This window comes from Choloepus didactylus, chromosome 4 (assembly GCF_015220235.1).
Source record: "Choloepus didactylus isolate mChoDid1 chromosome 4, mChoDid1.pri, whole genome shotgun sequence".
In the NCBI taxonomy this organism is placed as follows: Eukaryota; Metazoa; Chordata; class Mammalia; order Pilosa; family Megalonychidae; genus Choloepus; species Choloepus didactylus.
Window position 1 is genome coordinate 100,039,330 of NC_051310.1, and position 221,593 is coordinate 100,260,922.

General features: G+C 40.3%; 5 protein-coding genes and 1 pseudogene across 17 annotated transcripts; 4 read left to right on the forward strand and 2 right to left on the reverse strand.

Annotated features, from left to right (window-relative positions):
* Positions 1 to 9,440: 9,440 nt before the first annotated feature.
* On the forward strand, positions 9,441 to 16,016 carry CRABP1 (cellular retinoic acid binding protein 1). 2 transcript variants are annotated; one of them, XM_037833286.1, is made up of 4 exons: positions 9,441 to 9,620; positions 10,146 to 10,324; positions 12,264 to 12,377; positions 15,727 to 16,016. In XM_037833286.1, the coding sequence occupies exons 1-4, from the start codon at positions 9,551 to 9,553 to the stop codon at positions 15,775 to 15,777; spliced, it is 414 nt and encodes a 137-aa protein (XP_037689214.1). In that variant the 5' UTR covers positions 9,441 to 9,550; the 3' UTR covers positions 15,778 to 16,016. The 2 variants fall into 2 exon arrangements, with proteins under 2 accessions (XP_037689214.1, XP_037689215.1); XM_037833287.1 differs by lacking the exon at positions 9,441 to 9,620 and adding an exon at positions 9,654 to 9,868.
* A 13,076-nt stretch (positions 16,017 to 29,092) lies between these two features.
* On the reverse strand, positions 29,093 to 82,881 carry LOC119531718. 5 transcript variants are annotated; one of them, XM_037833281.1, is made up of 7 exons: positions 82,712 to 82,881; positions 45,489 to 45,566; positions 43,541 to 43,622; positions 39,955 to 40,099; positions 33,006 to 33,236; positions 30,451 to 30,562; positions 29,093 to 29,535 (listed from the first exon to the last, which is right to left on the reverse strand). In XM_037833281.1, the coding sequence occupies exons 1-6, from the start codon at positions 82,719 to 82,721 to the stop codon at positions 30,479 to 30,481; spliced, it is 630 nt and encodes a 209-aa protein (XP_037689209.1). In that variant the 5' UTR covers positions 82,722 to 82,881; the 3' UTR covers positions 29,093 to 29,535; positions 30,451 to 30,478. The 5 variants fall into 5 exon arrangements, with proteins under 5 accessions (XP_037689209.1, XP_037689213.1, XP_037689211.1 ...); XM_037833285.1 differs by lacking the exon at positions 29,093 to 29,535 and having other exon boundaries at positions 29,813 to 30,562; positions 33,006 to 33,145; XM_037833283.1 differs by lacking the exon at positions 29,093 to 29,535 and having other exon boundaries at positions 29,813 to 30,798; positions 33,006 to 33,145.
* Positions 82,882 to 83,030: 149 nt separating this feature from the next.
* IREB2 (iron responsive element binding protein 2) lies at positions 83,031 to 156,332 on the forward strand. Its single transcript, XM_037833288.1, has 22 exons — positions 83,031 to 83,137; positions 84,629 to 84,718; positions 119,679 to 119,844; positions 121,471 to 121,608; positions 122,512 to 122,730; positions 125,871 to 125,940; positions 126,438 to 126,621; positions 127,335 to 127,474; positions 129,688 to 129,859; positions 132,192 to 132,292; positions 136,918 to 137,034; positions 138,097 to 138,256; positions 139,025 to 139,160; positions 142,047 to 142,131; positions 142,497 to 142,653; positions 143,514 to 143,638; positions 145,279 to 145,383; positions 145,475 to 145,617; positions 148,675 to 148,822; positions 148,907 to 149,029; positions 151,109 to 151,294; positions 153,181 to 156,332. Exons 1-22 carry the CDS (start codon positions 83,119 to 83,121, stop codon positions 153,289 to 153,291), a joined length of 2,895 nt encoding a protein of 964 aa, XP_037689216.1. The 5' UTR covers positions 83,031 to 83,118; the 3' UTR covers positions 153,292 to 156,332.
* Positions 156,333 to 160,360: 4,028 nt separating this feature from the next.
* HYKK (hydroxylysine kinase) lies at positions 160,361 to 185,533 on the forward strand. Of its 8 annotated transcripts, XR_005216395.1 has the most exons (8): positions 160,361 to 160,788; positions 165,517 to 165,591; positions 165,978 to 166,328; positions 167,419 to 167,558; positions 175,580 to 175,763; positions 179,607 to 179,732; positions 181,341 to 181,390; positions 184,192 to 184,279. XR_005216395.1 is itself a non-coding variant. In XM_037833292.1 (7 exons), the coding sequence occupies exons 3-6, from the start codon at positions 165,983 to 165,985 to the stop codon at positions 181,370 to 181,372; spliced, it is 702 nt and encodes a 233-aa protein (XP_037689220.1). In that variant the 5' UTR covers positions 160,361 to 160,788; positions 165,517 to 165,591; positions 165,978 to 165,982; the 3' UTR covers positions 181,373 to 181,390; positions 184,192 to 184,327. The 8 variants fall into 8 exon arrangements, 5 of the variants coding, with proteins under 5 accessions (XP_037689220.1, XP_037689219.1, XP_037689222.1 ...); XR_005216396.1 differs by lacking the exons at positions 179,607 to 179,732; positions 181,341 to 181,390 and adding an exon at positions 176,959 to 177,018 and having other exon boundaries at positions 184,192 to 184,274; XR_005216397.1 differs by lacking the exons at positions 179,607 to 179,732; positions 181,341 to 181,390; positions 184,192 to 184,279 and adding exons at positions 176,959 to 177,032; positions 177,361 to 179,311.
* On the reverse strand, positions 164,350 to 165,101 carry LOC119532748 (annotated as a pseudogene).
* Positions 185,534 to 201,050: 15,517 nt separating the features above from the next.
* Positions 201,051 to 208,204, forward strand: PSMA4 (proteasome 20S subunit alpha 4). Its single transcript, XM_037833295.1, has 9 exons — positions 201,051 to 201,168; positions 202,532 to 202,557; positions 202,800 to 202,842; positions 203,135 to 203,297; positions 204,524 to 204,601; positions 205,366 to 205,454; positions 205,916 to 206,046; positions 206,541 to 206,664; positions 207,844 to 208,204. Exons 2-9 carry the CDS (start codon positions 202,555 to 202,557, stop codon positions 207,996 to 207,998), a joined length of 786 nt encoding a protein of 261 aa, XP_037689223.1. The 5' UTR covers positions 201,051 to 201,168; positions 202,532 to 202,554; the 3' UTR covers positions 207,999 to 208,204.
* The last annotated feature ends 13,389 nt before the right edge of the window (positions 208,205 to 221,593 follow it).

Sequence of the window (221,593 nt, forward strand, 5' to 3'; positions counted from 1 at the left end):
TGTACACTAGGGTCCGGACAACCTCAATCGCTTACATTTCCCGGCTGTTCAAGCCGTCAGCTCTTTTCTCTGTCTGAAATGTCCATCTGGCAAACTCGAAGTCTTAAAGCTTTGGCTCAAATGTTGCTCCTTCTCTGAAGCCTTCCTCTACTGTTCCTGGCGCAGTCATTCCCTCCTTCCTACTCCTAAACCTTACAGGAAGTTCTTTTGTCTTTGTGCATGCCACAGGGCAACTAGTAGGGCTTGCTTGCTGCTGTCTTCCCAATCTCCCTTTACTCTGTGTTAACTTGGAGGTTGGGAACCAGCCTCACTTATCAGCTCTCAGAAGGTGCAGGCCTTGGGTTGAGATGATCATGGATTCAAATCCTGGTTCTGCCAATTACTCCTTTGTGACCTTGGGCAAGTCATTTAATCTCTAAGTCTTGATTTCCAAATCTGTAAAATGTATATAATGACAATACAAACCCCATCAGGTTACTCTGAGGATTACATGAAATGATGGTTCCAAGTGCTTTCACACAGTGCTCTATCAAATCTATAGTGGGCGCTCAATAATGCCTGGTGAATGAGGGAAACCATCACTCAAAGATAGAAGTTGAGCTCCCATTTGGGCTGGTGGACAGGCCAGGGGTGAACTGAACAGAGCTCCTAATGGCTGACAGCTGTGCAGTCCTTTGTTCTCACATTTGTTAATTCATTTCACTTCTTGAGGCAGGCAGAGTTGGCATTTTCACTTTCCCTTCATAGAGGAAGCAACTGAGGCTCACAGTGGTTGCAACTCGCTCCGAGTTTTGTGGTTACTCTGTGGCGGTCCAGGACCAAAGCCCAGGTTGACAGAAGTGTATGGACCTACCCTACCCTTTCCTCCTAGCTCTACATTGAGGGAGACTTGGCCACAGCCTTCAGGTGGTCAGACATCCCAGGGCCCAAGGATCTCCCACAAGCCCAAGATCCCTGGGGCTGGCGGGCAGGAGTGAGGACTCCAACCTGCCCCACTGTGTGATCTGCGGCCAGGTACCCCCTGACCCTGGGCTTCTTACTGTACCAGAAGCCAATAGAGAGGGGTGGTAACAGCATGAATCTGGGGCCAGCCCATCTGGGTTCTGTCTCTTACTAGCACCTTGGTGACTTTGGGTGTGGTACTACATCTCTTGTGCTTCAGTTTCCTCATCTATTCATCTATTACCCTCACAGGACAGTGGTGAAGAATGTATGAATGAACACACATGAAGCACTTACTGCAGTGCCTGGTGCACAGCAAAAGCTCAGTCAATGTTAGCTACTTGCATTTATTCTATTACAGGACTCCATGAGCCCCAGGACCCCGTTAGCCTTGATGCTGCCTGCCCTCTGACTCCCAGTCCAGTGCTCCTTCCACTCCATTAACCCAGAAGAAACCTACTCAGCAGGGCAAGTGTGGCCCAACTCCATCCTTCCCCAGGAATCCGGCTCCTTTTTGTCCTGTTCTGCTGACTCCTGGATTGTCTGGGAGTATAGCGACCCCAGCCCCCACTTTCGAGAGCTGCCCTGAAGACCCCTGCTGGCACCCTCTTCAGAATCCCCAGCTTTCGGGGATTGAACTCTGACCCCCATTCTTCCAACATGAATTTGGCCTGCCTAAGGGTATGGAGCATGCTTCCAGGCAAAATTTGCAAAGCTCAGCAGAAATGCTCCAGACAGGGGCACAGGTCAGTGACCTGGGAGAAGCAGGCCACGGGGTCTGCGAAGGCAGAAGCCAAACTTGAGGCTGCCAGTCAGAGAACAAAGGGGTTTTGGAGAAAGGGCCCAGGCGAGAAATCTAGACCAGGAGATGAAGTACCATGAATTGGCCACATTCCCATAGCAACGGCAGCCAGCTGAGAAGGCCTTGTGTGTGTGTGTGTGTGTGTGTGTGTGTGTTTCTGGGAGAAGGGCATAGCCTAGTCTCTGGGATCCCTGTATATTAAGATGAAGCTGCTTGACTCTGAGCAGAGAGCTCCTTGCTGATGTTTCCCCCGTGGAGCTGTAAGGCCTCAGAGTCCTGCTCAGCTCCAGTCTTTTGCCTCTGCTGCTTATTCTGCCCAGAATGCTCTTTCCCCATGGCTACTTTTTTTTTCTTTGCATCCGTTTTTCTACTCATCCATCCATACACAGGACAAAGGGGAGAGTGATCCACATGGCTTTCCCAATCACATTGTCACCCCTCATAAGCGACACTTTTATACAATCGTCTTCAAGATTCAAGGGTTCTGGGTTGTGGTTTGATAGTTTCAGGTACTTACTGCTAGCTATTCCAATTCATTAGAACCTAAAAAGCGTTGTCTATATCATGCATAAGATTGCCCACCAGAGTAACCTCTTGGCTCCTTCTGGAATCTCTCAGCCACTGAGACTTATTTTGTTTCATTTCACATCCCCCTTTTGGTCAAGATGTTCTCCATCCCATGATGCTGAGTCTGGATTCCTCCCCAGGAGTCATATTCCACGTTGCCAGGGGGATTTACACCCCTGGGTGTCAGATCCCATGTAGGTGGGAGAGCAGTGATTTCACCTGCCACATGGCTGCCTTTTGAAATCCTGTTCATCCTTCAGAGCCCCAGTTAAGCTTAATGCCATCTTCTCTGGGAAGCCTTTCTGACTTCCCAGAAGTTAGAAGCCCTCTCAGGGTTCCCAAAGTTCTTCCCCTTGTTCCCTTCTTAGTACTTACTACACTGTCCCAAACTTTATCTTGGCCCGTCTGTTTTCCCTACCAGCTTGAGAGTTGCTGGGCCATGACCTTTCACCTCTGAACCCTTAGCACTTCAGCCCTAAATCTGACACAAAGTACATCCTCCAAAAATGTTGAGTGAGTGAATGAATGTTTTATATTCCAAGAGTCTTTTTGCTACAGATTCAAAGATCAGCTTTTCCAGCCAAAACAATAGGGGGATCCTGAGTGTTTAAGAACGTGTGTAGGTGAGTGTGCAACATACACACACAAGGTGCCCTGGGAATGTGCTAGATTCTCACAGATGTAGAATTAACTGACAGTGGTGTAACTGTGCTTAGCCCAGGAGTCACCTTTGTCTACTGCCAGTGTCCGTGGGCCAAGCAGTCTGACCACGTATCCTTACACCCACCACCTCCCCGCCCCGGCAGGGCTCTGTCAGGCTCCCAGACCATGTGTCACCAGAATTCCATTTGGAACTCAGGCCCTTGCCACCAAGCCCTCTACCTCCCCATCAGATCTCCACTCAGAAGCCTGAGGATCCCCCATCCCCTAAATACAAACAATGCGGTGAGCCACATTATCCCACACCTTCATCCCATATCAGACTCTCTCTGCCCCACAGAGCCCCCAAACTATGGCAAACTGACTCTCACTGACTCCTGGAGGCCTTCCGGAATGCTCCCTCCTGCTGTTTTTACTGAATTTCAAACTCTAAACAGTTCCAACTGTGTGTCCCCATGAACCTCAAAGCTATCATGTCCAAGTGGAGCGCAGCACCCTTCCTGTGAGATTATGTCTGTCCCTACGCAGGCTGGTGACCTCACCTTCCATGTCACCTCCAAGACAGAATCCAGTACACATTTCTCTTTCTCCTGCAACTGCATCCTGATGATTTTACTTTCTAAATATTTCTCAAATCTGGACCCTCCTCAAGCTTAAGCCCTCTTTATCTCTTACCTGGACTGCAGTGAACTCATTGGTTTCAATGCCTCAGCTCTTAATCTTTCTTAATTTATCCCGCACACAGGCTACCAGGAGGACCTGTTTAAAATGCAATCTGGCCAAGTCACTTGTCTCCTTAAAAACCTGTCATGGCTTGTTGAGAGGGAGAGGAGGGAAGGAAAGGTAATATGGGTAGGTAGACAGATAGCTTCCAGGGTTGGCAAAAGGGATGAGACAATGGGAAACCTCACATATTGTTGAATGCTACACTTGGTATGGTCTTTTTGGAAGAAAAATTGAGCAGCATCTAATAAAAAATAAAATATGTGTAAAAAACAAACAAAAAACCTTTCATGGCTCCCCACTGCCTTTTGGTGGGGTTGTGCAAGTGGGTTCTGTAGAACACCAGTCCTACAGGATACTCCACAGATGTGAGGTTCAACAAGTTTGGGAAATGCTCCACACCAAATACCCCTCTTTAAGATTCGTAATGCACATCAGCATCCTAAAGATAGCGTCACCATCATCCTGAACCCTGGTATCTTGATCTCTGGCCATGTCCACCCTCCCACTAGCTTCCCAGCTGCCAATCCTTCAACATTACAGGGATCCCCAGGCCTTCGGGCCCCTCTGCATTCTCCCCACTTATTAACCTCCCACTTGGCTTCACTTCCTTTCCTCTCATGCTCAGACCCCTGGTCCTTCACCACATCGCTTTCTTACCACCACTCTCAATTCCTTAACAACCTGGTCCTGTTCTCTGTCTCTCTACATCCGTTCAGAAATCCATCATCCCATTCCCTGTACGTTGATGTCTGGAGCTGCTGGAGAAAAACACATTCCACCATAAGGCTGGAGTCTGATCTCCCTGGGGCCACGGGTGGTGCCTGTTGTCCTTTCTGTGCATCCCGAGTCATCTCTCCCATTCCCAGAGGGAGCTCTTCCAAGCACCTCAGAACCTTCCCCTCATTCTCTGCAGAAGACCCCATCTCCCACTCACAGGGAAAGGAGAGGACATTTACCCAGGGATTCCCTTAACTTCTCATTCCCTTACCTCCTGCCTCCACTCAAGGCAGATACCTCCACCTGGGCTCTGAGTCTCATCTTCTCCCATCTCTACCATCTTTGTCCATCTCCTCCTTCTTCTGCACCTTCTGCCTTTCTTTTAGTCTCTGCCTTCAGCCATAAATATAAGTGTCTTCCATCCAAAACACAAAACACCAAATATGCCTTTGATGCCACCTTCTCCCATAACTTTTAATCTATCTATCCCTTTATAGCCATGTTTTTTGAAAGAACAGTTTACATTTTTCTGCTTCCAATCTCTCCCTTTCCATTCCAAACTCAACCCACTGCAGCCTGCCTTCAAACCCCACCACCTCCTGAAACAGCTCTGGCCTCAGTCACCAAGTCTGCCTTGCCACTCATTCCGAAGGCAGGTGTCCTTGCCTTCGAACCTCTCCAGGGCAGTTGGTACTATTGGCCCATCCCTCTTTTTTTCTAAACGCTGTGTCCCCTCAGCTGATGGGATACCACCCTCTGGTTTTGCTCCTCCTCATCTCCTTTTATCTTCTGGACCTCCCCTGGGATCTTCCTGGTCCATCTGCCCCCTAAATGCTGAAATTCTCCAGGCTCGGCCCTTGGCCCTCTGCTTGCCTCTTTCTGTGTCCCGTCCCTGGGCATCTCCCCCACACTCATGTCTTCAACTGCTCTCTGGACACGGACGACTCCCATACCTCTGTCTGTAGGACACACTTCTCTCCTGAACTCCAGGACCCACGTTTCCAAATGCCTGCTAGATCCTGGCTGCCCCAGACCCAAACCCAACATATCCCAAACATGGATATTCTCCCCCTCACAGCAAAGAGACCACCGACTGCCCAACTCAGGCCAGTCACCCTGGCCTCCTCTTCCCACCTCCCCTCACCCCACCAGGCACAGCCAGTCACAGGATCCTGTAAGGCCAACTGTGGCTGCACAATAAGAACTACCTGGAAAACATTCCAAATGTTCCCAACTTTCCATTTTTCTAGGCCATAACCCTGAATTCTGAATCCAAATCGCCACAGCGGGGGCCTAAGCATCTGAATTTCTAGAAAGTTCCCACAGGTCTCTGTGAGGCTTGGCCCAAATCACAGATAGGTGTTAGGGAAATACTGTTCTCTAGTCATTCCCCTTCTCCCCAACTGCCAACATGACCACTGCCCGCCGAGCTGGGGCGACAGCCTCCTCCGTGTTCCCTGGCAATAAATGTGCCTCCTCCAATCCATTCCCCATAAGCAGCAGTGGCAACTTCAAAAAAAAATACAATGGGTCCATGGCTCACATCTGCTCAAAACCCTTCTATGCACCCACCCCAACCCTTGCTCTCAGGACAAAAATCCCTGAGCAGGAACATTGCATTCATGCCCCTTTGCCTTTGGTGGAGTGACTTCTGCTCACCTCCCTGGTCTCACCTCTTCCTTGCCCGCTTCAGACTATGCAGTCCAGCCATTCTGAAGGGCATATGGTCTCCCAAACACATAGCCCTGTTTTACATGTCCTTTCTTTGCACATGTTCTTTCTGAGGGTACTCCCACACTCCTTTAGTCCTTCCAGACTCACTCTTAAGATTCAACCAAGGCTGGGCTACATGCCTGCGTTTCAGATTTTCTAGGTTTCTCCCATAGCTAAACAGTGAACTCTCAAGACAGGACCTGAATCTTGTTTGGCCACTATTCCCACATTTACGCCCACATTAAGCTCAGAGAGGTGGTCTGTGAGGGTTAGAAAACAGAAGGGTAAAAGAAGGGAAGAGAGCAGGAAGGCTCAGAGGATTTCGGGTGATTCTGCAGGTCTGTTTTGGAGCCCAGGCTACAAGCTGCATCTCTACCTGGCAGGAGCCCTGCTCTGCCCTGTGGCTGGGTCTACAAAACACCACTGTTCTAGTTTGCTAATGCTGCAGAACGCAAAACACCAGAGATGGTTTGGCTTTTAGAAAAAGGGGGTTTATTTGGCTACACAGTTACAGTCTTAAGACCATAAAGTGTCCAAGGTAACACATCAGTAATCGGGTACCTTCACTGGAGGATGGCCAATGGTGTCCGGAAAACCTCTGTTAGCTGGGAAGGCACATGGCTGGCATCTGCTTCAAAGTTCTGGTTTCAAAATGGCTTTCTCCCAGGACGTTCCTCTCTAGCAAGCTTGCTCCTCTTCAAAATGTCACTCACAGCTGCACTGTATTCCTTCTCTTTGAGTCAGCCCATTTATATGGCTCCAGGGATCAAGGCCCACCCTGAATGGGTGGGGCCATGCCTCCATGGGAATATCTCATCAGAGTCATCACCCACAGCTGGGTGGGGCACATTCCAAGCAATCTAATCAGCACCAAAACGTCTGCCCCACAAGACTACATCAAAGATAATGGCATTTGGGGGACACAATACATTCAAACTGGCACAACCACAATGGGATATTTGCTGACCTCCTGGCCCTGGGATTATTCTTGTAGCCAGGCCGGTGATGGTAGCCTGCTCTCTCCTCCCCATGCACCCTTGATGAGCTTTGGGGTCTCTTAGAAGCTCTAGCTCCTCCTGACTGCCCTGGTTACCTCTGAACTTCCACTATCAAGGACAGTGGGCCCACAAGGACCAGAGGACCACCTCACACTCTAATGCTGAACCACACGTGTCCTCCCCCTTCCTGCACTCAGTCCTTGCTCTTGCTCTGTGGCCTGGACAACAGCACCACTGTCCTCCATCACACTCTTCCACCTGGCCCAGGTCCCTTCACTGTATCCTCTCTATTCCTTCTCCATCACTCCCTCCCCTGTCCCTCCCTCATTCCCTCCTATCCCCCTTTGCCACCCAGTGCCTTTGCAGTTAGACCTGCCAGTCACCTCTATGCCTTGTCCACAGCCCCCTGACAATCCTCATGGGCTTGCCCTAGGATAAAGTATGGTACTGACTCCCAACTTCGCTACCCTCCAGCCTTCTGCCCTGTCCTCTCCCCAACTTTGCCTTAAAATGACTGAAGCCAAAGAGGGACCCCTTGCTGAGGAAGTAAATTGTTGAATGGGGGCAGAGGCTTCCATTAGCTGGTGGGACCCCTGCTTTGACCCTCACTGTAGGGACCCCAGCTCCTCTATGATGTGGGTTTGAGTCTATGGCAGTCCTCATCCTCTGACCATGCCCCCCACTCCACCCCACACACACACACACACACACACACACATCCAGCTACATAATATGCAGATGCCAGTGAAAATGCAGAGCCCCTTGTTAAAAAATTAAGAAGTTCAAGATGGCAACAGCAGGGCATTGAACCACAGGTTGTACACACATAGAGCAAGCCCTACCCATACCCCTTCCCAGCTAGTGATCACCCCTCTCGTCTCTTCTTTCCTCAGCTGTTTTCTTAAACAGCTCCTCGGGGACTCAGAGCAGGAGTCCAGCCCCATCCCCCTCCAGAAATTCAAGGCCCAATTCAGCAGGCACTTAGCACAGATTGCCCCTGCCCCTCCAGGGGCCTTCATCCCCCGTGCTTCCCCTCGGCTGTGGAATATTTACCTCCTTCTCAAATCAATGCATAATTATTGAGCCCCACCTGGCTGAGCCTGAGAAAACAAGGACAAGTTGATAAGGACCCAATCACTGCCCTCCAGGGGTTCAGTTAACAGCAGTTAAGACTTTAAGCAAGAGCTGGACCAAACAAGGACCCTGTGAGTTTAGGGAAGAGTAATCACAGTTGATCAGGAAAATGAATTTCCAAATGAGATGGCATAAAGACGGGCTTTGATGAATGGGCAAGATGTAATTAACCCGAGGAAGAAAGGGGTATTTCAGGGAAGAACACAGCATGGGTAAATTTCTCAGACAGGAGAAGGGGTATGGCGGTTGTATAATCCTGATTTGCGCAGTTTGGCTGAAGCATAAAGATGGCGGAATAGTGGAAAGAGGCTGGAAGAAAAATGTGGGGCCTACTGTGAAGAGCTGTAAGAGACAAGATGAAATGTTTGTATTCCCTTAGAGGAGACACTGAGGAGACGTTCGAGATGGTACATATTAGGAAGCAAAGGGAGAAGGGAGGAGAGATTTCCCCTACTTGGCCCTCCCAGCCTGCCCACAGAGTGCAAAGCTCCACTTTTCTGCAAAGCAAACTGCACCCGCCCTAGGTCCTGGACGTCATTTAATCCACCCCTCCAGATCGCAATCTGTCCTGAGCCACCCCCGCAAGGGAGAGCGGCCTGGGCCCCCTTGCTGCGCTATAAACACGGGTGAACTCACAATCTCGCGCGATCCTGGATCCCGCGCGCTGCAGTGCCCACGCCAGTGTTGGGGCTTTCCCGCCACTCGCTCCCATCAGTCCTGCGAGTGTGTAGAGGGATGCAGAATAGGATCTTGGACAGGGAAGGGAGGGGACCGGCTGGGCACATCCAGAAAGCACGACTGGGGTGGGGAGAAAGTGGCTCCCATACCCTAATGGCCCCACTGCCCACTTTTAACTTTTTATTAATATTTTCAAATATATACTCACCGCCCAGTTTCAACAGTTATCCTTTCCTGGACAATCTTATCTCATCTAATTCTCTCCCACCACCCACTTTAATGCAAGATGTGGGTGCTGGCGGGCAGGGCGCCCCCCGCAGTCCAGTTGTAGGGAAGTGGGTGCCAGGTTTGCACCACCGGAGGCTGCAGCGCAGAGAAACGGAGTCGGGGTACGGTTGGGAGGAGTGCTGGGCTCACGCAGGGTAGGGGCCGCGGAGGGCGGGGCTGGCGGGGCGGGGCCCGGAGAGGGGTGGGGGCGGGGGGTGCGCGCCTAGTGACTCCAGCCGAGCCCAGCCGGGCGCAGAGCGCCAGTCTCCGCCTTGCAGCTCGGAGTGTGCCCGCTGCACTGCAGCTATCTGTCCGTGCCGCCCGCCTTCCCGCTGCCGCCGCCACCATGCCCAACTTCGCCGGTACCTGGAAGATGCGCAGCAGTGAGAATTTCGACGAGCTACTCAAGGCACTGGGTAAGACGGCGCGAACTGCGCGCTCGGGCTAAGAGAAGCGACGGGGCTCCCGGGCCCGGAGCGGGTGGCGTTGGGGACGCCCAGGCAGGAGGGAGTCCTTGGGGCGATAGATGGGGGCGAACCCCTAGGGTCATCGGGTCTCGGAACGACGAGGAGAGCCTGGGACCCGCGCGTCCAACGAACATTTATCGGATGCTCGGCACCTTTCCCGACGGTTCGGCCTTTATCTCGTGATAAACTACGGTAAGGTGAGATTACCAGCGTCTAAGGAGGGTCAAAGACATTACATTTTGGGACTCAGTTTGAGACCAGACCCTGCACGAACTCAGGGAAAGCCACTTATCCTATCTGGGCTTCAGTTTCTCATCTCGAAAATCAGGGTGAGGCAGGGGGGAGGGTGGGTCAATTTTAGGGTCTCTCTCCATGGTCAGAGGGTTTGGGAAGGGCCGGGCCGGTCCCAGTGCGACCGGCCGGTGGCGAGGCCCTGTGACCCGAGCCCGAGGCACACTTGCCTTCCTGGCGCAGGTGTGAACGCCATGCTGAGGAAGGTGGCCGTGGCGGCTGCGTCCAAGCCGCACGTGGAGATCCGCCAGGATGGGGATCAGTTCTACATCAAGACATCCACCACGGTGCGCACCACTGAGATCAACTTCAAGGTCGGAGAAGGCTTCGAGGAGGAGACCGTGGATGGACGCAAGTGCAGGGTGAGACCCCAGAGCTCGGACAGCATTCCAGGGTCCCCGCTGTCTGCCCACCGCCCGCTGCAGCCCCTGCACCTTTGCTGCTGCTGGGCAAATCTATAAGTCTTCATTTGCAGCCTGCAGTACGCTTCCCTTGCAGGGCGTGTGCCACGGGCTGATTGCATATAGGGTTTGTGCGACCGGGTTGTCCTGGGCTCGGGAGAAAGCCTTGCACCCCCTTCCCTCTGCAATCATGCAAAGCGCGGGCTCTCGGTTGCGCCGCGTTCCCAGCAGGGGCTTTTGTAGCGCTCTGCGGCTCCCTCCACGAGAGGAGGAGGTTGGAGCTGCCGCCCGGTTCCCGGGCCGCGCCGCTGCCACGTTTCCTGTCGCAGGTGGCGTGGAAACTCCCGCGTCCCGTCCCCCGTGTGCCCGGGCTTCCTGGGAACGCCTTGAATCCAGTTTCAGCAGTCCCCAAGGTTCTAGGAACCTCTCACCGCCGGTATTCTGCCCAGTTCCTTAAAGGAACTGCGAAGTCCTTCTAAATGCGAGGGAGGTTCTGGGTGGAGAAATAGACTAAGTCCTGTCTTTTAGTCCTTAATGGCAAGAGTTTTGTATTTCTCTGAACATCGGCCCCAGGGATGAAGGAGTGGACTGAAAAAAAAAACGGGTTTGTACTTTTCTTTTTGGCCTGGTCAGGAAATGGATTTGGTCGAGCACTGGAATTGGATGGAGGGTTGATTACCCCTGTATTTTCAAGACAGATGGAAAAATCATCGCTGCTGCTACCACTTATTTGAAAAGTGACAGAATGTCTCCCTCCATTTCCCCAATGTTTAAAAAAAGTAAAAAGTAATAACATTCCAGAAAGTATGAAATTGTCTTCTGAGTGGTGCCTGTCTAGTCTGCAGACTTGAAATCTCTGGGCACTGGGCTTGGAAATGAGACCGAGACACAGCCCCTAAGAGCACCATGATCCATGCGGCAATATTTGGCCCCAGAATTGGTGTAGCCTGAAAATAATGTTCAGACTTGGAGACTGGTGGGATCTGAGGCCACTGTCACTGCTTTATTTTTGGAAACAAACAAACAAACAAACAAAAACAGAGCAGGACAGCATGGTTAGAGTAGAGGGCTGGGAGTCTAAGGAAATTTGGGGATATCCCACCTACGGTGGCTACTGCCATTCTGGTTTTTAAAAAAAAGAGAAAAGTTTCACCTGCTAGCTGGGAGAGTGAAGCTTTATTTAGCCACCCCACCACCCTGTCTAATGCACCCCCATCCCCCAGCTGTGTGGTGCATTACAGACACTGGGGAAAACTGCAGAGAATCCTTCCCTCTGCCTCCCACATCCGCCAACATGAAAATCCTTCAGGTTGGCTTTTTTTCCTGAGGGATATAACCTGGAAAGTGGTAGCATTTTTATCCTCAGAGCCAGACTCTCAGGTTTATCAGAGCAGGTTGTGCCCTATGTCAATGAGGGCAAACCGAAAAGAAGTTGGTTTTCCAAAATCCATACGGTGAACGCACTCCTGATCTGCCAACTGTGGATGTGGTTACAAACATGGAGTCATAACTGTTCTAAAATTTGTGGTTCTTATGTGAAGTTCTTTGCCTTTAAGATCCACATTGCTCGAAGGAGCCGTCCATTTTGATATAAATGAACCCTTGCACCCTCTAAATTTTATTCCTAGATAGTGAATCTTGCCTAAGGCTTTACTGCTTTGGAGAATATGCATGTTTCTGTTTATGTGTGTTTATACAAGGTGTATTTATAACTCATAAAATCTGTGATCAGTGCTCTGAATTTGGGCTTTGTAAGGCTCAGCAGAGAAGATTCAGTGCCCTGCTGACAGGGGCCATGTGTTGCTCCTCTGCATAGCATTTATTCTCCGGGTGCTCATTGTCGTCTCTGCTCCCGCTGCGGAGGCTGTAATTAATGTCATAATGGTTTGCCTGCCCACAGAGTTTACCTACTTGGGAGAATGAGAACAAGATCCACTGCACACAAACTCTCCTCGAGGGGGATGGCCCCAAAACCTACTGGACCCGTGAGCTGGCCAATGATGAACTCATCCTGGTGAGCACCCTTTGACTCGGAAACAAGCCCCCGATTCCCCAGATGCTGCCAGCGGTGGACCACACAAACATGTCGTCTTCTGCCGCCCATTCAGGGAGAGATACCACTTGCCCTGGGTTAAAATCTGAGCCGAAAGCCTGAGATGACAGTTTAGGTCAGAAGAAATCATTGTTAACAGTTGGCACAAGAGAGGAGAGGCTCAGAAGGGTAGAGACCTGGAGTACATCCTGGCAGTGACTTGCTTTAAGCCACCCCCCCTTCCAGCGAGGCTCAGAGTGCTTGGGCTTTGTGAGGTCCCGGGGTTCACAATGCAGAAGGGATTTTTGTTTCCCTTCTTGTTCCCTATTTTGCTGGCTGGGAAAGTTTTCAGAAATTTTAGCACGTTACCACTCAGCTCCTTAGAGAAAATTTACCCTCAGACCTACAAACTCTAATAGCCTTCAGGACCCAGGCAAATGCTAATTTGGGAAATGGCAGGGAAACACAAAGTAGAGGGGTGGGGCCTTTAAAATGGAAGAATGCAAGCTCTACCTTAAAGTTATTTAGATTTAGATTTTTAAAACACCCGTGGCCAAACAAAACTTACCAGCGAGGCCAAGGTAGAAACCCCTGTAGTTTAATCAAACCCCCCTTTTCAGGTATGGGGGGAAAGGAAGGCTGGGAGGAGAGGACCATCCCCAGATCACTCTCCCTTTGTGTTTCAGAACAAACTGAGCTTTCCTTGCAACCACCTTTTACCCCCAGACTAGAGAAGGGAAAAGCTGTAGTGGGTAACCAGGAAATTATATCCTTTGTTCTAGCATCAGGCGTTTTGTTAACATCCCCCTGCCTGCCTTCCCCTTAGCGAATGTCATTGCTGAGTGTGGTTGGAGGTGTGGAAGGAAAGAACTCTCTGTGTGACCTGGGCGTGGCTCTTCCTTTCCTAGGCCCCGTCCCCTGATTGTAGAATGAGGGGTTCTGAAATTGCATGTTTATACTGCAACAAGACCCTAAACTGAGCTGTTTCTGTCACTTTAACTGAGGCTGCTTGAGCTCTCCTCTCGCCCTTCCCTGGGATGATTTAACATGCTTTCCCCTTTCACAGAGAAAGAACAGGTTTAATTTGCAACTGAGTTAATGTTTCCAGGGAAAGAATAAGTGATGAGGTTGGGGGAGCAATTTGAGTCTGAGACATTGAAATTTAGGAGGAAAAAAGTTCATGTGGTTCCCTAGTACCAGAGACAGCGGGGGTGGGGGGTGGTGTATAGGGTAGATGAGTTTAGTTCTTCATCGTAGCGAAGGGTTAAGTTGGACTGGTTTCCTCTGTGAGAAAGTGTGATTTTTTTAACCTCTATAGTACTCAAGCAGCCAGAGTCATAGGCCAAAATCTGCTAGGAGGACCTGCCTCTTCCAAATCCCAACCACCTCCACTACAATTCCATCCAAGCATCCTTCCCTGGCTCTGCAAACATATATACATATATACAAGCCTCAAAGGAAGCATTTATTCTTGGCATTTGAAATCTGAAATGTGGGCTTTTGTTTCAAGGGTTATTGTCATTAATAAATCCAAAGCTTAGGGACATACTGTCTCCATGTAACAAAAGACAAATTATTCTAGTTAAATTGAAATAAATTCTCCCAGCGCCAACAGTGAATTGCTCCCCAGGCTGTAAGACACCTTCCTTTGAAAACTGAGTATACTCCTTCAACCATTCCAGGATGTTCTATAGTTTCTTTCGGCAATCTCTGTGCATAGTGTGAAGGCTGAGAAGGCCATTTCAAATGTGGTTGGAAATGAAGACATTTGCTGGCTTGGGTAAGGTGTCAGATAGCTCTAGTAATTACAGCCTGGGTAAAGAGTTGAATCCCCAGACTCTGGCATCCCATTGATTCACCATGGCTCAAAGAGCTCAAAGAGGTCTGGAAAGCTAACATGGTTCTGAGGGGGCTGGACATCTGAGGGGATTTACGGTGCCCTACCCCTAACCCCCCACCCTCACTTCTCAGCACAGAGAGTTGTCTGCATTCCTTGCTAACGGAAGGAGAGTAGGACAGAGAGGGTATCCGGAGTAGGTATAACTGTTATCAGTCTAGTTTGAAAAGAAGCTGGTGATGAGCTTCTGCATCCTTGATAATCCCCGATGACTAAGGATTTTCCCGAAACACATGTTGGTTTAATGCCTAGCAGATGTTCTCTGAGAAGTGTCTTATGATCAACCGAGGGCTCCAGTGATGAGAGCCTAAAGATCCTAGGATACCCAAGCTTTTAGTCCAGTGATTCTAACCTCACTTGAGTCACTTTGAGAATCTGAAAGGTAGAGATTCTCCAGCAGAAGAATGCACATCTACCAACAGACATACCCAAATCAGGTCTATAGACTGGAAAGTTTAATGTTTTGCCTTTATTTTTTTAACATACATATTGCTTTCTCTCTTCCAACTGCCTGTGAGAGACCCAGGAGAGCAGCCTGAGTAATTGCTAGTTTTTAGAACCAGTGAGACAGCTTATTTATGGGCAATATCATTTCTGTGCCGGTAGAAAAATGTCCTCCTCCATCTAGGAAACGAAGCCTGCCCTCCCTCTCCTAGTGAAATGTCCAGCTCCACCCTCCCCATGGCAAAAAAAAAAAAAAAAAAAAAAAAGTCAGGATTTTAGCTGGAAAGAGCCTTTGGGCTCATCTTATTCATTTCCATCCCACTCCTCAACTCCCTCAACTCCCTTGCAGGCCAGCAGAGGAAGAGATTTGCCCATGTTTACCCAGTTTGTGAATTGCAGACTAGGTGTGGATGCTGTGCTTCTGAAGCTGAGACCAATGTCCTGAGCTTGGCAGATGGTTTGAGTATAACTTATGCAACATCTCAGCCTGCCTCCCAGGCTGGACTGCTGCTTCCTGGAAAGCAGTGCTTCTCCCACTCCAAAGCAATCCCCTCTGGTTGGTCTGCTCTGGATCCCAGGGCTTCAGCTGTCCAAACCCCTTGTTCTCTTGAAAGCATTTGAAGAGAGACAGAACCACTTCAAAAATGTCCAGTATGCCATTCTCTTCCTTTTATGTTTAATTGCAAAACCAAAGCCAGGAAACTATGATTTCTTATGTCACAATTCATTGGTTCCAGAAGCAGAGGAAAAGTGCACATAATTCTATATTCCAGTTGCCTCTCTGCCAACATGGAGCTTAAGAAAGGGGAAAAGGAAAGAGGGAAAAAACCAGAACTTTAGCGCTTGGCATGAGCACACAACACAGGAAATTGAATGTCTGTTACAAAGAGTTTTTAATAGGGCAATAACTGGCTTTATTAGTGATATGCTTTAAACATTTTTTGCACAGGCATCTGCACTGACTGGTTTTCCTTTTCTTCTCCTCTGCAGACGTTTGGCGCCGATGATGTGGTCTGCACGAGAATTTATGTTCGGGAGTGAAGACGGCTGGCTTGTCCCCGCTTTGGGGTGGGATGCAGGCTCCCCCAAGGAATATGTCATAGACCCAAGATGCTAGTGGACCTCCCCTCCCTCCTTCAGCATTAGATGACCCCCTGTTTTCCCCATGACAATGTTGTAGTGTTTTACCCCAAGGCCTTCGTGCCTCTTATGTCCCTGGTGCTCTGTAGTTTGACATTTGCATGGTTTCATCAGTCATTAAAGTGGTTGGACACATGTCATGGCTGTTCCCTTTTGTGGATGGCCTCTTGCATTCAACAAGGCGGTTATTGTGTCCCTGCTGTCCCTAGCACTGTGTTGTCTGTGTAGTGCTTTCAGCATACATCAGTGATCACAGACTGGGCTCCCTCAGACTGACCCAGACGACAATCCAGGTGGGTTTGGACCTCACAGTGTTGTTTTTCAATTGAATTCGTTGGTATATCCATAGTTCCTAGCAGGAAAGAGAGCGCACATTCAAAAGGGTTACTTGAAGAGGGCTGGTAATGAAGGGACTATTTATACAAGCTTGGGTAGGAAGAAAAGAACCAACAAAGGATGGTGAGGCACCCACAGACTACCAATGTGGGCAGCCATTAGCATCCCTAGGTCTGAAGATGGAAGGGAAAGAGGGGCCACCAGGCCTTGGGAGCTGTAGCCTGGGAGAAGGGCCCCCCTGCGGGAGCTGTGGGAGTACCTAGAGGAGCACAGCCACTGCCAAACCATCGCCCCAATGTGTGGAGGGGGAGGGGGAGCTTAGTATTAAGAGGGGATAAGTATCTTGACCTCCCATCTTTCAATCTCTGATCTACTGATTCTGCCAAATTGACCAAACCCAACTGGCATCTAGAGGGCAAGGGAGCCTGGGAAGGGGAGCACCATCCACAGGGTCAGCCTCCCAGGGCGTAGCAGTGCAGAGAATGAATCTGAACTTGCAAATGAACAGTAACCCACACAGCCACCAACTTTTAAATTTAAAAATCTGGAGCTTTCACACAAAAATCTGGATAACTATTTTCTTAAGAAAAAAAACTGGGGAAATCTGTCATCCCCGGACTTACATTCCCACAGGGTAACCATTGGCTTGGCAGCTTCCCCTTCTTGAATGGAATTTGTCCCCTCTGCCTCCCCACCCACCCCACCATTGCCCCTGCCCTCATTTATGTTGCCTGCCTGGATTTCTGGGCATCTCTCCTTGCCATCCTAGACATGTGGGTTCTTGGCAGAGCCAGGCCAGAGTTGGCTGACAGCAGTGTTCCAGCACGGATGAGGCCAGGAGACACTCAGAGCTCACACTCTGGTGGAGCAGATCAGGGACCTAAGGCCCAGGCGTCACCACCTGAGTGTAAATGAGATCATGTTTACCTGAATCCTCACACCTCACCAGCCCAGAGTCCCACTTTACTTGTGGAGGACTTAGTCCCCACCCCAAAGACTCTACTTCTTATTTCAGAAACTCTCTGGGGAGAAGGCTGCCATGCAGAATCTAGAATACTTGCTCACGTCCCACAGCCTCCTTATTAGTGCTTTATGAACTGCCACTGCTCTGATGCCCTCCATGAAAGCCAACAGCACTGTCTCCCACAATCCCAAAGCTACCAGGCCCAGGTATATCAGCTAAAGAAGGGCTGGTGTCTGGGACAGAGTCAGAAGAAAGCCTGACACTGGGCCTACACTTTTCCCCCAGGACCCCAAAGCAGCTCTGCTTGTGCCCAGACCCTCTCAAAGCCCCTCAGGAAAATAGTTCCTTCAACTTCTGGCTCTACCCCAGTGCCACTGGGGCCAGTGGGTGGCAGGGACCACGCTATCCCTTCCATTGTACTTGTTTCTCCTCTCTGGGGCTTGCCTACTCACCAGCCAATTCCACACGGAATCCCCTACAAAGCACAAGTCGTCATGTGGCAGGGCGTGGAGTGCTGGAGGAGTTGCCCAATGGTTTTTTGGAAGAGGTGCTGGAGCAGGGCCTCTAAGGACGGGAAGGACCGGGACTGGTATGCAGTGGGGTGGAAGGCAACGTGGAGGGCTGACCTGAAAGTGAATGTGCTAGGCTTCTGGGGAGTGAGAGAAGGGAGCTGGTCACACAAGAGAGAGTGGAAAAGGCAGGTCATGGCCAGATGGCTAGTCCGAATTCCACCCCACTGGTGGGAGGTGCTCATTGCCACTGTGGATGGACTGAGGAGGGCCTCAGTCATCCTGGCCCACACCCCTTCCTGGTTCCTACAGCTGCACTGTCTTCATATCTAGATTTGTTCCCTAAGGGGCATTGCCCTGCCATTCTGTGGTGGTCTGGAGCCTGATTGAAGGGAGGATGCAGGAGGTCCTTCCCCTTTCCTAGGAATTGGACTACTTCCATCATGTTCTTTATTATATGTAACATATTACATGGGACATTTGTGTTTCCTTCAGCTCAGCTTTCACAGGGGGTAAAGAACAGAGCAGGGTGAAGGAGGTTACCAGGCGTAGCCCTCGCCCTGCCTGACAGCCATCAGACATGAATGGGTACACATGGATGACAAAATATGGGGACACCACAGATGATTCACTTAGACTCAAAACGTTAGCTGCAGCCTGATTCTCTTGAATCTTGTTCTTTCCACATTTTCCAAAAATTGCAGTGTTTCTCATTCGCTCTTGGAACATCTCTCATGGGACATTAGTATTCCAAGGAACCCAGTTTGGGAATTGCTGCTGTGATCTTCAACCTTAAAATACTTAGGTATCACATATTACACATGATATATAATATACACATAAGATGAAACCTACACAAAATATCACTGTCATCAGAATAATCTCTAAAACACTGCTCTATACACCTCCCTGCCCTGCTCACCAAGCCTCAAGGTGAAATTCTTTGACCTGGCATTCAAAGCCCTCCATGATATGGCCTCATCAAGATAAAAGAGAAAGAAAAAGGGCTTTGGTGTTGGCCAGACCTCGCTTCAAATCCTGGCCACACTATTAGCTTGCAAGTGCTAGAAACCCAACCACAGCTAGTCCCAACAAAAAGGAATGTACTATGCTACAACATGGATGAATCATGAAAACATTAGGCTAAGTGAAAGAAGCCAGTCACAAAAGACCACACATTGTATGATTCCATTTATACAAAATGTCCAGAATAAGCAAATCCTCAGAGACAGAAAATAGATTGGTAAGTGCCTAAGGTTGGGGGTGTTGGAGGAATGGAGAGTGACTTCTAATGGGTAGGCAGTTTCTCTTTCGGAGGGGTGATGAAAGTGTTCTAAAATTGATGTAATGATGGTTGCACAACTTTGTGAAATACCAAAACCCACTGAATTCTACACTTTAAATGGGTCAGTTGTATGAAATGTGAAATCTATCTTGATAAAGCTGTTGCTCTTTCTTTAAAAAAATAAAAAATAAAAATAAGGAATTTACTGACCCTCCTGGTTCTGAAGAATGCTGGGGAAGGTCTTAGGACTGAAGGAAGAGCTACAAGAACTGGGATTTAGGACCTAGAATCTGGACTCAATGCTCCTTCAATCCCTCTCTCCATCCATTCATCTGGCCCCATCTTGACTTCTTTATGAAACTGATTTGGGTCATATGACCACCCCTGGACCAATCACAGCTAGGGGTGGGGTGGGTATAATGATTGGTCAGGCAGGAGTCATGTGCCCTCTAACTGTGCCAGGGGCGGAGCCTGTTAGCAGAAGAGTAGGGGAAAATCAAACTGGGCACCAGGGAACTGTGGTTACTAATGTCCACCAGGCTGGCTGGAAAACCTTGGGTAAATTATTTAACCATTTCGAGCCTTGGTCCTCTGCTCTGTAAAACTGGGGCAATAGAACTTACTTGGCCTGGTTGCTGTGGAGATGAAATGAGTTAAAGTATGAAGTGCTTTATAGGTGCATTCCTACATGAACCTCACCAAACCCTGATCCCACTCCTCTTAGTTTCTTCGATCTGTTACATTTTCACCCAGCACCCACCTCTTTTAGGGCATCTTCTCTGCCCATCCCTGCCGGCAAAGGTTGGAGCTCTTCGGTGTCTGCCTCCCACACCAGCCACGTGATCACAGCCTGCCTCGTGCACGCAGGGCTTCTGCTGTGGTCTGTGCTGACACTACACATTTCCTAGTTTCTGTCCTATTCTGCCAACCAGCCTATATGATCCTCGAGGCCACGAATGGCTGCTTACACGTCTCTGCAGCTCCACAGGGCTTGGCACACGGGAATTTCTCTGTAAACATTGCTGATCAACTGACTGATGGAGAGCCAACATTTTTCTAAGAGATCCAAGCATTCCTGAGTGTAAGTCCTCCAAGAAAGGCAGATGTAGGTGAACAAATAGTGGTACCCAATTCAAGTGCCATCCAACCTCAGGTGGACATAGCATTCATTATACAGATTGCATATAATACCCGAAAGGCAGGTGGATCAAAGATTCCAAGCCCTATTTAAAAGAAAAGTGTGGATAGTATGGAAAACTCCGCTCAGGAGCAGGAAGACTTGGAAGCAGCAGATTTGTTGGTTGCCCACTCCAGTGTTTTTCCCAGTTCCCCTCTCCCTTACCTACCTCCCATAACAGAGGCTGGGAAAGCCAATGCCTATTCTCCCAGCCTGCATTGTAACTGGAATTGGCCTTGTGACCCAGTTCCGCCTAATGAGACACAAGGGAACATCAGCTAAGGGACTTCTGGGAAAGAATTTTTCTTCCTGATAAGAGAGAAGAGCCTGAGGAGAAACTCTTACTAATCTTCTACTTTTTGCCTTTGAATATGGTGTGAGATTTTGATACCTGGAGCTGTTGCAGATATTTTTTTTTTTTTAATTCAGTTTTATTGAGAAATATTCACATACCATACAATCATCCATGGTGTACAATCAACTGTTCACAGTACCATCTTACAGTTGTGCATTCATCACCCCAATCTATTTTTGAATATTTTCCTTACACCAGAAAGAATGAGAATCAGAATAAAAAATAAAAATAAAAAAAAAGAACACCCAGATCACTCCCCCATCCCACCCTATTTTTCATTTAGGTTTTGTCCCCATTTTTCTACTCATCCATCCATACACTGGATAAAGGGAGTGTGAGCCACAGGGTTTTTACAATCACACTGTCCCCCCTTGTAAGCTACATTGTTACACAATCATCTTCAAGAGTCAAGGCTACTGGGTTTGAGTTTGGTAGTTTCAAGTATTTACCTCTCTCGACTCCATTTGAAATCTCTCAGCCACTGAAGCTTTATTTCGTTTCATTTCACATCCCCCTTTTGGTCAAGAAGATGTTCTCAATTCCACGATGCTGGGTCCAGATTCATCCCTGGGAGTCATATCCTGTGTTGCCAGGGAGATTTACACCCCTGGGAGTCGGGTCCCACAATAGAGGGGAGGGCAGCGAGATCACCCGCCAAGGTGGCTTAGTTAGAGAGAGAGGGCCCCATCTGAGCAACAAAGAGGCACTCAGGGGGAGACTCTTAGGCACAATTATAGGCAGGTTTAGCCTCTCCTTTGCAGCAACAAGCTTCATAGGTGCCAGCCCCAAGACAGAGGGCTCAGGACATCAAGCTGTCAGTCCCCAGTGTTTGTGAGAACATCAGCAACAATCCAGGTGAGGAAGTCCAACACCTCTGCATTCTCCCCCAGCTCTTCAGGGGAGCCCCGAATCTATATTTTTATTCACCACCCAAATTACTTTAGGATGTGTTGCTATTTCATCCTAATCTATACAGGCTTACCATAGCTCACTTCCTATTCAAGATTTTATGTAATTGTAGTGTTCGAGCAAACTGACTGTAGAAGTTATATTGTTTAGAAAATATAGATCCTACACCAAATGAACATCTCTTCCCTTGGTCTCACATGGAAGTTGAAGTTTGAACACAGTCAGTTTCAACCTTTACCCTTTGGCCCGATCTTCTCTAGTCTTAACCAGATCTGCTTTATTTGTATCACTAATTGAAGTCTGGGCTCTATTTCAGCTTTTTTTTTTTTTTAACAGTTGCTGTATGCATAAATAGTGATATTCACATCTGCTGAGCTCTAGCTCTGAGTTTCAGGTGTAACACAGATACCCAATGTTCCCAAGACCCATCAGATTATAACAAAGGGATCAACATCTCACAGTTTGGAGATAGCCATTACAACTCAGGAATAGGTTTGACTGCTGTAAGAGCTTACAATCTAGGGACCATTACAATAATCATTTCCCTGTTAGGCTGTGCTCTAAGATTTAATTCTGAGTTTACACACTGTAGTCAGTCCATATCAGTGAGGCATTATAGTGTCTGCCTTGGTTTCTGGCTTACTTCACTCAACATGCTGTCTATGGGATCCATTCACCTCGCTGTGTGTCTCACAGCTTCACTCCTTCTCGTTGTTGCTCAGTATTCCATGGTGTGCATACACCACAGTTCACCATTCTGTTCCTCAGACAGTGTATGCTTAGGCCACCTCCACCCACTGCAAATCATGAACACTGCCTCCACAAACACCAGTGTGTAAATGTCCACCCATGTCTCCGCTCCCAGATCTGTTGTAGCTATTTTAAGGCCATCAGGAAAAAAGCCAAGAAAATCTCAAGAAGCCAGACCAGAGTCATTGAGACAATGCAGCCACTACCTCTCTTTGGATGTATTGGTATATGATTTTAAAAGAGAAGAAAAAGAAAGCCCATTTAAGCCACTTACCAGTGGCTTCTGTACTCGCAACTGAAGTTTCCTAACTGATACACTGGGATGATATGGAGGCCTCTCTGGCTTGTAGATTCCTAAAAAGCCTTGTCTTCATGATGACCAGCAATGCCATAGAACTAGACAATGTGCCGTCTTGCTTAAAGAAATAAATAATGTCAAAAAATTTTATGGAAGTTAAGACTTTATCCACATTGTAACATTTCTCAATCCCCTCTTACTTCAGCCCCTTCTCATCACTACAACAGCAAGTATTTTATAACGAATGGCAAGGATGTTATCAGTGGAAATAGGGGGCAGCAGGTCTACAAGTGCAGCCGTCACTCCACCAAACTAAGCCCACCCACCCCTTTCAGCAGCGTGTCCTCTGGGAGCATAATCCAGTCAGTGATCTTCCCTACTTCTTGGCACCATTACTCTAACTGCCCATTAATGTCAGAGAAGCCCTCAGATCTTGTCAAAAGCACTGCTTGCATCTATATCTGCCCTCTCCTATATCCAGCAAACACTGTGCTCTACGATAATTAAAGAAAGGTAGGATATCATTAAGTGAAAAATTAATCTTTACAAAGTCCCCAAAGGGACAGATAACCACAGGTCAGAGCGGATTTGAAATCTCTCTTGCCAGCAAATCCTTAAATTGGATGGACAACTCTGCCTGTCCCAACTCTATCAGAGCCCCCTTTTTTTTAGGATCTGCAACAGTGAAGAAATGGAGGCCCAGAGAGGAGAAATGACTTGCCCAGGATCACTGTTTTAGATGCTTCTCAAGATAGGGGGACTTCACTCTCTGGACTGAGATGCATGCTTTTTTTTTTTTTTTTTTTTTTAACTTTTTATTATAGAAAATTTCAAGCATATATAAAAGTAGAGAGGATAGTATAATGACTCCCCATGTACCCACCCCCCAGTATCAACAACCATTGCGGCCAATCCTGTTTCATCTATACCCCACCCACTCTCCCTCCCAGATTATTTTGAAGCAAATCCCAAATATTTTAAGATTTTACCTGTAAATATTTCAGTATGTGTCTCTAAAAGATAAGGACCGCCTTTTAAAAAACATAACTACAATACTATTACCACACATTAAAAATTAACAACTCTGTAATATTTCCAAACATCCTGTCAGGGTTCAAATTTTTGTGACTGGTCACATTTTTTTTTTAATCTGTTTGTTTAAATCAGGATTGAAATAAGATCCATATTTTGTGTTTGGTTGGTATGTCTCTTAAGTCTCTTTTTTAAATTGCGGTGAAATTCACATAGCATACAATTAACCATTTTAAAGCACACAATTTAAAATGTTTAATTTAGAGTGTATTTAGTGTATTCAAAATGTTGTGCAACCACCAGCTCTCTCTAATTCCAAAACTTTTTCATCATTCCATAAAAACACTCCATACTCATTAAGTCATCACTCTTAAGTCTTTTTTGGTCTATAATATATCCCATGCCCCCCAACTCATGTTATTTCTTTGTGATGTATTTGTTGAAGAAACTGGTCGTTTGTTGTGTAAAGTCTCCCACAGTCTAGATTTTTTTTAATTACATTTCTGTGGTGTCATTTAACATGTTCTCCTGTCCATTTCTTGTAAATGGGTAGTTAGCTCTAGGAGTTCAGTTAGATTCAGGTTTGACTTTTGGCAATAATACCACATAGGTGGTATGCTATACTTCCCTTCGGAGGCTCATGATGTCCAGTTGCCTATCTTCCTGTGATGTTAGCAGTCACTGGCAATCATTGCCTGGATCCATTATTTCATTAGAGGCTAAAACATAGGGATACTCTAATCCTATCCCTATCTTTCCTTCTTCACTTTTGAGCTAGAATATGTTTACAAAAAGATACTTCCCTTCATCTACTGTTTGATTACCCTGAGGTATAGTTTATATACAAAAGGCAAAATAAATGCTAGATTCTTTCCCTATTTTGAACGTAATGAATTGGTTCTCCTGGCATCCTTCAAAGGTGACCAATGCATTTTTTTTTCTTTTGTGAATGGCCTTACAAATTTATGGATTGAAACATATTTGATGTGTTTCAATTCATTGCAGTTATTATCTGTGTTGATGCTAAAATTGTCCCATCTTTAGCCAGTGGGAGCTTCTTCAAATGAGCTCTTGAACTTTTTGGCAGGGCCCTAATAATCTTTAATAACTTCTGTGCCATTTAATACAACAAGATGTTCCAGGCTCATTTTGTATTTTTCCTGCTCCAGACCTGGAATCAGCCATTTTTCCAAGAAGCCCAGTCCTTTTAGGAGACAATGATATTTAGAAACCACAGTTTGGGTGCTAGGAGAAGAATGTACTTTTGATTCCAAGATCATGCCAGAATTTTATGACTGTGATGGTTAGGTTCATGTGTCAACTTGGGCAGCTGATGGCACCCAGGTGTCTGGTCAAGCAAGCACTGGCCTAACAGTTACTGCAAGGATATTTGTGGCTAGCTAATAAACCAGAAGGCTGGTTTATTAAATCCTCAGTCAATTGACTGCACCTGTGACTGATTACATCAATGAAGGGCATGTCTTCTGCAATGAGAGAATTCAATCAGCTGGATTTAATCCAATCAGTTGAAGACTTTTAAGCAAGAGCAAGAGAGGACCTTCACTTTTTCTTCGGCTAGCCAGCGAAGCGTTTCCTGAGGAGTTCATCGAACACCTTCATCAGAGTTGCCAGTTTACTGCCTGCCCTACGGAATTTGGACTTGTGCATACCCACAGTTGCATGAGATATTTTTATAAAATCTTATATTTATAGATATCTCTTGCTGATTCTGTTCCCTAGAGAACCCTAACTAATACAATAACCAAGAGGCAGGTAATAGACAAAACTGTTAGTCTGTAGTCCTCTCTTCCCTTTATCTTCTGCCCAAAACAATGCTAAACAACATTCAGATATTACCAAACCCGTACTCAGCTGTCTGAGGATGACATCTCTTCTTTTTTATTCAGAAATCTGAGTGCTTTTTGACCAGCCCCATTGAGGGTAGGAGTTAAGTGTCGGGGTAGTAGACTTGGGAACATTTGTCTGCAACTCAGCACCAAACACTGAGGGCAAATCAGGCAACTGCTTCAAAGAGGATGCGACTTGATGGGCAGAAGTCACTTCCAATCAAACCTCTATTACCTCTTTGGAGGTGGGTGTAATATTCTATTCCTTAGTGGGAATATTAAGCATAATTTCAAGGCAAAGAGCAAGTGCTCACCAGGATTCTGCAAACATTACATGTATTATATCTGTTACAATGGGATAAATTATCTTTCTGGGAAAGTTACCTACAGGACTTGAAAAACTTCACTTAATAAAAAATAGATGACAGTCACAATTTTGTAATTCCATTTGTTTTTCCAAGATTGGAAAACTCATCAGTTATGGTGCTTGAATGGGGGGTTAGGGTCCATAAAGTGGAATTTGACCAAAGGCTCTCAGAATAGTTGTACTCAGGGGAAGTGGGATTTCAAGATTCTAGCATAAAAACTTTGGCTTCAGAAACAATATGTAGGAAAAATTTATTGAGTCATGAACTCTTACATAGAAGAAAATGAAAAGTGAAAACTCTGAGAAAGTTTGGAAAAAATCCAAAATTCAGAAATACACAAAATAAACTTAACATCTTACCATTGTTTGTTTTTTTTTTCCTTTTCCCTATTATTAGGAACAGTTTCCAAAATAATGTTAAGTTCACCTTCACCACCTTTTGTTTTTTAAATGAATGTGCAAAGAGCATGCCAGGAGTCAGGTTGCAGTCTCAGCACTGTAACTTGCTCTGTGACCCTGGTCTGTTTACGTTCCCTCTCTCGGCCTCTGATTGTCCATCTGTACAAAGTGAAGGTTGCCAAACATGGACAGAAGCTGAGTTGGCTGCATATGATCACCAGGGACAACCCAAATTCCACCAACAGGGAAATGGTTAAGGCAACCACATTAAAGCCACACCACAGAATTCTCGATAGCTATCAAGCACAACGAAGAAGGCATATGTGTACTAATGTGGAAAAATGTGCAAGCTATATTAAGTATTTTTAAAAAGTGAGTGGTGATCTTATTTAATGGAAAAAATAAAAACTATATGCTTAGCTCTTCCTGGGGTGGGGGTGGGGGGCGGGTAGAGCCTGGAGGACACACGCCAAACTGTACCTCTGAGAAGAGACCATTTTACTCTTTTTACTTCTGTATTGTTGGGATTCATTTATAATAAGCATGCATTACTTTTGCAATTTACAACAAATTTTAATTTAAAAAGTAGGAGATTCTGGTTCTCTCGATTTTGGTTGGAGCCCAGGTATCTGAATTTCCTTGAACTCTGGGATTAGATGGTCTCCATTTCTCTTCCAACTTTAACATTCTATGACTGCATGAGGTTTATTTGACTCATGAATTTGGAAAAAGAAAGAGCAGGACCAAACAAGAGAAAAGAAGACTGCAAGAAGGAAAGCACAATATTGGAAGCATATATAGTAATGATTACCAAGATTTATGGCTCTCTACACTTTCTAGTGCCCCTTTACAAAGGTGTCCCATGTGAGATGCACAGCAATCCTCAGACACGGGCAGGACAGGCATTATTGTTATCCCCACTTTACCAATGGGGTCACTGAGCTTCAGAGAAGTTAAAACCTTTGAGCAAGTCACCCAGTTTATAAGTGACAGAGCTGGGATTAGAACCCCAGGCTGTCTGATTCCAGAGCCAATGCTCTTTCCCCTGCCTCAGGTGGGACCCAAAATATTTTCCTAATAGCGATGAAGAAGGATGTGTGTATGGTTTCACAGTATCAAATGACTTTTCAAAGAAAAGGAGGGAGGGGAAAAGCATAACAATAGCTGACATTTTATGAGGGCTTACCATGTTCTCCACCCTGTGCTTAACCCTTTTCATGCATTATCACTGAATCTTCACAATAAACCAACCAGGTAGGTACTAATTTCACTCCCATTTTACAGATATTAAAACAGAGACTCAAAGAAGTTAAGTAACTTACCAGTGAATAAAAGTTGGCACTGGGATTGAACCCAGCAGAAGGGAAGGGGGAAGAAAAGTGGCAGAGGTGGTTGCATTCCTCTGGTCTCCCTGGGGCTCCTGTTTCTCGGGGCTGTCATCACTCCACATGGCAGGTGATCCTGGAGGCCTTGCAGAAGGAAGACTCAGCCTCCCTGCCCAGCCCCAGCACTGTGGGCTGCTGGCCAGCCTCCCTCCCACAGTACATTTCCTTTGCCTATGCTGACAGCTATCCAGTTTCACCAAAGGCTCCAAGCTCCCAGATCTGGTTTTAATCACTGAGCCCTAGAGCAATTGCCTGGCAGCCTCAGTGGGGCCCAGAGGGAGCTCAGCTAACTTCCCTTCCCCCTGACCTCCTGGAGAAGGGCGGTTGATCCCTGGAGTCTCAGCCTTGGGTGATGGCTATCTGGGTGCACTATTCAAGGCCCCTTCCTTCGGGCAGTGTCTCCAGAGGCCGGGTGAGGGGAGATAGAAGATGCACAGTCATTGCCGCTAGTGGCAGCTCATTGACGATGGGCAGAGCTCACATTCCTCCATAATTGTCTTCTACAGCCACAACGTCTTCTACAGCCACAGCCAGGGGAGAGGCTGGGCAGCAAGGAGAACAATTCTGTTCTTTTCCCTCCCACAGAACAGATTCTTTCTGTGCATCTCCTCCATCTGGCCTTGGGGGGCAGCTGGGACATGAGCCCTGTCCTAGTGTCTTAGGCCAGAGGGGGAAACAGACAAGGAACCACAATTGGACAAATAGACGACCATGACAGGGGAAGAAGCAAAATTCTATGGGCCCACAGGGGCCTTGCCATTCATCCTGGCCAATTTATGGAGGAGGACACATTTGAAAAGTTACCAGAGGGATGTGGGAGGATTTTCCAGGCAGTATTGAAGCAGTGTGGAAAGGAAAGTGTAGTGAGCTTTGCAAAGCCTGGCATTGGTGCATGTGCTGTCTTTGTGCAAATTAGGAAAAGGCACCCCATCTAGGGAGATCCAGAAGACACCCCATGCTCCCTTTGCACAATGTCTTAGCGGCCCTCAGACTGTGGCAGATAAATTTTGTCTGCCTTCCACATTCTCCTTTCCCCTTCTGGTCACAGAACCCCTGTTTCTCATAATGAAGTGATTTCATGTGGTTCCTGTGGGGCTATTCTATAGCCCCTTCCAGGGGTGGGCCCTTAATTCAGTCACAGCCAATCAAGTATCACGTTTCCACGGTCATGGTGATTGGTTCTGGGAAGGGCAAGTGATCCAAGCTGGGCCAATCAGAACCCTCTTTGGGACTCCAGCTGGTGCATTCAGGGAAGACGTGCCCTCTGTTGGCTGGGTTTGCTGGCTGAGAGGATTTGTTAAGCCTAGAGAGGTGCTGGACCATCTCTGTTAGTTTTAGGGAGACTGTCTAAAAATGAAGCCCACACAGAAAAATGCAGGCGTGAAAAATTGAGAGAAACAGAATTCTGATATTGTTTAAACTCAGGATTCAACCCTGGAACATTCCAGTTACAGGAACCAATAAGTTCCCTTTTTTTTTGTTTAATCCAGTCTGAGTTTGTATGCCTACAATCAAAAGGACTAACTATTATGGAAAGAATTGCCGGGATTCAGGCCAATAGACACACAGCCTTTAATTCTTTGAAAAACCAAACCAAGAAAGCTTTGGCTAGGCCTCAGGGGTTTCTAAATCAGAGCTGGAGATGAGACCATGGGTGTGGGGGCTGGCTGGACCCCCCTCAAAGTGCTTTACAGGTTGTGTCCCCTTCTGGGTTCACCACAGCCCCAGGAACCAGATGGGGCCAGGCCTCTGGGGCGGGAACGTGTCACCCAGCCTCTGATGCGGAGGAGCCCTCGGTGGAGGGACTGATGTCTGAGCTCCGGGGCACCACAGGATCCTGGCACCTGGAGAGGATCAGCCAGGGATGGCTGCCTGGTGAGGTGGCAGGAAAGATGACCTTGGTGATCCCCTAGGAAGTCGTCTATGCTGCTCCCTCAAGCCTGGAATGCCCTCCCTGCTTTGTCCATCTGGCAAACTTCTACTCCTCCTTCAAAATTCAGCTCAAGTTGCCTTATGAACCAGCCATTCCACTGCTAGGTCTGTACCCTGAAGAATTAAAAACAGGTATTCAAATAAAAACTTGGACACCAGTGTGCATAGCAGCACTATTCTCAACAGCCAAAGGTGAAAACAGCTCAACTGTCTGTCAGCTGATGAATAGATAAACAAAGCGTTGTATATGCCTATAGTGGAATATTATTCAGCCATAAAAAGAAATGAAGTACTGATTGTATGTGCTACAAAATAGATGTACCTCAGAAACATTATGCTACATGAAATAAGCCAAACACAAAAGGTCACATATTGTATGATTCCATTTATATGAAATATTGAGAATAGGCAAATTTATAGAGACATAACACAGACTGGTAGTTGGAGAAGGATATGGGGGAGAAGCTGCTTAATGGGTATGGGGGGATATGGGGGAGAAACTGCTTAATGCATATGGGGATTCAGGGTGATGAAAACATTTTGGAACTAGATAGAAGTGATGATCATACATTGTAAATGCACTAAATTCCCCTGAATTGTACAATTTAAATGATTAATTTTATGTTCTGTAAATGTTGCCTCAAAAAAAGAAATTCCAACTCAAGAGTCACCTCTTCTGTAAAGCCTTCTGTGACAGTTTTAAAACATGCCTGCAAATTATTTGCCTTTCTTCTCATCTAGAGGTGGATTCTATGTCCCCATCCCTTAAAAATCTCATTGGTCTTACAATATATCTGACCAATAAGGGGTGTTGGGAGTGATGCTGCGTGTCTTCTGCCTTGTCCACTGGGAATGCTTACTCTTGAACCCCTGAGACACCGCATCAAAAGCTCAACTACCCTAAGATTTCCATGCTGGAGAGGCCACAGTTAGGCATTTGGTTGGCAGTCCCAGCTGAGCCCATTCTCCAGCCAGCCCAGCTCAGATGCGTTAATGAAGGAGTGTCTTGGAAGTAGCCCCAGCTCCTACCTGTTCAGATCACCTCCAGCCAACAGAGTCATCTCAACTGAGGCCTCAGGCGTCTTAGAGCAGGAAAGACACAGCTATGCAGTGCCCTGTCCAAGTTCCTGGCCCACAGAATCTGCAAGCATACATAGTTTTTATTTTATGCCACTAAGTTTTGGGGTGGTTTGTTCTGCAGCAAGAGATAACTGGAACATTGTCATTGACTCCTCTGGCCAGACTTCATTCAGTGCTTCTTCCTCCATGTTTTTTTTCCCTCCAAAGTTCTTCTTGCATCCCTCCAGCAGAGCCCTGGCCACCCTGGGCTGTAATTGTCTCATTACTGGCCTGTCTCCCCTGCTACGCAATGAAGTCCTAGGAAGATAAGAGACCAGAGGCTGTAACTCCATCTCCATATTCAGGAGCTGGCACTTAGCAGACTTTAGCAGGTGAGAAAGAAGAGACTGAGGATGGCTTGGGGAAGCCCTTGACAGGCTTGGTCACTACAAGTGACAAGAGAAGCCCAACCAGGTGAGTGGCCACAGGATTCTACGGGAATTGGAACATGACACAAGTGTCACTCTAGGCTGCAGGACATAGAGAGGCCCACAGCAAGGATGACTTGAAGTTAAGACATGGAGGTAATGACCAGCTTCAGGCTCCTTCCATTGGTACCAACCATCAGCCCTAGAGATTGGAAAGGGGCTGAGGCCTCAGGGCAGGTCAAATGGCCTCCATTATGCAGAGTTGAGAACTCAGGGGCTGGAGTCAGGCCTGGGAGACTCATCTTAGAAACAAAGGTACAACTTGCCCCACTGGGTAGTGGAGCTGCCACTTATTAGATGACTGTGGTCTGGGGTCAGGTATTGGGAAGCTGAGCAGAGCCCCAGATTGCTAGCAGAAGTTCATCTGCCAGAGAACCCGAATAGCCCAGCTTTGAGGAGTAGGAGGCTTAAACAGAGAGTGTTTCCTTTGCTTCTCCTCTTAGGAAAATTGTTCCGAATTGACAAAAATAGCTGGAAAAATAGTCATGGAAATGTTAATAGCAGGGAAAGTTAACCCAATCTGAACTCGCTTCCTTGAGTTAGGAGGAGAGAAGACAGCATGCCAAGCAAATCTGGATCTGGATTTTAAGGCAGAAGCACCCACAGATGCAGAGCCCAGCTCTCAAGCCTGCCAGTGGGATGCTCCCTGGCACGGCCAAAAGCTTTTTAGAGAGGCCAGTTTTCTTGTTTGAGCCTCAAATAACTCTGTGAGGTTTCAGGAAAAGGGGAAAGAATTCAGATACTTAAAGGGAAGGAAGGAGTGTATTCACATTTGTTGAGACCCTTACATTCATTGAAAAACTTAATCCTTATAACAACCCTTTAGGGATATAATATTGGTCCACTTAATAGCCAAGAAAACTGAGTCTCAGAGAGTCTTAGTAAGGAAGTGCTGCTCTGGGACACCCTAAGGGACAAGGGAGGCAACATGTAAGGGCAGAGCCCCTCGGCCAATGCCTCTGTGACCCCTCTGAGGCCTCCATGCCCCTGTCTGCACAGTGACAGGGCTGAGCTCATGACCCCCACAGATCCTTGCTGAACCTCACCTGTGCCAATTGACAGCGTGACCTCGGGCAAGGCAATTACACTTCCTGAGCCTCAGCCCTCTCTTCGTTGGGTTCAACAAGGGTTAAATTTCAAAGAGAGGAGGTAGCCCCTTGACTTCTCCCACCGCCCATCCCTCTTTATGGAGTAGTGAATACAGAATTGGTCCTTTGAGAGCAGAGCAGAGAAGAGTCCAGGGACCTTCTTCCTCCTCCCTGTGAGCATCTGGGGCCCTTTGCTCATTCCTGGAGGTAAGGATCTCACATCTGAGGTAAGACAGGCACTCTGGCAGGCAGGTGTGGCTCTGGGCTGCAAGCCGAGGCCTTCCGGCTGGCAGTTTTCTAAGTGGGTACAGATGTGGTGTGAAAGCATCCAGCAGGCCAGCTGCTGATGAGAGGAGAACAGCCTTCCCACTCCAGCTAGTGCTCCACCAACCCTCTGCCTTCATTCAGGGCTGTGCTTCCTCCTCTCAGGGACAAGGCAGTGAAAGAGGTTTATTAAGAGTACACTTGTGAAAAACATGCACAGAAAAAATGCTGCACTATCTCCGGATGGTATAATTACAGGAGGTTTTTTTTTGAAATTTTACTTGTCTCCTCCTTCTGCCCGCCCCCCCCCCCCAGCCCCAGGAGAATGTTTTCCATGGGGAAGGAAAAAACAAAACAAAACATATATATATATATGTATGTGTATGTGTGTGTGTGTGTGTGTGTGTATAACAGCTTTGCCCTTACCAGTGTACTAAATGTGAATGTCAGGCAAGCATCTTGTCTCAGGTAATATGTGCTCATGGTACACAATTTAAAAGTAAAAAAAAGGTAGGTGTTCCTCACCCCAGCCCAGTCCCAATTCTCCACTATTACCATGCCATACAGTTCAGAGATACTCTGCATTTTATAAGCATATACTTGTGATGCCAGTCACTTATCCACCCTCAGTTGCACTCCTTGCCCTCCCCATGCTCTTCTTGGTATCGCAGAAGCTGACCCTTACCTGCAGCTGTTTCCCAAGATCCTGGACCAGTTGGCTTCTCGATGGGCTCAACCAATGGGAGGCACTGGGTGGAAGAAAAGAGCCTCCTCTTCCCCTCCCTCTCTGCCGTGGGTGGCTTCCTGGCAGTAGCTGTGACTCTTCTGTGGACAGGAAACGGTTCTGCCATGGTTCCAGATACACTGGGTGACTCCAGCCTCTGAGCTCCAGCAATTGTCTCATCCATTTGTCATTCTGGTTTAGGGGTGGCAGGTAGCTTCCTTCAGTCACTCATCTCTGGGCTGCCTCACCTTTCCCTATTTGGCTTCTCAGTTCTTGAATCACTTGGATAACTAGTTCCCTAAGTTAAATTCTCTCTGAAAAACCTAGACGTTTCTGTATTTCTAACTGGATTCTGACTGACCCCCTTTTTTTAATGGCTCTTGGTTAGGTGGAAACTTTAATGGATACATAGATATATTTTCTTTTTTTCCCCACACAAATTGTGGCATGTTATACAAGACTTCACATCTTCTTTTGTTGCTTACTAATATGCCTTGGAGTTGGGTTTGGTTTTTCCTTTCCATATCAATATATAGAAAGCTGCCTCATTTTTTTTTTAAAGGCTACATAGGAGTCCATAATATGCATTACAATTTATATAACCAGTCCCTGTGGATGCACATATAAGCTGTTTCCAGGTTTTTGCTATTATAAATGGTATATTGGTACATATCCTTGTACCTATATCATTTCACCCCTATGGAGACTTACCTGCAGGATAAATACCTAGAAGTGAAATTGCTGTCAGAGTGTAGGCACATTTATAATTGTGATAGATGTTGCCAATTTACCCTGCAGAGAAGTTGTGCCAACTTACATTCCCACCAAAGTGTGAGCATAAGCAGGTGCAGTGTGGAGGGAATTGTGGGAGCTCGGACTGTAAGTTCTCTCTGGGAGGTGACTGTGTCTCCTTTGCTCACTAGAGCATTCCCAGGGCTAAGCATGGTAGAAGACTCTCAATAAATATTTATTGAATAAAATTAATAAATGGAAAAAGTTAATAAATGGAGAGGTGCTATGGACAAAGCCAGAGCACATCTTCCCGGCTCTGCTAGTGACCAGCTGACCAGCCTTGAACAACTCCCTTGGACTCCATGATTCTCAGAGGCCCCTCCAGCTCTTACCGCCTGAAATGAAGGGTTTGCAAACCTGGCAGAGCCTCAGAATCACCGGGAGGGCTTTAACAATGAAAGATCCTTTGGAATTCACCTGCAATAGGTCTCTGTCGGGAGTCTGTGGTGGCCTCTGGGAAGGGGACCCTTTCAGGAATGAAAACTCTTTTCCAGAAATGAATGACTTTCTCCCTGAGCTGCTGGGTGCTGCTGGCTGAGAGCTCTTGGGCTGCTGGCCCTCTTTGGGAAATGCCTCAGCTGGAGAGGCACTTGTCCAAAGTCATACCGTTTTTTTGGGGTGACAGGATCTAACAACTGATCAACATGGGGTATAAAGACCTACCCCCTCACCCTGTCTCAGGACAACTCTGAAGGGTCATCTCGGCTTTAGAACTCTGCACAGGGCCTCCTGGGGCCTCGACTGAGACTGCGTCTTCTCCTTCTGCCTAACCCTGCTTCAGTTCCCTCCTTTCCACAGGTGTTCTCCAAAGCATTCCTAACAAACCCCCTAAACCCCCTTTCCAAGTCCCAGAGAACCTGACCTGCAACAGGGCCCTAGAAACTCTGTTTTTTTTTTAACAACTCCCCCTCACCTCCTCACCCCCACCAAGTGATGTGACCTATCCTCTGTGAAGGTTACTTTGGTTGCATGGGATCGGACCTCGTTTTACTCTCTTTGCGCCATGGACTCCTCAGAATAATGTTTTTAAGTACACAAAACAAAATACATAAGCTTACAAAGGAAACCAATTATACTGAAATATGGTTATCAAAATATTTTTTGAATGATGATACAGTAGTATGTGCACATTTATGAACCCATCAATTCAGACCCAGCAGTGGGTCTAATAACTACCATAATTTTGAAGTAGCGAGGAGCGTAAACCATATCTCAGGACACCTGCAACAACTGTAATGTGATATGAAAATATACATGATTTCTGTTGGTTCAGAATCCCAGGTGCTGCTAATACTTACTGGGGTTTGTTGCCTGCATCCCTAATGGAGAGAAATGCTGAATTTCAGTTAGAAGTTAGGGGAAATAAAGATGTCCTTTTTTTCCCTCCAACTCCACAAAACCCCCGGAATCCTATCTGCAAATCCTCGTTCCCATGGGTGCCCTGCTCCAGGGGGCCCCTCCGTTGAGGGGTGGTCTCACCCTAAATCTCCAGGTGAGCTCTATTGCCGGTTTTTAAACAAAGGGTGGGAAGGGTGTGGGGGGACTCTAATCCCCGCCCTTCAGTGGGGGGTTTGCTCCCCTGAGAGCCAGCAGTGAAAGCTGAGCCTAGGGCATCAGTGAGCAGCCCAGCCCAAACCCACACCTCCGCCAAACCCTAGCCTCTAGTTAGAGCAGGTTTCCGGTTACACCAAAACAAGGCGCCAAATTGATCCTCCAAGACCTCCAACAGGGCCGCCTGCTCCTCCTGCCAGCGGGGGCTCTGCTTTGGACCCAGCTCCCGCCCTAGAGGAACATGCCCCAGTCTGGACCCACAGAAACATACTAGCCTATTAAATTAAGAGCAAAATCCATTCAAGGCACGTTAATCACCTCACTCCTTTGAATAAATCATTGTGATTTATCTGCCCTGAGGCCTGACATGTGGAAGCTGGTGTAATTATGCTGAGGTGAGTGTGGTATTTGCTGACTGTCTTAGAGGCGGGATCAGGAAAAGAGAAGAAAGTGAGAATCCTGAGGATCAGGAGAGGTGGAGAAAGGGGGTAGCTTTGTAAAGAGGAGCTTCCGAAACCGTAAACCGCTGGCAGCAGGTGGCAATATGGAAGCCTCGCTCACTGAGATGCATGATCCGTTCCCCACCCCCCAGGACCACCCTAGACTGAGTGATATCCTGAAAGGGACACTTCTATGTCCAGCCCCAGCACCTACTCATCAGGTGATGTTGGCAAATCATTCATATCTTATAGCTTCGGTTTTCTCATTTCTAAAAGGGGACAATAATACCCACCTTAGCCAGTCTCATGGGGTTGTGAGGATTCCGTAAGGATGTGTGGGGGATGCGCCAAGGGTTTGTAAATGCAGAGCACTTGTGAAAGAAGTTCATATATAATGGGAGGATATGGAGGCAGTTGGGAGGTGGGGACCGCTGTGTACAGATGTGCAGGTTGTTCACTGTTCAAGGGAGTTCCGCCCTCCCCATTCTGCTGGCCTGCTTGTGAAGCCACTCCCCCAGCACAAGGCTGTGGAAAGCATGCCTTGTTATAATGCATGCAGGATCCCCATCTATCCTTGCCAACCTCATGACCCAGGCTAAAGGAGGGTGGGAAACAACCCTCCTGCCTGTTTTCTGAGCTTTTGTGGAGCTCTTAGACTGAAATTATTTAATGGAGACATTAAAGCAACAATCTTAACTTGTTTTAGTTCCATAGATAATAATTAAAAAAAAAAAAACAGTAGATAGGTTAGGTGTTTTTTGTTCGTTTGTTTTTTCTTTTTAACAACTTGCAACTTGCTACCTTAGTAAATGCAGCTTCCACCAAGAAGGCAGACTGTCTGCTGCTGAAGAGAGGTGGCTATGACCTGGCTGTGTCACGGGGAATGTCCACACTTGCTCTGTGGACCTTGCAGAAGCACCTAGGTCATCCAGAGCTGCCTCCAACTTGTCCCTCCTTACTCTTTGAATCCCAGCTATATTACTTGTTTCAGTATAAAAACTCTAGTTTTGGAGGCTTGCAGAACTTCTGCTGGCTCTCTCTATACCCAACATGAGAACACAGTCAGTCCCCCATGGTTATAAGGGTGTGGTGGGGGCATCTCTCAGAAAAGGGTAATGCCTTGGACCAGAGGCTGAGGGTGCAATGACTGTAGTAGGCTGAGTAATGCCCCCCAAAGATACCCACCTCCGAATCTCTAGAAACTCTGACTGTCACCTTATATGGGAAAAGGGACTTTGCAGATGTGATTAAGTTAAGGATCTTGAGATGGGGGGATTATCCTTATAAGAGGAGGTAGGAGATCAGGGTGGGTAGCAGGAGAAGCATATGTGACAACAGAAGCAGAGATACAGTGATGTGGCCACAGGCCGAGGAAGCCTGGCAGCCTCCAGAAGCTGAAAGGGGCCGGGAATGGGTTCTCTCTGGAGCTTGCAGAAAGAACCAGCCCTGCTGACCGCCTTGATTCTAGTCCCTTAACACTCATGTCAGACTTCTGACCTCCAGAACTCTCAGAGGATAAATTTGTGTTTTTAAGCTACTGTTTGTGGTAAGTTGTTACAGCAGCAATTTACCACTGCACCTCATGATCTTGAAGGTCGAGTATGGAGCTAGTGTGATTTCAGGAACACCCAGTGTGCCCCTGTACCTAATCTTCACTCTCAGCATCTGATATTCCATTATCAGGGATAACAGGAATAATGGCTGGTGTTTAATGAGTACTTACTATGGGCCAGACTTGTGGCTAAGTGCTTTATACACATAATGGCTATCTCCTTTTAGCAGAGAGATTCTCAACAACTAATGTTGATTCAAATTCCCCTAGAGTATTATTACAATATATCTATCTATATATGGGCACCAGGACCTTAATCTAGACCTTCTAATCAAAATCAGCAGAGACGGAGCCTGGTTATCTGTGTGTTTTAAATGCTGCACAGGTAATTCTAGTGTGCTCCAAAGGTTTGCCAAAGGATACTTTTCAAAAAACTTAAAAAGCATAACTTACACAAATATATAATGAGCATGTGTCAAAGACTTGTTCAACTAATTAATGAGGGAACCCAGCAGGATGGCAAAGCTCGTTCAAAGGAGGACACTAGAGATTGAGGTATAAATAGTCCGGTAAAGAAAGAATGCTGGAAGAAGATGGCTAAATGAGCTGCAAAACTGGTTACTGTCCTAACATTCAAACAAACTATAACTACCTTTGGGGTTATCTTCTTTTGTATCACATAGAAATCCTTTGCAACCTACCAAGTTTCTACAATTAACATCGATTTTTACAAAATCTGGGTCCTGAGGGGCATGGAGATAGGGAGATAATAGGACACCCTTGCTGCCTTCATACGTGCACTGCCCAGAAGGGGAAGGGCATGTACACAGATATTCCATACACAAGACAGCAAGTTAAGTAAGGGCCTTATACAGGTCTGTGCAAAGCACTCTGGGATTCAAAAGAGGAATCTAGCACTTCTGCTTTGAGAGATGGAGGAAAAGTCCATGGAAGGAGGAGGTGTCAAAGGAGCTGGGCTTTGAAAGATGGATAAGATTTCTACAGGGAAATATGGGAACGAAAGGCAGTCCCTCTGCCTGGGCAAAAGCTCAGAGGCAGAAAAGCAGCAGGCATGTTTAGAGGAATGGTGAGCAGTATAATTTGACAAGGGCAAAGAGCTTGTTTAGGAGACCAGTGAGCTATAAGTTAGGACAAATAGTCAAGGTGGGACCATAGAGCATCTTGAACACCAAAGTAAAGGATCTGGGCTTCATCCAGCAGACAACCAACGACCACTGCTGGTTTGGGGAAGGGGGCAGGGGAAGGGAAAGAGGGGGCATGTCTAGCATGTGGAGAATGGATTGGATAGCAGTACAGGGCATGGAGGGAAGACAGACTCCAGATGGAGACCCTGCCCCACAGACAAGGATTTTGAATATCATAATTTTAGGAAGGGTCAGCTCTGTGTGTGTTCTGCCATCTATTTTGGATTCTATCTTTCCTTCACCCAAATGGAGGCCCTTCAGGGTCAACCCCAGTTCCAAGACCAGCAGCAGTGGTGGAGAAGGACCTGGGCCATGTTGCAGTAGGGAGCTGGGGAAAGGAGGCTCCTACCTCCCAGAGTTCAAAGTGCTTCCTGCTCCCACTGCCACCCCCAGGGGCCAAGGGCCAGGTCCTTGAGGGGCCGTCACCCTCCCCTACTTGGCTTTCTCCCTCGGGTAGGACATGCTGCACTGCCAGCCCCACCCTTCAGGCCCTCCTATCAAAACCATCCTGGTGCGGGGCAGGGTTCTGAGAATGCTGATCCTGGGGTAAGATAAAGCAGGGTTCAAATCCTGTCTCTATCACTTTATTGGTGGTATAACTTTAGCAGCCTGAGCCCCCGATTTCTCAGCTGTACAATGGGGGTGATAATAATATTTCCTCCCTAGGTTGATGTGGGATTCCGTGAGCTGATGCATGACACACCAGACATGAAACACAGCACACGGTGCATGCTCAGGCATAAGGGAGGATGATACTAATAAGCTCCACCTACTTCTGGAAGCCTTCCTTGCCCTTGTAAACTTTGGAGAGAAAACCTTCTTAGATGAGGAGGGGGACACCTGAGTTTTAGTTGCCTTTTTTTTTTTTTTTTTTTGGCCACTGTTTCACTTTGGACACATCCCTGTCCCTTGGGGGACTTCAGCTTCTTCTTTTGTGAAATGCTGGGGCTTGTGTGGGTGGTGCATATTGAGCTGGACAATCTCTGGGCCCTTTCCAGCCATCAGGTTCATTTTATTCATGTCTGCATGCCTCTGAGCCCCTACTATCACCAGGCACAGTGCTGGGCAATGAGACATAGCTGAGAACAAAGCTGATAGGATTTTTACAGCTGAGGATCCAGCCAAGGCTCCCTCCCAGCTCCCACTATGTTCTCCCTCTCAGAGCCACTGGGTGGGCCTAGGGGTGGGCACCTAATGCAGGTTCCTGAGAAATGAGCATTCAGCTCTGTGCCAGGCCAGCACTAGGTGCTGAGGCTACACGGGTAAAAGGCACGGCCCCTGCTCTCAAGATGCACATCTAGGTGTGGGGTGGGGTGGGGTACATATATAAGGGTGCACTGTGATGGGGGAAATGGGGGAGAGAATCATACCTGTATTTGGATGCGCTGGGGAAGGCTTCCCAGAACTGAGTCCCTGAAGAACGGGTCGTTTTCCAGTAGAAGAGGGGGTGGGCATTCCAGGTAGAGGTAGCAACAGACACAAAGTCCTGGAGGTGCTCCCCCTGCATGGGAGTATCTGGAGGGAGGTAAGTAGAAAGGTAAGTGGAGAACCATGAATGGCCATGTTGGGGAATTTGGACTTTATCCTGCAAACTATGAGGATCAGAGATATTTAAGAAGGAGTGTCAGGTGACCAAATCTACACTTGAGGATAGTCACTATGGCTGCAGTGTGGGGATTGAGTTTGCTAAGGGAAGAAAAGAGGCAGAGGCAGCTGGGGCAAAGATACAGGCATAAGATCAGTGGGTGCCTAGACCAAGGGGCTGAGAAGAGGGCTGGAGCCAAGGGATGGTGTGGGATGGAAGGTCAGGGCTTGGTGGTGGGTTGGGTGTGGGTGGGGGGAGCCTGTGATGCCTTCAGAATGCTGGCTAGACCACAGGGTGAATGGTGAGGCTGGTCACAAAGATGGGAGGAAGAGGAGCAGGTTGGGGGTGGGTGGAGATGATGGGTATGTTTGGAAATGGTGCATTTGACATGGCCAGGGACCTCAGGAGGAGAGGCCCAGCAGGCAGGTGGCTACCTGGGCCTGAAGAGGAGCAGAAGAAGCTGGGTTATGTAGGAGTTGAAAGCAGACAGGTGAGCGTGGCAAGCATAAGTGTGAAGGACCTGGCATAGGAAGGGCATTTTGAATGAGAAGAACACAGGACTGAGGCAAACTCCAAGGGATGCCACCCCATTAAAATACCTCTGTTTTCTTCTGATTGTAAGAGTAATACATGCTCATTGTGAAAAAATGTGGCCAACTGTTTTGCGTCTCTCTTTGTTGACAAAGAGATCACTTATTCATTCAGTATCACTTATCGAGGGCCTACTATGTGCCAGGTGTGGGGCTAGGTCATTTTTTTTTTCAACTTTATTGAGATATGATTTACCTAATGTAAAATTCATCCATTTCAAGTATACAATTCAATGATTTTTTATTCAATTTGCTGAGTTATATTATCACCATAATCCAGTTTTAGAACATTTTCATGATGCCAATAAAATCCCTCATGCCCACTTACAATTACCAGCTAATTCCACCTCTAGCCCCAGGCAACCACTGATCTATTCTGTCTCTGAAGACTTGCCTAGGCTTCATTCTGACTGATCCCTCCAACTACCGAATTTTGGTTGTAAATCACAGTAGCAGCCCTTCTTGGGGCCCTCAGGACTGCCCCGTGCTGCAGGCATCCACAGCAATCCTTGGCTCTAATGCCAGTACCCCATTGCCTACAGCCCAATGTTTGCACACCCCATTGCCAACATCCCTTCACCAACAACCCACTGCCAATATCCAAAGCCAACATCCCATCCAACACATCCCATTGTCCTATCTCTTCCAAGAGCTGGCTGATCCTCTGCTGCCAGCTGCTCCTCCAAATGTCTGGAAGTCCCAGCTCTGCCCTGCTCAAGCATCTCCTTGCCACCTCACTCTCTGACAGCCCCTCACCACCAAGGAGCACCCAAGGAACCAAAAAGACTACAGCTGAAAGACCTCTTTTTTTGTCACAGAAAAATCATGGCAGACCTCCAAATGCAGAGGGACCCTCCTGGAAAAGAAGAAATTCCACTTCCATTCAGTCAGAGATATCACCCCCCTCCCCATTATCACACTTCAAATTTATGACACCAAACCTCAAATAGACACTCAAAACTGACAAACAAGCCCTCGAATATCTACTTTTCTACTCCTGGAATGACCATTTCACACATTCTTTCTTCATGAACTTCCAATATCGTCTCCCTGACACATAGCCACCCTTAACCGCAGACCTTGTCATCCCCCCACCTATTCCACTACCATCCTGTGTTTAAGTGCCTGGCTCCACCTTCCTTCTGGTAACGCGGGCTGAGCTCTCTGCCTTTGTTCCTAAGTCCAGCCCCCAACCTGATTTGGGTCCCATTGCTCCCTGTCATCTCCTCTCCTCCCTGCACTGTCCACCCCCCCTACTTGACCACTCTCAACAGTGCATTAACATCTTTTAAAAATCTTCCCTTGACCCCATATTAATCCATTTCTCTGTTCCTTTCCCAGTAAAAACATCTCCAAAGAGTTGTGTATATTTTGTTTTACTCTTTTGTTTTACTGCCCATTCTTTCTTCAACCCATTGTGGCATTTTAAATAGGTCCTTGCAACACAATACAAAAACAAAAACAAAAACAAAAAACAGAAAATAATATATGGTAAAAAGTAAGGCAATCCCCTCCCCTGTTCTGAGCCACCCAGTTTCGCTCTCCAGAGGCAAATGATGTACTCGTTTCTTGGAATCCTTCAAACATAAGCAAATACCCCAATCCACTCTGGTCGGGCTTCTATCTCTACCCTAACTCTGAAAAGACCCTTATCAGGGTCATCAGTAACCTATATCAGGCCACGCCCAAGGACCAATTCTCTGTCTTCATCTTACTCAAATTCTCAGCAGCATTTGACCTGCTGACCATTTCCACTTGCTTCTCCTCCTCCCTCTCTGCTCATTTTTTCCAGTCTCCTCTGCTGGCTCCTCCTCCTCCTTCATCTGGTTCTCTGAATGTTGGTGTGGCCGACTTGCCAAGGAGAATGATCCTCAGGGGCTGCCTGCTTCTCAGAACCTCTCAGGACTCAACCCAAATGTCACTTCTTCCAAGAAGCCCTCTCTGACCTCTCCCAGGCCTCTCTACCAGTTTCACCTTCTCAGTTCTTGAAATTACTTGTCTGTGTTTCTGCCCCCCCGGAATCCAGTCTCCCAGAGGGCAAAATCTTTGGTATTGTTTCATAGTTTATCCCCAGCACCTAAAACAGTGCCTGGCACATAGAAGATAATAAATATTGCTGATTGACTCTAGAAATGAAAAGCAAGGTTACAGTGAAGGATAGGATCTCTAAGTGCTGAGAATCCTTCCTAGCATAGTCTTAATCATCCATGGTCTCTTTGGAGCTAAAAAAAATATTCTAGAATGTATCCTTCCTGTCAATACCTGCTTACTAACATGAGACTTGGCAGAAGTCAGAAAAGTAATCCTATTTAACTCCTTCCTCTGTCCTCATACCTAATAGAATTGTCCTTCAAGTACATCATATCACAGGCTAATAAATACTAAAGGCTCCTTTCCCCCCACTCCCCAGCTCCTTCTTTCCCTACATTTCCCCAGTGATTTTCAGGAGAAACAAGCTGGCTTTACATCAAACCCAGAAGAAATGGGAAGGACTTGCACTAACTCATCTCCCTACTGGGAGACATAAATTTGCCCATAAATAAAGCATTTTATTATTTAGTATGAACATTAAATTTCATCAGCACATAGCATGTGTTTCATTATACCACACACTAACATGTATTTAAAAATGAAATTCTGGAATCCCTCCCTGGCTTGCAGAATTCTAGCAAAGAGATTCCAATACAGTCTAAGAGAAAAGCCTCAGCCCTGCCTTCCCAAACGGCACAGGTAATCATCATTTTTACTTTTACATTTGCATGGCAATTTGCAGTGATTTACCCTGTGGCAGTGGAGATGGCGAAGATGCTCTTATTGTGCCTTTTGCTGCGTCTCACCACTGCGGCTTCCAATCTACTGCAGGCTGGAAAATGAAATACTATAGCCAAAGCTGTTAAAATCATGTCCAAAGTAAGCATCCCTAGGCCCCAAATGAGTACCGAGAGAATTTTACATGACAGGTACAGGGACCCTGTGATGGTTGTTCTGGATGTCCTCAACCCTGCCCCTCCCCCCCTTTTTTTTACTACTTCCCACTCCTTTGTTCTTGGCTGTGCTCCAGAGCAAGGCTTCTCAAATGTTAATGTGAATGTGAATCACCTGGGGATCTTGTTAAAATGCAAGTGTAATTCAATAGGTCTGGGGGTGAATTTAATAAACTCTCAAGTGATTCTGCGATGTTGCTGGCTATCGGACCACACCTGGAGTGGCAAAACTCTAGGACTGCACCATCCAACATGCTAGCCATGAGCCACATGTGGCTATTTCAATTCAAATTAATTTCAAATTAATTAAACATAGATGAAATTTAAAATTCCGTTCCTCTGGTGCACGAGCCACATTTCAAGCACACAATGGCCACGTGTGGCTTGTGGCTACTGTATTGGATGGTGCCGTTATAGAACATTTCCCTCACTGAGAAAGTTCTGTTGGACACCGCTGCTCTAGAGAGCTGAGGCTGTTGAAAACATCTTCCCCAAAGCGTGATGTGCTGCTGTACCTTGCCACCCTGGCGGTGGCAGTAAGGTAAGACAAAAATCTATCCGCGGGCAAATGCAAAAGCACGATATATTATTCTGTCCAAATGAAATCCTCAGTCTTTCATGGCGTTTTCCTCTTCCTCAGACCCCCCACTGTAGGTGCATCTGGGTCGGTAATGCTCATGGCTGTCATTTCGAGGCTGTGCAGGCTTCCTGGGAGGAGCGGCTTTTGTGCCTCCTCTTTCCTGGTGACTCAGTTTGGGAGGGGCCGTTTACAACAACCTGGGCCCCACTGTCCCTTCCCCTCATCCTCTTTGTTTGTGAAGGGTCTGGAATGTGGTGGAGGGAGGTTTAGAGGAGAAAATCCAAGGAACCTACTTTCCCGAGGCCCCGTGTCTGCAGCTTCCACTTCTCTGGACTTCTTCATTCCACCAGGAGGTGGGGGGAATGGGATTGCCCAAGAGTTGAATTAATTCTGCACACGTTGGAGCAATAAAGCAACGAGACCCACTCCCTCCTCTGAAACTGATGCAGGGGCCAGCAATTGCCGTAACCACTGACAGCAAAGCTAGGGGAAGGAGGGAGGTTGGAGAGACATTTTCCAAGAATGCCTTTCATGTGCACTCAGAGCTGTCATCCCCCGCCCCCCCCCCCCCCGCAATTCTGTAACCGGGACCTTGGGCGATTTCCCAAAGTGCAGTTGGTGTGCATATGGTTGGCTCTAGAAGTCACCCCAGAGGCAAACAAGTGAGGCACAGGAAATGCCTGCTTTGCCACCCTCAGAATCCATGGCTCAGCAGGGCTGGGAGGGAGCAGAGGACTGGGATGCCTTGCTCTCTGGGGGGGACCATTGCTCCTCGCTAAAGCAATGAGAGGCTGGCCTGGAGCTGAACCCGGGCAGCCTCCCTTCTTGGGAAAGCGCGCTGCTAATTCCCATGGGAGCTACAGTCCTTATGTCTATAAATGCACATGCAAAGCCAATGCCGTCCATCCCAAATAATCAGGGGAATCCTTCAGCCAACCAGTACATATATAGCCAACACCACTGGCTGGAAGAACAGTGGAGCCAGAGTCAAAAGAACTGGATTTGAAGGCTGCCTGACCTTTACCAAGTGTGTGACTTTGAGCAACCTCCTCTTCCCTCTGTTTACTTATCTATAAAAAGAGGATAATACCTATTTTTCAGGGTTGTTGTTCAGCATATGGTACACAGTAGGTGCTCAATGAGTGTTGATCTACCCATTTCATACCTACTTGATGGCAGGCACTGGGCAGGGCAGTGGGGGAGACGATGGTGACACTGTCCCTGTCTTCGTGGAGTTCATTATCTGGAGAGGGAGACAGACACTAATCAAAGATTCACACGAAAAAGTGCAAAGTGACAACTGTGACAGAAGCAACAAGGAGAGCTACAAAGTGTAATAAGCATCGATAATGGGGAAACTGACCTAGTCAGGGGGGCTGAGGCAGCTTCTCTGAGGTTGTGATGATTGAGTTGGGAGCCCAAAATGATAGATGTCAACGAGGCAACTCAGGGAGGGAAGAAAGCAGAGGCCCAGTGGCAGGAGAGCGCCTGGCAGTCATGAGGAGTGGACAGAGGGTCAGTGCAGCGGGATGGCAGCGAGTCAGGGGACACACGAGGGAAGAGACTGGAGAGGAAGCTGAGGTAAAACTGTGGACATCAACCTTCTAGGGCCTCAGCACTACACTAGGTTGCGGAGGTCAAACCAATTATAAACACGTCTGCCCTCAAGGAGCTTACAATATACTAAAACAGGAGTTCCTTTCAATAGTCTTTAGTGTATCAAATCCAGTTTTGCATCTTGGGCCATGCCCTGTAGGAAATTAAGATGGTGTCAACTCGCCCAACTGGAGTCTCTAAAGCCACTGCACTCTTACGCACACACATAACCCATCGGCAGGGAAAAGAGAGCAGATCAGATCTGCCTTCCCGAGGAGGTCCAGGGATGGTATTGGAGAATGAATCTTGCCTGACCGGGAACATTCCTTTTCTGCACAATGCCCTGCCCTCTCCGAGCAGGCTGCTGGCCTCTTGAAAGAGAAGCTGGAGTGTCTATGTGAATCGCATCCCATTTTCCTGAAGCTACACAAATGGTTTGCATTAGGGAACCATGGTGCTTTGCTGCCTTCATTCTTTCCAGATGAGGGTAGAACTGCAGGCATCATAACTGCATGAATAAGTGGGGTGATTGATGCCTCCAGCCAATCTGAGGGGGCCTTCCGCTGATGTCGGTGAGAAGTGCCCCAACCCCACCCTCTTGGAATGGCTCAACCCAAGAACCAGAAACTCTTGACCAGGGAAGAGGAAGTCGTATTCCCCGTAGTGGGCATATCTTTGTTCTTACCCTAGGTGTGGCGGCTTGCTTTCCTGACATGCTCCACGGCAGGTTGCTTGATGGTGGTGACAACAGCAGGAGTAGCTCTTCCGTGCTAGGTGGTTATTGTATCAGGGATGCATCTTAGCCCACAAACTTTACATTAACCTATAACTGAACTAAATTTCAATGTCGAGCCCCATTGTAGCAGGTGTTAGAAATTTAACCTCAGTCAATTTGGGGTCTCCCTCCCTGCATTGTCCAAGAGTGAACTGAAGCTCTGGGGAGAACTAGTTCATGGAGAACTAGGTGGAGTGGTGGGGGGTGGCCTGTGATCTCAGTGGGGTCAAGGCTCATCACGACCATCAGCCGCCACAGCAGCCTGGTCTCAGCAGTGGAGCCGAGTGGACACAAAGAATGCTTCTGGGGCTACACGGCCTGGGTTCAAACCCCAGCCATGCCTCTCACTGGCCCTGTGACCTTGGGTAAGTCCTTAACCCCTTGCAGTCTCAGTCTGCTCCTCTGTAAGATGGGGATAATAATAGTGCCTGTCTTACTGGGTTGTTGTGAGGACAAAATGAGTTATTGCCCGTGAAGGGCTTTAGAACAAGCGCTCCTCGCAGACATCCTCCGCCTTTCCCAGTGGCGGCTGATGTGGGTTAACCGCACACAAGGCCCACGTCCAGGCCTTTCCTGAGCACACAGGACCAAAGGCTGTGCCAGCATCCAGCTGAACCCGGAGAGTTTGGGGAGGCTTCCTTGGATACATGTTGGCTTCAACACACCTCATGGCTACTCCTGCCTGGGTTCCGTGTTGGATCCTGCCATCTCCTCGGCTCTTTCAAGAGATGGGGCGCAAGCCTTCTCCTTTTAGGTTCTCAAATGTATCTGGTGTGTCTGGTCACCTACTCTGCCTTGGGTGCTTGACCCGAACGGGGCAGGGCACAGCCTCCTCCCAAGACCCCCACCCCCAGCAACTATGATCTTCATTTTCCTCACCTCGTTTCTCCTCTGAGGAGCCGAGACCCCCACCCTCACTCATCCACATCCCTCAGCACCATAAATATCTCCAGGGCATTGGCATTTGTGACTCAAAAGCCAGAAACCGACTCTTGTTTCCAGGGCTCTGCTGTGTCATTTCTTCCTCTGAGTAGCAAACAAGGAATCCTTTGGCTGGCTGAACAGGGGCAGTGCTGGGCAAGGGGCAGAGCAAATGTTGTGGTTTAGGGAAACAGAGCCTCAGCTAAGATGTCAAATGTTTTCTCTGCCTTCTATGTTGCCATCTTCCTGAGGACTCAGCACAGGGCTAGTGTCTGCTCGTGAGAGTAGCAGTGTTAGTCCTAGAGGCCCGCTGCTGCGGGGTGGGGCCAGCACCCTGGGAACCCCGACACCCTGCCAAGACAGCTGTAAAGGCCTCAGAGTCAAAGGCAGGGAGCTCCTGAGAATCCCTGCAGTCAGCGTGTCAGAAAAATCCCAAATGGCCCAGCCAGCCACTGCCTCCAGGTGCCCGGGGCATCCTGGGCACTCAGCCAGCTGCTGGTGCCAGCACTGAAAGTGCTTCCTGCTAAGCAGCCCAATCAAGCTGTTTCTGATTACACAAGAGACTTAGCCCTAGCAAGAAGAGGACCAGCTTTAGCCATCCTTCTGGAGTCAGGCTCTGTGAAGACCCACTGCCATTTCTCTCCATTCCTGCCGCGCTGGCCTCGAACATAGGAACTTTGCTCCCACCCCAGGACCTCCGCACTCACTATTCCTTCTGTCCACACTGTTCTTCCCTAAGACCCCTAAGGGCTAGCTACCTCGCCTCCTTCAGGTCTTTGCTCAGGTGTCATCTTATCAATGAGGCCCTCCCTGACCATCCTATTTTATATTGCTCTCCTACCCCTCCTGTCTCCACTTCCTTCCCTACTTTATTTCTCTTCAAGGCTCTTTGCACCATCTGGCCTATTTATAATTATCATACTCCCCACTCCATGTATCTGCTCTATGAAGGAAGGAAGGACTGGGACTTCACATGTCTTCTCCCCATTGTATAAACAGAGCAATAAAGCCCAGAGAGGTTAAGCAACTGCCCAGGACCACACAGCTATTAAGTAGAAGAAAGAACTCTCTCCTGGTTAATTTCTAATGACATTGTTCCCTGAACATCCTGCTTTTTCCAGCCTTCCCATGTTTGTTTGTTTTTTTCCACAACTTGCTGATACTTAAAATTCCCTCCTTTCCATTTCCTGCCCTCATTGAGAGTAACCCTCCTCCTAGGAACTCTCAGTTCATTGTTTATATCTCATAAAGGTTCTTACCAGAATCCGCCTGGATTTCTGGTTGTTTGTGTACTTGGCCTGGAGAAACCCCAAGTTAGGTGCCATGTTTTCCCATCTCAATACCCCCTGCTTGTACCATCCTCCAGGAAGGGAGTAGAAAGATGAAAACAGGCTTCTTCAGCCACAGTCCTCCATCTCCTCTCCAAACCTCCATTCATACCTGAGAGCTGAAAGGGGAAAAGGGGGGCTGAGTGACAGATGCTGACTGTAGGCATCAAAGAATGAATGGAGGCAGGAAGGGGTGACTACCCCTGCCTCTCTCTGGATTATTCATTCCTTAAGGACAGGCTTTGCAGGTGATATTTCTTTGAAGTCGCTACAGTGCCTGCCCCTGGGAATGGTAAAACAAGTTGTTTGAACCCATTTCAAGTCCAATTCTGACTGTAAACAAGCTGGAAAATAGTTCTTGATGAGCCCGATGACCTCCCCCCACTGTCCCACAGCCCATTCCCCAATGCGAGGGTGAGACCCAAGTCGAGTGCTCCACCTCTGAGCCCAGGGAGGCGGGCAGGCCCGCAGCAGGTGCACCCAGAGGGTGAGATCACGGCACTCGGAGGAGACACTAGCAGAGTCAACATTAATCAGGAGAGGAGGTGGGAGGGGATGTGTGCACACAGACCCTCCGGAGCCTCAGTCCTCCCATTTCCCCCAGCACAGCCCTAAACAATTCAAGCACCCGCTGACAGCTGAGATGGGACAGGCAAACCCCGAATGGGGCTTCCAGCTTGGATTTCACATAATGAGGCTTTGGAATCCGGGAAGTGATTACAAGCCCAATGGAGAGGGACCACCTACAGGTTCTGGAACCTTTCACTGCTCTACCACATGTGGCTCAACGGATGTCGGGCTCTCCAGGAAGCTGTGTGGAGATGAGAAAGATGAAAAACACAGACTCCCCAGCTGCACAGTTTAGGATAGGGCTTGGGAGTTTTGTGATGGAGGTGGGGAACGTTGGAGGGTGACACCAGGGTGAGAGGGATTGTGTCTTGGATTTTGGCATTCACCGAGAGGCGAGAATACAGGAGAGCCCAGAGCCCACCCTAGCAACTCCCACCCACCAGCAATAGACATGTCTATTGAGCACCTACTTTAAAATCGTGGAGGTGAGGGAGAAGTTGAGTTTCACAGTCAAGCTGCCTCATTTATAGATGAGACCACCAAAGCAGAGAGAGGGAAGGTGGTTTGCCTGGGATCACACAGGCTGAGAGGAGCTCAGCCAGGCCTAGATCTCAGGCCCCCTGTCCCTGGTGCTGTTAGCCCACCTGCCATTCTCTCCCAAGGTTTGAGCCAGGAGAGAACCAAGGCAGCCTAGAATCCCACCCACTCCCACTTATTTTTGTCTGAAGGGCTGAGTCATTCAAAGCCCAGCCTCTTGGTGGGTACTGGGGTGGCAATGGGGTAAACAGTGAGAACCCCATAAGCCTGTCACTGTGATGGGTCCTTTACTACATCTTTTCACTTCCCAGACTGTCCCTGTGAGGTGGTGAGGACTGTGTTCCTTGTTTTATGGATGAGGTAACTGTGGTTCAGAGAGGTTAAGTCACTTGCCCAAGGTCACACAGCTAGAAAGCAGCAGAGCTGTGATTCGAACTCAGGCCAGTCTGACACCAGCACCAGTTTTGTGCTGGACTCAGGGAAGGCAACCTGGAACAGGTGAGGCAGGAGCTGTGTTAAAAGGTAGAAAGTACTTTGGCAACTATAGCAAGGAAGAGAGAGAAAACTGCATCTTTGAGGTCAAAGATTCTTAGTGATAGACCTAAAGCTATCAGGCCCTCAGGCTGCCACTTAATTGCTACTGGCAGGGCCCTGAAAAAGCCTGCTCCTTTCAGCTCTGACTACAAACACAGATTCTCCAGGCAGGAAAGACGAGCTGGTAAGACACAAAGTTTCACAGGGATGGGGCTGGCGACCGGGAAAAGTCAGAGAAATTGCCCCAGAATTCCTCAGGGGAGACAGGAGGAGTTCAGTACAGCTGGCCACCAACAACATAACAGCCCTGGGCATCCAGAGGCTCAGCGGAGCAGGCACGACTTGAGGCGTGGAAGCCCTCCAGAGTCCAGATTAGCCTTGGGTCCAACCCAGAAACCAGTTCTGTTAAACAAAACATTTACCCAATCACCTCGTTAACTGCATCCATCCCAGAAGGTCAAACGCACTCATTCCAGCCTCTGCAAGGCTCTGGTTGGAGGGGATGGGAGAGGGCAGGCGCCTGAATTCCGGGGCCTTGTGTCCATGTTGGTTTAATTAGCTCCGTGATTTCTGCTTCCCTTGGGCACAGCTTCACAAGCCAGGGCCCGGCAGCTGCCTTGTGCCCCTAGAAGAGCCAGGAAAAGAGGGAGGGGCCCTAGGACTGTGGACCCAGGGTACAGAGAAGGCAGTTTGGTGACAGCAGAGCAGAGATACAAAGACCAAGGCTGGTCAGATCAGGTCGAAAGGACCAGGAGAGGCTCTAGGCGGAAAATAAGGCCAGCAAGTTTGCAGAGTGTGGGTTCAAGACAGAGACCATAAAGAACACAGCAGTGTCATTGGCCAAGTTGTGGGTGTTGCCAGCTATAGATATGACAGCCTAGGGGTACCCAGCAGGACTGAATTAAAACAAGTAGTTAAGACGGAGACTTCAGACAGGTCCCAGAATTCAGGGAATAATAATAAAGAGGATGAAAAGATTGGGAAACTCTAAAACAGTAGTTCTCCAAGTGTGGTCCTCGATCAGCAGGATTAGTTTAGCTTGAGGACTTGTTAGAAATGCAAGTTCTCTGCCCCCCCACCTCTCCCCCCCTTTGCAGGCCTACCAAATCAGCAACTCTGTAGGTAGAAACCAACAATCTGTGTTTTAATAAGACCTGCAGATGCTTCTGATGCATAATACAGTTTGAGATCCACCTGGCCACTCAAAGCATGGTCTATGGACCAGCACCATCAGCAACTTCAGATCATCTGAGAGCTTGTTAGAAAAGGCATGTACTGGTTTGCATATATTATGTCCCCCAGGAAAAGCCATGTTCTTTGACGGAATCTTGTGGGAGCAGACGTATTAGTGTTGATTAAGTTGGAACCTTTGGATTAGGTTGTTTCCATGGAGCTACAACCCACCCAACTGTGGGTGATGACACTGATTAGATAATTTCCACGGAGGTGTGGCCCCGCCCATTCAGTGTGGGCCTTGATTAGTTTATTAGAGCACTATATAAGCTCAGACAGAAGGAGCTCGCTGCTGCAGCCTAGAGAAGAACGTCCTGGGAGAACACTATTTTGAAACCAGAACTCCGGAGCAGACTCCAGCCACGTGCCTTCCCAGCTAACAGAGGTTTTCTGGACACCACTGGCTATCCTCCAGTGACTGCTGATGTGTTACCTTGGACACTTTATGGCCTTAAGACTGTAACTGTGTAACCAAATAACCCCCCTTTATAAAGCCAATCCATTTCTGGTGTTTTGCATTCTGGCAGCATCAGCAAACCGGAACAAGGCAGAAGAATCTCAGGTCTGGTGCCAGACCTACAGAATCAGATGCTGCAGTTTAAGAATATCCCCGGGGTATTGGCATGTATGTTACGGTTTGACAAGGGCTACACCTGAGCTCCAGGCCTTGGGCTTCTTTGGTCTGAGTGTGGATGGGTCTGTGCCCAAGGCCAGGGACAAATAGACACAGATGGCCATGCAGAAGGGGGCCACACAGTGCCAGATACAGGCAAGAGCTGTCCTCAGCCCCTCATGAATCCAGGCTGTTCCTAGAAAATGTCACCAACAGAAATAATGGCTTCACTGAGGCTGCAAACATGCCTAACCTAGGCATTGTGCAGAAAGCAGATTAAGGCAACAAGACAAAACAGCCTAACAGGCACTATTCATATTCCATGGGAGACAGCTGGAGCCCCTGAGATGCAGGCAGGCTCCCCACCCTCTGTGATGGAGAGATGATTTAAGGAGAAGCAGCCAAAGGTGGCCGCAGGCAAGTGAAAAACCCACAGAGACACTCCTGAGAAGACAAAGCTGCAGAGACCAGAGGCTGAACCTGTCTTCGTGCCTGACCAGGACTGGGATGAGTTCTCCTTCTTTCCAGGGAAACCAACCCAGTGATGATGAGTTACAGGAGAGGAGCTTGCCTTTGATGGCTCTAAGGCAGAATAGGAACGGCTTTATCCTCACTACAGCGGAAAGAATCCTCTCCTTCTGCACCTCCCTGCTTGCTTCCTGGTGCTTGTGATTCTGCCAGACTAGCCTTTCCATTCCCTGTAATAATAACTGCTAATTAATAGTAAATGGGTGTACTGTGTGCCAGGCTTTGAGATGAGTACTTGGTATGTACTTTTTTCATTTAATCCTTTCTTTAATGCTTTCTTTTAATACTACCTATGTACAATCCCATTAGGTAGGTACTACTATTTTAGGAGTTTTCAAATATTTAGGCATTCCTAAATTCTACTAGCTATTTCAATACCTAAATTTAAATGCCTAAATGCTAATAGGTATTTTCTATTTTTACAGATAGAGAAAATGAAACTAGAAGAAATTCAATAGCTTTCCAAAAGTGGGCTAGATAGAAAGGGGCACTGAGGAATAGCCCAGACATCCTGACCCCCAGGTTCTCCACGAAACTTCTTTGTCTTTGTTTTCCAAAGTGTGGTATTCAGACCAGCAGCTTCCTCATTACCTGGGAACTTGTAAAAATGCAGAAGCTCAGGCATGACCCAGACTTACAGAATCAAACTCAGCATTTTAGCAACATCCTCCCTGGACTGGTGTGCACACTGCAGTCTGAGAAGGCAGCTTAGCTGTTAAGTGCTTCCTTCCCCTGCAATGATCCAACCCCCCCAGGAACACAGCTGGTAACAGTCAGTGACACTTCAAGGGAAATGAGTTTCAGATGCTCTCTTGGGAACAGGATGTTGGGAACCCAGCCAGGCCACCAGGTTCTAGAGGGGAAAGGGGGAGTAGGAGAGAGAAAGAGAAAAAAAGGAGCGGCTGCCTTTGTAATTGCCATCATCAGAAATAGGTTTGGCCTAGAAACCAGCCATCCCAAGGTGCAGTATTATCTCCATTTTTTTCTGCAAATCACAGTCTGGAGAACAGACAGCCCATGCTGATACTACCTAGAAAGCTGCTAGAAGATTTTCTGGGTTTCACTTTTCCCGGACCTCAACTTCCTTTCTTGGGTAGGAGTAATAATTTCGCCTGTCTCCATCACAGGTGTGCTGAGGAAATGAGGAGGGGTCAGGATAGGAAAGGGTTTGGAGCGGGAAACAAGTCTAGGGCACAAGTGTCATTAAGTCAGTCAGGCGCTGATCTCTGCCCTGCAAAGCTGAGTCATAAAATCCCTCGTGTGAAGGCCAGTTCCCAGTCCATTCCATGCCTGACAGCGCCCCCGACCCCACCCCATCCCTGCTTTGCTGTTCTTCACACTAACCTGGGGCATTCGGGGGCCAGAAGCCTTAGCTCCTGATACCACTGCTAGGACAGGGTCTGCTCACTTATGAATCTGTTCCTTCCTAATGGAACATGGAATTTTAAGGCCTTTGAGAACAAGGCCTTATGTCATTCATGGCCACTGAACCACAGATTGGATTTCCAAGGGTCTTGAGAGCCCAGGCTCATTGGGACTTAAATCCCAGCTCCACCATCTACTAGCCTGTGATCCTGGGTGAGTTTCTTAACCTCTCTGTGACTCAGTTTCCTCATTTGACAGTGGGAATAATAATAGTCCCTAATAGATAGGACAATTGGGAACATTAAATAATGTACTACATTTAAATACTTAGTCAATGCCAGCACTTAATTGTCACACAATATTTGTCAGTTATTATTATTGCCCCATATTTCAAAGACTCTGTGGTACATCAATTGCGACACATCCCAGATTTCAGAAATGTTAAAAATGGTATTATTCATTCAACAGGATCCTCAAGAAAAGAGTCCCAAAGTCAAAGATGTTTGGGAAACATCGAGTTTGTTTCCAGCAAGATGCTTCAGAACCTTAAATGCTGCCTCTCAATGGGATCTGGAGAGTAGCTGTCACATTCAGTGTTTCTCAGTGTTGGTAGACAATGGAACCCCTTCTTTACGGAGCATCTTGAGGGTTCTGTTTTAGTTTTGAAAATGCTGATCTAGTCCATTGCTTTAATTTCATATATGGGGACACTGAGGCCCAGAGAGAGATTTCCTGAAGTTACTCAGTTGGTTAAGGGGTGGGGACTTGACCACTGAATATCCAAACTGGAGCCCCTTCCACCAAACTACACTGCTTCCCACTTCACCTGTTACCTATGATACTTAGTAGTTTTCAAAGACCTTCTGAGTCCTGATGTGTACTGCTCATCACACAACCCACAGAGGTCCCAAGAGCAGGGACCATTCCTTCTGTGTAGAGACAGTCACTGAGCCAACCAAGGAGTGGAACCCAGATCTGATTCCTGGGCTGCATGCTATATTTTCATAACACCCTAAAGACACTTCACTCAGAAGGGGAGGAGGAGGTTGACTGGGAGGGAGCAGGTGGGCAGAAGGGCCTAGATGGCCTAGGGCAGGAGGTGGTTCCAGTACAGAAGGGGACTGAAACTACTCCTGGTTCTGGTTTGCTAATGCTGCCTGTTATGCAAAATACCAGAAATGAATTGGCTTTATAAAGGGGGTTTATTTGGTTACAAAATTACAGTCTTAAGGCCATAAAGCATCCAAGGTAACACATCAACAATCGGATACCTTCACTGGAGGATGGCCGGCCAATGGTGTCCGGAAAACCTGTTAGCTGGGAAGGCTCATGGCTGGCATCTGCTCCGGAGTTCTGGTTTCAAAATGGCTTTCTCCCAGGACATTCCTCTTTAGGCTTCAGCTCCTCAAAAATGTCACTCTCAGTTGCTCTTAGGGCATTTGTCCTCTCTTAGCTTCTCCGGAGCTGAAGTCTGCTTTCAAAGGCCATCTCCAAAATGTCTCTGTAAGCTGCAGCTCCTTTCTCAGCTCCTGTGTTTTCTTCTAAGTGTCCCTCTTGGCTGTAGCAAGCTCCCTCCATTCTGTTTGAACTTATTTAGTGCTCCAGTGAACTAATCAATGCTGAATGGGCAGGGCCACACCTCCATGGAAATTATCCAATTATAGTTATCACCCACAGTTGGTGGGGCGCATCTCCATGGAAACAACCATTCCAAACATTCCAACTTAACACTAATGTGTCTTGCATCAAAGAACATGGCTTTTTCTGGAGGGCATAATATATACAAACCAGTACAACTCCCAAGGTAGTTTTGCTGGGCCACCCTGGTTCCTACCCTGATGGGCTGGGACCCAGGTCATCATTCATCTGCTGGGGTCCTGTCCTACTAATTCTTGGTCAATCATGGTAGGGATTGGGGGGCGGAGGGAAAGAGCACTAGAGCTACTGCTCAAGGACTCTTATTCCACACCTGCCCACATACGAGCCTTGGGAAATGGAGGGCTAAACCTCTCCTGGAATCCTTACAGATTCCATGTTATTCCATCGCTCAGGAACGTCCACCAGGAGTCACCGGGCAAGCTTCAGGTCACACTTATGAAGTCATCTGGGAAGTTCTTTCATCATAGCAATTAATTTGGTGACTGCTTTGTTTTAAGAGTAGTTCATGTTTCACTGGCTAAGGTGAATGACTATGAGGAGTTATTAAGCAATTCATCAACTTTCAAACCTTGGTGTGATGTTTGTGGTCAAACAGGGCTGTTCTCACAGACCAAGTGACTCTCAATCTTTTCCCTTCTGAGTCACACATGATGGATGATGTTTATTCACATGCTCGGGACATCCCCAATGGGAATAAATGCCCTCCAATTGACAAAAAATTTTAAAGAATGTCGATATCAAATGTTGGCAAGCATGTGGAAAAAGACTAACTTTTATACATTGCTAGTGAGAATATAAATTGATATAGCCCCAATAGAGAACAACTTGGCAGTGTCTGATGAAACTGAACATTTTATTTCAATTGCATTCTCTATAACCCTACAATTCCGTCATTAGGTATATGTCCAAGAGAAGTTCAGCATATGCCCAAGGAAACATGTTCAAGGATGTTGGTAATTGTGCAAAACTGGAAACAGTTCAGATGTCCACCAATAGGAGAATGCCTAAGAAAATATGGTACAGCCATACAATGGAATATTTCATAGAAGTTAAAAGGAATGAGTTAAACCTACATCTATCAATATGGAGAGATCTCAGAAAATATATTGATGAGTGAAAAAAATTTGCTGTATGATACAAACATTAAGAAGCCATTTACATAAATTTTCAAATAGAAAAATCAGTTCTACATATTTGTCATGCATGTACATATGCATAAAGTGATACAAAACATCAATGTCTAAGTAAGTCTGAAAGAGCTCTTTCATGAGTACATGAGCAAAATTTTACACGATAAAAAAGCCTTGTATCATAGCTTAACAATATTGTCTTTTTAGTGTACATAAAATAGTGGTTCATCTAAAAATTGATGACATCACAGATTTGATGAAATATGTGTAATAATTATGCCACTTACTGAGTGCTTATCATATGCTAATCAATCTACATGTATTTCTCATTTAATCCTCTCAACAGCCCTGTAATATATGTATTATTCTTGTTCACATTTTGCTAAAAAGCAAACTGTAACTTAGAGAAGTGAAGTACCTTGCCCAAGGTCAACAGCTGATAAGCAGAGATGGGATTCAAATCCAGTTTATTTGGACTCCTTTTTTTCTTAACTCAGTTTTATTGAGATATATTCACATATCATACAATTATCATACAATCAACTGTTCATGGTACCATAATATAGTTGTGCGTTCATCACCCCAATCTATTTTTTTAACATTTTCCTTATACCAGAAAAAGCAAAAATAAGGATAAAAAATAAAAGTGAAAAAGAACACCCAAATCATCCCCCCATCCCATCCTATTTTTCATTTAGTTTTTGTCCCCGTTTTTCTACTCATCCATCCATACACCGGATAAAGGGAGTGTGATCCACAAGGCTTTCACAATCACACTGTTACCCCTCATAAGCTACATTGTTATACAATCGTCTTCAAGAGTCAAGGCTACTGGGTTGCAGTTTGATAGTTTCAGGTATTTACTTCTAGCTATTCCAATACATTAAAACCTAAAAAGGGTTATCTATATGGTACGTAAGAGTGCCCACCAGAGTGATCTCTCTACTCCATTTGGAATCTCTCAGCCGTTGAAACTTTTGTTTCATTTCATATCTCCCTTTTGGTCAAGAAGATGTTCTCAATCCCACAGTGTTGGGTCCAGATTCATCCTCGGGAGTCATATCCTGAGTTACCAGGGAGATTTACACCCCTGGGACTCAGATCCCACGTAGGGGGGAGGGCAGTGAGTTCACCTGCTGAGGTGGCTTAGTTAGAGAGAGAGGACCACATCTGAGCAACAACGAGGTACTCAGGGGGAGACTCTTAGGAACAATTATAGGCAGGTTTAGCCTCTCCTTTGCAGTAATGAGCTTCATAAGGACAAGCCCCAAGATAGAGAGCTTGGCATACCAAACTGCCAGTTCTCAATGTTTGTGAGAACATTAGCAACAATCCAGATAAGAAAGTCCAACACTTCCGCTATTTGGACTCCTTTTTGATTCAACACTTTGGATTCAACAACTCAGCATCACTTATGACCCTATTTTTTTCACATATTGTCCTCAGGGCCATCAACTAAATGATGCACCGTTTCTTAAAAGGCCTCTTTTCTTCAGTTGAAAGATATCCTTCCAAGCTACTGACATGCTTCATGTGTGCCAATAGTGATAGGCCCTCTGCCAACTGTGACTGTAAGACACATCTTGATTTCAGAGATCTCAGACCTTTAAAGGTATCAGAGATGCTCAACCTTTTTATCTTGGTTCAAATATACAGTCAAAGCTTGTATCCTTTCTTTGGGGATTGGCAGCCTTGGGCATGGATAGCAATGACAGACGGTTGCTGGGCCAATGTTGAGCAATGTGTGACCTGGCCTTCCCCACCGCTGTTGCCCCCCACCACCATTCAGCACCACCAGACTCTCCCCAACACAGTACACCCACTCAATCCAGTGGTAGAATGCAGTCTCTGAGTTTTCCTAAGGAAACAAAGTTCATGTGCCATAATGAATGAGAAGAGCTCAAGATTATGGAGATGTTGTATAAGCCTCAGGTAAAAATGATGTGCTCTTGGGTTGAAGCACACCTTTGCAATTTTCCATTTATCCCTTTTATAGTAAAGCTCTGTCTCTACAGATTCCAGCAACTTTTGGAGCAAAACACAGAGTCATTTTAACCAAGCATCCAAAGGAAACGTATACAACAGCATCATCAATGTGCACATAATGGAAGTCCAATGATGAAGCCCAAAAGATGCATCTCAGTAGCATCATCAAGACATAAACCCAACTACTGCCTCTTTTCAACAGCATGGGCTTTCCCAAGTCTCCCTGCCAATGTGGATTGGTGGGTAAAGTAGATTGGCTGGTCGCCAGAGTAGGGGGTAGAGTGGGAGGGTGAGCGCATAACTGGGAATCAAGTCCAGTTCAAGTCTTAAAGCCTGTGTGACCTTGAGCAAGTCACTCTCTAGGCCTCATTCTCCCCTCCTTTAAAATGTAACACCTCCCCTAACCCCACCCCAGGATCTAAAACTAAATGGCAACTCTAGTTAAGTTTCTCGGGTAACCCTGAGAAACCTGGTTTTCATTCTCACCATCTTTCAGAGCCTCTGAGCAAGTTCCTATGCCTCGTTTCTCTCAACAAGAATAACTACTTCCATCTGCCTTTGCAATTTTTTCCTGGGACAGAGAAGGCCTCTTGACAGGCATGGCTGCCATGTATGTGTTGGATGAATGCTCCCCCCCTTGCCCATCCCCCTCCAGATTTCAGGCCAGTCTGCATCCAGAAGCACCGCTGCAGCTCTGTGGGAGTGGGAGCTTTCTGCTTTACTCCTCACTCAGTCTGATAAGCCAGGGAAATACTGGGGTCTAGACAGTCTTGGCTTATTTCCTGCCCCATTCTTCCACCCAGGTCATGAGAATTGGCAACTCCAATCACTCCCTGTATAGAGGCCCGGAGAGGGGAAGGGATTTTCTCAACATTTCACAGCAAAGGCAGAGCTGGGATGCAAGTCCTGGTGGTCTGACTCCAAGTCTAGCAAATCAGAGTGAGGGAGTCAGCAGATTATGGGCTCTGCAGTCAAACTGACCTGAATTTAAACCCAGCATTGCCACTGGCTCTCTGTGTTTCCTCTGCTTCCTCATTCTTAGAATGGAGACAACCCCCTAGTAGAACTGTTGTGAGCAACAAACAGGATAATGCACATGAAGCTCATACAGTCTTGAGCATAAAACTGTTAAAGACCCAAGTGACAATTGTTGGGGGATTTAATGGGATAAAGAGGGAGTGTAGCTGCTCTGCACAAATGGGAAATTGGTGCTAAGGTAAGACACCCAGCAAAACGGGACTCTTTCTATTTGAAGGACCTTAAACTCTTCCCATCATTCAAACGTATGTGTAATCTTACTTATTAAAGGGGAAAACGGGAATTAAAACTACCTTGATTATCACATGTAAATTATACCTCAATAAAGCTGATTTTTAAAAAAACTACCGAGATTGATAAAGATCAAAAATTCTGAACAAATGGTTATCAAAAGGTATGGGAAAGTGGGAGTATCCATTGGTACAACCTCTCTGGTGAGCAATTTGCCAAGAGTCACCAAAATTAGTAATATACACTCCATTGGATCCAGCAATCCAGGTGACATTGATGGTCGTCTTCTGCTGTGAGCTGAGGCCCTGGGGTGTGGACCACCCCCGATCCAATCAGCTGTGGCCAGGAGGGTGGGGTCGTGCAGTATAAAACGTGACCACTGCCCACTCCAAGAGGACTGTGGGCAGAAGCCTCTTCACTTAGAATATGTTGAGGGTATGGGTGAGGGGATATGATGGGCTTTTCTAGTAACTTGAGGGGAAATATCTTTGCACTACTAGGGTTGAAGATCTGGGGTGGGGGTGGGGGGTGGAGCCCGTGGCCCTGGCACTGGCTAAGAGGTGGCACCTGCACCTCAATGTGGCTGTGCCACTTGCTAGCTCTGTGGTGTAAGACAAGTTGCTTTACTTCTTTGAGCTTCTTTCCTCCATCTACAGACTGAAGATGATATGCCCCTTGCTATGAAGGGTGGGTGTGAGGTTGAAATAAAATCCACATGCGGTGCCTGGTTCAGTGCTCAGTACACTGTGAGCAGGTAGCAAAAGTTTTTTCTTATCTGTTTTATCTGTTTGTCCCTCGTCCTTTCTTTTTCTGTTCACCTCTCCCCTTGTGCTTTGTAGGGGAGGGGGGCAAAGCCACATCATGCCCACAGCAGCTTGTAAGAGCACACTGCAGACAGCAGCTGACCCAGGAGGCAATTGCTCACACTCCCCTGCAGCCTGACCCTGTTCTGCCTCCTTTCTCTTGCCTCCTTGGTAAACTGAGCTGACCTGAGCCGTGTCTAGGCTCCTGGATCCCCTGAACTTCCTGACATGACTTTCCTCACTACCCCTCCCCAAAGGCATTGTTAACTGAACTCTCCAGCTTGGTTTTGGCTTTGCTTATACATAGGCTTCTTCCTTTTGCTAACTGGAAGATCCCCAAACCACACACTTTAGGAGAGGAGGTGGGAGTTCAGATATTATCTATACTAATCTTATCAACAACAATGCCCTTTTTTTTTAAAAAAAAGCTTTTATTTAAAAATAATTATAGGCTCACAAAAATTGGCAAAAATGATACAAGGAGGCCCTATGAACCCTTCACCCAACTTTCCCAATGATAATATTTACCTAAGTACATTTTTTAAATGTGTTTAGTGCTTGTAACCATCTGGGTAAGGCCCTGTTTTCTGAGTGGATCTAGTTAAAAAAAAAAAAGGAAGGTTTGGAGATTCAGTTCTTGCCATGCAAATCTGCTGCTCTGTGCTTGGTCTTTCCTTCTTCCAGGGCTTTGCGCACTCATTGCTTCTGCCAAAAGGGATTCTTTATCAGCCAGGGACTCAGGCTAGCTTAAGCCAAAATGGAATTTATTGGAAAGATATTGGACTGTACTAAAATTTGTAGGAAGGTTGGAGACCCAGGCTGGGGAACAGAACAGGAGCCAGGACAAGGAACAGGACAATCAGGCCCCTTGGCGAGTTCCTCAAGGTGCTCCTGCAATAAGGAATCAATGTCCTTTGCCACCTTTTTCCTGAAGACGCAAAGTCCTGGGAGAGAGGCTCTTTCCGACCCTATTTATGTCACTTCCCTAGCTCTTGGATGCACTAGAAGTGGGAGAGGACAAACTGGGTGCAAGGACCCTGAAATAAGCTCCGGGGACCCCTTCACTTCTATGGTGGGAGATCTGTCCAGCAAGTCTGTACAGAGGAGCAGAGTCCCCAGCAAAGGAAAATGGGGTGCTGGTAGGTCAAGGGAGAATGAATGCCAGGTGACAAAAAAAAAAAAGAAAAAAAAATCGACAAATGTTCACTACATCTCGCCCCCAGTGCAGATTCCACATCATTTGTGATGCTTTTCCACATCCCCCTGGTCAGAAATGGCTTTATCCCCCTCTGGCCCATACAGACAGCCCTTTTCAGCTGGACTGTAGCTTCTGGGGTCAAGTTCTCACTCTTGGTATAGCCCATAATATTTACCCAAAGTAGGAAACCAAGAAGTATTGTGAATAAATTAGTTTCGGCACCAGAGGCAGTTAATTTATTTTAACAAATTTTTTGAAGTTCATACAAAACCAAAACGTGGGGGAAAATTGCTTCTCTTCTTTTCATTTTTGACTCCTTGATGGGAGCGTCAAGGCAGTCAGGAAGTCAATTGGGCTTTTAAATCACCGACAAAACTTTTATGGAACCCATGAACTTGCAAATAACAGCCACAGAGGGTTTTAATTAGCGGGATGTGAAAAAAGTCGCTTGACCTCTAGGTGCCCTGCTTCACAAAGCGGGATAATGACCCCGGCCACCTGCCCCGCCCGCTGAGGTGCTGTGGGCATTAATGAGACAGGTGGCTGCAAGGTGCTTGGAGCCCTTTGGCTGAAAAAAGGAGGAAAAAACCTCTCCAACTACAAACTGTTATAATGATGGTTCTAACCAAAGATCTTATTATATCTCGACTCCCTCTGGTGACCAATTTAGCACACTGTATGTAATACGTTTTGAATTACAGCCTCTCCGTAGCCTGGAAGGAGTGAGTGGCTGTGGTTTTTGCCTTTTCTGAAACACTATTAATATATTCTTCTCTCAGTGGGAGCCAATGAACTGTTGTCCCTGCCATCTCTTAAATCCCAGGCCTTCTCCACCTATATTTTGGTGCGTGGCTCTTTCCAACGGTTTTTCATTTGAAAGCCAGGTTTTCAGAGTTGCTGGGCACGGTTTTGGGAATATCACCTTCACCATCCTCAGATCTCTGAAGGGCAGTTAAATGGAAACAGGAGCCGACTCATTCTGTTTCGTCCCAGAAAGCAAAGCTGGAACAGGTGGGATCCAGACGGGACAGGTTTCGGCTCAATGTAAAGGAAAACTTTTTCATAATTGCACAATGGAACAGGTGTCTTTAGGCGACAGGGCACAACCACTGACCTTTAGGGCTGGGCGAGATCTTAGCGAGTAGACTAGTCCAACCTTCCAGCACAGACGAACTTGGCTTGTGCAAGGTATAGCCAAATCACAGCTGGTTAGAGAAAAACTCATGAGTATGAACATCCAGCTCAGTGCTCTGTCTACCTGCCCCACTTTCTCCCTCTGATCCTCTGACAGGTATTCTGGGGAAGGAATTTCTGCATTCACTGAGGGACTAGACCATATACACCCAGTCAGTATCCAAGATCCCATGAAGTTTCTCCAGGGGGAGACACCACGGAATATGGAAAAACCCATGCCTCAGGAGTTAAACTGGGGTTCAAATCCTGACTCTGCCACACTTTATTTGTGTAGCTTTGGGCAAGTCACTCAACCTCCCTGAGCTTTAGTTTCTTCTTGAGCAAAGTGGATAATCACAATGCCCATTTCCATGGGTCTTTGTAAAGAATCAAATGCCAAAAGTGCCCCCCATGTGGTTAAGTGCTCAATAAATGTGAGTCCTGTTGCTCCCAGTTCTTTTCCATTCAGTCAATAGTTATTTTTGTGCAACATAAAGGACATTTTTTTCTAGAAGAGTAAGAGAATATATGGAGTCTCAGAATTTTCCATGGAAACTTAACCTTTGAGTTGCCATACAAGCCCACAAACATCTTCAGGCCCATTCTTACACTGGGCAGATTTTTTTAGGCAGATGCCCAAATATAAAGTGTATCCAAGGTAAGAGTTACTGGGAAAGTCTAGCCTCTTTCATAAAACTGGTGTTTATTCATTAAGAAGCAGATGCAAAATCCTCCAGAGTGTTCCTATGACAGACAAGTCCCAAAACCCAGAGGCAACAGCCCCTTTGAGAGCATCAACCAGATGTGTCCCCCCTCAACATAATGTCAACACCCCTTTTCAATATGAACAAGTTAGGGTGGTCAATGCCCAGATATCCCTGAAGATTGAGACAGTGATCAAACGAGAGGGAGGGGTAGCAAAAGACAAGATAGGATTTAATAAAGGATTACAAATACTGATCTTTATAATTTTTTTTTAATTTTTAGATTTCAGTGTATTAGAATAGCTAGAAGGAAATAACTGAAATGGTGGAACTGTAACCCATAATACTCTTTGAAATTTGCTCAATAGCTACTAGTTAAACAGTACTTTGAAAGTTATCACTTTTCTATAAATATGTTATATTTCACAATAAAAAAATGTAAAAAAAAAAGCAGCAGCGGCAGATGTGAGGCCCGTTGGGACTTGTTGCAGGAAAATATGTCGGCTTAAAACTGTTCCTAATATATGATTTGGGGCTGAACTGAAGAGCCCTTCCATTTAGGATGCTCTTCACAGGGAATGCAACTCTCCCAATCCTATGTTCTTTTTTATTCTTTCCGAGGACAATTAGTGGGGCTCAGGGGAAAGAGCTCTGCCCCAGGAATCACTGGAGAGCTGGACTTCACCTGCCCTCTTCTCCTTCACATACTCTGTTGAGCCACTTCCTTTCTCTGGGCCTCCGTTGCTTTAAAAAGGGGTAAGAAGACTGCCACCTCCAGGAGCCAGCCTTTCCCAATGATTTGAAGGCTTACTGGTGGGCTCATGCCCTACATGGGAAGACATCCTAGGATTTGGGAGATGGTTTGCAGAGGTCTCTATGTATGCAGAGCAGTTATTTGTCCAAATAGCGTCCCAATCCCTAATGCTCTCAGGAACTATACATAATGGAGTCACATTTTATATAGGGGTAGGTTTAAGTCAGCCCTTGAAGTAAAAATCCCGATAAGTCAAAATTATTCTTGAAAATCCCCTATGATGCCTATACATATATATGTACACCTTAATGTAAGATCAACACAGACAGCTTTTCCTCCATGTTGTGGCAGATAACAGCTTCTTCAGTTGAGCACCAGATGCAGTAGTGGGCTTGTGTTTAGGGGCTGTGTTGTCTGAAAATTACAAAGTGTTAAGTGCTACAGACACACCCAGTGCTGGGAGACAGATGCTCACATTCTGAAGAACTAAGCTCTGTGGGCAGAAGAGACAAAGGGATTGGGCAGGCGATGCCAAGCCAGAATGGGGACAGGGCATGGTCCTTTATGGAAGGAGCAGGCTGAATGGGGGTGAGGTGAGATTCCTAAAGGTCAGAGGCCAGGTGGGTGGAGGAGGGCCTTGGAGCTGAGACTGGTGTGAAGCAGAGGTGCTGAGGGTCCTCAGAAGCCCCTTGCACCCTTCCAACCCAACCTCCCTTATGCTCAGCACCATCTGGTCCTAAAGAAGGAGAGCTGTCAGGAAAGGTTCAGACAATGGTGTCATCTACATTGAGCAGAGGTGTGGAAGATTGGGAAGACTTGAGGGAGAAGGAGCATCCTGGGTACCAGGTAGGTTTGCATAGCTGGAAAGGATGAGTGTATTTGTTTCCTAGATCTGCAGAAACAACTTACCTCAAACTGAGTGGCTTAAAAACAACAGAAGTGCATTCTCTCACAGTTCTGAGGCCATAAGTCCAAAACCAAGGTATCAGCAGGGCCATAGTCCTTTTGAAGTTTCTAGGGGAGAATCTTTCCTTGCCTCTTTCAGCTTCTACTGGCTCCTGTGTTCCTTGGCTTATGGCAACATCCCTCCAATCTCTGCCTGTGTCTTTACACAGCCTTCGTCTCTATGTCTATTGGTATCTTCTTCTCTCCTTATAAGGATATCCAGCCAATGGATTTAGGGCCCACTCTAAATCCAGGATGATCTCACCTCAAGATCCTTAACTAATTTTATCTGCAAAGACTATTTCCATATAAGGTTACAGTCTGAGGTTCTAGATGAACATAGACTTTTGGAAGGTATTGTTCAACCCACTATGGAGTTGAACAATGGAGGAGGCATTCTAGCATGGGAAATGACTGGGGGAAAGGGGTGGGATAGCAGAAGCTGAAGTGCTGAGGTGGGAAAGCTCAGGATCTGTCAGAAAACTAGGTTCCATATGCACAAGATTCAGGAAGGTGAGACACTGACAAAAATGGAAACAGGTGGCACAGAGCCAGATATCAAAGAGCTCAAATATCAGGTTAGAGTTCGGACTTTGGCCTTTTGTGCATGGACTGGGGGATTTTGAGCAGGAAAGTGACTGTAATCAAAGTTCGTACTTCTGGAAGCCTAGCTGGGCTGTGGGTACAGGTGGATTGCCACTCAGGAGGCCAGGCAGGAACCCAGGCTATAAATAACTCAGGCCCAGAAGGGGTGATGGTGAGGGAGTGGAAAGGGGGGACACAGTGAGAAGATGTGGCATGCTCTGAGCCAAGGGACCATCCATGTCATGCTATTTTGATCCCCCAGAGTTCTCTCTGACTGTCAGGGCCTAGTCATCACATTTTCAGAGACAAAGCTTCCTGCCTTAACAAAGTGCAAAGGTATTCTGGGTCCCAAAACAGAGAGAGAGAGAGAGAGAGAGAGAGAGAGAGAGAGGAGAGAGAGAGAGAGAGAGAAGAGAGAGAAGAGAGAGAAGAGAGAGAGAGAGAGAAATTATAGGACATCTAGCCCAGGAATTGGGCATCTCCCTGAGAGCTGTGGGGTTCTCTGCTACATGTATTTGAGGAGCCTCAGCTTGTCTGGCTTCTGCTTTCACTGCTGTTTGAACAATTTTCCACTATCACTGCTGCCAACCTTGTAGGCACACCCTCAAGCAGGAGAAAACCTTTCCAATTTGGAGACTCAAGTGGTCACATTACTAAAGCTGCAGAGGCTGATGCAACCAGAGATCAATAGATATTACCCTGCTTCTGATGGTCTCTACCCTAGGTTCAGAGACATAAATGAAATCCTCTGCTTGAATGTGCATACATCCATTCAACAAGTATTTATTGAATGCCTACCATGTGCCAATTTTACGTGTAGAGGGTACCGCAGTGAACATATCAACAAAGTTCCTGCCCTCATGAGCTGACATTCTGGTCGAAGAAGATAGATGATAAGCAAATGAGTTAAATGTACAGCATCCCAGATCATAAGTGCTATGGAGAAAAATAAAGCAGAATAATGTATATAAGTTCTGGGTTTGTCATGTGTGTTGTAGCCAGAGAAGGCCTTACTGCACAGGTAAAATTGGAACACTCAACAAGAGCGAGGGGCAAGCAGTGTGAACATCTGCTGAAGAGTGTTCCAGAAGAGGGACTAGCGAGTGCAAAGGCATAGAAAATGGACTGGGCTTGGTTTCTGATGAACAGTGAAGAGGCCAGTGAGGCTGGTGCAGAGTGAGAAAGGGGGTAGGTGGGAGACAAGACCAGTGAGGGGGGCACAGATCATGCAGGGTCTTGGAGGTCATGGTAAGGACTTTGGCTTTAACTCCAGGTGAAATGGGAGCCAGTGCAGGGTTCTGAGCAGAGGACAGCATGCACCGACTTCCATTTTACCAGAATCCTCACACTTTGAGACCATCAGGAGGCCACAGCAATAATCCAGGGCCGAGGCAAAACTCCAGGGCTGAGGGGATGGTGGCTGGAACCAGATTGATAGATCTTATCTGGGGGAAGAGCAGAAGTGTGTAGGAGTAAAGCCCAGGACATCTGGGATTTGAGGAGGTGGAGGTCAGATTTTGACATTATGGGCTTTAGATAAACAGCCGTCCAAAGCAAGTGTTCACCCCTCCAGCCTGACCCCTCTACTGCAGCCCCAGGCCCAGAATGCCATTCTGAAAGAACAGTCGTGAAGTTTTGAGTGGTGGCAGCCTCAACAGGAATAAATATCTAGCCTACTAGGATGGCTGCTTTGAAAGGGCCATTTGAATGTCTAAGTTTTAAAAAAAATCCATTGTTACTGCCATGCAAAAGGGTACATTAGTGCTCCCTTAGTGTTTCATTAACCACTGATACCTAAGTCTCAGTCCTTTTTGCCTCTTATTTCCATCACTGCCAGGGACAATGCCTCGTGCTGCTGCCCCCTAGAGGCTGCTATGCCAAACAACAGCCAAAGCTGCACATTCTGAACTTTGCCTTGTATTTTCTAGACACACGTCATTAGCTCCGCCTGCAGAGCAGTATGGACAAACCCTCACAGAACTGAGAACAGAGGGGTGGTCCTAGGAGTGTTCTGTGTGTATAAAACCTGGGGTGCTACTGCATTCCCAGAGGGATGTGGAAATGGGGGTGCTGAATCTGGTTTCCTGTTCCTACTCTGCCACTATCTCACTGAATGATTCACTGCAGGAACTTGAGCAAGACCTGTGCCTTCTCAGGTCTCAGTTTTCCTCTCCATAAAGCCATTAAACTAGATGGGTTTTCAAATTCCCTTCCTGCTCTGACATTTTTAAGAGTTCATGACATGCATAAATAAAATAGAGCATGGTTTCCACATAATCCCAAATTCCTTTCAGTTTCCTGCATCCTTCATCTTTCACCCCAAACATCCCTCCTGGTGCCTGGATGCTGCCCACTGGCCATCTGCAGCACTATAATGAAAGGCCCCAGTTATGCCCCATGTTTTGGACCTTTTTCTTCTTTTGTGCTCATCAAAACTGACCTGTTTTAGTTTTATGAACTAGTGAGTGCTGATGAGGGATCATGTTTCTCCACATCTCTGAACCTCAGTATCTTATCTGTAGAACAAGGTTAATAATAATATTTTCCTTCATGGTTATTATGAGGATTAGAAATCGTTTATGCAAACTGTCTGGCAATGTCTGAGATGGTCAATAAATGGAAGTCATTATTTAAAAATAGGCTTGGCTTAGACATCATTTTCTTCAAGAAGCCTTCTTTGATTTCCACCAATGTGGGGCAAGTATTCTTCATCTGTGTTTTCAAGTCTATGGCAATAACTCATTGAGTTCTTGATAAATGTCCACACTGGGATATGCTCCAGTGGTAGGCAAATGATGGCCTCCCGAAGATGTCCATGAGCTGATCTGCAGGAACTGAGAATGTTACGTTACATGGCAAGGTGGAACTGAGGTTTAGGACGGGATTAAATCTGCTCATCAAATGACCTTGGGAAGGGGCGACTATCCTGGATTATCCAGCTGGGCCCAAAGTAATCACAAGGGTCCTTATAAGTGAATGAGGGAGACAGAAGAGTCGGGGAGTGATGTGATGTGAGAAAGACAGGACCAGCCACTGCTGACTTTGAAGATGCAAGGGGACATGAGCCAAGGAATGAGGGCAGCCTGTAGAAGCTGGGAGAGGCAAGACAATGAATTCTTCTCCAGAAATTCTAGCAAGTAGACCCATTTTGGACTTCTGACCCTCCAACCATAAGAGAATAAGTTTGTGTTGTTCAGTTGCCACTAAGTCTGTGGCAATTAGTTACAGCAGCCACAGGAAACTAATACAACTCCTCATATACATTTCACTGGCACAACAATCCAAATAGTGTCACTGTTCTCACTTTAAAACTGAGGAAACTGTGGCTTGGAGAGGTTAAGTAACTTACCTAAAATTGCATAGCTAGTATATCAGTTACATTCTTCTGATACAAGTTACAAAAACCAAACAAACCAAAAAAACACAAACAGTGAGAAAATATTTGGAAACCACAAAGCCAATAAAGGTTTAATGTGTAGGATATATAAAGAAATCCTACAATTCAACAATAAAGACAACCCAATTTAAAAAATGGCCCAAAGACTTGAATATACATTTCTCTAAAGAAGATTTACTAATGGCCAAAAAGCACATGAAAAGATGCTCAACAGCATTAGCCATTAGGGATATGTAAATCAAAACCACAATGTGATACCATTTCATACCCACGAGAATGGCTAATATTAAAAAACGGAAAATAAATTTTGGAGAGCATGTGGAGAAATAGGAACACCCATTCATGGTTGATGGGAATGCAAAATGGTACACTTGCTGTGGAAAACAGTTTGGCAGTTCCTCAGAAAGTTAGATATGACCTTGAAATCCCACTTCTTGGTATATACCCAAAAGAACTGAAGGCAGGAATTTGAACATATATCTGCAAACCAATGTTCATAGAGGCATTATTCACAATTGCCAAAAGTTGGAAACAACCCAAGTGTCCATCAACTGATGAATGGATAAATAGAATGTGGTATCTTTATTCAATGGAATATTATTTGGCCATAAAAGGAAAGAAGTCCAGATACATGCAACATCATGTTGAATGAAATGAACCGGACACGAAAGGATAAATATTGTATGATCTCACTGATTTGAAACAATTAGAATAAGCAAACTCATAGAGTCAGAATCTGGAATATAGGTTACCAGGGGACAGGGTGGGGATAGGGAATGGGAAGTTAAGGCTTAAATATACAGGGTTTCTATTTGGAATGATGGAAATGTTCTGATAACAGATGGTGATGATAGTAGCACAGCACTGTGAATGCAATTAACAGCACCAAAATATATATCTGAATCTATCTGAATATGAATGCAATTAACAGCACCAAAATATATATCTGAATATGATTTAATCATATGTATTGTTATACCATATAACAATACAATGTTAGACTGTATATATGGTAACAGAAGATTGTATATATGGTAACAGAATACAAATTTTTAAAAATCCATGGAACTACACTACAAAATGAACCTTGGTTAAACCATGGACTTTAATTAATAGTACATTTATAAAAGTGTGCTATGATCAATTGTAACAAATGTTCCACACCAATGCAAGGTGTTGGTAGTGGGGTGTTGTATGGGAATTCTATACTTAACGCATGATTGCTCTCTAAACTCACAACTTCTCTAACAAAGAAAAAAATAATAATTAAAGAAATTTAAAAAAAAATAGACTAAAAGACAAGAGGAGGAGGAGGAGGAGAAGGAGGAGAAGAGATATCCTGGTGGTATTTGTATAGGGTGATTGGAACAGTGGTGAGAGGTTGGGATAGGCAAGACTGAAGCAGAGAGACTAGTTAGGAAATGACTATTAGGTTGAACCATGTAAAATCATTTTTTTTTTTAGGTCAAAAATGGTCAAATATAATAATAAAACAAAAAAATGGTCAAATGTCATCAATTTCATATGGTTCAACCTAATACAATGATCCACGTGAGAAACAATAAGAGCTCAAACTAAGGCAACAGGTAGAAAGCCAGGAACTGCGTGGACTGGACACCACAGAGCAATCTGTCTTTGGGCATACTTCATACAACACTCATGAAAATGTCGAACTGCTGAGATCAGCGAAATCTGTAAGTTTTTGCGGCCAGGGGACCCGCGCCCCTCCCTGCCAGGCTCAGTCCCGGGGGAGGAGGGGCTGTCAGCTCCGGGAAGGAGAAGGGAGAACTGCAGTGGCAGCCCTTATCGGAAACCCATTCTAGTGATCCAAACTCCAACCATAGATAGACTGAGACCAGACACCAGAGAATCTGAGAGCAGCCAGCCCAGCAGAGAGGAGACAGGCATAGAAAAAAAAACAACACGAAAAACTCCAAAATAAAAGCAGATGATTTTTGGAGTTCTGGTGAACACAGAAAGGGGAAGGGCGGAGCTCAGGCCTTGAGGCGCATATGCAAATCCCGAAGAAAAGCTGATCTCTCTGCCCTGTGGACCTTTCCTTAATGGCCCTGGCTGCTTTGTCTGTTAGCATTTCAATAACCCATTAGATCGCTGAGGAGGGCCCTTTTTTTTTTTTCTTTTTTTTTTTAAATCCTTTTTTCTTTTTCTAAAACAATTACTCTAAGAAGCCCAATACAGAAAGCTTCAAAGAATTGCAATTTGGGCACGTCAAGTCAAGAGCAGAACTAAGAGAGCTCTGAGACAAAAGGCAATAATCCAGTGGCTGAGAAAATTCACTAAACACCACAACTTCCCAAGAAAAGGGGGGTGTCCGCTCACAGCCACCATCCTGGTGGACAGGAAACACTCCTGCCCATCGCCAGCCCCATAGCCCAGAGCTGCCCCAGACAACCCAGTGTGACGGAAGTGCTTCAAATAACAGGCACACACCACAAAACTGGGCGTGGACATTAGCCTTCCCTGCAACCTCAGCTGATTGTCCCAGAGTTGGGAAGGTGGAGCACTGTGAATTAACAAAGCCCCATTCAGCCATCATTTCAGCAGACTGGGAGACTCCCTACACAGCCCAGCAGCCCAGAACTGCCCTGGGAGGACGGCACTCACCTGTGACATAGCACAGTCATACCTCAACAGAGGACCCAGGGTGCACAGACTGGAAGAGGGGCCCACTTGCAAGTCTCAGGAGCCATACGCCAATACCAAGGACTAGCGGGTCAGTGGCAGAGACAAACTGCGGCAGGACTGAACTGAAGGATTAGACTATTGCAGCAGCTTTAAAACACTAGGATCACCAGGGAGATTTGATTGTTAGGGCCACCCCCCCTCCCCGACTGCCCAGAAACACGCCCCACATACAGGGCAGGCAACACCAACTACACACGCAAGCTTGGTACACCAATTGGACCCCACAAGACTCACTCCCCCACTCACCAAAAAGGCTAAGCAGGGGAGAACTGGCTTGTGGAGAACAGGTGGCTCGTGGACGCCACCTGCTGGTTAGTTAGAGAAAGTGTACTCCACGAAGCTGTAGATCTGATAATTTAGAGAGAAGGACTTCAATAGGTCTACAAACCCTAAAAGAACCCTATCAAGTTCAGCAAATGCCACGAGGCCAAAAACAACAGAAAATTATAAAGCATATGAAAAAACCAGACGATATGGATAACCCAAGCCCAAGCACCCAAATCAAAAGACCAGAACAGACACAGCACCTAGAGCAGCTACTCAAAGAACTAAAGATGAACAATGAGACCATAGTACGGGATATGAAGGAAATCAAGAAGACTCTAGAAGAGCATAAAGAAGACATTGCAAGACTAAATAAAAAAATGGATGATCTTATGGAAATTAAAGAAACTGTTGACCAAATTAAAAAGATTCTGGACACTCATAGTACAAGACTAGAGGAAGTTGAACAACGAATCAGTGACCTGGAAGATGACAGAATGGAAAATGAAAGCATAAAAGAAAGAATGGGGAAAAAAATTGAAAAAATCGAAATGGACCTCAGGGATATGATAGATAATATGAAACGTCCAAATATAAGACTCATTGGTGTCCCAGAAGGGGAAGAAAAAGGTAAAGGTCTAGGAAGAGTATTCAAAGAAATTGTTGGGGAAAACTTCCCAAATCTTCTAAACAACATAAATACACAAATCATAAATGCTCAGCGAACTCCAAATAGAATAAATCCAAATAAACCCACTCCGAGACATATACTGATCACACTGTCAAACACAGAAGAGAAGGAGCAAGTTCTGAAAGCAGCAAGAGAAAAGCAATTCACCACATACAAAGGAAACAGCATAAGACTTAAGTAGTGACTACTCAGCAGCCACCATGGAGGCGAGAAGGCAGTGGCACGATATATTTAAAATTCTGAGTGAGAAAAATTTCCAGCCAAGAATACTTTATCCAGCAAAGCTCTCCTTCAAATTTGAGGGAGAGCTTAAATTTTTCACAGACAAACAAATGCTGAGAGAATTTGCTAACAAGAGACCTGCCCTACTGGAGATACTCAAGGGAGCCCTACAGAGAGAAACAAAGACAGGACAGAGAGACTTGGAGAAAGGTTCAGTACTAAAGAGATTCAGTATGGGTACAATAAAGGACATTAATAGAGAGAGGGAAAAATATGGCAAACATAAACCAAAGGATAAGATGGCCGATTCAAGAAATGCCTTCACGGTTATAACGTTGAATGTAAATGGATTAAACTCCCCAATTAAAAGATATAGATTCGCAGAATGGATCAAAAAAAATGAACCATCAATATGTTGCATACAAGAGACTCATCTTAGACACAGGGACACAAAGAAACTGAAAGTGAAAGGATGGAAAAAAATATTTCATGCAAGCTACAGCCAAAAGAAAGCAGGTGTAGCAATATTAATCTCAGATAAAATAGACTTCAAATGCAGGGATGTTTTGAGAGACAAAGAAGGCCACTACATACTAATAAAAGGGGCAATTCAGCAAGAAGAAATAACAATCGTAAATGTCTATGCACCCAATCAAGGTGCCACAAAATACATGAGAGAAACACTGGCAAAACTAAAGGAAGCAATTGATGTTTCCACAATAATTGTGGGAGACTTCAACACATCACTCTCTCCTATAGATAGATCAACCAGACAGAAGACCAATAAGGAAATTGAAAACCTAAACAATCTGATAAATGAATTAGATTTAACAGACATATACAGGACATTACATCCCAAATCACCAGGATACACATACTTTTCTAGTGCTCACGGAACTTTCTCCAGAATAGATCATATGCTGGGACATAAAACAAGCCTCAATAAATTTAAAAAGATTGAAATTATTCAAAGCACATTCTCTGACCACAATGGAATACAATTAGAAGTCAATAACCATCAGAGACTTAGAAAATTCACAAATACCTGGAGGTTAAACAACACACTCCTAAACAATCAGTGGGTTAAAGAAGAAATAGCAAGAGAAATTGCTAAATATATAGAGACGAATGAAAATGAGAACACAACATACCAAAACCTATGGGATGCAGCAAAAGCAGTGCTAAGGGGGAAATTTATAGCACTAAACGCATATATTAAAAAGGAAGAAAGAGCCAAAATCAAGGAACTAATGGATCAACTGAAGAAGCTAGAAAATGAACAGCAAACCAATCCCAAACCAAGTAGAAGAAAAGAAATAACAAGGATTAAAGCAGAAATAAATGACATAGAGAACAAAAAAACAATAGAGAGGATAAATATCACCAAAAGTTGGTTCTTTGAGAAGATCAACAAGATTGACAAGCCCCTAGCTAGACTGACAAAATCAAAAAGAGAGAAGACCCATATAAACAAAATAATGAATGAAAAAGGTGCCATAACTGCAGATCCTGAAGAAATTAAAAAAATTATAAGAGGATATTATGAACAACTGTATGGCAACAAACTGGATAATGTAGAAGAAATGGACAATTTCCTGGAAACATATGAACAACCTAGACTGACCAGAGAAGAAATAGAAGACCTCAACCAACCCATCACAAGCAAAGAGATCCAGTCATCAAAAATCTTCCCACAAATAAATGCCCAGGGCCAGATGGCTTCACAGGGGAATTCTACCAAACTTTCCAGAAAGAACTGACACCAATCTTACTCAAACTCTTTCAAAACATTGAAGAAAATGGAACACTACCTAACTCATTTTATGAAGCTAACATCAATCTAATACCAAAACCAGGCAAAGATGCTACAAAAAAGGAAAACTACCGGCCAATCTCCCTAATGAATATAGATGCAAAAATCCTCAACAAAATACTTGCAAATCGAATCCAAAGACACATTAAAAAAATCATACACCATGACCAAGTGGGGTTCATTCCAGGCATGCAAGGATGGTTCAACATAAGAAAAACAATCAATGTATTACAACACATTAAAAACTCGAAAGGGAAAAATCAATTGGTCATCTCAATAGATGCTGAAAAAGCATTTGACAAAATCCAACATCCCTTTTTGATAAAAACACTTCAAAAGGTAGGAATTGAAGGAAACTTCCTCAACATGATAAAGAGCATATATGAAAAACCCACAGCCAGCATAGTACTCAATGGAGAGAGACTGAAAGCCTTCCCTCTAAGATCAGGAACAAGACAAGGATGCCCGCTGTCACCACTGTTATTCAACATTGTGCTGGAAGTGCTAGCCAGGGCAATCCGGCAAGACAAAGAAATAAAAGGCATCCAAATTGGAAAAGAAGAAGTAAAACTGTCATTGTTTGCAGATGATATGATCTTATATCTAGAAAACCCTGAGAAATCGACGATACAGCTACTAGAGCTAATAAACAAATTTAGCAAAGTAGCGGGATACAAGATTAATGCACACAAGTCAGTCATGTTTCTATATGCTAGAAATGAACAAACTGAAGAGACACTCAAGAAAAAGATACCATTTTCAATAGCAACTAAAAAAATCAAGTACCTAGGAAGAAACTTAACCAAAGATGTAAAAGACCTATACAAAGAAAACTACATAACTCTACTAACAGAAATAGAAGGGGACCTTAAAAGATGGAAAAATATTCCATGTTCATGGATAGGAAGGCTAAATGTCATTAAGATGTCAATTCTACCCAAACTCATCTACAGATTCAATGCAATCCCAATCAAAATTCCAACAACCTACTTTGCAGACTTGGAAAAGCTAGTTATCAAATTTATTTGGAAAGGGAAGATGCCTCGAATTGCTAAAGACACTCTAAAAAAGAAAAACGAAGTGGGAGGACTTACACTCCCTGACTTTGAAGCTTATTATAAAGCCACAGTTGCCAAAACAGCATGGTACTGGCACAAAGATAGACATATAGATCAATGGAATCGAATTGAGAATTCAGAGATAGACCCTCAGATCTATGGCCGACTGATCTTTGATAAGGCCCCCAAAGTCACTGAACTGAGCCATAATGGTCTTTTCAACAAATGGGGCTGGGAGAGTTGGATATCCATATCCAAAAGAATGAAAGAGGACCCCTACCTCACCCCCTACACAAAAATTAACTCAAAATGGACCAAAGATCTCAATATAAAAGAAAGTACCATAAAACTCCTAGAAGATAATGTAGGAAAACATCTTCAAGACCTTGTATTAGGAGGCCACTTCCTAGACTTTACACCCAAAGCACAAGCAACAAAAGAGAAAATAGATAAATGGGAACTCCTCAAGCTTAGAAGTTTCTGCACCTCAAAGGAATTTCTCAAAAAGGTAAAGAGGCAGCCAACTCAATGGGAAAAAATTTTTGGAAACCATGTATCTGACAAAAGACTGATATCTTGCATATACAAAGAAATCCTACAACTCAATGACAATAGTACAGACAGCCCAATTATAAAATGGGCAAAAGATATGAAAAGACAGTTCTCTGAAGAGGAAATACAAATGGCCAAGAAACACATGAAAAAATGTTCAGCTTCACTAGCTATTAGAGACATGCAAATTAAGACCACAATGAGATACCATCTAACACCGGTTAGAATGGCTGCCATTAAACAAACAGGAAACTACAAATGCTGGAGGGGATGTGGAGAAATTGGAACTCTTATTCATTGTTGGTGGGACTGTGTAATGGTTCAGCCACTCTGGAAGTCAGTCTGGCAGTTCCTTAGAAAACTAGATATAGAGCTACCATTCGATCCAGCGATTGCACTTCTCGGTATATACCCGGAAGATCGGAAAGCAGTGACACGAACAGGTATCTGCACGCCAATGTTCATAGCAGCATTATTCACAATTGCCAAGAGATGGAAACAACCCAAATGTCCTTCAACAGATGAGTGGATAAATAAAATGTGGTATATACACACGATGGAATACTACGCGGCAGTAAGAAGGAACAATCTCGTGAAACATATGACAACATGGATGAACCTTGAAGACATAATGCTGAACGAAATAAGCCAGGCACAAAAAGAGAAATATTATATGCTACCACTAATGTGAACTTTGAAAAATGTAAAACAAATGGTTTATAATGTAGAATGTAGGGGAACTAGCAGTAGAGAGCAATTAAGGAAGGGGGAACAATAATCCAAGAAGAACAGATAAGCTAGTTAACGTTCTGGGGATGCCCAGAAATGACTATGGTCTGTAAAATTCTGATGGATATAGTAGGAACAAGTTCACAGAAATGTTGCTATATTATGTAACTTTCTTGGGGTAAAGTAGGAACATGTTGGAAGTTAAGCAGTTATCTAAGGTTAGTTGTCTTTTTCTTACTCGCTTGTTATGGCCTCTTTGAAATGTTCTTTTATTGTATGTTTGTTTTCTTTTTAACTTTTTTTTCATACAGTTGATTTAAAAAAGAAGGGAAAGTTAGAAAAAAAAAAAAAGAAAGAAAAACAAGGAAAAAAAAAAAAGATGTAGTGCCCCCTTGAGGAGCCTGTGGAGAGTGCAGGGGTATTCGCCTAACCCACCTCCATGGTTGCTAACATGACCACAGACATAGGGGACTGGTGGTTTGATGGGTTGAGCCCTCTACCATAAGTTTTACCCTTGGGAAGACGGTTGCTGCAAAGGAGAGGCTAGGCCTCCCTATATTTGTGCCTAAGAGTCTCCTCCTGAATGCCTCTTTGTTGCTCAGATGTGGCCCTCTCTCTCTGGCTAAGCCAACTTGAAAGGTGAAATCACTGCCCTCCCCCCTACGTGGGATCAGACACCCAGGGGAGTGAATCTCCCTGGCAACGTAGAATATGACTCCTGGGGAGGAATGTAGACCCGGCATCGTGGGACGGAGAACATCTTCTTGACCAAAAGGGGGATGTGAAAGGAAATGAAATAAGCTTCAGTGGCAGAGAGATTCCAAAACGAGCCGAGAGGTCACTCTGGAGGGCACTCTTACGCACACTTTAGACAACCCTTTTTAGGTTCTAAAGAATTGGGGTAGCTGGTGGTGGATACCTGAAACTATCAAACTACAATCCAGAACCCATGAATCTCGAAGACAGTTGTATAAAAATGTAGCTTATGAGGGGTGACAATGGGATTGGGAAAGCCATAAGGACCACACTCCACTTTGTCTAGTTTAGGGATGGATGAGTAGAAAAATAGGGGAAGGAAACAAACAGACAAAGGTACCCAGTGTTCTTTTTTACTTCAATTGCTCTTTTTCACTCTAATTATTATTCTTGTTATTTTTGTGTGTGTGCTAATGAAGGTGTCAGGGATTGATTTAGGTGATGAATGTACAACTATGTAATGGTACTGTAAACAATCGAAAGTACGATTTGTTTTGTATGACTGCGTGGTATGTGAATATATCTCAATAAAATGATGATAAAAAAAAAAAAGAGAAACTGAAAATGAAAAAGAAAAAAAATCACATAGAACTAAATACACACACATGCACACACGGCCTGCACATATAAAACTGGTGACGTCTGAATAAGGTCAAAGGATTGCAACAATGTAAATATCCTGGTTGTGATACTGTACTATAGTTATGCAGACTATTACCGTTGGGGAGACTGGATGAAGGGCATGTGGGTTCCCTCTGTATTATTTCTTACAAATGAATCTAAAATTATCTCAAATTAGAATTTTTTTTTTAAATCAGTGAATTTTCATAGTATGTGAATTATACATCAAAATCTGTTAGAAAAGAAACAATGTTTACAGGCACAGGGGACAAATCATGACAGATCTTAAGTTAGTACAACTCACTGGAAATGGAACTGCCCCCTAAAAGACATTTGGGAAATTGGAGGATATTTATTTTTGGTTGTAACCATTGGGGGAGTGAGTGAGAAAACTTTTGGCATTTAGTGGATGGAGCCCAGGATGTTAAATTACCTGCATTTCACAGGACAGAACTACATAATAAAGACTCATCCAACCTGCCTCACTAAATGTGCTGCCTAATATTCAGGTAGGTAAACACATACACAGGAACATAACAACAACAACAACAAATTTCCTTATAATTATCTGAGCCTAGAACCCCATTTACAAATAAAAGCAAAATATTTTGCGTATGGTTTTAATATTCACTAAATTTTCAAGGAATACAACTATTTTGTAAAAAATAGGGACGGTTGCATTTTATTCTGTTTGGAACTATACCAAGAGTTTTTCACCATTTCAAAAAATCACATCAAAGGTGGTAAAACTTCCAATGATACTTGAGCTAACAAATACATTTTTATGGTCTCCATTTGAGCTGGCCATTTATTACACACAGTTTAATGAAGTTTGAGATCCACACAGTCAGGGAACCCTGAACAACCTCTGTTGCTTATGTTTATGTTTCCCTTCCTACAATCAGCTGACACATTGAGACCATTTCCTTAGTAGCCCCCTGACTTACAAAATCAGTGCCTATGGACTCATTTCTTCTCGCAGAGTTTAGCTCAGCCAAAGTATTACAAAATGTCCCCCATATGTATATTTATATATGCATTCATTACATATGTATATTTACACAGGATAACAAGTGCATTTAGTCCACATTCTGAAAATGTCAAAAATACATAGAGTGTTGGCTATATTCAATTGAATAGTCAACTATATTCATTATGAGTAGACGCAAACATCTGACAACATCATTAAATTACTAGTTGAGACATGCCTGTGTACTTACATATTGGAATATATATTAACATCTAATAAATTACTTTCCTTTATATTACAATTAGGGCATCATGTGGATTTTTACTGTTGTGTATAGGTTATATTATCTACGAATTTTATGTCAGGATAGTAAAGAAGACGTTACAAATTACTTGTTTTAAAAAGTAGATGTTGGATTTGAAAGGGCTGAGGACTACCAGTCTAATTTCTGACCAATGAGTGGTCTGCTGATGATCTTTAGGGGAATATTTTCTTCTCTGATAAAAGAGGGAAGTGCTTTGCAACATCTTCCCTCGTGTTTTTGGAGTTATAGGACATCATAAACCTGTATGGTGCAATCATCTTGAAACTATGAGGCAGTAAGTCTAAGCAGCAAAAACCAAAAGGCTGAGAAATATAGGACAAAAACAACATGTGAACCCGGGTCTTTGATTACATAGTTCACCTGTTGCATCAATTTTGGAACTTCCTACTGTGGACTTCGTTCTGTGAGATAATTGCAGGTCTGTGTTGTTTAAGCCACTGTTAGTTCAGCATTCCGTTGGTAAGTTTGCACGTAATTAATTAAAAGCATCTAACTGAGATATAGGTAATATTTTAAATAGGCAACTATAGTCAAGTGTAATAAAGTGCTTTAATAGAAAACAGGGTGTTAGGGAAGCATTTCAGCACCTTCCCAACCCAGACTTAGGGTGAGAGGGCAGTCAGTGAAGATCTCCTGTGGGAAATAACATATGAGCAGAGGCCTGAAGAATCAGTAGGTGTTAGCCTGACAGGGCACAGCAAGTGTTCCAAGAGGGAATGGCATGTGAGATACTCCAGAGGTCACAGAGCAGTGATTCTGCCTAAAAGAAGTTAAGTGTAGCTGGAACACGAAGTGCAAAAGGGTAAAAACAATAGCTATGAAGTACTAGATCACGAAGTTAAACATGTGGGGTTTTCAGCCATATGGAACTGAATTCTAATCTTGACCCATTCACTTGGTAGCTGAGTAGTGTTTGGTCTGTTAACCCCTCTAAGTTTCAATTTCCTCCTGGAGAAATGGAGATAATGATAGTACTCACGTTCTAGAGTTGTTAAGAGGAAAAAGTTGTCACAACTGTCCACACAGGAAATGCCCAAATCTAGACCTGGGTATAGTGGCAGGGAAATGCTAAGAAAGATGAATTAATAGAGGAAACATATTGGGGTTTGAATTGGCAGGGCTTGGGTCAAAGTTAACTGAAGAAGGTGAAGGAGTCGGGGATAACGTGTAGGTTTCTGGCTTACGTAACTCGGTGGATGGTGGTGCCATTCACCCACACAGGCAATACAAAAGGAATAGTAGGTCTTAGGGAGAAAGCATTGAGTTCAATTTTGGAGATTTTGAGTCTGAGGTGTCTGTAGGATGTGGAGGTCTCCAACAGGTACTAAGATATACATTCCTGGGCTTAGGAGATGGGTTTGGGTTGCAGATAGCCTGGGACGTATCAGCGTATAACTAATAACCGAAGCCAAAGCAGAGGGTGAGATGGGCCAGGGGAAAATGGAGAGTGCAAGGAGATGCAAGGTCAGAGCCCTGGAGAGGAAGAGGAAGAGGAGCCTGAGATAGGGCACCCTTAAAGCTAGGAAGAGAAAAAAAGTAGAGCCTGGGTCACAACAGCTGTCGTAAGAGTATTTCTCCATAAAGGGCAAGGGAGCAAGTAGAGCAAGCACTGAGAAATGTGAGGTTAGCAAGTGAAGTTACAGTTGACCTTGGCCAGAGGCATTTCTGGGGGTGGAAGCCAGACTGGAGGGGGGTGGGGAAAGCGAGTGCAAGCAATTCTTTGTGGAAAGTTGGCTGCAAACGGGGATAAGGCGGCAAATAGTGGAGGACATGGGGACTTGAGGCGGAGGGGAGTATTTTTAAGATGAGAGGAGCTTAAACATGTTTAACTGTTGTTGGGAAGGAGTTACTAGAATAGGAAAGATTGAAACTACAGAGCGTAAGGAAAAATTAATTCATTCGACAATTATTTGAGCGCCTGCTACGGGACAGATCAGTGTCGCTAATCTTTCCTGAGCAGACGCGTGTAGGCTACACATATATGACAGGGTCATATAAGGCTTTAACGTCAGGAAACAGCGGTTCTCCTTAGGCTACCTTTCTAGGAGCTCCGATTCCGAACCCCTGGACGTACTCACCGGGGACCATACGTCGCTGGACCTCAGAACCCCGAAGGGACACTTGAGGCCACAACTGAGTAACGCATCGCTACCCAGAACAAGCTAGTTACGCCAGTGATACAGCTTTCCCAGCGCTCCGCCGGGACTCAGAGGAACAGCGGCAGCAGCGCACGAAATCACCTTTTAGCTAGCTCCGCCCCCTTCTGGTTCTTTGTTTCCACGACAGAAGATGTCGCGGGAGTTGGGCGGCAAATCCCGCGAGCTCAGACCCGGGGCCGGCTTTGTGGCTCTCGCGGTGTTTGCGCGAGCCTGCTTCCTTCCTTCCTTCAGTGCCAGTCCGCTTGTCTTCTTCACCTTATTCCCCGCCCTTCTACCCTTTCTTCCCCCGCGGCCCCCTCCCCGCAGGGATAATATGGTCTCCGGCAATGGACGTCCCAAGTGCAGGTCAGTTTCAAGCCGCGGACTTGGGTCTGGCAGCCGGAGACGCGGGCTGCCCGAGCGCAGGATTCTTTACTTCTCTCGCCTCAAGTCGCTCGGTCGGCGCCCGGGGCCCTCGGGGCTTGGGTCATGCTCCCCTCGGGGCCTGCTGGCTGGGCCGCACTCTGCACAGAGGCCGCGACAGCCGGGCCTCGCCGCCCTTGCCCGCCAGCGCGACCGCACCGGGGCGGTCCGCTCTGCCTCTGGCCTTGACCCGCGCCTACCTCAGCCCAGCGGACACTGCTGGCTGCCCGCGGCTTCTCGGCGCCCCTCACCACCAGGGTCGGGAGGATGCCCACCATCTTCCGCTCCGCGCCCCCCATTTGTGGGCGATAAGGGTAGGGGCCACTGTCTCTTCGTTTGGTCCCCACGCCTCTAGTTGTTTATTCTGCTATCCAGCCTCGTTCCCCTCTTTTTTTTTTTTTTGCCTCTGGGCGCCGAGTGAGGGGCGGTCAAGGCGGAACATCCGTCAGCTGGTTGTCGGGCCTGGAAGGTAGCGCTGGGTCTCCTCTCCCGGTCCATCCCCCCAGTTCACCCCCTGTCTTCTCCCTCTATAAAAAAGAAAAAAAACTACATTCTGAAGGTGGGTTTCGCTTATCTCGTCTTATCCCGGATGAAGGCCCTAACAATGTTGAGGGTCCTGCCCACCCACCACAGTGAGTTTGCACGAAAAATCTGAAGCTCCTTTTCCCTCAAGGCTGTCTTCCCTCTACCTCCCCAAAGAACGTTAGGAACTGGGGTGCATTCAGGTGAGACCCTTGGGTCTTTGCCACCGACTTTCAAGTTCGGCTTCAATTCCTACAAAACCAGGAGGTGTCTCTTCTAGGGAAAGCTCCCAATTTACCCGGATATTTTGTTGTTCACGTTTTATCTTTAGTGTTAAGGTGTAACTAAGGTCTTACCTAAGGTGTTTTGTTTTGTTTTGTGTTGTTTTTGATTTTGTCTCTGTTGTTGAATGCTCCAACTCTTGGTTCTTTTTAAAAAATTAATTACTCTAAAATAATTGTGGAGTTTTTAAATTGTTCTGTTTGTACTTATTCAGTTTTTAGACTGTGTCTTCCCAAAACATGCTTGTTTATCACTTAAGTCATTCTTGTCCCTTTACAGGTATTTTTTGTTGCTGTATTTCAGGGGAGAGTTAATTGTCTCACCACTTTTCACTTGACAGGAGTTATGGTTCGGAGCTATACTGCACAATATGGTAGCCACTACCTTCCTGTGTCTATTTAATTAAATTTAAATTAGTTAAAATAAATAAAATTGAAAAGTTCCTCGGTCACTCTTGCTGCATTTCAAGTGCTGCCTCATAGGGCTAATGGCTACCTTATTGGACAGGCAAAAGTAGAACATTTCCACCATTACAGAAAATTCTATTGGACAAAGTTGGTTTCCAGGTATCTTCATTTTGAATAAGATACTTTGTAGCTATGTTTAACAGAAGTGTTGTTTTTTTTTCAGGATGCGCCTTTGAGTACCTTATTGAAACATTAAATGACAGTTCACATAAGAAGTTCTTCAATGTACCTAAACTTGGAGGCACCAAGTATGGTAATGTTGCTTTACATTTTCTTGGACTTGTTTAATTTCTAGTAAGAAAAATGCATTTGTCAAGTTGAGCCAAAGAAATTTTAAATTTGTTTCCACAATATTGTAACAGCCATACCTATCTCTATACACATATCTCTACCATTTAAAAACTCCTCTTGAGACAACTTTTGCTGGAGGGAGTTTTAGGCCTATACCTTAACTTCTCATTTAAAAAAATTTTAAATTTTTTTCCAAAGAAACTGCTAATGCAATTAAAAAGAAAAAACCTAAGCGATGATATTTTATAGCTATTAAATGTGTATTTTAATTTTTCAAATGAACAGTACCCATAGATATTCTTTATCTGCTATCGTTTGAATAGAAATCATCAACAGGGCCATCAGATTTCAGTTGTACTCTAATACTGGGCATGGTTTGCCCTAACCTGCACACTGACACTTTTGGCAGATACTTGCAAACACCTGATTAGGGTCAAACTTTCAATCTGTGGTTTTGGAAGAGTAAACTTCATTGAACACCAGAGCAATGGGAGGAAATCTTGATTTTGTTGACAGTTGAATAACTTTTGTCAATCGGGCAATGAGGGGAAGACCTGTGTGGAAGAGTGATTATTTTCTTTGTGAGCTTCTGTGAAAACTATATGAAAAATAAATTGAATTGCCAACTCCACTGTAACAAGTTTTGGTGGAAGCTTTTTGTCAATCTTTTCTTCTTGATTTATTTAATGAAAAGTATTGCTCTTGTGGTTTTTCTTTAGATTTTTTCTTTAGATAGTATGCCAGTAACAGTATTATCTTGTGCATTGTGAGAGGATTAAAATATTTGGAGTATCTTAGAAGATCCTGGTCTTGGAATTAAGTTGACGTTTAAAAATAATTCACCACAATAACCATTGCCTTACATTCTTAGTTGCAGTGACTTGTATTGCTATGTTTATTTTAATGAGATCTTTGTCATTTTCTTAGTGCCATATGACTTTCATCCATACTTATTTTATTCCTTCACTGATGATGAGTTTTAGTTAATTTTGGAAAGGCAACAGCTAAATTGATTGTATGTAAGAAAGATCTCCTGTTTCCCTTTACTCCTCCCAAATATCTAGTGATTCTGGTCTGGAATTTTTTTTAACTCAAATTTAAACATCATATTTGATGATGTTTTGAAAATTGAGTACAAATACTTTGTTGTGGATAATTTGTGTAAATATGCCTGTTTGAAGATGGTCTATATTTCCCAAATGCAGGGAATCAGTAGGAAACTACCAAAAACAAGTGATCTTCTAATATGGATAAAAAGAGAATGATTAATAATGTAAAAGTTAAATTATCTCTTTTGGAAACTAAGCTGTCATGAGTATCTGTGCATAACAGAGGTTTTTATAACCTCCAGTTTTATAACAATGATAACTGCAATAGTACACTACGTATAATTATAAATGCCTTCAAAACAGAAATTTGGTTTTTATTTGGTGGGGCCAATACACTGATTCTTTTATAGAGTGATTATTGGAGTGTAAGTTGTGAGAAGTTACTAATAATTGTTTCGGTAATTGATTTCATAGTAGTTACTCGAGAGAGAATCACATTTAAGAGAATTGACTTTGAAAGAAAGAGCAAATTGGATTAGAAGGTTATTTTGCTTGTTTAGCATCAGAACAAAAAATCTTTGTGGCGTTTATGGAGGGGCCAGATTGGCCTCTCAATTGTGCTTACAAGGAGACATTGCTTTGGTAGTCACCCAGGTTCAGGGCCACTGTCCTCTCTGCCCCGTTTCACATTCTGCTGCCTGCGGTGTTGAGAATCATGGCTGCAGGGAGTAATTGGTAATGGAGAGAATGTGTTCTATCTCACATACCTGTTGGGGAGGAAACATAGTTGAGAACACTCTTCTGAGTTCCATGCTAAGTATATCAGGAAGAGGTGCAAGAACTGAAAACCCACTGTACTGTGACTTTAACAAATAGGGATTTATTTTTCTTACATAAAAAGAAGTCTGGATGTGGGCAAACTGGAACTGTGACACCAGTGTCAGGAAGGACCCAGGCTTCTTTCTTTCTGTTTTGTTTTTATTGCTGTGATTGAAAAGTAGCTGCTGCGTCTCCAGGCATTGCATCCATGTTGCAGGCAGCTAGAAGGGCAAAGCATAAAAAAAGCCCTCCCTGGGGACTTTTGCCTATATCTCCTTGGCCAAAATGCAACTGGCCACTGATAACTCCAAGAAGGCTGAAAGATGTAGTGTTTAGCTTTCCAGCATTTAAAGTAGAGAAAAGTAAGGTTAAAGTGGTTGGGAATGGGTAATGAATGTTCCAGCCTAAACTATCTGCCACACTAACCTTATTTTGCCTTAGTAAATACAATACAAATTACTTGATTTTTGCTTTTTTCTTTTGCTATTTTATCTTTTAGCTTCTCAAATTTATACTCAGATTATCTTTATGGAAGTGAATATTCAAGAATCTTTTCAGCATGCCATTTTACCAGAGGACATATCATACACATGGATTACATTTTGACCTTATGTGATTTCACTCATTATGATTTGCCTTTTTAACGTTCTGGAGCAGCCAGTTTGGCACTCCAGTGCAGTGTCTACAAATGTACAGATTTTGAATGACTCCTTTTAAGTAGATCTTTTTTGTTTGTTTGTTTGTTTATTAAATTCAGTTTTATTGAAATACATTCACACACCATACAATCATCCATGATATACAATCCACTGTCCACAGTATGATAACATAGTTATGTGTTCATCACCACAATCTATCTCTGAACATTTTCCTTACATCAGAAAGACCTAGAACAAGAATAAAAAATAAAAGTGAAAAAAGAACACCCAAATCATCCCCCATCCCACCCCATTTGTCCTTTAGCTTTTATCCCCATTCCTCCACTCATCCATACACTAGATAAAGGGGGTGTGATCCACAAGGTCTTCACAATCACACTGTCACCCCTTGTAATCTTAAGTAGATCTTTGAATTTGAAAATGTACCTGTTTCCAAGGAAGGGAGAGCTAACCGTCGACTGGAATAGTCAGAAACTGCTTTCTGAAGAAACTGAGGTTTGAATTGCTGTTAAATCGAGTATGATGGAGGACACTCCATACCTAGGGAATTAGAATGAATAACATAATGGAAAAATGACTGAGGGGGGAGATAACGAAGAGACTGGACTGGTTAAGTGGAACATATGTGTTGACTTGGTTGTTATTGGGCAGTAGGGCCTCTTGCTGGTATAAAGCCCTCAGACCCCCTTCTTTCTTTCTCAGGTCACCTCATTCATCCTTTCTTTTTTCTTTCCTGAAGAATCCAAGCATTTATGCTGCTTGCTTTTAAAAAAAATTTTTTTTAATTTAAAATTTACCATTTTAACCACTTTGAAGTGTACAGTTCAGTGGCATTAATTACATTCACAGTGTTGTGCAGCTATCACCATCTATTTCCAAAACTTTTCCATCACCCCAAACATAAGCTCTATACCCATTAAGCTATAGCTCCCCATTCTACCCTCTTCTTGGTCCCCAGGTAACCTCTACTTTCTGTTTCTATGAATTTGCCTATTTTAGATAATTCTTATGAATGGAATCACATGATATTTATCCTTTGTGTCTGGCATATTTCACTGAGCATCATGTTTTCATGAGATTCGTCCATGTTGTAGCATGTATCAGAATCTCATTCCTTGTTTAGGTCTGAATAATATTCCATTGTATGTATATACATTTTGTTTATCCATTCATTTGTTGATGAACTTTTGGGTGGTTTCCACTTTTTGAATGGTGAACGGTGCTTCTGTGAACATTGGTATGTTCAACAAGTGTCTGTTCAGCTCCCTGTTTTCAGTTATTTGGGGTTTATACCTAGGAGAGGAATTACTGGAGCATATGATAATTCTGTGTTTAACTTTTTGAGGAACTGCCAAACTGTTTTCCACATTGGCTGTACCATTTGTAATCTTTTTAAACCACAATGTCTCTCAATTCTATAGTAGGGCAGGAAGTGGTTATCCAAATCCTACCTTATAGTCTATGAAAGAAAATCTTTATTTAATTTTTTTAAGGTACTTTTTATTGTTTTTTGGAAATCAGATCATGGTTAAGAACCACAAAAAGACAAGAAAATTGCATACAGTGTGGAAATGGTATCATTTTTATGCATATATACAAATATATATGAATGTGGTATTTTTAACAAATACAATATATATTTTACAACCTTTTTTCACTTCTTATATCATTAACATCCTTCCTTGTCCTTGAATGCAAGTATCCCTTGGAATCTGAATCTATTTGGTTTCTAAACCAGGGAGCATGAGTTTGAAGTACAAGTAGAAAGGGATACTTGTACTTTTCTACAGCTTCTAAAGGATGCACAGTATTGCATGTCTGAATACATAATGGTTTAGTTAACAGATCTTTTAATATTGAGGTTATTATCAGAGATTATCATTATATAGAACTGTGTCCCTGCCCCCCACCCGAGACACATACTTTTTTTAAATTCAATTTTATTGAGATATATTCACATACCATACAGTCATCCAAGGTATACAATCATTTGTTCACAGTACCATCACATAGTTGTGCATTCATCACCACAATCAATTTTTGAATATTTTCATTACTTTAAAAAAAAACGTAAAAATAAAAGTACAAAAGATCACCCAAACAATCCCATCCCCCTATTATTCATTTAAGTTTGTCCCTATTTTTTTATTCATCTGTCCATACACTGGATAAAGAGTGTGAGCCACAAGGTTTTCACAATCACACAGTCACACTGTGTAAGCTATATAGTTATACAATCCTCTTCAGAAATCAAGGCTACTAGATTGCAGTTCAACAGTTTCAGGTGTTTCCTTCTAGCTATTCTAATACACTAAAGACTGATAAGTGATATCTACATAATGCATAAGAATAACCTCCAGAATGACCTCTCAACTCCATTTGAAATCTCTCAGCCACTGAAACTTTATTTTGTTTCATTTTTCTTCCCCCTTTTGGTCAAGAAGGCTTTCTCATTCCCATGATGCTGGGTCCAGGCTCATCCCTGGGAGTTGTTTCCCATGTTGCCAGGGAGATTAACACCCCTGGGAGTCATGTCCCACATAGTGGGGAGGGCAGCAAGTCGACTTGCCAAGTCGGCTTAGAGAGAGAGGCCACATCTGAGCAACAAAAGAGCTTCTCTGGGGGTGACTCTTAGGCACAATTATAAATAGGGCTAAGCCTCTCCTTTGCAGTAATCAGCTTCATAAGGGCAAGCCCCAAGATTGAGGGCTTGGCCTTCTAAATTGATAGTCCACAGTGCTTGTGAGAATAACAGTAATTTCCGAGGTGAAGTTTAATATTTCCATGTTTTTCTCCAGTCCCTCAAGGGGGTTTTACAAATACATTTTTATTCTCTGCCCAAATTACTCGGGATGTATCGGGGGCTTCAAGCTAACCTGTATAACCAGCCATATCTCACTCCCTGTTCAAGATTCTGTGTAATTATGGAGACAAATACTTTTATTTTTTACTTATACTATGTACTGTTTGTTCCATTTTTCACCCTTGAATATAAGGAACAGAAACTCACTCATCCCAGCACTCAAGTAAAAAAAAAAAAAAAAAAAGTGTTGTTGCAATTTCCAAACATCAGAAAACAAAGAAAACCTAATTTGGCTTCATAGAAACCAGAACTTCTAAGCTAGGGGCTGCTCTCTGTCACTTACATGCTGCCTGGTCTCTTTATTCCTGTTTTTTGTTTGTTGTTTGGTTGGTTTTGTTTTTTTTTTTTAATGTCTATAGCAGTCTATTTTGGCAGTCCACTTTACTTATCCATTTTGTATAATGCCCAATATGGCCACTGTTTGTGGGTCATTAACTGTTTACCAGCTAGTTAAGACTGTCTTTTTAGGTGACTTTTTCACCAATTGTTTTAATGTGTTTTTGCTGGGCTTGTTAGGTGTCCATTGCAAGTCCAGTTTCCTTGCTGGGTGGAACAGGAATCTGTGCTTTCTAATCTTTTCTCTTTCAGGGACTCTGGGCAAGTTCTCTGGAAAGGCCTGTGGGTAGGACAAGCAATAAAATATTTTGCTTGTAGTGTGTACATGCATTACATAAAGTTCTAAGGATTACCTTCACATAATACGATTCCACTATCCCTTGCACAACCAGAAATACCAATCTTCCGTATTTTCTCCAAGGATCTGCTGGTTTCACCTGTTTTTGATCACCCATTTCTGTTCTAGACTAGGCCCTTTGGGTTGCAAGGAACAGATACTCACTAGCCAAGGTTAAAGAAGGATTTATCATAATGATACAGAGCAGTCGGTGAAGTGTGGTTATATCTCAAGAAAGTGGACCAGATTTGAGGAAGGTCTTCATTTTTTCCCTTAATGTTTTTGAATTTCTGTTCCCCTCCACTTTTCTGCTTCTACTTCATTCCACACAAACTTCCTCTGCTTAATCACTTTGCAAATGGCTCCAAATGGTAATCTCAGTCCCTAGTTTATCTTATAACACCTATCTGGTTCAGTCTCTCTGTGTCCTGATTGCAGATTCCTGAGAGATGAATCTAATTGCCCCAGTGAATCTTTTCTCACCAGACTGTTGGTCATTGACCTGCCAAGGGATTGGCTCTTGCTTCAACACTGTGGCCAAGGAGTTAGCAAGATGCTGAGGACTGTCCATTCCGTGGATAGCAGTTTGGACAGGCACTGTGAAGAATGTCTCTTATGTTAGCAAATAATACCAGTTAACATGCTTACCATGAGTGAGTGAAAAAAGGTGTGTTTCTGTAACTCATTAATATTATTTTTCTTTTTTTTTTTCAACCTCAGTAAGTGAAAAATATCTTAAAGAAGCAGGAATCTGGCGCGTTTTTTTGTTTGTTTGTTTGTTTGCCTGTTAGACTGACTCTGTTTTAAAATTAAAACAAACAAACAAAACAAAGAAACAAAAAGCAAGATTAAATTCCTTTCTTGGAAATTGATCTCATCCAGCCTTGTCGAGGTTAGAAACAGAAATAATACCTTGACTGTAGCCAGAAAGGTGTAAGTTAATCTTGTTGCCAGGTCTGGTGGGGTACAGGGCCTTCATAATCTTTTCTCCAAGTCCCTGATCTTGAGCAGGGTTTTCAGTTCTACCCTTTAGTCACCCTAGCTGGTTCTTGCTCTAATCCCCTAGCCTGGTTTTCTTAGTCTGGTCTCCAAAGAGTTCCTCTTTGGGGCTTCAGGTGGGCCTAGAGTACTACTGAGTGTTTCCCTTTCTTTCAGTCTGGAGTATTTCTCTGTTCTATTTCGTTTATTTCAAACCTGCCTGCCAACCAGTTAAGACCAATACTCCCTATAGGTGATTTCTTCACCTACTATTTAGACCTGGAATTTTCCATTTTTATAATTAACAAATCCTTTTTTATCTGTTTATTTTCACTACATAACTATATGGTAGGCAGAGAAGATAGTTTTATCTCTACCTTATACAGATGAAGAAACTGAGGCTAAGAATCTAATTTGACTAAGATTGCATATCTTCTAAGTGAGGAAACTTGGTCTCAGACCCATATCTTCTGATTTCAAGGCCAATGCTCTTTTTTCCCTCAGCACTATTCTGTTTTCCAGCTTAATAATAATGGCAGTAATAAAATCGTTAATACTTGTTGAGTACATACTATATCCAGTTCTATAATACGGGTTCTGTTATCCACTTGGCCAAGCTTCCACTACAAAGTACCATTATCTCCTAAGTTGTAGAGGAAAAACTTGGAACAAAAGTCGGTGATTTCAGCACCTATGCTTGTAAAACTGTTATACCAGGGGTTTTAAGCTCTTGTTTACAAGGACCATCAAGGCAGCATAAACAAGTGAGGTGGCACTGTTGGGAATCATGACAAACTGGGAGCACATCCTATGTAAGGAGTAGGTGCTACTCTGTTCCATCAGAATTGTGACATTGGTTTTGTAAAAATTTCTGATTTTTTATCTTGAAAAGTAGGAAATTTGGATTTTCGCATGAAAAAATCTCTGGTTTTTAGATATTTTCATTTAAAAGTTTAATTTTTAAAATTAAATTTTAAAATGTTAAAATTCTGTGCAGGTCAAAAAACATGTCTGCAAGTCAGCAGTTTGTGACCTTTGTATTTCAGTACCACTGTATTGCCTAATCTTAGCAGCAGCCATTCAGCTTTGAATAGTAGGGTCTGTGGCCCTGGAAGCCTGGGAATGCCTTTCATCAGCTGTCTGTCATATAAAATAGCAGACCTCAGCATCTTTTTTTAGAGTTTTTAACTACCTATTGGATCGTCTTAGTAATAGATCAAAATGATATCTTTTGTTATCAACTCATTTCAGCTATGAGTTATCATGCTTTCCTAATTTAAGTTACCAGCTTGTCTCAATTCTCACAAGTCTTTTTGACTGTCAGTCCTTAGAGAATTAGCTTTCCAGATGCATAGAATTCTAGAAATTCCTAGTTAGAAGAAGCAGAAGTAATCTAGTCCAGTTTTCTACTTGGTGCATGAGACTCTCCACAACACTATTTAATTTATTCAGCTAACATGTATTGAGTATGTCTGTGTTTCTGGTAGAATAAATAAGATAGCATCCTGCTCCTAAAGAAAGCACACAGTGTAGTAGTGGTGACAAACATGGAAAAATATATGTTAATTTTTAGTTATGCTTTAGTATGTTGTAGCAGCTTAGGTTCAGTCAGGAGAAACCATGTAGTAGGTTAAACGAGGGAAGTTTTAATATAAAAAAAAATACTATGATAAATGAGTGATTGTAAGATCTAAAGAAATCCAATTTGGTACTGCACTGGCCAAGGAAGGAAAAACTTGTAAGGGGTTTCAGACCTCCTTGTGAAAAGTATGATGCTGCCTGTCAGCATAGAAGTTTGCTGGTTTGGCCAGGGCAGAACTAGTCTGGAGTTGCTCCAGAGTGCAACCCAGCTATCCACAACCATGCATGCATTGCATGTATAGGTATGCATTGGGAGTTTGGGTGCCAGCCAGGGACAGGAGTCCTTCAGCACATGGGCCATGAGGGGCCTATAGAAGGAGGTGCAGCTCCATGTGTGACTCTTCAGGCTATAGGCTGCTGCTCACAGCCCACATGGATGCTTGCAGAGGGAGTCCAGGCACTGGCAGGGCAGGGCAGGAGGACTTCAGAGCATGCAGCCACTGCATGGGAGTGCTGGTTCCCATTTTGAGAGAACTGGGGAAAGGTTACCAGGCTGCAAGTTTACAGAAGGACCACATTCTGGGCTGTGTCTAGGTGGCAGCAGACTCCGCTGGATGTCCTTACACCCACATGGTCAACTGGCCAATGCTGGAAGTGAGAGGAAATCTTCCTCCTGCAATATCCCTCCAGTATCCTCTACTGAGAAAGTTTAACATCATGCTCACTTTAAAGGGGAAATACTTAAAAAAATTCCATTGTTTATCACAGAGTATATATTGAAGAGTGCGTTTGGATCTGAGAGGCAGGAAGTTGATAACTGACAAATATGTACTGGTTACAGTAACAGCAGAATGTGTTTTCATGGGAATTGGGGAAGGGTTTATAGAACAGATGAGCCTGAGCCAAGTTTTTAAGGATGAGCAGATATTTTTAGGTCGACTGATGGAAAATGGGTGGACACTGCAATCAGAAAGAACAGTATGTCCAAGGTCAGTCAACAAATTTGCACAGTGGTGGATAAATAGATAAATTCCCTGCCATCATGGAGCTTATGTTGCAGTGGTAGGATTAGACATTAAATTACTGACTAATTTCAGATTGCAAGCACTGTGAAGAACAAATTTGAGTTATGGAAGTATATAATGGGGACCGAACCTTATTCTTAGGGTCAAAGAAGGTTTTTCTGAGGAAGTGACATCTAAGCAGAACTGAAGGAAAGTGAAAGGGGGAATGATTGTGGGGCTGGATTTCCAGGCAGAGAGAACAGCATTGTGCAAAGGCCCAGAGACAGGAGACCCCATGTAGGGTGAGTTCCAGGAACTCAAAGCACTGACAATTTGGTTGCAGTGTAGAGATGAATGGTGCAAAGAAATAGTACCATGCCACAAGGGCCTGGTAGGCCATATTAAGTATTTTGGACAGAAGGGTAATAGGAAGTCACTGAAGTGATTTAAGTAGGGGAATGATGTGATCAGATTTGTGTTTTTACCAAAGATTGCTTAGGTTGTTGTGTGAAGTAGTAGTGTGGAACGGTGATTCTTAGGCATTTCGGTCTCACGATCCCTTTACACTCTTAAAAATTATTGAGGACCCCGAAAAGTTCTTGTTGTAGGTTATGCCTATTGATTTTTGGAAAACATTTAAATATATATTAATTTGTTTTTAAATAACATTAATAAATTACTGTTAGTGTAAATAATGTAATTATGAAAAATAACTGAAAACAAAAAAGTGAGAAAAGTGGCATTCTGTGTTTTTTTGCAAATCTCTGGTATCTGTTATAATAGGGGATAGCTGAGTCTCATGTCTGATTCTGCATTTAATCTGTTGTGATAAGTTACTTTGGTTGAAGAATATGAAAACAATTTGGCCTCACACAGATATGTAATCAGAAATTCCAATTTCCAGTGGAAATTGCAGAATGGAAGCATACTTTAATAACATTTCAAGATAATTGTGCATATTTTTTTGATCAGCAAGTGGTAGTTTCTTAAAGATTATCTGCCGTGTTAGAATCTGAAACCATATTAGTAAACTTTCCTTGTTCTGTTACATTAGAATCCATTGGTTTGTCTTGCCCTTTTGATGCACTTTTATTTTACCTTTGCGGGAATTTGTAGCATTTTTGGTCTTCTTTTGTTTTCAATTATAGATTCAGATAGCTGCAAAGAAATATGCAGGGAGATCCCATGCACCCTTCACCCCATCTCCACCAATATTGACATCTGACATAAAGTAGTACAATGTCAAAACCAGGAAATTGACCTTGGCATAATCCATACAGTTTATTCCGCTTTTACCACTTAAACATGCACTCATTTTCGTGTTTGTGTGCATGTAGTCCTCTGCAGTTATATCACATATGTAGCTTTATGTAACTACCACCACAGCCAAGATACAAAATTGTTCCATTACCACAAGGGCCCCTTATGTACCCCTTTATAACCTCCCTACACACATATCCCTTCTCCACCCCTAAATCCTGGCAACCACTGATCTGTTGTCCATCGCTATAATTTTGTTATTTCAAGAATGTTGTATAAATGGAATCATATAATATGTAACCTCTTGGGATTAGTGTGTTGCACGTATCAAGAGTTTGTTCCTTTTTACTGCTGAGTAGTTTGCCATGGTACAGATATACCACAGTTTGTTTAGCCATTCTCCATTGAAGGACGTTTGGCTGTTTCCAGATTTTGACTGTTACAAAAAAAAAAAAAAAAAGCTTCAAGGGATATTTGTGTACAGATCTTTGCAAACATAATTTTTAATTTTTCTGGGATAAATGCCCAAAAGTGCAATAGCTGGGTCAGATGGTAATTGCATGTTGAGTTTTTTTAAGAAACTGCCAAACTATTTTCTATAATAGTTGTACCATTTTATATTCCCACTAACAGTATATGAGTGACCTAATTTCTCCACATTCTCATCAGCATTTGGTGTAGCCACTGTTTTTTATTTTAGCTATTCTGATAGGTGCAGTTGATTCCTGATTGTGATTATAGTTTTCGTTTCTCTAATAGCTAATGTGTGCTAATGGTGTTGAACATTTTTTCATGTGCTTATTTACTATCTATCTATCTTCTTCAGTGAAATGTCTATTTTTATCCAGTCCCACTACTGTCTGCTCATTACATTCATTGGTCTTTGAAAAAATACCTATTCATCAAGTTAGGGAGATTTTACAAATGTAAACATATTTCATTATACAATTATATACACACACACATATTTACATTTAAAAACCCACATTTGTTGATGTCACCACTAATCTTGACAGGAAAGTCTTTAAGTATTGGGGTACTCTCTAGCGTATGGTGGTGGATACAAATTCAATATGCAAGTTCTATCATTGACAACAATAACAGTTTTCTTTGAATTGACAGACTTGCTTCATTCATTTTTGAGAAAATGTCTGCCAGATACCCAAGTTCGAATCGCCATAGTTTATCAGTTATTCTTTAAGTGATAATGGCGCTCTTTGAAGACAGCGTCTAATTTAGCTTGCAACTCAATTACATAGGTGCTTTTCCTCAAGCAATCATTGAACTTTGGTATTCAGCAGAAATGCTGTACATATGCTTTTCATTTTGTCACATAAGATATTAGAAAGACATGAGCTCAGCAACTGAGATTAAATAAAACTAATACTTTTTCTGTGTCATCAAGGATATTCTTATGTGAAGCTGGCATTTTGTGTGATAATGAACAAAATGAGTACTAGTTCACTTAGGTGCCACTGCCTTGAATCCTGCTAAGTTGCCAGCAGCTTTATTCCCCATTGCTTCTGTACCGTCAGGTCAAATGTCAACAAGTGAAAAAAGCAAATAATTCCTCAATATGATTATATAAGTAGTTTTAAACATACAGACTCCTTCAAAGGATCTTAAGGGCCCTCCAGAAGTCCATGGATCACACTTTGAAAACCATTGGTGTGGAGCAAGTGTGGAGGTGGAAAGATGAACTAGAGAATCTAGGTGAGAGGATATGATGATGGCTTGAACTGGATTAGTGATAGTGGTGATAGAAATAGACAAATTCAAAAGATGTGTGAAGTGTTGAGGGTGATGCCAGTGGGGATTTATTTACTCATAGTTTTGAGGCCGGGAAATGTTCAAATCAAGACATCATCAAGGTGATGCTTCTTCCCCCAAAACTGTGGCATTATGGAGCTGGCTGCTGATCATACTTGGTTCCTCTGTTACATGGTAGCATCTCCTGGTCTATTCTCTTCTGGGTTCTATTTCAGCTTTTTGCTTCCTGTGTCTTTATATATCTGAACTTCATTCTCTTATAAAGGACTCCAATAATAGGTTTAAGACCCATCCTGATTGATGTAGGACACTCTTTAACTGAAGTAACTTCATCAAAAGTTCCTACTTACAATGGGTTTACACCCACAGGAATGGATTAAATTTAAGGACATGTTTTTCTGGGGTACATACAGCTTTAAACCACCACAGAATGTAAGAAGAGGTACTGATAGGGGGTGGGGTGGGGGAATCACTCAGTTCAGTGTGGATACTAGGAGCTTGGGGACATATCACTATTCAAAAACAGGTTCAGCAGCATTATTCACTATTGCCAAGAAATGGAAACAATCCAAATGTCCTTCAACAGATGAGTGGATAAACAAAATGTGGTATGTACAACATGATGGACTACTACACAGCATTAAGGAGGAATGAGGTCATGAAACATATGACAACATGGATGAACCTTGAAGACATAATGCTGAGTGAAAACAGTCAGACACAAAAAGAGATATTATATGTTACCACTAATGTGAACTCTGTGAAAAATGTAAAATAAATATTTTATATTGTAGAATGTAGGGGATCCTAGAGATAGACAGCAAATAGTGAAGGGGGAACGATAATTTAATAAGAACAGATAAGCTATTGAGGGTAATCTCAATGTTATGGGAATGCTCAGGAATGATTATTGTTTACACATTTTCTTGGGTATGGAAGGGACGTGTTGGAAGCAATGTAGTTATTTTAGGTTATTTGTTTTTCTTCTTCCTTTGTTTTGTTTTGTTTGAATTGTTTTTTTAATTGTTTTTGATAAAGTAAAAAAATATTACATTTAAAAATTAGCTTCAATGTAGTTGTTTTAGATTATTTAGTTTTTCTTATGCCTTTGCTTGATTATGGTTTGTTAATTTTCTTGGGCTATGGTAGGAACGTGCTGGAAGCAAAGTAGTTATTTTAGGTTATTTGTTTTTCTTAATCCTTTGTTTTGTTTGAAATGTTGTGGGGGGTTTTTGATGTTTTTTAATTTTTTGAGAAATAAAGTTAAAAAAAAAAAAAAAGATGTTCAGTAGACAATTAAGCATATGGTTCTGGAATTCAGAAACAGACCTGGACTGCAGAAGAACATTTTGGAAATAAAGGCGTATAAGTAGTCACAATTTAGCCATAGGAGAAATTAAATCCCTTAGGAAAGGCAATGTGGAGTGAGAAGAGTGAGCTTAGATATGAAAGAACTCCTACATGTGAAAGTCTTTGAAGCTTTCTGTATTGGGCTTCTTAGAGTAATTGTTTTAGAAAAAGAAAAAAGGATTTAAAAAAAAAAAGGGGGGGGCCCTCCTCACAGATCTAATGGGTTATTGAAATGCTAAGAGACAAAGCAATTAGGGCCATTAAGGAAAGGTCCACAGGGCAGAGAGATCAGCTTTTCTTCGGGATTTGCATATGAGCCTGAGGGCCTGAGCTCTGCCCTTCCCCTTTCTATGTTCACCAGAACTCCAAAAATCCTCCGCTTTTATTTTGGAGTTTTTCGTGCTGTTTTTTTTCTATGTCTGTCTCCTCTCTGCTGGGCTGGCTGCTCTCATATTCTCTAGTGTCTGGTCTCAGTCTATCTATGGTTGGAGTTTGGATCAGTAGAATGAGTTTCCGATAAGGGCTGCCACTGCAGTTCTCCCTTCTCCTTCCCGGAGCTGATAGCCCCTCCTCCCACGGGACTGAGCCTGGCAGGGAGGGGCGCGGGTCCCCTGGCCGCAAAAACTTACAGATTTCGCTGATCTCAGCAGTTCCACGTTTTCATGAGTGTTGTATGAAGTATGCCCAAAGTCAGATTGCTCTGTGGTGTCCAGTCCACGCAGTTCCTGGCTTTCTACCTACTTTCCTGGAGGAGTAACTAAAACATACAGCTCACCAGTCCTCCATCTTGCCCTGCCTCCTGAAAGTCAAATAAAGAAATAGAAGCTAGCCAGGAAACCAAAACAGGGCTGCCAGAAAGTGTTAAACTGTAAAGGATCAAGGATTTTACCCTCCTTGCCAGCTAACCAGTTAGCCTGCCAAAGTTTCACAGATGCTGTCAGAAGATGAGACTGCTTGATCAGTGACAATGGACTGCTTATTACCCACAGCAAAGCAGTATCCATAGTATTAGCATTTATGTAGGTTTCCCAGGCTCCAATTTCTACAGGGTGATATTGAGAGGGCAGGTGACACCTGAGGGTTGTGTGTCAGAATAGATCCCTGACTTATAGAACCCCAGTTTTTTTACCAAAGGATTTTTATTTATAAATATTAATTTCATATCATAGATAATTTTAAAAGCCAGATTTTGAACCCCTTTAATTCTGTTTCTAAAGCTTATATTCCCCTTTTTTTTAATTAGAGAAGTTGTAGGTTTACGGAAAAATCATGGATAAAATACAGAATTCCTATATACCACAAAATTACTAACACCTTGCATTAGTATGGTATATTTGTTACAATTCATGAAAGAATTATAACTGTACTATTAACTATAGTCCATCATTTACAGTAGGGTTCACTGTGTTGTAGAGTCCTGTTTTTTTTTTTTTTAATTTTTATTTTACTAACATATACAACCTAAAATTTCCCCTTTTAACCACACTGAAATGTATAATTCAGTGCTGTTAATTGTTTTCATAGTGTTGTGCTACCATCATCACTATCCATTACCAAAACATTATGATCAACCCATATAGAAACTCTGTACAATTTAAGCATTAACATCCTATTCTTTACCCCTCCCCACTACCTCTGCCCCCTGGTAACCTATATTCTAATTTCTGACTCTACTGAATTTGCTTATTCTAATTATTTCATAACAGTGAGATCATACAATATCTGTCTTTTTGTGTCTGGCTTATTTTACCCAACATGATGTCTTCAGGTTTCATCCATCTTGTCACATGTATCAGAACATCATTCCTTTTTACAGCTGAATAATATTCCATATATACTACATTTTATTTATCTATTCATTGGTTAATGGACACTTGGGTTGCTTCTGTCTTTTGGCAATTGTGAATGATGCTGCTATGAACATTGGTTTGCAAATATCTGTTTGAGTCCCTGCTTTCAATTCTTTGGGGTATATACCTGGAAGTGGGACTGCTGGGGACATATGGTAATTCTATACTTAACTTTTTATAATGGGCAGTAAGCATGCCTGCACTCTGCCCAGAAGGAGACACTGTGTCTTTCTTTGAAAGGTATCACTACACAGATATTATTGAAAAAATGGTCCAGAACAAAAGCAGTGCTTCTGCTTTCAAGTTGTGCAGAAATGTGAGAGACCCACGAAGAATTGTCTGCTAACAACTTGGTAGAAAGAAAACTGGAGGATGATGTTGTGGAAGCCAATAGAAAAAGTGTGTTTCTAAAAGGAAGAAATTGTTAGCTCTTTGGAATGCTGCTGGAGAGGATATTGGGACTTCAGCTGGAGTTGTTTCATTGGTGTTTTAAGGATGGAAATTAGATCGGTATGGGTTAAGGGGTCAGTGGAAGGTGGAAAAGTGGACACTGGGACTATAAAAAATTCAAGAAACTAGGTTGAGAGTTTGAAGAGAAAAGTACTTGTAAACTTTTTTGGTTTTTGTTAAGCTGGGGCTTGAGGCTGTTTAAATGCTGGTGGGAAGATTCCAGTTGAAGGGTGGATTGCAGAATTAGGAGAGAGGGCATGATTGAGGAGTCATGGATCCTAAGATGGTCAGTGGGAATGGGATGCAGAGCTCCTATAGAGAAGTTGGTATTTAGTAGGAGGAAGTCCACAGCTGCCTTCTTTTTTTTTTTTTTTTTTTAATCATCATTTTATTGAGATATATTCACATACCACGCAGTCATACAAAACAAATTGTACTTTCGATTGTTTACAGTACCATTACATAGTTGTACATTCATCACCTAAATCAATCCCTGACACCATCATTAGCACACACACAAAAATAACAAGAATAATAATTAGAGTGAAAAAGAGCAATTGAAGTAAAAAAGAACACTGGGTACCTTTGTCTGTTTGTTTCCTTCCCCTACTTTTCTACACATCCATCCATAAACTAGACAGAGTGGAGTTTGGTCCTTATGGCATTCCCAATCCCATTGTCACCCCTCATAAGCTACATTTTTATACAACTGTCTTCGAGATTCATGGGTTCTGGGTTGTAGTTTAATAGTTTCAGGTATCCACCACCAGCTACCCCAATTCTTTAGAACCTAAAAAAGGTTGTCTAAAGTGTGCGTAAGAGTGCTCACCAGAGTGATCTCTCGGCTCGTTTTGGAATCTCTCTGCCACTGAAGCTTATTTCATTTCCTTTCACATCCCCCTTTTGGTCAAGAAGATGTTCTCCATCCCACGATGCCGGGTCTACATTCCTCTCTGGGAGTCATATTCCATGTTGCCAGGGAGATTCACTCCCCTGGGTGTCTGGTCCCACGTAGGGGGGAGGGCAGTGATTTCACCTTTCAAGTTGGCTTAGCCAGAGAGAGAGGGCCACATCTGAGCAACAAAGAGGCATTCAGGAGGAGACTCTTAGGCACAAATATAGGGAGGCCTAGCCTCTCCTTTGCAGCAACCATCTTCCCAAGGGTAAAACCTGTGGTAGAGGGCTCAACCCATCAAACCACCAGTCCCCTATGTCTGTGGTCATGTTAGCAACCATGGAGGTGGGGTAGGCGAATACCCCTGCATTCTCCACAGGCTCCTCAAGGGGGCACTACATCTTTTTTTTTTTTTTTTCCTTGTTTGTCTTTTTTCTTTTTTTTTTTTTTTAACTTTCCCTTCTTTTTTAAATCAACTGTATGAAAAAAAAAGTTAAAAAGAAAACAAACATACAATAAAAGAACATTTCAAAGAGACCATAACAAGGGAGTAAGAAAAAGACAACTAACCTAAGATAACTGCTTAACTTCCAACATGGTCCTACTTTACCCCAAGAAAGTTACATAATATAGCAACATTTCAGTGAACTTGTTCCTACTACATCCATCAGAAATTAACAGACCACAGTCATTTCTGGGCATCCCCAGAACGTTAACTAGCTTATCTGTTCTTCTTGGATTATTGTTCCCCCTTCCTTAATTGCTCTCTACTGCTAGTTCCCCTACATTCTACATTATAAACCATTTGTTTTACATTTTTCAAAGTTCACATTAGTGGTAGCATATAATATTTGTCTTTTTGTGCCTGGCTTATTTCGCTCAGCATTATGTCTTCAAGGTTCATCCATGTTGTCATATGTTTCACCAGATCGTTCCTTCTTACTGCCGTGTAGTATTCCATCGTGTGTATATACCACATTTTATTTATCCACTCATCTGTTGAAGGACATTTGGGTTGTTTCCATCTCTTGGCAATTGTGAATAATGTTGCTATGAACATTGGCGTGCAGATATCTGTTCATGTCACTGCTTTCCGATCTTCTGGGTATATACCGAGAAGTGCAATCGCTGGATCGAATGGTAGCTCTATATCTAGTTTTCTAAGGAACTGCCAGACTGACTTCCAGAGTGGCCGAACCATTATACAGTCCCACCAACAATGAATAAGAGTTCCAATTTCTCCACATCCCCTCCAGCATTTGTAGTTTCCTGTTTGTTTAATGGCAGCCATTCTAACCGGTGTTAGATGGTATCTCATTGTGGTCTTAATTTGCATGTCTCTAATAGCTAGTGAAGCTGAACATTTTTTCATGTGTTTCTTGGCCATTTGTATTTCCTCTTCAGAGAACTGTCTTTTCATATCTTTTGCCCATTTTATAATTGGGCTGTCTGTACTATTGTCATTGAGTTGTAGGATTTCTTTGTATATGCAAGATATCAGTCTTTTGTCAGATACATGGTTTCCAAAAATTTTTTCCCATTGAGTTGGCTGCCTCTTTACCTTTTTGAGAAATTCCTTTGAGGTGCAGAAACTTCTAAGCTTGAGGAGTTCCCATTTATCTATTTTCTCTTTTGTTGCTTGTGCTTTGGGTGTAAAGTCTAGGAAGTGGCCTCCTAATACAAGGTCTTGAAGATGTTTTCCTACATTATCTTCTAGGAGTTTTATGGTACTTTCTTTTATATTGAGATCTTTGGTCCATTTTGAGTTAATTTTTGTGTAGGGGGTGAGGTAGGGGTCCTCTTTCATTCTTTTGGATATGGATATCCAACTCTCCCAGCCCCATTTGTTGAAAAGACCATTATGGCTCAGTTCGGTGACTTTGGGGGCCTTATCAAAGATCAGTCGGCCATAGATCTGAGGGTCTATCTCTGAATTCTCAATTCGATTCCATTGATCTATATGTCTATCTTTGTGCCAGTACCATGCTGTTTTGGCAACTGTGGCTTTATAATAAGCTTCAAAGTCAGGGAGTGTAAGTCCTCCCACTTCGTTTTTCTTTTTTAGAGTGTCTTTAGCAATTCGAGGCATCTTCCCTTTCCAAATAAATTTGATAACTAGCTTTTCCAAGTCTGCAGAGTAGGTTGTTGGAATTTTGATTGGGATTGCATTGAATCTGTAGATGAGTTTGGGTAGAATTGACATCTTAATGACATTTAGCCTTCCTATCCATGAACATGGAATATTTTTCCATCTTTTAAGGTCCCCTTCTATTTCTTTTAGTAGAGTTATGTAGTTTTCTTTGTATAGGTCTTTTACATCTTTGGTTAAGTTTATTCCTAGGTACTTGATTTTTTTAGTTGCTATTGAAAATGGTATCTTTTTCTTGAGTGTCACTTCAGTTTGTTCATTTCTAGCATATAGAAACATTACTGACTTATGTGCATTAATCTTGTATCCCGCTACTTTGCTAAATTTGTTTATTAGCTCTAGTAGGTGTATCGTCGATTTCTCAGGGTTTTCTAGATATAAGATCATATCATCTGCAAACAATGACAGTTTTACTTCTTCTTTTCCAATTTGGATGCCTTTTATTTCTTTGTCTTGCCGGATTTCCCTGGCTAGCACTTCCAGCACAATGTTGAATAACAGCGGTGACAGCGGGCATCCTTGTCTTGTTCCTGATCTTAGAGGGAAGGCTTTCAGTCTCTCACCATTGAGTACTATGCTGGCTGTGGGTTTTTCATATATGCTCTTTATCATGTTGAGGAAGTTTCCTTCAATTCCTACCTTTTGAAGTGTTTTTATCAAAAAGGGATGTTGGATTTTGTCAAATGCTTTTTCAGCATCTATTGAGATGATCAATTGATTTTTCCCTTTCGAGTTTTTAATGTGTTGTAATACATTGATTGTTTTTCTTATGTTGAACCATCCTTGCATGCCTGGAATGAACCCCACTTGGTCATGGAGTATGATTTTTTTAATGTGTTTTTGGATTCGATTTGCAAGTATTTTGTTGAGGATTTTTGCATCTATATTCATTAGGGAGATTGGCCGGTAGTTTTCCTTTTTTGTAGCATCTTTGCCTGGTTTTGGTATTAGATTGATGTTAGCTTCATAAAATGAGTTAGGTAGTGTTCCATTTTCTTCAATGTTTTGAAAGAGTTTGAGTAAGATTGGTGTCAGTTCTTTCTGGAAAGTTTGGTAGAATTCCCCTGTGAAGCCATCTGGCCCTGGGCATTTATTTGTGGGAAGATTTTTGATGACTGATTGGATCTCTTTGCTTGTGATGGGTTGGTTGAGGTCTTCTGTTTCTTCTCTGGTCAGTCTAGGTTGTTCATATGTTTCCAGGAAATTGTCCATTTCTTCTACATTATCCAGTTTGTTGCCATACAGTTGTTCATAATATCCTCTTATAATTTTTTTAATTTCTTCAGGATCTGCAGTTATGTCACCTTTTTCATTCATTATTTTGTTTATATGGGTCTTCTGTCTTTTTGATTTTGTCAGTCTAGCTAGGGGCTTGTCAATCTTGTTGATCTTCTCAAAGAACCAACTTTTGGTGATATTTATCCTCTCTACTGTTTTTTTGTTCTCTATGTCATTTATTTCTGCTTTAATCCTTGTTATTTCTTTTCTTGTACTTGGTTTAGGATTGGTTTGCTGTTCATTTTCTAGCTTCTTCAGTTGATCCATTAGTTCTTTGATTTTGGCTCTTTCTTCCTTTTTAATATATGCGTTTAGTGCTATAAATTTCCCCCTTAGCACTGCTTTTGCTGCATCCCATAGGTTTTGGTATGTTGTGTTCTCATTTTCATTCGTCTCTATATATTTAGCAATTTCTCTTGCTATTTCTTCTTTAACCCACTGATTGTTTAGGAGTGTGTTGTTTAACCTCCAGGTATTTGTGAATTTTCTAAGTCTCTGATGGTTATTGACTTCTAATTGTATTCCATTGTGGTCAGAGAATGTGCTTTGAATAATTTCAATCTTTTTAAATTTATTGAGGCTTGTTTTATGTCCCAGCATATGATCTATTCTGGAGAAAGTTCCGTGAGCACTAGAAAAGTATGTGTATCCTGGTGATTTGGGATGTAATGTCCTGTAGATGTCTGTTAAATGTAATTCATTTATCAGATTGTTTAGGTTTTCAATTTCCTTATTGGTCTTCTGTCTGGTTGATCTATCTATAGGAGAGAGTGATGTGTTGAAGTCTCCCACAATTATTGTGGAAACATCAATTGCTTCCTTTAGTTTTGCCAATGTTTCTCTCATGTATTTTGTGGCACCTTGATTGGGTGCATAGACATTTACGATTGTTATTTCTTCTTGCTGAATTGCCCCTTTTATTAGTATGTAGTGGCCTTCTTTGTCTCTCAAAACATCCCTGCATTTGAAGTCTATTTTATCTGAGATTAATATTGCTACACCTGCTTTCTTTTGGCTGTAGCTTGCATGAAATATTTTTTTCCATCCTTTCACTTTCAGTTTCTTTGTGTCCCTGTGTCTAAGATGAGTCTCTTGTATGCAACATATTGATGGTTCATTTTTTTTTGATCCATTCTGCGAATCTATATCTTTTAATTGGGGAGTTTAATCCATTTACATTCAACGTTAAAACCGTGAAGGCATTTCTTTAATTGGCCATCTTATCCTTTGGTTTATGTTTGCCATATTTTTCCCTCTCTCTATTAATATCCTTTATTGTACCCATACCGAATCTCTTTAGTAATGAACCTTTCTCCAAGTCTCTCTGTCCTGTCTTTGTTTCTCTGTCTGTAGGGCTCCCTTTAGTCTCTCCAGTAGGACAGGTCTCTTGTTAGCAAATTCTCTCAGCATTTCTTTGTCTGTGAAAAATTTAAGCTCTCCCTCAAATTTGAAGGAGAGCTTTGCTGGATAAAGTATTCTTGGCTGGAAATTCCTCTCACTCAGAATTTTAAATATATCGTGCCACTGCCTTCTTGCCTCCATGGTGGCTGCTGAGTAGTCACTACTTAGTCTTATGCTGTTTCCTTTGTATGTGGTGAATTGCTTTTCTCTTGCTGCTTTCAGAACTTGCTCCTTCTCTTCTCTGTTTGACAGTGTGATCAGTATATGTCTCGGAGTGGGTTTTTTTTGGATTTATTCTATTTGGAGTTCGCTGAGCATTTATGATTTGTGTATTTATGTTGTTTAGAAGATTTGGGAAGTTTTCCCCAACAATTTCTTTGAATACTCTTCCTAGACCTTTACCCTTTTCTTCCCCTTCTGGGACACCAATGAGTCTTATATTTGGACGTTTCATATTATCTATCATATCCGTGAGGTCCATTTCGATTTTTTCAATTTTTTTCCCCATTCTTTCTTTTATGCTTTCATTTTCCATTCTGTCATCTTCCAGGTCACTGATTCGTTGTTCAACTTCCTCTAGTCTTGTACTATGAGTGTCCAGAATCTTTTTAATTTGGTCAACAGTTTCTTTAATTTCCATAAGATCATCCATTTTTTTTATTTAGTCTTGCAATGTCTTCTTTATGCTCTTCTAGGGTCTTCTTGATTTCCTTCATATCCCGTACTATGATCTCATTGTTCATCTTTAGTTCTTTGAGTAGCTGCTCTAGGTGCTGTGTCTGTTCTGGTCTTTTGATTTGGGTGCTTGGGCTTGGGTTATCCATATCGTCTGGTTTTTTCATATGCTTTATAATTTTCTGTTGTTTTTGGCCTCGTGGCATTTGCTGAACTTGATAGGGTTCTTTTAGGGTTTGTAGACCTATTGAAGTCCTTATCTCTAATTTATCAGATCTACAGCTTCGTGGAGTACACTTTCTCTAACTAACCAGCAGGTGGCGTCCACGAGCCACCTGTTCTCCACAAGCCAGTTCTCCCCTGCTTAGCCTTTTTGGTGAGTGGGGGAGTGAGTCTTGTGGGGCCCAATTGGTGTACCAAGCTTGCGTGTGTAGTTGGTGTTGCCTGCCCTGTATGTGGGGCGTGTTTCTGGGCAGTCGGGGAGGGGGGGTGGCCCTAACAATCAAATCTCCCTGATGATCCTAGAGTTTTAAAGCTGCTGCAATAGTCTAATCCTTCAGTTCAGTCCTGCCACAGTTTGTCTCTGCCACTGACCCACAAGTCTTTGGTATTGGCGTATGGCTCCTGAGACTTGCAAGTGGGCCCCTCTTCCAGGCTGTGCACCCCGGGTCCTCTGTTGAGGGATGACTGTGCTATGTCACAGGTGAGTGCTGTCCCCCCAGGGCAGTTCTGGGCTGCTGGGCTGTGTAGGGAGGCTCCCAGTCTGCTCAAATGATGGCTGAATGGGGCTTTGTTAATTCACACTGCTCCACCTTCCCAGCTCTGGGACATTCAGCTGAGGTTGCAGGGAAGGCTAATGTCCACGCCCAGTTTTGTGGTGTGTGCCTGTTATTTGAAGCACTTCCGTCACACTGGGTTGTCTGGGGCAGCTCTGGGCTATGGGGCTGGCGATGGGCAGGAGTGTTTCCTGTCCACCAGGATGGTGGCTGTGAGCGGACACCCCCCTTTTCTTGGGAAGTTGTGGTGTTTAGTGAATTTTCTCAGCCACTGGATTATTGCCTTTTGTCTCAGAGCTCTCTTAGTTCTGCTCTTGACTTGACGTGCCCAAATTGCAATTCTTTGAAGCTTTCTGTATTGGGCTTCTTAGAGTAATTGTTTTAGAAAAAGAAAAAAGGATTAAAAAAAAAAAAAAAAAGGGCCCTCCTCAGAGGTCTAATGGGTTATTGAAATGCTAATAGACAAAGCAACCAGGGCCATTAAGGAAAGGTCCACAGGGCAGAGAGATCAGCTTTTCTTCGGGATTTGCATATGCGCCTCAAGGCCTGAGCTCCGCCCTTCCCCTTTCTGTGTTCACCAGAACTCCAAAAATCCTCTGCTTTTATTTTGGAGTTTTTCGTGTTGTTTTTTTTCTATGCCTGTCTCCTCTCTGCTGGGCTGGCTGCTCTCAGAGTCTCTGGTGTCTGGTCTCAGTCTATCTATGGTTGGAGTTTGAATCAGTAGAATGAGTTTCCGATAAGAGCAGCCACTGCAGTTCTCCCTTCTCCTTCCCGGAGCTGACAGCCCCTCCTCCCACGGGACTGAGCCTGGCAGGGAGGGGCGCGGGTCTCCTGGCCGCAAAAACTTACAGATTTCGCTGATCTCAGCAGTTCCACATTTTCATGAGTGTTGTATGAAGTATGCCCAAAGACAGATTCCTCTGTGGTGTCCAGTCCACGCAGTTCCTGGCTTTTTACCTACTTTCCTGGAGGAGTAACTAAAACTTACAGCTCACCAGTCTGCCATCTTGCCCCGCCTCCTCCACAGCTGCCTTCTTAACTGGCAAAAGGGTAGACTTAGACAATTAGGCTTGTAGCTAATACTAGTAGCAGGAAGTAGAGCTAATATCTATTAGATAGTTTCTATTTGTCTGTGAGGTAGGAAATGAGGCAAGGTCCTGTAGGAGGTAAATAGAGGCTAAATTTTAAGGAGAGTGGGTGAAGGTATGAAATAATTATGGATTATGGGAAAACCAACAGATAAGAAAAACAAAGTAGGATTCTGAGAAATAGAAAAGACCCAGTTGAAGCTGGTTAACATATATTTATATTGGTACCAGCGTTCCTGGTTGATGTTTAAGGTTTTGGTTTTTTAAGTTTTTTAACTTTTCTTCTCCTTTACATACCACCACCATTAAAACCAAGAGAGATACCATTTCACACCCACTAGAATGGCTATTATAAAAAAGACAAATAGCGACATGTTAAAGAGGATGTGGAGAAATGAGAACCCTCATACATTGTTTTTGGGAATGTAAAATGTGCAGCCACTTCAGAAAACAGTTTGTCAGCTTCTTAAAAAGTTAAGCATAAATTTACCGTATGACCCAGCAATTCCCCTCTTAGGTATCTACCCTAGAGAAATTAAAACATATATCCTTCAAAGACTTGCAAGGGGCGCGAGGGGCGCCGGGAGCCCGAGGGCGGCGGCGGGACGGCTCGAAAATTCTGAGCTGCAACCCAGGGAAGTGAAACGTTTGTTCAAAGGAAGACAGTCACTCTCTTAAGAATCATTTTTCTGTTCACCATGAAGTTAGGAAAACCTAAAGGGGGTTTTTCTCGAAGCTCAAGCAAAGGAATAGCCTATGAGAACCAGCGTAAAACAGCACGTCAGCGGCAGAAATGGGGAATGGTTGCTCGATTTGAGTCAACCTTGAGTAGGCTGGGAAGAAGCTTGGATGAGAAACCTTACAAATGTACTGAGTGTGAAGAGAGTTTCAGTCAGAGTTCAACTCTTTTTCAACACCAGAAAATCCATACTGGAAAGAAATCCCACAGATGTGCTGATTGTGGGAAAAGTTTCTTTTAGAGTTCTAATCTCATTCAGCATCGACGGATCCATACTGGGGAAAAGCCCTATAAGTGTGATGAGAGTGGTGAAAGGTTTAAACAGAGCTCAGATCTCATTCAGCATCAGCGAATTCATACCGGAGAAAAGCCCTATCAGTGTGATGAGTGTGGCCGATGTTTCAGCCAGAGCTCCCACCTCTGAACATCTCTGAACACCAGAGAACCCACACCGGGGAGAAGCCCTATCAGTGCAGCGAGTGCGGCAAGTGCTTTAGCCAGAGCTCTCATCTCAGGCAGCACACTAAGGTGCACAAAGGAAGAGAAGCCTCGGAAGACCCGGCGCAAAAACAGCAGGGCAAAAGCTCACCTAGTATCGTCTTGGAAAGCTAGCACAGGAAGGAAGTCTGTGGCTGGTCTCCGCTAAGTAAAGGGCACTACTTCAGCCCTCTTTAAAAAAAAATTTTTTTTAAAGGCTAATCTTTTAGTACTAGAGATGCTTTATAGTCGAACACTTATATTGCATTTTCTTTTTCTAATATTGGAGACATTGGGAGTTCAATGACTTTATTGGGCTGAAAGAAACAACATTAGTTCATCTGTACTCTTTTTTTTTTTTTTTTTAAGTGACATGGAGCACAGAGAACTGAAAATATGTTTTGAGAGAATGCAAGATCCCTTGACCTCATTTGAAATTGCTTCCTGCCTCACTTTGACAAATACCATCATGTTTTGATGACATGTATATGAAAGTGCAGGAATGTGCCAATGATTCCTTAATTTTAGGACTTTTAATGGAAGGAGTAATTAAATAAAAGGGAGAGGAGATTAATTCCATTTGTTTTGGAGTTCTGCAGCTGAGGATGAGAGTCGTTAGATTGTCTGTAAAGTTTTGTAGTGTAATAATCAATGGTTTGTAAGTATGAGTTGGAAATTCATCTTCTTAAAAATGTATTCAAGATCATAGATTTTTAATCACAAGGCCAATTGCTCTACCTTAGCTTCCCTTGTTTCTTCCCTTCTGCTTTTAGACAATTATTAATTATAGGAGTAGCATTTCCCTGTTTTTACTGAATTCTTTGTAGGAAATACTGTAGAAGCCAAAGTGAGAACTACATTAGACCTCAAGTCTCCTGTTCCTCTTAACCCTGCTCTTTGTGAAGGTGTTACTGCTCTCCCTTGTTTTGCAGAAGCTGGGATGGATTGATCTTGAGCCGCGTCCATGCCCTTGACCTCTTTTGGTATTATCTTGTTCTCTGGCAAACTGAGCCAACCTTTTCGATTTACACGGATAAATAATTACGCTGTATTTTACTAGCACAATTGCAGCTTGCTTCTTGCTAACTAAAAGTCTACAATTTAAACATTTCCCTGCCTTTCCCTTTGAAAGCTTTAGATAACCCTGTTTATCTTAAACAAATGTTTGCTGTCAGCAAAAATCATTTAATTCAAGTGTCAATGCATTGTAGCTCCTTTGAAATCTAAGTTAACTTCTTTGGAATTACAGGAATTAAGTCTAGCAAACCCATTTCTTCCATCAGAACAGTGCAAGGTTTTAGACATTCTGATCAGCTGGCAGCTCAGGTTTTAATTTCTATTGGATATGAAAGTTCTGATTTTTTTTTGTATCTTTTATAATCAGATCGGTTCCTGTCGTATTAATGACAAGTATCCATAAAAATAAAAAAAAATAAATATTTTGCATAAAAAAAAAAAAAAAGACTTGCAAGGGAATGTTCTTAGCAGCATTATTCATAGCAGCCCAAAATTGGAAACAACCTAAATTTCCTTCAGTGGTTGAATGAATAAACAAGACTTGTCATCCACCCAGTGAAATATTGTTCAGCAGTAAAAATGAGTGAATTACAGATACATGCTACAACATGGATGAACCTCAAAAACATGCTCAGTGAAAAAACCAGGCAAGAGACCACATATTGTATGATTACATTTATATGAAATATCTAGAAAAGCAAGTCTACAGAAGATTAGTGGTTGCTTGGGGTAGGAAGGGGAGATGGGGATTAATAGTTTATGGGCATAAGGGATCTTGTGAAGTGATGAAAATGTTCTAAAACTGATTTGTGGTGCTGGTTGCACAACTTGGTAAACACATTTAAAAATCATTGAATTGTATAGTTGAAAAGGGGAATTACATGATTTGCAAAATATGCCTCATTAAAGTTATTTTTAGGAAAGAGAACAGGTCTTCTTAAGCAGGGAAGTGATGTGGAGCAGGCCAACCTAAAAAAAGGTGGGGAGGGGAGTTGGTGTTTTACTGGGCAGATAGGATAAAAGAACTATGAAGCAAGTAAGCATGGGGTTTGGATAAGTGAAATATGGAACCATATAGGACCTAAATTGCATCAGTAGGGTAAGTGGACAGGTGGATACTGATGGATAAGGTAGAAAGTGTTTTAAGTTTTCTTGGATGCTCAAGCAGATACCATGCAGTGGGTTGGCTTAAACAATGGGAATTTATTAGCTCACAGTTTTGAGGCTAGGAAAGAGTCCAAATCAAGATGTCATCAAGGTGATGCTTTCTTCCCAAAGACTGGTGTCCTGTGGCTGGCTGCCAGAAATCCTTGGTCCTGGGCTCCCATGTCACATGGCAGTGCACACACGGCCTCTCTTGGCCTCTCCCGTCTCTTGTGGATTCCATTGACCTACAGCTTCTTGCTTCCTGTAGCATTCTCTCTGTCTGGCTTTCATTCCGCTTATGATAGGAATAAGACTCATCCTTATGTGGTGGGCCACACCTTAATTGAAGTACCTCATCAAAAGGTCCTGTTCACAGTGGGTCTACACCGACAGGAATGGATTAAGTTTGAGAACATGTTTTTTTGGGGTACATTCTTCCAAACCACCACAGTAAGTTTGTGGAATCTCCATAATAATGAAGAACAGATGTAGTAAGGAAGAGATCAGAGGGGTTTGGAAGTTTAGGGAACTCTTAAGTTGGTATAGTTCTAGCATAAAAGTATATGTGGAAGTGGAGTGGGAAGATTGGGGAGTAAAAAAGGGATAAAGGACTTTTGTTTACTTTATCTCTTCCAAAGTGGGGATATGGAATTAATAGTATAAAAAAACAAATCAGAACATCTGTGTCCATTTTTCTGCTGTTACCATTTTCTACTGTTGTAGCCCTTCTACTGTAATATCTACCTTATTGGCTTAGTTTAAGGTTTAAAAGAGATAAGGAATGTAAAACACCTCAGTATCTGCCCCTTTTAGATCCTAAATAAATGACTGCTGCAGATGTTGTTAGAAAAGTTGAAGAAAGTTTTATTAGTTATCTGTTGCTGCATAACAAATCACCCCAAAGCTTTGTGGCTTAAAGCAACAGTAAACATGTGTTGTCTCTAGTTTCTGTGGGTCAGGAATTTGGGAATGGCTTAGCTGAGCAGTTCTGGCTTAGAGTCTTTCATGAGGTTTTAGCCAGGTATTAGTTGAGCCTTAGTCATCTGAAGGCCTGACTGACAGGGGAGGTCTGCTTCAAAGGTCCTCGCTTACATGACTGGCATATTGGTCCTAGTTGTTGTCAGGGGCTCTAGTTCATCTCCACAGTGCTGCTTGATTGTCCTCCTCACAGGTTGTTGGCTTCCTCCAGAGCAAGAAATCCAAGAGAGAAAGGCTGGAACCAAACCCTCTTTATAACTTAGTTCTGGAAGTCATATACTATCATCCCTCCCAAGTTCTGTTGGTCACACAGACCAGATCTAATTCATCGTAGCATAAGAGCATGATTACCGGGAGGTAAAAATTATTGGTATCATCTTGGAAGCTGACTACTTACAGGGAAAAATAAGAAATAAGTTTTGTGGATTTTCTTTGGGTGGTGGATGTATGTTTATTTTGCAGCTTCATTGCAGTATACTTTTAGTTGTCATTTTGAATTTAGACAGATTTTCAACAGTTAGTGCTTAACAAAAGGTCCAGTTAACATTTGTGGCTAGTTTTTTTTTCCCTCAAAGCACCCTTATTTGATAATTGCTTTTTAATATTTAATTGTTTTTCAAAGTGATCGAATTAAAAACCAGTAGCATTAGAAGGCTTCCCCAGTTTCCACTCCCCAAAAATACTGTTTTCAGTTCCCTTGGTTGTTTCTTCTAGTAATTTCCTCCATATTGTTAAATAGCCTTGCTTATATTGCTCTTTCTTGATTTTTCAGATTTTGACTGAAAAATGAGAATTGGCATTTTTCTTCTACCTTGAATGTATCTCTTGCACCTATTCCTGGTATAATTATAATCTTTGATTAAATCAGTATTCATTGTTTAAATTAGTATGACTGTAAATATTCTTAGCCAACCCATGTAGTAAACTATCATTGCATCCCATTTCTATACAACTTTGGTTTTTCCTGGAATTAATGATTGTCTTTCTTTCTTAGCTTAGTTTTCTGTGTTCTTATCAATAATTCATCTCCAAACTCTCTAGAAGAACTAGTTTAAATACATCAGATAATCTATCAGGATTTTTTCTTCCCCCTTCTTTTGATGATGCCTCATCTGGACCCTGTCTTTCTGCTCCATTTTAGGCTGATTGCACTGTAGGCTTGCTGTACTGCTGTTTTCCTTAGGAGAGTCTCTTTCCTCTCTCCTGTGTTAGAGACTTCATTTCCTAGATTCCATGATTTCCTGTTTTCTGTTAACTCTCTTGTTTTATAGAGCTTATCCTCCAGTAGCTTCCTAAGAAAGCAAGCCTGGGGAGTAAATTTTTGAGACCTTGAATGATTGGTTGATAGTTTGCCTGTGTATAAATTTCTAGGTTGGAAATTATTTTCACTTGGAGTTTTGAAGACATTGTTCCACTGTCTTCTAGCTTCTAACACTCCTCCTAAGAAATCCCAGGTTATTTTAATTCCTTGTCTTTGTTTCTGGTTGTCTTTCCCTTGTGTAGACATTTAACATTCTGCTTTCTTTGCTCTCTTTTGCTTACTCCATGATGAGTCACCCATGCATTTTCTACCTTCCAAAATTTTGTTGTTTTCTCTTCTCCTTATTTCTCTGTTCTTTTGAGTTTATAACATTTTTAATTTCTTTATTGTCATCTTATTGAGTTTCAGGAGGTAATGGAAATAATTACTGGTGTATATTTTACCATGTTTAACTAGAAATCTGATGAGAGTCTCTCTATGAGGATATTTTAAACAAAACTCAATGTTCTTTAAAATGCTGAGTGAGAAGGTTCAGGGCTCTGTTCCCCTACCAGCAGCTTTAAACAACCAGCAAGAGCTGGCAGAAGCTTCTTTCTCAAAGCTCCAGAACATAGTTAAAGGCTTGCAGAAACCCAGTGAGCTCAAGAAAAAGGCTACTTAAAAGCCCTGGGATCTTGTGGTGCCCTGCCTGGCCCCTCTCTCATCCCCTGCACTGGCTCCAAAGTGCAAGTCCGTGGTCCCATATCCAGAGGAAGTAGAGTAACCGTTGTGTGTATACTGGGAGCATGTGTGTCTGGCACATTCTAACTGGTGACAGCCTAAGGGACTGAATATTGGTGGTTATGTAAGTGAATATTCTTGGTCTTAGGAAATGTACACAGCAGTAGTAAGTGATCAGTTGAACATGATGTATACAACCTACTACATTCCATTGTTCAGAAAATGGATTGATAAATAGGTAGGTAGATAGATGAATGGATAGATGGGTTGTTGGATGGATAGAATGATATGGCTAATGTGATAAAATATTAAAATTAGTGGATCTGGGTATCTGGGGCAGTAGGGTTTTGTTGGAGCTCTCTGTATGGGGTTTTTATTATTTTGTAACTGTACTGTAAGTTTGAAAGTATTTCAAAATAAAAAGTTTAAAAAGTTAATATTCATGAAATTGATTTTTCAGAAACTATAGGAGGCTAATCTTGGGTAGTCCCTTTTGTGTTATTATTTTCCTTCTCATTATCTCCAAGTGTTCTATTTTAAAACTCTCCCCACCCCTTTAATTCCCCTTGTTTTTTAGGACTTTGTTATGTTTCTGATTGAGGTAAGGTTGAAAACTGGTATTTTTTTGTTAAATACCTACTATTTGCCATAAACTGTTTTTTTTTTTTTTTTTATGTATTAGATAAGTTTTTTTTATGTACCTACATCTCTGTTAGGTAGCTTGCATTCCCATTTTAAAAGAGAAAATGTGTCAACTTGAGTCCTAAGGTCATACCAATAGTAAATGGCAAATTCAGGCTTTGAATCTAGTGTTTCTCATTCTGTAGTCCTTTATCCTCTTTACTTAAAACTTCATTAATCGTTTTTTCATTTGTGCATGTGAAAATTTTCAGACATGAAAAGTAGAGAGAGAGTAGTATAATGACCTACCATGTACTTATCAGTCAGTTACCAACCAACATTTTAGCAGTCTTTACATGTATTCCACCATATTTTTATCCTGTAAATACTTCGGTATGCATCTCTGATGTATAAGGACTTTTAAAAAAATAAACACAATAGTAATTCTTTATTATAACCTAAATAATAATTCTTTATTATAACCTAAAACCCATATTTCTCTAGCTTTTTCAAATATATGTTTTTGCAGTTGGTTTGTTCAAAACAGGTTCTAAATAGGCTCCACACATAGCATTTGATTGTTATGTTTCTAAGTCTCTTTTAATCTACAATAGCCACCCTCTCCCCCCCTTTTTAATTCAATTTTATTGAGATATATTCACATACCATGCAGTCATACAAAGCATACAATCAGTTGTTCACAGTACCATTATATAGTTGTGTTTTCATCACCAAAATTAATTTTTGAATATTTTCATTACCACACACACAAAAATAATAAGAATAAAAATTAAAGTGAAAAAGAACAATTAAAGTAAAAAGGGACACTGGGTGCCTTTTTTTTTTTTTTGCCCCTGTTTTTCTACTCATCCATCCATACACTGGACAAAGGGGAGTGTGATCCATATGGCTTTCCCAATCACTTTGTCACCCCTCATAAGCTAAATTGTTATACAGTTGTCTTCAGGATTCAAGGGTTCTGGGTTATAGTTTGATAGTTTCATTTATTTACAACCGTAATAAATGAAACCTAAAAAGGGTTATCTATATTGTGTGTAAGAGTGCCCATCAGAGTGACCTCTCGGCTCCTTTTGGAATCTCTCAGCCAATGAAACTTACTTCATTTCCTTTCACATCCCCCTTTTGGTCAAGATGATGTTCTCCATCCCACTATGCCAGGTCTAGATTCCTCCCCAGGAGTCATAGTCCACGTTGCCAGGGGGGATTTACACCCCTGGGTGTCAGATCCCACATAGGGGGGCCCTCTCCACTTTTTCCATGCCATTTTTTGTATTGAAGAAATAATTTTTATGTTGTAGAACATCCCACATTCTGGATTGGTCTGATTGCCTCCTTGTAGTTTCATTTTTACAGAGCCACATATTTCCTGTTAACTGTTAGAGCTAGAGGCTTAATTAGATTCAGGGTTTTTGTTTGTTTCGTTGTTTTTAATTCACGAATATTTCCTAGTTGGTGCTTACAGTTCCTGTTTCATCAGGAAGCAAGTAATATCTATAATGTTCCAGTTTTAGTGGTGCAATTAGGGTACAGTTGTTACCAGCTTTATCTGTCCATTATAAATTCCCCGTCCACAAATCATCTAATGTTTCTAGCATCCACTTATTAACACTGCCTAGATCCATATTTCATTAGGTGTTGCACATTGATGATTTTTCTAATTATATAATTCCTTCTGTGTTTATTAGCTGTAATTTTTCTATAGAGAACTTTGTCCTTTTAGCTATTTGGTTACTTGAAATCATGAAAGGCAAGATTAACATTTGATTTTTTTCCCCTTTATCTGTTAGTCTTCAGAGTAGTGAAGTGATGGCCCTAACAACTTGCACTGATGATCAATGAAGAGTTATTTTAGAGTCATTAATAACTAAGGGCTATTTATATATTTGCTGTATTTCAGTAAATTGCAGTCATTATCCTTATTGGTGCTCAAAGTGATCCATCTTTGGCCAGTGGGAATCCTCTTTTGATTAGTGTACTTATGACATGACCCCGTTAGTCTTTGAGAGTTTCTTTTGTTTCTGACATGTTTCAAGCTCATTATGTACATATCCTGCCCTAGACATGGAATTATCCATTCCTCCAAGGAACTTTGGTTCTTTCTAATGGGAAATAGTATTTAAAACAATAATCTGAGTTGCCAGGTATTCATTATTACTGGATTATCATTATTTCTAGGCATTTTCAGTGGACAGAGCTAGGAAATACATAGTTTTTAGAAAGAAAAATCATGAGTCTGTACACGTTTCTAATTGAAATGTAAGGATTTTTTTAAATTTCTAAATTAGCTCCTATGACTTTATACTTGTATATCCTTCCTCTTGAAAATCTTGGTCCTGAATCGTAGTAACAAAATCACTTACTTGCTTTCTTCTCAGTATACAGATGACAATTACAAAATAACAATAACAATGGCAGTACTAATAACTGAAGGTAGTTTTATATGTCCCACCAGGGAGGTCCAGTCAAAATACTGGATGGGGAGGTATGTATGTGTGTGTGTGTGTGTGTGTATACACACACACACACACACACAGACTAGGTTTCATCATTTATCCTTTTTGTTGTTTATGAAAATATATGTATGTGTGTGTATATACACCTTTCTGTAAATAGTATTTTGCACTGCTTTTTCACTTAATGATATTCCCTGGGGATCACCCCTGATCAGTATATAGAGAGCTTCATTCCTTTAAACAGCTGCTGCATGGTAATCTACTGTATGGATGCAGCATGCTTTATTCAACCAGTCCCATACTGATTCTTTCTTCCCTTTAAATCCTAAGGAAACGCTTAACTTATGGCCAACTCTGTATAAAAATTCAATATGATTGAAAATTTTAGAATATTAAAATTATTTTTCCAGTATAATCGTGAATGAGTGTTTTCATGATGGATTTTACTTGCCCAGACACTCCAACTTATTTTTAAACCTTAACCATTTTTATATAAATTTTAAAAATGCGTTAAACACTCTTCTACAGTTTAACCATTTTTCGCTATAATAGGAGATGTCTTCATTGTATTTTATTCCAATATTGTGCTTTTCAGTATTTCTGTGTCTTTCTCAAATGTCAGGTATTTATTTGCCATTTTTAGTCTAATATGCGAAATCAGTGCAGCTCTAGTGTCCAAGTTTTTATTTCTACTTTTCTAGAACCTTGGGTTTATGTATAGGAAAGCTGAAGTTATTAAAAAAAAAAAAAAGTCTTGGTAGTAACGTGAATGTTGTTTTACTCCATGTTTACTAGCCTAAAAAGTGCATTTTTTAAATTGAGAAAACAGTGCATCTTTTTCTTCATCTTTTTGCTATTGTAATTTTTACAAGATATAGTTATGACTATTTCCTTGATAGCAATTATTTTCTCTTGAATCAGATGTTCTGCCTTACTCAATACGGGTCCTTTTGGAAGCTGCTGTACGAAATTGTGATGGCTTGTTAATGAAAAAGGAAGATGTTATGAACATTTTAGACTGGAAAACCAAACAAAACAATGTTGAAGTGCCCTTTTTCCCTGCCCGTGTTCTTCTTCAAGATTTTACGTGAGTGCTATGTTTATTTTTCATGAGTGAATTTTCATAGTGTTTCCTGTTTTAAATTCAAACTCATTGATGGATGGTTCTGGTTTTGTTTTGTTTTTTTCAGTTTTGAAAGTTGGTTTATAAATGAAATTGCCCCATTCAAACTGCAGCAGTTCTTTAAAAATAGGCACCTGTTTCTCATACCATTTATTCAAAAGCTGCTTTTACATAACTGCCTACTTCTGTTTTCCACATAGCTGTCTAATAGGCTTCTCAAACTTAATGTAGTCAAAATTTGATTTCTTGATTTCCTACCCTCACCTCACTTCTTTCTCCATAAGAGTAAATGGCACTATTATTCTCCCATTTGTTTAGGCTAAAAATCTAGGAGTCATCCTGATTCCTCTCTTCCTTCATACTTTGTATTCATTTTATCAGCAAGTTCTGTCAGCTCTACCTTTGAAATCTATCTCTAATTCAAAATACTTCTTACCATCTCCGCCACCGTCGTCCCGGTTCTAGCCAGCATTATCTCTTACCTGGACTGTAGCTACAATAGTCTTTTGTTTGTTTGTTTGTTTGTTTTTTATTCTCCATTTTTTTTATTGAGATTGTTCACATACCGTACAATTATCCAAACATCCAAAGTGTACAATCAATTGCACATGGTACCATCATACATCTGGGCATCCATCACCATGGTTAATTATTTTTTTTTTCAATTTTTGGAAACTTTTCGTACTCCAGAAAAGAAATAAAGACAAACAAAAAAAGGAAATTCAAATCCCCCCCTCCATTATTGATTCATAGTATTGGTATAGTGCATTTGTTACTGTTGATGAACGAATGTTAAAATACTACTAACTGTGGTATATAGCTTGCAATAGGTATATATTTTTTTCCTATATGCCCCTCTGTTATTAACTTCTAGTTATAGTGTCAGACATTTGTTCTAGTTCATGAGAACTTTATCTGATCTGGGTTCCAAAGATTATTTATTAGAAGAGTTACCCTTGAACTGAGTTTTGAAGGAGTTGTAGTAGTTGGCTATACAAATAAGAACATCCCCCTCAATCACCCACTCAAATCTGTTTTGTTTTGTTTTGTTTTGTTTTGTTTGCTACTACTCTGTGTACTCTGTATTTATTTACAATTATGGTACTTATTGTACTATTCTGTGATCATTACTTTTCTTTACTACAAGTTGAGAGCGGGAATCATGTCTTATTTGACCTTGTACCCGTGGTGTCTAGTACATTGAAACATTTGGTGAATGTTATATTGCTGGCTGGATAGATGGGTGAATGAGTGTAAAATGACAAAAGCTTTTGTAGATAGCTTTGGGATAGCAAGAAGACTCGGGGGCGGGGGGGAAGCGGCGAGTCTAGTTCTTTTACGCCTCTAAAAATCATCCCTTGTACTATTTTGGCATGTCTGCCCCTGAGCACTCAAGTTCTCAGGTATATTTAGTGTTAATTCTCATTAAACCAGGATCTTCTAACTTTGGATAACTAGTATGTTAGCGAACAAGGATGCAAACTAAAAAAGGATACCTTTTAAATATAAAAGTGGGTAATTGCATGTTAATAATTTATTAAGCATATATAAAAGAACAATTAGAATTATATTTTGATCATTATTTTTTAGTGGAATCCCGGCAATGGTGGATTTTGCTGCTATGAGAGAGGCAGTGAAAACTCTTGGAGGTGATCCTAAGAAAGTACATCCTACCTGTCCAACAGATCTTACGGTTGACCATTCTTTACAAATTGACTTCAATAAATGGTACTTCAATACAGACATTTTTAAAGATAGCCATGCAAGTTAACTGGTAACCAACCCCGTGGAAGTATATGGTGTTAGAGGAAAGGGAGAAGAAATTATGCCAGAGTAAAAAATTATGCTGCTTTTAATATTGACTAATTATAAAAATAAATAAATAAAAATTATAGTAAAATGTTTATGGATAGGTGGATTTTTGGTACTTAGTCTGAGTTTAAAGTTATTTTTGTTTTTGTGTATTTCTCCTGCCATTTTTGATAGAAATATATAATCTTAGAAACTGCTTTTTTCAAGTAAGTATCTGAACTTAGACTTCATTTCTATTACTTTTTTAACCTACTTACCTTCCAAAACGAATCTAAAGATGTGTGAGCCATCAGTGTCTTTAATTGGTGATGGAAGACACTGAGCCCTTTGTAAAGATCTGTTTTCCTTCCATTGTAATAAATTTCTTACATTTATAACACCCCTTCCTCCAAGGTTAAACTAGAGAAGACCTGTTTCTGTTCTCATGTACCAACTTTCTTTTACATTCCCTGTAGTAAGGAAATAAGACCGATTATTAGAACTAATGGGAGATTTTCCCCACTAGATTGAAGCTGTGGCTCTGAATTTCTAACTTGTTTGATGAAAAAAAATGTTTCATTACTTGCTAAGTTATTTAAATTGTCATTGTGTTTATTAAGAGGATTTTATTTGGCACTTAGGATTCTGTTTTTTATCTCTGTAAGTTTAAATTACTTCTGTTTATTTATATCAGAGTTTTTGCTTTTGAAACATGAGTTAAATGACATATTTGCTTTTGATGTTGATGTTCATTCACTGTTCATGCATTGCTAGTGTGTATTTTTTGAAGAGCTAAATTTGTCATTTTTAAATGGCTTTTTTTCCCTTTTGGAATGATAGTGCAATACAGAATGCTCCAAATCCTGGAGGTGGTGACCTGCAGAAAGCAGGAAAGCTCTCTCCACTTAAAGTGCAACCTAAGAAGCTTCCCTGCAGAGGCCAGACTACCTGCCGAGGATCATGTGATTCTGGAGAACTGGGCCGAAACTCAGGAAAATTTTCTTCACAGATTGAGAATACACCCATTCTCTGTCCTTTTCATTTGCAACCAGTGCCTGAGTATGAAATTGTTTTAGTTGATATTTATTAGTATAAGATTGTTTTCCAGTTAAGGAAATCATATTTATTCTTCCCTTCCTGATTCCTATTACAATGCCTTCATATTTATTGTGCTAGATTGGGTACTCACACGTATTTCCTATTGTACTGAAAGAAGCAAAGTTAATTATAATGGGAATCTCTAACTAAACGCTATTTCTATTCCCTAGAAAGCAAACCTTTCTTAAGATTTATCTGTAAACATTTATTTTAGGCAAAAAAAATGGGATTTCATCTTAAATGATGAGTATTTTTATGTTAGTTAAGTAGTACCATTTCTCGTAAATATATTAGTCATTCATATTTCTCTTGTGAGTACTATATTTATATTTCGGGTTTTTTTTTCCTACTAGGGTTTTTTTTTTTAAATTGCATCGATAGAGCTTCTCTGTATGTTAAGAATATTGGCATTATCAAATATGTTACAAACCTAATGAGACTTTTTAGATGAACGATTGCATGCATAGTGCCATCGCAGATAGTAAGCCTGCCTAGAAAAGAATTCTGTTTCTAGGATTTTAGTTAGATTAACACATTTAAGATATAGAATAGCTAAGAGTATCCACTCATAATTCATACTACGGGCACAATAATCCACTAATTCATTTGTCCCTGAACTGGATCTTTCAAATTCTTTCAGGCTTTAAAATTTTAGCTCAGTATTTCTATTAAGCTTCAGGTTATAGAGACGTCACGTGTTCTTCATTTGTAAAATGTAAATATCTCCTTGGGTCCTTTGTCATCAAATTGTGACAGTTTTATGTAATCACTCCTTTGTCCTGCTACCTGGTTGTGTTTCCTGGTTAGGGGCATGTTGACTTTTGAGATTAACACCTTTTCTTAAAAAGAAATTAATTTCCTGAAAAGGAAGATTTGTTCATTCAAAAATCATTGATTTTCTTATTTGTCTTTTCATAACTGGCTGAGTATGAAGTGCTTATAGAGTATATTTTTATTTCAAAAAATCCAATTCGTAACACTTCTCAATTTTACTTCAAATTACAAAGTATTAAGATGAGTTATATTATAGTCCTTGGTTTTGTGAAAAGGTAGCTCTCTTTTGTGTTCTTTTTTTTTTTTTTAATCTTCATTTTATTGAGATATATTCACATACCATGCAGTCATACAAAACAAATTGTTCATTCGATTGTTCACAGTACCATTACGTAGTTGTACATTCATCACCTAAATCAATCCCTGACACCTTCATTAGCACACACACAAAAATAATAAGAATAATAATTAAAGTGAAAAAGAGCAATTGAAGTAAAAAAGAACACTGGGTACCTTTGTCTGTCTGTTTGTTTGTTTCCTTCCCCTATTTTTCTACTCATCCATCCATAAACTAGACAAAGGGGAGTGTGGTCCTTATGGTTTTCCCAATCCCATTGTCACCCCTCATAAGCTACATTTTTATACAACTGTCTTCGAGATTCATGGGTTCTGGGTTGTAGTTTGATAGTTTCAGGTATCCACCACCAGCTACCCCAATTCTTTAGAACCTAAAAAGGGTTGTCTAAATTGTGTGTAAGAGTGCCCACCAGAGTGACCTCTCGGCTCCTTTTGGAATCTCTCTGCCACTGAAGCTTATTTCATTTCCTTTCACATCCCCCTTTTGGTCAAGAAGATGTTCTCCGTCCCACGATGCCAGGTCTACATTCCTCCCCGGGAGTCATATTCCACGTTGCCAGGGAGATTCACTCCCCTGGGTGTCTGATCCCACGTAGGGGGGCAGGGCAGTGATTTCACCTTTCAAGTTGGCTTAGGTAGAGAGAGAGGGCTACATCTGAGCAACAAAGAGGCATTCGGGAGGAGGCTCTTAGGCACAATTATAGGGAGGCCTAGCCTCTCCTTTGCAGCAACCGTCTTCCCTAGGGTAAAACCTGTGGTAGAGGGCTCAACCCATCAAACCACCAGTTCCCTATGTCTGTGGTCATGTTAGCAACCATTGAGGTGGGATAGGCCAATACCCCTGCATTCTTTTGTGTTCTTTACATCAATTAAGTATTAATTATAGACTCAAACAAGAAATTGAGGGGTAGAAAATTGAGAGCATAATGTTTGGCACTTAAAATCACTGCCTAATTTGGAGTTACAGGTTAATAAATGTTTGTATTAAACATTTTGTAGCCATAAATGCTATGGGAAGATAAAACAACTGGGGCAGCTCTAGGAAAGCTTTATGCCCTGAGGTCCTGAGAAAAAGCTCACTAAGATCCAGTATGGCTTAAAAAGATCATTCAGCAATTAATTATTAAAGTAATCTTTGTTTAAAAAAATGTTGACAATTAAACAACTATAATTATCTGGTCCCTGGAGGGCATGCATAATTTAAGGTATATTGATGTTCTAGTCAACATTTAATCACCAGCTGACAGGTGAAATAACTTAAAGCAGTTTGAAATAAATATATTTTTTTAAATATCCATTAGATAAAAATAATTCCTAAAAATGATATTGTGCTTACTGCTTGGAGGTCAGCTGTTTTTGTCTCTTGGTTTAAATAATTTGTCTAAAATATATTTATAATCCATGTAAAATAAACTGCTATGTCTACATAAAATAGAACCTTCTATTTTGGGTGAGATGAATAAAATATTTTTTCAAAAAGCTCTTTAAACTATAAAATGATGTTGAGCTATTGTTTGTTATTGCTACATAGGATGATTCATTGTCTAATCTTAGCCCATCTCCCAGTTTAAACTGACACAAGAGCCAGGTGGGGGGAAATGCTAATTTTCGCTGCACTTTTTTTTTCCTCTCGCAATGTAAAGCCCAACAAAGCTTACAGTTTTATTTTTATTACTATTTTAGACAAATCTCTTAAACAACAAAATGCATTTTAGTAGTTTTGGGTGCTGGTATGGACATGATTTTGTTTCACCAGGAAAATAATAACTCCTTGCCTTAGCTTTCTAGTGTGTTATTTACAGCAGAATTTCCTTCTTGGAAAAGAAGACTGATTCTGGGAAGTCTAGTAAATTGCTCTTCCAAGGATTTTTGCTGTTTGTATATATGTGCATAAGAATTAAGACTAAGAAAGAAACAAGACAAGTCTCTTCTGTATACATAAACTTAATCCCAGCTCTTCTTCCTTTTAGACCTGATACAGTGTTAAAAAATCAAGAAGTTGAATTTGGCAGAAATCGAGAGAGGCTTCAATTTTTCAAGGTATAAGTGATTTGGGGAAATTTTTGTATAGACATTTATAAAATAGTGACAGGTACTTAAAGATTTTTATGTCCTCAAACTAGTGGTTTTTAAAGACTTTATTGCAGTAGAACCCTTGTATTCCCCGAAATGAAATCTTTTTGGAAACCCAAATGTATATAAAAACAAAACAAAACAGAATGGTTCTAGTTCAAGTAAGCATACTAGACCTTGTACATTGGACTTTCTCCTCTCATTTCTGAGGATCATTGACACAGTTGAAAGCTACCATTTATCTGAACTATTTGAACATTTTTCTTTGGCACAATTTAATTTTAATAATCTAAAAAATGATTAAGTTTCTGCATATTTGTTTTTAAGTATGTACTGTAAACTTTAAATTTTAATATATTGAATATTGATTAAAATATTTTTAGTCAGTGTTTATATTTTGATTGTGAGTAGAAATACATATAATGTGTTAATACTTGTGTTTATTGAATTTAAACAAAAAACAGTGGAGTTCAAGAGTTTTTAAGAATGTGGCTGTAATCCCTCCTGGAACTGGAATGGCTCATCAAGTAAACTTAGAATATTTGTCGAGAGTGGTTTTTGAAGAAAAGGACCTTCTCTTTCCAGACACTGTGGTTGGCACCGATTCTCACATAACCATGGTGAATGGTTTGGGGATTCTGGGGTGGGGTAAGTAAATGACTAGTCTCTTTTTGAGAGTGGATGTGAGAGAAATACTATAAAAAATATAAATAATGGGTCTTTATAGCCTCTCCAAAGTTCTGTTTTTTCTTCTAAAATAGTGGCAACAAAAATAAAAACTCCTGACTTAATAGTTTGTGAACAGTATGGTAAAAGAGGGTTGATGAAAAGAAATTTGCAAAGGCGAGTCCCTCTGTCAGAAGCATTTTGCAGCCCATCCCCTTTTATTGTTGAAATATCACTCTTTCAAGACTTTGTTCACTTGCCTCCTAAAAGACCTTAACTGCCCTCACTGAGTGAAGTGTTCCCTCTCTGTACTCCTTTAGTACTCTGTACTTCTTATACTTCTATTAAGGGGAATTACAGTTGTTGATTTTCTTATCTTTTCTATTAGACTTATCTTTGTGTGGTTGACAGGTATTGGGTTCTATTCATATCTGTATCTTGAGCATAGTACAGTGCCTAGCATGGTAGATATTCAATAACTGTTTCCTGAGTTTAGTATAAAGGTAAAAATTGGTTTTTACAACCATGTTAGTGGAGTCTTTCTTTTGAGAAGTTTTGGGTTCAGTTCTCTAGTAATAGCAACTGTGTAAGGTGCTGTATAACACAAGCTTATGAGACACTTAGAGAATTAAATGTTACAAAGATAAATTATCTTTAAAAATACTGTGCTGATATACTTATCTGTATTACTTTAGGAGTTGGAGGCATTGAAACAGAAGCAGTTATGCTTGGTCTGCCAGTTTCTCTTACTTTACCAGAGGTGGTTGGATGTGAGTTAATTGGTTCATCAAACCCTTTTGTTACATCCATAGATGTTGTTCTTGGTATTACGAAGGTAAGTTAAAGTGGTTAGCTGTATGACTTAGTGGACATTATATGGATTTAGAAGCCCCAAAAGAGCAGGGATTTTGATTCATCACTGTGTCCTCAGCATTCTGACATTATAACTGTGTTGTCATAGTTCTCATGATAGTATAATAACAACAAATGTAACATTTCTTTGTACTAGTAAGCACAAATAATTTTGTTGTGTCACTATTGACTTGACTTACATTAACTGGTTATTCCCAAATACAAGCCATTTTAATTCTGAGGAAATTGAGACCCAGTCAAGTTTAATGATTTACAGGGTCACAGAACTAAATAATAAGTAGTAGAACAAGGATTCTAACCAGGCAGTCAGATTCTTGGATCCATGCCCTTTCTGCCCTGCCTTATTGCCTCAATAATTAACAGTTGTTGAGTACATGAATTAAAAACATAACATGTTTGACAAAAGTCTAATTGCATCCCCCTTTAATATTTAATTGAATCATTGGCTTTTAGAAACCATTACTCTACTAGATAATGCTTTCAAAAATATGGACTATAGAAATGTTATAGTTTCAATTTTTTCTGTTGGCTATTTTAACATTCTTTAAGTATTATACAGAACATTTTTCTTTGAATTTTTAAAATACTAGCTGCATGGACTATAGTTAATAGTTCAATTATGAAAATGTTCTTTCATCCCTAGTAACAATTGTTCCACACTAATGCAAGTTGTTCATAATAGAGTGGTATATGGGAACTCTATATTTTATGCATGGTTTTACTATAAACCTACAACTTCTCTAATAAAAAAAAATATATATATATGTATATATATAAATGTGTATAAGCTGCATAGTTTCAATACATATGCTCAAGTGTTTCCTAGTGAACAATAATTAGTCATTTTCCATTCTAAATTTTTGGCTTTCATTAACTTTATTTTAATGAATTAAGTTTCACATTGTTGAGTGAATGAACTTGGAAAATGCTCCCAAATAATTCCAATTTGAGTCCCAGAATCTTGGCATTTTTGATTAGATTATTGATCTGCAAGCTGTCAGAATACAGAATTAAAAAAAAAATGGTAATGTCTCCCTCAGCATTCAGTATTGATTCTCCTTCTTTAATACGAAAAAGTTTCGACATCATATGGAAATGATTATGTGGCACATGTTACCAAAAGATAAAGAAAGTAAATTGAAAATTGCAGAATTATTCCTAAAGGAAAAGGAGTACCTTTTATGTTCTTAGAGAAATCAGTTTTTTCCTTCAGATATCCTGAAAATTAATGCTACTTTTTAGATGCCTCCGGCTGTGTTTTTTCATAACAGTATTATATGTGTTTTTGACGGTTTGGCTTATTGATACAAAGATTTAATCTATTATGTATGATTACTTTTATTGCATTTTGTTTTTTTAATGAGGTTCTGTTCTATTCATGATTTTTGTAGGATTAATTATGTGTTGTTTTCCAAAACTTATACTCTGGTACCTCATTAATTTGGTGAAAACAATATTTGCTTGGAATATATAAATTCTCATCCTCAGAAATGTAATCATAAGTGCAAAGAAATAGCTTTCTTTTAGGTTTGAGTTTCAACATCTATAAAAAGAAGTTTGGATTAACTGATTCCTAACAGCTTTAAATTGTTAGGGCTTGATATTCAGTGGTTGGGGTTTATTTTACTCGCAGTCACCTCCCTAGGAGCTTTCCTCATACCAATCTGAGAACATTTTACAATTTAGAAAAAGGTGAGTAGCTGTTTTGGTTACTTGACAGTAGCTAAGAAAAATGATTTTAGAAGGAGTCAAGTTTGAAACCACATGTTAAATACTGCCAAAGTAGAATTTACCTAAAATTAATGGTGCTATAAATAATTGGGCTAGTAGTTGGAAAAAGAAGAATTTTTATAACAAGTATACAATTTTTGATTTAGATATAGTTTCATCACTCTATTAGTATTTAATTAAATTTGAAGTGTCATCAGTTGTTAAGAGGCACATTGTTTTATGTATTGCTAAGAAAGAAAAGGCTGCCTGCTAAACTGACATACCATCCCTTCTTTTGATTATTTATCTTAAAATAACTGCAAAACTAGAATGCCTGTTTTCCAAGAACAATGAAGGCTGTTTCTCTCACTATCACTATTATCAGTTAAAAATTAGGTTTTATAGTTTCCAGGGAATCCATGCTAATCTTATCATTGCTAATTTTATGTGTATTTCTTTATACAGCACCTCAGACAAGTAGGAGTGGCTGGAAAATTTGTTGAATTTTTTGGAAGTGGAGTTTCACAATTGTCTATAGTTGATCGAACTACAGTAGCAAACATGTGTCCAGAATATGGTGCTCTCCTCAGCTTTTTCCCTGTTGACAATGTGACATTAAAACACTTAGAACATACAGGTAAGAAGATATGATATCATTAAGATAAATGATTATATTTCTAAAGTGTCTATCCCATAATGTTTTATAATCAGTTACTATCTTGTACATGTTATTTAATATTTTGAAACAATGGCTTTCAAAATAAACTCTGACATCTTTAAAGAGTGCTGTGGCCTCAAACTGTAGTCTCCTGTGATCTATTCACAGCAATTTAAAGGAATTATTCAAAATTGTGATCCTTGACTCTTTTTCGCATGTACTAATGGATACATCCACCCCTGCTTAGGGATCAAAGGTTGCAATTTAAAGGCAGTCAGACTTGAGAATATTCACAGCTCTCCCCCTTCTGTATCTGGGAGTAGAGGAGACACCAGACGAAAGAATTTGGGAGCCATCAGTGCTGTATCTAAAGAATAAGAAGCACATGGGGTATGGTAGGGACATTTTGGAAGCAATACAATTATTTTAGGTTGTTTTTCTTATTCCTTTGTTTTGTTTTGTTTGAATTTTTTTTTTAATTTTTTGATAAAGGGAAAAAAAGCTATTGCATTAAAAAAATAGCTTCAGTGTAGTTATTTTAGGTTATTTGGTTTTTCTTATACCTTTGTTTGATTATGGTTTGTTAACTTTCTTGGGGTATGGTAGGAACAAGTTAGAAGTAATGTAGTTATTTTAGATTATTAATTTCCTTGGGGTATGGTGGGAATGTGTTGGAAGCAAAGTAGTTATTTTAGGTTGTTTTTCTTATTCCTTTGCTTTGTTTTGTTTCAAATGTTGTGTTTTGTTTGTTGTTTGTTTTTTTAATTTTTAGATAAAGTTTAAAAATCTAAAAAAAAATAAGCCCATAACTTTGTGAAAAGCAGCATAAACTACACGTTCCAAATCTTTTTAAAGCCTGATTAACTCATCTCTCGGTTACTTAAAATAGAAACTACCTTCAGAACCAGAATGTGTCATTTTATTAGGCTGTTCTTTAAAAAGTAGGATCGCTTCTTTATTTTATCCACCCCCCCCATCATTGCTTAGATACTCATTTCTAATCATAGATATAATTTTGGGGGTTTTCTTAAGTTTTGGGGCAGGTTATTGTAAGTCAGTGAGTCAAAAGGCAAAATAGATGACTGGATATTTGGAACCCTAGAGTAATGGTCCCCAAAGAATGCAGAACTTTCTCTTATCTGGATTTTGGTTGCTAGAATATTCAAGAGAGGAATGGGTAGAGGTGCCTCATTCCTTGCATACTAATCTGAGTTAATGTATTTAGTGACCTATTGCTGTGTAACAAATTATCCTAAAACTTGATGACTTAAAACAACAACAATTATTTATTACCTTATGGTTTCTGTGGGTCAGTAATTCGGACAGGACACAGTGGGGATGGCTTGTTTCTGCTTCACGATGTCTGGATCCTCAACTGGAAGACTTGAAGATTAGGGCCCAGAATCCTGAAGGCTTGTTCATTCACTTGTCTGCAATTAATGCTGGCTGTCAGCTGGGGGCTCAGCTGGGGCTGTAGCCAGAACACCCACATGTGGTCTCTCCAAATACTGACCCACCACATAGTGGCTCTTCAAGGGTAAACATCTCCAGAGAGAAGAGAGAGAGAGACAGGTGGAAATCACATTGCCTTTTATGATTTAGCTCCAAAAATCATGCAGAATCATTTCTACCACATTCTGTAGATTAAGGTCTGCTCAAGTTCAAGGGGAGTGAGCATAGACTCCACCTCTTGATAGAGGAATGTCAGCATTTATGTTGTAGGAAGAACGGGTGAGATAGGCTATATATTGTGGCCCTCATTGAAAAATACAATCTACCAGAGTTATTTACTTTTCCTCAGGCTTGCAGACCTCTCCAAATGTTTACTTGGAAAACTTTTAAAATTGTTAACATCAAAATTCTTTTAATTTATGGAAGATCTTGTTAGATCTCCTTATTTTCCTACTCTGTGGAACTGTTTTTAACTTTTGTTCCATTTCTATATTTGTTGCTTATTATTTAGGAAAAAGTGATGAACTTCTCCGCCTTCATGGTTGGTAGTAATTTATTATGTTCAGTTTCATTATTGGTTTTTCTTTTGCAAACAATGTTTTTGTAAGTTTTATTGAACTTTCTCAGTATTTCTTATCTTGTTTGTGATCAAGTAACTTAAAGTGGGGCAATATGTGTTTTGTGGCATTTTCATGAAAGTACTTTTTGTTGCTTTTGAAGATAACATCAAGTACTGATTTGTAAAGAATTCTGTTCTGGGAACTTTTATACTATTTGCTTCTTGCTCATTGGTGGAATTCAGTACCTATACTTCAAAAAATTTCAAATATTCCTTACTAGAATTTTTTATTGTTCTTAGGTTTTGAAAAAGCCAAACTCAAGTCAATAGAAACATACCTTAAAGCTGTGAAATTGTTTCGAAATGACCAGAATTCTTCAGGAGAGCCTGAATACTCCCAGGTATATGCAGAGTGACTCTTTTAGATTGTTAAGAATGTAAATTCTGGAGCTGGACCTCCTGGGGTTTGAATCCCAGCTCTACCAATTACTAGATGCATGACCTTGGACAATTTGTTTTGTTTTTCTGCCTCAGTTTCCTCATCTATAACATATGAGGATAATGTTTACCTCATAAGATTCTTAAGTGGATTAAATGCAAATTCATAGAATAGTTCGTGTTAGCTATTATTATTATTTAACAAATGTTATTTGTGACCCAGCAGTTTGATTTTATTTATTAATCTTTACATAGATTTCTACTATGGTGAATTTTATAAAAGCATTTAATAAAATTTTTGTGACAATTTTATAAAGTTTTGTAACTTTTTAGTATTTAAAATATGTAATTGACTTCGATTTTTTCGCTTTCTGATTAGAGTACTATTATATCTCCCAAAAATACCAATTTCCATTATGTCTGCATCTGGTTGATGATTAACAATCCACTAGTATGAAAGAGTTATATGGTCTTAAATGTTAGTTTTAAAGAAATTTTACAATCCAAGCAACTATTTATTATCTGTTGGAAATTCATATACATATATATAGTGAAGTGCTAGGTGGAATTCACTTTTAGGAAAATCTTAATTGTAATAAAGTTCATTTTCTAGGAATGTGTCAAGGATGTAAAATAACTTGCTGTTATAATAGGTCTAATTAACTATTTGTAGGGAAATATATTTTCTCACCCAATTTTATTTTTCTTCAAACATGTCTCAGTATCTGAAACTATTAATTTGTATACTTGGTTTGTTGTCTTCCTACATTAAAATGCAAATCAGGACAGGTACTTTCTCTGTTTTGTTTAGCACTGTACCCCCAGCTCCTAGAACTGTGCCTAACACGTAGTAGATATTCAATAAACATGTTTAGGTGGATAAATGAATACAGATAAGTATATTGAAGGCCAGTATAGATCCCGTAGATATTGAATTTCTGACACTTCGAAATTGTGTGACACATTGGGCAAGTCTTTTAAATTCTGATCATTTTCTAAGATCCCTTCCAGCTCTGTTTATGAATCTAGTGCTTTGTCCACATTTTAAAAAAAGACATAGATGGAAAGAATCAGAAAAATTAAATGGAAAAATTTCACTGGTAGAATAAAATGGAATAAATTTGTCTGCTTTTTAAAAACTTGACCAGATTAAGAAATAAAATGAAAACCCATCAGGATGTTGATGTCAAGAGAAATTCCTTAAAAACACACCTAAAAGCGAAGACTAGGATCAGCTTGTTCCATCAAATGAAAGTATAAGAAAAGCAGGTACACAATAAACAGGACTATAAAATAATCGTGAGCACCATAGTGAGGAAAATTTGAATTGATTATACACCAAATAAAAATCACAAAGAAAAATGGCAGAGGCAATAGAAACATAGTTAAGGAGTGGGGTTTTAAAAAAATAGTTTCTTAACTAAGGAATGAAATGTTAAGTATCTGAATAATAAAGCAGAATTCAAATGTTTATGGTTAATTAAATAATAAGTATAGAAAACTTTTTCAGATATCCTTGGTAAGCTTTCATAACATGTATTCATTTTGTTTGCCACAGGGAAAATTTCAGAAAAATTATGCATGTTGTATTTTCTTATGGTTTAGTAAAAGTATAAACTAATTGCAAAAATGTAACCCAAAATACTTGATGGATAACCTGCAAATTTTGCAGTTATTTTCTAAATAACTTTATCACTGAGAAAATTAGGAGTGCATCTTAAAACTTAAAAGAAGGATAATGATGAAAATATATTTTGAAATCTTGGGAAAACATCCTTAAGAAGAAAAAATTTAAAATGACAAAATGGTGAGTTTGAGAAATAAAACTAAGCTCTCATTCTTTGAAAGAAAGATCAGAAAATCTAATCTAAGAAAAATACAAATAAAATGAGAGAAGAGGTAACAGCCAATAATAGATAAGACAAAAATATATTAGAACTTATTAGAGTATCAGTAAATTTTAAAATAGATATAAATTAAGATTTAAAAATACCAAAATTGACAAAATAAGAAATGGATTTGAATAAATTAATCATTGAGGAGAAAATTAGAGAAGTTATCAAATATCTACCCCCAAAAGGTACTCAGGCCTGATATTTTTACAGGTTTGTTTTTTCAAACTTTCTAAGGACAAGTAATTCCCATATTGTTACAGTTTTTTCTGAATTTTGAAAAAGATAGTTTGACATATGGCCTTAAATTACTAAAATGAAAACTGTTGGTCAGTCTTATTGGTACAAAATTTTTAATAAAATAATTAGCTACTTGACTATAGCAATGAATGATGAGACTATTAACTACGATTAAATACAATTTGTCTTAGAAAAATGTGGCTGGTTCAATATAAGGAAAGCTATTATACAGTCTGCTGCTATAGTAGATAAAATAGGATCACATGGATAATTTCCAGGCTCTTGGATACATTAAATACTTCAGCTTGACCTAAGTGCCTTAAAAAATATATCAGGAATTCAGTAACAGTTTTATAGATATTCCTAAATATTACATATTATATATTTGAAACTGCTCTAAAATTCTTATTCCTTTTTTCCTTTAAAAAATTCTCAGGTAATTTAGCAAAATCATATGTTCCTGGTCATGAAAAATAAGTTATACTGTCCTGAGAAACTTAATTAGTAAGTTCCCTAGAAGCTCTGAGGTTGGCAAACTTTCTGTAAAGGGCCAGAAAGTAAATATATTAGCCTTTTGGGGCCATATGTTTTCTCTCACAACTACCCAACTCTTCTGTTGTAGCAAAAAACAGCCATAGACAATATGTCAACCAATGGAAGTGACTGGAATAAGTCTGCTGCCTGACCTCTGTCTGATCCAGGATAAATGTCAGCAAACTTTGTAACTTTGAGGACCATAAAAGTTAAGAAATACCCACAGTAGCCTCAGCCAGTTCTTGAAACATTAAAAAAAAAAGAAAAGAAAGAAAGTGGATGATGATTTTGTAGATACAGTGGAAAATGTTGGACTGGATAATAATGCATTTCCATTGTTTCAGAGCTGATTGAACTGCTCTGCCTGGAAGTCCCAGTGGGGTTAAAATGGAGGGACTTCTTGATTCTGTCATGGTTTGGTTTTTTTTAGTTACTCGGGTAGACATTTAAAAGTCAAATTTATCAACTTTGTAGATGGCACAAATATGTGTGAAATAGATCATACATTGGATTGTGTAATATAGGGTAGGTAATAAATTGGTGCAAAACAAGTTGAAATTTAATAGGGATAAATTTTTGAGAGAGAAGCACTGTAGGAGAGGAACATTCTTCCATTTGCCTCAAGTGACACTCTTAGGACAACAGCGCCCTCCTCATTCAGGAACAAGGAATTTCAGTCAGCTTTCTGCTGACCTAAAGGTTTTATTTACAATAGACTCATTTTCTAATTTGTCTTTTTTTTTTTTTTTTTTAAATGAATTTGCTTTTGCTCCTTTCGAGAGGAAAATTCAGTGAAAGGAAGAAAAGACACAAGCTTTGTTTAGAACTGTATGTCAGCCACTTGCACAGAAATTGGCACTGTATCATACAGGGTCCAATCAGGAACAGAAACCATGCAATAATCTGATTAAGAAAAGTTCAATATAAAGAATTTTAACAGGGGATTGGAGTAATAGGGAGTTGGTGAGTAAAAGTTAAAAGAGTTTTGAACACTAAAGAATACAAGACTAGTAGGTATAGGGAGTAGCCAGTACCTCTAAATCTAAGATAGAGTGCTCAGAGAAGACCCCCAGTCCCTCAGGGCTGGGATCCAGTCCTTATTGGAGAGGGTGAGGCTGAGGCTCATTGACTCAATGTAAAGTTATTTGAGCAGATACCAAGGGAGACTATTCACGAAAGATATCTCACTGGCAGCATTCCACTGGAAGCTGCTCAGTACTGCCAGCTGTTGCACCCTGCTTGAGCCAGATGCTAGAGAAAGACATACTCTGCCCAAGCTGGGTACTGGAGAAAATTGTGCCTTGCAGGAGCCTAGGACAGTCTGTGCTATCAAAACTGAGCACTGGAAGTAGTGCACTCTTTAGGAACCTAGAGCTGGAGAAAGCATGATGTGCAGAAGCCTAGCCAGCAAGACCCTCTGGATCCAGGAAGAGAAAAACCACGAAGAGAAAACTCTTGCAGTGTCTCTCCTGCACCCTCTACTTACCAAGCTTAACATCATGTGAGCTGACAAGGGAGAAATGTTTATTCAGCCCACCTTCATTATCACAGAGCAGGCAAGTAGGATGAGTTTGGAGTTCAGAGGCAATAAATTATAGCTGGCACAGGCATCTGCTTTGTTATTGGGCATCCAGGACAATAGTCTTTGTGGGGGAAAAACATTTGAGGAACCATAAATTTTATATAGGCTAGACAGATGGTGTTGTGGTAGTTTGCATAATAATCTGCTAGTTTTGCTTTTAGCAAATTTTCATATGGTAATATAGAAGTAAATTTAAATGGATTTGTTTAAAATCTTTGGGTATATAATTTACCATTAAAGCAAGTATGAATATACTCATTCTGCTTTGGAAAGTAATGCTTGAATTGGATCTGTAATTATGAATTCTAATTCTTTCTCTTCCTTTTCTCTCATTTCCTAGATGATCCAGATTAATCTGAATTCAATAGTTCCATCTGTCAGTGGTCCAAAAAGACCACAGGATAGAGTTGCTGTGTCAGATATGAAAAGTGATTTCCAAGCTTGCCTAAATGAAAAGGTAGATAACTTCATCATTATCTGTATTTATCATCATGCTTTTTTGTTCCAAATAGTAAAGCACCGATAAAATAACCTATAAACTCAATCCACTGTTATATGTTATATCAGATGCCAGCAACCCCTTCTTTTTTCCTTTTGTTCAGTGTAGAAGTCAGTAATTTGAAGAGCTAATTATTCCCGGTTCTACTGTGAGGATCAGAGGTTGATTGTGGCTATTTAAATGATAACACAAATTAATTAAATTGAGCAAAATTAATAACTGAGTTCCTTAGTCACAGTAGCCTCATTTCAAGTGCTGAATAACTAACTACATGAAGCTATGGCTCCTCTATTGGACAGTACAGATATAGGGCATTTGTATCATCACAGAAAGTTCTATTAGAGCTGTTCTAGACCTTTGTGACTCTGCATATTAGAAAAAAACACTATGATCTGTAATTACGTTCATAAAACCTGATAAAATGCAACTGAGAAACAAGTGACCTCTTTGACCTTTGGAGTTTGTATTTTTTTGTCTGAGAATCATGGCTTCAATCTTGTTACTCTCTCTCTATTTCTACTATGAAAACTAGTAGTTGACTTTCTTTTCAGAGCCTTTGTTTTTCTAATTTATTTACTTTTTATTGTAGAAAATTTCAAACTTGTACAGAAGCTTTGTACATGTCACCTGGCTTCAATAATTATTAACTGATAGCCAGTCTTGTTTCATCTATTTTGCATACACACAGGACTGTTCGGAAGCAAATTTTCAGGGTTACTTTTAACAGAAAAATTTTATGCCGTCTTTTGAGAACAGGATGAATAGAGCCAAATGGAATCTGGATCCTGGGTAGTTGGCTGGGCTCGTTCAGTGATGAAAACTTTGCTTATGAACACCACTCTCCTGTCATGACTATTCAAATTCATGCTTCAGCTGAATTACAACTACTGAATATCATGACCTTCAGCATCACTCACAAATAGTCAGAATTTTATGCCAAAGATCTGCTGTATTTTCTGCCAATCTTTTTCTATACATGTCCAGAATATTTCGTTTATATTTACATGCAAATTTGTATAGGTTGGATTTAAAGGATTCCAAATTGCAGCTGAAAAACAAAATGATATCGTGTCTGTTCATTATGAAGGAAGTGAATATAAGCTGTCTCATGGGTCTGTGGTCATTGCTGCAGTTATCAGTTGTACCAATAACTGCAATCCATCTGTTATGCTCGCTGCAGGTAAGTTGTGTTTATGGCCATACATTTTGTTTTCCTATTTTTTGTGTTTCTGTTTCTTAGATTAGGCATTGGTACAATGTCTGTGTGTGATATTGAGAGACATTCTAAGATTCTAATTAGTTCTAAGGGGCCTGGATTGACTTATTTTATTAATTTTGTTTTTGTTAAACAGAAGTAAGTTTTTTTTTTGTTTGTTTTTACTATAACTTAATGTCTATTAGTCTTAGATCATATCTGCTTCTTTATCTAAAAGAATAGTTGAGAAGCAGGTATTTTTTGATTATCTACTAGAAGTTTGGCAGAGCAGTGTGCTAGATTCATTCCATTTGAAGGTATAAAATAAGTAAAAAATTGTTAACAAAGATAAATGAAATAACCTATATACACAGGAACAATTAATAAAACTGTCTAGTCAAAGTTTAATTGCTATTAGTGTATTGTGATTATTACACTTAGTGATTCAGTTAATTATCTGTATTATATATGTGTATCCTTTTTTTCCATTAGTGTGTATAATGCATTGATGTTGGTCTTTACCTTAATAATTTAAAATGTAAAAGCTAGTATATCTATTAAAATTTTTTATTTATTTTATATGAAGCAAATTAATAGATAAAATGGACAGAATAATGACAGATTAATGAATTTGGACTTGTACTCTAACCTCAATTGGAAAACAAACTGATAAGCCTTTTCTTGCTTGTTACTTTATGTGAAGGAAAGAGAAACACTGCACTGCCACAATAATTACATTTGTTGACTCTGCAGGTCTTTTGGCTAAAAAGGCTGTTGAAGCAGGTCTGCATGTTAAACCGTATATAAGAACAAGTTTATCTCCAGGCAGTGGGATGGTTACACATTACCTCAGTTCAAGCGGAGTATTACCATATCTTAGTAAGCTCGGGTAAGTGACCATTATAAATATATATATTGGCATTAATATTCACTGGACATTGAAGCTGCTTGTTAGGGCCATACACATACACACAGAAGATGGATATTTACGAAAAACATGAGTTAAACACAAATTACTTTTGTTCTGATTGTTACCTTGCCGTTTACCACACAATCTATTGGGCAAATCCAATGTGCAAGGCACTGGGGTGCATACAGAGAAGGAGACATGATCTCTGGCTTCAGGATGCTTAGTTGGAAAGACAAACAAGTAAAATCAGGTAACCGTGACAGTGTCAGAGATGGCACCAAGTAATGAATAACTTCCACAAGTTGTGTAGGTTAGTTGAGAAAAAAGTGAAATTTCAGAGATTGCCTTTATTCACTGACTAAATTTTCTTAATTCAAATTTTCTGTGTGCATGCAAATTGGGTCTATAACACACAGGTTAAGTTGTCCCTGAACTTTGGGGCAAATAACTTTTACATTTCCTAAGTAATCAAAAAAGTAATTGACACTAGCTTTATTTTTTAAATTAATGTATTTTTAATTGTGGTAAAATACACATAACATAAAAATCACTTTAACTATTTTAATTGGACAGTTTGACATTAACTACATTGACAGTACTATATAACTTTTCACCACTGTTTCTAGACTATTTTCTTTTTTTTTAAATCTTCATTTTATTGAGATACAGTCACATACCACGCAGCCTAGACTATTTTCTTCATCCTAAACTGAAACTAATACTCATTTAGCAGTAACTCCCCCATTCCCCACTCCTGCCATCTCTTGTAATCACTATTTTGCTCTCTGTTTCTGTGAATTTGCTTATTCTAAGTATTTCAGATAAGAGAAATCATACAATATTTGTCCTTTTGTGTCTGAATTATTTCACACAACAAGATGTCTTCAAGGTTCATCCATGTTGTAGCATGTACCAGTACTTTACTTCTCTTTATGGCTGAATAATATTCTGTTGTATGAGTATAGCACATTTTGTTTATCCATTCATCTGTTAATGGACACTTGGGTTGCTTCCACATTTTGGCTATTGTGAGTAATGCTGCGATGAACCTTGATATACAAATATCTGTCCAGGTCCCTCCTTTTAATTCTTTTAGGTATGTACCTAAAAGTTTGGGATTGCCAGGTCGTATGGTAATTTTTAATCTTTAGGACTTTATAGTAGGCAATTCCACTTCTGGGTATATACCAAAATGAATTAAAAGCAGGGACTCTAACAGGTATCTGTATACCAGTGTTAATGGCAGAGTTATTCACAATAGTCAAAAGTGGAGTGGAATTGCCAGGTCATATGTAATTCTATATTTAGTTTTTTTGAGGGAACTGCCAAACTTTTCTACAGTGGCTGCACCATTTTACATTCTCACCAACAATGTATGAGGATTCCTATTCTCCACATCCTCGCCAACAAATATCATTTTGCACTTTTTAAATAATAGCCATCTAGCAGGTGTGAACTAGTATCTTGTAGTTTTAATTTGTATTTCTCTAATGCCTAGTGATGTTGAGCATCATTTTTAGATATTTATTGGCCATTTGAATATCATCTTTGGAGAAATGACTATTCATATCCTTGGCCCATTTTTTGAGTTGTAGTCTTTTTGTTGTTGAGTTGTATGAGTTCTTCATATATTATGAATATTGATCCCTTATTAGATGTATGGTTTCCTGATATCCCATTCTGTAAGTTATCTTTTCACTTTCCATTGACACAAATTTATAATATTAATTTTACACATTTGCCTGTTGATTCATATAGAATGGAAAAGCATTTACAAGCCCAGAATACAATAATTCAGGATTTTATATTTACCTATGAAGTTAACCTTTACCAATATTTGTTATTTCTTTTTGCTTTGAGTTACTGTGTAGCATACTTTTCCAGCCTGAATGACTCCATGTAACATTTCTTACAGAGCAGGTTTTGTGGTAATGAACTCTTTCAGCTTGTTTATCTATGAATGTCTTATTTTCTTCTTCATTCTTGAGAGAGAATTTTGCCAGATACAGAATTCTTGGTTGACAATTTTTTTCTCTAAGGACTTTAAATATGCCATCTAACTGCCTTCTGGCTTCCATGGTTTCTGATGAGAAATCCGCTGTTAATCTTTTTAGGGATCCCTTTTATGTGACAAGTCACTCCTTTCTTGCTGATTTCAAAATCCTCTGTCTTTTGATTTTGACAATTTCATCGTCATTACATAGATTGACTAATGTAAATCTTTAGTCTATTCTGCTTTGAGTTCGTTGAGCTTCCTGGATTTGTGTATTTATGTCTTCCATCAGATTTGGGCAAGTTTTCAGCCATTATTTCTTCAGATACTTTTTTCTGTCTCTTATCCTTCTAGGATGCCAGTGACATATATGTTGCTCCTGGCTATGTTTTTAATGTGTATTTTGGAGCATATTAACTCAAATAAATCATCAATTCCTTTGAAAGTCTGATTAATTTTAGATTTTTCTGTTTTTAGAAGAGCAGCCAAAAGTAATTTAGAGTATTAGCTGCAATCTTTTAGTTATATTATCTCAGAATTTTTGTCAGAGACTCTCTTTTGGGTTCAATTGGTTGAGAATTAAAAGAAGTTACCCCTATCAGAATGCTCAGTTAATAATACTAAGTTACAGTACTAATAATACTAAGCTCTTCAGAGGTTTGCATTCAGTGCAGATTACATGACAAGAGTCACGATTGATTTCAGAATACTGTGAAATGAGTATATTGATGAAAGTTAACAAATTCATTTGTCAAGTATATTCTCTGAAGTAATCTTATTGCAGTGATAGAAATGAAAGGTAATGTGTCCTTTTTCCACAAATGTGATAATTTGTCCAGTCACTTTTTTTTTTTTTTTTTTTTGAAATGCAGATTTGAAATAGTTGGATATGGATGTTCAACCTGTGTGGGAAATACAGCACCCTTATCAGAAGCAGTTTTAAATGCAGTAAAACAGGTAATATGTGTGGATCAGCAAGACATCCATAAAAGTTTTTTTTAACTATGTTTTGTTGTTTAATTATAGAAAACATGTTCATATATTTATATATTCCTTGAACCTCTTGGAAAGAGTAACCTGTGACTCTTAAAAAGGTTCAATGAATCATTTTTAGATCCTTGAAACTACTATTTGATAATGTAAATGTTAAACTTTTGTAGTTTATTTGTAGGATTAATAGTTCTTTACCTAATAGTTAGCCATATATTTTTTGGTTCTCTTGCCCTCAGTACTATAATACTTGAGATTGCCTATATTTGAATTTCCAAGTTTTTACCATCTTTTGAATTAAATATATATGTTTGTATGTATTTTTTTTTCAGGGTGATTTGGTTACTTGTGGAGTTTTATCTGGAAACAAAAATTTCGAAGGTCGTCTTTGTGATTGTGTTCGTGCCAATTATCTTGCCTCTCCACCTTTAGTGGTAGCTTATGCCATAGCAGGCACAGTGAATATAGATTTCCAGACGGAGCCTTTAGGTATCTTTTCCTTTATATATGTGTGTGTATATATGCACTCTCCCCACAAAAAAAAAAAAAAAATTGTTGTGTTTTTTAAATGCTCCTTAGACCATCCATTCTTTGAATTATTTCTGGAAAACTTATAATGCATATTCATTTATGTAGTCACATGAGGAATATAAATGTTCAAATAATCAGTTCTTCCAGCTGCTTAAGCCTGAGGCACCTTGGTTATTGTATAACTTATTTCTGGTTTGCTAATGCTGCCATTTTGCAAAACACCAGAAACAGATTGGCTTTTATAAAGGGGGTTTATTTGGTTACAAAGTTACAGTCTTAAGGCCATAGTAGTGTCCAAGCTAAGGCATCAAAATAAGGTACCTTTGCTGAAGGATGGCCAGTGGCGTCCAGAAAACCTCTGTTAGCCAGGAAGGCATGTGGCTGGCGTCTGTTTGCTCCCAGGTTGTGTTTCAGAATGGCATTCTCCAAAATGTCAGGTTCATCTTTCAACAGCCGTCTTCAAAATGGCTGTCTCAGCTACAGCAGCAAGCTCCTTCTGTCTGAGCTCTTATAAGGTTCTAGTCAACTAATCAAGGCCCCATGCTGAATGGATGGGGCCACACCTTCATGCAATTTATCTATTCAGAGTTATCACCTACAGTTGGGTGGGTCACATCTCCATGGAAACAACCAAATCCAAAGGTTCCAACCTAATCAACACTAATCTAGCCCCACAAGATTGCATTAAAGAACATGGCTTTTTTGGGGGACATAATATATCCAAACTTGCATGGCTTCTATGACATGTCTTTGATAATTATGAACATTTTGAGGAAGTTACTTTTTGTCTGAATATCATGTTAAAATCTTTTAACCAGGTACTGACTCTACTGGCAAGAACATTTACCTGTGTGATATTTGGCCTAGTCGAGAAGAGGTTCATCAGGTAGAGGAAGAACATGTGATATTATCCATGTTTAAAGCATTGAAAGAGAAAATAGAGGTAAAAGTCTCATTTGTTTCTTAAATAGTTTACTAAAGTTGCAATATTCCTTATTTCATGCATCTTGCTTTCTAAATTGTCATTTTTAATTATAATTTTTAATATAGAGTTTTCAGTGTAGCTTAGATTATTAGAATTTGATTGTATTTACTAATTAGAAATGTATAGCAAATACTTATATATGATGTCCTGAGGGTGGGCACACTTCATAGAAACTGCCCTTGTTTGTTACTCCTATTCAAATGGTTCAAAATTTTAAAAAAATAAGAATAAACAATGACAGCACCCTCCTACTCATTCCCCTAGCCATCCAATTCACCTCCCTAGAGGCAATAAGTGATATCAGTTTTTTATGCATCTTTCCAGAAATGTTCTATGTACATATACAGAAAATATAAATATGAGAGCAGAACAAGTATTTATTCACTTAGCAGATATTTATTTATTGAGCCCCTGCTATATACCAGGCACTGTTCTGAGTGTTTAGGATATATCAGTGTGAGCAGAACAAAATTCTCATGGGGAGAGGCAGACAGTGAACTGTAAAAAGAATAATTAGGTAAACTGTACAGTATGTTATAAAGTGACAAGGGATATGAGAAAAAAGTAGACCAGGGCAGAAGGGATCAGGAGTGCAAAATTTGGAGATCAGATTGCAGTTTTGTACAGGGTGGTGAGGGTGGGCTTCATTTAAGCCACAGGCTTTCCAGGTGGGGAGAACAATCCATGTAAAGGCCTTAACAAGGAAGCCTTCAGTATGGCTAGAGCATAATGAATAAGAAGGATGGTGACAGGAAATGATGTCTGAGAGAAAATAGAGGTCCAGATCACATAGAGAATTTTAGGTTATTAGTCTTTTTTTCTGAGTGTGATGGGAAGCCATAGAAGGTTTTGAACAGAAGAATGTTACAATCTACTTAAAAGTTTTGAAAATAGATTGGGGAGAGAGAGAGTTGGGGGAGAAGGATATAATGTGGAAGACTAAAGGCAAGTAGTCCAAGGTAAAAGATGTTGATGGCATGGACCATTGGGGTAGCAGCAAAGCTGGTGAGAAATGGTGAAATTTTGGATTTAGTTTGAATGCAAAACCAATAGACAGTAATGTAGGACAAAAGCAGAGGTGCTTAAAGTAAGAGAAATCTTTTTTTTTTTTTTCATTCCAGGGAGGTGTTATCATTCTTAGTGCCATTAACTACTAGCTTTTAAATCCAAAGAATTATTAAAACTAAGTTAAACCAGTTCCCCTTCTTGACTATGCATCTCACTGCAAGCAAGAGTTTGTTTTTCTCCATGGTAACATTCTTAAAGATAAACAGCATACCCCACAAAGTGCTTAATCTCTCTTTAGCAACATATATAATTTTCTCTAAATTCTTCAGCTTTTTTGGACTGTACAAGTCTTTATATCGGTATATATTGAAACCTAATTCTTAGGATGTTCTTCAAGATCTAGTGTTGGAATTTGATAAGCAAATCTTTATTCATTCTATCCAAAAATGTCATAATTTTATAGAAGACATTATCTTAGTGTTTCCAAATGGGAAAGGCCTTTTTTGTTGTCATTCTAACCTAAGTACTATTTTATTCACTTGAACATTTTCATAAGCCTCTTTTTCTTTCTTTTTATTCCATATTCACAGAAGGGAAATAAATGGTGGAATTCCTTGGAAGCACCAGATTCAGTTTTGTTTCCCTGGGATTTAAAGTCGACTTACATTAGATGTCCTTCATTTTTTGATAAACTTGTAAGTACAGTTTTACTATTTGAGCTTTATAGATTTGTATGAACTAAAAAACCTTGTGAAGAGTGAAATGCCTTCATCTTTTACTTTATAGACCAAAGAGCCAGTTGCAATCCAGCCAATTGAAAATGCCCATGTGTTATTATATCTGGGAGACTCTGTCACAACAGATCATATATCACCTGCTGGAAGCATTGCTAGGAGTAGTGCTGCTGCTAAGTATTTGACAAACAGAGGGTAGGTACATGGTTTGAGGATGTTTTTGTTTTGGTTAATCTTTATCACTGATTAAGAGGCTTCTGATCCTGCATCTTTATCCAGTAAATAAATTATCACAGATGTCTCATCATGAATGTATTTGACTTAAGCAAGAACTGGGGGTACCTGTGACACCTGCCTTTGCTTATAACTTCAGAAATTGAAACCACTATTTTAAATGGAACCCTTGAACGACTAGAAACCAAGATTTTTCTTTTTCTAGTGCTGCTTTGTTGACCTACCAAATGAATCTTGATCATTCGGTTCTAATCCTCCTCTCATTATTGGGGTGTATAATTTAAATGTGTTTTCTGTGGGCTGCAAGTTGTACCTGAATGAGGCTAGGATTGATGTACATCAAATCAGAAGACAGTGAATGTCTGCTTTTTGATGAATGCCTAAAAATTTACTGAAATAATAAATGTGAATGTAAAGTCCATTTATATAGGAGTTACAAATCTAAACTAGCAAGATTTTTTTTACTTCTACATGGTTAATAATACAGAGCTAGTCTGTGTGTGTGTGTGTGTGTGTGTGTTATATGTTCTTTTTTAAATTCAATTTTATTGAGATACATTCACATACCATACAGTCATCCAAAGTGTACAGTTGTTCACTGTACTATCATATAGTTGTGCATTTATCACCACAGTCTGTTTCTTGAACATTTTCCTTGTACCAGAAAAAGTGAAAATAAGTAAAAAATAAAAGTAAAAAAGAACACCGAAACCACCCCCCCCCCACCCTATTTTTCACCTAGTTTTTTGTCCCCATTTTTCTGCTCATCCATCCATACACTGGATAAAGAGAGTATGATCTACAAGGCTTTTACAGTCACACTGTCACCTCTTGTAAGCTACATTGCTGTACAGTTGTCTACAGGAGTCAAGGCTACTGGTTTGCAGTTTGATAGTTTCAGGTATTTACTTCTAGCTATTCCAGTGCATTAAAACCTAAGAAGGGTTATATAGTGTGTAAGAATGCCCACCAGAGTGACCTCTTAACTCCATCTGCAATCTCTCAGCCACTGAAATTTTATTTAGTTTCATTTCGCATCCCCCTTTTGGTCAAGAAGATGTTCTCAATCCCACAGTGTTGGGTTCAGATTCATCCCCGGGAGTCATATCCTGTGTTGCCACTAAGATTTACACCCTGGGAGTAAGATCCCACGTGTGTGTGTGTGTGTGTATTGGGGGGCAGTGAGTTCACCTGCCGAGTTGACTTAGCTAGAGAGATAGGGCTACATCTGAGCAACAAAGAAGTACTCGGGGAGACTCTTAGGCACAATTATAAGCAGGTTTAGCCTCTCCTTTGCAGTAATGAGCTTCATAAGGGCAAGTCCCAAGACAGAGGGCTTGGCATGCCAAGCTGTCATTCCTCAGTGTTTGTGAGAACATCAGCAACAATCCAGGTGAGGAAGCCCGACACTTCTGCATTTTTCCCCCTAGAGCTAGCCTATTTTGACAACAGAGACAGGTTTGCCAAGGGTAGAATTTGTGGAACTGCTGCCTAATTAGCTTTTGGATGCTTATTTAGTACTTGAGCTTTTCAGATGACCAAGTCTTTAATTGAAGTATTTTATAAAAATAAATATTATATAGCTTGGTTTGATATGTAGTAATACTTCATAGCTCTTACAATCTCATAAGTGGTCTTGTGAAATGTGTGTTTGAATTTATTTTCTGTAGTTTGATATGAGTTTAAATACTTTTTTGGTAGAAATTGCCCATACTAATACCATTTGGTATAATTTGATGAAGGTGAGAATCAGTTTGTTATAGGCATGGCTTTCATTTATAGAGTAGTGAGAAATAAATTTTCTTTCCCCTAAATTTTTTTGGTTGTAATCTGTTTTGGTCACTATTGTGATTTAGCTTCCACAAAACAAAGCAGTTACTTTTTCTATCAAATATACAATTTTGATTTTTTTTTTTTTTTGATTTCTGATATGGATTTCAGTTAACCCAGGAGTCCTCATCAATTAGAATTTAAAAAAAAATACATTCAAGACTTCCCCCCAGACTCAAAGCAAGAAGTTTAGATGTACAAGTTTGGAGTATTTGTTGCTTCCATATAAAAGACCACATGAGAAACTGATAAAAGTTGGTTGTTGATTATTGAGGTGCTTATGCTCACTTATTTCTTGTCCCTAAAATGTCATTTATACAGTGACCAATCCCATAGTAAGATCACCTCTAACACCCAGATTATGGCTTATAAATACCGTTTCCTACTTCAAGGAACCTGTGCTTCTTGGAGAAATGAGTGAAGTTTGTCTTTATAAAAGTTTTACAGCTAAAAAATGAAGAAAGAATGATAGTATCCCCATTTTGCAATCCCTAATGAAATCACTGATTTAGGCAATGATGATCAGTGTCCACTAATATTCCAAAAAGAGACAACTGGGCATCATGTGCCAGTTAAATTTTAAACCCAAATCTTACCAATCCACTCAATCTGACACTTGGTTTATAAGAAGTACAGGTGACAGAAGAAATGTTAAGTGATACCATGGGGATACATACAGTCAGCACAATCTTGATATTGAGTACCGTGGGTCAAATGACCCAATTTCTTCTGATAAGTAGCAGGGGAAGAAGAAAGAGGAAGACGGCGCGTATAGATATAAACAAATTTGATATCAAATGAATTGATGAATCTTATTTGGATCCTGATTTGAACATTGACTGGCTGTTAAGACATTAAGAAATTATTGACTATTTGGGTTTTTTGATAATGGTATTTTTTAAGAGTCTATATCTTTTAGAGAAATATACGGAAATATATACAGCTAAAATGATGTATCTGAGTTTGCTTCAAAACATTCGAATTGAGGGTGATTGTGGAAGAAACAAAAGAATTGATGAATTGATTATTACAGCTCAAGAGGTACATGGGCATTCACTGTTTTCTCTACTCTTTTACATGCTTGAAATTTTCCATTATAAAATAAATGTATGGTTAGGTTTTACAACTCAATATTGTGTGATTATTTTCCATCTGGAATGAACATTTATTTTCATAACTTTCTTATAGCCTTACCCCTCGTGAATTCAACTCGTATGGAGCCCGAAGAGGTAATGACGCTGTGATGACAAGAGGAACTTTTGCAAATATCAAGCTTTTTAATAAGTTTATTGGAAAACCAGCCCCCAAAACAATTCATTTTCCATCAGGACAAACGGTAAGGATGTATACAGAATATTCAGGCAGTTGCCAACTGGATCAAAATTTGTACTAAAGATTTTTTGTTTGTTTTAACCTACAGCTAGATGTATTTGAGGCTGCAGAGCTGTATCAGAAAGAAGGTATCCCACTGATTATTTTAGCAGGAAAGAAATATGGTTCAGGAAATTCAAGAGACTGGGCTGCCAAAGGACCGTATTTGCTGGTATCAATTCTTAACATTTATATTCTTAACCTTCAGAGTCTTAAATATTCCCTTTTGTCAGTAACATCCTGTTAAAGTTTGTTTCATTTACTTGGATTTTTTAATACTTACTTGGACCTCATATTTATATATTTTTAAAGTAATCTTATATTTTGTACTCATCTAGTTGCATTTTAATACTCCAAGTTTGTTAAACCTAAATTGGGCTTATTTTTATTTGAGGAAGTCAGTAGAGAAAAAGGAGAGTTGCCTTGAGCTATTGCTTTATAATAATTATTTATACCCATTGATAGTTCTACTTGCCTCCTTTTCATTGAATTTTCTCTGATTTGCTCCATCAGTGGTTAACAGGCTCAGAGATACTAGGTCAAATCTACCCTTTTTTCAAATGGGAAGTGATGCCTGGCTGTCTGCAATGAAGACATTTCTCCTGAGACTGTTTCTTTGTTGCAGAGCAAATAGACAATCTGCTGGAGAGAATAGTCATGTGTGTTCTGCCATTTCATACCCACATTGCTTCTTTTTATAGTTGCAGCTGTAAAAGTTCTGGTCAAAACAAAATCCTTACAGTCTATCATGTAAACTTATTTGTTTTTGAATCTTTAATCTCTCCCTTAAAATGTAAATACTCTCAGGAATTATAGGAATCAGCCAAAGTCTTTCATTTTTCTGAGATATTGTAAGTTGTGAATATTAATTGTAAGTATAGATTACTTTTTTATGAAAAATTTTTTGATCTTTAATCTTTTATGTTGTAAGCTTTCCTTCTATAGTTGTTGACTCTTGGCTGTCCATTCAGTTAGATGTTAAAAAACTGATTGCAAGCTGTGAGTGTGGGCTAGGTTTGTCAATTAGTGGGCCTCACTGTAGGTGATTGGGTGATAAGCCACTTTTGTCACTGAGAGAGCCCTAAAGGTCAGTATCTGTGATTATTTTCTCTGAGGCCATTCAGTTTCTTCAAAGAAAGAAACACCAATCTCTTGCTAGTGGGGCAAGTGATGTATGCTGGCAACTTAAATGCCAAGTTAGGAAGGGATAATGGGGGTCTCCCCAATCAGAGTACAGGCAGACTTCAACTTAATCCCCCGTGTTTTCATTCTGATATTCTCAACCCACCCTTTGCCTATGCACACTGTTCCTCAGTCTAGAACATGCATTCTCAACAGGATTATAGCACTCCTGTGGGCAAAAACTAGTTCTTCAGTAGTAAAAAAATTCTCACTCTTTTTATGTATAAAGCACAGATATACATGTAGTACTAAAGAGATATACAGTATATTTCTGGTCGGGGAAGGACATGATTAGGGAAAAAATGTCTTTTAAATAAAGGCTCCCTAGGAAGGCAGTAATGAAAAAAAAAAGGTTAAGGTGAGAAGACTTCATCACTTGATCTAGAGTCTCTCTGGTTTATTCTCACCAGAGAATAAACCTCCAGTGTTCCAGAGTGGGGATTGAGCTGGAAATCTTATTGCTTCTTTCTGTGGACTTCTAACCAATACTCCCCAGTATTCTGAGAACCTCATGCCCTGAATCTCAAGCCTTTCTTGCATTCTATGTTGCAAAAATTGACTTAGATGTTTTTGGTGTCTTTTTGTAAATTCATTTTACCACTTTGTAACTTCAAAATTATTTCTGCTATCTTCTAAATATTTATAGAGTTACCTTGTCCTATTCCCTTTGTCCCTGTGAGTTTAGACTGTCTTTATTCTTTTATTTTATGGCATTTCAAGAGAGAGTGTTAATGAACACATGTGTTAGATCCACCATGTTTAAACAGAAATCCTCTTGAGTTCTATTTGAGGTCAAAGCAGCTGTCCCCATTTAAAGAGCTCTTCCTGTGTGGTATGCACTATAACAAAGGGAAAATCAGAATAATTTAGGGAGCTACTTAACAATACAGACTAATAATCTATAAAAGACTTGTATAAGTACTTTGCTACACTGACCTTCAGTATAATACAGTGTTAGATTAAAAGTGTTTACAGACAGACCAAAAGTAGATTTTTCCTCCTTTAAAAAATGCTTAATAATGAGATTTTCATAAATGATGGGAGGAAATAAAATGCACCTTTATTACAGGGTGTGAAAGCTGTTTTGGCTGAAACTTATGAAAAGATTCACAAAGATCATTTGATTGGAATTGGCATAGCCCCACTTCAGTTCCTTCCAGGAGAAAATGCGGATTCCTTGGGTCTCTCTGGCAGAGAAACATTTTCCTTAACATTTCCTAAAGAACTGTTGCCTGGAATGACATTAAATATAAAGGTAACTCTAAAATACTCAAATATATGATTGTATACTGTGTATTCAAATATATGGTTATGAATTGAATAAGAAACACTTCCTGTGAATTGCATACTAACATCAGTTAGTAAACATAAGTTATAGTTTGATGGCTCTGTTACCTATGCTCTTAAACCCGAGTTATTACAGTTAATGTTTTCTGAGGAAAAGTAGAAAGAACTGAATGCTTCGTCAAGAACAAAGTAGACATTTAAAAGGACTTTTGAAATCCAAGAAGTTATGAACCTTGGAAGTTATCAGATTGATACGGTATAAGTAGTGTCACAATGGCTTATCTTGGCTTGCAAAATTCTGCACACCTACCCACTCCCATTATTTTTAATGGTCCAGTAAAGACTTATCAGAGATGTTATATAGGAACGAATTCTACAGTATAATGAGAAGTTTTCATGCTCCTTTGTATACAATAGAATGAGCTTGGTTATTTTTCTGGTAAACTGTCTCAAAGACATGTTTATTAGCTATGTGATTGGAAAAGCTTTGTCTTTTTCTTTATAGAAAGGTTCAACATTCATACCCACACATACTAACTCACTCACTCATTCACTCATTCATTCATACAGGTTGTGCTTAATTTATCTAGCGAAGCTATTTATTTAAATCCATATTGATTCTCTCCTCTGGTATTTTACAGTGCCCAGAGCTTTTACCTACCTCCCCTGTGCTTTATATTTCAGCAGTCATCTTCAGTAAATCCAGAGGGTTCCTCTTAAACACTGACTGGACATAAAATTTCCCCAGGATTTACTCATAAGTGAGAAAAGTTCCTTGTATAATATGCCTAGAATTTTAGATTCTTTGTATATAGATAAGTAAACCAGAGAAGAAAGTAAGGTTACATAACTGGTTAGTGACAGCAGAACTGAACTATAGGTCTCTTGCATTTGAAGTCGATCTTCTTTGTACCATATCATGCTGCTTCCATCAGGTAGGGTTTATTAAACACCCAGTATGGCACCTGAGTTCATTTAGATAAATTGATATAATCCATGTTTAAAATTTGCATAAAATAATTTTACTAGTCATCTATTTTAATTAAACCCTCCAGAAGTCTCTTGCAATGTGCTGAAATGATGTAGGATTTACAGATTTCAATGGGTCTTTTTTAAGGGTTAGGAAGTTGTCCTTCTAGACAGGAAACAGGATGACCTACAAATCTTGAAAGGATTATAGAGTAGACTGTTATTATCATTTTATTCATATCCATATGTGCAAGAGATAAGAGTACACTGAATACAGTGTAAAGAGTGATACGATGGCCTATGTTGGTAAATTTGGCAAAATTGAAGCACTGGGAAATTACTGACTTAGGACCTTAGAGGCCAAAATGAGTGTCTATGAGAATGCTTGACTTCTGTTTATATGTATCAACTTCCTTTTCCTAGTTTTCAGCTGTTTCTGTCCTGATTTAACTTTAATCCAAGTATATATACCACTCCAAAGAGAACGTAGAGTTGAACATTTTGAGTTAAGAGTACTAGACTTTACAACTTTGGGAAAAAGTAGCAGAAATATGCAATGAATATGAGTAGTAAAGTATAGCTTCCCCAATTAAAAAATCAAAATCTAAATCCTGTTCTAGGGGGCATATTTGTCATTTAGAGTTAGGGATGAAAATATCTCTTCTACTTAATTATGAAGCCCTCAGTTGGGTATCTCAGGTGTTTTATTTGTTGTTGTTTTTTCCAAGCAGGAAAAGGGTTTCAGGCAATTTGAAATATATGAAATTAGAACAAGGAGAATACATGGCAAGTATAGTTATTGAACGTGAAGACAAATAATCTTAACCATGAAGTAACACTTTGAGGATTTTACCGCTAATATGAGATGTTTTTGTTTGTTTATAGACAAGCACTGGAAAAGTGTTCAGGGTGATTGCTTCATTTGAAAATGATGTGGAAATTACATTATACAAACATGGAGGATTATTAAACTTTGTGGCACGAAAATTCTCATAGTATCTACTGACTATGGATACCTTTCATAACTGTTAACTGCAAAGCCTTTTGTGCTAGACCGAGGAATCCTTACCATGGAACTGCAGACAGTCCCAGTGTGCTCACTTATCTCATCCATGGATGTAAATGATTGTGAATCAACATAGTGACTGAAATGAAATCTTCTTGATTTTAAATAATATACGAATGGTGCTATTAACATTGCTAAAGTCAACGTGTGAAGTGTGTTGTGGAAGAGACCTGTAAGTATGGGGGCAATATTTTATCAGACCATTTTGTAAATAAAGGCAGAATTTGAACTTGTGTTGAAAATTCTTATATATGAGAGTAACCTTGCTGAAGTTGTTTAATTTTGCACCTATAAAACTGTAATACTACTGTTTGTTGGTTTGAGTAGCAAATTGAAGTATAAGAAGCAAGATTAGACTCTAAAATTGTGGAAGTTGCAATCTAATTTAGAATGGATTTTCAGATATATTAATTCCTTTTCAGAAATGAGCTGGACATAGTTGGTACTCTTTGTTTATAATGTAAGCTAGGGTTATCCTCAGTCTCAGTCTAACTAGAAAGGATTGAACCTACCCAGACCACAATCATTCTGTCCAATCTGGCCAAGGATTCGTCTGCATCTAAAGATGGGCCATTACAGAACACAACTGATTGTCTGGCACCCAAGTACTAACAGTGGAAATATGTTATCGCATATGACACAGCCCTAAATTTTCAGTAATTCGCTACTCTGACCCTCTGGCAGGCCTCAGATGGCATTATATTAATTGGATTGATTGTTTTGCTTAACCTAATATGAAGCTATTACTTCCTATAACATAATATTTTACTTATCATTAATCAAAATTACAGACTTGTTTTACAGTTGCTAAAAAGAACTTTAATCCTTAAACTCTAAAATGATTTTTTCTGGACAGTTACATTATCCACCCTAAATTATATTGTTGCTCAAACTTTAACATTTAAAAGTTGGTTAGTTCTTAGTTATTTAAATTGATTTCCTGTCATTTTGTGTCATTATCTTACCTGGGATACCTTATTCTGTTGATTATATGTTTTCTTGTTTTAACCAAAGCTGACCATCAAGATAAACACTTAAGTTGTTGCTGTCTGAGTATCATATTTTCTTAATTTGCATGTCCATTCACCATATCAAATGGTCTGTCACAAGAAGTTTGGCAGCTTTTAAGAAAAAGTTTGGCTAATGAATTCCAGAAGGTCCTATACCTTCTTTTTAATTAAGAAGTTAAACTTAGCAGGCAAAAGGTTAATTGTAGTGATTTTTTTTTTCCACATGGAGATCCTATGACCTAATTAAGTTACTACAATTCAGAATTAGCTCACATTGCACAGAATAAAGAATTATTTCTTTTAAGATAAAATGTTGAAACTACCAAACCAGTGGGTGAAGACCACTGAGAACTTTGCACATAATCAATCATGCAATCTTCTGAAAATATTTTGCAAATATGTTTAGATAATATGTACTGGAGTTTGACAAAACAATTTCCCCTCTTTATTTAAATTAAAAAAATATATTTTCTTTGATACCTGCAAATCATATTGTTTTCTTATGCTACTGTATATTGTCCGTGCATGTGTTTTTAATTTACATGAAAACATGAGTTAGAGATGGAGAATTTACAAGTTGAATGTTAAAATATTGTTGTGTGCTTTGAAGAAATAGTAATTCCAGATAGGGGAGGGAGATGGAATCTGTATTATTTTGAAGCCATTCTACATAAATAGCTTATGGGCAAAGATATGTTCATCATCATAAACAGCCAATCCAGGAGATGTAGCTGATGAAGATGGCTAGCTAAGAATTAAGTATTTACATTTCCAGTCTACCTGGTCCAGTAATTGTTGCCGTCATTAGCAGATCTTGTATTTCGGGAACAAAAATCAAGGTTCTCATAATCTCATGCTTATATACAGTGAATGAAAAGCTTGATAAGTGTGGTTTTCAATTGAGGAGAGTCATGGGTGTTTGTCTCAGTGTGTACCTTATAATTCTGCCTTTAGCCAAATGCTGTGTTTACAAAAACAGCATGTGTTGATTTTTCTTGTTTTGCTTACCTCCTTTGTTGATTGTATATGGGTGATTTTATATTATCAGAAAAATCACAAATATTGTGAAAAGGAAGTGTAATAGGCACATAAGAGAAGCACATCAGTGTTGTAAACTTTAAAGTAAAATTTCAAAGGTCGTTATCACCAGCAGCATGGGTGGTGGTGATTTTTTTTTAACTTTTAAAAACATGCTGTACACCTTGCCAAATTTCATGCCTTTGAGGTTTGCTACTCCTATAAAATGAAATCAGTGAAAATGTCATCCAGCTATTGAATTGATATTACACCAAAAACTTTTCCAAGATGACAGTTGTCGTTATTTCCTGTTTTATCTTTAAGCTCATAATCTAATGAGAGGTATCGAGAATCAGAGGTATCAGAATCCCTTAGCCAGATTGCTTGGTTTTTCACTGGCAATTAAATTGCAGTGGAACTAAAAGAAAGAAAAGCAAAGACCTAAATTAGAGTCATAGTGGTTTGCATATGTGGTGACAGTGCTATAGGCATTCTTCTTCTCAGTGATGAGTGATTGGATGAAGAAAAATTATTTGTTATTTTGCTATGGTTGAATTAAAAGACATCACTCGTTCGCCTCTAGGTTTAGGAGAAGGTACTAAGGTTCTGGATGTTGCCCCTATCTTTTGATTTGGAGTAACAAGAGAGAGAGGAAGGGATGAACTTAGGCTTTTTCATTGTTTTTCTCCTGAAGTGTGATAATGCTGATGTTTCTATCAATTTTACATATAATATATGGCTACAAAACCATATGTCTCACTTAAGTAATTACAAATCATTGTCTATTATTTAAAGCCAACAAAACAGTGTAACAGTTTTTTAAGTTCAATAATGTTAAGTATTGTATAGAAATATATTGGAGGCAAAGTTCAGTTGATGACAATTGTGTATATGTTACTGATGCTGTAAATTATTTTTAATAAAGAAAATTGTATTATCACATATTTGATTCTTGTTAAAGAATATTTTGTGATACTTGAGAATAAAACATCATAACTTAAAAAGGATTGGGATGCCATCCAGAAATTTATCTTTAAACCTGTTATCTAAATTGTCAGACATTAATTATCCCCCATATCACCTGCCAAAATGTGAACTGCGATCATTCTCATCCCTATGTCTAGTGGTTCTGTTCTGCTCCAAGGCCAGTGAGAATGAAATCCAGGGTAGAAGTCTGAAATAGGGATAGCCTTGGGGAAACAATAAAGTTGAACACAATTCAAAGTTTGTTCCAATAGGTACTTCGAGTCATGGAATCACATTTTAGAGTTGAAAAGACTAATCTCTCACCCAAAGTGGGATCCCTTCTGCAATTAGTATCTCCTAATTGGACAGCCCTTTTTGAATATTCAAAAGATGGAGATGACGTTTTTGATGGTTAAAAAGTCTTGTTTTGAGCTGAAGTCCTGCCTCCCACTGATTCTGGTTCTCCCTAATTTGCCTATGCCTCTTAAAGCACTTTTCTACAACTAAGCATCAAACACTATTTAATGAGTAAGCTGAAACCCTTCACAAGTGCACTGCACATAACCTCCATACTATAGATCTTTATTATGGAGGTAATTGTGTTTAAAGTGACATTTAGGACAGAATTGGAGCTCTGATGCTACCCCTCAGTTGTATATTACAGGAGGCAATGCCCTTTTCTTGATGCAGGTTGGAGGGTGCTGTGTATTCATGAGCCTCAGTGCTTTAGGGCCTGCTGATTGTGTCTCCTCCTCCACACATTGGCTGTTCATTAGGGCTCCCATGAAGTAAACATCCTGAGCTCTGACTTATACCCTAAAGGAATGTTTTGTTATTATGGTCAGCTGCCCACTGAGCAAAAAATATATGCCTTTCTCCCACTCTTCCATTTATACCATCTCAGGAAATTTTACACTATCAATAAGAAACAGGTAAATTTCAATGATATTTATAATTTTCCAGAATACAAAAGGATTTCCAAATTATTTTTTCCTTTTTCATTTATTTTTCTGAACAAACTCCCCCTTTTCTTCCCCATTTCCTGGTAACCCTAATCTGCTTCCTGTCTCTGCAGATTTGCTATTTCTAAGTGATACCATACAATATTTGTGCTTATATGCCTTGTTTATTTCACTGAGCATCATGTTTACAGGGTTCTTCCATGTTGCAGCATGTCTCATAACTTCATTCTTATGGCCAAATAATAGTCCATTGTGTATGTACCACATTTTGCATATACAGTCATTTGTTGATGGAAATGAGGGTTCCACCTTTTGGCTATTGATGTGGGAATTTACCTAAATATAGAGAGACTTAAAAAGATGATAGATAACCATGACTAAGAGAGATGTCTACTATAAGCATGTTAAATTTGAGATGTCTTAGACATCTGGTTATATCCCAAAACTAGAAGTGTCCCTAGAAACTTCATTCAACAAACATTTGTTGCTCATCTATTATACTAGGTACAGTGGTAGGTGTGGTGTGTACATCAGTGAGTAAGACAGCCCATGTCCTTATAGATCTAACAGTCTGGTGGGGTATCAGTCATCAAAACTCTGAAAATTAAAAAAAGAGAGGGACTTTCCCATGGTTTCCTAGGACCTGCCACACTCAGATGTTATATAGTGCTCAGAATAACAAGTCTTTAAAACAACAAACCAGGGAGTTATCTTATATTCTCCACCTATTCCCTATTCCTCACATCCAATTGGCCATCAGGATTTATTGATTCTATTTCCCCTGTTCTTCAATTTTCCCCCTTCTCTATCTCCACCATCAGAAGCCCAGTTTAATCCATCATCTCTCACCTGGCCAATGCAAAACACAATTCCATCCCCCTGCAAGTGATTCTCTGGCTGTTATCAGAGAGCTCTTTCTAAAATACCTATCTGACCATGTCATTCCCTACTTAAAATCCTCCAATAGTTTCTTGTTATCTGCTGGATAACATTCAAATTCCTCAGCACAGCAAGAGCCTGGAGTGTCAGGGTGTGTGTTCTTAAACACTTCCTGTAAAGCAATGCTTCTTTATACCTTTAGGTTTTTGCACAGCTTTTCCATGTATTTCTACTAGGGTAAAACTAATGCTTCAAGACCCAATTCAAATATCACTTTCTGTGAAGTCTGTCTCTGCAGCGGAGTTAGTCACTTCATCCTCTGTGTTATTGGTAGTGGGCTGTTTTAGTATCTTAGGACCTGTCATATTGTTTATATAACTGGCTCCCTCACTAGACTGTTAACTGCTTGAGAACAGGCATCATTATCTTATTCCACCATATACCTAGCACCTAGTAAGTAGTGCAGTGCCTGACACAAGGTAGGGCCTCAGGCACTGGGAAGCAGGAAGATGTATCTTAGAAGTTCTCACAAGGCAGAGACCTATTTCTAAAGAAGGGCAGAGAGTGGAAACTAGCACCCGTCAGAGGAGGTGGTTGTGGATCTGTCAGCCCTATCTCTTCAATTCTAACCATATCCTCTAAATTCGATATCAATTCCCATTCCCTCCTCCCAAGTGGAGTGGAAAAAGAAGACAGACCGATAAACGTTTCCACTGTGAAACATTTATAGTGAGAGAAGGTGGAGAGAATTCAGGAGCTGTCTGAGGAAACGGCATGCACAGGAGCATAAGAGGGCCAATAGAAGTCAGTTTCTGGTAACAGAAAATCCAAGTCAAAGTTTTTATCAAGGCTTTAACAACCTAAAGGAATGAGGCATATTGTTAAGTATGTCCTTCCTGGTGCTATAAAAAGACGATGTTTCTACTCGGAAATTAGACGTGAAGCAGTTTAGAACCCTATCTACTAAAGGAGAAAATGGCAGTAGTTGATAGAATTTTGGGAAACATCCGTGTCTATAAATCAGGGTGAATGGAGGTATCCCAAGTGTGCTCTATTTTGACAAAAAAAGAATGTCCTACAGAAACGTAGAGACCCAAGTGCAAGCATGAGTGGAGGGGTGTCCAGGACTCCAGTGGAGAGAGTGCTGCCGCCTATCAAGAGACGTCCTGCTTGGCTGGAGAAGGGCATAGAGTTATCATTGCCTTAGTGCCTTCCATAAATAAAATCCTCCAGCTAAACTAGGTGTTATTCCATTTTTCCTAGGCAACCTACTGATTTTTTACAGGTAGAGAATCCACTGATTGTATTACCTAAAGAAGGATTCTGACCCAATTACCATTTATGTTTCTCAGTGTAAATGAATCACTCTGTCACCAGATCTACACCAGATCTAAACTTTGGTGACCCCACCTCCTTGGGAAACCTGTTTGGGTGGTCTTCACTCTCCCTCCACATCTCTTATTGAATTAACGGCTTGGGAAGACAGCAGAAAACTTGGTGCTGTGGTAAGCACTTGGGTGCGTGGTTATGGTCGAGGCTCTGTGCCCAGCAGGCTTCAGTTTCTTATCAGTGCAAGGAAAGTGCAGGCCTACTCGATAAATAAGACCACCTGCGGCTCTCACCTTTCGGTACCCAGAGAAGCTAGGTCCCGTTGGGAACGCAGCCAGGACCCTCCGCCCCGAACAGCGCTCTTGTAGTTCCCGGGGATAGGCTCGAGTCCACCTAGGGCCACGCTTTCCGAAGCTAGGCTCGAGGATACGTGCTTTCAGCAGGAAAAACAGAAAGGAAGAGAAAGAAAAACTAGAATGCCGGGTCCTTCTAAACACTTCAGACTTTTAAGGAAATCGATTTACGTTGCAGCCCAACCTACGTGGACTGGGTGGGACTACGAGGTGCCACTCAAGAGCCAAATGCCTGCTAAATAGCCGAATCTCGAAGAACCAATCAGAAGCGAGGAATCCGGCTGTATTGAAAGGCAGCGGGATTCTGGCTGGGGCGGTCACCGAGAGGAGGCGGGGCAGTGCTACAGAAAGCCAATCAGGAGCCCTATTTCTGCTACCCACATGGTACGAAGGGTGGGGGCGGGACCGGGAGTAGCCTGGTCGGGCGGGCAGAGCCACGCCTCCCGGTGGTTTGCGCTGACCCGGCGGCGAGGGGTCCAGAGGAGCCAATCAGAAGTCAGGGCTGGCGGGGCTCGGAGGAAGGACGGGCCGACGTGGCCGCTTCTTAGGCTCGGCTTCCGGGCAGTAGAGTGGGTCTGTTGGAGAGCCGGATTCACCCCACGACCTTGGGTCGTTGCCGGTGTGCCCAGGTGGAGGAAAATAGAAGAGAGTCCCGGTTTCCCTGGCGGGGATGCCCCCGAGAGCAGAGAAGCTCCCGGCGTGACTGGAGCCGAGAGTCCGGTGCCTCGGGCTCCTCCCAGGCCTTGCTTCAACTCAGAGTCGCTGCGAGCGTGATGGGCGAGTCACCCACCTCTCTGGGACTCACCTGTAACTCGGTAGGGCTCGCCTGAGACTCCAGAATCGCGTGGCAGCTGAGAAGCCATCTGGTCCAACCCTCCCGACACCTGCATGGAGACGCTGGCTGAGGGAAGGTACGGCGCCTGGCACTCGGGGCCACGTGTTTGCTGGGAACAATTTCCAAGCACTCCCGCCCCCCTCCATAATTTTCCTGCCCCTTGGGTGGGCAGGGCTGCGCCACCCCCTCTGCAACCCGTTGGTCCACCATTCTGTCCCCTCCCTGCTGCTGGCAGACCTTTGAAGGGCCCATTAGGACGCTGTTGTGATCTTAGAAAAACTACACATTCTAGAGGAGTCGTGTCCCTCCCTTACTGTTTCCTAATCCCCTTTGAGGATAAACAGCCCCCACGATCCTGTGGAGTAGAGGCAATCCTTCCTTAAGATGTTTTAGCTATATTTATTAAGGGCTTTATTACAAATGCAAGACCCTGGCCTAGGTGCTTGGGATACAGAGATTTATTGGGTACAATCCCTGCTCTTCAACTTTGGAGGGACACAGCAGAAGGGATTACAGTTTAACAGGGGTGGATTTGGGAGACAGGCTAAGGTAGAATTTACAAGACTTGGTGACTGATGGATATAATTAGACTTTGTAATGTTTTGGGGGATGAGGGAGTGGAAAGAACCAAGAATGACTGCCTGTCATTTCTTGTCTGACATACCTTGCACAAAGAGCAGGGTTTAAGGTCCATCCCTCTTGTTTATAGGACAAAGGTTTGATATTCTAGCACAACCTTTGGGGTTGGAAAACATTTGCGTCCTGAGGACTTTTTCCGGAGCTGAGTAAAATACCGTTGGTAGAAAATATTGCCCAACTACCTGTAGGAATTGAATCTCCCCTGTACACACGCATACACATACAACACACAAAGAGACATTTGACTGAGGCAGACATCTCTGATAAATACATTACTTTCTCTGTATATTTATTTGCTTTCAGGAGCTGACTTAATCTGTGTCATTAGTTCCATGATTTGGAGTAGTCCTTGTATACATACAAAAAAGGGCAAATTAAGCTCAAAAAGAAAGAACTTTAAACTCAAAGAATGCTAGAGCAAAAGGAACTGTTAGGGAAGATCTAGTGCAACTCCTTTTTAGAGAAGTGAGTAATCAGATGTTTTAAGGGTTAGATACCAGAGCTGGGACTAACAATATAAGCTCCTTTTTATTATACCAGGCTATCTTTTTGATGGCCAGAGTTAACTCACATTGCTTTCAGAAGCTTTAGAAAACAACTCTTCAAGCAGAGGATAAAAAGCCTCATTCAAGGATATTATAGGAACATTTTTTGGACTAGAAAGGAGGTGTTTCTTCATCAAATGCTTTTATGGTTCTTTCTAACTTTAAGAATCTGTGATTCAAATCAAATACAGAATTATTCTGACATCCTTATGGCTTTGGGAGTTGAAAAATTACTCCAAGATTTTATCTTGGAGTTAAAGCTTCAGTTCATATTACATTATGAAATATCAGTTTACAAATCTCTAGAAGGAATGTTAATCTGTATAAAGTCTTAAGCCCAAATATAGTGTGACAGGATATACTAATTTCCAAAAGTTTCAGGTGGGAAGATTTTTTGAAATCTCATTCAGGCTTTGTAACCATATGTATAGTGAACAAAATCTGAATGGCTTAATTTGCTTCTAAGAGAAAGTACTCTGGTCAGAAAGTAAATTTGAGAAGTGATTGTCAAGAATGCAGTAACTTTAACAGGTGGTAAAAACCAACCAGTGGCACTAGGGGCTATGTAAGTTTAGAAATGGAGAAATCTACTTTGGGTAGGAGGATCAGGGAAGGCTACAGGAAGGTCGCATTTGAGATTTATACTCTTTTCGCTTGAATTATCAGGCTGTAGTCCTGGGGTTGAGATAGGGAGGGGGTCGTATAGGAAAATCATGGTGTACCTCCTTGAGTTTTATCTCCTTCCTTTCACTGGGATAAGTTGGGCCTTTATTGTGATAGATTTGAAGTGATTAGATACTAACAGGTGTGATGGTTGGGTTCATGTGTCAACTTGGCCAGGTGATGGTGGCCCAGATGGTTGGTCAAGCAAGCACTGGCCTGTTACTGCAAGGACATTTGTGGCTGATTAAGAAACTAGGAGGCTGGTTTATTAAATTATCAGTCAATTGGCTGTAGCTGTGAGTGACTACATCAGTGAAGGGTGTGTCTTCCACAATGAGAGAATTCAATCAGCTGGATTTAATCCAATCAGTTGAGGACTTGTAAGCAAGACAGAGGACCTTCACTTCTTCTTTGGCTAACCAGCGAAGCGTTTCCTGAGGAGTTCATAGAACACCCTTATCGGAGTTGCCAGTTGGCTGCCTTAGTTGTTCATCGAACACTTTCATTGGAGTTGCCGGTTCACTGCCTGCCCTACAGAATTTGGACTTTTACAGCCCCACAGTTGCATGAGACAATTTTATAAAATCTCTTATTTAGATATCTCTTGTTGATTCTGTTTCCCTGGAGAACCCTAACTAATACAACAGGCATTTATGGTCTGATTTGGGGAGTTCTGTGAAGGTTTTCCCACCCCATATCTTCACCCTGAACTCTCCAATCTCTCACTAGGGCTGACATTATTTTCAAGGTAAAATTTACATTCAGTGAAATTCACGGATCTGGGGTTTACAGTTTGCTGAAAGTACACATGCATGTAACCAAAACCCAGTCAGGATATAGAACATTTTCCTTCCAGAAAATTCCCTTGTGTCCCTTCCCTGCCAGAAGTAACCCCTGTTCTGGTTTCTATCAAGAGCTATTTTTTGTTCATGAGATTCTTTTTATATAACACTGCATCCCTTGAACAGCAATCAAAACCAAACCCTAAAATGCAACCCACCCACAAGATGCTATCAAATATTTACAACTTAGTATGAAGGAAGGATCGGAATAAAGCCATTTTGGGGGAAGGGGGAGGTAAGATTGTAGGGACTTTGAGTATTTTGTGGGAGAGATGTTTAGCAGCCCTACGGTACCTTTCATATATACCTAGATGCTCAGGGTGGAATTACCAAGGGGAAGAAAACAGTTTTTCCCACTCCATCTATCCAAATCTTACCCAAAAACTTAATTCAAATCTATCTTCTCAAAAATATCTTTCCTTAGGCTATAGTTACTTCTCTCCCCTCTGAATTGCTATGATAGTTTTAGCAGATATTAATTTCCTAAGTTACAAACTCAGGTGTAACTTTATTTTTCATAATTGACCTTCATTTTTACCTCAGGCTCCTATTTCTTTTGTTTTTGTTTTTTACAATAATCTTTTATTTTGTAATCATGCAACAGTTATCAGGAAAGTTGAATATAATAATGTAAGTTTGGGGAGTAATTTTCAATTTGTAACCTATAAAGAAACCCTATATAATTTATACTGTTGTTCAATCAAACACAGAAAACTTATGAAGTTTGTATAAATTATGAAAAAGATAAGGACAAAATACCCTTCTACCTCAGATTAATCAAGTTTTGAACGGCAGCTTTTAACATCACAAAATAAAGATGAATAGATCTCATCGTAAAACAATTTTTTTGGTCCATATGTGCTTCTGCAATTGACAGTGTTCGAAGTAAATCTATTCTGGTGTAGTGTTGTAAAAAGTCAGCATCAGTAGGAGTATAATATAGTAGTGTCAGGGCTGTTTCCAGAATCTTGAAAATCCCAGTGCTATTGCCAGGCAAGTGAACACCGAGGCTGCAAGATAATGAATTGTCTCAAGTCTGTTAGAGTCCATCAGTATTTTTAAGGAAGTGATTTCAGTGTCAGTTTTATGACTGATTTCTCAAATAATATGTTTGGTTTGGGTATGCTTTTTGGTAAATTCTGTGATTGTTTCCATAAGTTTCTTTCCTATAATTTTGCTCCTTTCTAGGTTGGTATCCAATTTATTATCTGCTCTAATTTGACTGGTTTCATGCATCAGTTGATGTTTAACTTGGTCTAATTCAATTTTTATTTTCTCGTTCTCTGCTCTCAGATTTGCAAATTCACTTTTCTCTAGGATGACCATGTCTTTTCTGATGGAGTCCAAATGAGCCATTAGCTGCTGTGCTGTTATTTCCTGTTGTGCTTGAGTGACCATATCCTTATAGATAGTATCCAGGCTGACATTTGAAAAAGTGGATAATGCTGATACAATAGTTTCTGCTTGTGTTTTGTCAAATCCATGAGTTTCTAAGTCCTGAACTAATGTGTGGGTATCAAAAGTTAATTTCCTTTGCCTAAAGGAGTTATGTCCACTCGCCTCATATCATATCCTTCCTTGGTGTCAGTGGTTAAGAAGTCTCTCTGCAGGGCCAGCGAGAAACGTCGGTGGGGAGAAGAAACCCAGCAGGCTCCGTTGCCTTCAAAGCACAGGAGCTGCCAAGCCCAGCGAGAGCTCATGTCGTGTTTCTCAAGCTCCTATTTCTTTCGGCAGTACAAAACTTACTCTTTCCAATTTAAGGCATACTCAAGTCGTTTCAGTGTTAATTCAATCATTTCAAGTTTATACTCAGTTAATGCAGGGTTTTCTTGGGTATTCTGTCAGTTTATTATTGCCATATAACTTGTTATTTTGGAAGTTTTAACATTTTTGCAGTTTATCATGTCTGTGACTGTGAGTTAACTTCTCAGATTTTACAGAGCCCTCTAAGTTCATCTTCACATCTCCCACAGTGCCTCATACAATGCTTTCCACTTCACACAGTCAACGTTTTAAATTTGAAGTAGGTGTGATAAACTAGATGGTCCTTATAATTCAATAGAACTGTGAACAAAAAAGTAAGATTGTTGTTTTTGAATTTATATTTTGCCCCAGGACTGATGGTAATATAGTCAAAAGGATATAATGATGGGTCTGCAGTCTGGAGAGCTGACTTCTTATTATAACTTGGTACGTAACTTTGGGCAAGTCACTTAACCCCTCAGAACCTCAATTTCCCCTTTAAAATTAATGGGGAAAAGGAGGATACGGACTAGAAGATACCCCAGGTACTTTCCTGGTCTGTGTTCTATCCCTGGAAACATGCCTTCAGTTTGGGAGATGAGTTATAATTAATTAATGGTATATGGATTTATTCACCTGTCAAAGTATCTACTTCTTTACCTTATTTACTGGTTTGATTTTTTATATTTGTGAGTGAAAATTAGTCATCAAAGTAGTACAGATTCAATACTGAGAAACATAAATGTTCAGCCTTGAGAAAAATTGTTTAAATATATTCATTATATGCCCCTTTCTGGTTTTGTTTTGTTTTGTTTTGTTTCGTTTTTTCCTAGACACAATGTCGAGTGGAGATGATCAGCAATCACAAGCTCTTGCCAAACCCACTTTCAGTGAGGTACAAGCCTCTGCCTTAGTGGAATCAATATTTGGGTTAAAAGTTTCCAAGATACAGCCACTTCCTAGCTATGATGACCAAAACTTTCATGTGTACATTTCAAGAACTGAAGGCACTACAAGTGGCCCAACTGAATATATTCTCAAAATAAGCAACACTGAGGCTAGCAAAACTCCAGATCTGATTGAACTGCAGAGTCACATCATAACGTTTCTGAGAGCGGCTGGATTTCCAACAGCTGCTGTGTGTCGTACTAAAGGAGACAACATAACCTCTCTTGTGTCCATAGGTAAGAGATGGCCAACTCCCCAGTCTGTCCCTGTCCATCAGTAGCCAATGTTATTGTATTTTGGCAACAAATGGAAATATCAAGAAGAAATATAAAGAACAGGTTATAATTCCAAGTGTACTTGTGGTTATTTTTTTTTCCAGCATTTGAGAGAAACAACAACATCACCAAAGTAGAAATGGGGGCTCTGATTCTGACATGATTAGAACTGGGAACTGGGATAACTCTTCTACTTAGAAACGCCCTGATGGATAAGTAGTTAAGGAAATGTAGAAATCAGGAGAACAGTTTTTGTTTGGTTTGGTTTTTAACAAGACAAATAAAGATTTTTATTCATCAGACCAGCAGAATATTCTGGTGCTGTGGTTTAATAGAAAGAACACAGGTTAAGAATCAGGAATTTTAGACTCCAGGTCTGTCATCAACTGTTTATGTGACTTGGGACACATCACTTTAATTCCTAAGCCACATTTCCTCATCTTTAAGACTTGGTACCTTTCACTACTAAATTCTAAAATATCCAGATGTACCCAATTCAGTTTTCCAGGAATTTTTAAAAGGTGTGAAATCATAACTCTCCTTTTCTCTCTTAATTGTTCAACCATTCTTTCTTAATTTGCATTGTTCCAAAAAACTGAGGCTCATTATTGTCCCTGAGAAGTGGTTACTCTCTTGTGTTCTAAAAATAGGATTTACCACAATTTGCCACAAAGGAAGCCTGTGATTCTGGAAACTCCATTTCTTTATGTTTCCCTTTCTTACGTTGTAAAAGTATAAAAGTGTGTATTTTAGGTATTCATTTCCCAGAATAGGTAATTTATCTTTAGAGCCAAGGCAGGCCAAATTGGGTCTCTAATTGTTGGTATGTACATGGCAATTCCAGTGTTCTTAAGGTTTGTCTGTTCTGCCTCCTTGCTCCATCCACTTAACCTGCCTCATGGAATCCTGCTCTATGAGTTGTTTTAGGTTGGCAATTTTTTTCTCTTTTTCTGTAATTCCTATTCCTCTTTGCAATCATTTCTGAGCAGAATAACCTCTTAATTATTTCTTTTGAGAATAATTGACAGTATATCTTGTTCCATCCATCTAGATAATGGCTCCGAAATCAAAAGCTACGTGGTGAGGCTGATGACTTACCTCCCAGGAAGACCCATAGCCGAGATTTCTGTCAGTCCTCAACTATTATATGAAATTGGAAGGCTAGCTGCCAAATTGGATAAAACACTGGAGGTAAGATTTGGGATTTTATTTTGGTTGTAAGGTTTGTTTGTTTGTTTTAATAAGCTCAAAGTTAAGACTCTCTTCTTATGTATGGTGCTTCCTAAGGTGTGTTATGGAGGGATTGGAGTCCTAGATATGTGCATTTTATGACAAACAGTAGGGGTGCTTTCTGCCCGGGTCTGTATTTTACTGATATATTAGCAAGATTAACTAAATTTTTAGAAATACATGGTATTCTTTATGCTGCTCACTGAAAACACTCTGTGTTCATAAGCTGAGACCTAAAATTTTCATCCAAATAAGGTATAATCAGCCAAAGCTCTATAGAAAGCAATAGCTAAGTTATGAATGGATTAAAATGACTTAAGAATGTTTTAGACCCAAGAAACGATACTATCTTTGCAAATATTTTTCCAACCCAACCCACAAAACATCTTCATTTATTCAACAAACATTCATTGAGTTCCATTTATGTCCAGGCACTGGGGGAAAAAGAGAGGATTCCAGGAATAATAAACTGTAGCCCCTGTCCTGGAGAAGTATGTTCCAATGTGACAGAGAAATACTTTAAAAAAGTCATTACTATATGTATGGGTAAAACACAATTTGTACAAGTAAAACACTTTCAACCATTCATCAAATCCTGTCAATTCTACCTCTCAAATGTCTCTATAATCCATCCCCTCTCCATTCCTGCCTCAATTATCCTAGCTCTAGCCTTCATCCTAACTTCGTTTAGCATCCCTGAATCAGGTTTTTTCTTTTCCAGTTTATTCTTTATTTCAGTTAAGACTTACTTTTTAAAATTACAAATCTGACCATGTCAGTTCCATTGTTAAAACCTTTCAGTGGCTTCTCATTGCCTACAAACATGGCATACAAGGCCCCACCTGCCCTCATCCCTGCCTCCCTCTCCAGTTTCATTCTCCATGTCTCCCCATTAATGCTTTTCCACTAGCAGTATAGAACTTCTTGTAGTTCCCTTAATTTGTCCCTTTGCTTCATGCATCTGTGCCTTTGCGTATGCCATTTTCTCAACCAGTAACACCTTTCTCCCTGCTTCACAAAGCTCCTACTTGTCCTTCAACACCCAGCTCAAGCATTACCTCCTCTGTGAAATCTTCCCTGATCCCTTCTCTTCCCAACCTTGCACAAAGATGATAAATTCCTTATCTTTGCTACTTCTGAACTGTGTACATTCTTCTTCTATCACTGTACTTAATGTACTGTGTTTCATTTATCTATTGCTGTAAAACAACCATCTCAAAATTTACTGGCTTAAAACAGTGATTTATGTTTCATGATTCTGTGGATTGACTGGGCAGTTCTGCTCTACTTGGTGTTGATATGGGTCACTCTTGTTAGTGATATTCACCTTGGAGCTCAACTGGGATGCTTTGGTCCTTCTCTAGATGGCCTCATGAACAACATAGCTGTTGGCTTCCAAGAGGAGAATTTCCAAGAGAAGGATGAGCCCCAATATACAAATGTTTGCCTAGCCTCTGCTTTAATCGTGCTAGCTAATGCCCCATTGGCCAAAACAAACGGTGACAGAGATAATTCCAAATCAGTGTGGGAGAGGTTACCAAGGGCATGAATTCCAGGAGACGTTGTTTATGGGGGCCACAACCATTAGTCCATCCATACAGTATTGTGATTTTTTGTTGCATGACTATTCTTCCTGCTCTATACAAAGTGAGCTTCTTAAGACCAGGGACTATGTTTTATTTATTTATCTTTTATCCTTGGTGTCTAGCTCAAACACATAGAAGGTATTCAGGGTATTCAGGGAGGACTTTATAAAAAGGATAACATCTGAACTTAAATGTTAAAAATCCATCAGTCAGTTAGAGAAAAGGAGGACAGGCATTCCAGCTAAAGGGAAGAGCATGTGAAAAATTATGGAGGGACAAATGACTATGTTTCAGAAACTGAATAATTCAGTATGGCTGGAAGATAGGGTTCATGCCTGAGAAAGATGGGGATAAAGCTGAAAAAGAGTTAGACTATAGAATACACCATCATATAGGATCATTTGGAGTTTTGACTTTGTCTTGTAGGCAGTGGGGGAATCTTGGAGGGTTTTTAAACAGGCAATGATTTCTACTTCTAATTACTGAGGGAGCCAATATGGCATATGGATTAGCAGGGAGTGCATCTTGGAAGCTAATGCAGTAGTCAAGTAAAAGCTGATTGAGAGGGCCTAAACCAAGAAAAGGTTCAAGATATATTTAGGAGCTAGAACTGACCAGATTTGGTGATTGAATTAATGTTAAGCCTGTGGGAGAGAGAGGTTGAGCAAGACATGGATTCTAACCTGTGTTTCCTGGAACATAACCACATGCTAAAATAGGTTGGGTACTACCCTGGTATCAATCGTATGGTAGCCTCTATAGCCTGGAGCAGGGGACTGGAAGGATGGGAAGGGAGGAAAGATCAGAGATAGAGTCCAAGGGGTATTGAGATCTGTGGAAGCTAAGGCTTCTTACCATGCAGGAAAGCAGCCCAGCCCCTACTCATCTCACATTGTGCTGTAGTAGATGCTGGGATCAGCCTGCCTGCTTCCACTCCTTGCTTCTGTACATAGTTTCTTTTCTATCTGGCTGGGGCTTTAGAGAAAGGAGTAAAGCAGAGCCTTAATGGAAGTTAAGTGAAAGATGGGATGGGGCTGGACTTTTATTCTCTCTGGTCCAGAGACCTGATATTTATAGTTTCCCAGGAATGAGTGAAACAAATCTTTGTTGTTTTATATTGTAGTTTTTATATTTAAAGTACATTTCTTGTAGACAGCATATATTTGGGTCTTCCTTTTTTATCCAGCATGACAATCTATGCCTCTTAATTGGGGTGTTTATACCATTTACATTTAATGTGATTATTAACATGGTTAGGTTTAAGCCAATCATCTTTCTATTTATTTTTCTGTTTTTTTACATCTGTTCCTTTTCCCCTAATTTCCTCTTTTTCTGCTTCTGAGTAATCTCCTTTGTTGACTTACTATCTATAACTCCTTGTTTTGTTACCTTGGTGATTGAATTAGGGTATACAGAATACTTCTTTAACTTAGCACATTCTACCTTCAAGTTGTATTATACAACTTCATGCATCATATCTGAGCCTTACAATAGTATACTTCTGTATCTTCCTTCCTAGTCTTTATGCTATTGTTGTCATATATTTTATTATACCTATGTTATAAGCCCCCAAATTCATTACTATTTTTGTTTAAACTGTTATTTTTATTTTAAAGAAATATAAATAATAAGAAAAATATTATGTATTTGTCCATGTTTTTACCTTTTCCATTGCTCATGATTCCTTTGTGTAGCTCCATATTTCTGTCAGTTTTCATTTCCTTCTACATGAAGGACTTCCTTTAACATTTCTTTGAGTATTGATCTGCTGCTGATGAATTTTTTTCAGCTTTTGTATGTCTGAAAAAGTCTTTGTTTCACCTTCATTTTTGAAAGGTATTTTCATGAGTAAGAATCTTCTAAGTTGACAGTCTTTTTCTTTATACTTTAAAGACATTGCTTCATTTTCTTTGCACTTACATTGTTTCTAGTAAGAAATCTGCTAGAATCCTTACCTTTGTTTCTCTGAACATAATGTGTCTTTTGTGAATATATGTGGCTACTTTTAAGATTTTTTGCTTTATTACAGATTTGAGCAATTTGATTATGATGTGCCTTGGTATGGTTTTCTTCATGTTTCTTGTGCTTGGGGTTCATTAGACTTCCTTGAGTGGAAGTCTCTTAGTTATTTAGAAGCAATTTGATCCTTTTGGGTCTTGTTTTAAGATTTGGTAGGTGGAACCAGGGCTGGGTTTAGTCTAGGAATAATTATTCCCCACTACTAAGGCAAGACTCTTCTCTAACTAATGTTCTGTGAATTATGAGGTTTTCCAGTCTGGTTGGTAGAAATGGGTGCTATTCTCAGCCATGTATGAGTGTCAAGTATTATTCACTGTAATCATTTCAAGTGGTTCTTTCCCCAGCTTTGAGTAGTTTCCTCATTCTCATACACTGATCTGTACTCTGTCAAATTCTCAAGAGGAACTCTGCAAATCTCTAAAGCCCTCACTCTGTTCTCTGGTGCTCTGTCCTGCAAACTCTAGCTGCCTTGGTCTCCTTGGACTCTCAGCTCTGCCTCCTCAACTCATGGACTTTGTTGGGCTCCGCTTAGGTGCCCTTCCCTGCACCATGGCCAGAAATTCTCTCAAGGCAGTAAGCTGAGGCAGTCATAGGGCTCACCTCATTTGTTTTCCATCTCTCAGAGATCACCGTCCCTCATTGCCTGATGTCAAATAACTTTAAAGCCATTGTTTCATCATATTGTCCAGTATTTTAGCTATTTCAGAAAGTAGGGTAAATCTGGTCCTATTCTTTCATCTTGGCCAGAAGCTAGAGTCCAATTTGAAGTCTAAATAGTATTCATTTATCCTTTTTATCCCCAAATAGAAATAACCTTTTTTTCCCTGGTTAAAAAACTCTTAAGTGGGCTCATTATTTAAAGAAAATCAGAAACAAAAAGTACAAAGAAAAAATTAAAAGTTACCAGTAATCCCATTATCCCGAGATGATTATTATGTTCCTTGCTAAACCATTCATTCCGTAAGTCCACACTATTCTAAAGCCCCTGGTGTTTATTTGGTGCTTGGCAAATGTTTGTAAATGATAGACCTTTTTCTTTGTTGACAATACTCACCATTTCACATTGCACTCTATTCATTTATTCAACAAATATTTATTGAGCAGTGCAAGGTTTTATATGTGGATGATAAACATATTATTAAGCATTTCTCTTGAAATAGTTTTCAATTAAGCTGAAGCAAATCCATCTCCTTTAAAATATCCCTTTGTGGCTATTAATGTAATTGATTAAATTAGCTAATTCTAATTAAATATATTTTCAGGAAATTTTCATATTAATTTTATTTAGAAAATCCCTTAAACCGATTGGAATGCGCAGTAAAGTCCATCGTTTTTGGAATCAGATGTTCTAAATGAGCTGTTTAAATGAGTGCCTGTTACATTACAGAAATGAGTTCTCCTTTTTCATTAACCTTTCTTCCTACCCTTTCCGTGGGCTTCACTTACATACCTTATTGCCAATAAACTTTCAACTTTTCCTGCTGTATTCTGAAATGGAAAACACAGTTTTCAGAGGGAGATTTCATCACATCATTGCTGGCAGTGAGTTCCACTATGCAATTAACTACCTATAGCTCTGCTGTGCAAGTTATTTTAAAGGGGCAAGGGAGATCTAGAGTGGACCTAGAAAAGCATTCCTCTCTTGGTACTGCATGCTTTATTCCCATTGCCCATTCCCTCTACTCCCCTTCCCTCACACGATGCCTTTGTAGGTGGTAGGTCCTATCTATGAAAGATACGCACAGTTGTGGTATTTTGGTCTTGTAGGTAGGACCAAGGCTGTGCCTGCTCTTCTTTTTCACCATCAGGGGATGTGATTGGCCCATTGAACCTTTCAGTGGCTGGACAGGTCTGGACATCTAGAGTAGACAGGAACCCTGGGGATTGTAGGGGCCAGAAACTGAGGTGTAGACAGGTGGGGGACCAAGTAGTCTGTATTGGAATTTGATTGCTGCTTGGCCCAAAAATGGACTGGAGGTCAATATCAGGAAGTTCATTTAAATATGAGAGAGAAGGAAATATAGGGCAGGCTTCTGAGTATGATTGTGATCAGACCTTTGTACTATAAGAAGCACAGTGCTTGGGAAATGGGAGCTGGGGTGAGGGCTGTGGAATGAGAAAGCTGACAGGAGATAGATTGAGATAGACTAATAAGGAGTAGTGATGAAATTTTATCAGAAATTCAGGTTGGTATGCCAAGGAGTCAAAAGCATAAAAAGGCCAGAGAAGTCAGGTGGATCAGATGCAATGTTCATAGTCAACAAATATTTATTGAGCACCTATATGTATGAGGTGTGTTTTTTTTTGTTTTTGTTTTTTTTAATTTCATATCTTGTTTCATCCACAGATGACTGTAGATTGGTGTTGATACCTAGTTTTCCTGCTAAGGAAAATAAGGTCCAAAATGTTAAATGATTTGCTCATAAGTGGTAGAGCCAGTTGGAATCCAGATCTGTCTGACTCCAAGTCCAGTGTTATGTCCATGACTCCATACTGGAGCTTAGACTTTCTCCTGAGGGGTGTGTGGGATAATGGTGCCATGTTTTAGAAGGTGACTTAGAGCTTTCCCTGAGTAGACTGTGCTCCATTGAAAACCCAACAGGAGTATTATTTTTACTTTTTAAAAAAATAAAGTAATATATGCACATGGTAAAAAGTTCAAACAGTACTGAAAGGTATAAGACAAAAATTAGTTTTTCTCTGCACCATCATCTCTGTACCTACCTCCAGTGCCACTCCCCTACAGTCACAATTCCTAACATGTTTTCAGGGCTTACTATGCAGAGTGATCCTTGGTGGCATTTATTGCAACCCATGGTACAGAAATTCAAAACCACATCATGTGAAGAAACCATGCAGGGAATAGTTGAAGGAATAGAAATGTTTAATCTGGAAAGAGAAGCCTCAGAGGGAGTAGCAGTGCTGTCTTCAAGTATCTGGAGAACGGTCTTATGGGAGAAGGACTGACCCTGTTCCAGATGGTCCCAGAGGTCATGGTTGGGAACAGTGGCATCAACACTGTTAGAGAGGCAGATTTTGGCTCAGCAAAAGGAGCCAATGGTTAGAGCCATTTGAATAAGGAGAGCAACTATATCCACTGGAAGTATTCAAACAGAAGCTAGATGACCACTTGGCAAGGATATGGGACTGATAAGAGAAGCATAAAAAATTAGATTAAATCAGTGTTGAAATCAGTTTAGAGGGTCATGATTTACATTTCTAAAGAAACAGAATAAAATATAAAACACTAGAGTATATCACATGTAATGGTCTAAGTATTATTTACTGAAGCGTTTTTCTTTATATGTGTTGTGCCTGGATACTGGGTTTTGATGTAAAATGTTTTTCTTACTGTGAGTCATGGTCAAAAGTACTTGACAGCTACTCCATTGGATGGCCTGGGTCCTCGCTCTGCCCCTTCCTAGCTCTGCCCCTTCCTAGCAACTTGTTATCTCTTTCCAAACCTCAGTTTCCCCTTTTGTGAAATGATGGTGATAGAGTGGTCAAAACCTAAAGGCCCTTTCAATTTCAGAAATTTTTATTCAATGACCATTAATTTATTCCGAAAATATTAATTGAGCAGAGCCCTCTGTGTTCCAGGCACTATTCCAGGTGTGGGTATACAGTAGTGAACAAAAAAAACAAGTCCCTGCCCCCTGTGGAGCTTACATTCTAATGAGGATGGGCTTTAAGATAAATAAGTGAATTATGGCAAATGTTAAGACAGCAACAAGTACTAAGAAGAAAAACTAAGCAGAGAGAAGGGATATGAAATAAGGGAGAGGATGTTGAAATTTTAGATAGAAAGGTCCGGAAATTACTGCAGAATAGGTGACTTTTGAATAATGACCTCATAGAAGTAAAGGCACTAATCATGCAGATATCTCAGGACTAGCATCCCAGAAGGAGGAAACAGCAACTGCAAAGGCTGTGATGTGGGAACATGCCAGGCAGGTTCCCTGAAAAATGGGGAGGCCAGTGTGTTTGGAGTAGAGTGTGAGCCAAGGAGAGTGCAATTGAAGATGAAATCGGGTAGCAGGGGCTTGGCGTGGGAAGGTCAGATCAAGTGGATGAGAACAGAATTGTTTAGAGCTTTCTCCAATTCCTTTTGTAAACTGTTGATAATAATACTTGTCTTCACACAATTATAAATCCCAAATGAGAAAGGAATGTGCTCTCAAAACTATGAGGTCCTATATTGTTACTACTATTTTGTGGGTTAATGTAAATGGAGCAAGTCACTGACAGTGAGGGAATGCTAGCTCTCACCCTAAGGCACTCCCAAGGCCACTTTGAAGTGGAGCCTTCTAGATACACCAGATGCCTCTGGAGTGACTACTCTGTCAGGAATCCAAGAGTTTCTTGCCTTTGATTTAGAAATTCCATCATCCAAAGTTAAGTTGTCTTCACCGGGAGAACTTCATCTGGAATCTGAAAAGTGTTCCTCTTCTGGAGAAATACATGTATGCCTTGGGCCAGAATCGATCTCGAGAGATTGTCGAGCAGGTCATTCAGCTGTTCAAGGATGAAGTAATGACCAAATTAAGTCATTTTCGAGAATGTAAGTATTCCCCCAATCAAATAAGTATTTTTCTCTCTATTTAAATTGTCGTATTTCAAACCATCAGAAAAGTAAGGTAGTACAACTTAGCTTTATCAAATCTTAACAGTTTTGCATATTTGCTCCTGTTATTTCTTAAAGAATATTTTTATTTTCCATAAAATTGATACATTTTTAAAAATTGATACATTTGAAGCCCCCTCTAAATTCAAAGGATTCTACCTCTTTTCTCCCTCCTGAATTTGCATACATGTTTTAATATCATTATAACATAGGCATATATTTATAAATGCATACTATTTTTTTACATATTTTCAAGCTTTATATAAATGGCATCTTACCGTATATATCATTCTGCAACCTGCTTTTTTAATTCAACATTATGTTTTTCAGTTCATTTAGCTCATTAATTTTAACTGCTAAAAAGTATCCATAGTATGAATATACCATCATTTATTTGAATGTACTATAATTTTTTGGTCCATTCTCTTGTTAGTGGAATTTTAGGTTGCTTCCCATTTTTTTGCTGCAGTGAACACTCTAGTACATATCTCCCTGTGTAATTGGACAAAAGTTTCTCTGGCAAATATATCTAAATATAACCAGCCTTTTGACCCACCATGAAGTATTGATCAAAGGGCAGGGAACTATAGGGGCATTTCTAGCAAGGCATAGGACAGGCAGTATGTGTCCCTTTTGCCCTTTGGTTACTTTGTGGAAACACAATGAATATAATATGGTAGCATGAAAGCAGAGTTAATCTTTTTTCCCTCAAACCTGTTTTTCCCCTAGTCGTCTTCATCTCATTAAGATGATATCTACCATTCACTCAGCCTATCTGGCCAGAAACCCAGGAGTCATGAACCTTGACTGTTCTCTCATACCTCACATACAATCAAATTTTATTAGTTCTAATTTCAGAAGATATGCTAATTCTAACCACTTTACCCCACCTTCACTATTACCATCTGGTCCAACTCACTGTCATTGCTCACCTGGATTTTTGCACTAGCCTCCTAACTGGTCTCCCTGCAGTATATAGTATATATGTAGGTATTCACTTGTACCTCCTTTTTTTCCTCAGTGTTACTTTTGTAAGATTTGCCATGTTGTTTCATGTAACTTGGTTTAACTTTTATTACTGCATTCTATTCATAAGTATACCACAATTTATTTATCTGTTCTACTCTTAAAGGATATTTGGGTTGTTTTCTATTGTTTGGCTGTTAAGAACAATCCTGCTATGAACATTCCTGTAAGTGCTTCTTGGTATGTATGTTCATGAGTTCTTTAGGTATATTCCTAGGGGTAGGACATATCTATATTCAACTTTACTAGATAATGCCAGGCAGTTTTCCAAAGTTATCATACAAATTTATACTACTGCTAACAGAGTGTAAGAGTTTTCACTGCTCCACATCCTTAGTATTGTCAGTGTTTAAACTTGCCAGTATGATGTGTGGCAATAGTTTCTCATTGTAGTTTTAATATGGATTTCCTTATTTATTAGCCGTTTGGATATACTCTTTTGTAAAGTGCCTGTTCAAGACTTTTGCCTATTTTTTTATTGGAATTTTTTTCTCTCATTGATTTCTAGGAGTTCTAAATATATTCTGTATACGAGTCCTTTCTGGTTATATGTGTATACAGGTATTTGTTCCATCCTGTGGCTTGTCTTTTCACCCTCTTTGTAGTGTCTTTTGATGAACAGTCCTTAACTTTATTCATTTCAAATAAATCAGTCTTTTTCTGTATGGTTAGTGTTTTATGCCTTATAATTCTATTTTTTCTCTACCCTATGGTCATGAAAATATTTTCCTGTGTTATCTTCCTGAACTTTAATAGTTTTGCTTTTCATACTAGGCCTATAATCCATCAGAAATTTATTTTTATATATGGTGTGAAGTATGGGTCCAATTTCATTTTTTCTCTTGGCTATAAATTTTCCTACCACCATTTATTGAAAAGACTATCTTTTCCCACTCTGTTTTGAAGTATTATCTCTGTTGTAAATGAAATATGTTTCTGGACTCTCCATTCTTTCTGTTGGTCTATTTGTCTATCTTTGCACCCATACCACATTGTGATTCTTTAGAATTTTCTATGTACACAATCAGTCCATCTATAAATAATGACAGTTTTATAAAGGAAGAAATAATCCTTTTTTTTCCTTGCTTTACTACACTGAGTCTCCTTGTCTTTTCTCCACATTAAAGGGAAAACTTACATTGTGTAACTATTAAGTGTAATGATTACTATAGGTTTTCTGGTGATACTCTCTAAGGATTAAGAAGGTTCCCTTCTATTCCTGGTTTGCTAAGAATTTATATAATAAATAAATAAATGTTTGATTTTATTAGGCATTTTTTTCTGTATCAATTGAGATCATCCTATTATTTTTTTCCCTGAAGTCTGTTAATGTGGTGAATTACATTGATTATTTCTAATATTGAATCAACATTGCATTCCTGATATTGGTCCCGATGTTGTTTTCCTTTTTAATATATTGTTTTATTGAGTTTGCTAATATTTTCTTTATGATTTTTGCATTTAAGTTCATGAGTATAATTAACCTACTCTCCCTCTTTCTCATATTGACTTTGTCAGGTTTTATGTTAGCCTTATAAAATGAGTCTGGGAGTGTACTCTTTTTTTCTATCCTCTTAGAGATTGTAAGTTTGAAATTTTTTCTGTTATAATGTTTGGGAGTAATTTTTCTGGTAAAGTCATCTGGATTTTCCTTAAAAGGAAGTTTTTAAATTAATGGTTCAATTTCTTTAATATTTTTAGGACTATTTAGATTTTGTTTCTTCCATTGTCAGTTTTAGTAGGTTGAACTTATCTAAAATTTGTCCATTTCATCTATATTTTCATATTTATTGCCATAAATTTATTTATATACATTTTTGTTATTTTTAATGTCTATTTGATTTTTAATGATGCTTCTCTTTTTATTCTTGATAATGTTTATTAGTTCCTTTTTTCTTGATTGTTCTCACCAGAGATTTATCAACTTTTAGCCTTTCCAAAAACCCAAGTTTTGGCTCTGTTGATCCTCTCTTTTGTGGTTTTTAATTTTTATTAATTTCTTCTCTCATATCTCTTTTTGTTTTCCTTGGGCTTTATTTTGCTAATTTTTTAACTTCTTGAAATGAATGCCTAGCTCATTAATCTTTCTTTCTTTCTTATTTTTGAACTCAGACACATAATTAATTACATATAAGCCTTGGTTCATGACACGCTTTAATCCTTATTCCCTATATGGAAAACCTTACCATTTTTCTAATATTTGTACTTGAAGTTACAAATTTAGCTCTAAGTATTGATTTAGCTATGTCCCATAATGAGTATTTTCAGGGAAGTAGAGGGGTCTCGCTTAAGAGTTTATAAAAAAACACAAAACAAAACTCCATTCTATTTTGAATCCTTTATAATTTACTGAAGAATATGTAAGTTATTGGAAATATTTTGTAAATTAAGAGAAAATATTATATTATTCTTTTTTTATAGCTTTATTGAGATATAATTCACATGCCATACAATTCAACCATTTATAGTGTACAATTCAATGTTTTTAGTATATTCACAGGGTTGTGCAATCATCACCATAATCTAATTTTAGAACATTTTGGTCCCCCCTTCTCCTAAAAAGAAATCCCATACCCATCAGCTGTCAATCCTTATTATTCTTAAAGTACAAGATATAGAAGTGCATTTTTAAATTAGGTTCTTTTTCTATTAGATAAGAAAGAAAATATTAGATTTCTCTTCTTCACTTTGTCCGTCATTATTTTTCCATTTGTTTTACACTGTTAATATCGGTTGTCTGCCATCATTGCCAAGGTTTCTTTTCAACAACTTACCTTAAGCGTCCTCCATTCTTAATCTTAATTGGCTACCATCTGAAGAGTTGTAAATGAGAATCTGGCTATCAACATCTTCAATATGGGAAGCATGCCCCAAGTAGTGGTATGTAGTATTTTCATTTTCACTTACATCAACATATTTTCTGATTTACCTTATGATTTCTTCTTTTCACCCATGGGTATTTAGAAGTATAAATCCTTTGCTCCAAATATATGATGGCTTTTTAAGTTATGTTTTCATTGTTGATTTTTAGCATATAATTGCAGTATGATCAGAGGACATCTTCTATGTCAGTGCTGTCCATTAGAACTTTCTTCAGTGATATAAATGTTCTGTATCTGTGTTTTCCAATACAGTAGTGACTGTTGAGCACCTGCAATGTGGCTCATGCATCTAAAGAACTGAGTTTTCCATTTTATTTAATTTTAATTAATTTAGATGTAAATGTAAATAGCCACATTTTGCTAATGGCTACCATATTGAACAGTGCAGCTCTATGTGACTTCAGTCCTTTGAAACTTATGAAGACCTATCTTATGACCTAGAATTTGGTAAATTTTTGTAAATGATCCATGTGTGCTTAAAAAGAAAGTTGTTGGATAGAGGTGATGGGTGCAGAGTTATATATACATCCATTAGATCACATTTGTTAATCATGTTGTTAAATTTTTCTATATCATTGATTTTTTTTCCTGCTTGTTCCAACAAGTACTGAGAGAAATGTATTTTAAATCTCCCAGTCTGACTGTGGATTTGTCTATTTTATTTGCTGTCAAATTTTGCTTTATATATTTTGAGGCTATGTGCATACAAAATTAGAATTGTTTTCTTACTGGCAAATTGAAAACCCTATATTAAGTGTCCTTTATCTCTTTTAATATTTTTGCCTTCATGTGTACTCTGTCTGATATTACATAACCATATCCTTCCTTTTGGTTAGTGTTGCATAATATATCTTTTTCTGTCTTTTCACTTTCTACCTTATATTTTTGACATGCATTTCTTGTAATAGCATATAGATGGATTTTTTTGTAATTTTGTATTTTTTCAGTTGAATGATATCATTTATTTTAGTCCATTTACATTTAATGTAATTACTGATTCATTTCGGTTTAATATACCATCTTAGTTTTGTACTTTTGATTTTTTTTTCTGCCTGTTCCAGTTTTTCTTTTCCCCCCTTATTTTAATTCATTATTTCTTGTCATTCTACTTTTTTTCTCCCTAGTGATTTGGAAGTTACATATTCTCTTTCTGTTCTTTGACAGGTGGACCTAGAAATTCTAAAATGTGACTTTAACTTGTCAAAGTCTAATGGTATTCAAGGCAATATAAGGACCTTGGTACTTGAATGCCATTTATCTTGTTCCTGCTTTATATGCTATTGCTTCCATAAACTCTAATTCTTTACTTTTATACCTCTAAGACATAATTATTTTTGTTTTATAGTTAATTTTTGTTTAGATTTAGTCACACATTGGCCATTTTCCTTGGTGTTCATATCTTTCAGCACCTCAGAACTTCTATCTGGGATCTTTTTTTTCTTCCTGAAATACGTACTTTAGAATTTTCTTCGATATTGCTTTTCTAATGGCAAACTCTCTCAGATTTTGTTTGCCTGCAAATGTCTTTATTTTGTCTTCCTCCTTGAAATATAGTTTCACAGCCTATAGAATTTTAGGTTGAAGGCATTATTTCATTGTCTTCTAGCTTCCACTGATGCTGAGAGGTCAGCTGCCTGATCTGTTGTTCTTTTGAAGGTAATCTGTCTTTCCTCCTTTGAATGCTTTTAAGATCTCTTTTTCTTTATTTTTGTTTTGTTGAGGTTTTTTTTTGGGGGGGGGGGTGTTCTAGTTTGCTAATGCTGTGGTATGCAAAACACCAGAGATGGATTGGCTTTTATAAAAAGGAGGTTTATTTGGCTATACAGTTACAGTCTTAAGGCCATAAAGTGTCCAAGGTAACACATCAGTAATCGGGTACCTTCACTGGAGGATGGCAAATAGCGTCCGGAAGACCTCTGTTAGCTGGGAAGGCACGTGGCTGGCATCTGCTGCAAAGTTCTGGTTTCAAAATGGCTTCTCCCAGGACATTCCTCTCTAGCAAGCTTGCTCCTCTTCACAGTGTCACTCACAGCTGCACTCCATTCAGTCTCTTTGAGTCAGCACGTTTATATGGCTCCACTGATCAAGGCCCACCCTGAATGGGTGGGGCCACGCCTCCATGGGAGTATCCCATCAGTTATTGTCCATAGTTGGGTGGGGCGCATCTCCATACAAACAACCTAATTCAAATGTTCCAACTTAATCCCCACTATTATGTCTGCCCCACAAGATTGCACCAAAGAATATGGCTTTTTCTGGGGGACATAATACATTCAAACTGGCACAGGGGAGGCATTTCACTATGACATATCTGTGTGTGGATTTTAAAAAATTAACCTACTTGGGCTTCTCAAGTCTGTAGATCAGTGTCTTTCATCAGTTTTGGGAAGTTCTTGCCTTTGACCCATTCTCTCCCTCTCTTCCTCTTCTTTTTAGGACTCTGATGTTAGACCTTCTTACTGACCAATCCTCTATTTCTCATCTTATTATCTGTGTTGTTTTTTGTTTTTGTTTTTCATTTTTCTCTCTGTCCATGTTGCAGTTTGGATAATTTTATAGCCTATCTTCTAATTTATCAGTTCTGTCTTTGGCTGTTCCTCTAATTCAGTTTTAAACCTATCCATTGTGTTTTAAATTTCATTCATTGTATTTTTCAGTTTTAGAAGTTCTTTTTGGTTATTTTTCTAGTGAACTTGCCACTGTTGTCAAAGAACACACTCTAAATTAGCACACAAGGTTATAAGATACTATGAGTGAGAATCAAAAGATACTGACTATAGAAATTGGACCATAAGATTTCAAAAACTGGAATTATCAGACACAGAATATATTCAGAGAGCAGTTCAGTTTGGCATTTTGTTGCAAGGGTATGTCTTTGTCCTCCTGCCTCTTTGTACCCACAGTAGTCTAAGCAGTGAGTTGGCAGCAGATTTAGTCATCCTTATATTAATTAGGAGGGCCGCATCACTGCCCTTGCCTTCATGCAGTGAGCCTAGCTCTGTTTCCCCAACCAGCAGGAAGCACTTTCTGTCCCTGTTCTTCCCAAGGGGTAAAGCACATTGCTTAGATAGACCTGTGGCCTTATTCCTGCTCACTGCTTAGAATTTCTATCTTGCTTATTGGTATATAGATATATTTAGTTTTTGCAGCTGGTTGTTCCTTTATTGTTTTCTCTGTTTTTATCACTGCTATGTTAATTGAGCACCGGGGAGTTATCAAAAACTGAAGTCACTGTGCCATCTTGATCAGAACTCATTCCTTACCTTCTTTAATTCTCAAATTCTACAACTTTTGTCATTTTATTTCAGGCATGAAAGAGTTGTATCATTTCTTAATAGGGCATTGGAAATATGAAGAGAAACAATGGAATGACAAAGGAGAAATTTCCATATATACAGACTTAATTCATTAAGTGACATATTTTAAATATGCGTCCCAATTTCAGAAATGTATAGTTTAGAATCTATGATCTATAGTAATGTTCATTGCTTCTACATGCTGCTTACTGTGATAAATTATTTAAACATGATTTTGCACAGCCCTAAATAATATAGAAGAAATCAGCATTATCTTTGAGTTTAAATTTATACTATGTAGTTTAATATTGTGCTTAATATAGAGTACATGATTCAGTGCTTCACTGCTGAAATCCTTAGTCAGTGACCTAAATTGATGTTTCTCAAATTATCCATGGCAAAAGACAGTTTGTTCTTTTCCCCAACCCATTGCAATTTGATACATAGTCCTACTGTACATGATTAGTTCACAACTTGCACCACACATGACTTACCCTGTGAGTTTGACACTTACGCAAACTGGTCTTTACTCTGTTCATTGAGACAGGCCACTGATCACACTCTTGGGATGCCAAATTGTTATACAATTTTCTAAACACTCTCAATTTTTGTTCTTATCTTATTGCAGACTTGTAACAGTTTGTGGACCAGCACTGGCCACAGACACCATGTTGAGTAGTACCAACTTAAAATATCACCATCTACTCCAATAATCAGAAAATTGGGGAAATACCTGGTCATCAGAAATATTTTTCTAAATCTTAGGGTAAAATAAAGCACAGCTGGTTGATTCTAAGTCTCTTTGTTTCTTATAATAATGTGAATATATTTTTATCCTTTTAAAACATTTCTAGTTTTAAGCAGGTTACATTTTCCCTTACTCTTTTAGTAGTCAGTATCAAGTATTTGCAATGACTACAGTCCCCATCTCCTGGGCTTGTATTGATGAGAAACAAAAACTTAAAAAAAATAAAAAATAAAAAAAATAAACTCCTTTTCAGAGGAAATCATTTTATTTCAAGAAAAGTAGGGTTTAGCCTTTTATCTCTGACTGCTCATTACATTGCTTGCATGGCCTTGGCTGAAAAAGAGAAAGGAAAAAAAGAATGAACTGGGGTGTTAAATAACTATTTCTACATGGTTCGATTTTTCTGCTCTCAGGTGTCAATCATGGAGATTTGAATGACCATAACATTTTAATAGAATCCAACAACTCACCTTTTGGAGATGCTGAATATCAAGTTTCTGGGATTTTAGACTTTGGTGATATAAGCTATGGCTACTATGTGTTTGAAGTGGCAATTACCATCATGTACATGATGATTGAAAGCAAGAATCCTATGCAAGTAGGAGGTCATGTCCTTGCAGGGTTTGAAAGTATAATTCCACTGACAGCTGAAGAGAGGGGAGCTTTGTTTCTACTTGTGTGCAGTCGTTTTTGTCAATCACTTGTCATGGCTGCATACTCTTGCAAGCTACACCCAGAGAACAAAGAATACCTCATGATTACTGCAAAAACTGGATGGAAGCACTTACAGCAAATGTTTGACCTGGGCCAGAAAGCTGTAGAAGAAATCTGGTTTGAAACTGCTAAGTCCTACAAATCTGGGATATCCATGTGACTTAGATAAAAGTTCACATTAACTTGGGTAATTAAAAACCCAAATAATGAAAATGTTCTAAAATGATTGTGTTGATGAATGCACAGCTATGTGGCGATACTGTGAGCCACTGATTATATTCCTTAGATGATTATATGGTGTGAATATATCTCAATAAAATTCCCTTAAAAAATAGGACCAAGTCTAATTTTACAAGGATTTCCTTGCCCTCTTAAAAATGAATTGATGGGACTGATTGATTCTGAACATGACCAAACACATGAAACTCCTAAGGTCTTCAAGCAATCTCATGTCTACGTTTTAAAGTCTCCCATCCTTTCTCCTCACACCTGATATACTGCCTTCCCCATAAGAAGAAGATAAGACACACACTAAGATACCTTAGGAGAAAACACGGATGGTATTCATAAAAGAAAAAAATTAACTTGCTTAAGAAGGTAGTTGAAATTGAAAACTCCAAACAAAGAGACTGCCAGAGATAAATGCTGAAAGACACCAGAACTGCAAGGAAGCAACAAAGACATCCAAGCAAGCCACTAATCCTGAAGCATCTAAATATATTGGTTAGTTCTCAGATTGATACCAGGCATTTTTTTTCAAATTCTCTAGACTTATGTTTCTTTTTATATGAATATGTAGTAGATTTGGTGAACTGTAGCTAACTGTATACTTGGCTTTAAATTATACTTCAGTATTTCCTTCACTGATTTCTCTTCATGTCTCCCTAAGTAAGATTTCGTCAATAACCGTTTACTTATTCTTTCCGTTATAACTATCCGTTCTCTAGAGATGACTCTAGTTTAGAAACCCTGGCCACTCAAAAGCCCTCTCATTAATTATCTCTTTCAATAAACAGGCATGCCTCGTTTTATTGTGCTTCACTTTATTGTACTTCACAGTCTGTTCTTAACAAATTGAAGGTTTGTGGCAACCCTGAGTCAAGCAAGTCTATCAGTGCCATTTTTCCAACAGCATGTGCCCACTTCAGTCTCTGTGTCACATTTTAATTAAGTTATGTACATTGTTTTTTTAGACATTGTGCTGGTTTGGATGTATTATGTCCCCCAAAATGCCACGTTCTTTAATACAGGCTTGTGGGGACAGATGTATTAGTGTTGATTAGGTTGGAATCCTTTGTTTCCATGGAGATGTGACTCAGTCACCTGTGAGTGAAACGTTTGATTGGATTATTTTCATGGAGATACGGACCCTGCCCATTCTGGGTGGGTCTTGATTTAATCACTGGAGTCGTATAAAAGAGCTCACAAACAGAAGGAGCTCAGAGCAGCTGAGAGTGACACTTCAGAGAGCAGCTAAGAGAGACATTTTGGAGACGGCTACTGAAAGCAGACTTTTGCTGACACTTTGGGTATGCTAGCCCAGTGTTTGCTCCAGAGAAGCTAACAGAGGACAAAACACCCCAAGAGCAACATTTTGAAGAACACACAGGAGCTGAGAGAGGAGATGGAACACAACCTGGGATCAGCAGATGCCAGTCATGTGCCTTCCCAGCAAACAGAGGTTTTCTGGATGCCATTGGCCTTCCTCCAGTGAAGGTATACCTGTATTAATGAATGCCTTAAATTCGACATTTTCATGGCCTTCAGACTAAATTTGTAACCAAATAAGCCCGCTTTATAAAAACCAGTCCATTTCTGGTATTTTGCATAATGGCAGCATTAGCAAACTGAACAGACATAATGTTATTGCACACTTAATGACTGAGTCCAGTATAGTATAAACATATCTTTTATATGCACTGCAAAACCAAAAAACTTGTGTGACTCACTTTATGGTGATAATCACTTTATTGCGATGGTCTAGAACCAAACTCTCATTATCTCCGAGGTATGCCTGTGTATGAATAGGCATTTTCTCCGTACTTACCTACCTATCCATACTCCTGAAACTAGGTCTTACTCTGAATTCTCTTGTTTCTTTTAATGGTACCATTTTTAACTTTCCTTTGCCTCAATTTCCTTATTTCCTTATCTAATAAAATTGGAATAGTAATAATATCTGTCTCACAGAGTTAGCTGTAAGGATTTCATAAGATAATAATGCAAAGTGCTTAGCACAGTGCTTGGCATATAATTGGGACCCAATAACTATTTATTAAATGAATGAATCATATTCCAGATCACCCAAAATCAAAAAATTGCAGTAATTTTTAGATCAGTAAATGGGGATAATAATCCCTGTGCTTCCTGCTTACTAAGGTTTAAACACTATATAATGAAAGCCAACATTTATTGAGCACTAGTATTTCACATCCATTATCTCATTTAATCTTCACAATAAACTCATGAGGGAAGTACTGTTATGACAAATCTCAGATGAGAAAAGAGAGGCTTAAAATGTTGGAATAATTTGCTCCAAGACAGCCAGGTCTTTCTGATACAGACCATGCTCTTAACCACGACAAGGCCCCATACTGCTCCTTCTCCATCCTCCCCCCTACACATGAGATTATTCATATGAAAGCACTTAAGCTCCCACAAATTTAAGAGTTATAATTTCTACATACCTTGACCATTCAGAAAATGAAAGACCAGAAAAAATGGACCAAGACTTAGTTTTCACTCCACACTAGTGTACTTTCTCTTTACCATGAAATGTCAGATTTCCTCCTTTGATTGTTTCTGCTAACATGGTCTCCCCTTTACCGAATGCCTAAAGCAAATACTGTCTGCCACTATTTTAATATTTACACACATGCAGGCTTGCATTCATATTTTACTATATGGTATTTGTTCTAGCTTATCACCAACCAGTCAGTTCCATGTAATTGATAAACTCTTTGGTGGCATGATTTGAATAATACTTATTTCCTGTTACCTTCAGGAACTAACACAGTGCTGGCTCCATCAGTAAAGGTCTGTTAAACGAACTGCAGAATGAGCATACTTATATAAGTGCCAGGGCCCTAGTCCTTTCAAACAATGAGAAAAGCCAGTTCTAGACTTGGGAATCAATACCATGTGTCTGACAAAAGTTCCTTGCTTTTACAGCTTCTGTCCAGGCTATTATACCTCTGTACTCTGTGAGAACTTTACTTTCTGGTCTTCTTATTGTTAGGCTCACCAACCAACATCCTTCATATTAGAGGCAGATTAGAAATCATTTCTGTAGTTACCTGTCAGTCAGGATGGTGATGTAAGACACTCCAGGGTGCTGTCCCTTCACAGAATCTTTGAACAACTAGCAAAAACTGGCAGAGCCATCTTCATCAAAACTCCAGAAACCATTAAAGGGTTGCATCAACTGGAACAGGGCCAAATCAAGGAAATGCAGCTTTAAATATAGTAGAAGATCCTGAGCCCTTGCTGGCCCCTCCCCCAACTCCCCCAGCAGCCAGCCTTACTCCCATTGTGGTCCCTGGTCCTGTTCCAGAGGGAGAAGAGTAACCCCTTTGCACATATTGGAGTGTCTGTATGTCTGTGCCAAGCTGTTGGGTGGCGACCTGAAAGACTGATCCTAAAAACTTGTCTCTGTAAAGCTGAAAGAGATGGGATAGGAGAATGTATGACACCATAGGTAAAGATAGATGATAAAGACTGAGACTGTATAACTTGGCAAAAACTGGAGTGGCCAATGACTGTTACTAAATATACAAATATAAAAATGTTTTTGCATGTGGGAAAGCAAATGAATGTCAACCAAATAGAGAGTTGAAAAAGGGATGGTATTCAGGAAAAAACATAATCAAAGCAAACTGGAGTCTATGGTCAACAGTAACATTGTGATATACCTCCATTAAATGTAACAAAGGCAATATGCCAATGCTAAATGTATATGAGGGGGGATATAGGGGAAGAATATGGAATTCTTGGTAGTAGTGTTATTTGCTGTCCTTACTATTGTATGACATGTTATTTTTCTTTTTATCATTTTTTTTATTGCTAAAAAAAAAAACAATTTTTCTTGTAGTAATCAATATGTTCAAGTGCTGATTGTGGTGATAAATGTACAACTTTATGGTGAAACCATGAACAACTGATTGTACACTGTGGATAAATGTATGGTATGTGAATATAACTCTATAAAATTGTAGGAAAATATATATATAGGAGTAAAAGTGTTGGAGAAAACATGGTGAGAGGGATGTACCTATCTACTGTTGATGATCAGGTAGAATGGTGTAGCCTTTCTGAAGGTCAGTGTGTTTGTTCCACAAAAAGTTAAGTATGTGGGGACCATAAGGTCCTGCAACCTCATTATGGGGGTATGTCATTTGAAGATCTGAGAGCAGAGACATGAATGGACATTTGCAAACTGGTGTTCATGGAGGCAGTAATCATGATTTGCAAAGGGTGGAGATGACCTAAGGTACATTGACTGAAGAATGGAATAGTGTACTGTGGTGTACGCATACAGTGAAACATTGAGCAACTACAAGAAGGAGTGAAGCTGTGAGACACACAACAAGGTAAATGGATCCTGTACACAGTATTTGAGTGAAGTACACCAGAAATAAAGGCAAACAGTTTAATGCCTCACCAATATGGACTAACTACAATGTGTAAACTCAGAATTGAATCTTAGAACATAGCCTAACGTGGACATAATTATTGTAATAGTCCCTAGATTGTAAGCTCTTACAGCAGTTAACTCTATCCCTGAATTGTAATGCCTATCTCTAAACTTTGAGATGCTGATCCCTTAGTGTATAACCTGATTGGTCTCTGGAACAATGCGTATCTCTGAGACACCTGAAACTCAGAGCTAGCGCTTGGCAGATATGAATGTCAGTATTAGTGCATACAGCCACTGATTAAAAAAAAAAAAAAAAAAAGCTGAAAAAGAGCCCAGACTTCAATTAGTGATATGAATGAATTAGGTCTGGTTAAGACCGGGGCAAACCGGGCCAAAGGGTAAAGGTTGAAACTGTGTTTTTTAAAACTTCAACTTCCATATGAGACCAAGGGAAGAGATGTCAATTTGGTACAGGATCTAAATTTTCTAAATGGTACAACCCTACAGTCGGTTTTTTTAAACACCACAATTGCATGGAACTTTGAATAGGAAGTGAGATACGGTAGGTTAGTATAGGCTGGAGTGAAATAGTAACACATCCCAGAGTAATTTGGGCACATAATAAAAAATATATTTACAGCCTCCCCCCCCCCCCAGCCCCGAGGATCTGGGGGAAGGTGCGGAAGTGTTGGACTTCCTCACCTGGACTGGTGGTGTTGGCACAAACATTGGGACTGGCGGTTTGATGTGCTGAGCCCTCTATCATGGGACTTGCCCTTATGAAGCTCGTTACTGCAAAGGAGAGGCTAAACTTGCATATAATTGTGCCTAAGAGTCTCCCCCTGAGTACCTCTTTGTTGCTCAGATGTGGCCCTCTCTCTCTAACTGAGCCATCTCGACAGGTGAACTCGCTGCCCTCCCCCCTACTTGGGACCCGACTCCCAGTGGTGTAAATCTCCCTGGCAATGCAGAATATGACTCCCAGGGATGAATCTGGACCTGGCATCGTGGGACTGAGAGTATCTTCTTGACCAAAAGGGGGATGAAAATGAGATGAAATAGTTTCAGTGGCTGAGAGATTTCAAATGGAGTTGAGAGGTCACTCTGGTGGACATTCTTATGCACTATATAGATAACACCTCTTAGGTTTTAATGTATTGGAATAGCTAGAAGTAAATGCCTGAAACTACCAAACTCCAACCCAGCAGTCTGGACCCCTGAAGACGATTATATAATAAGGTAGATTACAAGAGTGACAGTGTGATTGTGAAGACTTTGTGGATCATAGCCCCTTTATCTAGTGTATGGATGAGTAGAAAAATGGGGATAAAAACTAAAGGACAAATGGGGTGGGATGGGGGGGATGGTTTGGGTGTTGTTTTTTCACTTTTATTTTTTATTCTTGTTCTGGTTCTTTCTGATGTAAGGAAGATGTTCAGAGATAGATTGTGGTGATGAACGCATAACTATGTGATCATACTGTGGACAGTTGATTGTATACCATGGATGACTGTATGGTGTGTGAACGTATTTCAATAAAACTGAATTTAAAACAAACAAACAAACAAAAAAAAGCTTGTCTCTGGCTCACCCTCCAGACTATGTACATTCAGGAAGTCCAAGGAACCCCAAACAGGACAAACTTGAAGATAACCATGCCCAGACACATAGTATCAAACTGTCGAATGCCAAGCAGATAGTTCTGAAAGCTGCAAGAGGAAAGCAACACATTATGTGCAAGGGAGTCCCAATAAGATTAAGTTCCTATTTCTCATCAGAAATCATGGAGGAAAGAAGGTAGTGGAATGAAATATTTAAAGTGCTAAAAGAAAACAATTGCCCACCAAGATTTCTGTATCTAGTAAAACTGTCTTTCAAAAATGAGGGCGAGTTTAAGATATTCCCAAATAAACAAAAGCTGAGAAAGTTCATCAAATAGACCTATCCTATAAGCAATGCAAAAGGGAGTTCTTCAGACTGAAAGGAAAAGACACCAGACAATGGATTGAAGTGTCAGAGAAATAAAGATCTACAGTAAAGGCAACCACATGGGTAATTTTAAATGCCAGTACTGGTGTATTGTATTTTTTGGTATGTAACGCCACTTTTTATTTCTTATAGGTTCTAAAAAGAAAATGCATAAAAGTAATGCTATATCTATAGTTTTGTATATACAATGTATAAAGTTATAATTTGTAACAAATACAACAAAAAAGATGGGATAAAGGGGTAGAGAAACAGTGTATGCATATGCTATTGAAGTTAAGTTGGTATCAAATCACACATGATGTATAGTTATAGTTTAGGATGTTAAATTTAAGCCCCATGGTAACCACAAAAATATGAAAAATATATAAAGAAGGAAATGAGAAGTGACTCAAAATGGTACACTACAAAAAAATCAAATCAATATGAAAGTAGATATTTGGATAATTTATGCGATAGACCATATGTTAAATCACAAAGCAAGTCTCAAAAAATGGAAAAAGATCAAAATATATGATGTATCTTCTCTGACCACAGTGAAATAAAGCTAGAAATCAATAACAGAAGGAGACTGGAAAATTCACAAATATGTGGAAATTAAACATTGCACACTGAAAATAACAAATGGGTCAAAGAAGAAACCACAAGGGAAATTAGGAAATATATTGAGGCAAATGAAAATGAAAACACAGTACACAAAAACTTATAAGATAAAGCAAAGGCTGTGCTGAGAGTGAAATTTACTGCTCTAAATACTAACGTTAAAAAAAAGAAGAAAAAAGATCTCAAATCAGAGACCTAACCTCACAACTGTAGGATCTGGAAAAAGAAAAGAAAGTTAAATTAAAAATAATAAGAAGGAAGGAAATAACAAAAATTAAAGTGGAGATAAATGAAATAGAGTATTAAAAAAAATAGTATCAAGAAAATAAAGTTGGTTCTTGGAAAAGATCAATAAAATCAACAAACATTTAGCCAGACTGACAAAGAGAAAAAGAGAGGACACCAAAATAACTAAAATCAGAAAAATGAAAGGGGGTGGGGGGCATTACTACTGACCCCAAGAAATGAAAAGGATTCTAAGAGAATACTATGAACAACTGTATGTCAACAAATTAGATAACCTAGATGAAATGAACACATTCCTAGAAACACACAAACTATCTACTCTCAAGAAGAAATAGAAGAGCTCAACAAACCAGTAATAAATAAAGAGATTGAATCAGTAATCAAAAACCTCCCAGCAAAGAAAGAGAGAGCCAGATAGCTTCACTGGTGAATTTTACAAAGAAGAATTAACACCAATCCTGTTCAAACTCTTCCAAATAACTGAAGATGAAGGAACATTCCCTAACTCATTCTATGAGGCTGACATCACCCTAATACCAAAGCCAGGTAAAGATACCACAAGAAAAGAAATTACAGACCAACATCCCTTATGAATGTAGAGGCAAAAATTCTCAACAAAATACTAACAAACCAAATCCTACAGCACATTAAAAGAATTATACAGCCTGATCAAGTGGGATTTATCCCAGATATACAAGGGTTGTTCAACCTAAAATCGATTAATGTAATACACCATATGATCATCTCAATTGATGCAGAAAAGGCATTTGACAAAATCCAGCACATTTCTTGATAAACACTTAGAAAACTAGGAATAGAAGGAAATATCCTCAACATGATAAAGAACATATATGAAAAACCCACAGCTAATGTGATACTCAGTGGTGAAACATGGAAAGTTTTCCTTCTAGGATGAGGAACAAGACAAGGATGCCTACTGTCACCACTATTATTCAACATTATACTGGAGTCACCACTATTATTCAACATTATCCTGGAAGTTTTAGCCAGAGCAATTAGACAAGAAAAAGAAATAAAAGGCATCCAAATTGAAAAAGAAGAAGTAAAACTTTCCCTGTTTGTAGATGACATGATCCTATATATAGAAAATTGTAAAAATGCCACAACAAAGCTTTAAGAGCTAATAAATGAATTCAGCAAAAGTGGGGTACAAGATCAACACCCAAAAATCAGTAGTGTTTTTATACACTAGTAATGAACAATCTGAAGAATTCAGTTTAAAGTAACAACTGAAGAATCAAATTTCTAGGAATAAATTAACCAAAGATGTAAAGTACTTATGCACAGAAAACTATAAGACATTGCTAAAAGAAATCAAAGAAGACCTAAATAACTGAAAGGACACTGTGTTCATGGATTGGAAAACTAAATCTTAAGATGTCAGTTCTCCCCAAAGCAATTTAGAGATTCAGCACTATATCAATCAAAATTCCAACAGTCTTTTTTGCAGAAATGGAAAAGCCAACCATCAAATTTATATGGAAAGGTAAGGGACCCCACATAGCCAAAAACATCTTGAAAAAAAACAAAGTTGGAGAACTCACACTTCCCTATTTAAAACCTTATTACAAAGTTTCAGTGATCAATACAGCATGGTACTGGTACAAAGACAGATCTATAGAGCAATGGAATTGAACTGAGAGTTCAGAAGTAAACCCTTACTTTTGTGGCCAATTGATTTTTTTTTTTTTTTTATGATGTACAGGCAGTGTTCTAAGCCCTTTATATTTAATCCTCACACCCACCACTTAAGGTAGGTGCTATCATTATTCCACTTTCACATATAAGGAACGTGAGGTACAGGTCATACATCTCATAAATGACAAAGCCAGGATTCAAACCCAGCCATGCAGCCTCTAGAGCCTGTGCTCTTTCTTAACCATGCAAACAAGAAAAAACAATACATTGTGTTAAATGCAATGGCCAAAGAAGTAGAGGGTGCTGGAACAAAATAAGTATACCCATTCCAGGCTACTGGTGGTGAGGGGAGAGTCAGAAAAGGTTTTTGAACACTAATTTCCCTGAAGGATGCAGTTACAATTGTCAGCCTGGAATTGCAGGGGCAGGAGATTTTTTTTTTTTGTCATATAATTGCATTTTTTTTTTTTCATTTTCATTGAGATTGTTCAGATACCATACAATTATCCAAAGATCCAAAGTGTACAATCACTTGCCCCTGGGTACCCTCATACAGCTGTGCATCCATCACACTTAATTTTTGTTCAATTTTTAGAAACTTTTCATTACTCCAGACAAGAAATAAAGTGAAAGATGAAAAAAGAAAAAAAGAAAAGGAAACTCTAAACCTCCCCTATCCCTAACCAACCCCCCTCAATTGTTGACTCCTAGTATTGATACAGTACGTTTGTTACTGTTTATGAAAAAATGTTGAAATACTACTAACTGTAGTATATAGTTTGTAATAGGTATATAGTTCTTCCCTATATGCCCCTCTATTATTAACTTCTAATTGTATTGTCATACATTTGTTCTGGTTCATGAAGTGATTTCTAGTATTTGTACAGTTGATCATGGACATTGCTCATCATAGGATTCAGTTTTATACATTTCCATCTTTTGACCTCCAACTTTCCTTCTGGTGACATATATGACTCTGAGCTTCCCCTTTCCACCTCATTCACACACCATTCAGCGCTGTTAGTTATTCTCACATCTTGCTACCAACACCCCTGTTCATTTCCAAACATTTAAGTTCATCTTAATTGAACATTCTGCTCATGCTAAGCAAGGGCATCTACATTTCTTCCACAAGGCAGGAGGGAGAGTCAAAGAAGGTAGAGAGGCAAAAGAAAGAGGAAACAAAAAAAAATGACAGCTAGGAAGCAGCAAAAGGAAAAATAACCTTAAATCAAAGTAGAATAAAGAATCAGACAATACCACCAATGTCAAGTGTCTGACATGCCTCCCCTATCCCCCCCTCTTATCTGCATTCACCTTGGGATATCACCTTTGTTACATTAAAGGAAGCATAATACAATGATTCTATTAGTTATAGTCTCTAGTTTATGCTGATTGCATCCCTCCCCCAATGCCTCCCCATTTTTAACACCTTGCAAGGTTGACATTTGCTTGTTCTCCCTCGTAAAAGAACATATTTGTACATTTTATCACAATTGTTGAATACTCTAGATTTCACCAAGTTACACAGTCCCAGTCGTTATCTTTCCTCCTTTCTTGTGGTGTCTCACATGCTCCCCATCTTTCTCTCTCAACCGTATTCATAGTTACCTTTGTTCAGTGTACTTACATTGTTGTGCTACCATCTCCCAAAATTGTGTTCCAAACCACACACTCCTGTCTTCTATCACCCTGTAGTGCTCCCTTTAGTATTTCCTGTAGGGCAGGTGTCTTGTTCACAAAGTCTCTCGTCTGTTTGTCAGAAAATATTTTGAGCTCTCCCTCATATTCGAAGGACAGCTTTGCTGGATACAGGATTCTTGGTTGGTGGTTTTTCTCTTTCAGTATCTTAAATATATCACACCACTTCCTTCTTGCCTCCATGGTTTCTGCTGAGAGATCCGCACATAGTCTTATTAAGCTTCCTTTGTATGTAATGGATTGCTTTTCTCTTGCTGCTTTCAGGATTCTCTCTTTGTCTTTGACATTTGATAATCTGATTATTAAGTGTCTTGGCGTAGGCCTCTTATCTCTTCTGTTTGGAGTACGCTGCGCTACTTGGATCTGTAATTTTATGTCTTTCATAAGAGATGGGAAATTTTCATTAATTATTTCCTCTATTATTGCTTCTGCCCCCTTTCCCTTCTCTTCTCCTTCTGGGACACCAATGATACGTACATTATTGTACTTTGTTTCATCCTTGAGTTCCCGGAGACGTTGCTCATATTTTTTCATTCTTTTCTCCATCTGCTCCTTTGCATGTAGGCTTTCAGGTGTTTTGTTCTCCAGTTCCTGAGTGTTTTCTTCTGCCTCTTGAGATCTGCTGTTGTATGTTTCCATTGTGTCTTTCATCTCGTGTTGTGCCTTTCATTGCCATAGATTCTACTAGTAGGTTTTTTGAACTTTTGATTTCTGCTGTATACATGTTCCAGTGCTTCCTTTACAGCCTCTATCTCTTTTGCAATATCTTCTCTAAACTTTTTGAATTGATTTAGCATTAGTTGTTTAAGTTCTTGTATCTCAGTTGAAGTGTATGTTTGTTCCTTTGACTGGGCCATAACTTTGTTTTTCTTAGTGTAGGTTGTAATTTTCTGTTGTCTAGGCATGGTTTCCTTGGTTATCCAAATCAGGTTTTCCCAGACCAGAACAGGCGCAGGTCCCAGAGGGAAGAAATATTCAGTATCTGGTTTCCCTGAGGGTGTGTCTTAGAAAATTGCTCCACCCTTTGATGCCTCAGGTCACTGTGCTTTTCTGCCCAGCAGGTGACGCCTGTTAGCCTATAATTCTTGACTGGTGTGAGGAGGTATGGCCGTGTTCCCCCAGGCTCTGGGGTCTGGTTCTGAATGGAAAGGGCCCCACCCTTTTCCTCCTAGAGAAGACAGACCCCTCAGGTGGAGGTCATTAGCATTTCAATAGTCTCGCTCTCTGCTTGTGGTGTCTCCACCCTTCCCAGAGTCACAGCCCTGGAAACTGAAAATGACTGGGGCTTTCTCCACTGAGCCAAAAAAGAAACAGATAGTCCCCTTCAGACCCAGTCCAAGGCAACCCTCCAGCTCTCCCAGGTCAGTCGTCACCCAAAGCCTCTGTCTGTTTTTTGGGGATGCGTACCTGTAGTGAGCAGTTCACACTTGCTACTTAAAACCCCAGTTGGAGCTCAGCTGAGCTGTATTCGCTTGCTGGGAGAGAGCTTCTCTCTGGCACCACGAGGCTCCGCAGCTCGGGCTGTGGGGGAGGGGGTCTCCCGACCTGGTTCCGCAGGTTTTACTTACAGATTTTATGCTGTGTTCTCGGGCATTCCTCCCAATTCAGGTTGGTGTATGATGAATGGATGGTCTCGTTTGTCCCCCCGCAGTTATTCTGGATTATTTACTAGTTGTTTCTGTTTTTTTTGTAGTTGTTCCAGGGGGACTACTTAGCTTCCACTCCTCTCTATGCCGCCATCTTGCCCGAGTCCCGCCAATTGATTTTTTTTAATTCTGTTTTATTGAGATATATTCACATACCATACAATCATCCGTGGTGTACAATCAGCCGTTCACACTACCATCATATAGTTGTGCATTCATCACCCCCATCTATTTTTTTAACATTTTCCTTGTACTAGAAAAAAATAAGAATAAAAAATGAAAGTAAAAAAGAACACCCAAATCATCCCCCCCACCCTATTTTTCATTTAGTTTTTGTCCCCATTTTTCAACCCATCCATCCTTACACTGGATAAAGGGAGTGTGATCCACAAGGCTTTCGCAATCACACTGTCACCCCTTGTAAGCTACATTGCTATACAATCGTCTTCAAGAATGAAGGCTACTGGGTTGCAGGTTGATAGTTTCAGGTATTTACTTCTAGCTATTCCAATACATTAAAACCTAAAAAGGGTTATCTGTATAGTACGTAAGAGTGCCCACAAGAGTGACTTCTCGACTCCATTTGGAATCTCTCAGCCACTGAAACTGTATTTTGTTCCATTTCGCATCCCCCTTTTGGTCAAGAAGGTGTTCTCAATCCCACAATGTTGGGTCCAGATTCATCCTTGGGAGTCATATCCCATGTTGCCAGGGCATTTTACACCCCTGGGAGTCAGGGGAGAGGGCAGTGAGTTCACCTGCCAAGTTGTGTTAGCTAGAATGAGAGGTGGCCAACTGATTTTTGACAAGGGTGCTAAGTCCACTCAATGGGGAAAGAATTGTCTCTTCAACAAATCGTGCTGAGAAAGCTGCATGTTCATATGCAAAAGAATGAAGGTGGATCCTTCACTATACACAAAACTTAACTCAAAATGGATCAAAGACCTAAATATAAGAAACCAAACCATAAAACTCCTAGAAGAAAACACTGCAGGACCTTGTGTTAGGCAGTGGTGTTTTAGACTTTACACCAAAAGCACAAGCAACAAAGAAAAAATAGATAAATGGGAATTCATCAAAATTAAAAAACTTTTGTACAACAAAAGACTTCATCATGAAAGTAACAAGACAACCTACAGAATAGGAGAAAATATTTGGAATCCACATATCTGATAAGGGTTTAATTCCTAGGACATATAAAGAAATCCTATAACTCAATAAAAAGACAACCCAATTAAAAATGGTCGAAAGACTGGAATACATTTCTCCAGAGAAGACACACAAATGCCCCAAAGTACATGAAAAGATGCTCAACATCCTTATCCATTAGGGAAATGTAAATCAAAACATGAGGTACCACTTCACAACCACTAGGAAAGCCACTATTTAAAAGAGAGAAACTAAGTGTTAGAAAGAATGTGGAGAGATGGGAACACTCACACTTTGTTGGTAGATATGAAAAATGGTGCAGTCACTATGGAAAACAATTTGGCAGTTCCTCAAAAAGTGAAGTATAGAATTACCATATGATCTGGCCATCTCGCTTCTAGTAAAAAACCCTTAAGAATTACAAGCAGGGACTCAAACAGGTATTTTCACACTGATGTTCATAGAGGCTTTACTCGCAGTTGCCAAAAGATGGAAGCAATCCCAGGGACCATCAACAGATGAAAAGATAAACAAAATGTTGTATATACACATAGTGGACTACTATTCAGCCTTAAAAAGGAATGAAACTCTGACATACGTGACAACATGGATGAACCCTGAAAAGAAGTAAAATAAGCCAGACACAAAAGGGCAAATACTGTGTGCTCACTGATAGGAAATAATTAGAATAAGCAATTCCCTAGAGTCAGAAATTAGAATACAGGTTACTAAGGGCCAAGGTGGGGGTAAAGAGTGGGAAGTTAATGCTTAATTGGTTCAGAATTTCTGTTTGGGATTATGGAAAGGTTTTGATAATGGATGGTGATGATAGTAGCGTGACACTGGACATGATTGACACCACCGAATTGTATATTTGAATGTGGTTAAAAGGAAAATTTTTAGGTTGTATACATGTTAATAGAATAAAATTTTTCAAAAAAGCTATAGGACTGTACAACACAAGCAGTGAACCCTAATGTAAACTATGGACTACCTTTAATAGTACATTTATAATATTCTTCCATCATTGGTAACCAAGGTACCACACTAATGCCAGTGTTCCTAATGGGGGCCTATGGGAACTGTTTTTTCTGCATGATTTTCTGTAAACCTGCTACTTCTCTAATAAGTTTTTTAATCTGTTACATAATTGCTGTGTAGCAATTTAACCCAAAACTTCGTGGCTTAAAACCTCAAATAATCATTTTATCGTCTCCCATGGTTTGTGTGAGACATGAGTTCATACAAGCCCTGGGACAACTTATCTCTGCACCACAATGTCTGGGCCTTAGCTGGGAAGACTTGAAGGCTGGGGACAGACTCAATGACTAGGGTCTAGAATCATCTGAAATCATCTTCACTCATATATCAGGTAGTCGATGCAAGGACCTTAGCATGGTGATTAGGTTCCAAGAGCAACCTTCCCAATAGGACCATATAGAGCCTCATCACCTTGTAAGGCCTAGTATCAGAAGTCATAAAACATCACATGCATTGTAGTCATATAGTCATAGACCCACCCAGATGTGGGGTAAGAGGACAGAGAACACACCTCTCTGTGGGAGGAGTCGAAGTCACATTGTAAGAGGAGCCCATGGGATGGGAGATTCTTGTTGAGACCATCCTAGAAAATACAATGTGCCTCATCCTAAAACATCCACTTATTCTTGTCTTCCTATTACCTATAGAAAAAAATTCTGGAACTGAAGGCACACTACAGTTTGGCCTAAAATGCCTTTCCTCCTTTACATTTTATATGTCTCTTCCACTCTGGCCAGACTGAACTACTCTCACCCAAATTTGTCAAGCTCATTCTTATTTCTGCCCTTTTATCTCAACTGATCCCTCTTCTTTCAACCTAAGAAATCCTATCACACACTTAGTTTGCTGAATTCTGCAGAATGAACTAAGGTGGCAGGGGCTCTTGGGATGTCGTAAGTTACATTTCTATCTAGGATGCTTTCCAAGTACTGCCTGTGTGTGTGGATTTTGCTGCTTTACCTTGGCTCATTTCCCCAGGTGCTTGGGAAACAGATGACAGGAGAGACCTCAAAACAACTCATCCCCAGGCCACCTCTTTATCAAAGCCCAGAACCCCCAATAATAATTTTATGCCAAAAATGAAGAGAACAAAGTCCCTGCTCCCTGGGCCTCTTCTTAGTGGAGACTGTAAGTAAGTGACTACATACTAACCCTGCCCTGGTTAACTTTCTAGCCCAAAGAAACTTAAAAATGAATAGTAGATCGTTTACTTGGGAACTGATGCTGGATGAATAAAAGGGTGGAAAGAAGAAATGGAAAATGAACCCACAAAGATTACAAAGTCAATATGGTAAGTACAGTAAAGAAGAGAAAATGTTGCGTATATATGGTGATGGTAGGGTGTTGCTTTACCTAGGTTGGTTGCGGAAATTTTTTCTGACAAGATAAAAGGCAGAAAAGGCGGAGACCAAGGAGAAAGTTCTCCCCCAAGTGTGAACAATCCAATCATAACTTTCTGTACATGTCCAAAAATGCATGGATCAGAATCAGTGGAAGCCAGGTTTGCGAATGGAGATGAGATTAGGCAGGATAAAGCACAACGTCTGATGTGCTTCGTACCCACATTGGGGAAAAGGGAGGAATGGTAAGCAATTAGAAAGTAGGTCCACATTATTGCTATCCTAGGTCTGGGACTGGACAGTAGAGAAGAGAAAGTGAAAGTGAAAGTACAGCGTAAGATGTGGTAGAAGGAAATTACCTACAATCCCACCCTCTCCTTGGCTAGGGCCTTCCCACCCTCCTCCCTATGCCAGAGCATCCACTCCAATAGATGAGAATCCCAGCCTGCATGGCGCACCCTAACAACGCAGCTCCCACGAGGGAACCCTGTCCTTGCTCCGCCCTCCGAAAGAACTTCCGCGTCCCACGGCTGCCCCGCCCACCCGGGTGTTTCTGCGCAGGCGCGGGCGCCATATTAGCAGCGGATAGTCAGGCACCGGTGGTGGATTTTTTCTCGCGCGGAGTAAAGCGCTCTGTGTGTATCTTGACTCGTCCGCGTCTTTACCCCGGTGAGCCTGTGCCCCTTGGGGACCCGCGGAAGCTTGGCCGCTCTCGCCATGGGCGGGTGTTGTGAGCATTGAAACAGCCGGTCCGGGCCTGCAGCCGCCGCCGAAGAGTCATGGGCACCATGACTGTGCAGCGGCCTCGGGGACAGACCTGTTGCCGGGACTGGCCCGGGCCGGCCGCCGTCAGGCTTCCCAGCGTGGAACCTGAGGGACGGAGTCAGGGACAGGATAGCCGGTGGGGCTCGGGGGAACGGTGGGAGAACCGAGGCATCGGGAGGCTTCCGTCCCTTCAGGAGTTCCGTGAGAGCAAGTTGGCTCTGCTGGAGGTGCCGGTGAACTTGAAATCATCCTGTGCCCAGTACGAGGGGTGGAAATTCAGAAAGTTGTGTTCACGCGCGGCAAGTCTTTCTGTCACTTCCCGGCTTCTCTGCTCAGGGTAATCCTTACCTTTCACCTGCCTGTTGCAACAGCCTCTTAACTGGTTACCCTGCCTTCTCTCTCTCACCAGTCATCTTTCTAAAACACAAATCAGTTCCGGTGGTTCTTAGGCTCAGAATCTTTCGGTGGAACCCATTCCCTAGAAGATAATATTCAAAGTTTCTTTTGAGCACCTTATCCCTGTTTATCTCTCCAGTCGTAATTCTCAATATTCCAGTATTTGGGGGTGTAGGCAGGCTTTGGAGTCTGAGGGCTTGGCTTTTCCGCTAAGTCACTCTGAGTCCAATGGTCTTCTTTTGCAGGAATGGTAATAATGATGCCGAATATCAACTCCCCTCACCGCCTCCATAGTTCAGGACTGTTAGGAGAAAACCTAAGCCTCTTATCTTGGCATTCAAGGCTCTGCATGATTTGGATGCTTGCTTAGCTCTAGCTTCTTTTTCTCCTTTTTTTTTTTTTTTTTTTTTTTTAAAAACTCAGCGGTTTGTCTCTTGCCATTGAGTATCTTCCTCAGTGTCCTTGCTCATGCTTCTTCCTCTGCCTGGAATGCCCCTCTCTGCCTTCCTCTTAGGCCTGAAGGTTCAGCACCACACCCCGACCCACCATCTCTAATTTAGAATCATTTTCTGCATCAGTTTCTCAAAGTAGACTTCCTTGATTTTTTCCATCCCCCCACCCAAGCCCCAGTACCTCAATGTGCACCTTGGTTTCCATTATCTATCTATGTCTGTGTCCACCCCTCCCCCATCTGACTACCAGACTTGAAGCTCTTTAGGTCAAGAATTGGTCATCTAGTATAATGCCTAGCACTTAGCAGGTGCACAGTAAACGTAGGCTAAATGAAGGAAGAAAACAAAACAGACTTTAAGTCAGAAAATGCATTTGAAATTGTAAATTTTGTTTTAATGATCATATTTTCTTTTTGCAGGAATTACGTAAAATTCAGGAAACATGGTGAGTTCCTCCTACACATGCCAGTAAGCTGTTGTTTGATAAATAGTATTGGATGTACTCAAATTACAGATTTACATGAGAAAATTGAAATGGAAGGAGAAAGAGTTGGTGCCTTCTTTATTGGTTTCCTCCCATACACTGAACTTTGTGTATGAGGATCTGTTTTGTAAGACGTATTGTAGACTTGTGGGAATTTGCTAGTACTTCAGTGGGTAAGAATCATTTGTGTTTTTTCTTTGCAGTCTCGAAGATATGATTCCAGGACTACTATATTTTCTCCAGAAGGTAAATTAAAATTGTTTAATCGATCTCAAATAAAATATTTCTTAAGTGTTAAACTTTTAGGAGCAAAAAAACCCACAGACTTCTTTTGTAGTTGCTAAGGTGTTCATCCCTTTTGTACTTTAAAGTATTTACAATCACCATGTTGCTTATATGCTTCACAGAAGAGTAAAAGTAGGACTCTTGTTTATAGCCTGCCAGTGTCACTGCTGATTTCTCTTGGACCTGTAGGTCACTAGTTTTGCAAGAGCACAGAGGAGAGCCTTGGTTTCTCTCTGTTTGTTTTGTCTTGTAGGTCGCTTGTACCAAGTTGAATATGCCATGGAAGCTATTGGACATGCAGGCACCTGTCTGGGAATTTTAGCAAACGATGGTGTCTTGCTTGCAGCAGAGAGACGCAACATACACAAGCTTCTTGATGAAGTCTTTTTTTCTGAAAAAATTTATAAACTCAACGAGTAAGTGAGATCTTTGGGAATAGTTTTAGGGTATGTCACTGTCTCATGTAAGTGGAATCTACATATTTTGGGAAGCCTATTCCATGTGACATGGTAGAGATGAAGTAAACAGTTTATTGTTTTTCACTTGTGAAAATTTTTGACTTCTTTTGATTGGAATCTTCTTGAGGCCCAGGACCATGTGTTATTCATTTCAATTGCAGGGCCAAGCGCTTTGTGGAGAACCAGCATCAAGTAGTGAAAAGAGTATGGGCTTGGTAGTCAGACAGATTTGGGTTTACATTGGCTCCACAAGCTGTGTGACCTTGCACCATTATTTAATTCTCTGAGTCTCAGAAACTCCTAGGGTGATTGTGGCAGTTCAGTAAAGTAAAATAAGGGCAAAGCACCTAGTACAGTGTCTGACATAGCAGGCCATCAAAGTGTTTGGAATGGCTGCTCAGAATTTCATTGATGTATACTGAATCTTGCCAATGATTGGGCTTCTTCGAGGTCCGGGAACAGTTTAGCCAAGCCCCTGAACGCTTACTGAGGTTTCTATTACGGTTGAGCATGCAGGACTTTGCAGCTAGTAGAAAGCTGTATTTGTTGACTAGCAGCTTTCTCTTCACAGTAGAAACCAGCCTGATGAGTTATAAAGTGTCATCCTTACCACTGTTGGGACTGGTCCACTCAGTAACCCATGGGCTTGGCTGGGAATAGCAACAGAAGGTATCTAGGTGGTAGGAGAACCAAGACAGCCCTTGAGGAAAAGGGGGCAAGAAAAGGAAATGTACCCCATATTAGGAGCATAACTTGAGGTCTCCCAGGCAGGCTTGTGAAACCCCCTGTCCTCCTGCCCCCCCTGTTCCTTGCCCCCATCAGGTCAGGCCCTTGGAGGTGAGAGTGGTCTCTTTATGTCTGAGAAAACCTTTTTCTTCTATTGCTGAATCTTTGGGATATACTTTAGCTTCTCAGGGTCAGTTCTCTTGCCCTGTTCACAGTATGGTCATGAAAATATCTATTCCAGAACTTAAAGCTGCATTTGTTTATCTTTCATATTGAATGACATAAAGTTAAAAGATTGCTACAAAAATAAAGTATCTGTAGTTTTTGTCTGAAGGTTATAGCGGCTGTGGAGCAAGCATGGTGAATTTGTATTAGAACTTGGTACTTTTTAATACTTGTAAGTACCCCTTGCAGGCATCTTCCCTGCTTACAGATCAATGTGTTTTCTTTTTCTTAAGGGACATGGCTTGCAGTGTGGCAGGCATAACTTCTGATGCTAATGTTCTGACAAATGAACTGAGACTCATTGCTCAAAGGTATGGTCATATAGCAACTAGCGAAGGATTGAACAATAATCTAATAAGAATAGATAAGCTATTGAGGGTAATCTCACTGCTAAGGGAATGCTCAGGAATGATTATGGTGTGCAAATTTTCTTGGGTATGGTAGAATCATGTTGGAAGCAATGTAGTTATTTTAGGTTATTTGTTTTCCTTATTCCTTTGTTTTGTTTTGTTTGAATTTTTTTTTAATTTTTTGCTAAAGAAAAAAAGCCATTGCATTAAAAATAGCTTCAGTGTAGATATTTTAGATTATTTGTTTTATTCCTTTGTTTGGATATGGTTTAATTTTCTTGGGGTATGGTAGGAACATGTTGGAAGCAAAGTAGTTATTTTAGGTTATTTGTTTTTCTTAATCCTTTGTTTTGTTTGAAATGTGTTTTGTTTGTTTTAATTTTTCGAGAAATAAAGTTAAAAAGTTAAAAATAAATAAGTAAATAAAGGTATGGTCATAAATGGCAAAATTGCGGAAATATAGATTGGCTGAGACTCTTCCAAATGTTGAAGTCATTAAAATCTATTAATTGAAAGATACAGTTTTTTAAAAACCAAACTTGTAAAATGTTATTACAAGAAGGATATTGGGATGTTGGCAAGTTCCCTTCCCCTACCCTCTTCCAGTTACAAGCGACTGTTATGCTGTCCCCGTCTCATAGGTCTCTTTTCAGAAGGTATTTTGCTTAGAGTGGATCTGTGTTTTAGAAAAAAACTATTAATATTCCGATCTCTTTAAATCCTAGGTATTTATTACAGTATCAGGAGCCAATTCCTTGTGAGCAGTTGGTTACAGCACTATGTGATATCAAACAAGCTTATACACAGTTTGGAGGTACTTAATTTTATGGAAATTTTATTCAGAAAGTTAAGATATTTTGTGAGTCATAACCTTTTAGACAATAAAAATGCAACAGGTATATAAACAACTTCTCATACATTCTTGCTTCGTAAACTAACCTGCTTCTGCCATATACATTATAATTTTTGTTAATAGAATGTTGAAAGGCCAAAATAACAGTTTCAAATCTGGAAACAAATTGTTTTTTACATAATGATGAAATTCAGCACTGGTCCTCTTTGTTTTCATTCCTTCTTCTGGCTGTGTCCAAATCCTGGAAACAAAAGCAGAATTGGATGATAGAGCTTATCTGTAGTAGCCAGAACACAAAGCAGTTTATGAATGCTTAACTTCACACAAAAAAGATTTAGCCACATTCACTGAGCTCAAGTAACTGTAATGACACTAAATTTAGATTGTCGATAGGTTTCACTTTTTTTTTTATTTCGTTAAAGGAAAACGTCCCTTTGGTGTTTCATTGCTGTACATTGGCTGGGATAAGCACTATGGCTTTCAGCTTTATCAGAGTGACCCTAGTGGAAATTATGGGGGATGGAAAGCTACCTGCATTGGAAATAATAGTGCTGTGAGTATTTTTGTGGTGTTATAAGATCTAGCAGAGAGTTTAATAACTTATAATTTTGAAGTAGTAAGTGTAAACAATATTTTAAAATAGCTGTACTAACTTTAGTGTGATATGAAAATATCTGATTTCTATTGGTAAGAGAGTCACAAGTACTTCTATCACTACTGGAATTTGTTGCCTGCATCTGTAATTAAAGGAAATGCTAATTTTCAATTAGAAGTTGTGAAAATAAAGATGTCACTGTTTTCCTGTCCTATTCGTAGGCCCCCATAACTGAACCATGGATTCCTTGGCAGTCTGATGAACCCCTGTTAAATATTCTTTCCCTCCTTCCCACTCCAACCTGTGTCTGCCTTCCTTGCCAGCAGAATTGTTTATGCTGGTTAGAATGCCGATAACAATTCAGGCTTTATTCTTCTGACCAAACTATATTCCTAAGGAGTACAAAAACTTAAAGGAAATTCTCTGTGTCAGTTCTTCTTCATGTTTTGTAGGCAGCTGTGTCAATGTTAAAACAAGACTACAAAGAAGGAGAAATGACTTTGAAGTCAGCACTTGCTTTAGCTATCAAAGTGCTTAATAAGACCATGGATGTTAGTAAACTTTCTGCTGAAAAAGGTAATTCATGTTTTTTTCTCTTGTCTGCTTGAGTAAGGGGAATTGGTTGGGGTCTACTGTGTTAGGCCTTTAAGATGTTACCTAAGTTCATTGAAACAGTAGTCTTATGGGTTGGATAACTTTAACACCTATTTCGCAAATGAGACACTGGGGCTTTTTGAGGTTAAGTGAATTAAATGATCAAGATAAACTTTAATAAATTATGGAGGCACAAACCCTGCTGCATTCCAAGCTTAATGCCTTGAGGCTGCATATTCTCACTAGTGATGGATCTGAGCCATGCCACTTTTAGTTATCAATTGTTTACCAAGACTTCTCATTGTATGATAACATGCATGTATGTAGTTATGTATTTTACATTTATATGATGTTCTTTATCAGAAATATGAAATTTGCTTGAATTGTGGTACCCTTTCTCTTCTGTTCTTCTGAATCTACTGTAATCTCTTATGTTAAGCCCATATTTGCACTTTCAAATACTTTAAAGTATTTAGTTTGAGTTGTATGACCATATAAAACCCACTAAGTAACCTTTTTCAAAAATTATGGTAAATGAACATATTGATTTAGTTTAGAATAACTTAACTCCTGGTCTTCCTTAGAAAATGCAATTTACTTGCAAAATGCCATCAGTTGTTTACTTCTACCTAATTTCAAGGAGGCACTTCTCAGTTTTTACCCCTGCACAAAAAATTCCTTCCTCTTCAGGTATCAGTCTTTTTTCTTGTCTGTAGCAATGGACACTGCTTTTCGTGCCTTTGTTTGGAAAAGGGACTTGAAAAGTCTATGAAAAAAGGTGGTGTTATCGGTTGAAGATTGTGGCTGAACCTTGCATCAAGTTTCCAGCAAGGAAATCGTGTTACCTCTGGTCAGCACAGCCAGCAGCAGGCCAGCTAGAACAATTGGTTAATTGTAGTTTTTCCAAAGAAGTGACAAAACAGCTGCTAAGAAGATTGGGAAGGGCGAGGAGAAGGAAGATACTTAAGGAAAGTGGTAATCAGAACATTAGAAGATATAGGATATCTTGTTCTATCAGAGCATCCATGAATTGTGATAAGCGTAAAAGCTGGAAGAGTGGTGAACAAAGGCTAAAATGTTGGGAGGAGATTAAACTGTCATTGCCTATTAAGTTTGTATGCTGAGTCTGCCTGCCTGTAATGCAAATGTGTTTATTTTTAGTGGAAATTGCCACATTAACAAGAGAGAATGGAAAGACAGTAATCAGAGTTCTCAAACAAAAAGAAGTGGAACAGTTGATCAAAAAGCATGAGGAAGAAGAAGCTAAAGCTGAGCGTGAGAAGAAAGAAAAAGAACAGAAAGAAAAGGATAAATAGAAGACAAAATCAGGGATTTTGTAACTCATTTGGGGCACCATTTCAGTGTAAAAACTGTCCTGATCTTCTACACTGAGAGAGCTTTGACTTTTTTTTTTAATTTGTGCAGTGGGGAAACAGGACATTACATACTGAATTGGGTCCTTGTGATTTCTGTCCAACTGAATCCTTTATTGTAATGATGATGATTATTCTTCATGGACATATCTCCTTTTTTTTTTTTTTTTTTTTTTGAATAAAACTTAGAAAGAATGGAAATGGTGTGTTGTTTAGTGTGAAGGAAGAAATTCTCTTAGCAATAAATGTTAAAGATACCAGGATTAAAAGGGCTCTTACTTCCTTTTTTACTTTTAAATAGGATGCTAAAACTGAAGGGAATTTAAACATCATAAAAAGAGAAAGATGGGAATTGTGTGTTAAAGCTTTCCTTTTACTGTCTTCGACCATCTTGCAAAGTCTAGTCTAATTTGAAGAAAGCAGGGAGCTGCCCTTCCCTTAGGCCTCTGCTAGCATGATGTCAGATGAAGCTTATTCCATGAAAAAGTATCACATGCTCATTTTAGATTTCGCCAGCGTTTGATATTGAGAGATATTTATAATGGACTGGTAGCTATACATGCTTTTAAAAATTTTATATATGTATATGTGCATGCACATGTGTGCATACATGTACACATAACATAAAACGTGATGGCATAATTAATAAAATGAAGCCCCATGTACCCACCACCCAGTTTAAGAAACAAATTAACCGGTTCTTTTGAAGCCCCATGTGTCCCTGTCAGATCTCATTCCTCTCTTCTCTGTCTCTATCCTCTTATCTAACCACTATCCTGAGTTGTGTGTTTATCATTCTTAGCTGTGGTTTTACAACTCTTTCCCATGTCTGCTCTGGCCCCTTCCTTCCGCTCCACAGGGTCCCAGTAGGCCTGTCAATCACAGAACCCCACTCCTTCCTCTAAGGTGGCCACAGTCCTCAGGCCGGCTCCAGTGATTGGTTTGAGAATGAATGTGTGGGCTGGGCCAAGCCAGGATTGATGGGTAGGTGTGAGGAAAGAAGGCTGAGGATCCTGCTGCTAGGACTGCAGCTGCAGGGAAGATGTGTAGGAGGAGAAATTAAGGCCACAAAGAGGAAAGTGGAAGGAAGAGAACAGTTCCGTTTTGGCTGAAGGGAACTCCATTACTGGGCTTTGCTTGACCCAAGTAGACTTAGGGTTCTGTCACTTTAATAGAGTTGTCTTTAATACAAGTGATATAGAGCAGTGCTACTTAAAAGTGTGGACCAGCAGCTTCAGCATCACCTGGAAATTTGTTAGAAATGCAAATTCTCGGGTCCCATCCCAGGTCTCCTGAATAAAAATCTGGCGGTCGGGCCCAGCAATCGTTTAACAAGCCTGGCATGTGATTCTTACACTAAAGTTTGAGAAGCAATTTTGACATATTAGAAACTCATTGTACTCAGGCTGCAATGCATACCAACTAAATCAACCTCTGGAGGCGGAACCAGGCAATTGCAATGGGCAGCCAGAATTGCCAGTGGGTGGCATTGAGCCATACCTCTCCAGCTCTCAGCTGTTGTCAAGCAATCAAATATGAGATCCCAACTTAATCCCTCTTTGTACTTGCTCTTAATGAATAATTTTCTTGCTGTTTTCTGTGCAGACTAACCTCATGCAGTGATGCTTGGGCTAAGGTATTTCCAAGCCACTTGGACAGTGCTTTTTTGAACCTTTTAAATTATTCTCTTTAATGTAGACACAGACATTTTACAATTCCCCTCCTCACTCTTGCTCCACGTAAGAGGTAAAGGTAGATAGAGGAGTGCACCAATAAATCCTCTTGGCTCTATCTTCGGAATATATCCAGAATCCAACCACTTCTCATCCTTTCAGGGGACTCTCAGGTCCAAGCCACCATTACTCTCACTTGTGCAATCGCAACAGCCTCCTAATTGGTCTCCCTGCTTCCACATCTGTCCCTCTCTAAGTCAGTTGTCGACACAGCAGCCAGAGTGATCCTTTCAAAAGATAAGATTGTGCTACTGCTTTGCTCAAAACATTGCACTGGCTTCCCACCTTCTCAGTAAAAGACAAATTTTTTGCAGAGGCTTCCACAGCACCCTGTATTCTGGCCTAGCTGCTACCCTGCCTTCCCCACAGATTCTCCCTTCCTCAACCTGCATTCATTCAAATGAGCCCCCTTGTTATTCCTTGAACATACCAAGCCACTTCCTTCCCAGGACCTTTGCATTTGCTGTTCCTGCTTGGGGAATGGTCTTTTCCCCTGGGTATTGCCTCTTCCTCACCTCCTCAAGGTCTCTGCTTAAACGTTGCCTTATTTGACCACTTTATATGAAGGGGTAATTGCTACCCCCACCCCCACATTCTCTATCTCCCATCGCCTGCTGAGTTTTTCTCCATAGCACTTATCACCATCTGGCGTATTGTTTGCTTATTGTCTGCCTCTCCCACTGGAATATAAACTTCCAGAACCAGGACTTTGTTTCATTCAATGCTGTATTCCAGCACTTAGAACAGAAACTTGCACATATGAGGCAACAGATAAATACTGATGAATGAATGAATGGTAATCCCTGATATACTGGAGTAAGAGCCTAAAAAATGCTTCTTTTCTATCCGGGTCAGTAGAACTGATGGATTTTCTATATCCTGATGACCCTTTCAACCCTGTTTTCTAAAGTTATGAGATCTTCAAAGGCTGGGGTAGATAAGAGAGCCTAGAATGTTTTGCCACTTTAGGAGTAAGTCTTCAGAATTTTACCCTAACAATGGAAAATTTTAATACCTTCATCCTTTCATTGAAATAAATTGATAACTGTGGGGAAAAGTATAAGGGTATGGGGGGAAAGTATAAGGGTATGGGTGGCACTGCTCTGTAACTGTTCTGGGTTTTTTCCTGCTCTAGGGCTGGTTGCTGAGTTCTAGGCTCACTTGCTCCACCAGCCTCATTTTCCTCTGCTGTGTGGCATATTTTCAACCCTGGGTTGCAGGGCCCTCTGTTTTCCAGAGTGCTGTCTAAAGCACCCCAAGTGTGGTTTTAGCATTCTTTATCTGTACAGCAGCTCTCCTCCACCAATAGCAAGTATTTTATTTTCTCATCTGGGCAAAACCCATGGGTTTTCACAGAGGCACTACCAGCTTGGAAGCCCCTGAAAGTAAAAGGAAAACCAAAGAGAGCTGAAGTTTTAAATTTTGAGTCAAAATGTTAAAATCAAAATCTTGAATTGTTTTCATTTTGGTGGGTCACAAATCATGCTTTTAAAAATAAATCCTGTGGAAAAAAAAGCAAGCATGTACTGTAAAATGTTACTTCTGGTGTTTTAATCAGAAAATAAGCAAGTCTCTGGAATTTCTACAGTCTAGCACTTTGAAAGTGTCACAAAAGTATTTGTTTCAGCAATGCAAAAGCATTCTGTATTCTAAAAAAAATTCATTTCTTTACTGAACACTTAGGGTGTTTCTGTTAATTTTAGATGCATGAGTTTTAGATGTATCAGCTTTTAGTTTGCAGCCTTGCAGGAAAGGCAGGGCTATAAGCAACAAATTAATAATGTGAGGAAGTGCTAAACTAGAAGATTTACCAAGGAAAGGGAGTATTCCAGTTTGATAAAGCTGCCAAAATGCAATGTACCAGAAATGAGTTGGCTTTTTCAATGGGGATTTATTAGGTTACAAATATACAGTTCTAAGGCCATGAAAATGTCCAAATTAAGGCATCAAGAGGAAGATAGCTTTTTTTAGGAAAGACTGCTGGTTTCCAGGTTCTTCTGTCACATGGGAAGGCACATGGTGACGTCTGCTGGTCCTTCTATCCTGGGTTCTTGTTTCAATGGCTTTCTCTCCCAGCTCCTGTGGGTTCTTGCTTATTTCTCCCAGGGCATTTTTCTCTCAACTCGATGGACTTTAATTGTCCTTTATCCTCTTCACAAAGGACCCCAGTAAAGGACTAAGGCTCACCTTGAATTGGGTGGGTCACATCTCAATTGACATAGCCAAATCAAAGGATCCCACCCACAACAGGTGTGCACCCACGGGGAATAAAGGCACAAGCAACTGCATGTGCAAATGCATGCAATGGGAAAGCTTCATGTATTTAGGGAAAGGAAGTGGCTGAGCAGAGCTAGAGCAGAGCTTTTTGGGAAAAGATGGGTTGTGACAAGAGATGAGGTTGGAAATGTACCCTAGGAGGAGAAACAGCTTTGAAGGTCTTGGAATTTATGCTTTACACAATGCAGAGGCCACTGAGTTTTTTTAGTGAATGTGAGAGAGTTTTACACATGCTCACTCATTTAAAATGATTCTGGCGATCCAGAGGATGGATTAGGTGGGAAGAGGCAGAAGACAGGGAGCCCAATTAGGAGGTTATCGAAACAATCAGTTGAGGAGGGATGAGAATCTAAGACAGGTAATGGGATGACAGGAGCGGAAGTGAGGGATGAGAGGAGTAAAGGATGACTGGGGTCTCTAAATCAGGGAGGCAAATAGACTCTAATCTCAAAAGGCATTAAATGAACATGATGAACTACTCTTAAAATTTTCTAATGTCCTTTTTGTTATTGATTTAGCCCGAGACCAACTAGAGACTAATTTCCCTACAGGGAAGAACTTGATTAACAATCTTGCCCTTAACACACTGGGATAAAACCAAGGGAAAGGCTTTTTTTTTCTTTTCTTCCATTCTACCATTTTAAGGTTTAGCATTTATCCCATAATAATGGAAAAAAAAAGCCACTTTCATTCCTGAGGAAGTTTAATCAACCTCTTTTATTTTTATTTTCTTATTATTATTACCAAAGGGACACAATATTCATACTAGGAATCTCAGAACAAACAGGAAAGAAGAACAATAAAACAACAAAGATTAAAATAGCCAAAACATTCTTCTAGATGTTTTTTAATTCTGTTTTACTGAGATATATTCACATACCATACAGTCATCCACAGTGTATAATCAACTGTTCACAGTACCATCACATAGTTGTGCATTCGTCACCCCAATCAATTTGTAAACATTTTCCTTACTCCAAAAAGAATAAAAATAAGAATAAATGTCATCTAGATATTTTTAGTCATATAAATGTATGTATGCAGATTTTTAATGATAATTTAGTATCTACATTTCTGTAACCTGCTTTTTTTTTCACTTACTATGTGATGAACATTCTTTATGCACATGTTAATCTATTAGTGATAGCACAGTATACCATGGTATGACATTTATTCATATGGTAAAACTTACTGTAACAATTCCCTAGCCATGCCCATTTAGGTTGTTTATAATTTGCTTTGTTTGTTATACAAATCTGGGATTAATGTCCATATGGTTAAATCTTTGGGGATATGCATAACTGGGTCATAAGATAAGTCTCAGAAAATTGTAAAAGATTGAAATTGTACAGAGCATCTACTCTGAACATAACAGAATGAAGCTGGAAATCAAAAACAGGCAGAAAACTGGAAAATCAACAAATATATGGAAGTTAGCACACTCTTAAGCAATAAAGGGGTCAAAGAAGAAATTAAAAGGAGATCAGTAAATATCTTGAGACAAGTGAGAAAGAGAACACAAAATATCAAAACATGGGATGCAGCAAAGGCAGTACTGACAGGGAAATTTATAGCCCTAAACACCTATATGTAAAAAAGAAGAAAGAACTAAATCAAAGACCTAACTGCACACCTAGAAAAAGAACAGCAAGCTAAACCCAAAGCACATGGAAAGAAAGAAATAACAAAAATTAGGGCAGAAACAAATGGAATAGAAAATTTTAGAAAGCTATAGAAAGCATTAACAAAACCAAAAGTTGATTCTTTGAAAAGATCAGTAAAATTGACAAACCCTTAGCTAGACTGACAAAGCCAAAAAGAAAGAAGATGCAAATAAACAAAATCAGAAATGAGAGGGGAGACATTACTACTACACTCACAGAACTAAAAAGGATCATAAGAGAATACTGTGAACAACCATGTGCCAACAAATTAGACAACCTATATGTAGTGGAAAAATTCCTGGAAATACATGAACAACCTATACCAACTGTAGAAGAAACAGAAGCTCTCAACAGACAATTACAAGTAAAGAGATTCAATCAGTCATCAAAAACCTCCCAAAAAGAAATGACCAGGATCAGATGGCTTTACAAGGGAATTCTACCAAACATTCCAAGAAAAATTAATACCAATCCTGTACAAACTAAAGATATTACAAGAAAAGATAATTACAAACCAGTTTCTCTCATGAATATAGATGTAAAAATCTCAACAAAATCTTAGCAAATCAAAACCAACAGCATATTAAAAGAATTATACACCATGGTCAGGTGGGTTTTATCCCAAGTATGCAAGGGTGGTTCAACGTAAGAAAATCAATTAATGTAATACTCACATTGACAAAACGAAAGGGAAAAAACCATATGATCATCTCAGTTGATGCAGAAAAGGCATTTGACAAAATTCAGCATCCTTTCTTGATTAAAAACAAAACAAAACAAAAAACACCTAGAAAACTCGTAATAGAAGGGAACTTCCTCAACATGATAAAAGGCATGTATGCAAAACCCACAACCAACATCATAGTCAATGCTGAAAAACCGAAAACTTTCTAAGATCTAGAACACGATAAGGATGCCCACTGTCACCACTGTTATTCAACATTGTACTGGAAGTTCTAGCCAGAGCAATTAGGCAAGCAAGAGAAATAAAAGGCAAAAAAATTAGAAAGGAATAAGTAAAGCTTTTCCTATTTGATATGATCCTATATATATGTAGAAAATCCCCCAAAAAAATCTACAACAAAGCTACTAGAGCTAATGAATGAATTCAGCAAAGTGGCAGTGTAAAAGATCAAGACACAAAAATAAGTAGTGTTCTCAGTATGATAAGCCCAAGTCAACAGTAGTCCTGAAAACCCTAAAGAATACCTGGATCCCTATCTGAGACTCTATAAAAGTTTCACTCGCTAAGTTTATTCTTCAGAAACTTAAATCCTTCAGAGAATTCCTATGCCAGCTAAGTCCCCAAACCCAGAGGCAATGGCCTCTTCAAGAACATCAACCAGATGTGTCCCCTTTTCGCATAATGTCAACGCCCCTTTTCAACATGAACAAGTTAGGGTGGTCACTGCCTAGACATCCCTGAAGATCAGGAAAGTGATTAAATTAGAGGAAGGGGTAGAAACAGACAAGATGGAATTTAACAAAGGATTATGAATACTGAATCTTAATATAATTTTTGTTTTCTTAGTTGCTAGGGTATTAGAATATCTAGAAGGAAAGAATTGAAATGGTGATACTGTAACCCATAATATCCTTTGAAATTTGTTCTATAGCTACTTGTTAAATTGTAATTTGAAAGTTATCACCTTTTTGTATATATATATTTCACAATCAGGAAAGAACTGAAACTATGTACTGTAACTCATAACATTTTTGGAAATTTCCTATATAACTACTTGTTAAAGCACACTTTGAAAGATAATACCTTTTTGCATATATGTTATATTTCACAATAAGGAAATAACTGAGACTGTGGAACTGTAACCCTAATATTTTTTTAAATTTGCTCTCTAACTATTTGTTAAATTGCACTTGGAAAGTTCTCACTTTTATGTATATGTGTTATATTCTAACTTTTATGTATATATGTTATATTTCACAAGAAAAAAATATTTTAAAAAGAAAAAAATAAGTAGTGTTTCTATACACTAGGAATGAGCAATCTGAGGAGGAAATCCAGAAAAAAATTCACTTACAATAGCAGCTAAAAAAATCAAATATCTAGGAATAATTTTAACCAAGGATGTAAAAGACTTTTACACAGAAAAGTGTAAAACTTTGCTAAAAGAAGTCAAAGAAGACCTAAACAAATGGAAGCATGTTCCATGTACACAGATTGGAAGACTGAATATTGTTAGGATGTCAATTCTATCCAAATTGATTTGCAGATTAAATGCATTCCCAATCAAGATTCCAACAGCCTACTTTGCAGAAATGGAAAAGTCAATCACCAAATTTATATAGAAGGGTTAATGGCCCTGTGTCATGGTTAGGTTCATGTGTCAACTTGGCCAGATGATAGTATCCAGCTGTCTGGTCAAGCAAACACTGGCCTAACAATTGCTGTGAGGACGTTTGTGGCTGGTTAATAAACCAACAGGCTGGTTTATTGGATCATCAGTCAATTGACTGCAGCTGTGACTGATGACTCACCAAAGGGTGTGTCTTCCACGAGAGACTGCAATTGGCTGGATTTAATCCAATTAATCAGTTGAAGACTTGTAAGCGAGACAGTTAGAGGACCTTCACTTCTTCTTCGGCTGCCCAGTGAATCGTTTCCTGAGGAGTTTGTCGAAGTTGCCAGTTAATTTCCTGAGGAGGTCATCAGACATCTTCCTTGGAATTGACAGTTCACTGACTGCTCTGCAGAATATGGACTCATGCATACCCACAGTTGCGTGAGTCGCTTTTACAAATCTGATAGTCAGAGACACCTCTCATTGATTCTGTTTCCCTAGAGAACCCTAACTAATACACCCTGAATAGCCAAAAACATCTTTATAAAAAAGAACAAAGTTGGAAGACTCACATTTCCTGGTCTTAAAGCTTCTTACAAAGCCACGACGGTCAAAACAGCATGGTACTGGCACAAGGATAGATATATAGATCAATGTAATTGAACTGAAGTTCAGAAATAGACCCTCACATCCATGATGAATTGATTTTCTTTAACTTTTAAAAAAACTTTTTATTTTAAAATCACTTCAAACTTACAGGAAAGTTGCAAAAATAATACAAAAACAATACATAGGACTCTAACATAGCCCACCCAGATACACAGATTTACCAATTTTTAACATTTCACCACATTCCTTATATCATTCTGTCATCCATCCATTATATCCCTCCCTATCTATCTATCTTCTAAATATCTAAGAGTGTTTACACATACATGATGCTCCTTTAACACTTAATACTTCCATGTACATTTCCTAAGAATTCACTTATGTAAAACCACCTTAAGAACAGCTATCAAGTTCAAGACACTGAACATTGACATAAAGCACACAATCCATATTTTGTTTTTTTTCTGTTGTCCCATTAATGTCCTTTTAGTCATTTTCTCCTCCAATATCAGTTCTAGTCTGGAATCAAGTATTGCACTTAATTGTCTTTGTCTCTTTAGTATCTCTCTTTTTAGCTGTGATAAAATATATACCACATAAAATTTCCCATCTCAACTACTCCCAAGCATATGATTCAGTGGCATTCACTACATTCACAATGTTATGTTACCCCACCACCATCCATTACCAAAACTTCCCATCACCCCAAACAGAAACCTTGTACCCATTACGCCTTAACTCCCTATGCTCCTCCCCTCAGCCCCTGGTAACCTGTACTCTACTTTCTGTCTTTGATCAACCATTTTAGTTGTAAAGCGGTATTTCAAATTCAGGTTTCAGGTTTCTACTACTACATACCTTGCCCCTAAATGTCTACTTCTAAATGTTTTATACCCTCTTTTCACTTTATGAATATAAAAAAAATCTTTTAAAAAAAATCTGCTCTTCTATTTGGAAGCCTTAAGGTGATTTTTTAAAATAATTTTATTGAAATTATTCACGTACCATACAATCATCCAAAGTGTACAATCAGTTGTTCATGGTACCATTATATAGTTGTGCATTCATCACCACAATTAAGTTTTTTTTCAATTTTAAAACATTTGCATTACTCCAGAAACGAAATAAAAGGGAAAAAGAAAACTCAAATCCTCCCATACCCCTAACCCCCTGCCTCCGTTATTGGTATAGCACATTTGTTACCGTTGATGAAAGAATGTCAATTATATCCAAATTGATTTATGAATTAAATGCATTCACAATCAAAATTCCAATAGCCTACTTTGCAGAAATGGAAATGTTAATCATCAAATTTATAGAGCAGAGTTAATGGCCCTGAACAGCCAAAACATCTTTATAAAAAAGAATAAAATATTACTAACTATAGAACATAGTTTGCAATAGGTACATTTTTCCCTATACCCCTCTATTATTAACTTCTAGTTACAGTGTCATACATTTGTTCTAGTTCATGAAAGAAATTTCTAATATTTGTACAGTCAATCACGGACATTGTCCACAAGATTCACTGTGTTAAGCATCCCCATGTTTTAACCTCCAACTTTCCTTCTGGTGACATACATGGTTCTAAACTTTCCCTTTCCATCACATTCACACACCATTCAGCATGGTTAGTTATTCTCACAATAACGTGCTTATGACGAATTGATTTTTGACAAGGCTGCCTAGTCCACTCAATTGGAAAAATAGTGTCTTCAACAAATGGTGCTGGGAGAACTGGATATCGATATGCAAAAGAATGAAAGAGGACCCCTATCTCACACCATATACAAAAATTAACTCATAATGGACCAAAGACCTAAATATAAGAACCCAAATATAAAACTCCTAGAAGAAACTGTAGGGAAGCATCTTCAGAATCTTGTATTAGGCAATGGTTTCTTAAACTTCACACTTAAAGCACAAGCAACAACAGAAAAAATAGATAAATGGGACCTCCTCAAAATTAAAAATTTTTGTGCCTCAAAGAACTTTATCATGAAAGTGAAAAGACAACCTACTCAATCTGAAAAGAGTTTAATGCTCAAAATATATAAAGAAATCCTACAACTCTACAATAAAAAGACATTTAAAAATGGGCAAAAGACTTAAATAGACATTTTTCCAAAGAGGATATACAAATGGCGAAAAAGCACATGAAAAGATATGTAGCATCACTAGTTGTTAGGGAAATGAAAATCAAAACCACTCTGAGATACCATTTAACACCCACTAGAATGGCTGCTATTAAAAAAAAAACCCAGAAAATTATAAGTGTTGGAGAGGATAGGAGAAATAGGAATACTCATTCATTGCTGCTGGGAATGTAGAATCATGCAGCTGATGTGGAAAACAGTTTGGCAATTCCACCTAAAGCTAAGTATAGAATTTCCATATAACCCAGCAATCCCTCTACTTGGTATATACCCAAAAGAATTGAAAGCAGGGACTCGAACAGATAGTTGCACGCTTATGTTCATAGCAGCATTATTCACAATTGCCAAAAGAATGGAAGCAACCCATGTGTCTCTCAACGAATGGATAAATGAAATGTGGTATATACACACAATGGAATATTACTTGGCATTAAAAAAGATTGAAGTTCTGATTCACGTGACAAAGTGGATGAATCTTGAAGATATCATGTTGATTGAAATAAGCGGACAGAAAATGACAAATATATGATATGAAATAATTAGAATAAGCAAAGTCATAGTCAGAAGCTAGAATATGTGTTACCAGGGCCTGGGATAGCGGTAGGTAAAACTTTAATCATACAGAATTTCTATTTGGGTTGATTGTAAAGTTTTGGTAATGGATGGTGGTGATGGTAGCACAGCATTGTGAATGTAATTAAGAGCACTAAAGTATATATGTGAATGTGGTTAAAAGGGGAAATTTTAGGTCATATATATGTTACTATAATAAAAATTAAAAGAAAAAAGATAGGACTGTACAACACAATGAACCCTATAATAAATGATGGACTATAGATAATAGTAAAATTATAAATATGTTCTTTCATGAATTATAACAAATTTACCAAACTAATGCAAGGAGTTAATAGGGTTGTATATGGGAACTCTGTATTTTATGTTTTATACATGATATTTTAAAAAAGCAACAATAATAGAAGGGCAAAGTGAAAAGACAAGCTATAGAGTGAGAGAAAGTATTTGCAAATCATGTATCTAATAAGGGAATTGTACCTAAAATATGTAAAGAACCCATAGGCATTAGCTGTAAAAAAGCAAATAAAAGTGAAAAATTCTTAACTCTTTGTTACAACTGTTTTCCCTTTTTAGCATTTTTATTTTTGATGCTGAAATCCTGAATTTTAAAAATATTTATGTAGGAAAATCTATCAATCATTTGGAGTTCTTGCTGCTATTTATCATGTGTATAAAGATATTCTCCATGCCAAAGTATACAAACATTATCCTATTAATTTTACGGTTTAATTGCCTTTCAAAATTTTTAACTATAATTGTTATCCTATTATTAAAAGGCAATATTTAAATTAATTGTGCAATTTTAATTCCATTGTTCAGACTACTTGGGAATGGACTACTTGGGGATCGTCGGTTCTTGGAGGAATTCAGAATTAAATCAAATAAGATACTGTTATTTATCTTTCTTGATTCATATGTATATTCATTTATTCACCCATTTAAAGTATATATATCAATGGCTTTAGTATATTTGCAGCATTGTGCAATCATAACCACAATCCATTTTAGAACATTTTTATCACCCCACAAAGAAACCTCACGCCTCTTAGCCATCATTCCCAATCCTTCTCAGCCCTGGGCAACCACTACTCTCCTTTCTGTCTCTATAGATTTGCATGTTCTGGACATTTCATGTAAATGGAATCATACAATTTATGGTCCTTTGAATTGGCTTCTTTCCCTTAGCATAAGGTTTTCGGAGTTCATCCATGTTGTAGCCTATATCAGGACTTCATTTCTTTTTATTGCAAAATCATATTCCATTGTAAGGCTATGTCAAATTTTGTTCATCCATTCAAGTGTTGACAGATAATTGGGTTGTCTTCACTTTTTGTCTGTTATGAAAAATGCCACTATGAATACTCATGTACATGTTTTTGTGTGGACATTTCTCTTGGGTGTATATCTAGGAGTGTAATCTGGGTCATTTCTTGGTTTATTTTTAATTCACATTACACCATGCATTCATATTAGTAGTAGAGATTTTAAAGGGAATTTCCTTGTCCCTATTTCCTCCTATAAGAGCCAAATAAAAATGGAAAATGGGTTGACTATTTGAGTAAACCTATATGAATGTTGGTTATCATCGAAGTAGATTTCACAGTTGGAGAGATTGTTCACTTCCTTTCATCTTGACAGGAAGAATCTTTTTACTAAGTTCCTTTATAATCAACACTAGGAGAAGCCAAATCTTTGATTCTGTACCCAAGAACCTTATAGTAATATCCTCAAAAAAATTCGGAATCATAGCAGATGGAAGAACCCAGGTTAAATTATTGTCTGAGTCCCGAACAATCTGCTGACATTTATGATTTCAAAAGCAATACACGATCACTTTGGAAAATATACAATGAATAAAATAAAAATTGCCCATAATATCCTGTCTAGTGTTAGCCACTGTTAACTAATCTCAGTGACCCATTTTAGGTGCTGAATAAGTGTACTGCTAATTTTTGGCAAAATTGTAGGCAAGTTATTTTTAAATAGTCTTAAAGGAGAATTTAAAAATACATTTTTTCCTCCTTATTGCTTTCTAAAGCAATTGCAGTCCTAGGCGGTCCTGTTTCTCTATACAACAAAGCAGAAACTGCCATTTGTTGAATAAACAGAATGTGTCAGTCACTTTACAGGCATTAGTGCTAGTACCCACAACTACCTCGTAACACGTATTACATTTTTATAGCACTCAGTTATTGAGGGTCCGCTGTGTACTCAGTGATTTAG

What these genes read in the sequence shown, in the direction of transcription:
- CRABP1 (XM_037833286.1), top strand. Translation starts at nt 9,551, where the DNA reads ATGCCCAACTTCGCCGGTACCTGGAAGATGCGCAGCAGTGAGAATTTC. An exon ending in TGGATGGACGCAAGTGCAGG is followed by an intron (nt 10,325 to 12,263) that starts GTGAGACCCCAG and finishes GCCTGCCCACAG; the next exon opens with AGTTTACCTACTTGGGAGAA. An exon ending in CCAATGATGAACTCATCCTG is followed by an intron (nt 12,378 to 15,726) that starts GTGAGCACCCTT and finishes TCTCCTCTGCAG; the next exon opens with ACGTTTGGCGCCGATGATGT.
- LOC119531718 (XM_037833281.1), bottom strand. An exon ending in CAGTGCCTGCCATCAAGTAG is followed by an intron (nt 43,623 to 45,488) that starts GTATGAAATGGG and finishes TTCATTTTCCAG; the next exon opens with CCTGCAGTAGATTGGAAGCC. An exon ending in CCCAGCGCATCCAAATACAG is followed by an intron (nt 33,237 to 39,954) that starts GTATGATTCTCT and finishes CCCCTAAACCAG; the next exon opens with AATGACAAATGGATGAGACA.
- IREB2 (XM_037833288.1), top strand. An exon ending in AAGTATTTGACAAACAGAGG is followed by an intron (nt 145,618 to 148,674) that starts GTAGGTACATGG and finishes ACTTTCTTATAG; the next exon opens with CCTTACCCCTCGTGAATTCA. An exon ending in ATTTTCCATCAGGACAAACG is followed by an intron (nt 148,823 to 148,906) that starts GTAAGGATGTAT and finishes TTTAACCTACAG; the next exon opens with CTAGATGTATTTGAGGCTGC.
- HYKK (XM_037833289.1), top strand. Translation starts at nt 165,983, where the DNA reads ATGTCGAGTGGAGATGATCAGCAATCACAAGCTCTTGCCAAACCCACT. An exon ending in AATTGGATAAAACACTGGAG is followed by an intron (nt 167,559 to 175,579) that starts GTAAGATTTGGG and finishes CCTTTGATTTAG; the next exon opens with AAATTCCATCATCCAAAGTT. An exon ending in ATTAAGTCATTTTCGAGAAT is followed by an intron (nt 175,764 to 184,191) that starts GTAAGTATTCCC and finishes TTCTGCTCTCAG; the next exon opens with GTGTCAATCATGGAGATTTG.
- PSMA4 (XM_037833295.1), top strand. An exon ending in GCATTGGAAATAATAGTGCT is followed by an intron (nt 206,047 to 206,540) that starts GTGAGTATTTTT and finishes CATGTTTTGTAG; the next exon opens with GCAGCTGTGTCAATGTTAAA. An exon ending in TAAACTTTCTGCTGAAAAAG is followed by an intron (nt 206,665 to 207,843) that starts GTAATTCATGTT and finishes GTTTATTTTTAG; the next exon opens with TGGAAATTGCCACATTAACA.